This window comes from Fusarium musae, chromosome 7 (assembly GCF_019915245.1).
Source record: "Fusarium musae strain F31 chromosome 7, whole genome shotgun sequence".
Lineage (NCBI taxonomy): Eukaryota > Fungi > Ascomycota > Sordariomycetes > Hypocreales > Nectriaceae > Fusarium > Fusarium musae.
Window position 1 is genome coordinate 2412638 of NC_058393.1, and position 218239 is coordinate 2630876.

The following is a 218239-nucleotide window of genomic DNA, read 5'->3' on the forward strand; positions in this document are numbered from 1 at the left end:
CTCAACCCAATTTTCATCATGTCTGGCGTCGAGAAAACCACCCCCATGACCGAGGATGCTGCGGCCCGTATCCAGGTCAACGAAGTAAGTCTTCTTCCCTATGCCCAGCATACAAGTCAGTCCCCCCAGAACATAGAGCGGAATGCTAACACTCCTTGAAAAGGCAAAGAGTGACAAGGACACCGGCTTTGACGCGCGAGCTCAGGCTGCAGCTGACAAGAACGCTAATGAAGCGGCTAAGCGGGGCGAGGGACAGGGAGAACAGAAGAAGTGAGAAGTTGGAAGTGAATGGTTTTCGGAGGTATCAATGGCCATATGATTCGGTTGTGAAGAAAGGAAAGGGGATGGTTCTTGTCAACCTTTAGAAAGTGACCTATAGAGGTTACTTTATCGCTCAATGACAATAATTTGATGAACCAGATTCAGTAAACTCGTCTCCTCTCATAACTTGCTCTTTTCTCATGACAATTCTGTGAAGTACCGAGGTGCCCATTCTTGTTCCAAGCCAAGTCCATACAGATTTTAGGGTACGAGGCTTTCATATGTGCTCTATATAAGTCCCATAGTGTCTGGTCAGCAAGCTGAATGTCAGAGGCTCAGCAGAACGTGGCAGTATAATATAAAATGAGTAAATTTCTTATTCATGAGGACAACCAATTTGGTGTTCCCGTTAATATCTTCTGTCCCTTTCAGACTCCAGTCTCCTATTTCAAGGTATTCATGTCGCCACTCACCCCTAAACAACTGACTACCCAGATGTGATACGGGAGATAAATCACTAATTCCCAATAACGCCCATTCGTAATGCATACATGATTCTGCATTTGGTTCCTGGTTACCAACCATCCAAAATTGTCAGATACCTTTCCCAATAATCACTTGACCACCTGATATTCCTGCTTATTTCACCAACACGCACTTGGGCAGATTCTGTCAAGTTAATTCTCATCGTCCATTTGATGAATGTGCTTCTTGACAAACTCAAATGAAGAGAAAAATATGGCGTTCACAACGCATGACCGGCTCATAGAAACTCCTAGGCCACGGTACATGTGACGCCTGAAGAATTCGATCTTTGGCGCTGGTTCGACCTTTTCCCCCTTGGAATAGAGTAATGAGTTTCTCTGGTAAATGCTCTTGGCCGAATCGATCGGGTCTGCCAATTGTCAGTAAAAGGAATTCACAGCGAGGTGCAGCTCAACTTACAGATCATTGCCCACGATACTAAACCACACATGCCACCAGCGGCAACAACAGCCACTTTGTTACTGTTGGGATGATCGCCAGCCAATGTGTTTCCAATTTGTTTCCCGCTTTCATACACCATAAAATAGATAGCAGTGCCTAATGTGTCACGAACTACAAATTGTTAGCTAGTGCAAAAACCACATCCTTCAAATGGCCACTCACGGAGATGAAGCTTCAGGCCAGTATACAGACCAAAAACACCTCGGTGTCTTATGATATTCGCCATTGTCCGCAAGGTGCCCTTATTTTGGTAGCTAGCTGCCACAGCGTGACTACCTTTATTGGTCGAGCCGCGTTCAGCGAGCAGTACAGAGACCTGCGCACTGAGCTTGGTGAGCTCGAAAGGACAGGCGAGAAAGGTTATACAAGAGCCAGCGGTCGCACCGGCAGCGCCAAAGCATGCAACCGAGTAGAGATTCGGATAGGTGCCAGGGCGATTAACATGGCCAATGATATCAAAGCCGAAGTTCCGCTTGACCCAAGCTGAATAAGAGTATTTGGCACGTTGGTAGATCGAAAAGGAGACGGTGCGGACAAGCGTTATACTTGCCATCGGTGCTGTGACGCCTGGAATGTCGGGTTAGTCAATTGCGACCGACAACACCCTGTCAATTGGCTACAAACATACCTCGAAAGAAGCCGCCAAGCTTCTCAGCATGATATGTTTTGCGAACACAGTCGAGGAATCCATTGTAGTGGTAGGTCTGCATGCGCGTCTTGACGCTGTCGAGTGGGAAAGCGGCGAGGGTAGAGAATGCGCTGGAAGAGCTGGCTGCGATTTCGGTTCGGTAACGTTTAACAAAACGGTTGGAAGGGCTATTTTTGGGTACTGCAGAGACGGCCGCACCCGTTGCAGTCAAAGCCGTGGTCTCGCCATCGCGTCGCCCTCCAGCGCCGAGAGGCATGCTGATGGCAGAAGTTGTTGCTGGAGATGGTGACGACAATTGCGAGTGATGGCCTGTGACATCTTGGTGGGCCAACTTAGCTCCAGTGGTCATTGCTTCCTCCCGTTCTCCGGGATAGAGAGCGATTGGACCTCAAACCGGAGCACCGACGAGAGGACACGGGCGTGCGCAGCCCAAGAGGTAGAGTATAGATATAGTCGAGATATAGCTTTAATTGGAGGCGCGGTCGAAACACGGCCTATCGAGAGCAGCCGTAGGGTCCATTCAGACGTGAGGCACCGGAGAGTCGAGTACAGGTATAGAGACGTTTGGATGGAAAAAGATGATCGGGTGGATTTAGAGGACCCAGATCGGAGGTCGGGGGCGGAGCGGCGTCGGGATATCGGTGGTGGGCAGCTCTTGACTTATGTCTCTGCACGGGCTCGGGCGTCCGGGTGCCCTCGGCAGAGGACGGCGACGACAACGGAAGCGACGATGCTGATGATTTCAGTACCTTTACACAGAAGATCAATTAAATGGGAAAAGATAAGAAGAGGAGAGTTGGAGGATTAAGGTCTGAGGCCAAAGGTGGAGATTGATCTAGCAAGTATGTGCAGTAGGAACTGACCTTACCTTATGGTGCGAGTTAATTGGTAGGAAAGGCAAGGTAGATCTTGACGGGAAGGAAGTGGTAATGGAGGACGGCAGGCGTAGGGGGGAGGCAACGGGTCATGCCTGCCTCCCGGACTTGCTACTTTTCTTCGGTGTCAAACTTCCAAACCAAACCAAACAGCCCCTCGGACGGGAAGGAACAGCCCACCCAAGTTTCAAGGTCGCGGGGTTTGACCGAGCAAACGCCAAAGACACAATCCAACCTCTTTCTTGGTTCCTGGCTCCCCCTCGATGACACCTCTTCGCGACGATGGTTTAGAGCTTCCGTGCCCTGTAATTGACCCCTCCAATTCCCTGCGAGCTGTTGTATCTCAGTGGGTGGGTGCAACATCTGCCGGCCGGGGGCGTTCATCACATGTTTTTGGGGAAGTACTCGAAATGACTTTACTTATACTACCTGCGACAACGACGTTCTTTCATCAAGGCTTCAATTTGAATCCTTGTCGATATTAGAGCTTGAATAGTCTCACTATTGACTCCCCAGCCGAGATAACGTCCGCCGGCCCATTTCCGCGGATGCAATAACACAGCACAAGTCTCAACGTCCTAATTATGACCCGGTATCCCATGTCATCAAGCGGACTTCAATGTCCGGGTAAGGTAGCTCGTTAGCTACCTAACCTTACTTAGCGTTCGCCCAATAGCGACCACTGTAAATCCTCACCCCGCAATCATAGGTTGCATCATTTGGGGTTGGACAACCGCGTTGACCTCAGCACGAAAGGACCTCTCTTTGGCTGCTCTATTGTTGTGCTTCACAAACGATCACCACCACCAGGACCTCAAAACTCCCAAGATCGACGCCTCTCGATGCATTCAGCCGTTGAGACTTTTGGCCATCATGCATCATGCCTTAAAGAGTAGTTGACTCGGCAGGATAAACCCAACCATTACAACTACAATGATAGCGAGTAAACCATGTATGGTAATGCACACATCTAACACATGGAGCAAGCGATTTCTTGCGCGAATGCAGTTGTGGCTTATAGTTTATACAAGTGTTGGTTGTCATTTTGACAGCTCGCACGCTGGTATGCTGGTACTGTAATTTATTCTACTCGGAGGACAGACGTCATCCTTCCTCTCATGAGGTTCAGCAAGATGACGAGGTCGCCATGGTAGACCTGCACACGTCTCTCACTCGTGGAATCACTGATGTGAGGTCTGCAGCAGGGCTCGGCTTGCCTCTGGATGGTCTGTTCCCCGGCGAGCTCCAACTAGGAGAGCTTGACGAATCCCAGATCCAAGGTCTTCTAGACTACATATGCCACACGCCTGTGTCTCTGGTGACTCAAGATCCGGTTGCTGTCTCAGCTGGAGTATCCTCTGCTGGGGTTGCCTGGCCCGTGGTGCCATTATTAGGAGTATCATAGCTTGCCAGCAGACGCTCCTCTTCCTTCTTCGAACGGACAGCCTCTGTCTCTTCACGAAGCTTCTGCAGATTCCAGACATCGTCATCGTCACCATCATCGTCGGAGTCCTCCTCATCTCTCCACTTGCCACTCTCGAACAGAGCACGACCAGTGTTCTCCTTGGCCTTGCGGGCTTGCTCCTCGGCTGCCTTCTTGTCGAGGCGATCCTTCTTCCACTTCGCGAATGTCTCGGGAGTGACTGGCGTGAGAGTACCGGTGAGTTTGTGTCGCTCAGACTCCAAGAAGTCCTCGAGGGTGAGAGTCTTGAGTGGTGATTTGTCCATAAGCGCCTTTTCTGCTGCTCTTTGCTCCTTGGTCTTCAGAACGAATCTAAGTTGACGTTAGTGTGATTGCCAAGATATTTTGATGAAAGAAGCCATACCCAGGTGGCAGCGCATGTTTATACTTGCACTTATCTCCGCCGTTAGGGCAAATCCAGAACCAACCGTACTTGCCATCCTCAATGGCTTCGATAAAGTATTTGCACACTTTGTCGGTCGTGGTTTGCTGGTTGCCCTTCTTGGACAAAACAACACTTCGCAATTTGTCTTCGTCCCAGTCTGCTGAAGTTTCGGCCTTCTTGTTCTCATCCTCCTCTCCTCTTGAATCGTTGTACAGGTTCTTCTTTTCTGTCTTACGCTCAACGGCAAGGTCGTGTGAAAACTTGCACTTCTTGCCCTTCTCACAGTTGCCTTTCTTGTAAAAGATACACACAACTGTCTTGGGATCAACACCAAAGGGCACCTTCTGGACTTGCGCTGGTTTGTTCATCATAGCCTCCAGATCTCTCTTGGCTTGTTCAGCCGCCTTCTTCTCACGCTCACGAGCCTCCCTCTCGGCCTGTTTTTTCTTCTCCTCGGCTGAGCCACTGTTCTTGAGGTTCGCCTGCATACGCGAAATTTCCCTCTGAGCAGCACCTCCCTTCTTATTTTTCATACCAAAAGTTCGGTCCTCGACCGTCTTTGGGGCCTTCTTGGCCGCGGGCTCCTTACCCTTCTTGGGAGGCATGATGGGCAGTTGATGGCGGGGTAATCGTAGGTATCAAAAAGATATTCGATGGGATTCGGACGATCGTGAGGTCCGTTGAGGGTTTCTATCGTGGTATACGCCCACGATTTCGTGTTGGGAATGGCGAGAGGCTAAGCCACCAAATCTAGGTTGAAAAAAAGACGAATGTCGAAGATTGCTGATAGTTGGTGGGCTGGGCTGGCTTGGTGTGGAGGATGAAGTCACAGCTAGTCACGTGGCTGCCGAGACTTTTCTTCAAGGGCAATTGGCTGTACAAGTGCTTGTCTGTATGTCTGTTGCCAGGCAAAGTATTATGAGTTACATTATTCAAAATAAATTCAGTAGTTTAGTTTCTCTTCATATCTATTGCTATAGAAGCTAGGTAATTCTTGTCCGGAATGCAAAAAAGAACTGCGTACATATTGAAAGAAAAAAGTTATTCTCACCTGGAAACCTCACTCGGTCGCTCACAGTGGGGATAGCGAGTCGGGAAATCTTTCAACTGCGGGCCGCGCTAAGAACCCCAGCAAGAATACGTACCTGTCTCTGCAACGCGGACACTTTAGAGCTCCATCTGGCCAGTTGAAGCTCCATATCCAACATCTAGAGATACAGCTTCCGTCGCGTCCATCCCACTGCATTGTCACAGGTCACTACGAACATTGACTCATTTCTGTTTTCTACCCAAACGACTCCATTCTAGAATCAATAACCGGTTCGTCCTATCAACGCTGGAACGCTTGCGCGCAGGCCAAAGTACTGATCGAGAATCATCTAGCTCCCCAAGGGCTACGCAGCTTCCCGTTCATCACCTCCATCGCCGCAAATATGATCTCAGACAACGATCTCTACAGACTCGCCATTTTCTTCGGCACTACAGCAATGATTCTCATTGTTCTCTACCATTTCCTCGAAGTCAACGCTGCGAAAGATCCGATTGAAGCCGGCAAGGAGGGAGCGTCAAAATCACTGTAACTGCACAGTATCACGATTACTGCGCATTGTAATTTTTTACGAGAAGGGAATATCCAGTTTGCAGCAAAGACTGCTCGGCGTTACGGAGAACTCTTTGGACGAACGATTCCGCCTATTCGGAAAGCAGAGCGTGGGTTCGATACAACTAGACTAGGGGGATTATATGGATCTTATGCTGAGAGGTTTTCAGCTATCTGCAATGCTATACGGGGAATCTCTTCCAAGAAATTGTCTCAGTCGACTTGAAGTGAAGGCAACTGGGATAGGGGATTTGATGGTACACGCCAACGCCAGCCTATCACAGATCATATTTGCCTAGCATGAGCTATGCACGCTTCCTTAGGCAGATTTCTGCTAAGCAAAGAACAAACAACACATCTTTGTTGGTCGTTTGCTTCCCTCCTTGGAATTGCGCTCGTTTGTATATGTGATGAAACTCTGTCTTGTCGTGCAAACTGTCCCTTTTGATACATGTCCCTATTCGCATTGTAATTGGTGCCAGATGTTTACAGTGTGGCGGTGCGAGGCTTTTGACACTAAAGGAGACTAGCTTTGGTATAGCGCCACATCTAGACCCGCGCGCATTGAGCTGATTAGGCAGTAGAGGGCAACAGAAGGAGCAGGAAGCAGCGCCCACCCCGTGTTTTTCTGTGCCTTTGTCTCCCTCCTTCCCTTAACTCCCTCTTCCTTTCAACCTTCACCCAACTTCACTCAACTGCCAACTTCAGCCGATACACGCCCACTTCTCAACCCAGCCCAAACAAACTCTTCTTACTCGGCCGCCTTAATACCTCTCGCGCGCCTTTTATTTCTTCTCAAGCCTTACCAACTTCTCTTCAAATCCCATTCCACATTCGCGACGTGCGCCGTCATCGCGCTCTAGTCTTTACCATACTTAATCGCGTCTTTGACACCAAATCGCACGTGTCATTCGATATCTTCTGCTGATCTGACCAACTGCATCAGCTTGAACAGCACATACAGCTTTTTCCTCGCGGGCCTGTCCTTCTCAGCCCGTCTTTGACCTACTCTTACCCACTTCACACACACATCATCATCATCATCATCATCATGTCTGGCAAGCTCGATCAAGCTCTCGATGATATCACCCAGGCCCAGCGCCGTAGCGCTCGCCGCCGACCCAACCAGCGTCGTGGTGCCGGACGCCCTGCTGCGGCTGCACCCGTTGGTGGTATCCAGAAGAGCACCAAACCCGCACGCGGTGCCGGCGCAAAGCCTGCTCCAGCCAAGGCCACTCCTACCAACAGTGATAGCAAGATCATTGTGAGCAATCTGGTGAGTCGCAAACACGGACTTCCCATTGTTCATATACTAATATTTTAATAGCCTAAGGACGTCTCGGAGCAGCAGATTAAGGTATGTTTCCGTTGCGGCCCTTGAAGCCCTCGGACTTTGTTCGACCTTTTCTCCTTCGCCGCTCTCATTTTTTGCCTTCGACGTCGCGTCTGTCCGACCAGTTTGTCGACTTAGCCTGGGCCTGGAGCTATCGGACGCCCATTCTCCTTCTTTGACTCCGTAAAACCTGGAATATGGTACTATGTCAGAAGTCGAGATCACCCCTGTCGCGCAATGATACTATAGGAGTCGCCTGGTCAGCGTTCCTCACCTAGGTAGCGCCGACTTTCCAGGGTAGAGGCTTGTCATGACGATATGCGTATTTTACCAGCCAATGGCCAGCGAATTCCTCCGGATGAAACCTTTTGGAATACCGCAACTACTTTGGCGAGCAAGCAGTGAGCACATACAGCAGCTATCCCTCGCAGATCTTGAGATAAAGTTGTGTCGGCTTGAACGAATTCTCTTTGGGGAAAACAGCGGGTTGCTTGTCTATTTTTGAGCATATTCTCGAATACTACACTTGTAGTATACTTGGGCTGGGTCCAAGTTGTGGGTTACTATACGAATGAGAGCCATGTGGGTGTGGCCTAGTGCACTTAAACTGATCTCGAACCCTTGCTGGGCTGAATGAGGGCTCTGTCTTTGTCTCACTGCTCTGCTTGCTAGCTGTCAACCAACATGATTTCCAAATCCTGGCGACGTAATACTCTCTCGGAAATGGAACGACCGAGGCTCGATGACGGAATGACGATTTTTGTTCAACTACACTTCGGAAGACTAACGCTATTTTCCCCCGATAGGAGTACTTCATCCAATCCGTTGGTCCCATCAAGCGAGTCGAGCTCTCCTACGGCCCTAACTCTCAAAGCCGCGGTATCGCAAACGTGACCTTCCATAAGTCCGATGGCGCTAGCAAGGCCTTCCAGAAATTGAACGGTCTTCTTGTCGACAACCGACCTATCAAGGTGAGCTATATTGGCACCTTGACTCGCATCAGTAACTAATTTGAACAGATCGAGATCGTTGTCGGCGCAGCCCAGGCTGATAAGGTCATTCCTACTGTCAAGACGCTTGCTGAGCGCACCACGTACGTGAATCATGCTCCCCCATTCTGGACAGCCACTGACCAGTGACATAGCCAACCTAAGGCCCAACCCAAGTCCGCTGCGGCTGACAAACACAACGCCGGTGCCGCCAAGGGAGCCGCTGCCAAGGGAGCTGCTGGCAAGAAGCGCCGTGGTCGCAACAGCCGTCCCGCGAAGAAGACCCAGGAGGAACTCGACTCGGAGATGGCTGACTACTTTGACGCCTCGGCCGCCCCTGAGGCCAGTAACACTGCTGCTGCGCCTGCGCCCGCACCAGCTGCTACTGGTGATGCTGACATGGATGAGATCGCTGTATGTAATGTTGTTCTTGATCTACACAGTTGATGCTAACTTGATGCTAGTAAATTCGTCAAACGCGCCATAACAATGGCATGAGACAATGATAAACTACAGAATAAGGGACCTGGTATTTTATGGACATTTTGCGGATGGATACGGTAGTTACTCGGTTTAGTGCTGCAGCAGATTGATCCGAAATGAAAGAGGAAGAAAGGCCCTCGGGGTCGAACAGCGGAGCAGCCGGTTTTGCATTTGTTACTGTTTGGTCTCAGTTCTCTCACCCTTGACGCATCGAACTTATCAGTTCGGTAGCCATGTCTCAACGTTGCTTAACAGCAACCGAGGGACCTGGAAACTAAAGTGTATTGTACAACAGATGGAATAAGAAGCGCTTCATACACGAATCTCTGTTCAGATATGATGACATGCATCCTATGATAAAGTATACGGAGGATTCGACATATCTTCTCCAGAATTATGCTTCGTTGTTGAGGCATCCCAGTCTCTGAACCGAGACTGATTAACTTGTTCGTGTCTGAGTGGTCAATCACCATTTCTAATTCTAACGCGACGCCCATGCCAAGCAAGTCATGAAGGGGTCCAAACGTAGACCTGCCTCAAGCACGAGCCTTGAAATCACCAGGCTAACATTTTGACGATCACATTGACCAGATTTTCAACACAATAGTGAACACCGTGCGTGGGCTTAACAGTTTTTCCATTTTTTTCTTCCATATCGTAACAGGCAATGTAGTCTTGACTACATATCCGAAAAATACGCCTGCCTTGGTACGGCACAACGCCAAAGTTACACAGCCTCATCCTGTACTGTAGTTCAGAAATGCTCCTCTTTGGCAACGTCAAACATTCATGATTGAGATATTTAGTCCTTCTTCTCGGTGGCAGCAGGGGCAGCGGCGGGTGCGGCCTCCTTCTTATCGTCGCCCTCGAGGGCAGGCATGTCGTCGTCGTCGTCATCCTCCTCGTCGAGCTCATCACCAGCGCCCTCGGCACCAGGGAAGCCAGCACCGCCACCTCCCAACTTGGAGAAGTCGATACCGCCAAAGTCACCACCCATGTCTCCCATACCAGGCATGCCGCCTATTGAAATTTGTTAGTCACAGGGTTCCGCGAGGCGCAATCAATTGGGATTTGTTATAGACTTACCCATGCCACCGAACTGAGAGAAGTCGTCCTCAGGGGCTTCGTTCTGCTCATCCTCATCAACCCACTTGTCGAAGTCGGTCTTGAGGAAGTGGACGCGCTTGGAGTCCTTGAGCAATCTAGGCCAGTACTCTTCCTTGAGCTCCTTCTTTTGCAGCTTTATCTCAACATTCTTGGCAGTGTGGTTGATCTTGCTCTCAGCGGGGTCGATCTCGCCCCAGAATTCGAGCTCGACATGGTACTTCTTCTTGAGAGTGGATGAGGTGCCGGTGAATGTGAGCTTGGTGGGCTGAAGGTCGAGAGTGAGGCTGTCCTTGGGCACATCAGGGACAGAGATGGTAAGGTAGATGAAGTTCTTGGAGGCGTCGGCGACGGAAGATCGCTGGGCCCAGAGGACTGCGGATGGTCAGTGGTTGAACTACAAGTGATACTGGGTGTATGCGCAGAATACGATCAAGATGGCAGCCGAGGAAAAGATTAACGGTAGGTTGCATCTTGAAGGCAGCATCGAGAAAGGGAGGGGGGATACGAGCACAAGACTGGGGCTAGGCAGGGACGAGCAATGACATACCTTCGGGGTAAACAGTGTCAGACATTGTGAAGGTTGAAGTAAAAGGGTATCTTATCGTATCGCGAAGTTACGTGGAGGAGGGAAAACCAGGCGGAGAAGAGAGAGGGAGGAAGAGATAAGGAGAAGAAGGCGAAAAGATGTTGCAGATGCAGATGTAGCAGATGCAGCAGAGAAAGAGAAATGGAGACGGAATGGATGAGTTTTTGGTGGGCGGAGGAGGTGCAGCTTTAGCTTCTGTACCTAGACTACCTTAAGGTAGCAGCGTACGCAGTGGGCAGTACAGTTTAGTACCTAAAGTGAATCAATCCGCCTTGAGGCTTCGCACGTTTGTCTGGTCACAGGCGGGATGGTAGAATGTCTAAGAAGGGGAGAGAATAGAGGGGCAATTGATCAGCAGATACCTCAGCTGCCACTCAAGTTATAGCGTTAGTCAAGGTACTCCCTTACCACAACTTTTGAGTGCCCGCTCTGACGTTTGCCCGCCCCCTTGAAAGTGGCCAGCTTTTCTCCACTATTACTGGGCTGTAGCTCCTAGAAGGTGCTGGAGCTTTGTCACCTCAGTTGGAGGTTTGCTGCGTACAAGCAGCTACGAGACGTATCCATATGTAAATCTGGTGCGATTTTGGCTCAATTCTTAGGCTCCTTGCATGAGACTCGATAACAATCCCCTTTAAACAATCAAAGGCCATTGATTGAAGTGGCTCTTTATCTCTGGATTAGCAATGGCAGCCTAGTCCTACCTACACGCGGCCGGCATTCGACCCATGGCGGGGTAAGCACCTCACGCTGGAACCGGAGGCGAGCCAGTGCTGATCTTAGCGCCAGGTTCCAGGGAAGCTTTCAGCAGACCTCTCACTAAAACCCCTCCGGTCCCTGTATTTGCTCGTGAACCAATTAAACCTCGGCCTGCCTATCACCTCAGCCTTGAGGCTAGTATCGGGCGAGCCTCACCACCATGACCCAACATCATCAACGACTGGCTGCGGCTGATTCGACGACATCAAGACGCTTCGAAGTCTGGTAGTTCTACGGACGGCTTAACGGATTTATCAGCTCCCACATATAGATCACTGTACTGTACCGTACTTGCACCTCCACACGGGTTCTACTCCGCCATTTGGCCATCTTTACAGCTGCGTCATTGGCGCGGGCATTTCCTACTCCCTTGTCCATCCAACCGCCAACATGGAAACATTCAAATCTCTTTTCGCGAAGCCTGATCCCCAGGCACAGGTATATACACCGGTCTATACCAGATTCCACATCACGTTCTAATATGTCTGGCTGTAGATACGCAAATGCAATGCGTTGATGAGGCAAAACATTCGCAAGATCGATCGAGACATCCAGACTGTGAAACAAGTCGAATACAAGACCAAGAACCTTATCCTCCAAGCCGATAAGCGAGCCCAGCGCGATCCATCACGCGCCAAGCAAGCCCAACAAGAAGTTCGCGACTTTGCTCGGGAGCTCGTTCGCGCCCGAAAGACCTCAGCACGCCTCATCACATCCAAGGCACAGCTCAACTCAGTGCAGATGCAGGTACAGGAGGCCTTTGCTGTACGAAAGATTGAGGGATCCATTCGAGCGAGTGTCGGTATCATGAAGGATGTCAACTCGCTTATCCGTCTACCGGAACTGGCTGGTACCATGCAAGAACTAAGTGTGGAGTTGATGAAGGCCGGCATCATCGAGGAGATGGTCGAGGACTCGCTTCCTGCTGACGGCGATATGCTCATGGAGGACGAGGAGGCCGACGGAGAGGTTGACAAAGTCTTGGGAGAGATCCTCAAGGACCGCAAGCAGCCCACTCTCCCTGTGGCGCCTGTACCGGAGCCACAGAAACCCCAGGAGGAAGAGGAGGAGGAGGAAGATCCAGAAGCTATGATGGACCAGATGCGCAACCGGTTAGAGGCGCTTCGAAGTTAGTGTGGGTTTGGTGATGATACTTGCTTGGTTAGTTGTTGCTCAAAGATGCCAGTTGTTCTTAATCATGGGAAGAGTTGGGGGAGTTTGGCGTATCTACAGTTTTGGCTACACTCGATCCTACAAAGACTTGTTGAGGGCTATAGGGTTGGTTGGCATCGCATTGCCCGTAGTTTTCACTACGATGAGATATAAAACCATGTTTCAAATGCTACTTCAACCTATTTGCTGTGGCCACTGTGTGAGGTCTTGTTCCGGCTTCGATCAACTGGGCACTTGATGAGCGTGAATAACATGTCTCCTTTACATATCGTGCTTGTGATGTTAGCATGTTCTGGATTTTCCAACTGGCCGTGCTTCGAGAGTCAGTATTGTAGCGTATTGCAGTCTTTGGAAGAGCAACATGAACTTACGGTTTGGTCTTGAAGAGTCACTGAGCACCAGGTCCAAAGCTCATTATGCGACAACTTCACAAACAGTGAGAGCATTACAAAAAGTTCACCAATTTCATGCTTTCATATGTTCTAATATCAAGTTGAGCTCATTACAAATGCATCGGGCCTCCTTGGGAGATGTACCAACACTCCAGTTCTGCTATAAACGTGTCACTGAATACTGAGACTTGACGTTCTGATGATAAGTGCATAGATGTAGGAACTGCGGAACCCAACTAGAACCAGATATCAAGAATACTCTGTCCTGCCCAACTTCTTTGTGAAGGATACTGCAGTGTTTACTGTGTGCTTACCTGCCGTTGAGTTACTCAACGAGCAAGTCCACGAACTCAATAGTTAACATATAGGTCGATGGTCAGCATGTAATGTGCTGACTTATCATCTCATGTAGTGATTAATCTACTTATACTTAATCTCGTCGTATTCTCCCTTCTACTTATAGAATATTGTATCCCCAGGGATATTGACCACTATGTCTATCTATACACAAGTTCAGCTAAAGTGAATGATCCAGTTAAGGCCTTGACTAGAACTCAACCTCAACATACCAGGTTCCAGAATAACATATGCTCTAGTTTTAAGTATGATCCAGCTCTTCGTCTTGTCTAGAAGCCGTCGATGCGGATAACTGTGCGTCTTTTGTTCATTGAGTGTGTGAATAGGTAGCTACCGGCGAAAAGGACAGTCTAACTTGATGCTTCTTTTCATAATACTGTGGTACAGATGTTACGTGGAGATGGTATTGTAATCAATTTACGAGCTGCAGATTTGTTTGTTTGCTTGGGCATTTGCCATCGATACGATATCTGAAAGCAAGTTTCTTCTTACTAACTCCTTTATCTCGTCGCATCAACAGATATATCTTCACGTCAGATACCATCAAATAATCAATCGGATAATACTATGTCGGGCCCGACTCAGAGTTCATCAAGGATACCGACGATTGCGCCTCCAGACCTACTACTATCATCCGCAATGTGTTCAACACATCATGTCAATATAGCGGCCTACCCTGAAGCACATATTGCCTCATGGTGAGCGATGCCCAACGACCAATACTTCAGAAGCAGTGTGACACGGGGCAACAACTCTAGTCTCGGCCGAAAGTCGAGTTACCCGATGTCATCGCGGTGAAGAAGGGGAAACAAGCAGGTTTGGCCGATGTGTTGTTGTTCACACCGGATAGTCACATCCGTAGATGGCCTCACTTCACCGCAACCAAGCCGCTGCCGTAATCACAGCCATAACCACAACCACAACCACAGCAACCCAATTTGAAAAAAATATCCATCGCCTAAGCTGTGACACCCTACAGTCACATCACGTCACAGAATTCAATTTAAAAATTTTCATTTGTGACTCATTTCCCAAGGACAGCTGCAAGGGACCAGACCAGATATAGCAGCTGCTGTCGTGTAAGTCAGACCCGCCAGCTCAACACTTTGACGATGGAGAAATGCGCGCCAACTGCAAGCCAGCGCATATAAGCAGGTCCGTCCGTCTGTCTATCTGTCTGTATAACCTGAATATTGGGAAAGTGCATGCATGAGGGTTATTAGTGTCGTTGCTGTGAGTAAGAATGTCTGCATGGCTGGTTTCAAAAGGCGGTATGCTGGCCGGCTAAAGGGCCTGTATGGCTACAGCTACAGCCATGGCTAGCTGAGTCCGATGCGGTGAAGCTTGAGTGCAGCAGAATCTTGAAACACATTCATCGGTGTAGGATAAAAGAGTCAAGTCGAGCCAACGACTCGAGATGCATATGCAGCAGGGCAAGGCTGCATGAGAGAACGCACACGCATTGCAGTGCAGTCGAGGGCGTGTTGTTATCTCTTTTACCCGGCCCTATCTATCTATCTATCTATTCACTGACTCTGATACTGACACTCAGCATCCATAACTGACCGCTTCTCGAAGCACGATTCAACAAGGTGACAGCTCACAAAACAATATTAATACGAGAGGATTCAGGAAAAGAAAAAAGTATACACTAATGTATCAGTAGATTAATCAGGAGAATCGTAGGGTCAAAGCATAACAAAGACTAATTGTTTCCTCCCCCTTACTCAAAACATCAAGCAAGGGCAAGAAAAGTAAAGTGCCGTCTCGTCTCATTGTTCGTGTTCTCATATTCATGTTCATAGCGGGAACTAAGAGGATCTTCCCTCGTGGATCGATCCCTTGGCTGACAATCACCCACCAAACCCTGGGCAGGGAGGATTTGCTTCTGCGTGGGGGAGAAGAGGAGACTTTGGTGGGATGTGATAACAAGGAACGAGGCTAAGTGTGATGTGAGCTAAAGCAGCGGATGCGAGATCATCGGGACGGTACGGCAAGCACCTGATCCGAGCCTAACGCTGTTGCCGCGTGAGACATGCTCTAATTATACAGGGGCAAACAATTTACAGTACAGTACAGTGCAGGTCCAAAGTGCAAGGAGTTTGGTTTGTTGATTATGGCTTTGCTAGGCGTTGTATCGGCAGTTTGTTTGTTGTATTGGACAGCGGCATGGCGCTGTCACAACATAGCCCATCCAATCAGACTCCTCCAAAACTTGAGGAAACAAAAGAGACAACTATCCCCTCAAGCCCTGCAACCCCCGATACCCATGGCTTGCGAGGCGTGAGGCTACAGCGAGTGATTGTTCTAGCTGCTTCGTGCCTGAGAAGAAGGCGAGATTAGAGCTCTCACTGCAGTTGATGTTGGCTTGATGTGCTGTGCTTTGCTGTAAAGCGGTCAACCCCACGAGACCGCCTATACACCCCCACCCGATATCACTTCAGCAGGTGGCGTGCCTCACATGGAGTGATAGATTGGGTGCCCTCCGCCAACACCAACACGGACACCAACAGGGCTGTACTGTATCAGGAGACGGCCAGCTCAAAACATCCAGGCCGACTTCGGATGAGAATACAACCCAAATTCGATATCACACCTCGGGCTCGTAGACAACCCGGCGGGGGCGTGTACTAGAGTATCGAATTTGTTTCAATGACGGCATCATAAGGGGGAAATGAGAAGTTCCTGCCATGGAAAACTCATCACACAGTTGGGAATCATGATTCCTCGATAAGAGATTATCATAACGTCTTCCGCTCAGTGACATGTCTATCATGACGATTAATACATACTGTTGTTGAAGAACTCACCTCCCCTCTAAACCGGAGCAACACAAGCGAACTGTAGTAGATGCAACGATGAAATAATCGACTGAATTACCTACCCTTGAGCATAAGTCAATTGTAATTGATGGTTTATGCGTTTTTACAACTGCCTACCCCGGATTCTCAGGTGATCGATCCCCCAGATGACGAGGCGTTGCTGGCTGGCTTACACCCAATTTACATGCTACATGGTAATCGTCATCGCCAGCCTCAGCCTTGGCCTCAGCAACTCAGCCCCAAATAGATACATACGAACTGAGAATACCTGTAATAATCATGCAGTACCTAGATGTAGGGGACCTCACAAGGAATCACCACGTAGCAAGCAGGCAGCAACGAAACATTGGATTGTTACAGTTCGGGGGCCAAGCCAAGCATCACGGGACCAAGATACGACGATACTGATAGCGTAATCAATCAATCAATCAATCAATCAATCAATCAATCAATCAATCAGACTGCGGAACACCGGGACGATGAACCTTTTTCAACTGCAGGTGAATTCGGGGGCGAGAGATCCGAGCCAATCTCTGGTCAAAGCATGGGGGAATGCGAAAAGTATTAGGGGAGCACAACGAGTATGTAGACATTGTAAGCAGCCGCGGCGTCCGTGTCGCGAATGCAACCTGGTGTGATGCTATTCCTAGCAGACGTAACAGTAACAGTGAAGGAGTGAGTGAGTAAGTACATAATTCGGAGACCGTATTATCTCAGCCTCGGCGTATTACAGAGTGAGCATTGCATACGACACGGCATCATATCATACCCCCGACCTCAGCAACAAAAAGCCACAGTTCGGCTTCGCATACCATTTCTGCTATTTACGCCGGATATCTCGAGATGAGTGAGATTAGCAGCGACATATCATATTCCGACGTACGTCATATTGATCTCTTTTCTGGACATTTCCCACGACGCGGGTTTGGAATCGCGATCCTGTGGTAAATCAGAAGGGATCTGTCCAGGCTTTGGACGAAAGAGGTACTGTAACCAGTTGCGCTGTTGGAGTCGTGGCGTAGGCGGCGCTCCCACGTTGTGGCGTACGTATACTTCACTTCATACCTCGGTGACATGCTTCGTCTCGCAGGTTCCTTGGCAGTGAAATGACTGAAATGACTGAAATGACTCTGTTGTTCGATAATTGCTTTCTTCGAGGTTGCATCAAAATTCAGGAATCTCAAATCAGCTGCGTCAGGACCATTGTTGCTGTGGCCGGAAACAAACAATGGATGTCTCAACGTATGCAGCGAGAGAGTCAGAGACAATAACACGTACATACGTCAGTCAAAACCTGTTATCATCTGCGACAAGTCTCAGCCAGAACCAGAAATCGTAGACATGTTTGATTGATTTCGTTAATCAATTACGATTCAGTTCTTTTGAGACTATTGAAACTATTGAATGTCGAGGAACTCACTGATCAACAGTGCATACATACTCACTCCCCCTGACGGCCATTCCGTGAATGATGCATTATCGCGATGAATGAAACGTCAAAGCTGTCAATCGCGTGGCAGACTTGACTCTCAGACTCTGGAAATGGAAGTCCTACACGAGTCGCTCACCCACGTTGCTTTGATAGTGACAGCGTCGGTGTCGGTGCCAGTGCCAGTCTCGGTGACCTTCCCAGGCTTCCCTTCTTCCTTAGGAATTTCCGACATCACACGCCCCCTCCTCCCATTCGCCCGTTATTGTACCTACCTAGACTCTACTCTACCTAAAAGGGGGAATTTCCGGGACCATTATCGCTTCTTCCCCAGCTTCGGGCAACTCTACTCGTTTTCCCGCAAGCCACATTCTGCTTTTGCTTGTGCTTGTGCTTGTGCTCGATAGACCTCGGGCCAATTCCGGCAAAGGTCCACGGTTAGAATCCGATCTCTTTTTTAAGAGAGATTGCTCACTCAACTGCTCGCTACAGTACCGTCGGTACTCTCCCCGCGGTACCGCAATCGCAACCGCAACCGCAAACACGTGGAAATTGCGGAAGCCAACTAACTCTTCAGTATCGCCAAGAACAGAATTAAAATCCGGGAGGCGTTCCCCCCAGACCCGAGGTAGCAGGGAACACAGTCCGAGGTTGGAAATATTTTTTGAGTTTAGACGTTTTGAATGATTCAGGAGCTGCGCTGCACCCTGAAGGATGCATACTCTGTACATAGAAATTTCTTCATATGACAGATACTCACTGACACTGACGCTTGCAATGATTTCATGACACATGCAACATTGTGGCTGTCGTTCTACGGCCCTTCTACCGATCCTTCTAGTGTCCACAACTGCATCTTCACCACCACAACTCTATGCTCCAGGCCAAAAGGAGAAGGTGGACAGCATTTCAGGGTGGCTTCCAAGAAAGAAAAGGAAGCTCTAATGGAAGAATTGATAGAAGCCCCTCCGATAAGGATCCATCTCTGTCCCATTTCCCTCTCGGCTCTACTTACTCCGGCGCATCACTGACTAACAAGCCCCCATATTAAAGGGGGTTCTTTACGTTATGAGCGACTCATGAATGAGGTCAATGCAATGCCTGTCGGGAGCAACTCATACATGGCAAGCCTTGGCTTGAGAGAACCGCCGGTTCGGGTCGGGGGACCAGGGCTTCTCACAAGCGGTAGACTTCAAGGGGTTATGCCGTTATGGACGCCTCAATCCTATGTATCGCGGCAACGGTAAAGGAAGAAAAGGCTGGTCAAGCCGCCAGGCCAGGGCAGGCCAGGGGCTTAATTCTATTTTACAGGCCCCTCGGAAGGTGGGAATAGTATTCCGTGCCATGCCGTCCATTCGCCTGGAGCGAGCTAGGAATGGCAGTCCGCCGTCCGGAGCTGGGGTTTTGATTAGGGATGAATCGTCAAAGCAACGCCAGACAGGGCAAGGCAAGGCGAGACGAAGCAGAAGCAAAGCAATTAACAAAGCAAACAACAAAGTTTCAAATGCAGCAGGAGGCCGTGTCCGTGGTGTCGGATACTTGCTTTTGGGCATGGGTTCTGAGTCGGTTATGTCGCAAGGAATTGTGATATAATACAGGAGAATGTTACAGTACTCCGTGCGCCGGATAGAGTCGCAAGCGAAACCGTGTAAACGGTCGAAACACTGACTGACTCTTGAGAGACCAAACAATTCTTCAAAGGGGCTTGCAGTCGGTACGAGAAGGGCTAGTCTTTCGTTAGTCAAGCATGCGAGACCAGTAGAGCATATCGCCATGCAGACTCGGAAACCGATACAGTGTTAGCTATGTAGAGTGCCTGAGTGCCTGAGTGCCTGATCCAGCCTTCGATAAGCTTTCCCTTAGCCTTGGCACTGTAACTTGCTGATTCAGTATCTTGTCTCTTCCCACGGGATTCGATAACAAACAGGTAATACGACAAATGAAGGGATTGATGACGTTTGCTTCCTTGGCTTGTTCTTGAGACTCTTATTGCAAGCATTGTCGCATTAATCATCGTTATCAAACTCAAAATTCCCCAGACACCAGAACCCAACAGCGACACGGGTCACCCCCCAGCCAGCGGGATATCCAGAGCTGGTAGACCTGGCCGGGCCTGGCGGCTGCTGCAATGTTAATGACCGATCTCTGACCGTAGCATTGGGAATTTGGGATTGGAAACTTGGAACTTGTCAATCCCGGGACAGCACCCGGCCGCGCGGACCGCTGTAAGGATCTCATAGCTGTAACCACTAACAAAGAACCAAGGTCCAAGGTCCAAGGGCCAGGCTCAAAAGGTCCACCTCAGCGAGATTGCTCGGGATGAAGAATTTCAGGTGTCAATTATTTGAATTGCAGTGGAAATTCCTTCCTTGTGCCGAGGTGGAGTTATCTTAGGTAACATGAGAACAATTCTTCCATGGAATCTTCCCTGTCAAAATGGAAGGCCAATCTTGTCGGCGAGTAATGTAGAGTTGGTGTTTCCCCAGACCCGGCATTACATAGTAAAAGAATGGACCTTGGGAGTGGCTTGAGTGAAGGAGAAAATAAGTGGCGGTAGAGGAGGAAACACAGAGATAAGGTAAAGAAAATTGGAGGTTTGCCATGACGAAGGTATCGCCAACGGCGCAAAAGGCGCGGAGAAAAAGACCCTGATACCCCATATCTGACTCATATCACGAGTTATTCCCGCCGTAGCTGTAGTCCTTCGGTTGATCACCGAACAAACTTGACCGCCGGAGCCTTTCTCCTCCTCGGCGAGCATGAATTGCGTGCTGTGTTGTGCTGCCTCGCGGATAAAGGTGGAGTGAGGCGGGAATACGCAGGGTCTTTTCGGCATTGCCTTCGCACTGTCGTTGGTGCAATTGAGGACCAGAGCCACTGGAACCACTTGTATCTCCAGCGATCAACAGGCTAGAAAGCTGCTGTGAATCCAGACGGCCAAATAAATCCATTATCTACAGGGTTCACTACGGGCCAGACCGTTAATCATGAATATCACTGATCAGCAGCAGCTCCTCTGTCTGATAAGCAGATCTATCAACGTTCTGGGCTGCTCGGCTGGGAGCAAAAGCCCCTATGTGCAGCCCCTGCGACTGCAACTGCGACAGCTCCAGACTCTCACAGCTGTGTTTGGTTCGGAGGGGGAGGGAGGGTGAGGTGAGGGCTTGAACTGCAGATCATTTCTTAGCCAGAGTGCGGAGAAGCTCTTGAAGCTGTCTCACTCATCCTCAGGCGAGCACATCCGACAGCTCAAGCTCACCAATCTGATGTCTTCCGACTCACAAGCGACAGCGCTAGATCCGGAACACAGCTCTGAATGCACACTCGCATATATGTGTTGTTACTATCTAAGTTCTCCTGTTTCCGACATGTCGAAAACGTTCCTCCCTTCGACTCGACCGGGGCGAGACAAGCGCCGAGGGAGAGTCAGTAGTTCAGCCGAGCGCCAAGGCCATTCGGCGAGGGGTAAAGGCTTTTCACAGTCTAGACAGTCAAGGAATTAAAAAAGCTGAATCCAAATTGATGCTGTACATACTAGAGAAAGGCCGAAAGGATTACGGAAGGGAGACCGCCACAAGGTGGAGAAGAAGCCGCAAAAACCGCAAAAGCGGCTCCGACTGTGGGTGCGGGTCTCCGAAGAATACGCCGGCGTATCGTATGTGGAGAGTGAGAGAAATATCACAGTCTTCACCAGGTTTAAATCGTTGCCAAACGTAAGCGAAACCATATTGCTTTGTGTAAATGGGGAACAATTGAGAAAACTCTTCACTTTTTTCGCTTCTATCCAAGATTCTTGATTCTTCCACCGGATTTTGAAATTGAATATTGTGCCCAATGGCTAGGTTGGTTAGGATCAAACCCTGCAGCTGTACCACCGAGATTCCTACCGACCAAGACATCGCGGAGAAGAAATACAGTGCCGTGATTGGCTACCGATATCGATATCCATGCCAGCTAGCGGTGAGAGGGATGAGCTGCGATTCGTGCGCTCAAGCAGCCTGGACAAAAGGGGAAACTTGCTGGCCCCGGGGGAGCTGTCCAAGGTTTGCAGGCTAAACCGGCATGCAGGGTAAAAGAATGCTCGGTCCGGGATTGATTTCTATGTATGTACAGTGCACTTTAAACTATAACCCTAGTGGGAAGTTGGGAAGACGAAGAACCTTTGAACTTTTTTTACTAGGCACCCCCTGTGCCCTGGGGGATATTGGGGGTTGATGTTTCTGGTATCCTGGAGTTTGGGTTGACAGCTTCTAGATTGGGAGAGGAAAACGGAATAGGTTGCGATAAGACGCAATATTAGGTAGTCTAGGTAGGCAGGCTTCGGCGGGAAAAAGACCGAAAGGTCGGAGGAGAGAGTTTCAAGATGTGTAGCCGTGGTTGTGTGCCTGTCTGTCTACCGAGGATGCATACATATGTACATACTGTACTGTATTGGATGCATATGATATGATTTGTTGTTTACTACTGAATGGCTGCTATTGTTTATGCCGTTGACCGGCGGTGAAATTGAACTATCCTCGGCTTCCGCAACTTTAGTGGTTGATGGCGCAGCTGGATCGGACAGTCGCTGCAAGATGGTACCCCAACCGATTGATAGATGACTCTTCGGATGGTCGCTGATTGACTGTGAGTGGTAAAACAATTAACCAACTACAGACGAATATTCGCTGGCATTGCAACACCACGAAGCACGTATGTACGTATCCAGCAAATAGAAACGAGTGCCCTCTGCATCAAGGGAGCGGTCAGCGATTGATTGATCGCGAAATGCAAGCTGTGCCCTACCTCTACCTGCATTGGATCGCGCATCTTGTCTTGGCCCTTGCTTGGAGACAAGACCAATCCAGCAATCCCTCAATCCTGCGAATGCCCTCCATCCCCCTCTTCCCAAGTAGGAAAAAAGAACAGCCAGAGTTGGAGTGAGTTGAGTGTCAGCCAGCCCTGTGGGATGCATATGGTGTGGTGTGCGACTATCAAAACCTACTCTTGCCCGACGCGACGGGAAGGTTTGGGCGCTGAGCTATCTCAGGACAACGTATGCCAGGGCAGCAGCCCAGAGGCAGAGGCACAAGCAACCCGAGGATCGACCACGGGCCAGGGACCGATTCTGGGTGTGTTGGGCGCTGGAAGAATGGGAAGACGGGCCTGGAAAGGGAGGGAGGGCGTGCGTGGGGGAGAGAAAAGACGGAACGGAAGAGGAGAGAGGAAACTTGAGAGACATGGAAAAAGCAAACCAGAGACAAACGCATCAATCTCAGTCAATCAATTCGATAAAGTACTAGACAAGACAAGAGATGAGACAGCAAACTCCGAATGAATTCATCATCAATCATTCTCCGAATCGTAAACGGATGGCTTTTGATCCGAATCGAATAGACAGAGAAAAAGGAATGAATCATCTGCGATCATCCTAGGAGCGAAAGCGACGGAACTCCCACTCGCTCGCTCGCTACTACAGGCTACAACAGCACCAATGAAGCATCGATACCTCGGGCTGATGAGTGATGAATACGTTGATTCGTGTCGCAAAAAAGTATCACATCACATCGTATCCAATTCGCAACCGATTGCTGCGCTGCGCTGACTCTGCCGCAATCATCCATCACCTCCATACGATTACATTATACGGTGGGTGAGTAATCCAGTTGGTCAGCCTGGGCGGTAAAAATGATAGAGAGTCGCTTTCCATTATAGCTTGTGACTCTATTGATGACTGTGACTTGTGTCCCATCACCGCCCGCGCAGCCCGTGATTTGGTAACTTGACCCGCGGGAGGGAGGCTGTGATGTAGGCGACGGCAGCGAATCGCACACGGTGTAATTGATATTGTGGTTGCGATTCGCAGCTTTTCGGCTTTCGGCTTTTGGCTTTTGGCTTTTGGCTTATGGCTTATGACATTCTTTACCTTGGGCTTTGGGGGAATCTGGAGGAGGCGTTTTTTCAACCCCGGATTACGAGAAAAGCCACAGGGCAGATGAGACCTACTTGGTAAGCCATCTTGCTTGGGGTTAAGCAAATCAGACAAACAAGTTTGATGTGTCTTGGATGAGAGCGGATTGTCTTGGACGATGACGGGATTCATCCAATACGGATCCTGAGTCTTGTCTTGTGTTATTGTTGATCTGGACGTATCGGTAAATGAGATGCAATGCTGTGATCCGTATGAAAATACCTTGCTTATCTCACCGTCTGTTGGGGGGATTTACTTTGGTCTACACAGGTTTTATTTTTACAAAGCAAGTTACTCTCAAAAGACGGCACAGCTCTCAGCTCGTCCATCCCGTCACCGCAACACGAGTGTGCATACAGGAGTCAGTCAATGCTGGTAACCATCCATTACGAGGCTTATCAATTTATGCTTTGCTGTTGTTCCTATCAATAGCAAACAACAACACAACGCGGTGAACAACGGTGAACAACAAACTTGATTTCTGGAAGACTTCGGCTTCGTCTTCGTCCTTACGGCGCGATCTCGGCACAATCAGCGATTTGACCCGAGCGCGATAAGCCATTCTCTAGAGACTGTACTGACTCTATTCAAAGAGTCTTGGCGAATTTTTTGATTGATTGATAGAGAATAATAATTAGATCTGGATACCGAGTTGGCTACCTACCCGCTCGGCCACACGCCCCCCATATCTCTCGACTCAACCGCCATAACCAGAGCCTTCAGAAGTTCAGAGGCCTTGAGAGTCTCTGACTCTTCCTTTTCTCCCCACGGATCCGCTTCGGCCACCCATCCACCCCCAAGAATTACCAGTGACAGGCGTTGTATCCGCTCCGCCCGTCCACTTAGCCGCCTCTGTATCGTCCTGATTTTCCCCTTCCAGGTCTCTCTGACTCGAATTTCCCACCGCTCTTTTCCTCTCGCCACGCCCCCCCTCCCCCCTTCGTCCACTCTCGTCTCCTCTTTTTCTCCCGTCACCTCGCTCCGACACCCCCTACACCTCGGTCGGGAGCAGTCTGCAGGCTGAATTTCAGCAGCAGGAAGCCTAAACGACAGCCCAGGGCAGTTGGCAGCGGTATCTGGTTCTCTTCCCGGCGACCGAACTTGGGGACCCTTGACCCGCACTCGCACCCGTTCTCGGCTGCACCCCCAGGCTCAGTCAGAGTCAGGCTCAGACTCAGACTCAGGTCCTCTGTCACCTTGCACACTCCCCACGCCCCTATTGCAAATCATCCATTCCATTCCACACCCTCTCCCAACCTGAGCCCGATCTTTCTTCTCATCTCACACGCCCCTGGCCTCCCTTAGCCGGCTGCCTGCCCGTTCTGCTTCATTCATTTATATCTACCCGCATCCCCAGGTTTTCATCCTAAGGATCCATTTATCTACCGTCCACAAAACAACATCATTAAGCCAAGTGATCACCACTTACGCTTGCTACTTAGCAACAGCTACAGCTCTTTGAGCTTCACTCACGACCATCACCTCGCCTGTCACCAATTTCACAACCGCAACAATGTTCGGCTCATACAGTTCCATCAGCTCCATGTGCGCGTCTTCAGCGCCCATGGATATCGCGTCTCGCAACATCTACCGATCTCAGGATTCCGCCTGCGCTTTTCCGTCATGGCCCCGACGTGACTCTCTCTCCGAGTCTGATCGAGAGGAGCGACCCACCTCTTATCTATCCGACGACGATCTGTTCCTCTCCGATCCCTTCGACGATGACGCCCAGAGCGTCTCCAGCGCCGGCAGCTCTTCTCCCGGTGCCATGGCCTCTCCTCCCAACGTCATCACCGACTTCGAGCTCATCCAGGCCGAGCGCGAACGCCAGGCCGCTTTGCAACGCGAGTGCCTTCGCGTTGTCGCCCTTGAGAAGGAGCGTCGACGTGCCGCCGCACGAAAGCAGCGCCGTAGCAGTTCTCACAAGAAGAGTCCCAAGACCAAGCTCACCTCCATCAACGAGGAGGCTGTTGAGTAAACAAGCTCTGGAACTTCTTAATGACTGTTACGATTTACGATAGCGTATGTTCACATGTTACCCAAAGACAGCAACAGTCACTAACTATTTTTCAGGCTGCTTTTTGCATTTACATACATGGCATATGATACCCCACACAACAGAATACAACTACAGACAGCATCGCATGTGCGCAAGAATAGCTGCACATGCCAGATTCATCTACACCACTATTCCATCATATGAGATGGGAAATCTCCTCACACAACCACAACAACCATAACAAGCTGTCACTCGCTATAATACTTGGCAACCTTATTCAGCTGTCGGATCGACTTGTAGCCGCCGGCTTGATTTTCAGAGACCACCACTATCTTGGTCGATGACGCCATGGTTAGACCGCCTCAGACCCCAGCAAATCAGAGGTGTGGGTGGGGGTTCACCCAACCAAGCAAGAATGAGTCAGATGGATGAGCCAAGCTTTAGAAATGGATGACAACAACAACAATCAACAATCAAGTCAAGCACCATCATTCTTCCATCAATTCCTCATGTTTTCCGATGGCGGCCGAAGTTGACACTGCCGGGCGGGTGGAAGCTCCCCCATCTAGACAACTCTTCTAGATGATGTGGATGTTTCTTCTCCGGACCGTCGGCGACCTCGGCCATCTGCCGCTCACTTTCTCTTGTCTTCCCCCGCATGGCGGTCCGACAAACGGATTCGTCTTCGGTTGATTACTATCCGCTTACTATTTCTCGCTCTCTCTCTCTTACCGTTGAGGCTTTTAATCGAGCCCGACATTTTATCTTTTCCGTCCCGGTTCACCGGGCTAATTATTGAGTTTGTTTAATCGTTTTTGTTTTCGCACACCCTCTTAATGGAAGGCATTCATGTATTGGAGTTCTTACGTATTGCATCGTCTTCTGGCTTGCATCATCATAGGGCATGGGACATTTGGATACAGGTTATGCTTCAGCCTCCCACCACTGGGATGAATCAGCTGGCACACACTTGGCATATGGAATGGGAAACAGTGGCATGGCATGGCATGGAACTGCATAGCATTGGATATGCACACTGCATGGTTTACACGGCGATTTGGGCCTTTAGATACCTTAGGATAGTTTGGCGGCCTCGAGCCTGCCCTGATTTCAAGATACCCCCTTTAGTTAGCATCAACAATCATATCTGGCATACACATCTACTCTACCTAGCTCTTGTCTCTGATTCATGTGATGTGCAGCTTCTGCTTGTGACATTTGCTCTGGTCTCCCTCCAGGCGCTTAGCTCTCAGTATTATCACCAACTTTGGCGCACACACTCAAGTTTGGCAACAATAAAGGGCCACAAGCCAATCTCATAAAAGCGTGTGCCACAACAAAACCCTATCATCCAATAGCCATCAACCATTACCGAAGCACACTTTTCGAGTACCGGCGACAATAGGGACCTATCTATTTTCTAGCCTGGCCCGTGGTAACGTCCCGTGCCGGGGACTTCGAGGTCAAGCTGCTCTGTCACATGGGGGCATAACGCCTTATTAACCGCGGGGTTGGTTGGTGGAGAGGGCGGTGAGTGGGAGATCGGCGATAAGAGACAATGGAAATTCACGTGGTGAGCTTGTGATTGAGAATAGGAGCTTATGATATATATATTTTTTATTGTGGTTGGGTGTTTGGATAGGAAAGATGATTGTGATTGTGAAAGGATACTGATAGTTGGTGATGGATGTGAGCGAGTGAGTGAGTGTCAAAGAATCGTGCACGGTTGGGGATGTCAGCTTAGATCGCGGGGAAGACGGCATTTGCTTTGTTTGCTGTGATTTTAAGTTGGCTTGTCCCGTTTGTCCCGTGTGGCTTGATAGGTTAAATGTATCTTGTATAGATGTTTGTACTGATATAAGCTGTTGTATTGTTAGAGTGTTGTCGTTGGCTGTTTGTATACTACCAAGCCTAACTCAGGAACAACAAACAAACACAAAGAGACTACAGGCTTTCAACGGGCGCTTGTTCCACCTAGAATACATGCAGACCATGTCTCAAACGACTTAGATGCCGTTGAGTCTTTGTTTGATATGTGGTGTATATCGCGCTGGTGATGCCGAAGGAGCGAGGAGTGAGGAAGTGAAACTTGCACCAAAAGAAGCCAAGAACAGAACCACAACGAGACGTCAAACGGTTTGAACGGGAGTGTCAGAGGTGGCATAGGCTATCTGGCTTAGAGTAGCCGAGATAGGACAGACTCGTGCTTTGAGTTACCTTTGTTTCAGTGACCATCTCGATGTCCAGCTCTCTTGTTGGCATTTTGAGGGTTTACACAACCGCAGATATCCGGGTATAAGCCTCTTGGGACCTGGAATTGAGACCTTCTAGAGGTCTGCGTTTGTTCTTATATTGCTTGTGTGACAATCGAGAAGTCGCAGAGAAGGTCTTTGATGATCTGGAGCATGGTGCTCGTGGATGACAGGACTGCCTCGATCGAGATCAACAGATTCATTGTTTCACATCAAAGACTCTTCCAATAGTTATGGTAACACATTGAAGGATCTTGGATACCATTTTATTAATCATGCAAGAAGTCTCTTTCCTTTCTAGAGATGCTCGATTGTAAGTCAGATTGAGTATTCAAGACCGATATCAAGGAGCAAGCACAACCGGACCACAAACTAGATGAGACGCATTGAGGCATTTCTGATGTATTCGACAACAATTCGGCAAGTAAAACTCTCGAAAATTTGTCATTTAGACAGCAAAGGCCAGGTCAGTTGAGGAACCGGCCTGGAAGAACCACATAACATGGAGTTGTAGCAGGGAAGAAGGGAAAGCAGCATACTGTGAGTTCTTCATCAAGGCCTGTAGAATAGCCCCTTAAGGACAGAACTTTTCTTATAGAAGTCTATGCCGGGGTTCGTTTACCCATCATGTAGTTCTATGGCTTTGATGGTGGCGATGTCCAACATCATCACTTCTTCAGAACCCCCAGTTAAGCACCCCAGCAATGTGACTAGGCAGAGGCTGGTTCTGAAACAAGGTGATCTTAGTGAAGTTCTAGCTTGGCATTATATTCACAAATATCAAGACTCGATCCCGTGGCTCATACTCATTCATGATATAGTCCAACGATGACTTGATCCAGCCAGCTTCTTTCATCTAGCACAGGAAGAACATGAGGAGCAATTAGCTTCATTTCCGTATGCCTAAGCAATATAAGTCTATAGAATTGATAATTCATGATATTTGCGTGGTGCTGTACCGTCATGAGGTAATTTTGATTAGAAACCTCATTGCAATCAACATCTGCCCCGCATCATGGATTTGTCAAGCCTCACTCCCTCAACCTCACGACTCACAAGTCAACTCACCACTAGCACCTATAAAAGAAAAGGTATGGGAGGCTTTGAACTTGATCTTATAGTTCATCCAAGGAATTGACATTTAATCGATACAGGCACCGCAAAAATGATCAGCGACCAAGATCTGGAGCATCTCCGTCTGGCAGTCTCACTCGCCCACGAAGCCCTCGAAGCAGGAGACGCCCCTTTCGGTTCAGTCCTCGTCTCATCAGAAAACAAAGTCCTCCAAACCGACAGAAACCGCACCGTCACAGGCTCTAACGGTGATGGTCGTGCTGATTCGACGCTTCATCCAGAGTTCACTCTCGCACGCTGGGCACAGCTCAACCTAAGTGATGAAGAGCGCGCCAAATCCACTGTATACACAAGCGGCGAGCACTGCGCTATGTGTTCTTCTGCCCATGCGTGGTGTGGACTTGGAAGGATTGTATATGCTTCTTCGACGGAGCAGCTGGAGGCTTGGAAGGCCGAGTTTGGTGTTAAAGCACCGGTTGCGCCGCTGAGTATCAACCAGGTTGCTCCGGGGCTTACCGTCGAAGGACCTGTTGAAGAACTGGCTAAACAGGTTTATCAGTTCCAAGTTGAGAGTTGGACGGCCAAGGGCTTCAAGCCCAAGTCCAAGTCCAAGGCTTGAGGGAGAGTCTGTCGATGTTTGCTGTAGCATGGCGTATGTGGATGGAGATGCATAAATTTGAGAACTATTTGATAGCAGAAGCTTGAGATGTTTGGCTGTAAAATATGCCTTTCACGATTGCTTGTTGTAACATTTGTCTGTGAGCTCGCGATGTGAGGCCCGATGGGTGTGTCTTGGATTGACTTTTATGCTTGTTCCGCCAACTCCAGCAAGCAAGAACCGAGCCATGGATATCGAGAGATCAAACGAAAGACACGCCTCAGATCTCTTATTTGATATGGATGAACCTGAAGTCGACGAGATTGTAAATTATCGATTTCGACCAAATGATAGAAATATGTTCCCGTCTTCCGAGCTGTCCACCATCCAATCAGCTTATCCCCTGTGGCTTAGTTGGCTAAAGCGTCCGACTGTTATTCATAGACAATCGGGAGATCGGAAGTTCGAGCCTTCCCGGGGGAGACAGATTCTCTCAGAGTATCTCTTTTTGAGTCTTCTATCTTTTATTCACTTAGTGTCACACCTTGATACGTATAATCGTTTTGTTTTGTTGCTGCCGTGTACACTTTGTCCAAAGATCTCAACTTGAGACTCCACAACCACCGGATGAGTGATGTCTCTTTGCGTTCTTTAAAGGATACGTATAGTAAACTAAATACTGACAATCTCAACCTGGTCATTCTCCAGGGGTCAATCAGCTTGAGTAGAACTCTTGTCTCTCGATGTAGTGTAAGTGAAGCAGACTTCTTAATGCTGTAGCCCTATACTCCATTCAACATGCGGTTTATCTTGGTATTCTTCTCTTAGCATAGAAGCCAATCACAGAGAAAAGATCTCATCACCAGGTGCAGTGAGACGGTTCATACGAGCACAGGCTGAGTTCAAACCACACTATCGAGAGAATGTCGGTCAATGATCAATTATAGCTCGGAATTATGTCGTGAGTTTGAAAGGTCCCCGGAATTCCACCCTCCTCCCTTGCGCAATCCCATGTTTTCTTCGAGTCTCGCGAAGGCATCAATTCAACTATGCAGTATAGACACGCATTGCACGTAACACGGATAGGAAACTTTTTACATAACTTCAGTTGAAGTACAAAAGGAAGTCAGATATAGTCTTGGACCACAGATCGAGATGAAAACGTGAGTCAAGCATGCAAGGCCATCGCTATGCTGGGCACGATGGGCAAGCCATGTCGACGGCATTTTAGCTACGTTACCTGGGCTAACCTAGATAGTCCCGTCTTACCCACTGATATCTCAAAGATGGAACCAGCACTTACATCACTACCTAGTAGTTATTCCCATGATAATAGCGCCACTTGCCTGCCATGGCTTGTCTTCTCAGCGTCCCCATGGACATCGGCACCTATTACACAACCCAATACTTGATAGAGCACCTCTTGAAGCCATTCAAGCTAACCACATATAATTCAGTAGCTTAGTGGCCTGGTTGAGAGCCTATAGGGAGATGGTAATCAGCCATAAGGCCCATCCCAGAGACTGAGCCTGGTCAACAAGGCGTTTCTCTTCAGTGTGCAACACCAAAGAAAACCATGTTATACTGTCATGGAGGTGAGCAACTAAAGCAGGATGGTAGCGTCTACGAAAAAGATAAAGACTGTCTTATGTCTAGGCCTGGAAGTGGCTGAATGGCATCTATCTTTACCCACGAAACTCTCCTTTACTCAAGGCATGAACAAGTAACTACGCAGTATTTCTGGGTACAATAGACCAAGATAACTACGATCACGTCTGCTATATAGATTTGGGTCCGATACTCCAAGAAACGTTCTCGGAGAAGTTGGAAGGGGGACACTTTTGAACCCTCTCGAGTACCTGGGTCTCAACTCTAGGCGGACTATCTATTACGATAGGAGCACCAGAGAGCATGCATCATATGAATGTACTGACCAATTGCGACTGAAGGCTGAAGAGAATGTCGGTATCCGGAGTTCTGCAGACCACAAATCAGTGACCATAGTCGACAGGCCGTTCTGGGTGAGACCTCAACAGTACATTAACATCAATATTTGTCAAAACTGCTATATGACCAACACGATAAGAACAATTAAATGCATCCGTAATTGGAATTCGATGGTCAGCCACTTGGGGCGCATCACAAAAGCTTTGAACATGATCTGACCTTGCCCAATTGCTCTTGGACCGTCAACCAACAAATTCGACCGTCCGGGTAAAAGGACCATGATGCACGAGTCTAATTGAGCTCAATCTATATACTCAATCAAGAGTTGACAACTATACTGCAGATGCATAAATACCCAAAGAGCCTGGGAGTATGATCCGACATCAAGCCTCAGACTCGGGTGTCTTTTGATCCTATACTTCTCGAGGATCAAGCCCACTTCCACGATTTGCGAGATGATTTGTCTCCAAATCGAGACGAGCAGATCTGAGACAACGGGCCAATAATGCCCGATGTCGAACGCCCGCTATCGTGAGCTCGGTCTCGTATCGATTCATTGCATATTCACATTTCTCAGCCTCTGATGGGCTCAGATCGAGGCTGGAATCGTCTCGGTACCCGCATTCCTTTCATGCACAATGTCGAATATCGAATCCCCCGCGGAGCCGGCTCCATTCCAATTGGACCATGATCGAGAAAAAGGTGAGATCTAAATATTGGCCTCTTTCAGCGCCTTGTAGTTCTTTAGTGGATGATTTTATGCATTGTCAGAACACCCCGTAATTTAGAAGGGCCGCTCGCAACCGTTGGCCTACAGTTGGATCCCATCTAATGCTTGGAAATGGGCCAATTGAGTCTGATTGCGGGGAAGCCTGAAGCCACGCGAGTTGATGGTTGGCGATGCAAGGGATTTCAATCACCTAATGTTCAACGTTACTATGCTCGGTGTGCCAGCCTTACGTTACAGTTATGGAAAGTGATTGAACTTGGCTGAAATGTGACGAGAGCCATGACAATTAGAAGAAAGCAGTGAGACACAAGAACGTGGCCAAGCCTTTTGGGCAAACCCAAGGATTTGGTAGACCTAGACCCTGCCATGCGTGGGCATTGATCCCCAACTTATCACATCTGCAAGTCAGCTGAAAGTGATCAGCAGTAATGAGAGAGCAGCGCTGACTTGTTAACCCCTCAAAGAAACTCGTAGGAAGATGGTGTAAACTCCTTTGTAGAAAGGTAAGCTGTTTTGGCATGAAGACACTAGATAGGACCTCCGGGGCTTCGTCCTATTTTGAGTTTGTCATTATAACATTTCAGTACCAGGGTTAGTTTGCCCAACTCGCGCGATTCCTGAGCTACCAATTTGGTCAAGCTCGAGTCATTATGCGCCGGGCTGAATCTCACTCGAATAAGCGTATTCCAATGGGCCGAAACTACTCGGACAGTTGAAATGTCCAGATTCATATCTGGGCAAACGAGTGTGCAGAGGGTTTGATCCCATAGCGGGGCCATGTTACCAATCACGTATATGGTCAGATATATAAAACTTACATGCTGGCTTCGTCCCTGGGTCGATCTGATGAAGAAAGGCGGCCGACACTGCGACCGCGAGAAGACCGTTGGACTCGAAGTCTTTTATCAAGTGGCGTTATCAAGATGTGATAGTCACCATCCATCAGCTTGGCCGCGGTTTGGGCCGCAGGTTATAGCATGGAATTGCATGCTCATACCCAAGTCGCCATATTGCATGTGTGAAAGCAGCGACCGGAAGCCCCACGGCCGAGAAGAATGTCCTCACCAGGACCAGCATGTTACAGTCAACAGGGGAAATGAAATGTGACGGGGAAATCACAGCCCAGTGCCCAGGCCTGAGATTTTCTGAGCAATTGAGTTGTGGGAAACTGAGAAAAGTTGTAGCTTTGATTTGTGTAGGACTGCTTGATACGAGCTGCATGCGTGAGGTGAACCAGCAGCAGAAGAAGCAAAGAAAAGGCAAGGGAGCTTTAATGTCTCTCAGATCAAGTGCCTGCAGCAATCCGTGCCCAGAGGTTGCACAAAGACGCAGCTTGTGTGAGGCTGCAGCAGAGCCTGAGGAGACTGGAGACGACCGTGGGGTAACTTGGATTATAAGTTCTGAGGCCAGACAAGCCAAGCGAAGTCCCGGGATAACGAAAATGCGTAGGTTCTCTACCGGCAAAAGTTCTTGCCCTCGATCAGTGGCGTTGAGGCCCGGTTGTGTCTGAATATTAAGTGTGTGCAGCAGAATAGTATGTATTTGCGGAGCTGTCCACTTGCATCGCAACTATCTGCACATCAACAAGATAGGATCTTGGGCAGTAAAACCCCAAGCTGTAATCCAACAACTAATAAATACGTGGTCGATGTCTAAATGCATTTGACAATGATTCGACGTTCATGGCCCTCCGCATGCACGTCTCTGAGGTCAAAATCAGTTATCAATTTACTGGTCATGCTGTGCTTGGCCTGCAGGAAACAAAAGAAGTGAGAACCTGTACGGCGGGAGCGAGTAAAAGCAAGGCGAACCGACTCAACAAGAAGGGCACCGTGACAGTGGACAGCATCTACTGCAAACGCCTGCCCTTAGCCGAGCGGTTGATAAGCAAGGTTTCGATAGGTGGAGGCGCTTGTTGGACTCGAGACGCCGTGGCCACAGAGGAACTAGAAATGCCAAGGTTGTGACAGGGACGCTGCCTGCCGGTCAGCGATGCAAAGTCTGGATAAGCAATCCAACTTGGGTCTCAGCCACATGTTTCTGAGACAAACATCGGAAGAAAGGCTTTACACCGGCTTGAAATAAACGGAGACGTTTTCCGTCTTTTGCCAGCCAGAATTGAACCAGTTGTGGAGGCTGGCGTGTAAGCCATGTTGATGTACAGGTCTCAGACACAGCCTAGGGACAATGACTGTATCACTGCCTGTATCTGTATTCGCAGCTTGAGGGCTGTTGATATCCATGTTCTCAGGTAAATTCTTAGCGCAGTTTCTTTCCTGGCCCCAGATCGACTGAGTCAATCTGAAAGACAAGTGAGGGAACCAATTCAACGGTCAAGACCCTGTTCATTTGACCGATGCGTTGGTACTGTACCCATCTTGAGTCACGATCCCCAATTGCCAACTAAGGAGCAGGGTGACGTGTATGAAACGCAGATATCTGCGTTGTCAGAGGCTCGACAAAAGATATACGAAGTTTGGAGTTTGGAGTTTGAATAATAGAACATCGCTATTCTCAAGCATCATCTACCAAGCCACCCACGGTAGGTAGAGAATAAGGTGTGGGTGTGGGTATGGTAGCACTGGAACGGGATGGACCAGGGGCACGGGAAAAAGCAAAGAAAGAATCGTGTATGCGGGAGCAGAGGAAAGAGAGATCCACAACCTACCTAGCAAACGGAACAAGGAGACTTTACGAATGGCAAGACCAAATTAGATACCAGCAATGCTACTAAGGCAAGCCCAAATGGTTAGCAAGGAAGGTATCTAAGAGGCGTGAAAATGTTCACATCGAGACTTGCTCCTTCCGAAATATCGCATGAGGTCAAAAGTGGAGAAGCAGCATGTGAGTTACTGTCCGGTTGGATACCTTATCAGTCGATAGGCGATGTTTCTATCTGAAATGATATCAGTGGCTAAGCTGCCTATACAACATCTCGGATATCAGACGCGCGATCTTTATATCAGACACATTATTGTCAAAATTTCCCTCATCATCTGATTTTCACGCCAAGCAACGTGCTTCCTAGTATCAGAACGTCGACAGGCTGATAGAATGACATTGTTCATCAAAGCCCATGCGGAGAGAGCTCCTTGCTCTTTCCGGTAGAAAAATGTGGGTACGGACCCTCTTCGCTAGCGGGACGGGAAGGAGAGGGCGATTAACTCCCTGCAATAGAGGTGATCGGCCGGCTTATTGGCCCGTGCCGTTAAGCTAACATGGCCAATAAGCGCCGAGAAACAGCTGTAGCACAATTTTGGCAAGCGGGGTTCATAGCTGTAGCCAATCAATGTTAGTCTACAAGCGCTTGCTCAAGCCCCATGTTTCGTTTCCCCAACCACATGCTTTTCTATCTTGTTCATCTCAACGTCGAAATGTCTCCGACAGAGGCCATAGAGCACTGTAATCGACCGTGCTATATGCCCTATCGACCACTGCAGCTGTAGAGGACACTCACTGTAGGATATGCTGCATCATTCAGCCTAGAGAAGCATCTGTGACGCTTCCATCAGAGATGGATGGATGGATGTTGTGTTGATGCACCCACAGACCTCAATGTAAGGTACCGACCAGTCTTTGGTCTCGAAGGATACACAGAACAACTGGATCGAGAATATCATGTCGTGGTGCCTATTTTCCACTGCACCAGCGTTACAGCAACTGCACTGCGTGGGAGGACGCCGTGCTACCCCTACAGTACGCTGCTGCACTATGCTCTGTTGCGTTGTCCTGCAATGCTTGAGAAGCCACCACTTGTCGTCGTACCAGACGCCACTTGCATACCTCTGATCATTTCACCAAAAGAGGGGCAGCAGGGACACTGATTTCTGTGCTCTACATGATTGATGCATTCCTATCAATGCAAATTCAGGATGAAATTTGGATGAGACGACGGCGGAGATCGTGACGACCAAGGACGTGCTTCCATGATAAAGGGTTATATTTCAAATGGTGAAACTGGAGCCATTCATGCGCTTGCAAGCGAACAATGGAATGCAATTCATTGATTGATAGGCCGAGTCCCTCGAGTCTCAAGCCGGAATGGATCTGGAGATTTACAAGGGTCCTGGTCTAGTGAACCACACAATTTGATGCGCTATCCAACGACTTTTCTGAGAGACTTGAATTTAACGGCACGCGGCCAGCCCACGAGGCTAAATTGGCAGGGGGGCATTGCTCGCTAGACAATTGACTTGCTACGACTCGTTGCTTGTCATTTCGCCTCGTCTTTTAATTCAAGATCCACAGTCGACAATTTACGATGCGATGGCAATCCCACGTTGGACTTTGTTCGTCATTGCAAGGCCGCAGCCGCCGGCCACGATCCTTTCACGTCAAAATGACCGCCTCCGCCTCAACTGGCGTCTTTTAGATCGATGTCTGATGCTATACCATACCCAAACCCCCTGTCAACGATACAAGAAGGGATCCCAGTCGTCTGCGGCTTTTCTACCCCACTAGCCCACTCAACTTGTTAGCTCGAGTCTGAACAGCAGAAAGGTGCTCATGTTAACCCAAGCTCCCAATCCCCAACCGCCGTCGACCATCCTCCAAAACCACCCCTGGGTGCCATGTTGCCCATGAGCCGGTCCGTCTCCGCTGATCCATTCAACCCAACACTCTCAGGGCTCTATTTTAATATCGTCTCTTTTCTGAATCGTCCACTGACAGGCCAGTACGCCACTCTCTAGGCGCCATCTCTTACTCTGGACCCCGACCTTGATCCATGATTGATGGCCCATCACACATAGCACACGCAGTAAAGGCACCCACACTGGTACGAACCCTGTGCCTGGGTCTTTCTCAAAATCATCCCAACCTGCACTTTTTCTGCTCTGGATTTCCTTCTTGGGCCTCCTTCTTCTTAGTCTTCTCTTTCCGCCTTTGCATTGTGTATTGTGTCTCCCCTGTCCGTTGGTGTCGCCTCATCACACTGTCACATCTTCAGCTCCAGCAGTTACCTTGAACCTTGATATCACAACTCCACCAACGACCGTTTACACCAGCCCCCAAAGAGACTGATCAACTTTTTTTCTTCAGGAGAAAAAGAATCAAGGTAGGAATTTTTAATTCATTTCTTTTCGGAATTGTCCATATTATCTGCTTCCTCGTGCCCCTAATTGTCCATTGTACGTCTCCTGCATCTGACCCTGGACCTCTCACCCCTCGTCATATCTCCCGTCTAAGTCGCATGTTGTCGCTCAACATACATGCACACACATACACACACCTACCTAGTCTACCTACACAAGGACGTGTTTGATGGACCCTAGAATCATCTTCAAGGGATTTCAAGCTACGTCTGCAAGTCAAGCGCCGGGTCACACCCCTTTCACATCCCCCATCCCTATCCACATCCACTACCAAGCTCTTCCTGGTAGCTACACTTTGACCTCGACCACTTTGCGCGCACATCTCTATTTGGCGTCGTCCGACCCCAGGCAATCACATCGAATCTGAGCAGGGTTGGCGGCTGTATTCTCACTGTTGCCGAGTTGAGCCTGTAGCGTCGTCTTTTCCACCGTTGCCCTGGTTGATGTTGCTCTCGACAAGCAAAACCATTGCTCTGCCCATCTCCACACACATCGAATCTTTCTCTACGCCTTCTTGCGTGTTTTGACTTTCTCAACCTTTTCACACTCACACTAATTCGCATTCCGAAGACTTCTCTCTCGCCTCACCGCATCTGCCTCTTCCTATACACCGTTGCGACCGAGACATACAGCCCCAAGAGCTCCGTTCGTTGTCCAACTTCACTTGCCCGTCGCTACCCGCGTGCCCGTATCGCATCGTATCGCATCGTATCGCGCAGTGACGAAACAAAATTCAGTATAACACGATCCGAGACTTTGGCTTAACGACACACCAAGAAACCGTCATTGTCCGGGTGCGGACAGCAGAGGATTCCGAGGCATGTTCGACAGCCCCAAAGTGTAGCTTTCCGACTGTTCCTGCGACCCCGAGAGCAACAAAAGTGTAGACCCCGCTATCGGGGGTCGTTCGTCGTCGACATCGATTCATCAGAACAGTACGTGCAGCGTCGCACAAGGCGGGCATCCTTGCAGAGCAGCCATAGCCCTCTGTGGTCATCCGACTGGCTAACCCGGGCTCCGTTAACGCAGGTCAAGATTCAAGAAAGAATATTAGGCCCATCATGTCCGTCCCCGTGGCCGGTTCGTCACGGAATCGCACCGTATCGTTAAGTTCCGGTGGAAGGTCTGCAACAAGGAGTAAGACGTCGCAGGTCCCAGACAGCACCACGATGCCTCATGTTACTGATTTAAAGTACTTTGACCCCTGCGCCGCCACTGCGTCCATGTTTTTGTACGCCCAGGGCTCATCGGTTGTTTGCTGTCACCATGATACTCTTACCATTGAACGAAGGTTTTCTCGACACGCTGATGAGGTTCAATTGTTAGCAGTCGATAATCAGAGTGAGGCTGGTGGTGGCCGCTTCGTTGTCAGTTACGATGCTGGCCAAACAGCAATTGTGTGGGATCTAATGACAGGCGATGAGATCTCTCGATTTGCATGTTATGACCACCTAACTGTCGCAGCGTGGATGAAAAATGGCAATGTGGCTTTCGGTCAGTTATTGGAATGAGTTTCACACGATCATGACTAACGATTTGAAGGCAACACAAAGGGAAGCATTATCATGTTTGAGCCATCAACATCTGAGCATGTTTCTTCAAGGACTATTGACCAGATTGCTGTAACTGCTTTGGCACCATCAGCTGATTGTCGAACATTTGCCATCGGGTGAGTTCTTGTCCTCCTCTTACTCAAACCTCACTAACACAATCTCAGCTACCAGAACGGCTCTCTATTTGTTGCAACCTTGCAACCACGCTTCACTATTTTACACAATCTTACCACTTCCAGAGGACCGTCACCTATCGTGAATCTCGCGTGGCATGCTTCCTCTTCCCGGCAAAAATCAGACATGCTTGCTGTCCAGATGCGTGACGGTGACTTGCGAGTCTGGAGCGTGGCAAAGAAATATAGCGCCGATGACCCTGCAAAGGTGGTTCGAAACCTCAAGAAGGCTGAGATCTCCATGGATGGACCCAACTGGATGGGATGGTCCAAGAACGGCCGCATAATCCAGTACTCCGACTCGTAAGTTTGCAACTTGCCACCACCATATAACCCCCTAGGCTACGCGCGCGCTTAGCTGCATGGCCCCTATCATCAACTAACACCTGCACAGGCAAACACAGTCATGGGATGTTAGGACAAAGCACGTCACTCATGATCCCATCCCGACTCTCGATCTTGTTCGCGGCCTTGCCGTCTATGGCCCGGGTGCCACGTTGTTCACCCTTGGCCCCAATAACACGGTGCAGCAATTCGACCTGAACTCACCGGCCATCATGGTCGCCAATGTCCAACACCCAGCAAACCTATTGCCACCCTCACCTCCAGTCTCAGAAGAAACTGGTGATCGATCAGCGACCTCGGCTACTACTATCGCCTCCGAGTCTGAGACGAGCTCTATTCCCCTGGACATGAATATTTCCGAGAGTGACGAGGATCACCTATCACCATTCGCTCGCCTAACTCGACGCCAACCCTACGACTCTGGCAATGGGCCTTACGAATCAGCCAGCCCTGTCTCAAGTCGAAGTGGGCTCTCCTCCTTATCTAAGTCTTCAGCTGGGTCGTCCCAAACCCCTGGTCGTTACCCCGGATCCATGAGGTCAAGAGGACTGTCAGAAAACACCTATATCTCGGCTGGAACCTCGATCAGGTCATCAACTATTGGCAACAGTGCTCACGGTAACACAAGAGATTTGGACACTTATTCCATGGGATACTCTCTTGGCACTACAAGTGTTCCTTCCATGGCCTCAAGCCGATCACGAAGAAGACCTTCTCGCCTGCGCAATGAAGTTCCCCGCAGCCCTGACGACAACAAGGTGCACGACCTATTCAAGTTTACTCGGGCACGTCTAAGCGATATTCCTTACAAGCATGCTATGGGCGCCAACAGTGCTCGTCTCACCAATGATGATCTGCGTCGTCAAATGCTCAACACCATCTTCGGATGGAACAAAGAGGTTGAAGACCTGATTAGGGACGAGATGAGTAGGCATCCCCAAGGATCTCCTAGCCGCATTCTCTTGGCCAAATGGCTTGGTGATATCGATCCCAACATCATGAACGCAAACTTTGAGAACATGACTTCCTCTGACTGGATGTTGTTGGCTCTGAGTGGCATTGGCGGCCATACCTCACAACAGAAGCTTGGCCATACATACGTCCAGCGTCTACTTGAGGCTGGTGACGTGCACGCAGCAGTTACCATTATGCTTGGTATGGGCGATCACAACGACGCCATCGAGGTTTATATCTCTCACAAGCGCTACATGGAGGCGCTGATCCTCACATGCCTCTCAGCCCCTAGTGTTTGGGAACGACAAGCTGCCATTATCAGGAAATGGGGTGAGTGGGCAGTTCAACATGGCCAACAGCAGCTAGCAATCCGATGCTTTGCTTGCACCGACCAGGAGTCTACTGAGCCTTGGACTTCTCCGTCCGCCGCACAGCTGAACTTCCAGACTATGACTCCCAGTATTCCCGAGATTCTAAGTCCGCCTCTCTCACCTCCTGGTGTTCAGCGTGGACCCCAACGCAGCATCGCAAAGACCTCTGCTCTCAAGCTCATCACCTCATTTGGTGATCAAACGCAAAAGTCAAAGTTCTTTGCTGGTGACGGCGGTCAAACCCCGATTGCCGCGGGTGTTACCCCTATCGCTGACTCTGCCGGTTCTCCTGCTTTTTCTCATGCCTCGAACAATGAAGCTACGACTGCCTTCCTTCGCCCTTCAAACAATAGCAGGTTCAATACCCCAGTCTCTGCCCGAGGACGTGGACGTTTGCCGTCTATTGGTGAGATCCCCTCAGACCTCAACCGGGAGGCACTTCGATCTGCTGAGCTGTCTGCTGTGCCATATGACTACGAGCCTCGATCTGGTCATGCTCGAACGCCATCTGGCAATGAAAACATGATGATGGGTACCGCATTACAGCGCGCTGCTACTGCGAGCCCAATGATGATGCGAGAGCACGCTCAACGCGTTGTTCAACCAAGTGAGGGTGATTTTCCACCACCGCCCGACCAGGCCACTATGTTGAAGATGCAACAAGCATCACGCAATCATCGCAATGGCTCTCGTGACCGCATTCCTGTGGGCGTGAATTTACAGCTGCATCCTGGACCGGCTCACGACGACATTACATCTCCAGAGCAGTCGGTTACTTCTTCTACTCGCTACCACTGGCCAACTCGCCGCAGAGGTCCTGCTTCCGTGACAAGTTCTGTCACTTCTGCATCAAGCGCTGGAAGAAGTCTCCGCCACCAAGCTGTGCGAAACCGAGAAGACTACATCCACAGCTTGGATGCTGCCAATCACTACTCCAAGAGACAGCGCAGTCGCCAGCGTAGTCATTCAAGAACTCGGGATACTTCACGCAGTCGTCCTGGAAGCCGAGAGCGAACTGCACGCTCCCGAGAACCTTCTGAGGAACGTGGACGTGTCAGTGCTCGCAATTGGCCCAAGGCGAAACGATCGCCTACTTCCCCTATCCCCATGTCTCCAGAGGACTTGCTGAACCTGAGCACTCCACGACATGGTCAGGTCGCTGAGCCAAACACGGTACGCAAGGTTAGCGGGTCAACTGTCAAGCCAAAGAGCCGTAATTCAAGCCGTGGAAGCCGCCGTAGGAGCCCAGAAGGCCGCTCTCGCCCACCAGCTCTTACGCTCCGTGGCCGAAGTCAAGGCCGGGAGAGTTCTGCACAACGCTCTCCTTCTTCACCCTTGCCTCTGAGTGCTGCCATTCACCATTATCAAGGCTCTGAGGATGAAGAGGACTACAGAGCAGCCATGGCTGCCCAAGAGGAATTCAGGAACAAGCACAGCCGCAGTGGCAGCCGAGGTCTTGGCTCACCAGCCTTGAGTAAGCAAGATGCTTCGGAACATCGACGCAGGGCCAACTCCGAGGTAGCCAACTTCGATGGTTCTATCTCTATCCATGGCAGAGCTGCCTCAACTGAGCATGCTGGTGATCTCAAGCAAATGAAGGACGAGCGCCAGCGAAAGAAGGAGCAGGCTGCACGGGAACTTGAGGAGCGCCGCAAGTCTCTGGCCAAGCGTGCCCAAACACCATCAATCCCTCACCCTAACGAGTTCTCTCCTGCTCTTGCGATTACGGTTGAGACTGCTGAACCAAAGCCGCTGCCTGACGATATCCCACCTCGCAGTGCCACTGAACCACCACAAAGGAGCATGTACGCCCGTAACGGACCTGTTATCGGGCTTCCAGCGACCCCAAAAGCCATGCGACTTATCATCGAGGGCAACCATGATCAATCCGGAAGCACGCCGAGGCCCGACGTGCCTAGTATTCCAGCTGGCTTTACTCAACGATACTCTCCAGAAACCTCACCTCAACAGTCTCCTGAGAGAGAACAGCCAGTTGCCGAGCCCAGTCTCACTCTGCTGCCATCCACTGTCTATCAGCCACCGGCGCGACCTCCTATTCCTCGTAGTATGTCAGCCCCCATTCCCGATGAGCCTGGCCAGCGTCCTGCTCGCTTTGCACGCAAGAACAGTGTTGGACGCATTGAAGAAGTTGTCCCTGGTGAGCGACGACGTTCTCATGAAGACCCTATGCCACCACCACCTCCTCCTCCAGCACCCCCAGTTCTTAAGGAACTCAGGCATTTGGCTTCCCCCCCTCCACCGCCTCCTGCCCCTCTGCAACACGCCCAGCGACATCAGCAGGCTGGCGCTGTTGCATCAGGCATGATTGAGATTGTCATGGACGACGATTTGTCATCTGGCAATGACCAAGCTTCGGAGGCCAGCCCTCCAGCCCCAGCTTCTCACAGGAGTCACAACCGAGGCAGAAGCATTGGAGATAGCAGCAGCATCTCAGGCCGCATTCACAAGGCCACGGAGCGACTCCGTTCTGCCAGCCGCAGTCGAAAGGAGTATGTCCGGTCTCCTCCTTTTGAGGCTCCCTACGAGAGCATTCCCATGCCTCGACAGATGAAATCTCCCCCACCGGTGTCATTCAACCCCGATGTTTTGCGTTCGCCTATTGATTCTCGAAACAAGCACCTGTCGACTGGCTTGAACCGAAACGAGATGATCTAGGAATTCACTCGCGATGGTGGCCAGCGCGCTGTGCAATATTTTGTTCCTTTCTACCACTCCCTATAAACTTTGTATTGTTCGATTCTGTGCATGGCGATCGGCGTTCTCTCTCATCCCGAGTCGATACCATAGTCCTTCGGGGCTCGCATTTTGGCATTAAACTTCCGTCCTTTTCTTCAAGGATCTAGCTGTATGACGACTGGAAACTACTGCATCTTGTTTCTCTCTTCGCTCTTGATATCACCTTCGGATTTTCAAGGCCCTTCTCGCATTATTGGCAAGGATGCCAATGAACGTATACGACTTTACATTTCTTTTTGGTCGGACCATGAAGGTTTCTGCAAATTACGACCACATTTACTTACAGACTATGTTTGAGGAGGATGGAGGCAGTACTCGCACTGCATCTTGTTATATTTGCCTGAAGGCGGAATGTTGGAGGTAGTAAATATTGGGTATCGGGTGGTTCCAGGCTGACGGAGGCTGATGGGTGAGAAAAATGGGTGAAGTGAGTGATAGGGAATTAACGTAGCGACTGCTTTATACAATGTTGCCTCGCGGCACTTGTTTGAGTTAGGGGATGTGGAAATGGAAATGGGTGAAAGATGGGTAGGAATGGATTGAAACGGGCTGGATTGGAAATGCATTTTGATTCCCCCGGAGGGTTTAGTATTTACGAATTGAATGAACAACTGCTTTGCATTATAGTTATACTTGATAACAATTGTCACTTGTGTGTATGTGTGTTGTGGGAGCAGATTTTCTAAAGCAAATGAGTGGTGATAGCTTCATGTCTGCCAGGTATAGGATGCACTTGAGGGTTCGAATTACCACAACCCGATGTCGCATGAGTACAAGAAGCTGACATATGATTAAATGACTATAGAAAAAACGATATCAATATTTTACAATGGTATTGTTCACAAATGTCAATTGTCAAAAAATACAAAAAAAAGACAGTTGGCTGCTCCATCTCATCCACTTGCCATCCCAAATCCCCCCGCACTAACGTGTTCCCACCCGCCACGCGACGGGGGAGAGATCTCTGCAGAGTGAAACCTCCCTCAAGGGTCATCTCCAGTGCTTAGGGCCGCAAAGTTCCAGCATCGTGAGTTACCTGCACGAGTGGGCGACCACCGCAGCGTTCGGGCGGGGCGCGGCGGAGGGCTGCGATACCGAAGTACTACAGTATTGGGATGGGCGGTTGAGCGGGTTTGAACGCCTTCACCGTTAGACCATTACAGTCGAGAATCATATCAGCATTGACAAGTTATATACCCTTTCCCTCAAAATGTGGCTGGTGAGACTGTGTTGGGGCGCTACAGTGGATGACACCTGTAGCTTCAGTGGATCGTCGGTGAACAGCTTCGATTTACCCTCCAACACCACTGCAGTCGCATTGCGATCACAATTACACAGCACAATCATGTTTCAATAACAACGAGCTCGTTCGACTTCACCAACGACTTTCTACCATCAATTCCTCCAAAACACTCCTTACGGCCATGGTTGACCATTGAACATACCTCAACCTGTCAAAATGCTCTCAACATCGCCCCGTCTTCTCATTCGACATCCCTCTCCAACAACCGCCGAATTTACTGTCACGACTCTCCGGCCGATACCTCCAGCTCTACATACACTACTCACCATCTCTCGAATCCTCCTCTCGATCTTCGCGCTTCTTCTACTCCACGCGCGCCTTACTCTACATCCGTTCCTCGCCTACGCCCCTCCCTCTCTTCTCAAGATCATACCAGCTTCATACCTCCGTGCACCAACCTCGACCGCCGCTCTTGCGCAAAACATACCTCTATCTGTCCTCGTTCCTGTGAGTATAGCTGTGCTATGGCTATCCAGTCGAAGAGGCTACGCCAGCGAGAGCATTCTCGTCATGAGAGGCTTGGGTGTGCAGACCAGCGAAAGTCCAGGGAGCTACCTTGCAGGTACAGCCACGAGGTTCATACCGACCGAGAAAATCCAAGACATTCTCGTCAATGAAGCGTTTCTTGGATTTGAGGTGAGATACTACCTCATTGTCATAGTCGAAGGTGAGGATGATGTGGTGGTTGTATTTCCAGGCTTGCTGCCACGACGAAAGATTGTGGAAGAAGTTTGGAGGGGCGTTCGGCGGTGTTTGTATGAGCAAAGAGGAGAGGATAAATCACTGGGCTGAAAGGCACTATATCCATAGAGGAACGTTTGCCACATGGATGGGCCCAGTATACGATGATATGATTTAATTCTTTATTTATTTATATCCCGAAACGCATCATGCGATGTCTACTCATCCATGGCCTCATCTGCCTTTCGCTTTCCAATGCCCTTCTGGTTTCGCATATCTTCTGAGCTAGTATACCCCTTTCTTATAGCATATCTCTCATTTTGCTCTTCAGGAGACTGCAGCTTAACCTTTTGCAGCAAGGGCACGTAGCGGCCACCCATACGGCCACCGTTACCACCCTCGTAGACAACTACACTGTTCGCCTGCTTGCCTGAGGGCTCAGGGCGAGTGACACGCCTCGAGGGATCTTTGCTGCGCTGTGTAGATACCATTTGCAATAATTGGTTCGAGAGCAACTCATCCAATTTGCGCTCCCGCCAATACGCCCACATACCATCCATGACACCAAAGGGGCCAGGCTTGCTGAGCGCAGGATCATCTGCAAGATACACCCAGTCAAGGCCATCGGTCTTCTTGGCCGCGGGATCGACCGGGGTAGAATCTGTACCAGGGAAGATGCAGTCCCAGAGCACTAGAGGCACTTCGTCTGCCATGACATAGTTAGGCTTGCAGGGGTTGGCTTTAACGTCGAGCAGAGTCGTCACAACGTCAGGCGCCTCCAACTTCTGACCTGCAAGGAAGAGTACAGCAACCATGTGACGAATCTGGTGCCACAAGAAAGCAGACCCTCGAACGTTGAACGAGTACACCTTGGGGTACACAGTACCGTCACTGGGCAAGCCTCCTGCAGGGACATACGTGGATCCAGAAACATATGGCAAAGCTGAGCTGACGTCCTTGACCTCTTCGATTTCAGCCTCGTAAATTGTGCGAACAAAGTTTGTGATCTGCTTTCCAGGGTCGATCTTGCAAAAGTTGCGGAAATCATGCTCTCCTTCGTATCGCTTAGCAGCCTCGCGCATCGCCTCGATGTCGAGCCAGCCGTTCCTTGCACCACGAGCACTGGGTTCAGGAGTGAAAGCAGGTTGTGTAAAGAAATATCGGTATTGACGCTCGCGGCATGAGAAACGAGCAGAGAAGTCTGGTGGCGGAGAGGGGCACCAGGCGAGGATGCGAATATCAGGGGGTAGAACACGGTTAAGTAGTCGAGGATATTGAAGCTCATCTTTGATATCATCGAAAGGTGGTGTGTCCTCTACAGGTTCCTCTTCTGCATTCTCTCCTAGCTTTTCGTCAACGACCATTGCCTCGCCTGCTTCACTTAGACGCCTTTGCTCTTTAGGCAAGGGTCTGTTACTTCGAACTCGAAGGCCGATGACTTGACCAAAGGCGCTGACTCCTTTATCTGTGCGACCACACTTTGAATATTCGCAGCAGTCAAAATCGACAATTCGTTCATCTTCAGGAAAGATGAGGCATGCTTTTGTGAGAGCATTCCAAAGTTCCTCCTCGATTGATGGAGCGTTGGCCATTGCTTGGAACTCAAAGCCACCGTAATTCTTGCCTAGATACGCAAGTTTCAAGGCGATAAATCGTGTAGAATATTTGCTGGGATCCATCTTTCTCTTTCCCTTTGGTTTCGTCTTGGCTTCATCTCCCTCTTCATTTTCAGGCTGGATCTCAGGTACAGGTTTTGGCTCTGGAGCAGGCCGATTTCTGAGTTCAGCCTCGAGTTCCTTGACTTTCTGAATGAGGCCGTTTTTGGTCCATGACTGATAATTCGACTCTGCAGACATGGCGAGGTGCTTGGTGCCTTGAGGCTGAACAGGAAGTTTTGGAGATTCACCACTTGATGATTTTTTCAATTGAGGTTTAGATTGCGAGACCTTTGGAGTTTTGGCTCGGCTGGCTATACCTTCGAGCGAAGTTTGACGCCCAAGACAACGGCTAAAGGGTCTCATGAAGTTGGTGGGTTCCAATTTTGGGCGATTATATGCAGACCCGTCAGAGTTAACAAGTGGAAAAGGGCTTTGCTGCAGTTCAAGATGTGGCTGGTCTGAGTAAGTGGCTGTGCTTGACTCGACGCCACAGTTGGGGGTCGTACTGATAAGTTACGTACAGCTCTCATCTCATCTCTTTCTCTGGCCTTCATTTAATAGACGCCATATCTGCTCTTGTCGAGCTGGTCCATTTTCCGTACATCAAACTTGAATATAAGCATATTAACGACTTTGGCACTCTCGCATGCAAAATGGACCCCGAGATGATCAAGATTCTCCTTGTAGGCGATGAAAAGTGCGGCAAGACGACCTTTCTCTCGTATGTAGTCTAAATTCCTCTATAGATTCCTCGACGAATCATACTAAATCCATATCCTTAGCCGACTCAGTGCAGGTGAAAAAGTCAACCCGATTCCCATGCTCCGTGATATGGATCAACCTTTTATCTTCGGTATTCAGACAGGAGGCAAAAAGGTTCAGTTCGAGTTCTTCGACACATCATGTCCTGACAACTGGAGAACCCTTGACCCTGATGCCATTGTCATTTGTTACGACATCAGCCAACGGTTGAGTCTGATCAATATGCAGAGATATGTAAGTGCGCTATAAACGGTACCGAGCATGCAACTCAGACTTGATAGTGGAAGGACGAAATCAAGAGATCGTTTCAACGCATCGATACCCTTCCCCTTATCATCCTCGGGCTGAAGCGTGACCTGAGATCGGAGCAAGATCCAAACGGAATTATATATCCGCAAGAAGGATACCAGGTTGCGCAGACTCTACGGGCCGATCGATATGTTGAGTGTTCGGCGGTGACGGGTGAATTGTTGAAGCTAGCGTTTGAAGATCTGTGCAAGACGGCCATGACTCCGACAACGGGCGCAAGCAGCCAGAGCGCAAGCACATGCGCAGTAATATGAGATTTGAGAGTCGCGGATACTGTGATAGAGTAGTGGGAACATGAGTTGATAATTAGTTATTATATTGGTGGGCTGGGAGCTCAGGCAGCGGCGTCGTTCATAGAAACATCAGCGCCCTCTTCCTCAGCACCCTCTTCCGCAGCCGGGAATTGGCCGAGGACTTCAGCGATGATGTTGACCATGGCTTCCTGCTGCTCCTCGCTAAATCGCTCAGACATCTCCTCTACAACAGTATTGAGAGCAGCGACTGAGGCGGGGCGCAGGTTGATGATCATAACTACTTCACCCTTGGCGAGGTTGTAAGGCCGTAAGCGTTCTAGAAGTCTGGAAATGCATCCCTCGGTATAGGGAAGTGGTTCTTGACTCAGAGGGCCAGGGTTTGTGCGAAGATACTGGAGGAGCTGTGAGGAGCGTCAATTGCGTTTCTGGGCATTAAATTTGATATGAGTGAAAGAAAAAAAAATCTTACCTCGCGAACGACCGTCTCGAGATTTGGGGGACCACGGCGCTTGGCATTTTTGTATCGTTCGCGCTGTTCTGATACGTGCTGATACACCTCGTAATTTGTGAGAACAGCCGATTGCGCCTCAAGGATCTTCATGGTGAGTGGTGAGTGAGCTCATGCAACGAGCTGTGAGATTGATATGAAGCATTGAATTGAATGAAGGTCTAGATCAAATAGTGGAGCCCAGTATCGCGAAAGAATGATCTGACGCTGACCAATCAGAGGATCAGAAGTTTCGACAGGTCTAATTCAGCGGAGGAGTTTCAACTGATGCAGGCCTGGAACGTGCTGTAATTCTTGTGCGACACTGGAGGCTTCCATTTTTTACACTGCAGCTTGTTCTTTCTCGATTTGGCTCCTGCTACCTTGTGTGAATTTGGGAGCGGGCTCTTATTGGGCAAAGCTAATACTTGAAGTTCAACGCAGTGTGCTTTTGCATATGAGTCTGGGCTGTCTGGCTAAAAGCTGGGGAAGAGTTTGGACACACACGTCAGAGTGCATCACTTTATGCTTTTCCTTTCTTTTCTTTTTTCCCGTCCAATGAATTCTTATTCTATCGAACCAATAAGAGGTTCTAATTATTGTGAGAGAAACCGAGAGATATCCGCTAAGGTAGCTAGGGGAAGAAAGAAAACTCAGGACCTTAACCCTAAGTGATAAAAATATTTAGTTAAATTTATCCTAAGCTTAGGAGACTCTTTATTAAGTTTATTTTGATACCTTATATCAAGGTTTAGTATTTTCTTGCCCCTGCAGGGTCAGGCAGGATCTTGAGCATGTACCGGTAGCGGTAGTAGGCATGTACAGGATCCAATAGGGAGTCATATGATGCCCAATGGCATCATCTAACGGGACAATATGTCGAATTAATTAAATTATCTGTCTTAGCTCTTTGTGTGTCACTATGTTCGAAGAAGGAGGTCGCGTGCATCTCCGCTGGAAGAGGCATGTCATGCATGCAAGCCACTGTTCCAGAACAAAGGGTGACCGATGACGGACATTTTAGAATAACAGAAAGCTAGAAGCCTCGACAGGTTCCCGGCTGAGACAATGGTCATGTTTGGTGGTACCTCGGCGTGAAATTTGTACATGGAAGGATATCTATCCATAGGTCCTTTAAGCCGTAGTAGTTTTTACTCAAAGAACAGAACTAAAGAGAATAGTTGCTGGGCTGTTCTTCTGAGATTTGGGATGGTACAGATCAAATGACTGACAACCCCTGCCAGGCTGAGCATCCAAATCCAAGCAAAAGAGTTCATTAGCACCTTATTATTCGCGGCGTAACGGAAAAGGTTGTCTTGCGGGAGGGCCGAGTGTTCCTCTGCCCATGGAATACACATACAAAACTTGATATCTAAACCAAGGGAACGGGATGTTCGGGTTACAGAATGGCGGTATGCAATAGCTATCCCTGTTTGGAGACACTTTTGTTTTTATCTCTCATACATATATCCATGTCCATGGGGGTTCTTAAGGTAGAACGGAAGAGTTCCAGATGCCGCCCTGACTCTGGAGTACCCCTGGACACATGAGAATTGGCGGGGGTGGGACCAGTTACCCCTGTATAGATACCTGTGGCTTTTCGAGTTGAAAGCCAATTATATCGAGAGATATTGGAAGAAATCTCATATACAACATGGCCAAGACAAGAACTTGATACAATTCACAGTACAAGAGAAGAGTGAGATATCCCAAAGTATCAGATATATCCAAATCGCAAAGTATCAAGACGTCAGTTGTGTCTAGGTTAGGTACTGATTCGCAAGTTTACCCTGTGGGAATGTCAATTTGGCGGGTGCCACCATGTCATCATATTTTTGGTCGCTCGAGGTTCCCCGATCACCTCATTACATCCAATACACAGTACATGCTCCAACGTTGATTCATCCATTTACAAGCCCAACTTTGACAATGAGCTCAACGGGCACTTTCTGATTTGGCCATAAACTCAACCTCTCCAACTTCACTCTCTCTCACAAAATATAACTGCTCACTGCCTACAAAAGCATTCAGCATCTCACACAATGGGTCTGTGATCTTCTTTCAATCTCCCCCATTATCTCCACTCCTCCACCCGGGGACTGCCCGCCGTCGTAACGACCATCGCGCGCCATCCTCGACTATTATTTCGTCGATTGCCGCTTGGCTTGGCTGTTGTTCTTCTCTTCTGGGAGTCTCCCCTCCGTCAAAAGCTTCCCCTTGGAGACAAATACCAGCTGGCTACAATTATTGTCGAGCGCCTGATAGTCAATACCATCTGCTCGAAAAATTACCTATCCAGCCTCCGACACCGGCAGACCGTCTGTTTACTTGGAGATCCCTGCCCTGTCATCTGGCTTCTGAGCACTTAGCACTGAGCCTGAGCCGCCTGCTTCAGCACAGCACAGCACAGCACAGTGACGTCGGTTTGGCCCTGTCCGACTCTCCTGTGCGTCAACTTCGGCCCTGGATCCCTGTTGGTCCGCCAAACCGTTTTATCTGGACACAGCCATCCAGATTCCCCAATTCCGTCAATACCAGGCATCGGTTACTGTACAGCGTTCACGGCTTCACATTGCATTACCGTGCCGTACCGGACACTGCTTGCTTGCTTGCCAGGCCAGGCCAGGCCAGGCCAGGCTAGCCAACTCTCGCCAGCACAGTTCGACACTTGAACGGCCTATTTCCAATCACACCTCCGCTAAATCCACAAGCTCTCCACTCCACACACTACACTGCCGTTGCTGCGCTCCCTAACTTAGAAGCCGGGGCTGCCATCGACAGAGGCCGAGTTTAAAAAAAAATTCACAATAGGACGTCAACACAGTTGAAGCTTGTAACCTTTCAATCCAGCCTCAGGTTCCATCTCGACTGGCTTCAGTCTCACTCTGACCTGTTTCGGATTGTCTCAGGTCTTCTCCATCTCGTCCTTGTCTCATCAACCGCAGTCGAGACTTCATTCCACCGCTTTAGAAGCTCTTGACTCGGTCTCGGTCTCGTTTCCCCCCTCAGAGGAAGAGAAAAAAAAAAAACTACGTACTCATCCCCCTCCGATTCGGGGCCCCTCCACATCCGTTTTCCGCTTCCGTCCTTCGCCGCATCAAAACTTTTTGCTCTTCTAGCCGACAACAACCTTCACCTCTACCACAAACCGACACATCCTCACCTTCACCATGGTGCGCAATATTGTTGTTCTGGGAGGTAACTCCCACCCGCAACTCACAGAAAATGTCTGCCAAATTCTGGGTGTTCCGGCGAGCAATCGCATTCTTGGAAAATTCTCTGGCGGAGAGAGTCGCTGCGAAATCAAGGACTCAGTCCGCGGCAAAGATGTCTACATCATACAATCTGGCTCCGGCAACGTGAACGACAACCTCATCGATCTCTGTATCATGATCTCAGCCTGCAAGACTGGCTCTGCGAAACGAGTCACCGCCGTAGTCCCACTCTTCCCTTACTCACGACAACCCGACTGGCCCTATAACAAAGCCGGCGCACCTTTGTCGCAGATCTCTGGCTCCTCCAAAGACTACACATTTGAGAGTGTCCCTCCCACACCTCGTCCAGGTGGCCCCAAGTCAGCTGGCCTGCCCAATGGTGTCAACAATTTGACCGAGAAGCTCTCGAAAACAGCTCTCGCAAACGAGGGCGCGACAAATGGTGCTAACGGCACTAATGGCATCTTCAGCACTCCTCGCCGCTCAGACACCATCTCGAGCAGCACCTCTGAAGCCCGTGGACACCACGCAGAGAACTCGACCTCTTCCCAGAGGAACGCCTACACCACCCACGACTATGAGAACCAGTCCAACATCTCAGCTTTCCAGCCTAAGCCTGGTTACAAGCAGTGGATTGCTCAGGCCGGTACTCTCGTTGCCGACTTGCTCACCTGCGCCGGTGCCGATCATATTATCACGATGGACTTGCACGATCCTCAGTACCAGGGCTTCTTCGACATTCCTGTCGATAACCTGTACGGCAAGGCGCTACTCCAGAACTACATCCAATCTCAAATCCCTAGTCACCACACCGCTGTCATTGTGTCCCCGGATGCTGGAGGTGCAAAGCGAGCTACTTTGATTGCGGACAGTCTCAAGACTGACTTTGCTCTGATTCACAAGGTAATACCACAGAACTCTGATTTTGCTGCTTTTGAAAACTCATGTCTTGCTACAAAGGAGCGACGGCCCATTCGATTTACCGAGCATCGCAACGCCAGTATGATGCTAGTTGGAGATGTGTCAAACCGCATCTGCATTCTAGTTGACGACATTGTCGATACTGGTAACACGATCACGCGTGCTGCGAAGCTCCTGAAGAAGGAGGGCGCTACTCAAGTCTATGCCCTCGTCACCCACGGTGTCTTCAGTGGCGACGCTATCGCTCGTATTAATGCTTCTGCCATTGACAAGATGCTCGTTACCAACTCTGTTCCTCAAAACGAGCATCGTCGTCTTTGCCCCAAGCTCGAGATACTCGATATCTCGGCCGTTTTTGCTGAGGCTATCCGTCGTGTTCATCACGGCGAGTCTATCAGCGTCCTTTTCCAGCACAACTAGAGTGCTGGGAGTGCACTTACGGTTTGTCAACAGAATTTCATCTACTCAAATCACCTAAGGGCTCGTTTCCTCATGAATAGCACCACGTCGAGATTACTGGGTACCCGTGTTTCCACGGGGCATTTTCCTCTGCTACGGATGTCGCAAGTTTTATCCCGAATTGCGGCGCGCTGATACGATCTGGGGTATTTTCGTTTGGAGTTTTCCGGGGAGCTTCTGCATCATACTGCATTCGCCGTCCGCCAGATTTGGTTTGCCGGCGTTCTTCTTTTTCTAAAAATTTCCCATTTACACTCATCGAACAACATCGATCAGGTACTTGGACCAGCACACGACAAGTGTGCGACGAAGATTATGGGAGGGTGGGATTTGGTTGAACGACTGCAGCGCGGGTTGGGGCACGGGTTAACTTGCTTTCTGCTATGCTGCACAATTTCACCTATTCCTTAGCCTGGACTATCGTGTTCTCCTTTTCCTGGGACCTAATTCTTCTCTTTGCTCTACACAATCTTTCCTAAACATCTGTCTTGGGGTAATACCTGTACTTCTTGACCTTTCGAGGTTGGAAAAAAAGAGTGGTATGTTTGGAGATATAAACCAAAGGACATTTCTCGGAGATTCGGTTCTCTCATCCCAGTCCTGCACTGCACTGCAAATGCATAGAAGTAAAATCAAAACGTAGACATTTGGATCAACCAAACAAAGTAGACAGGTGCTAGCCTAGTTGCTGTGCTGTAACGGGAGACTAGGTCGGCGGTTCAGTTAGCCTTGCAAATGGCGATGCTGTCAAAAAGTTCAAGAAATAAATATACAAAAAAAATGTTAAATATGTCACTTCATGCTGTTCCGGAATGTCGATCGTACGACGAAAACTACAGTAGATAGTTATATCACCAGTCAAATGAATAGTATATTTGTGAAGAGAATCATAGTAGAATTGGCTTTTATTGCTACCTGTAATCTACTAATTCGATGTCCTGAGTCTGGTTCTCAGCCAATTTCCCCGTTGGAAAAACAAGAGTACTCATAACTCGTAATTCGTGGCAAGGCGGGCACACAAAATCTATATCTATCAGAAAGGGGTCCCTAATTTGTTGATTCCACTAAGTCTCCGTAACGTTACTCATGGATTGCAACATCTGAAGATCGGAAGGGATCTGCCACCCATGGGCTGCAGCCGCTCGTCGGAACGCATCCACAGCCTCGAACATACTGTAGTCCATTGTCCCCAAACCTATATGACGGGAAATTTCGAGACGAGCTGGACGGTCCCTTTCGCAGAGATTCAATCTGACTTCAAGGAAAACCTTTTCCAATGAAAGAGCCGGGGACCAGCCTGAGTTTGTGAGCAGCTCTGAGCATATAGCGCCGCCAACGGTGACATGACCTCCACCTCCTTGAGCAAAAGGTAGAAAGCGAGGCCGTACCACTCGAACAAAAGGAGGCGATATCGGAAAAGAAGCACCAAATCGAAGCTCAAGCACGATGCTCGAGCATCCATGACTGGCCATGTCTTTGGCAAGTGGTAAGTCCCTGTCGAAACTGTGAAGCTCGACGAACCAATGAAAGAGATTATCCAGCTTGTCAAAGTCAATGTACCATCCCAGCGTGGCTAAGTTGGTCTTGGACTGGGTCTTTTGTAGGTCTTTGATCTGGCCGTTGAGTGCGCGTAGAGCAGCTGGTGACGATGATGCCCACGTAGGCTCAGCAAGCTTAGGAAGAGAATCAATGTCAAGCTGACCTGGTTGAAATGGTGTTACATCGTCAGGTCCCCGTTGCGCTTCACCCAGACCCGAGTCTGTAGACGTCCGCCGTCTTTTTCGTGTTCCCACCGACTGGAGAGCATCACCCTCATCATCCGAGGCTAGCAGAACATCGATATCATCACTTGTCTCCGGGCTTTCCAAAGAGTCTGAGCCGTTGAGATCAGGGCTTCCGTTTGAATCCGAATCATCGACCACGATAGGATGGCCTATGGATGAGCCCGGGCCATTCTGCTGGTCTTTTCCGAGTGCACGCCGGCGAGATTTTGGTATGGCTGATAGAGGGATATGAACTGGCTGCGTTCCATGAGTTAATTTATAAGCAGGGTCTTGTTCGATATAGTCCTCGCCCTGCACCCTCTCAGAAAACATTCTTTCACAGGATGGGGAAATCGAGGGTTCTGGTTGCCGTAGATGGGTTTGGACAAAGAGATAGCGGCACTGTATCCAATCGATCCTGTTGACGACGAAAAATGGATTCGTTGACACAAATTGAGATGGACTATTGACGATCTCACACATGCTGATAGCACTCGTGGCCTTCAATGCTGAGCTTGGCCACACTTTCGTATTTTCACGGTCGGAATATGCGAAACTAGTATCGAAATCTCTTGCCAAATAAACGCCGTCCCCATAGGCACGGCCATGAAGTGTGTTAGAAAAGTCAAGACCGGTTCGGATGATACTATGCCAGTTGGAAAGAGGGCTTCCATGCCATGCAAAGAGTGTTTGGTAGGTTTTGCCGGTTCGGAATCTCGGTATTTTCTGTAGCTCATCGAAGAAAATGTGTTCCTTTTCAGGAGAACCCTGGGCAAAGCGAAACTGCATCCACTGGTGGTCCGCGCTGCGGGAACGTCTGCTGCTGGCGCTGCTATTCTGTGTTTGTTCCTTTGCTGCAGATGCACCAGTAACTTGGTTGTCCAGTACAATATGTGACCTATTCGAGGCAACGATCCAATTCAGCAGACGGAGTGTTGACCCTTCGATTCCTCTCCAGGAGGATAGCTGGCGCCCGGGTACCTCTATGAGGTATTGTCTCATTGTTTGCACGGGTGGGATGCAACTTGCCATGAAGCGAAGTGCTTCATCACGATGCACAATTTCAAGTTCGTCGATGTCTTGACCATACTTGTGAATCAATACTCTTACACCACCCGGGGTAGGTTGAGTGACTTGATTCACAGAAATTTCTGGAGCTTCCTGTCCGATGGTTTCAAGACTCGTGAACGTATGCATGACCTTGAATGTAAAGTCGGTATCGATGCACGATTCGATATAACATAGATGTTTTTCGCGCTCTGAACACCTCATTAGTCTTCTTGTCCAAGCCGATACTTGAAATTATTTTGCAGGCTTTCGGTTTCACTTACGTCTTCTCATGACTGGTGCCTGCGAATCCAGCGTATTGGCTCCAGGGACGTAAAGCATCAGCCAATGGCCCGCTTTGATAGTTCTACAGGTATGAAGGTCTTTGGATTCAAACCTCAACAGGCCAGTTTTGAAGTAAGCATCTGCGCTGACCGGGGTAGAAGCACTCGGTGTGAAGGCTGACGAGGGACACTTGAGACCCAATCCTCTGGGGAACTCGCGGAGACGGGAGCGAATGACAGCAGCATAGAAGAAGCTCACAAGAAGGTCGACCACGTATGGGTTGTTGATAATCTCGTGTTCGATGCTCTGGCCGAAACCCAGGGACAAATACTGGTAGAGACAAAGCTCATTCTCGCAAACGAAAGGTTTTATGGCCTCAAACCCTCCTTTTGCTCTTCGATGGCAAACCAGACAGTACTTGGTGCATTTGATCAACCTCTGGAGGCCGAATTGCATCGCAACAAGAATAATGTTGAGCTCGTCTGCATTGCTTGACAGGTAATCATGCCGAAGGAACTCGAGCTCAAACGACTCATCAGATGACTCTCGGTCCTGACAGACAATTGTGTCTTGAGCGTGATCTAACATGTCTCTCGAATGGTGACCTAGGCTCAAGTTGTATTCCAGTTCTCGTGCTTCGTCCCACGATATTCCTTCTGATCTTCGCAGCCGTAGAAGAGCTGGGAAGAAACGGTTAAGGAGTGCGTCAAGAGACAATGACATAAAGAGCGGAATAAAGGATCCAGCGCTCTCTTCGTCCCCGTCTTTTAGCATTACTGGATCTTCCGCTCCTGTAAACATATGTCTCATGGATTTATAACTTGGCCGCGGACTGCTGCATTTACCAAGTTTGAAGCTCATCCGAGACTGGTCGGGAGAAAGACGTTGGAAATCTAATGCATGAGGATAAGTAGATGGCAGCTTGCAAAGCATGACGATGTTTTCTGTCGGCTCAATACCCCAAGCTTCCAGGGCATCTTCAGGGATTCCAAGTTTGCATACTTGAATAGAGAGCGAGAAGATACCGAAAGACGACTGGCGTATTTCTTCGGGGGAGATGGAGATGCAGAACCCCTCTCGTTTGGCTTCTCGCAAGTGACGCTTCAAACGTATCATTGATTCTGGATCATCGGCTTCAGCGGCGTGCTCCGCGGCAGATGTGCTAGGCAGTAATGGGTCGATATCTATCTCATCGAACTCGGCTTCATAGAAGGAGTCATCGTCATCGGAGAGTATATCATCATCATCTGATTCTTCGCCGTAATAGGGTGTCTGTGAAGTTGGGTCTTCGGAAGTGCTCAGCTTTTTAGCTAGCATCCCAGATATCAATGTGATGGCATCAGCGATAGTAATGCCATCGGTCAAGCTAGAGGTCTCTTCCAGCCACTTCTCTAAGTCTTTTGGTGTTTCTGAGGAAGTGAAGATCATGAAGCCCGGGTGTTTTGGGTACGAGTCTGCATCCTTTGATAGGGCTTGGATGTCGATGGAAGGTAGTTCGGCTCCATGTTCTGCTTCGGGCGTATAAGTGAAAGCCATCTCTCCCTCGGAATCGCCCTTGTGCAGATTTGATACATTAGGGAAGCTATCAAGAGCTTCTATCGCGGCCCTGAGGTCGAGATTGAATTGCTTGAGACCCATGGCCCCCCTCTCTCTGTTTATTGTTGTTGAAGGGGGGAAGGGAAGAAGGGAAGAAGGGAAGTTGGAGGGAGAGGATTCTGGAATTCTGGGGGAAAGGAAAGATGACCTTGTGCCGAAATCTGACAGGTTCTGCCAAAGTTTGTTTATTTAATGCTCCAGCCATAGTTGACTGTGGTTGAAAGCCTGTGTCACGAAAGAACCTACCTTAGTACCTGAGCTCGATGGAGAGGGAGCGTGAAAGAGACGGGACGTCCAATACTCGGGTGGTAACAGGGCTGTTGCTGCCTGCCACTGTCACTGCCACCTTAGTCATTCAGAGACTCTAAAGTGATAGGGCCAATGAGAGCAAGGCTATTCTGCTGCTCAAAGTATCGGCCACATCATCAGGCAGTGGTGATACGAAGAGCGTTTGATGGATAAACTCACTTGATTTTATTCCACGTCTTTAACTACACGAACGCTCACATCGTTTGACATTGTGGATGGTATCAATATCCGTTCATCAATTATATATGGACCTGGGTCTACTTAGCTTAGATACCTAGGCAGCTAAGAACCCCCCCTGCTCAGCCCTACCAATGACGTCTAGGGCAGTGGACATTTATGGCAATGGCTTTGAACTATGTTGGCAGATAAGATACGGGCTCTTGAGGACCCATACATAGCTTGAGGCCTGTGATATTGTCATACAGTCAGTGTGAATTTGTGTAAGTACGACGGATACACCTGCAATAATCCCCCTTTGATCATTTATTGATCTGTATACCTTGATGTTTGCCTTTCTGAGCCTTGGCTTATTGAAGATTCAGAGAGTGGAGAGCTAGAGTTTCGGTGGATCCAAGTAGAACCCACTCCAGCTTCAAGCTCTTTAGAACACAAACATCTCCTATAGGTTAGATAGCACTCTGTTGCTCAACCGAGTCCATGGTAGTCAAACAGCAGTAGCCTGGAGGATAATGGTATATTTTTGTGCTTGTTTGTGTTGCGAAGAAAGTTAATGGTCAGAATACTCAGAGTTCTATTCCGGCTGTTTTCTTTCACCAAAGACATGTCTGTATCCACTCAAGCTCCAGGTGACAACCCTGGTAGATGGCTTACATGAGTTTGGTGGCTCTATCTCCAAGTGAATGGCTGTATAATCTCAAACAGGTACACGAATCTATAAAATGCATTGATGTAGATCGATTGGCAATCAAATCTTGACACCTTCGCTAATCCATTGGCACTATTGACGAGACTTTGCCATGTCTTATTGCGTGACTCTCGCTCGTCTCACCCATGGACCCTTGCCCAACCCCTGCCACAATGGAAGGGATCACACCTCAGTACTACCCGGGATGGGCTGCTGCCTCTGTCAGCAATTCTCGTATTTGACTGCCCCTTCCCCTCCTTCATTTTGCGACAACAAATAACTCCTCTCCTCTACTTTACTCTACTTCATCCTCTACATAGTCGCATGTGCATGTTGTATCCTCTCGCTTCCTATAACATCATCGAAATGCTTCTTTGACCGTGAGAATTGGCGTGTCTCGACCAATCCAAGTCCGCTGCCCTTCGTTTCATCTTACATCAACAGCAAACGCATCCCACCAGCTTCATCCGTGATAACCGACTACCTCATTGACCAATTGGCCCAATGGCGATAAACATCTTTTACGGTAGACAACGCCGCTTCGTGTCTCGTCGCTTGACCTATCTCGTCCTCGTTCTCATTGTCTTCGCCTATTCAACCTTGACCCTGCTGTCTCCAAATGGCGCCCAAACCGATGCTGCCGAAGATGCCGCAAAAGCAGACGCTTCTGGCAAGATCAAGACGTCTGTCGATGGTATCCGTCACTCGCTCAAGAAAGGCGTGACGGAGCTGAACCCGTTTCGTGGTCCTGCCCATCCACCACCGACTCGAGCACAAGATTCATACCAAGGCACTTCTTGGTGGGCTGATTGGAAGTGGTTATCTGTGCCGTTCTCCAGCTCCCTTACCCTTGATGAGGATAGAGCACTGCTTCCCCCGCTCCAGGATCGCCCATTCATTTATTGCTACTACGATGCAACGGTTAAGAAATCGAGGGAAGAAAAAGATGCTGACAGCGATCTTCTTCTGACCTGGCGTCGCGCTTGGTGGGCTCAAGGTTTCCGACCAACCATTTTGGGTTCGTCTGAGGCCACTGGAAATCCGATGTATCAGGAACTTCAACGGCTTGAGGTTCAGCCCGAACTAAAAGCCGAACTTTTGAGATGGCTCGCTTGGCAATCTATGGGCACTGGCATGCTGGTGGATCATACACTGCTTCCAATTGCACACACTGAGGATCCTCTCTTGGTTTTCCTCCGAAGGGGAGAATATCCTGCCATGACCAGGTGGAAAGGCCTCGAAAGTGCGCTGTTTGTAGGTCCTAAGGAAGAAGTCACAAAGACTATCCGGATAGTGATGGACTCGCTTCCACTGAAAGCTGCTAAAGATGTTATTGATGCATCAACAAAGAGTCACTTCAAGGTTGACAAAGCACAAACTGCGCTGGTGCATTATAGCCCAGAGATCATCAAAAAGCAATACCCAAAGGTCCATGACAGTATCACTAATGGAAGGGCAAAAGGGTTAGGAGCTCTCAATCGGCTTATCAACGCCCATCTTCACGCTGCATGGCAGAGTAGCTTCCCCCAAGGCATTGAGATCCTCAAACCCTTTCCTGAGCACACCACCGAGATGGTCACACCGGCCTTGAAGCTTGCCGACTCCTTAGCCTTTTGCCCCGATAACCCCATCCCGTCATCATGTCCTCCTGGTATTTCAAGCTGCGCACACTGTGCCGCTGGCACCACATCTATGAAGGTCACTACCCCTGAGCAATATCAGAACACGAGTGGTGCATTTGCAATTGGAACAGTTCCTCATCCTTGGACACTTGCGACTTTGACAAGCTTCAAGGAGAGGGTGGACGTCAGTTGGATCCGTAAGGAGGCACCTCGAGACCCTTGGCTTGAGACTATCACAAAACTGCTTTTAGGCTCCAAGGTCTCCAGTAATTCGCGAATCATGCACTTCAAACAGGCTGTGGCCGGTGAACATGCCCCTACTCATGCACTGTGGCTGTCGGCTGAAACTGATATTCCCCCGGATCTGGAGTGGTACTTCGGATTTCGTATTCCCAAGGGTTTGGGAGAGACATATATGGCTATGAACGGCAAAATCGAGCAAGGACCCATGGCAGGAAAGGCCAAGGCTGATAAACCAGCAAAGGTCGAGCGTACCGCGAAGGCTGATGTCGACACAAGGCCTGAGAAGCCTCAGCCTCGACCAGAGGATACCCCAAAGGAGAAGGTACTCACACCGGAGGAAATGCAGGCCAAAGAAAAATATCTCCTGGAGTGTGCCAAGAAGATTGTTGCACTCAAGAAATCCACCGATAATACTCGACTACGAGCATCGCTCGAGGCTTGGAACTTGGCTGACACAGAAGCCTGGAAGTTCGCGCGTGCTTTCCTCGCCCGTCGCAGCATGGAACGGATTGAGTGGGAGAAGGAGGAATCCAAGTATAGCGGCGGTGCTGGCTCTGAGAAGGGACGTAATGCTTGGAGTCGTTGGAAGGATTATTCGAAAGAGCGAGAGTAAGGGTTTGGCCATCTTCGTGATTCGACACTACACAACCCCTCGACAACACATTTGGTTTGCGGCGAATGGACTCGGGCGTTAATGGGATTATAGTAATGGCAATTGAGCAGTGGTGTCTTTACGGGGTGCTGAGTAGGGGGCTTGTCATTTGACTGGAGTAGAGATGGCCGGGGACTTTGACCGATTAGGTGGTCACTCATGAATTCAAGAACGAAGCTTTCACCACCCGCCACGAAATGAGACTCAGCACGCCAATCATAAAACGAATGTGTCTGTGAACTAACTACCTACTTAACTGACACCAATGGGTTCCTCAACAGCAGCAACGTCTTCCAGTTGCCGCCATCGAAGTCCCTGGCCTCTAAACGCGGACAGTATCACCACCCATCTCACCGCTCAACTCACGAGAGGTCGGGCCGCGATGCTCCAGCGCAGCAGCCTTTCCAAGAGTTCCGTTGGCGTACTTGGAAGGATAAGTGCCATTTCCGTTCTGAGCGTGCGCGTTGCTCGTGTAAGAACGAAGAGCAAGACGAGCGGACTCAAGGACCTTCTCAGCGTGGACAACGGCGTCGCGGAGGGCGGTTGCAGTGGGATCCTCGGAGCGGGCGAGCTGCTCGGCACGGAGCTGGATGATGTGTCCGTTGAGCCAGATACCGTCGAGCTGGGCTTGGGTCATGTCGCGAGCACCAGAGATTCGGCCGCGGCAAGAGGGAGTGCCGCAGAGGCAGTCAAAGGGCTGGGCCATATGCCATTCGGTGGAGGGATAGAAGAACTAGACGACTTGTGAGCCATTGAACATGAGATTCGAGGGGGAAGAACAACGAACTGTGAGCTCATCGCCAACCTTGAGACCCTTGGGTCCCACGAGAATGTTCAAGTTTCCTACATCAAAGAGCTGTACCCTTGCGTTAATCACATCGACCCTTTCTGGAGGACGGGGGCGTTCAACATCTGGGGCTTCTCCTTCAAGTAGGTCAACTAACGAGAGTAGGTTCGCAAGAATGGTTAATGTACAGCAAGTCACTGTTCAGGTTGAGATGTGTGTCGCGGCCGGTCTGAACGGTAGCGTAGGTCGGTTCGCTGGCGGGCGTGCAGGGAGGGAAGTCGAACTTTGCGAAAACTGCAAAAGGGGGGAGAGAAATGCGCGAGATGCTCTTGGTGGTGAATTCCTCGGGGTTCACGATGACGACTTCTTGGATGTCGGGGTGAGAGGGCTGGTGCCAATGGGGAGTGAGAGGAGCCATTGTTGGTGGTTTGGTAGCGGGTGAGGCTTGAGTGAGTATGAGTTCAGTATCTGAATGTGTAAGTTGGAGTGAAACTTGAGGGATATTTTTGAGAGGACTTACAACAGAAGTTATATGCGTTGTTGTTGGAGGAGGATGTTTTGGAGACGCAGCGTTAGTGAGACCTCGGTCTAAGTGGAGCTAGGTATAGGTAGTAGGTAAGGTTGCTTCTGAAAGATGAACTTGGATCAATCAAATACAAAGGTGCAAACGAGAACGAGAGCACAAGGAAATACAAGGATTCTTATTTGGTTTCTCAATAACCTGCTCACAGCTGATACGCCCGCATACGTACAGTAGCTTGTGCTGGGCGAATTCTTTAGCTTAGAGCCTCCGCAGCGCCCAAGTATGCCTAGCCCCCTGTTCGACCCGCCCCGCAAAGACATGGATACTAGCTAGGTACACCTACGTCAAGTCGGTTGTTCTCTGGATATTCTACGCTTGTCCCTTGGTAGTGGCGGGGTAAAGTGATGGGGCCGAGGAGGACCAAGATCCGGAGTACCGGCAGTGTCTTGCTTCATTCTTTTGTCTACCTACAGAGCTGTAGCTGTAACTGAGATGTAATGCGGCAAAGTTATTACCCGCAGGTACTGTCAAGATGGCATGAGATAGTCTGTATCATGAGACCTTGACCAGGGGTGACCTATCAGCATTGAATGTGTCACAGAATGCAGTGACGTGACACGGAGAGGAATGAGTCCAGACCCAGTGGATTGGCTGTTCCTGGACCGTGGGGTTGAAGCTACTTTGCGACGGTTGGATATTGGTGTGGAGGGGTACATTGGCTGACAATCACAAGATGGAGGGGTAACACAGCAGCTCATGATAGCTAATAGGATATAATATGCTTATCATGAGGGATGTGCAGTAGGTAATTGAGCCTATATCGATAGGTGTCGATAGTCCCGAACACCCTATTTCGAGACAAAGCAATATTTCCCGTGGACTGTCTCTCTATAGCTCGGCATGACAGCTGACATCCATTGCATGGGGCTCTCATGAGCCGTGGTCGTGGCTAAGGCGGGCCGAAGTGGTGGGCCGGCATCTCCATCCCTTAAGCCGAGGTACCAGTGCGCCTCATCTTCTCACGAGGTGTGAACGACAGTCATACAGCTTTTCTATTATGGAGGTATGTAAGCAATAAAACCGCAAACGTTAGTGGTCAATGCTTCAAATCCTCTCTTGAAGTGCTGTGTCGGTCGAATCTCCTGTTGAAGGGACAAAGGCAAACACCAAGGTCATGGCATCAACGGTTTAACAAATAAGGTAGATACCTAGGCAGAACAACATTCAAGAAATGGTGGAGTTGGGTCATTACTGGTCTAGTGAATGCGTGCTTGCAATTGCCTACCTAGCATTGAACGTCCAGGGACCAAGTGACGTAGTCCCCACGCCAGCCCCAATAAGGCTTCAGGTCAGGGGACAAGAATAATTGTATTCTCACGGCTCAGGTCATTCTCAGTGCATAAAATTGTATGATAAAACACTATATCAACAGGTTGAATATCGTGTGTTCTCTATTTTCGCCTCGCTGTTTCTATTGTGTCTTCAAATGACATTATTGCGACAAACGCTTCCAAGCTACCCCTCACTCCAACACACACTCATCTCCTCCTTTCAAAATATCACATAGTGCCACTTCAAGACGAATATATTACACTCGGGTCGAGTAAAGCTGAAGTCTGGACGGAAATTGTTGGGTGTCTTTCCACCAACTCTTCAGGGGGGTTCTCTCTTTGGTGCGTCAACTCTTCTGCAACTGCCCGACAACTTACACTACCCACCACCTCTGGTTCCATATGAGATATGATGCAGGACAGCGACACCGATATTCCATCATTATGTCGAAATGGTTCGAAGAAGTCTCTCATGAAATAAGTTCTTCGCGATGATTGAAAAGTGCACATCCTTTTACACTACTTTCGTTTCAATTTTATTCGTCAGGATGGGTGAGAGGCACTCCCCGATAACCACAAGATTTCCGCAGGACGATGCCATTCACAACGTTCAGGAAACGCATGATTGGACTATTGTGAGTCTAAACCGTTATGATCTTGGTTGCGGGAGCCCATCGTCCAGACAGTAGTCTCCACTTTGCACTACGCCTGAGTCCAGACGTATCACAGGGCATGCACTACTAGCCAAGTTTCAATAGATATGCCTGGATCATGACTTCCATCTCTTGTCCATACCACTGGTTCACAATTAGAATAATAGTATGTCTTCACACGCGGAGATCACTTCAGTCTTTGCAGGCTAGGGAGCGGGTGAAGGACTTGTGGTGCAAACCCTAGTGCCCCCTGACTTATGCCTGCATTGCATTGTATCGAGAGGAACATGTAGCTACAATTAAAGCAACCAGTCCTGTATCCATCGCCGCAACTAGCTAAGCGTGACATCGAGTCCCTGAATGCAGTATCTGTAGTGTGTGGATGCCCCCCCGGCAGTCTCTCCTGTGATCACCTCGAGTTCTTCACAGTATGCCCTATTTCTTCCCCAGGGATATCATCTCCTGGCACTAAGCAAGGCATTCTCGGAGACCATCAAAGAGGTTTTAATTTTATGCTGTGTGTTGCAATTCACTAAGTCTCTTCTCATCTCCACCTCTGCCCGTGGCCATTTCCTTCCTCTCCACTCTCCCTTCCATCTCTCAGCACATCTCATCTTCAACAACATCATCACCACCCTCGATGTGAGTATTCCCTTGGTGCATTTCCTTTTCCGAATAGCTTCATTCCCTTTATCTCTTCCTTCTCTTCCATATCCCCACTCTCTATCATCCTCATTCGAGCTTAAAGTCGCTACCACGTTCCTGCCTTCGCATTCACTCGAACGTCAGGCGTGCCCGTGGCTCCTTTCCTTCCTCTCCTCTTCTCTCTGCACCCTTCTTTCCTGTGCATACTCTAACATTTCATCGAGAATAGATACCGCCTACCGATATCAACGCCGAAAGTCACTCGATCGCAACTTCTTCCCTGTAACACTTCGCTGTCAGGGCGCTCTCCTCGGAGAGTGGAAGGAGCACCTTCCTTCGGACAGCGACATCACTCGCACCTTCTAACCTCGACCTTAGGTACCGTTAGACTTGAAACCTTTGATCTTTGTCTTTGAGCCCACACGATCAACCCTTTCTCTCCATCATCCTCTCGTTCACCGAGTACCCCCTTGTTCTCGCTCACGACCACACGCTGTTGCACTCATTGTCAGTCTTTGTCAGAAAACGTTCACTACCTGGCATTCACATCAAGACATTTCATTCAAGTTGGACGCCTAGTAACAAAGGGCACTGTTCTGTTTGTATCATCTACTGTTTGCTTTTTAGCTGTCAGTACATATCAAGTAAGTTAGAGCTTCCTCCTTTTTCTTCCCCTATGCAACAGACCTTTTCGCTACCGATCCCGTTGCACTGACGGGAGAGCATTGCTTCGTGGGCTGCTTCAGTATCCAGCACACTGGAAAGTCTCCCAGCTACTACTGCACTTGGTGGATCGCCCCCGGCTTCTCATCTTCATCGGTTCAGCCTTTTCATCTGACGGCGGCAATGCCGTGGCTTGCTTGTTCCTTATTCTCGTAAAAGATGCTCTCCATTTTGATGCAGAAAGGAGTTGGCATTGGCTTCCCACAGGTGTACATGGAATTTTGCTAACTGGACTCTTCCATCGCAGCTGGTTGCTGTCTTTTTACTTGGATCCTTCCAAGATGAGACACATTGCCTATACTGCTCGCGAATTGTTGCGTCTACGCCACAAGCCTCCCCAAAAAGATATCTCCGACAAACTCGTCTCCAAGGTCTTAGAAGACAGGGACTTGGGTAAGTTTACACTCTCCTTTTACACCCACAGCATGAACTTCAAATCTAACATTAAGCAGAAGACATCATCCGCACCCCTTATGTGAACAGCCCATCACTGTCCCTTATTATCGAAGAGGGTAATTCCAGCGACGCTGACGAGATGCATCGACGTCCTGTACAGCAGCTTGACGGCACCGATTCGGATCGCAAGTACCGAGGCCGAAGTGATTCTGAGCTTGATCGGGCACCGACCGTTGCTCCAGCAGATCTTGCAACCCAGAAATCCGAAGGCTTTCAAAAGTTTTACAACTCTGTTGTTTCCCCTACACATGTTCGAGTCACTGCTGGTGGCCGAATCGTGCCTAACACTCGAGGGCCACACTCTCCGACATCCAAATGGAGCCGCGAGCGAAGCTCGATCGATGGGCAGAGCCAGGCTCGTAACTTGAATGGTAGTCAGCCTGAGGGCGTCGCCTATCCTGTTCTACCTCCTAGCTGGGGCCACTTTGCTCCTATGGTTCCTCCACATGCTCCAGGAACTTTGCCAGGAATGGCACTTCGACCAGAAGGAGTCCCTTTCATTCCTCCTCCTATGGGTTATAACTTGGCTCCCATCTCATACAATCAGTTTCCTGCCCCTGGCCTCCCAATGCAGCTCCCGAGTCAAGCTGGTCCTTATGGCAAGCTTCCGGAAGCGGGTATGGAACAGGCACGCGATGTTCACCTCTCTCATGCCGATCAGTTCGATAACTCCCGCCCATTTCTCTACAACGGGCAGTGGTGGATCGCAAATGGAGGCGTTCTATACCCCATCAGCATGCCGCCTCAGATGAGCTTTGCACCCCCTGCTGTCCCCAATCCTGCGGCTCCTCGCTCCAGCGGTGATTTCAACGCAGCTCCTGCCAGATATGGACGCCCATCGTCACGACAGCCTGACCCATTGCCTCTTCGTTTGCAGAATGAGCCTTCGCGTTCCGCCAGTCCTCCCGTGTCGTCAATTCGTCCAAGCTCGATTACCCAGAAGCAGCTTGAGGTTCTTCGCAGTCAAAAACGCTACCACCAAGACCAACTTCGGTATAACAAGCACCAGATCGATGCTCGAGACATGGAAGAGCAGCTTGAGAACATTTGCCGAGAGATTGAGCATTTTGAGCGCATGCTGGCGACTCAGCTCGAGTTCGAGTCCAGGAAGTATCCACCAGAGGGGTTTCCTGACGGACCCCTTTCCAACTCGTCCAATGACTATGGCAATAGCAACAGTGAACCCGACGGCATAAACGCTACCAATGCAGTGCATCCCTCGGGCTTCGGGAATCAATTGACGGTCGGCAAGACTGGCGGCATCTTTCCACAACTTGCGAGCGTTCAAACCCGGCCGCAAATCACGGCACCCACTGCGGCCAAGAACTTCACCAATACGTCGAAGAATGATGATGTTCAACAGCGTAAGCCATCCAGCCTTCCGATCCATGCTGCTTTGGCACCTGTGTTCCAGCCGCGCTCAGATCTATCGACATCCGCTGTCGCACCCAATGAGGTGGAAGAAGTCGACGAGGGGGTGCAGATGCGGCAATATGAACGCATGTACAAGAACGCTGAGGGCTGGCGAACGTTCTTCAGGAACAAGCTCCATGCTGACAAGAGCATGGGCCCTCCCTATCTCATCGGAAAACTCAAGCCAGGAGTTCGGCCAGAAAACGCCAGAGACACTGATTATGTGTACGATCGCGAGTTGACAGCAGAGGAGGAGCGCGCTCGCTTCACGTATTGGGGACGAGCACCTTTTATCTTCGAGAATGGACTCCCTCTATATGACGGCAAGAATTTCTATCCACCTTGCGTTATCAAGGAGGAACCTGTTGTCGCCAATGAGTCTGTTCCTCAAAACGCCTCTGTGCCAAATGAGTCAAAGACGCCGCCTATGAAACCCGTTGAGGTTGATCCCTTCCATGCTATCTCCGAAGCTACCATATCTTCAGCCCGTTACGCCTTTGATGACGCTACTCGCTCCGAGTCTTTACACCGTACCGATGACTCTCTCCACGCAAGCTCAACCTCTGAGGTGCCTCGATCTGAATCCCACGCTGCTCATTCTGGAGGTCGTTACCTGGAATTCCGCCGTGCTATCAATGAGCGTCCACGAATCCCGAGCGAGAAGTTACGTGCTAGAGTTTCAGACGACTCGGGTGACGAAGAGGGCAATCTTCTCTTCAAAGGGCGCCGAGTTGATCGCGATGCGAAGTAAGTGAATACCATATTACTCAGTGTGGCCAATACTAACTTCGTTGCAGCAAGTATCCGAAAGACATCTGGTCCACGATGCGCAAGAATGGGAAAACGAGCGCGAACGTAGTTGCAGGACAAGTCTCTCCAATGACTGCCCAAGGTGTGCTGCCTCATTACGCTGGGCATGCCACTGCATCCTTGACTCCTGCAGTTACGACCAACTCTCGTGGTAATAGTGCCAAGCTGGGAGACATGAACGCTTCCCCAACAGCAAACATCACTGTCGGAAAACGTGAAGAGAACAGACCGCCCCTTGAACTTCTCGATCAACAACTGCGCGGCGCCAGCCTTCAGGACAAGAGCCACCAGGGGTTCTCTACTCGCTGAACAACCTATTTCTCGCATTCTTCCTTGACAACTTTTCCAATTTCTTGGACGCGGGACTATCGATGATGCCGCATCTTCCTTGCTTTCTATAAGCATCAGCCATTGCTCTTATGATTACAATCTGTATCACTTACTACACAGTTTCGTTCGCATGCTACTTATGGTTAAAGTGTGGTCTCACAGTCCGCCACGGCCGCCGGTGGCCTTTGCATTTGGTTGAATCGGTCAACGCTTGATCAGATAAAGCGCCTATCACACAGACGCGCAGGCAACATCAATGTTAGAATCATGTTAGGATTTCGAGGGTCATGGACAGGCGTCAAAAAGTTTGCCTTGATGTGCAGAATAACTGCTAGATGAATCATTCTCATCGGGGGCATGGATTATGTTCATAGGACTCTTATGTTAGATACGTTTGCTCACAAATATTTGCTTGCTATTAGACTCCTCCTGCACTGGTTCAGTGAAAGAAACCCCTCAGAGGAGATATACAGCCTTGACCGGTTTGACTTACACCAAAATTCGCTGACGATCCACCAATTTCATGGTCGTTTCTTATTCCCCAACCTCCCCGCTAGAACACCTCCCAGTAAGCTCGACAACTGCGCTTCGGATCGGGAAAATAATCAGGAATTCTTGTGTGTGCTCACCACCAAAAAGCGTCCCGTTTATTCCCCAAACACTTAGGACTGGTGGCCAAGTACGACCCGCCGGGACAACTGAATGACAAAGATATATGTGAATGAGAAGAGAATCATGTTTGATTGCATAATACTAGGAAAACTACCTTTAGGCTGAAAGAATGTACCTCACCTTCAAATTTCCAGCCTCATTGGCAACTCGGTGAAAATCTTCTAGGGAGAACAGGACCCCATGATAGTAGTTGGGTCCTGTCGGGTTTACTCTTCGCTAGACGTATACCTCGAAAACCATGGATCTAAGTGGTTGACGCGGAGATATCCTAGCGGTGGACAAAGTGAAGTCTACGACTTACCGTGCAGAGGCGCACCCGAGTGCGACTAAAGTCTACGGCAGACAGACATTGAATTGAATGCGTCTGATGATATTTGTGTTAGCATCCTACGAGAGGACAGATGGGTCAGCCACCTGTCCGACATAACATCACGAGGGTACTCGCGAATGTGCATGTGGGGAGAGCAGGTCAAGACTTCGGGATAAACCTCCCATGGAGCATTTCACCAGTTGAGTGAAATGGCCATTGAGAACCCTAAAAATTCTCAATTCATCTACCCTGCTGTAGACCAGGTACCGTGCGGTCAGAAGGAAAAGCACGTAGGTATCGTTAGAACGCCGGAGTAAAATGCCCATTTCCTCATCAACTTTTGCCCTTTGAGTTGCTCACATTCATGTCGTGATTCTGTGAGTGGTGAAAAAAGGAAAAAAAGATTCGTCCTCGCCAGGGAGGAGAGGTTTGATCATGTCGTCTTGAAAGTTTTGGTGGTTTGGTTTTTGTTATTGCTCGACAAAGTTCATCGCTTAAGCGGTGACCTTGTTGTTGGCAGCGAGCTCACGGCCAACCTTGGAGCGGGCCAGGATGTCCTCACGGTCCTTGTCAAGCTTGAGCTTGGTGATGACAACGTTGGAGGGGTGGATGCCCAGAGGAACGGACTGGCCGTTGGCCTTGTCGCGGGTGATACGCTCGATGTGGACAACGTACTTGAGACGGTACACGGAGGTGATCTTGCCCTCACGGCCCTTGTTGGAGCCACGGACAATGGTGACCTCGTCGTCCTTTCGGATGGGGATAGAGCGGACCTGGGTAATGTTAGAGGCGTGAAGTTTTTGAATTAACTGCCATTGAGACTCACGTTGTACTTCTCACGGAGCTCCTTGGAGAGGGGAGCGCTCATGATGACACGGCGCTGGTCAGAGGGAGCCTTGAAGTGAGCGGCACGGCTCTTGCGTCGAGAAGACGAAACGTCTAATTGAGGTCAGAATAATGAACACGGAATGCTACATCTGCATAGAGATAAACTCACTGGTGCTGACTTTGACCATTTTGTCGGTGGTTGGCGAGGACGACGCTGGTGAGTTAGTTGAGCGTTGGGCGATGAAGAACGGATTGACAAAACGAAAAAAAATTCTGAAAATGTGCGGATTTTAGTGGACTTTGTGCGGGCACGTGATCGAATTAACGAGACAGGTGCTCCATTCCCAAGCTTGAAAGTGGAGGACAAAAATTGGCTGAGTCATCGGTTGCGGGCCGCATTTACTGCATTGGGGCATTGGAACACCATTTTCTTTGCAGATATCGGCATCAAATTAATGAGATGAGAAGAATTTGCATGATGTCGGATGTTAATGGTACATGCGGAGGAATTCGAAGTTTTATAGAAGGAGTTTTGACTGAAAAAAAGTGTTGATCCATTGACTTGAATCCGTGTGATACAAAGTCATAGTCTTCAATGTCACAGACATGGATGTCTAATCCGAAATAGCTGTGTGGTATGCATATATTTTACAACGTATTGTACATAATCCAACATATTCATCTATGCAGACATAGGTCTCTGGAATCGGCCATTGTTATCGTATCTTGCTTCTAAAGTGGCTGTTAGCGTTTCTGACTACTATGCGACCTGAATAACTTACTGAAGAAGGTGTAACTCAATGTCACCGTCTCTACGCCCCTCATATTCATATCATTGAGCAGATCGGGATCCAAGTAGAAGAATACGGGCATGTCCACAGTCTCGCCCGCATTGAGGCGCTGCTCCTCGAAGCAGAAACACTGGATCTTGCTGAAGTAAGGCGCACACTGGCCAGGTGTCACACTGTAGGTAGCAACTCCGATGATGTCCTGGTCACTATTGTTGGTGGCCTTGTAGAAAGCCAGTGCGGTCTCACCAGGGAGAACTCGCACTTCTCGCTGCTGAGGGACGAACTTCCAGGGCAGGACATCGGACACAGAGGCACTGAATGTGACTTTGATTCGCTTTGCGTCTTTGACGGGCACGAGTCGACTTGCGAGATCGCCGTCATCACCTGATCCTGGACCGCCGTGGGCACGTACAGGTTGACCGCCCCAGCCGGTAGTCTGGCAGATCTTGGAGGGCGTTAGAAGGGCATCGTGATGTTGAGAAGGGAGGGCCTCACCATCTTGTACAAGGGCACAGAGCCATAAGTGAGGGTTACAAATCCGAGGATTGTACTCAAGACATAGTACCTGATAATCGTAAGCAACGCCCTCTCGAGTCCCATATTCAATCGTACGCTACGGTTCTGTTCTTCTTGCTATAATGCGCACGAATCTCGTCCATCGTCGGTGTATAAGGCTGTCCCGCGCGGGCGTTATTCGATGCATTGCGGGCAAAGTTGAAGGCATTCCGCTGGAGCTTCGGGCGGGCATTCTGGCAGAAGAAACATAACCATTGTGAAGAAGCCGCGCGGGCTGAGCTTCGCGCGAGTCGAGGCGCTACGTTCATGGTCAATTGAGGGGTCAATTGGTGATTTTGTTGGTGGTGAGGTGTAGATATTAAGTCGGCTGATGTTTGGGGGTTATTCTTGCTGACGTCGGGGATCGGGATGTGCAATGCCGATGGTGGGGAGTGAGCTACCCTATGGGAAACCGCCGATTTGATCATGAAGTTTTGGCATGTTTGGTCATTGGTTAATTTCGTACGGAGTATATCGCATAATATTTACTACGGTATTTCTATTGAATTGTCACTCGTTTATGTTTGTTGGTCTCAGTAAACAACTTGTTTCAGAACACAGATGAATAATTCGTCAACTTTTGGAAGAGAGATCTTCATTTGAGAGACGTTGTGTAGAGCTGTTTTCGAATCTCAGTGGAGAAGATATGTTTTGTCATCTTGTACTATTGTTCCTCGACTACTACGTACTTTTCCTCTGATAACAGTCTCCTTTAATAGAACCTCAAGTCTCGAATGTGTCAATTATGCCGTGTAGCCGTTAACAACCGCTACAACACAAATGCCGCGGGAGTTTGAGTTCAGCTTACTTCATTGAATGGTTAAATACCTACCATAAAAAGACAATTCATCCGCCTGCGGTCCCTGAAACTATTGTATACATGTCACTCCGAAGCACGTGCAATTTAGGTAACTAGCTGAGATCTTCCATGATCATCTTTTAGCAGGAAGTTCGGCCGGCAGTGTCTGTGGACCATGCATGCATGCAATGAGCCCCTGTTTCAGTGGCTACCATCATTAGCTCGTTCGTATTTGAGGTTCTAGACACCAGCATCGTCTAGCCCTGTCGGCACCACCGAACTTACTTATTTACAGTATGTCCAATGCTGCAGCAGCCAATAAGTAAGTTAGCTACAGTAGCAGGAGGCCTCGATTATGCTTCAGCAGTTGGAAAGCTTCTTTTTTTGGATACAACAGCCGATGGTATCACCTCTTAGCCATCTTTTGTGGCTTTGACAGTTTAAAGGGACCAAGGTACGCATTGAGTGGTTCTATTGGCTGCACTTGCGCGCGAGGTGGCTCATCACATCATCCATTACTGTACCACTTACACATTAAACGGATGGATCTTGGACTGGCTGGCCTACCAAATGAATTGAACCGATGGATCGATCTTACTAACAAAAGCTTAGCATTGACCAAGATCCACGGCAGACTCGACGGAAAGGTTCGGTAGGTTAGGTAGGTACTTTAGTAGCTGCTTGTTTCAACTTGGCTCCTATTGGAATGGAATCTTACATGGACCACGGATTGATTGCATTGGCCTTGGACCCGCCGCCACGAAAAGCTGTAGGCAAGGAAAGATGCGAACAAAAAGCTTAAATAAAAGCCAAGCCCAAAGCATGCAACACCAAAAAGAGACGAATTCGATCTCAATGTTTGTCGCCATTGACTACCTCTATCCTATCCTCTCGGGTGATTGACCATGGAGCCAACAGCAGAGGATAGACACAACAATCCACACTCGGCTCACGAGCTCGAGAGGTTTCACACGCCAAAAGAAGAGTTCCAGACTCGACCACATCATGACTACCAACGAGATGAATCGAACCCCCTCTGCAGGTCAAACTCATCGCCAACGCCAGGCTCACCACAACAATCCGACAAGGCATTACACCATCGACGACCAAGCAGGGCAGTTGCACTAGAGAAGCTTCGAAATCGCCCGAAAAAGCTACGCAAGGCTCTGATTGCAAACATCTTGAGATGGTTTGCTTCAGTGCTGTTTGTCGTTGCCATTTACGTGATATTATGGTACTGCTCAAAGCTAGATATCATGTCAACAACGACAAAACGAGAATTCAATGCTCTCATTATCGGACTCTCCCTCGGCCTTGGAATGAGCATAACGATATCTCTCGAGGCAATGGCTGTGGAGATTAGATATTGGATCATCAGTCTTCGAGATTGGCCAGATCGAGAGGTAGGTCAAGCTAGCAACGTCAATTGTGAATGGCTACTAATACCTGGTAGACCGAGTTGATACTAAAAGCAAAAGACTTGACCAAGATCATCCAACTGACTTGGGTATCCAAATCACGTTCACTGCGGTCATACGCTGTGGCTTTCATAATACTCAACATAATATCACAGATTGCTCTAGCTATGCTCGGTCTCGTCTACTCTACAAACACAGCTGACTCGGCTGCAATTCTACACCCTGGCAATGTCACAGTACCAGACATGTCCAACATCGTCACGAACAGAGTCCTCGCAAACAAGTCGCAAAACAACTCACAAGCGCTCGGTGCCTTACGATACACTGCAAACAGGTACACCAAGGCCACCCAGATTGTCCTTGAATCAACACTGACAAGATCTCTAGTTATGGCACTATCGCCCTTGGAGCCAACTGGGGAGGCATGGACGATATCCCTAAACCTGGAACACTCTGGGACAACAACGATCCTTTGGCATACTGCGGCGGAAATTCTTGCACATACGTCTTCCAGGAATCCACGTCACGACCCAAGAACTACGATCTCGTGGTGAGCACCAACCGAAGCGTTGAAGCCACGGGGAATTGCCGCAGCTGGAAAGTCGCAAAGGGAGGTGACGGAAACGAAATCACCATCACAATCGACGACGGCAAGAAAACACAAGTCAACATAACAGCCATAAACGGCGCCAACCAAACAACATTCATGTTCAACGCCGCGGCACCCCAAGGCCAAACATGGAGCGAAGTCGCAGCCTTTGAAGCCTCAAGCTCCCAAGCATGGTTCTACCGCTGCAACGTCAGTATCGGACCTGTCGCCAACGCCATGCGCAAGGAGCACTACATCGGAACCAACATCACATCTCTCGCCACTTCAGCTATAGCGCTCCAAGGATACGGAGCTTCTTCGCTGGGTCCCACGGATAGCGATCGACAGTTCCAGAGCTATCCTGCCGAGTCGTCGTATGGGCAGCCCATGAATGGGAGCACAGAAGACATGGGACAGGTGATGTCGACTTTTGCGATCGGTGTAATAGCTGTTACGGCCCAGTCTGCTGCTGGCATAATAGTCCCGGGGATGCAGCCTCAGAATGGTGTTGTGTTGCAGATTACAAAGTGGATGTATGTCCATCTCATCTTAGGCTTGAGTTTGGGTGTGCAGTTGTTATTGGGCGTTGGTATTGCGATACTGTCCAACTTACCTTCGAGGTAGTGGTTACAACATTTAAAAGTGTAATTATGTTTGCTTTAGATTCTGGGTATATAGGCAAGCGAATAATGATGATATTTGGTCTAATCTTTAAATTCCATGGGCCATGTTCTCCACGTATATCTGAGTACCGCATCTCGCAACTCTCTAATGGCCCATCTGCGTTGAGGAGATATCTGATTGTCACGACACGTCACCTCCATGCAACATAAACGGTCTATGATAAGGCTGATCGCGGCACGAGTCACCACGTAGTCATATTGAGGGGAAGACATGTGAATGCCATGGCCTGAAGGCCTCACCTTTGATGCCTGAAGTGGAGCGTAAACGGTTTCGCTTTGCAACCAACATCATCTTACTCTAACTTGTGAGTATAATATCCCATGATGTTTTCCAGATCAAGAGTCTGAAAGAAGAAATGATATGGAATTCAATAATTGTGCGGTGTAAAACCTGCTTATGCAACCTCATCGCTGTATGCTATATAACTTAACTTCAAGTGCACGCCTGCAAACTAGAAAACTACCAATCTTAAAGAACTCCTACCAAATAGACGCACAATTTCACTTTTAACGATGCTTTCCGTTTGCAAATCTCACCCTGTTACCATTCACAAGCCGTTGACGTGGAGAAGGACTGCCCCCGACCAGTCGCTCAAGGATCTGAATCACAAAGACCTGAATCACCAAGATGATCAAGCGTAGCAGATGATCAATGAGGCTTGGACTTGGTACCTTGCCTCGGCTGTATGTTGAATCGGTAAACTCGAATGGGAGCTTCGCGCCCAAGTGTTCTTGGGCCACCTCAAGCCCGCTGCTGAAACCATCCTCGTGGAGGCCGTACTTGGTCCACGCGCCAGCATAACTAATGCCGCGAGTGTTTTGGATATGTTTTAGAAGCTTCTGTGCTCTGACAGCGGATGAGGTGTATATAGGTTGCGAGTAGTAATAACGTCCCTGCGTTTGCGCAGGCTTTGGCCTTTGAAGCGGGTTCAAAGTAACGAAGACGTCGCCGAATGTGTTTCGAGGAATGTGCTGAAGGATATTCATGTTGTAAGTGAGTGAAACCTGGTTGATGTTTCCCTTTCGCGAAGATGGTGATGACACTGCAAGATAATTCCAGCTGGCCCAGGCCTTCTTACGGCGAGGCATCATATCGAGATCGGAGTGGAGAACGACTTCATTCTGCGAAGTCTTGAAGCTGGACATGATGGAGCGCTCTTGCTCACTGGCGGATGACTTGATAATATCGTATGCCTCATCACCATGTGTGGCGAGAATGACGTGGTCGTACAGAGCTGATGAGCCATTTTCCAGGTGCAGCCTAACTTGGCCGTTGCTCTCAGTCGTAACATGCCTGACTGGTGTCTTGAGAAAAAGATGATTGGGAGGGAACCCCTTCATGACGGCATCAACATATGATTTAGAGCCACCCTCTATTGTCAACCATTGAGGCCGAGCTCTTATTGTGTTTAGCAAATGATGATTCCAACTGAGACAAGATTAGTATGAGTTTGTCAGTCTGTACAGTGCCACTAGAAATCTGAACTCACAGGAAGCGCACGAATGTCGCTGCGGGGAACTCAAGTGAGCATCTGTCAGGACTTGTACTCCATATTGATGCCGCCAAAGGAAGCAGATAATCATCTCTAAAGGCATTTGAGTAACCTTCAAGCTCCAGGTATTGCCCAATTGTGATGTCTGTGCAGGTGCAGTTTGTCGCTTTATTCAAAACTTCAATGCTCGCTATATCGTCATCGTCATCGCTCAAGATATCCAATGCGAATTGGTTGAAACGGAAGATGTCGAAAAGCATTCGCCACATTCGCGGTGAGAGTAAATTTCTTCGTTGACAAAACAATGAGAACGGACTGGAACCTGACCATTCGAAAGCGCCGCGATCTCGTGATAGACTGAATGTTAGGTCTGTAGGTGTTGTCTTGACGTTGATCTTTTCCAAGAACTTGGTAAAGTTGGCTGAGAGAGACAGAAGCTTCGGTGAGCTTCAAGCATAACTAACCGTTGAGAGGGGACAAAGACTCACGGTAGGTGGTGGCGTTTAAAACATGGAAACCTGTGTCGACTTTTGTCGAAAACTTTCCCTTTTTGAAATCGACAGTGTTTGTATGACCGCCAAACCTGTCGGAGGCTTCGTAGACGTAGACATCATGATACGTCTTGTTCAAGGCCCACAGAGCACCTATTCCAGCAGAGCCGCTGCCGACGATGGCGACCCTTTTCCTGCGGAAGCGATCAGTCGAGGAGCTCATTGTATCTATCGACTGTCGGTGTAGGCAGGCAGGAAATAGAGAAAGGAAAGGGTTGGTCTGTTCAAGAGGGTGTACAAGACATATCTATCTTGAATAGAGAGCAGAAACAGTAGTAAAGAGACAGCAGAAACAGTAAAAAAGAAAAGCATGTGACAGAGCCAAGCCCAATACTCCAGTTCAGGCAATGATCAATTCATGATTGGATAAATAGCGGTATCGGTATTGGTAGGTATTGGTCTCGCAGCCACAGACGGACACAGACGGTGTGAGTTGTCGAAGCTGATTTGATGACGAGGCAATGGAATAGATTTTGGGGGGGTTGGACAACGGAAGCAAGCAATGCAATAGTGGAGGTCAGTCACCATGACGAGACAAGGACTTACATGTGCTGTGGCTCCAACATGCTTTAGCGAGCAGCGGGATACAGTATCCGAGATGTACTAATAGATAAGGAGAGACAGACAGACAGATTAGTGTCAGTTCGGAGTAGCAGTGCCTTGCTTCTGCTTTCAAAGAGAGACAGTGGCTTTTGGGGATCTACAATATGAGAGTTTGGTTTGCGGACAGAGGGTGGGAGTCAGCGGGAGATGAATGGTCGAGCTTCTATTTTTGCTGGGGGTTCCGAGAAATGACATCGATGATTATCCCGTCCCAACATTGAGCTCATGACCCACTAACTTGACATGGACGGAGCTCGAAACCGAAGTCGACTCGACTTCGGTACAGACCTTGCAAGCTTGGCTGCTGAACTGTCAGCTGGAGCTAGGACAGCTGGCAATGGATCCTTCAATGGCATTATCCGATAGCTCAGGTGGGTGGTTCATGCTATGTATGCTCCTGTGGCTGCACTGTAACCTCGCGGGATATGCAGCCTGCCACATCCTGATCAATATCCTGGATGTGGCTTGGCTGAAATGCCGTTTCGGGGTTTTTTTTGTTCCTCCGTGAGCAGCCTCAACATCTGGAAATCTCAATGCAGAAGAAAACTCCACACCACGCCGAGTCTGGCAGGATGATAGCTGATCTGGAACATCATCTTCACATGCAACACATTCAAGATCGCTGTTTCACTATGCCATCTTTCATAAAGGACCTCAAAGTATCGTGGTATGTCGAACACTCAACGGGACTGGTAAACGGTAATTCGAGTCACCAATTCTTAAAAGCGCCGTGCAGGGTAAACCCGCCTTCGTCTGCCCAGTTTGTTTCAACCCGACGCCATTGACCGAGGTCGTGGCGCTGAGCCGCTTTTTCTTCGCAATCCGGGGTATTCAACTTTCTATGAAGAGAAAAAGAAGAAAAAGTCCAAATTTTCATCGGCAACTCTCAATGATATATTGCCCCGGATTTAATCGTGCACAGACCACCATATCACGTGTACCATGGCGTGCTGCGTTCATTGGTCACTTGGCCTCTCATACGCAAACGACCAGGCACTCAGCACTCGGCCTGCCGAACCTGGAACGCTGACGAGAACGTCAAACCATCTACCACTCACATCCAACATCACTCGAATATTGCGCGTTCGACACGAATTCAACTACACCCCCCAGCAAATACTATAATTCGGCGTCCGACTCCCATCACGATCGAAATTAGTCGCACTTGCAATCCCTTCCCCTCAATCTCCTGTCGTTCTCCAGCCTCCTTTCACGATGTCGAACCCTCTCGATACCGATGCTGGCTCTGAGCTCTTCACCTCATACGAGGCTGAATTCAAGCTCATCCAAGCAGACCTGAACCAAAAGCTGGACCAGATCCCTGAATTAGCCGGTGAGCCTCGAAAGGCCGCTATCAGCCAAGCCGAGCGGGCGCTGGAGGAACTTGATGAGCAGGTAGGTCTATCTGGTGTTCGATATCGCCACCAGTACTCAGGCTCATGCTAACTCTTTCGCCGTTAAGCTCAGCGCAATGCGCCTTGGAAAGCAAAACATTCCCACCAGCTCTCGCACCAAGGTCAATCAGCGCTTCCGAAACTACGAATCAGACACAGATGCCGCTCGTCGCAAGTTGACCACTCTCTCCTCCGACCGCTCAGCACTCTTCGGATCGCGATACACAGATGACCCCGCTGGCTCATCAGACATCCACATGGAGCAGCGACAGCAGCTACTCTCAGGGACCGACCGTCTTGATCGAAGCACACAGCGATTGAAAGCCAGCCAGGCCCTCGCCAACGAGACCGAAGCCATCGGCGCAGGCACCCTAGCAGACCTCAACAGGCAGCGAGAAACCATCGAGCATACTCGCGGTATAATGCTCGAGAGTGAGGGCTACGTGGACAGGAGCGTCAAGACACTCAGGGGCATGGCGCGTAGGTAAAGTGGCCCACACAGACGTCATGGCAAATTACGGAAGAGCTGACATTTTATGAAACTGCAGGATGGCTACGAATCGGATAATCACCATCTCTATCATCACTGTTTTGGTAATTCTTATTATTGCGGTCATCTTCAGCAAGTTCCGATGAGGAATGGGCTTTTGGTTATCGGAGTTTAGGCAGTCGTTTTCTTGACCCGGCTTACAATGGATGCGCTATGCTGTTATTAATGATGGGCCTTACGCGTACTTTCATTTGATGAAGGAGTTTTTAGCATGCTTAGTGATTTGTAGATGTAGACCGTCTTGTCTTACTATAACTATTTTTTTTGGAATCACAATGATTAGAGTGTAATTTGGAAATATCAAGTCCTCAAAATACAAGGTCTCTGTATCCACTCTCATGATGAGTGTCACTTGTCATTTTTTGGTAAAATTCTACTGATTCCCCGTGCGATTGTAGAACACCATGATTCATCATCAAAGGTAGCTTAATCACTCATTTTGTATATGCTGCTGCATCAGTGAGCACCCACAGCTTTGACTATATATAACTTCTTGTTTGAGGTGTTTGAGCTTGAGCCTCGAGCTGCGTACCCAAACAATCGCCGAGAAGCAGCCGAGGTTAATCCGGACCTTACTATTAGCAGGGCTTTGCTCTCCAGCCTCTTTTCATTCCTCATCTCTCACAAAACTCTACTACCTCCACACAACCAACCTCCCCCTCCCTCCTTCATTATCACGCCTCTCTTTCTCTCTCTCTCCCCTCGCTCACGACCAAACAATCTCTTTCTCTCTCCCACCCACCGACTCGTGCATCTTCTTGCTACTGTATTTGTATTTCGAGCGTTTTTCTCTCCCCCACAAAGCTCACCACGTGCTGAACGTGGCTTTTCACATCGGCGATGTCTGAATTTCTCGGGTATGCTGGACGTGGTCATTGAAGCCTGCCTACGCCCGCTTACGCAGCCATAGGTCTCGCATTTCCCTCATCTCCAAAAGCGATATTCGGTATGTGACTTGCTCAATCACCTCAATTGATTGACGTCGCTGACTTTGCGACAGCTATGTTGGCACTCTACATGAAATCAACTCGGACGAGTCGACAGTATCACTTGAAAATGTGAGGTCATTCGGTACCGAAGGTCGCAAAGGCCGACCTGAAGAAGAGATTGCCCCCTCCGACCAAGTCTACGAGTACATTGTATTCCGAGGCAGCGACGTGAAGGATCTACGAATTGAGGACCATCCCAACATCAAGGAGAACAAGCCTCCAGCTGTGCCCGATGATCCAGCCATCGTTGGCGTAAGTTTATTTTCTTTCCCTCTGAAACCCCCTTCTCCTGCTCCCATATGATGAAATATTTCGGATGTAAAACATTGTCATTGTCGGAAAGCGCAAAAAATAATGTCGAGATTTCCGTTGCCTTCCTTCTGATTGGGATTTCACACCCTGTTGTCATTTTTGCTACTGTGGTTCAAGACACATAAGCTAACAAGCTGCAAGACTCGAGCTCGCCCTGGAGCCCAAGGGCCTAACCAAAATGCTCCACCAGGAGGACCGGCTGCTTTCGGCCCAGGCCAAGGACCCTACCCACCCAACAACTTCTACGGAGGCCCACCACCAGGAAATTGGGGTCGTGGTGCTCCAGGACCTGGCCCAGGCCCTAACTTTGGGAACATGCCGTATCCTCCTCCTCCTGGCTGGTTCCCTCCTGGTCAGGGATTTCCGGGCGGCCCAGGTGGACCCAACGGCCCCGGAGGTCCTGGAGGTCCCGCACCTTGGCAGAATGAGTATCATGTTCCATTCGCTGGTCCTGGTGCTCCTGGACCTAACGCACCCGTTGAAGTTGCCGCGAACCAACGAGCCACGTCAGGCTCTGGTCCCTCACAAGATGCGAAGCCAGCTCCTATTGGACCTGGCGCCGATCGAGCCAAGCAAGCCACTCCCAGCGGACAGGCAGCACCTCCTACGGAACCCAAATCGCTGGCTCAAGGCGTGCGACAACCCTCTCATGCCCCTACACCACCTGTCGAGTCGAAACCCTCGGTTGAGGAAGTCAAGCAGACTGCTGCGAGTCTAGCAGCCAACGGCCAAGCAAGACCTGAGGACATCAGCAAGGCTACTCCTACTGGACCAAGGAATCACCGGGTCAACCCTGTTATTCCTTTGACAGGTTCTGCTGCCAAGCCCTTCTCTCTACCGGGCGCAGGAGGTGATGCTGCCAGCAAGGCTCCAGCAGCCACTGCACCACCTAATGTTCAGGATGCCACCAACGCTGCTAGGGCTGCGGTCGCTGTTGCTATGGCCCAACTGGGCAACAACAGTGGCAACGCGATGGACAACTTGACGAACAAAGTCAACGAGATGAGGGTCAGCGCTGTCCGAGGGGGGGCAGCCAACAGAGGACGAGGCCGTGGTGGACGTCCTGCTGCCGCCAAGGTCGCGGTTCCCGACTCGGACTTCGACTTTGCCCAGTCTAATGCCAAATTCAACAAGCAAGATGTTGTTAAGGAGGCTGTTGCCGGATCTCCTCTGGAGACACCCGAAAACCCTGCTGTCACCGAGCAGCCCGAGATCTCAACTACGACTGACGATGCTGCTGTTGCCTACAACAAGTCGAGATCGTTCTTTGACAACATCTCCAGCGAATCCAGAGAGCGAACCGAAAACGGAGGCCAGAAGCCCGGTGGTCGCGAATGGAGGGGCGAGGAGCAGCGCAAGAACATGGAGACCTTTGGTCAGGGCAGCGTTGATGGTGCTTATCGCAACTACCGTGGCCGAGGCCGTGGTCGTGGTCGGGGCGGTCGTGGCTATGGCCGCGGTGGACGAGGTGGAAACCGTCCTCAGTATCAAAACACGCCTGCTCAGCAATAATCGGTCGCGACGTCACCGGCCAGTATAATACGAATTGAGCTATGTCAGCCATGTCGAACGGCACTACGAGGCTCGGCGGTGCGCCACTACGTCGAATATGACTACGAGCCGATACAGGTTTCATAATTGCTCGTAACATGTATCACAAATTTCCTACTTTTGGGACGATTGCATTTCTGCTGTTTTACACAAGCGAAACACGGTTCCCTACCGTTCTTGGGGTTTGAACGGGTTTAGGGCATGGAGGGTTGGCTCTCTATAAGAACGAGGCCTGGAGTTAGGATTGAATTGGAAGCGGGCGGAATTGGAGGCCCTTTCGCATAGCAGGCTACAAAAGGAACTTGTTTTGCCCTTTTTGAATTGCAGACTTAAAAAACACAAAGGACGGCCTGGCACGGCCTGGCGCTGGTGGCTATGAAGACGGAAGCCTAGTTAATGAGGCGACGAAAGCTCATGATGATGCAAATAAAACTAGGAAATGGAGCTTGATACACATCAGAAGTACACACAACTCAGAGAGGAATGAGGCACCTGACATGAATACAACCAATGATTCAAGCTCAAACAAAGTTGACGCACTTCTCTTGTGATGAATGCCGTGGCTACTTGCTCAAACTTTTCCATGAGCATGATACTATTTCGTGAATGTATTGAGAGTTAAAAGCGGTATTTGCTCCTAACTCGACAACGTCGAATAATTACTTTGGACTCTCCTTGACTTCATTGACCAAGTACGTTGTTTGGTTGGTAGCAGCGATATTATGCGTGAACTGTAAGAGCTTAAATTTTTTGCCCATAGCCCCGCACACGTCATAATGCTCTCGTGTCTCTTCGGCCTGACTGATTGAAAGTCTATCAACGCTCAAGTTCTGAGGCGTGACATCTCCTGACAAAACTAAACCTAACCAACAGCTGTACAAATATCGCCTCTGACCCCTGTTCAATCCTCTTCATTCTTTCTTCTTCAAATATCTCAATCGTCACTGTCACGGCTCACATTCATTCGCTCACCCTACACCAGACTCAAAAAAACACTCGTGACACCAACATCTTCACTCACAATGTCGACTCGACAACTTCGCAAGCTGCAGAAGCAGCGAGAGCTAGAGGAAATTCAAATCCTGACAGAAAAGAGCTCAGGTGAGAGCGATAAAGAGAACGAGCCTGTCGCACCAAGGCCTCGCGTGAGCCTCTTCGCAGCTTTGGGTGGTGACGATGACGACGAACCACAAGATGAGGATGAGGATGAGCAGCAACAACCTGAGGAGGATGTGACCGAAATTCGGCAACCATCAACTACAGGGAAGAGTAAGAAAAAGAAGAATAAAAAGAAGAAGTCCAAGGCCAAAGCTGCAGCTCCCGAGGAGGATGAGGATGAGATCGACAAGGCCATGAGAGAACTCAACATCAAGGCATCAACTCCTGCAAACACATCTACCTCAGACAACACAGCAGCTCAGACCCGTCGAATCAACAAGCTTCTCTCTATCAACCCATATCACCTCAAGGCCAACAATGAAATGCGCAGCCTCTTTGGCCGAGACGTCATCGAGTCCGCTGCAGCAGAGGAAGCACAAGAACGCAATAGTCGCCCCAGGCAGCGAGAAATCGACCTCGAAACATACCTGCGAGGGCCTCCTGGAGCCCCGAAGCTTCCAGAGGTTTCTCTGCGTCGAAATGTGTTCATCCAAGGACGCGAGCACTGGCCAAAACAAAGTGCTGGTGGCTTGACCATGAAGGAGGTGGCAAAAGCTGAAGATGAGTCATTCACGGAGTATGCTTACGCGCACTCTCAAAGTTACGACGCTCTGCAAGCTTTCTTCTTCACATGCGTGGAGATCGGAGACCCTCAGCGAATGATCATTCTCCTCAAGGAAGCCCCCTATCATGTCTCGACACTCCTACAGGTCAGCTCTATTGCTAAGCAAGACCAGAACCAGGCTCTCGCAGCTGAACTCTGTGAACGGGCTCTCTTCACTTTTGGTCGTGTGACCACAAACGCCTTCCGTCAGAACATTGAGCAAGGCAAAGCACGTCTTGACTTCCGTCGTCCAGAAAACAGGCAGTTCTGGTTGGCTGGATATCACTACCTCAAAAGTCTCGTGCGAAAGGGCACCAATCGCACTGCCTTGGAGTGGGCTAAGCTCATGCACTCTTTGGATCCAAGTGGCGATCCTTATGCCATGAGACACTTCATTCATTGGCTGGCTATTCGTGCCCATGAGCCCCAGTGGTTGATCGATTTTATAGAAGAGTTGGAGAAGACGACAGATAACCGAGACTCGGTCTACCTTCGACAGACATTGGTATTGGCTCACTTGCAACTGGGCAATACTGCTCGTGCAACTGAAGAGCTCGAGAAGGGCATGCGACGTGTCCCCTGGCTGTACTGTGGATTGTTCCAGGAGTTGAACCTTGACACACCTCCATCTATCTGGGGCATAAACGCCGATTCAAACTCGCGTTCGTTCTGGGTCAAGCTCTACATCCACCAAGCCAAGGATATCTGGAACAACGCACAAGCTATCCCTCTCCTTGAAAAGACAGCCAAGAGTCTCGAAAAGGTTGATACAAGTGTGCTTCCCAGCACTGACTCACCTCCTGATCAAGGCGTCACAAGGCTTGTATGTCTTGAGGGCCAGACATCACTTATGGGTCTGGCGCCACGAGAGTACTTAGAAATTCAACCGAACTACGAATTCGACCCTCTACCACCCCCTGAGGAGGAAAATATCTTCTCAAGCGAAGGCACAAGGATGCCTTTTGCTGACCGACAACGAGATCAGCGAAGTGCAGTCGAAACACGCTTGAACAACATGTTTGAGCGCCTTGCGGCAAACGGCCAGGGTGGTGCACCTGGCGGTGATGAAGATGATGAAGAGGACGCTCACCTTGCGGCCGTGCAGGCACTAGACGATGAAGAACTGATGAGGGATCTTGAAGAGCACGAACGTGGAGCAGATGCTCAAGGATTTGTCCAACGAATGATGCACGTCCTTGGCATAATAGCCGGGCCGAATGCTGGTGGCCACGATATGCCAGATGAGGCTGATGAGGCTGATGACGATCAGGAGCATGAGCACGAGCCTGATCAGGATGAGGATCAGGATCAGGAGAGAGGACCCAACAGTGGTCTTCCAGGGGCTTGGCCCGGGAGTCAGTGAGGCTGACTATTCGCTGGATAATCATGGAACATGGGGTTCATGACGATGATGCAGAAGTAGAGGACCCATCAAAAGTTGCTAGACGCTCTTGGCTGAGCAATCTCTTATTCCCGTGGAAGAAAGAACACAAACCAGTTTTGTTTATTGGGCTTAAGGAGTGTTCAATAGTCTCTGACTAAGTTGTACCATTATGCATTAGACAAATTGCAAATTGCATTAAACTGTTTCGTTATATCAATTGAGCAAATTTCAGCGCCATCCAACTTGCTAGAGCGGTACCGGAGATGAAGTCTTCTAGAAAGGGCGGCAGAAGTTAATGAACCCTGACAAGCTGTAGCCAATTAAAAAGTAGAAACGTGGTATAATAAACATGCACTTTAACAAGGGTTGGTGTAAAATTTCAAGTGATTGTTTGGACTTTGAAAGGCATATCAAGACTTATGCTGTGTTGGCGATTTGTATAAGCTTTCACTAATCTGCCAGCTTCCTATCTCACTCATAAGAAAAGTCGGTATTGATTCCAAGGTCGTGCAAGGATTCCGGAGTGTCTGTCTCTTTCGGCCGTAGCGTGCCTTTTCAGCCCTGTCTAGTGCATGGCAGTCATGCTGGACTACTCCGTAATAAAGACAGCAGTTCGCAGAGGCGGCTAGGGACTTGTTGAGCGAGCACTCCATTCCAGCTATGCTGCATTGAGAGATTGCAGTTATGACAATAAATCGTGGCATTTTGGTCCACGAGAGACCTGGATGCGAATCGACATTGATTGGCGTTGCTGACTCAAAGTGCCAACATGGATCAACCAGGAGTGCGCAGCTGATGGACAATGAACAAATAATAGCAATAGAAGGTGCCCATGTCCTGGCCTGGGCCGTATTAGCGTTTGTCGAGAACGATCCAAGTAACGAATAATGACAATGGGAATTTCCCTCGGAGCCGAGAAACCCGACACCTAAATCAGAAGCACGGAGCACACCGTCGGCCGACTGGAGTTAATTGTCGTAGCAGTTCAGGCGCATGCGGCGCATGTAAAATTCATGGCTGATGATTCGGAGCACATGATACACCAGGCATGGTCCAAGTCAGACTGCGGTTCGCGACTCGACTCGGTCTGGGACTTTGGACTCCAGACTCTGGGGACGTCAACCAGGGTGGAACGTGGTGGAGAATGGCTCTAGCCTCAAGGAGCCAATTGGGCCATTTTGCCCGAGCTTGTTAATGCCAATGAGAAGCCAAAGACAACTATGGTAGCTGGCAGAGAGCAAGCAGATGGGCTGTTGTTCCATGCAGGCGCTTGTTTCTAGTCAACCAGCTCGATTCAGACTTTTTTGAGAGGGAAAGGCCGAGCATAATTTATCGCAAACCAAATCCTTGCCATTGCGTTCTTTTTCTGTCATTTGAGACTCGCAATAATTGAGGGTTAGATAATGACGCTTGTGCTAAACATATCTCACGACCCCACAATAAAGGTAAAAGTGAGACTGAGATGAGATGTCTTTGTGTAAGTCGATGGCCCGGGGATTGAATGGAAATGCTTGCGAAAAGCACGGGTTTGCGTGTGCGGAGGAGACTGGGGATTCGATGGAGCACATGAGTCGGCCGAAAGGATTATTTTTGAATCCGTGGTGAACCCGCTAATGGGCGATGGGCCAAGCAAAACCGCGCTGTGCCTGTGCTGTAAGTCAAGTGTCACGATCGGCACAGTTACATATGCAGATCTCCATTCAAGACCCTCCGCTGGAATCGTCGAATTCCCCTTCTTTGTGCGTTTTCTCGGCTTTCGTCGGATTGGTAATCTCTTGATAATCTTTGATGGATGTTCCTGGTTTGGCACGAGCCATGTGGCCAAGCATTTTCTATGTTGAGGACTCCAGGCGGTGACATTTGATAGTGGCCCCGAAAAGGGACGGACAGCGAAACGACCGGTCGAGGCTGTCGATCACAGCAGAAGGAGGTGTTGATGATGCTTACATTTGAATAAGGATTCGTATTATTGATAGCGAATATGGAATTCTGGATCAATTTCAAGGTATCACGTGCGATTCATGTATCCTCTTGGGGAGCACAGCAGCGATCGAGACCACCTGCTTTCAAGGTCTAATGGTCTAGGCCCAGAGATCGGCTCCGAGATGAAAGAGGAGGACACCACTACAGCTGCTGGTGCCTTCCCCAACAACCATCCAATCTTAATGCTGGGCGCTCGGAAGGCAATTGCGGCCTTTTCGTACCTGCCTTCTGTGGCAGAGTCCGTCTAATATCAGAATCCAGTCTGATAAAAGAGAAGGAGCCTTTTCTCCACTGTCACGACCTACCTAGGGAGTGGATACTGCACACGAAGAACGCTTATTTCATCATCTATCATAAACAAACTCGAGTGATCGTTTGAGAATAACCGCCTCATCAAATTTCTGTTATTTCTGGGGTCCAATCGTGTTATTGACCATACAATGCATTCCTATCTTGCTCAACTTGACACACGATAGTCAATTCTCTCGCCAAGAGACCACAGGCGATCTACAATACCGAGAACCGGACCCGTTCTGACGTTCTAGCCAGGTTCTGGTCTCTATAACTTAACGCCTATCGAAGACAAGGTACTCCGTACTCCGTACGGTGTCTTGGGTCCGTTGTGTCTCCATCGGCCGATCAAACCGGCCCCCCGCCAAGTTAAAATATTCCAGCTCCAGACGGCAACTCCAGCGCCTCCGGGCATTTAAGCAGTCCCGGAACGAACGACTCAGTTATTGACTAAAGTCAGCATTAAGGAGTTTGGCGATCACTGTGCCATGTGCCAGATCCCACCATCAAGCAGTCAACAATCAAACATCCTTGTACCTTGCACAATGCGCTTCCAGACCAATCACATCCCAGGGCCATCACGTATCTAACAAAACGAAAATATCCCTCCAGTACGACTCTACGGAGGTCCAGCCCAACGCAACGGGTTCACTGCCCTAGCTCTCATCTGCAGCCAGGTAGCCAGGCCCGCAGGTGCGCTGCTGGATCGCCCGACTCGCGCGTGCGCGTGTCTGGGGTGGCTGAATCAGACGGAACAGCCAGAAAAAAAAAAGAGAGGCAACGGACTGGACCACTGCCACTGAGCTCTAGGCTAGCTCCGCGGCGTCAACTGCGTCCCGTTCGAACAAGGTAAAGCTCAACGACCCCGGCCTGGCAAGTTCAAACCGCCCCGTCCCATCCCATCTGCATCCAAAAGTCTACACTACCACCAACCTTACGTCTACCGGTGTGGTCCTGGCTGTCCCCCGTGCCCTGTGCCTTGTGCCCCGTTTCCTATCCGAAGCTGCGTGCCTGGTGGTGCCTCTAGGCTCTAACTTGCCTATCCGTCTCGGCTTCGCCTTAGACAACTCTGCTCTTGGCTTTACTTCCTCCATAAGTCTGCTCGAGTTCCTTCTATTTCGTTATCCGCCATGTCAGTTGCGAGCCCAGTGCGCCAGCGACCTACCATTGTCTACCTTTCCCAGCCGAGGCTGTCATCGGCATCGTGAATACCACCGCATCCCACTTATTGCTCAGTCTCGAGATTGGTCCACGCACTTTCACAGGACCCTCGCTCGTTGACCGTTTGTTCGACCTCGCGTACTTGCGCCTCTCTGATTCGCATACGGCTTCCACCGACCACTTTTCCACCATATCGCTCGTTCCCTTGTAGCTTCGGGCTTTATCCTTATCGTATAGTCCTCCGGCAGTCAGTCGCATGGCCGCAGGCATGCCCGAGATGACCACAGCGCACTCAACTACCCACGATGGTGGCAGCGCCCCGGCTGCAGCTTCGCAGCCTATTCTAAGCTCAACAGCTTACGATGCACCGCTGTCGCAGCAACAAACGCCACCACACCATCTACACCAGCAAACGCCATCGCAAGGTCTGGCGCTCACTCAGCAACAGCAACAGCAACAACGAAGTGTCAAGAGACCCAGGCCAGTCAAGTCATGCACCGAATGTCGGAAGCGCAAACTACGATGCGACCGGCTTTGTCCCTGTTCTCAATGCCAGAAATCGAACCGAACCTGCAAATATGCTATGGATCATGACTCCGCAAACCTCTCTGAAGGCTCAGATACCGAAATGCCAGAACCAGCTCGACCAGCGAAGCGCAATTGCAACCCCAGCATATTCAACTCAGGCACTCCTCTTCCTAGCAACGATTCAACATACGGACCTATCCGCAACGGGGATAACGGGGCTGCGCTTTCACTCGAAGAGTTGTCAATGCGCATGGAAAGGCTCGAAAGACAACTCATGGCCAGAAGTCCCGTTGTTTCGGAAGGCAGTGGCGGCAGGCTAATTGCTGCGTCTTCTGAGACCATCCGAGGATTGACAGTCAAGCAAGGAGCGTTGCGAACAAGATATCACGGTCAAAATAGTCCCCGTGTCTTGCTTAACTTGGTAATTGTCCTGATATCACCTTGAAGAAGTACATATTTGCTAAACTTGATAGTTTGACGAAGCCAAGGAGTTCATGGCCAACAATTCGAATAACAATGGCGTCCGAGATGTTCTGCTAAACTTCAAGCGATTTCACAAAGCGCTCATTGACGAGTACCGGAAATCTTTATCTCCGATCACTGTCTTTGTGGACTCGATGATGCCCGTTCAGAAGCGGATGACTGATATTCTACCTAAAAAGGCAGTATGTGACAGGCTTGTCGCCTCATATGTCGACACATCGGAGACCATCTATCGTATCGTCCATTTACCCATGTTCATGGAGCAGTACAATCTTTTCTGGGAAGGGAAAATACAGTCCGAGTATTTCTTGCCACAGCTACTTTCACTTTGCTCCCTCGCATCCCGATTCGAAACCAAATCAAAAGGGCTTGGTAACGAGCGATCTGACGGCGTTCATATCCCAACAGCATGCGCTCTTGTGCGAACATGGCTGGATAGTCTGAGAGGGAAACAGCTGGTTGAGTTCGAGGTACTTCAAGTCGAGGTCTTGCTCTTACATGCACAACGAATGATCACCCCGCGGATACAGGACTCTTGGACATCTCTGGGCTCAATCGTACGCATGGCCATGACAATGGGTCTTCACCGCGATCCCTCCGAATTTGAACCTCGAATCCCCATATACTTTGGCGAAATGCGGCGGCGATTATGGTTTACGATTCTCGATATGGACCTCCATATCTCACTCGCAAGTAATCTTCCTTGTTTGGTACGGGAAGGAGACTTTACTTGTCGGCCGCCCCGCAACCTGGATGACGTCGAGCTTTTCCCAGATATGAAAGAGCTCCCGCAGTCGAAACCCATAGACGTGGTTACCGACAACCAGATGCAAGTTTATGCAGCCATGACTCTGGGTGTGCGGATGAAAGTAGCACACATGTTGAATCGCATCGATACAATTAGAGACTATCAAGAGATCCTGGAGGTGGGAGCTAAGCTGGAGCGATTCCTTGATGATATCAACTACATTTTCCCTAGGCAGGGCATTCTAAGTGATGCACAGAAGAGCAAGCAATGGAGGTCGAGGGTCATCCTGGATATGCATGTGCGACGGCCATTACTTGCACTTTATCGACCTTTTGCTATAGGAGCATCTGACGCGCCAGGTCAAATATCTCGAGCATATCTGAGATCCTCGATGGTGATCATGAAATACCTAGACGAGCTAGACCCTATGCTAGCGCACTTCCAAGATATTGCCGAGATGTATCACCAGGTATTGAAGAAGGATATTATCCAGGCGGCTTTGAGTGTGTGCTTCTACATACGTTCTGCAGTTCGGCCAGCTTCTGACAGCACCGGACTAGGCTCACAAGCTCTGCGCATGTCTCCTGACTCGTCAGACGACTTCCCGACCTACAACCCAGAGAACCTTGTGCTCTGGTCGCCATCGCGACTGATCAACACTGTGGAGAAGACGTTGGACCTTTTGGTTCGCAACATCAGTGGTCGGGACACCAAGGACGTGGTCTGTCTTGCTGTTGTTCTGGAATGCGTGTCCAGACCGGAAGTTAAGACAGACGAGATTACACAAAACCTCCGCATTGTATTGGAACGTTGCCTAAGGGCAACCAACATGAACCTCGATGGTGTTCCCATGGGCTCAACTGGAGTTCCTGTCGATGGCTTCCAAGGGGATGCATACAGGCATCATGTACCATTCATGTATCAACGAAATTCTATTGGAGTCCCGGCAGCTCTGAACGACTTTGACAACTGGATGCTATGGGAAGGGTGGGAATAATCGGATCAAGAGCATATATGCGTATATGAGTTTGAAGAAAGATTTGAGTCTCGAGTTCTCTGTTCTTACTACTCCCTTTTACCTTTTACTTGAGTTTTCTTTTGTCTTGAGCGGCTGGAAGGTATTGATTTGAGTGTTTGTGTGGATATGTGAGTTGCAGAGATGATGGCAAACTGGACTTGAAAAGAACAATATACAGGGTCTGGGAAGTTCAGCGGGCGTTGGTAAGGATTCCCCTACGGGGACGATTGTATTAAGATGCGTTTATACTGTTGGCCATACGTGGCCCTGCGAGGCGCATTAGGCATAGATGGTTGAAGCGTGAGCTTTCGCATGCTTTGCGCCTGTACAGACCAAAGGAAAGGAAGAGGTATGTTTGGGACATAACAGAGGCCTGATGAGTCAATTAATTGTCAAGTTATTGATAGAATGGATTTTGGACAATATATCACATGGAATCGATGAACATGGGAGCGGATTGAGCTGCTGATGAGGATCAATACCAAAACTATCCCGGCAAGCGACTCGATCGCCAAATACATCTTCGAATCATTGCGATTTCTGTCATGTCAACTTAACATCACCTACTCCAGGTTGTTCTCTTCCATGGTCTTCCATTGGACTTGTTCTCCATGCTTTATCTTGCGGGAAATGGGCCATCCTCGCTTTCTTTTTCTTGACAGTAGCCTACCAAGCAGCCACACGACCTTGTCCAGGCGAGGTCCGGATGGTGGCAGGGAGTTGACCAGCTAGACGAGGACACTGGGCGAGATCAAAAGGCAAGCCGCTTTCTCGCACTATTCTGTCGACCCTCTTGTAACCGTCTGCCTCCAGCTGCATGGCGTTACTTTGGATGAACACAAGACGAAGAGGCATTGCTACAGTTTCCTTTTCTTCGTTTGCTTTAGCAGTCTGTATGGCTTTTAGGGCCCTGACCAGATTGTGAGTGACTGCTTCGAGAACATGGGTGTTGTAGAAAGCGAGTATGACTGCTTCAGGGGGCTTTGGTGTCTGTAAAGCCATTTCGAGGTCGTGTTGGGAAGCGGGTAGGCCATTGACCAGAGTGACGCTTGCATGATGGGGAACCTGTGAAGTCTGGGGAGTAAGGAAAGAGATGGTAAAGTTTCGAGATAGAGCAGATTGGATAATGCGAGCGCTGTTGTGGTTTGAAGAGCTTAGGAGTAGGATATGCATCGTGAGTTTGGTGTAAGTGAGTGAGGTGAGGGGAGGCTTCGGAGGATGTCCAAGAATGACAAGACAGACGGAAGACAAGCCTCAAAGCAACAACAAATCAAGATCTAGAATATGAATTGAATGCCTAGAATGACTTGCTTTTATAGTTCGTCATCTCGATCGTGAGTTGGTCTGTTGCTGAGTCTACTCGGCCGATTGAACACGGCGCCGACTTGCTCGGCCGGGAGCGGACCCCGACCTTGAATAAGTGTCCCGACTCCTGACAGTAACTGTAAGTAACTTGGTCTCGCATACCAAACCCATTCCAATTGAATTGAATAAGCAGTCGTAGTCAGTGAATTCGTTGCCGACCCAAAGAGGAAATGTTGAAGCAGCAAACGAGCCTCGGCATCTCGGTTGGTTTTTAGGCGCCCCCGCACTCGCTGATGATTCAACTTTTAGAGGCTAGAGACAGTGAATGTAACGAGAGCATCGATTCTATTTGATGCGAGTTTGGGCTTGGACCGAGTTGTTTACCGAATTGGGATCAAAGCCGGGGTAGATTCCGTCGATCCTGGGGCTGTTGACTGACTACCTTAACTAATGGGCAGTGATATCATGTTTTATACATAAACCAACACTAACACTCCCTTTTGTCTGACATCTAAACTCATCTTTCTCGGTTTTTATTCATAGCAAGCAATACTCTACCTTATTTAAACACAATACAGCCAGCCACAATGCCTGACAAGAAAAAGTCACCCGCCTACGTCCTCGGCGTGGGCATGACCAAGTTCATCAAACCCCGTGGCAAAGTCGACTACACCGAGCTCGGTTTCGAAGCCGGTATCAAAGCTCTTCTTGATGCCCAGATCAACTACGATGATGTTGACCAAGGCGTTGCATGCTACTGCTACGGCGACAGCACATGCGGCCAGCGCGTCTTCTACCAGTTCGGCATGACCCAAATTCCTGTCTACAACGTCAACAACAACTGCTCAACAGGCAGCACTGGCCTCAACATGGCCAGAACCCTTGTTCAGCACGGTGCTGCTGACTGTGTCATGGTCGTGGGCTTCGAGAAGATGGCCGCGGGCAGTCTGCAGAGCAACTTTAAGGATAGAGAGAACCCTACTGGGACGACGATCAAGATGATGGCTGAGACTAGGGGCGTCACTAATGCTCCTGGGGCTGCTCAGATGTTTGGTAATGCTGGAAGAGAGTACATGGAGAAGTGAGTACCTCTTATATATAGCACAAGTAGGATGTCCTTGTACTAACTTAACTGATCTAGATACGGAGCAACGGCTGAGGACTTTGCAGAGATTGCACGCATCAACCATGCCCACTCCCCCAAGAACCCCTACTCTCAGTTCCAACAAGTCTACACCAAGGAACAAGTCCTCCAATCTCCCATGATTCACGAACCCCTCACCAAACTCCAATGCTGCCCAACTTCAGACGGCGGCGCAGCAGCCATCATTGTATCTGAAGCCTTCCTCAACGCTCGTCCTCACCTGCGAGAACAGGCTGTCGAGATCGCAGGCCAGCATCTCGCAACTGATGCACCAAGTCTCTTCTCCCAAAGCTCCATTGACCTGATGGGCTATGAGATGTCTCAGCGTGCTATGAAGGAGGCTACTCAACAAGCTGGTATTTCACCTCGTGATTGTCAGGTCGTTGAGTTGCATGATTGTTTCAGTGCAAACGAGATGATCACCATTGACGCTCTTGGTCTCTGTGACAAGGGTAAAGCACACGAGCTCGTTCGCTCAGGAGATATCACCTACGGAGGAAAATACGTCATCAACCCTTCGGGCGGTCTAATCTCCAAGGGTCATCCCCTCGGCGCAACAGGCATTGCGCAATGCGCTGAGTTGGTCTGGCATCTTCGAGGCTGGGCCAACAACCGTGCTGTGCCCAACACACGGTACTGTCTTCAGCACAATCTCGGTCTTGGAGGCGCAGCAGTGGTTACTGTTTACAAGAGAGCAGACGGGGGGGTTGCTCAGGCTGTGAACTCAACCATGGTTGGTAACAGGAACAAGTTGGGATATAACCCTGCTGTTGAGGCCAAGGGGTTCACCCAGGAGCAGGTTGATTTGGTGAGGAGCAAGAAGAACAGGAGTGAGTGGGCGTTGCAGGATGTTGAGAAGAAGGTTGAGGCGAGGTTTTAAGAAGAGTATGTGACGTTCTTGGATGGATTGGCCAAGCAGTTAATGTGGTCGAATACATACATGCCATGAATATCTTTACTGCTGTGTCACACATTCATTCACTTGAGCAGCAGACATAGCACGAAAACTACATACACCTTTTATCTATTGTAACAAGTTCTTGTTGATTGCAAATCGGACTGTCCAATCAAGAGATTCCATTTTGTTTAGATATTGCATATTTTGAATGTTGCATCCATGTTTACTCAAAACCGCCACTTTACATATGAGTAAACAATTGACAGTCAATTTCTGGGCCAAACGCCGTTGTCATCAAATGTTCGTATACCACTGGACAAGTTATCCACGCTATTGTATTGAAGCCCAACAAAATCATCACCAACATCAGCATTTCTAATCTTCTCAGACGTGGCCTGTAACGAAATTACATTTAAGCTGGTCCTTGTAAGGGGCATGTCGCGTTGATCACGGCACTAACTAACTGGCGTATCAAACTGGAATAAAGAAAAGCCCTAACCCCCTATTTGACGGATATAAAAACCTCAGTCAGAGACGCGCTTCAGCGCGTCTCTGACCTTGATTCGTTCACATCACTTACACCACAACCTCATTTTCTACTGTCAAACACTCTGAATTCGCTGACTCTTTTGAACTCAACATGGATCAATCGTTCCCTCAATTTGCCAAGCTTCCAATAGAAGTGCGTGCCACTATTTGGGAGCACACACTCCCTGAGGGAGATGGTGGTGCCGCCTTATACATGTACAACATGGACTGGTGGGCACAGTATTCTCCCCCTGGCGTTGCATTTCACGACATGACTACGCAAGGCATTAAACAACTAAGTCGGTCTCCTCGTGTTCAAGTGCCTATTCCCACCTGTGCTGCTGTGTGCAAAGAGGGTCGACGAGTGGTCGAGCAGTGGAGGAAGAAGAATAACTTGGAGTGGTATTTTCGCGAAGAGACCAAAGGCGACATCCTCGTTCGTCGCTTTGATTCTGAGCGAGATATACTCTACGTTTCTCGACATAAATGGGAGTCCTTCCAGCTTCTGGCCGTGGACTGGGAGAATGATGATGAACACGCTGCCGTCATTCGTATAATGGAGAGCGTCAAATATCTTTCACTCCCAGCATTCACAGCTTACTACAGCATCGGCAACATCGCAGGTCTCCTGCCATGGATGAAAAACATCAAGGCTATCTACGTCGTGTGGAACGAACTCCCCAAAGCCTATATGATCAAGAGACAATTGCCTGATGTAGCGCACATAGCAGAAGTCAAGATACCACTGGACGCACCGGTGCAGCCACGGTGGGAGCTTGATAGGTTCCTACAACGTGAAGATGAGGTTGAATTCCATTACACTGATGAAGAAACGGGTCGCGAGTATGTTGAAGAGGGCGAGCTTTCGGAGTGGCTTGAGGATATTGATGACTTGTGGAGCACTACTGAGGTTGATCCCGAGATTTGGGATGAGGATGAGGAGAAGTTGAAGACACCGCAGATTCATGTAACTGTGAAGGAATTGCCTACTTGGCTCTGAGCTAGTGATGTTGGATTTGTTTGTATCGTTCGACTTACTGTATTCAAGAGCCTTGTAGTATATATCAATGAGCGTGGAAACAACAGGTTACATCTTGTACAAGATCAGACAACGAGTTGAGAAGACTGTGACAATACTATAAATGCCGAGGTTTACAGGAACTCTTCAACTCATACTGTTTGAAAAAGATACAATATTACAGTCCTCAAGCTCATCCATAATAGAGAGGAGTCCATCGAAGAAACACGTGCTTCGATACCAGGACCGGATAGCTCAATACCAGAGCCAACCATATGCAAATCACAATATCTGGATCTACACCACCATGGAAAACACAACAACCCCATCTACGAACCAAAATGACACATCACACGTCCATCTACCCATCATAGTCCAGACCATCACCAAGACCCCTACTAATATCCTCCCGGCTAAACCGAAGTCCACTCACCGCAAGATAAGCCCAACACCACATCAGATCATCAATATCAAGAACCCTCCCAGCCCATACGTAAGAAGCCACGAACTCATTAACTTCTCTGATGTGCATCTTACATGACATACCCTGCAAGATGACCAAACTCCCGTCATACCACCGTGGGGGTTCAAATCAAGGACAGTACAGTCTAACTATATCATGACTTCAACGGAAGGCCAAGTCCACATATCGAGATCTAGCGAGGCACAGCCTCTTTACACCGAGAAAACAGCCGCGATCGAAGCCCACGACCCTTGCTATCGTCAGATCAGATCATGGATGCTCGGCCAGATACCCGGGGGGATATGGGCGTATATCGTACACACCCCTGTGGCTTTGTTTCTAGAATAACGCCAACGCAGAGCCTCATCTTGAAAACTTATCAGAGTCTCATCTGCCTGTCCCTGTATCTCGGCTCTGAATGGTTCTTGGGTCATGGGTAAGGTATAGATAGGGCCGAGCCGCTGCGGAAGAGCCTCATGGGGCTCTTTTTTCTGTTTTTCGGCGCTATAAACGGAACACTTTGGTTATCAGGTGATCTGATTTCGCTGCAGTCCGATGGACTATTTTTCTAGTCAGGAGAACGAATGGTGGTTGATCCATGCATCTGCAGGGACTCTGGTTAATGTTCCTAGAAGGCAACTGTTTCGTTGCATTCTTTGGATAAACGGCTGAAGACAAGGTAGTAAGAGTCTCGTTACTTTAACGGCGTCTCTCCGCCGAGACTAAGGTACCTTAGACTGCCGTTGACCTGGTTCGGTGTGGCCGGTAGCAGGCAGCTCACATCATGTCACAAAAGGTGGGACTTGAGAAAATCAGAATCAGCCCATTTTTTCGTATCGTGTCTTGTTTGTCTTGTCTGTGCTTCTTTGGTTCGCGATGAGTCAGTAGCGAATTCTCGACTCCATAGACTAACGACTGGAATGACGAATCATATGTGCATCTCTTGTACAGTGAAAGATTGATTGATAAGATGAACAAAGATTGATGCTGGCTCAAGACTTGACATGACACGAGGTTGTGCTCTATTGACTGTAAGCGTTGCGCAAATGGAGATTATCCGCAGGGCACTGATGATAAAATATGTGAGCAATTCATGGAAGGTTTCAATAAATCTTTAGAGAATAGGCAGTGAAAGGAGAAGCAGAATCCAGGATCTCGCATGTGGTATAGGGTAGCATTTTTGTAGATGTGAACCTTGATCCTGCAAGTTGACAAATTAAATCACCATAGTCTGATTGACAGAGTCTGTTATTCAGGTCCTGCTACTTCTATCAATCTATAATTGCTCTACGGCTTATGCTACCACAGCCCAAGATGACGAGAGACGATCCTTGACTGTAAATGACCAACACCTAATTTTGGACTCTCCCGTCACTTACACGGACCCCTCGGCCACTGAGCAAGTTACTCATCAAGTAACAGCTGAAGCAACAGCGAGATAAAAGGCATAAACTGCGACATAGGAAAACAGAAGCGAAACAGTGATTGAGAAGCAGAAAAGGCCAAGATTCGGAGTAATTACCCGTCAGAAGCGTTTCAGAAAAGTTTCCCCGTTGTATTGAGCACGTTTCATCTGGACCTGAGGCGTAACTTAGTTAGGCCGCCTCCCTCTAACGAATTGCGCAATTATCGCGGCGTCCAAGCACAGAGAACAAGTGTTGTCACTTGGTTATTAATAATTCACTTCCGCCGTCACAAACTGACTGCAACTCAAGCAAGATACCCCTTTGAAACGACTATAAATTATTTGCAATTCCCTTCAGACTCTTCCTTCTCCAACTTCCATTCCTATTATTCAATTTCCACTTTTAGCACGGACCTGTAATTCCGACAGCTCTCCATTCGCGACTCCATTTGATAGATACATATCAAAATACCCCGCCACTTTCTTCAACCTCACAATTACAAATCAACAACACATTCACAATGGCCGACACTCACACTTACGAGTTCAATATCACCATGAGCTGCGGCGGCTGCTCCGGTGCCATCGATAGAGTCCTCAAGAAGCTCGACGGTATGTATACTCCCCGAACGACCGCTGGCCGCTGCTAACAACATCCCTTTGCAGGTGTCGAGAGCTACGATGTGTCCCTTGAGAACCAGACCGCCAAGGTCGTCACCGCCCTCCCCTACGATACCGTCCTCCAGAAGATCGCAAAGACTGGCAAGAAGGTCAACTCTGGCAAGGCGGATGGTGTTGAGCAGTCCGTCGAGGTCGCCGCCTAAGCGCTGCACCAAGATAGGAGGCGAGTCGAGGACGTAACGAGCGATCGATCCATCTGAATATGTGTTAGCTTTGCAAGCGCTTGGGAGACATTCGGTGTTTATGGTCTCGGGTAACGAGAAAAGGAGGATCATCTGTTTTCATAAATAAGCCTCTTAACCAATCTAGACCTTTGATTGAATTCAGCTTTGACTTTAATCGTCTGGAACTTTTGCCACCGTCCCACCATTGTGCGTTAACTTGGATCGACGTGCAGCACGCGTTGTCCATAATGTGAATTCCGAATGTCGGATCAGAAGTGTCGTTTTCAGCAATCTTGAAGCTCGTTTCTTGCCTGTTGCCAGCTGGACAGCAAACAACGGCTCCATCAAACTCTTTGTCCCTGGTTTATCCAACCGTTGAACAGCCTAAAGTTTAAACTTGCGGCTGGCGAGTACTTCCATAGCTGGTTAACCTGAAAGGAACGAGGGCAACTTGCGAAAAAACGAGAGAGCACCGCCATCCGCAAGCCCCTGCGGGACAATTCAACTGCAACTGACTTGCTCTTGAATCTTGTGAAGTCGATCCGCTCGTCGAAGTGCTGCGCGGGAGGCACTCAACACAACAGTAAGTGTGGGAGAGAGCATTAAATGCAAACTAACCAGCGTTTGCACGGATAAGAGAGGTTTGAGGCAGATGTGCACATGGAGGCTTCATGGAATCCGACATGTACGCTGGCTATTCATGACATCGAATGGGTATTGTGCTATGATGGTCAAGAATGGGGCGAGAAACCATCAGGACCAGCCGTTTGAGAGAACTCCAAAGAGCTGCAAAACCACAGAAACAATGAAAGACGCAGAAAAAGCAACAAGCAATCATGCAAGAAATCAGCTCTCAGGTGAGCAGCTTCCTGGTGGATGGAACACAGCCCCTCCCTCGGACAAACGCTTCAAGTTGACAATGATGGCTCGTCGCAGAGAACGCCATCGCAGGCACATTGACCAATCAAAGGGTACGTACAACCCCAAGAATACCTACATGGTAAAGCCAGTGGTAGAATATTGACCATGATTACCCCAGATCTGTGTATCATGACTCCAGATTATGTTCATGAGAGGGTAAAGCCACGCACTTTGGCGCCAGCTCACCGCAGCGTCATGGGATCAGGTATAGTGTGAAGCTGAGATCCAACATGACCCCGTGAAATGTTTCCGTTTCTCCAGGTCCGAGAAGTCTCATGAGGCCAACAACTTTTCAAGTCTGGGGCCCCGTATCACAGGCAGCGCCAGGACGAAGAGATGCAGTTACACGCATGGCTGGGCTCGATGGGGCTCAGCCGTTCTCAGGGCGTCTCCAAGGTCCGGGGGGTGCCGCAACGTCGATGCGGGGAAAACAACTGCGGCTCATGCAAGTTAAAACTGCGGAGCCGCAGTGGATGCCGTTTTAGCATTGCACGGGCCTGATGACGGGGCCTAGAGGGATAAGCGCGGCTTGAAAACGCGGAGGACCCAGGAACCCACGGACCCTGCCCCAGATATGATGATCTAGGTAACATGGGGTTCAACTTTCAAGATGTGACGACCTGGTCAAGCTAGATCCGGCTCCCCTTACTCTAGGCAGTATCCAAGGTAAAGAACTTTGAATGACTTCTTCGTGCTTGATTATAGATCGCAGACTAGCATCAGCTTGGCCTTCGAGCTTGTATACATCATCCATAGTGTTGGCTGGATAAGCTGTGAGGGGAAACGACAAGCACCTTCACTTACACAGATGATGCACTCCTAGTTGCTCTTTCAAGGGCCAAAAACCTCGCAAGCCAATCTCCCTCTGGACCGACACGCGGGGAGGAAAACCGACATGGGGCTAAGCACATCTTGACAATCCCTGCGAAGGTATCGTGGAAGGTGGATCTTCACCAGTTGAAGGTAGATGAGGTGTTGCCACAGGACAAAGTCTGCATCCAATCAATCCCCTACCAGTTGCGTGTTCGAGAAGCAAATGGCACTTGGCGAGGGAACTTGAGGCGGGCAAGGATGTGAGAGTAGCCAGGGATTTTGATCGTTAAGCTCCAGATGCCCCAAGCTCATTGCTCTTAAGTCAATGTAGCGTTGATGGACAAGGTACATCTATCCGCAATCGTGACCGAGACTTGTATCAGGGTGGGTTGCGATGGTAGTTTCTGAAGCCTGTTCTAGCAAACTGCCAATTGCCATAAACAACAACGCCCGGCCACCCGGAGCATGGACGAGAAGCGTTGGCATAGGTTGGGGTAAAATCTGACCAATAGCGTCTTTGATATGCTCGTGAAATGTTGCACCAAATTCATAAGTCGCTTAGACAATACTGAATTCAGGTGACTATGTAGACAGTTGAAGCAGAGGAAACTGACTTGCCGAAAAATTAGTTGTGCATACATAACATGCGCATGTGGTTCTGCCAGTCCTTGCTCGTGCCATGTGTGATGGGCTTACAGTATACTGATATAAACGAGGTACGGCCTAGACACTGTTATACTGTTGTACCAAATCGTTTTCATGAAGCCTTAGACATGATCATCTCGAGGTCTGCTCAACTGTTGGAAATTGTACCAGAAATCCTGAACTGGTCTGTGATTGAGTGAACTGCTCAATCTCGCAGGAGACATGTGTTGCGGCCACCAATCCGCATGAGTCCGCAGCACAGTCCAGCGTTGGTACAGCAGCAATAATACAGGGGTTTCGAGTCAAGGTATCTTCAGTGCGTAACGGACTGAGCTAGAGCTTCCCCGCAGTTCCCAAAAGACCTCCATCCATCCGGCTGGGATGAACCTTGGACCCGAAGACGGTCCCTTCGCATACCAGTCAAGATAGACTCAAGTGCTGGGCGTTGCGTGTATACCCAAGATCTGTCTGGGGAAGATCCTCATTTGGAGCTTCATGTGAGTTCACGGATCCGAAGTTGCTTCCCAATAGCGCGTTGCTAGATGATCTGGGGGACCTGCGCCATGTCTGATGAGAGTGCGGGGAAGAGTGAGGATGCCTTCAGAAGTACACGCCATAATTGTACAAGTATAGGTATTGATTGACGTGGTTCTCCACTGTTGTATAACAGTTTAGCACAGTTTCCTCCTATTCCGTGCCTTGATGCACCAGCCGCAATACGGGCCACGATGGCATTGGCGGTTTATACCGTATTTTGGGGTAATCGCCGTGGCTTTTTTGGTTGAATGACTGCATGACCTCCACGAGATCCTTTCGAGCGGTTTCTAGCGCCGTTGGCTCGTTACCGGTAAAAGGGAGGTCGCAGATGAATCAGCCAGGGAGCATGATTGGTACCTTATCCATGACAAGAGATTCTTGATTTTGGTTGTTGGCAGAGGAAATCCCTTCCTTCCTCATGTCAAGTTAAGTTGCTTTGCTGATGTCACGGAAGAAAGCTTTGACGATCTGTTGCCCCTCCATGCCAACGGATCCAATAACGCCGACACTCGGCGATGGATAACGCGAATGGCGAGATTAGACGATACGATTAAGATCAAAGTAATCATGATATCAAATTGAAAGCATCTGAGGCATTAATCCACAGGAATCACAATTGAAACCTCCTTGGATCCGCAAATATGGAAATTTGAATGCCTAACGGCAGTTGACTGACGCCGAGAAAAGGCAGATGAACATAATTGAGCGTTTCATGCAAGATGCACCCATCCCTACCAGAGGTTACTGTAGTAGCTTAGGGGCGTTTAGACAAGTGATGCCACACCTACAACTCCGTGCTAAGGTACGGAGCCGCTGCCAAACACCACCCCAGTAATCCACCAACCTATGAGATGTAACAGGCAGTGCAGCTCCCACATGGCTCAACGGATGCGCTTGGTGATGAGAAGCTATTCTAGCTCGAGGAGGCTGGCAGTAGGAAACGCATGGGATGGATGAAGCATCTCCTAGAATAGTTGTCAGATAGGTGTCAAGCGCCCTTTCTGGGACAGGACCCTGCTAATCCACAATTCACATGCCCTGCAAGGTTAGGACAAATTAGGGGCTCTCATGAGGCTTTTCATCAATGTCATGTCATGTTATGTTGAGACAGACAGGGCAGGGCAGGGCAGGATCTGACAATGAATGGAAGCAACCGAATTAGGACCGGATATGCAATCGAAAGATCCGAATTTACCGCAGTTTCCTCTTTGCTATCTATCTTTGGGCATCGGGCGTTTTAAAAATGGGTTTCTATGGCCTGTTACAGCTTGAATGGCAAAAACCCGGTGTGATGGGAAAAGGGCCGCAAAAAGCATCTGACTTTTGGTGAGACCGAATTTTTTTGATGGATGCTCGCCAGAATATCACCACCTCCCGCTGTAACAACTTTTTTTTTTTTTACTACAGTACCTACAGTACCTTGGGCTAGAGCATCATGACTAGGTACGGATAATTGTTTTCCTACTGCACACCCCATTGAGTCCCAGATCTGCTCCTAGCTCTGTAGCTGCGGATGGAAGTACCTTTTCCCCCAGAGGTACAAGCAAGACTGTTTGAGGTTGGCGCTATTCCGTACTGTCATCGATTCTCACTAGAGCTGGCCGCTGTGAGGAGATCAGACAGACCTACGGTAAGGCGCGGCAGGTACCGTAGCAATACGTACAGAAGCTACCTACAGGGAAGATGGAGAGATGGACGGGACCTGCCCTGGGCCTAAGCTCCCTAATCCCTAACTCGTCCAGTCCACGGGCTATCCACTGATGACGCCACTACAAACAACCCGAGCTAAGCTAACCTCACCTCACACTCCGTTTCCCTCACACACACACACACACACACACACACACACACTAACTAAGACTATTCCTCCCACGCACACACGCACGCACGCAACCCATGCAACAAACGCATAGGACGATACTGCCACTCAATCGCACTCACCGTTCGCCGCATCCCGAAAACCATAGTCCAACGAGCATGTTCCAAAATGCGGATCCCCGTGCAGCCGAAGTGGCCTCTCCCTTTGGCCCTTGTTCGTTGATTCACCTGGTCCCCTAGGCTTAAGCTTGGCCAGGATCTAGTCGAGTCCAGAATAGAGACTCTCTTGTCTTGTCTGATCTGTTCTGATCTCGCTCGTCTCTGATCCCACACCCTTCAACATCATGAATCTCACCCCCTCTCCCCCGCGACCGCCAAGATGAGGCTTGAGTTTCTACACCCAGACGCCTATCCTTGCCCCGTTGGCCCATCATACCATTGTACGCTTTAGGCCCGAGTACTATCCATACGTACCATACCAGAGCAGAGCAGAGCAGAGCAGAGCAGACCATACCACATAGATCAGTCCCTTCACTCTGGATCGCCCATCCAACATCTATATAAACTCTGCTCCCGTCGGTCTCAAGTCGTTTCTTCTTCTCCATCCTCATCCAGATCATCAATCAACTCTTCAACTCTCTCAACAACTCTTCAGTCTTCACGACAACCTTTCGATACCCTTCCAACCAAACAATCAACCACTCCAACAATCAAAATGGCCGCTCCCCAGATTCCCGAGAAGCAGTGGGCTCAAGTTTTCGAGAAGACCGCCGGTCGTATGTTACCCTATCTCCTACAATCTACAACCCCAATTGCCTCTTCTGCCTCTTGATATCTTTGATATCGTATACAACCACAGGTTCTCTACCGAGTTCCACCTATCCACAGCTCCCCCACCATGCATCCGCCTAACAGTTCGATCATTGTCGAGTCTTGTATACTAACTCACTTTCTCAGCCATTGAGTACAAGCAGATTCCCGTCCAGAAGCCCGGCCCCGATGAGGTCCTCGTCAACGTCAAGTTCTCTGGTGTCTGCCACACTGATCTCCACGCCTGGCAGGGTGACTGGCCCCTCGACACCAAGCTGCCTCTTGTCGGTGGCCACGAGGGTGCCGGTGTTGTCGTTGCCCGCGGCGAGCTTGTCAAGGATGTCAAGATTGGCGAGAAGGTCGGTATCAAGTGGCTCAACGGCTCTTGCCTGAGCTGCTCTTACTGCCAGAACGCCGACGAGTCTCTCTGCGCTGAGGCTCTCCTCTCTGGTTACACCGTCGACGGATCTTTCCAGCAGTACGCCATTGCTAAGGCTATCCACGTTGCTCGCATTCCTGAGGAGTGTGACCTCGAGTCCATCTCCCCCATTCTCTGCGCCGGTATCACCGTCTACAAGGGTCTCAAGGAGTCTGGTGTCAAGGCCGGTCAATCCATTGCCATCGTCGGTGCTGGTGGTGGTCTCGGTTCCATCGCTGTCCAGTACTGCAAGGCCATGGGTATCCACGCCATTGCCATCGATGGTGGTGAGGAGAAGGGAAAGCTCACCAAGGAGCTCGGAGCTACTGCCTACGTCGACTTCACCACAACCAAGAACCTTATCGCCGATGTCAAGGCTACCACCTCCGATGGTCTCGGACCTCACGCTGCTCTCCTCGTCGCTACCAACGAGAAGCCCTTCCAACAGGCTACCCAGTACATCCGCTCTCGCGGCACTGTCGTCTGCATTGGTCTCCCCGCCAATGCTCAGTTCTCTGCTCCCGTCTTCGACACAGTTGTTCGCATGATCTCCATCAAGGGATCTTACGTCGGCAACCGTGCTGATACCGCTGAGGCCATTGACTTCTTCCGCCGCGGTCTCATCAAGGTCCCCTTCAAGACTGTCGGTCTCTCTGAGCTCAACGAGGTCTACAAGCTCATGAAGGCTGGACAAATTGTCGGTCGCTACGTCGTCGACACCAGCCGATAAGCGCGCGGCTGTCGCTTGGGCAGTGCGCCAAAAAGCAAAAGCACGCCCCCAAAAAGATAAACAGGGCTACCCATCGCGCAAAGGGGTTTACCCTCTAAAGAGGAGTTCAGGCGGGAGTTGATTTGGGTTTTCAGGCGGGTGTTGTCGAAGTAGCTAGATGGATGATCTTGGTTACACTTTGTGTATAGCCCTAGTTTATGAGTTTTATGATTTCCCTTAGCATCAAATAACAGAACGAACGTTTCGATCAACCATGGTTTCGGTTTCCGAGTGACACCTCCTACTCTGCACATTAATATGAATAATACAACACTTTTCGGTAAACTCTTCGAAAGACGAGGAGCAGCCATTTTCTCCGTGCTACCTTGCATCGCTATCTGTTTGCTATTTGAGTTCGACTTAAGCCCCATTGTACAGTCTATAAGGGGATGAATGTTCCTCGATATAATAAAATCCTCCATTTTCTACCATGATCCTCTAATTCAGAAGACAAATTTTAGTAAGTCCCTTCGAAAAGCATGCTTGATAATCCTGTAAAGTTCTCATGACCGAATCTCACTCGGTCTCCTTGTATCACAACAGATGGACTTACATGGACAGCTGATTTCGCACATGCTAGACCACCTTGCAGATTAACTACCATATTGATAATAACACACAATTTTACGGAGTTATTCCCACAGAGTTAATTCATACGCCCAAATCAAGTTGTCTTATTGTGACTAACACCGTATCTTCTACCAGGAGACGGGATAATATCATTCATGTATGACGGGGGTTGATTTACCCCTCCATCCACTACGAATCCGATGCAACACTCACTGCAAGAACCCCTGCCAGCCACCAAGCCACTTCTAGAACATCATCAACCGTCCAGAAACAAAAAAAATCAGGCCACTGCTGATGAAGTGCATCCAGAGCGTCTAAGCGTATCTTTTACGAACCTCTCGTTTTCTGGGCTGCAGAGGTTCTCTTCTTGTCTGGAACGTCAATGACAGGGGATAATTGAATTTGTGATATATGATATGAGAGACTGGTAACGGAGAACGCCTATATTTGACTTCCCGACGTGCCGAAGTTCAACGCATCATGCATTCATCGATTACCTAGGTAGACTCCAACGTTGCTACGTAGTAGAGCGGGGAAACAAGACATCTTTTTAGAATATGAATTTTAAAAACGACTAATGTAACTCTTCAACACGTGCTACCGTCTCGTCTCGTCTCTTCTCTTCTCGTCTTGCCATATCTTGTCTCCCACTTGTAGTTGCATCGCTTTAGGCATAATTGTCAATTGAGATTTTTGCGCCGTGAGCGCCTCTTCATTGCACTCTACAGTAGACGCCCACTATTCTCTTCTGCGTACTCCAAGAATATCTCTTTCTAGGAAGCTTGCTGCTGATCTGGGAGTCAATTGAAAAGTGATTCTTGATCGTCTATATCGTAAATCAAGAGCCACCAGGTCCACCAAGCAGAGCGAATCTTCGCACAATGCTAGGTCCATATTCTTGGTACTGTGATGTTGTTAGTCATGGTCATTATGCAGTATACAGCTTGTCTTACCTCGGCCTTGGTATGGCAGTATGATCGGAACTCCGGGGTTTGACCAAGGAGACTGCCTCCAAACCAAGGACCGTGTCGCTGTCGCTTATGAGTGATAACGGACACGTCCAGACCACCGCTACGAGCACCACCGCTGCGGACCTCGCTGGCTCGAATTCTGGCATCTACCAGCTGCTTGATGTCTCGCTGTAATCGGCGGCCGAAATCCTTGTACAATGTGCTTCCACCAGAAAGAACAATGTTCTTGTAAAGACCTCGTCGGACGTCGATAGGCGATTGCTGAATGACACCGTCGACAACCACGGGCAGAGGAGTCAAGAAGTCGGAGCTGTAAATCTCGGGGTTGAAGAAGATCTCGGGGGCGAGGAAGCGCTCGTAACCGACATCGACGGAAACCTGTCGGCCATTGGGGTGTGACACGACATGCTGAGCGAATCGAGTGCGATCCCTGTCGTACTTGCTGAATTCCTTGACGATATCGGGACACACGTAGCAATACTCCTCCTTAATTTCCTGAGCAGTCTTGAGCGAAGAATCGGGCTCGCCTCGGTCTCGCAGAAGGGACTGAACGAAGTAGGTAATATCTCGACCGGCAATGGGAATAGACTTGATAGAAGATCCAATGACATAACCCTCAGCAACGGGGATGACGTGGGTGACACCATCACCAGAATCAATGACCGTGCCAGTCAACGAACGATCCTGGACCTTTGAAGACGTCCAAGAAGCAGCCAGAGCAAGAACGGCTTGGACGGCAATGTACATTCCAGCGCAGTTGAAGGACTCGAAGAAGATCTCGGCGGTATTCTCACGGTTCTCGGGCGGGTTCAGGGGCTATGTGTATTAGTTTGATGTTTGACGTCGTATAGGGCGCAATATGCTCACGGGCTCGGTAAGGAGGAAGTAATGGTCTTCAGGCTCGACTCGCAGATACTTGAAGATGGAGTTGGACCAGAATCGTTCCATGTGGTCCTAAAGGCGGTCAATTCTAGGTCATGTCGGATTCGTCGGCAAGCATACCCAATTCTCTATTTGGCCGTGTCGGATCGGATAATGAAGACCATATCCTAGGCTTGTCAGCTGAATTCAATGAATTGGAGCTCATATGGCTGCCTACCGGGACCGCCAGAAGCTGCTATCGCCTCATCGCCAATAAAGAAGTCGAGATCCTCGGTACCTCGCTTTCCGCTCAGATGGCCTCCAGCTCCAGCACCTCCCGTAAGAAAAGACGGCTTGTTCGCAACAGCCGGTCGTCCAGAACCAGAGCCACCAGCTCCGCCAGTTGGCCCCTTCGTCGCAATCGCGGTCGGGAAGACGAATGAGGGAGAATCGTTACCGGCGAAACCTAGATTGGAGCATCAGCATGAAGCTCAGGAGTACATAATAGCCTCATGAGCGTATTTCGTCGTTACAGACCTAGCTTGGAGAAACCCGTGCCGCTGTGAGCTGAGGTTAGCTGTCGTCGCCAGTGCGGGGGCTAGGATAAGTGAGACGTACTTGTCCATGACAACGGCGGGAGTTTGGTTAGCCATGATGGGCGAGAGTGCGTGGTGAAGCGCACAGCTGCAAGAGAGAAGATGGACAGGAGGTGGACGCAAATGCCGCGTGTGAGGAAATGCAATGTGCGGCGATGATGGTCGTTGGGCGAGGATTACGTTACGTGCCTTGTAAAGCTCCCAGCTCGGATGGAGGTGAGGCTTGAACTGCGGCTGTGCTGTGCCCCGCCGTTGAGTGGGACGTGATACTGAATGGCTGGAGATGTGGGCCTGGCTGCGATAACCGGGGTGAAGGTCTGAGTGACAAAATTATAGACACAATTGGCAAACTTAACAAAAAGGTTTATATGCTGGAAGTTTGGCAAACCACTTGTATTTAGTATCTAACAATGCAATGTCTGGCTGCCGGTTTCCAAAAGCAACTTGGAATTTGGTTATCTTCCAGAGTGCTTAATTTGTCTTGCTCTCTGTCTCAACTTGAGGATCCGATGTCTCAAGTCAGTTGTAATTATAGCTCATGTGCGGCGTCGTTTCTAGGCCCTCTTTAACGCACGAGAGGCAACAGGCAACTAACTGTATTTCTTCAATGTTTCTACCTTATCGAACGCTCGTCTTGATGCTTGTGACGTTTGTTGAATGTAAGGCTTTTTCATAGATCTCAAGATCATATATGTCTCTAAACGCTCAAACTCGTAAGAATTATATGTGTCCAATACTGGAGTGTTGATTGGAGATTGGAGATTTTACGAGGCAATTTTGTTGTCCACCTGGCGATTGCTGCTTCTTGTCTAACACGACGAGTCCATCGAGCAAGAAGTGACTGATCAAAGCCCAATCCAACAGCTCCTCTAGCACTTTCCTTGTCTGTAGAGTCCTTTGCCTTTCCTTCAAAGCTGGGGTCTGCCCCAAACGACATCATTGTTCAATCTTCAACCCTTTTTCCTATAGCATTGAATTTCATCAACATCACTTCCCGGGTTCTCCACGCCCGCTTTTCCTTTCGTTCATTTCTCTTCTTCCCTCACATCCATCAACATCATCTCGACAATCTCGTAACACTAGACCCTCGCCAGCTCATGACTTCTCTCGAGGATGTCAGACAGTCTCGATGATGATACCCTCTTTAGCTCACGATCCACCTCCCACGGAACTGATGGCGCTTTCGATCGGGTAATGAAAGTGGCACACAGAACCAAAACAGTGCCTGCTATCTTTGTTCACGCCGGGGCTGGGTTTCACAGTCATCAAAATGAGCACATACATCTTCAGGCCTGCGTTGCGTGAGATATTCCCCAGTGGCCCCTGGCCCCCTGGATTTGGCTAACATCAATAAGTGCGGTTGAGATGGGCATGAGATTCCTCAGAGCCGGTGCCAGCGCAACCGAGGCCGTCGAAGCAGCTCTCCGGATTCTCGAGGATAAAGAAATCACCAACGCTGGATACGGCTCCAATCTTTCCATCGATGGTGTTGTAGAATGCGATGCCACTGTAGTGGACCATCTTGGCCGCAGCGGCGCCTGTGGTGCTGTCCCTAGTATGTTTCCACTGCCCAAGGCAAGTTCACCTGCTGACATTATCACAGATATTCGAAATCCTATATCCCTGGCCAAACTCGTTCTAGATATGAGCAATAAACCGTTGAGCCTGAAACGAGTTGCCCCAAACGCTCTTGTCGGAGAGGGCGCCAGGGCTTTCGCAGAGGAGCATGGCCTCATGATATACCCCAATGAGTATATGGTTTCGAAGAATGCCAGAGATCGTTTTCTGAGGTGGCAGGAAGACTTGAAGCGAGCCGAGTCCAAGGGTCAAGAGCCCAAAGCTTTGCCCGAAATTGTTGATACGACCGCAACATGTCCCCCATGCCAGTACGATACAGCATCGCCGATAAAGTCCAATCCATCCCTTCCGCGGGATCAAAGGCCTGCTGTTCTTGTCGGCACTTGGAACGAGGGACAGCCTGACTCTCCTTTCATTGGTACACCGATCCAAGATGCGCCATCGCCAGAACAATCAACACCCACAAGCTACTTCAGAGCCACAAGCACCTCTCCCGCAGCAGTCAGCCGTTCTTCAATCACCCGAAGTCCTCAGGAGGGAGCGGCACAGACGTATGCTGGTGTTGTGAGTGGTGCCCAGGGTGTATTGTCCTCCCCATTTCGACCGAGTCTATCTCGAAAGTCCAATTCTTTAGCTGAGGATTTTAAACCCGTCTTGCCAGAGAATACATCAATCCGCCATAAACACCATTCACATGCCTCAAATAAGGCCGATAATACATCACCGCGAACTCCTACTGCGAATAGGGGCAACAGCCCTGATCGCCAAAGCTCCTCAGGTCCTCGTGGGGCTAAGCGACCTCTCAGTCCTGATGAAAAGTCGCAGCCTCATTCAAGAGAAGTACACGACCGCCTTCATTACGGGTCTGTTAGCGAGGACGTTATTACAGACACTATTGGTGCCATTGCGATCGATGATCGAGGCCAAATTGCTGCTGGCTCATCTTCAGGTGGTATCGGAATGAAGCATCGAGGCCGTCTGGGACCAGCTGCTCTTGTGGGAGTTGGCACGGCCGTTGTGCCCTGTGACGATGAGGATGACGACCAGGTTGCTGTCGCTGCAGTCACAAGCGGTACAGGAGAGCATATGGCTACTACCATGGCCTCCCAGCGATGTGCGGAAAGGATTTACCATGGCACAAGACGTGGAAAAGGAGGCGTCAACATTCAGGACGACGATGAAGATGCCATCATGGAATCTTTCATTGCTGAGGACTTCATGAAGCATCCCGGTGTCAGGAATTGTCATTCAGCAGGTGCCATTGGGGTCATGGTGGTCAAGAAAACGCCGTCAGGCTACTATTTCTACTTTGCTCACAACACAGATTCCTTCGCCCTCGCTTCGATGGGAGGTTCGGAAAGACAGCCCGTCTGTACGATGTCTAGACTTTCTCATGGCGCCAAGATCGCCAAGGGTGGACGTAAGGTCAGGTTTAAGTAAGGTGCTCCATTGTACAAAAATAGCATAGGGTTGGCGATGTTGATGTGAATTGAGCTTCTGCCCAGGCTGTTGAGTGGTTGGGCTATCCGCACCTAGAAGTGCAGTGGCCGATTAGAATATTATTATGCATTAGACTCAAGTGATAGCTTTTGGAGCATAGCCCTACGCCCGCTGTTTAGTCTGATCACTTCAATATTGATATCTACAGACTTGAGACTCCAGAGAAGTATGCATTGACTGTAGCACCATCTGTAATAAGTGCCATATCTGGCTAATTTCCTTAACGCCGCGAGACTATATGTACATTGGTCATCAAGGGTATATCCCGTTCTTCGCCCCCGTTCTTCAAGCAATTTACTGGCTCTTTCATGGACGGGGTGTCCCTGTCGCACTGCCTGTCTCTTCCCGTGATCCGCCTCCATTAACGATCTTGCGCTTCTTTTTCTTCTTTCTTGGTACAACGGCGGGTTTCGCGCCATAGTTACCCAGAGATAGTTTGGTGCCACACGTGAAACATTCCGAGTTCTCTGGCGTCTCACAGAAGATGCTCAGACAGATAGAGCAGACGAAGCCTGTGTCCACAACTCGGCCGTGACAAAAACAGGCGGCGCGGAAGTCGACGGTGTCGTGTGTTGGGGCGATTAGAGCTTCACGAGCTTCTGTGTCTGCGATGAGGCCGAACATGAGGTAGTTCAGTAGTCCTTGGGGATGTGTAGCAGCGAGGTATGTGCCACCGGTGTTATAGCAAGCCTGTTGTAGGAAAGTTGGCTCTCCAGTAAGAGAGAGAGTATCGATAGCAACTTGGTTGTGGCCAGCGGCGAAGACAGCGTTCATGGTGGGAATGTATTGCGAGGGTTCTGAATCGGAGACAGAAATGACCAGGATTCGGCCGCGAACGGTTGGGGGAGCAGTATTCGACGAGCCTTTATGGCTGTCCTCGAGATTAGCCGTAGGCGCACAGAGAGCCTGCGCAGCTTTGTTGATATGACATAGCGCCAGCGTCAAGGCTCCGGAGACTTGTGTCGTAGCAGAGAGATCCTCCTCCTTTGTCTGATCCAGGAGTTTTCGAATCGCAGCCAAAACGGCAGCTTCAATTTGCGCAAACTGCGGGAACTTGTTCGCTGAGGTTTGCGTTTGCGCAACAGCATCGTTCATGGCAACATCGCCAGAGGCGTCGCGCGAGGGTGTGGGAGGCGTTGGGTAAAGCCATTCTGCGCGATCAACGTGCGCGGCGATAAGAGCGACCTGGTTTGCGTTGCTGAAGGCGAGATGGGCGTTAACGAAGACGAGGATGTTCGCTATAGCACGCGAAAGGGGAAGGACGTTGTTGAGCGACGCCCAGGCTCGGGGGTTCGTATCGAGGACGATGGTGAGGAGCGAGGGAGTCTCCTCACGGGTGCCGACCTCGTAGTGCTCTGAAACATCCACGGCATCCATTTTGAGGATGTTGACGCTGCGAAGATGTTGGTTGGGAGGCGGCTACGAGGCCTTAGGAGTGGTTGAGCTGCCTTGGTGGCCTTACTTGAGGACTGAGGCTGCGATATCTGAGGCTGTCCTGGGCTGTCGCAAAATTGTTGGATTCAAGACAAACCTAAGTACAAAGTTAAGAGGGCGGACGGGTACGAGCGTTGCATTTATCGCATGATCAGTTGATAACCAAAAAAGCCAAAATGATAATTAACGCCAAACCCAATTGCAGCAATGGTTGGAAGAGCTTTATTCCTTCTTCTTTTCTTTCAAATACCTTATTCTTGGACGCGGCTATCATAGTCTAGATGGGAGAGAAAATATGATCCAATTGTTGATTAGACGTCATCTACAGGCATAGTCCAATGGAGTATGAGCGCGGCTGCTGGCACCAATAGGCCCCTACAGCAAACCCCCCTAGCTCAGCTCTCCAAACGCCTGGCCACGTGATGATCAACTAAAACGCTTCAAGCGTCAGTGATCTCTGATCTAACGTTAGTGGCTCAAGCCCAAGCCCAGTCTCACGAGCTCTCTTGTGGTAGGTTGAGGTTGTGGTGGAGGCCGTGACGGGTCTTCTTGCCTCGTGCGCTGCGCTTTACGATTTACATCACAAGTTCCAGTTTCGGTCTCTTCCACTTTCACTTTTGTTTCCTCAGCATCTTAAAAAACAAAACAAGAACTGGCTTCTCCCCTACTTTCTCTCTCATCTATCTACCTACACATTCAATCAATAAATATTCCATGGCAGAACCTACAGAAGCTGCTTCTCAGGTGCCTCCAGCCCAGTCGCTGGAGGACCAGACCCTTATCGTCTTTGCGCGCCTCATGGAGGGCGGACAGGAAGACAACGAGACATGCCGCGACCTCGATGAACTAACTAAGCTGCTCAACGATGACTATGAAGCCCGTCAGAAGGACAAGTCTCGTGAGACTATTTGCAAGGTTATCGATGGCGACTGTGTCGACACCGTTTTGTGCTATCTTGATATGAGACAGCCTGAGATAGTGCGTGGCCACGCCACTCTCTCAACATCCGCATATCTCAAAGCCGCTGGCGATGACGGCTCAAAGAAGCTCTCGACTTTCTTCTTTGACCGTGTGCGAAGGGGAACTTATGATGATTACATTGTTGCCTTTTGTGTCGCCGCTGCGACGTTTCCCATTGTCCCCGATCTCACTGCCCAGCTGTTTCTTAACGAAGATTTCCTACCCAGCCTCGGCACACTTATGCGACGAAAATGGAAGAGCCGCAAGGTCGAGACGGCCTGTTTGGAGATGCTCAACGCTGCTTGCATGAACTCACTTTGCCGTGAGGCTATCAACAAGTACTGTATTGAGTGGCTTGAGGAAATCGTCGACCAAGACCTTAGTGAGGCTGTTCGTAGCATGAACGCAGACCCAAACCTTCAGAGCGATGGAGGTTCCATTTCAATGAGGCGGCACTCTGAACAGGTTCAGTATCTTGCTGCAGTCATCTTGGCCAAGCTGAGGGTGAGATAAGATGCCTATGAGCTCTGTATTATCACTGACTGACCCAGCTTTCAAGGCAGTTCCCGCTAAACCAGCACCCGGTGAAAACAAGTCTCGAATCGAGCCTGCAGTCACTAGTATCGAAGATCTCTCTGGAATGTTCACTAAGATGATACTGAGAGATGAAGATCACGGACGAAAGCACTCTATCGAAGGTCTCGCATACGCCTCCCTTCAACCTAAAGTCAAGGAGTCTATCGTGAGCAACCCCGAGTTGCTCAAAAAGTTGGTCAAGACTCTTAGCGAAGCCCAGCCAAGATCACCAACTACTTATGGAGCCTTAAGCATTTTTGTCAATCTGACGAAATACTTGCCTACCCTGACTGAGGAAGAAAAGAAGATGAACCAGCTCAAGGCATATGCCAATGCCGCCGGGAAGCTTGGCGGACCCGACCCCCTGAATGACGACGAGCATGTCGCAAAAAGATGCAAGCTGGTGTTTGATGCAGGTATTACGCCGGTCCTCGTCACCCACAGTAAGAATGGCTCGCCCGCTTCTCTGGGACTTGTTATCTCCATTATTTTCTCCCTTTCAGTCGACAGGACTCTCCGCGGCCAGCTTGCTCAGCAAGGAGCGGTCAAGCTTCTCCTGGTATCATGGATGTCCCTGCCTCAAACCGAAGCTGCTTCACGTCGTCTTGCAGCACAAGCCCTGGCCCGCATCTTGATCAGCACAAACCCTGCACTAGTCTTTGGTGGCAACCGTGACACCCCCATCATTGCTGCTGTCAGACCGCTTGTCTCTATCATCCCACCCGACCCTGCTGCTCAGACACGGGACCTGCTTCCTTCCTTCGAGGCCCTCATGGCCTTGACTAATCTCGCGTCGATGGATGACGATGCGACCAGACGCAGTATTATCAATACAGCATGGAACCAGATTGAGGAACAGATGCTGGCTTCTAACACTCTTGTCTCCAAGGCTGCTGTCGAGCTTGTTTGCAACCTGGTACAGCAACCAGAGGCTATCGCACTCTATGCTGAAGAGACTGCTAAGGCCCGTAATCGCCTTAATGTCCTCCTCGCCCTTGCTGATGCCCCTGATGCCGGAACTCGAAGTGCAGCTGGCGGTGCTTTAGCTTCACTCACCAACTTTGAGGGTGTCATCCGGGGCATTATTAACCGAGACCGCGGTGTGAAAGTTATCCTTGGGATGTGTGTCGATGACAGCGAGGATATCCGTCATCGTGGAGTGTTTGTGGTAAACAACTTGGTCACTGCAGAGGGTGAGGTCGGTGAGGTCGCACGAGGGAAGGTCAAAAGCGAGGGCGGAGTTGAAACTCTTACAGAATGTGCTAAGAAGAGTCGAAGCAATGATGTTGTCGAGCTGACAGTTCAGGCTTTAAAGGCTCTGTTAGGAGACCAATCAAATGAAGAATGACGAAGAACATATACATTTGTTGTAAAGGCGGCGCAGATCAGCATTTTTTAGTTTGCGAAACGAGGCAGCGGGTTTTCAAGTTTCACAACGATTATGACTATGGCAATGGCAGTGGCAATGAGATCTATCATGTTTCCTTTGACCCAACCCAAACAAACGCCGTGTACTTTTATTTTATACCGTGGTATCGACCCTGTTGAGAATAGCAACGCCCTCTACATGACCTGTCTGAGGAAAGAAATCAAATCCTCGAAGGCTCTCAATCTCGTATCTCTCGCCCTCTCCCTCGCCGCGCACAAGCACACCGACATCTCTGGCCTGTGTATGCACGTTACAGCTGACATACAGAACTCGTCGAGGTCCGAATTTCCGTAGCTGGTTTAAGAAGTCTGCATCGCAGCCCTTACGGGGAGGATCAAGAACTACAACGGTCTCGTCACGGTTGTAGGTAACGCTCTTGAAAAGTTCACCAGCATCAGCGGCGATGAACTTGCAGCGATCCTCTCCCATACCGTTGAGAGCTGCGTTGCGACTTGCGTAGGCGATGGAGTCAGCTGCAATGTCGATACCGATAGAGTGCTGGAAGAGCGAAGCCAGAGTAACGGTGAAGAGGCCAGAGCCCGAGTAGGCGTCGATCAGGTATTTGATGCCCATGCCCGTGCCGGCGGGAGGGAGAATGTTGTCTCGTACGAAGCCGGTAAAGGAGGGAAGAATGGAGTTGTTGTTCTGGAAGAAAGAGCCAGCTGGGTTGGTGAAGGTGTAAGGGCCGATGTATTCTGTTGTGGTGGCCTTGGAATCAGTGATGCAGGACTTGACGTCGACGGTATCCTCATTCTCAACACGGACTGTGTAGGGTTCTGTTTCACCCTTGGCCTCCTCGCTGTCCTTGGGGACTCGCTTCGTGTTCTCTCGGAGAAGAACCGTAGCACCGCGCTGATAGTTGGCAAACTCTTTCTGCATGCGCTCACGCTCTCGTGCCATACCCAGACGCACAGCATTGGTACCAATAGGGCAATCCTCAATATCCAAAACCTTCCGACGACCTTTTTGCATGAATCCAATATCAGGGCACTTCTCAAATGGGATTCTGGGGTTCTTTCCTCTCTTGCTGGGTCGGAATCCAGGGGGTCCGTCAAAGTGAGGTGTAAGCTTGGTACGGTAGTTGTACTGCAGAGGACTGCCCATCGTATCCTGTACAGCGGGGACTATGTTGGGATCTAGGTTTGAGAAGTTCTTGAAGGCCTTCTCGACAATGCGCTTCTTGAGTTTGAGTTGCTCGGGGTATTCGAGCATCTGGAATTGGCAGCCGCCGCAGGAGGCGAAGTATTTGCAGCTGATACGGGCATCGTCGCGGAGAGGAGAGGGTTTTGTAATGGAGATGAAGTCGGCGAGGGTTTGGGTTTCGCGACGAAGATGACGGAAGACTTTGACCTTTGCGGTGTCGCCAGGGACTGTGAAAGAGACAACATAGACCTGGTTTGAACCAGGCTTCATACCAAGACCATCACCTGTCGACGACAGCTCCAGAATCTCAACCTCTGTCTCAGTGCCTTCCTCTGGGAGAACTTCTGGGCCGTGCTCTGTTCCCTCGCCATACTCAACAGCTAGCTCTTTGAGAAGGGCCTGAATATCGTACTTGAGGACTTCCTCAGATGAGCCTTCGGTGATATTCTTTTCCCTCTTTGTCTTCTTCTGCTTCCATTGGCGATTGTTCTGCTGGTTTGGCCTCTTGTTAACTTGCTGAGCGTTGCCGTTTAGTTGGGAATTGCCGTTTGGCACAGCTTCTGCTTGTGCGCTCGCCATGACTGTGAAGGGACGGGAATTGTACAGGCGAGGTTTGATGAATGTGGTCAGAGGTGGGAGTCTCAGACGCCTCATGAACGAGCAATTGGATCAATCTGAGTATTCTGTGAGAAGAGTGAGATTTTGGGAAGAGAATGTGAATGTTTTGAGATGTTGATATTGACAAAGATTTGTTAAAGATGAGAATGAGACGAAGAAATGTTTCTTGCAGAGGCCCCACTTGGAATTCGGGGACGGTGGGCCGTAGATGTCTGCTTTTTTAAGCAGCATCTGATTGGCTGATCATCTCGTCGCTTTTCCATCATGAGTGCTCTTGTGTACATTGTTCCTATGATGGACAGTTGGAATGAGATGAGAATAAACAGTATGAATGAAATATTGGTAGATAATCAGTACAGTGCAAAGACATGTCGAACGCCAATGGCCTTTTATGCTCTCAAATAAGACATAGGATTTGACCTCCATTGGCTCTCCTAAATGTAGATGAAAGCAAAGCAAGACGTCTATAACATCCAAGTTTCTTATCCAATCTCCTAATAAGTTTCTATTTAGAACATTCCCTTATTTGAATAAATTATACTTATAAACGCCCGAGTCAAACTCAGGGAGCACTTCCTCCTGACTATGGCCTATCATGATAGCGATTGGTTACCCTGTTTCCTAGACTGGCAGGTGATCGCCTCACGAGCCTGGGGCCATGCATCTACCGGGGTGTTCCGACAATCGGCCTTGGATTCCTTATCACGTCAACAGCGACTTCTATTATCTGCTTTAGAAATCCAACTAACAACATCCATTCAACTTTGGAGGCGGTCGCTTCGTCTCTCCCTTTATCGCTCACTTTTTCGTATTAGTGTTTATTATTCTTTTGCCCTCACGTGGAGCTTGCACACTCTGATCGAATTAGTACCATTTCTTAGTAACGACTTACAGTGACAAAGTTGTTGAGACGACTAGTCATGAAGGGCGCGAGCTGATTTCTAATACCAAGGAACACATCTCATCTCTACCACCAAGATGAAACTCCCATTACTGTTACTGGCCTCCAGTATCCATTATGTCTCTTTATCAGCAAGCCCCATATTCGAAGAGTTCTTTTCTCCAGGTGTTGGTACAAGAGGAGCCGTTGCTTCAGAGGCTCAAGAATGTAGCTACATCGGGAGAGACTTGTTAGCACGAGGTGTAAGACTTCTGATTTCTTCTCCATATAAACGCACCGACTAACTAACTATCCAGGGAAATGCCGTCGATGCCATGATTGGAACGACATTCTGCGTCGGTGTTATTGGCATGTACCACTCCGGTATTGGAGGCGGTGGTTTCATGATTGTGCGTGACAAGAAGGGTAACTACGAAGCAATCGACTTCAGAGAATCAGCCCCTACAGCAGCATTCGAGGGCATGTACCAAGGGAATGTGAACGGTAGCATCTACGGAGGCCTTTCTGTTGGTGTGCCAGGCGAAGTCCGTGGGTTTGAGTATGTACACAAGAAATACGGCGTATGAACCACCACAAGCACACTGAGAGTTGCCACATGCTGACATCTTAAACAGAGTCTTCCATGGAAAACAGTCTTACAAGGAGCTATTAAGGTGGCTCAGGATGGATTCATAGGCAAGCCCAAGGAAAGTAGAGAGACAAAGAATTACAAGCTGACAAATGTCAGTCAATGCCGACATGGCAAGGTTTATCGAAAAGACCATTAAAGACCATCATAACTTCTTTGTCGAGGATCCCTCATGGGCACAAGATTTCACTCGAAATGGTATGCTTTTTGACACCCAATGCTGGGACCCAGGCTCACATGTGGCAGGACAGCTTATCCCCGAAGGAGAAACGATGTCAAGGCGGCGATACGCCCGGTAGGTCAAAATTCGATTTCAGACTTCAGTATAGCTAACCAACTCAGTACACTTCAAGCTATCGCAGAGCATGGCGCTGATGCCTTCTATACAGGTGCTTTCGGTAAGTCAACACTACATCTGAGAATTGAGTAGATAATAACATGGCACAGCTGAGAGCATGGTCAAGACCATCCAAGAAACAAATGGTACCATCACACTAGATGACTACAAGAACTACCATGTAATCTCTCGAGAGGTTCTTCACACTGAGTACAAGGGTTACGATGTCTACGGCATCAGCTCTCCAGCCGGTGGCGCCGTATCACTCAGTATCCTGAACACCATGAACGGCTACTCACACCAAGACGAGGATCGAAACACTACACTACACATCTACATCGAAGCCATGAAGTTCGCATACGGAGCTCGTCTGCGTCTTGGCGACCCTGACTTTGTAGATGGCGTTCCGGAGCTCGAGCACGAAATGCTCAATGCCACAACGGCAGAAAGGATCAGGAGTAAGATCGATCCTCGAAAAACCCAGAAGAATGAAAAGTATAACCCTGATGGAATCTACTCATCTGATGGGCACGGAACTTCCCATGTCGTCACTGCAGATGGCGATGGTATGGCTGTGTCGCTGACAACCACGGTCAACCTCATCTTCGGATCTTTCCTCATGGATCCTCTCACTGGTGTGATCCTGTGAGTGTTATCAACCTCTTTCTATTCTGTATTCATGGACTGATCATTACAGAAACAACGAAATGAATGACTTCTCTATTCCGGGAGTTCCTAACGAGTTTGGTTTCGCACCAGCAGAAGCAAACTTCATTCGTCCAAACAAGCGCCCCCTTTCCTCATGCACACCTCTCATCGTATCCAACAAAGACGGATCTCTCTTCGCCGTCATCGGAGCTGCAGGGGGCTCACGTATTATCTCCGCTACGACTCAAGTTGCGTGGCGTGTATTGACTTCTCCACCATGGTCTATCAAGGACGCTGTTCGTGAGCCCCGTGTTCACAACCAGCTCATCCCGAATACGCTACTCGTGGAGAAGAAGTTCAGTTCATACGATGTTCCATCGCTGGTGGAGCGAGGCCATAATATCACTTGGGTCGATGAGGGACTGAGTACTGTTCAAGCGTTAACGAGGGACCCAGCTGGCGTTTTTGAGGTTGCGCCTGAACCTAGGCAGAAGAACAGTGGCGGTGTGACATTGTAGACAGCACAGGAAGAGATGGAAGCATGCATGGTTATATTCCTGATTGAGCAATCAACACTTCTAGAAGGACACAGCATACAATATAGAACATTGACTACATTATTCCCAAGCTTAGTGCTTGCTGTATCAATTGCTCTAAGCTGTCTCTTTTCTCGCTGAATCTTCGAAAAAGGGTATCCTTTAGTCTATCTCCAAAAAGCCTACGCTCTTTGTTTCGCAAGTGACACCAAACGTGCCAACTGAACCGTCCACTTCTTTGCAAACTCCTCCTCGGTGAATCTCTTTGCCGACTCTCGTGCACGCAGGCGAACTGCCAGAGGATCTGGCAGTGACAAAGCCTTCTCATAGCCCTCTGCGAATTCTTCTTCTGTCGTTGCATGAAATCCTTTTCCATGGGTCAGCAAGATCTCAAAATGGTATTTTCAGTCAGCTTACCAGTTGGCTGGCCATCGATTGGCACGACTATGTCGAATTTGGGCCCAGCACTGTCATGAACCACGGAAATGAGTCCAGCAGCTTGGTATTCGACAACGCCAATCCCGAAGTGCTCATTCCACATGCCATTGACACCCACAGATGCTCTTCTTAACCAGTCTAGAACATCTGACCATGGGGCATCGAGGTGGAACTTGACACTGTCCTTGATGCCAAGCTCATTGGCAAGAAGTCGCAGCTCGTACACACGCTTTGAGTCTGAGTCATCTCGCACGCTTCCGATGAGAACCAGCCGTGCTCCCTTGGATGCCTCGCTCTTGGTCTTGAGGAAGGTAGCGAATGACCGCATGATGAGCTGGTGGTTCTTTTCTGGTCGGAACTGGGCGAGGTAGACAATGGCCTTCTCTCGTCGCTTCTCACTTTCTTCGGAAACTTCGACTTCGCGCTCCATTTCTCGGACAGCGGTGGGAGGGTAGACAACTGCGATCGGATCTGTCTTGCTCTTCTGTTTGCGATAGGGGCCCCATAGGCTCTTGATATGGCCTTGAGTCCAGGTCGAGTTCGTCATGACAATATCAACCGTCGAGCCGACCCAGGAGTAAAGAATGGCGAAAAGTTTCCAGTAATTCTTCTTGGCGAAACCCTGGGCTCCAGCACCCTTACCAGCATGCGCGCCTTGAGCTCCCGAGGTAGTCGTTGAATCGAGCGAGTCAAGCATGTCGGTGGAAATCGTAGGATAGTGCACATATGCCCCTGTAGGAACCTTGGGGAAGAGAAACTTGCATAGACCGAGAGCAAAGGCGTAGCCCATGGTGTCGACAAATATGTCCGGAACCAGTAGTGAGAAAGCGTCCCAAGCCAAAACGACGGAGCCGATTGATTGGCCGAGCAGCGTGAAATGAGGCCATGTTGAGGGGAGTACCCAGTCTCGCTTGGAGAGGTAGAGGAACGTTATCGTGGGAGCATGGAGCTCAATGTTGAATCTTGTCTAACACGGTGTGAGCATTTCGTGGCCCCCATGGTCAATTCAATTTTCCAGGCCATATACCTTGACTCGATTCAAGATTGCGTCTTTTGTCACATTGTGATCGCCTGTGTATACCACACATTTGGCCTTCGGCCAACGATCTTGTGTGGCACGAATCGCGGCCCAGAGCACTCGCTCTCCGCCACCTCCAGCATTGCTCCGTCATATTAGCTAGGTCCCATGGTAGCTTGCATAACAACATACCAGAACGGATGGAAGAAACCAACGATTCCAGACCAATCCCTCTGCGAGCTCAGAGTGCTTTGAAGATTATCATCGACGTCGAATACGAGTTTCGTCGCTGCGGTGCCTTGAGGGTCCTTGACGCGGGCATCTTTATCCTCCTGTGTCATGAGGGCCAGAAGATGTGCGCGACGACCTTCTGTTCGTTTTCGAAGTGACCATCCTAGGAACCGCCGTAGAAGCCCGCCTATTAGAGGTAGAGCTATCAGAATGGCCAGAGGCACAAGCGTCGCAAGGGACGCCATCGTCATGGTCGTCTTTCGCGGTGAGAAGACGGTAGTGCCGGGAAGGCTACTCGGGGGGATCGCAGGGGAATCGAGAGGCTATGAAAGACACGTAAAGAAAATGCTTCGACCAGCGATATTTATATGGCCTCGGGGGCGTGAGGCTGTCAGCTTTTGGTAGCAAAAGGCTACCATGAATGAGAGTGTGTGGGATGATAGTGTGACGTCTCCAGCTGGCCAGAATAGACCAGACCAGGTCTCAAAAAGTTCATCCACTTGGTCTTGGTCTTGGTGGGGGATAGGCACCGACACCGCTAGATGAACCCGAAGCTAAGCTTTTGGATGCTGCTGCAAGCTCCAAAGCTCAGTAGCTGACCCACCGTAGCTGCGCAAGCTACAGGGGGGCACAGAGGCTCCTGACCCTTGTCACTGGACCCTTTCTTTAGGTTCGGTAGCCCGCGGAGAGAACTTACAATGATAGCTCTGTTGCCCAGAAAGTCAGAAAGTAAATCATTCTTAAGAATACGAGATCAAGGTTTGAACGGACCAACCAGGGCTCACTGAGGCCTGCGTTCAACGGAATAATTATGGCCAAGGGACCCTCAGGAGCAAGAAAACATCAGACCTTGACATAAGGTGTCAAAATAAACTGAGCGAAAGGTATACAAATCTACAAGTACTTGTATGTATTGTCATTACGGTAGTAATAACTTTGGCTATTATACTGGTTCTCTTGCTAACTTGTAACGATATTTGCCATGCCTGTCTAAGATGAGTAAGAGTGTGTTGTATAAGTGAATAAGCAAAGTTCATCCTCAAGACTTTCAAGACGTTTTGAATCATGCTACACAAACGGTTTGTGTAGGTTAAAACTTGCTTTGATAACAGTTAGAGACATAGAGTACTAGTTAATATACTGAATCTTACTATTGCCTCGTACCGTGGTTCTGCATTGACAATCGAGAGATGTAAGGTATTCAACGATAAACCGTTAGCGCTGATTGGCTGTGAATCCAGAAAAATAGCCCCAGTTCGACTTCATCTCATTGACTTCAAGACTCACTCACACCAGCACCAAATTCTCAATTGCACCCGCAACCACGGTGCTATGGGTCAAAATGTCACTCCTTAGACGAACCGCTCATTCCATATCGCCTCACACTAGGCCATCACTCTCAGCCATCAACACAACACGCCGCATCTCACATCCAGCCATTCTCAGCTCATCAGCTTTATCGCCATGCGCCAACCGCAGGAACTTCTCCGTCGCTTCTGCGCTCGGTGAGACAGTCACCGCGACTGCCGATGCCCTCAGTTGGGCTCATAGCGTTGGGCTGCCGTGGTATGTGGCCATACCACTACTTGCCGTAGGCGTCAACGCAACCATCCGATTCCCTCTTCAACTATACAGCGCCCGTTTGCGGGAGGCCAGAAAACCATTGGATCCCCTTATCACAGCCTGGGCTCGTCGGCATATGATGGATAGGAGCTTAAACAACCCTGAACTTCCCGATCATGTGAGATCGCTTCGCATTGCAGGTGCAGTTGAAAAGTCAAGACGGAGAATATTAAAAACATGGGGTCTCCAGCGCTGGAAAGGCATGGCACCTTTACTCGGAATGGTTCCCTTTGTCACCATATCCGAGGCTCTACGAAGGAAATGCGGTGCACCCCTTGGGTGGATCAGTCACAAGATTGGCCTGGGCAATACTGGTCTCGGACCCTCGAGCAGCATGTTTGACCAGTCCTTGGTGGACGGAGGCTTATTCTGGTTCACCGATCTAGCATCTGCGGATCCTTATTACGGACTTCCTATCATCTGTTCGGGTATTCTGGTCTGGAGTATATGGGCGAGGATGCCCAAGGAACAAATCCAGGCACTATTGCGAATCCAGCCCTCAGACTCAAAGATGATGGTCACCTCTAGGCTACAACAACTTCTGGGCCGTGTCATGCTTATGATGCCTCTGCTGCCACTCCTTTTTGCCGATTTACCAAGCGCTATCTTCCTTTACTGGGGTACATCATTTGCGCTTACCCGCCTCAACGACTTCTTTATTCAACGCCTTGTTCCACCAAAGACGCCGGATTTGAGGGCACCTCAACCGTCGAAAGAATTCCCTTTCGTGCTCAAAGACCAATCACGGATTGCAAAGACATCTGACAAAAAGAACAATTGATTAAGCGTTCATATGTAACTATCAATGTAGACTCGTGGGGAAAATTTGATGTATAGGCACCTAGAAAACTCCGATAGACGCCTCAAGAACAAGAATAGGCCACCCGTAGTCGTCAAACGCTGCGCTCTAAGAATCTAGTCAAGGACAATAGCCAGAATAACAATGGTCAAAATAACGGCTAGGATCAGCAACAGGCAGCAGCTCTTGTTACGGGCTGCCTTCTGATACCGCGCGGCCTGTCGGTTCTCAACATCAGCTTGCCGCGTGTCGTCCCGGACGTTCTCAACATTGTCTGCGATCGTCCCAAGCTGCTCTCCCTGCTCGTTGACGATTTGCGCCACCTGTCGGAAGAGAACGTTCAAATCGCCTACACCCTGCTCAATGTTGCGGATCTCCTCCTCGCGCTCGATAATGAGAGCTTCCTGGAAGTCGACTTCGTCTTGAGGCGCAAGCTGCGAGACTTGTTCTTGTTGCTGTAGCTGCTCAAGCTGGTTGCCGGACTGGGGACCTTCGGCGGATTCACCCTCCTGGGCGGCACGGGCGGCGGTAACGGATGCGCGCTCCTTCTCGAGGGCTTTTCGCTGGAGGCTTTGGAATTCTTGGAGAGCTGCTTGGAAATCGCTCGAGACCTTTGTTTGCTCGTACTTTTGTTGTTTCTAGGCATATAATTAGTATGCGACAAATCGAATTCGAGGCGTGTTTCATACCGTCAATTCTTCCCAAGTTTGAAGGCGCTTAACGCCCTCACCAATCTCTCTGCACATATCCCTCGTCTTATCCATGCTATTGTGCACTCGCTCCCGCAGGCGCGGGGTATCCTTACGTGTGCCGAGCACATTAACATCGTTGGCGAGTTTTCGATTGCTGCTGAGGAGGTTTTGAAGCTTGCTCTTGAGGTCGTATTGGAGTTCCTGGAAAGCAGGGTCATCGCTATAGCCGGCGCCGCCACGCCCGGATTCTAGATCGTACGACATGATTGTTGTGATGGTGTAAGGTCGAAATGAAGAGTTGCGTGAATGGAGGCCGGGCCTTGACTATGGATTTCAGCCGGAAAGGTGGGCCCTGTTCTAGCTAGACTGAGACGCATGTCCAATTACGTATGTTTGCATGGCGCTGTAACTGCTAATGAAACCTCAGCCACCTTCTGACTTTCTACAATAGGGCAGCAGAACAAAAAAGCTTTAGAAGAAGTTATCAAAGTGAAGTCACTAGAAAATCCCCTAGGACTAGACTGAACTACCTAAGGTACCTAAATATTTTTATCTTTCAGGGTCAAAATCCTAATATCTTTTCTTTTATCCTCTGGATGTACCTGTATTTAGCAGCTTCAAGGTTGTCCAGGCGGCCCTGATGCTATCAGCACGTGACTGATAATGACGGAGCTTGGACCTTAGCGTTTCTGCGAGCGACTCGTTGCTGCTTGGAGATTTTTATTATTTACTTGGGGCTTGAGCCTAGGTAGAGCTTCCATTGTTACCTTAGTCTCTCTTTGAATCAACCCACTACATCATCTCCCAACAACGCCTCGAGCTCTTCTTTATCCCTGGGATGCGCTGTCAAGATGGCGCCTACCACGGTTAGAAAAGCACCCTACAAGGACTTCCTGCAGCCTGCTCTTCACAGACGATTCACTTCTACGGCGACTGTTTTGCTGCTTGTGTCCTACTTGCTGGCGGTCGTCCTTGACGGTTGGAAATCTTGTGAGTCAAATTCATCTGGCTTTCCATTGGCGCCGACACTAAATCTTATCTTTTAGACTTTTGGTCTTGGTTTCCAATTGGCCCTGTTGGCATACGAACAGCCTTCATCTTCACATGTGGCCTCGCGATCGTCGTTCTCCGAATAGCAAACTACCACGTTGGCCTGCGAACCACTGGCCCCGGCTTCCAGACCCTTCGCAACACCATCACTCAGCTTCAAACATACGAGACTTTGTTTTGGTATGGCTTCTCCAGCCTGTTGTTTAGCCATGTGTTCCTTTGGGCAATTCCCAAGGCGGCAAACCTCTCTTGGATCACGTACTTCAGCGGTGACCGTGCGAGACTGAACGAGAGGCCGCTCTTCTTGCTTGCGTACATGGTCTCATGTGCCATCACGCAAACCTTGAACCATTACCGAAAGGACACCGATCGTCTGGTCCTCGCATCCTCAAAGGGCAAGAACGAGAAGCAGCCTGACGCGTTGAAGCTGCTGATTACTGCAGTCCCAGCAACATTTGGCGCTTCTCTTTCCGGCGCCGCAAGTGCGCTACCTGTCGCCTTGATTCTATACTACGCTATACTACGATCTTTCATCTGGGGATGGGCGCTTATGTTCTTGCGCATCTTCTATAACCTGCCAAAGACCAACATGCTCCCGCCTAGTTGGCCGAGTGATCTTTGGCTTCTTTTCCGATGCATAGAGGCTGGAACTTTCGTGCATTTGATATGGAATATTGGTAACTTTGCTTTCTCGAAATTCATGGTCAAGGAGCCCCTGAAGAACGGCAAGCCTCTTACCTCTGAGTCCAAGGACCCCAACGGCAGTCTTTTGAACGGTCTTAAGAGCAAGAAACTTTCTATCAAGGTAAGATTTGTCACACGCGCGTGTTTGACGGTCATTCCTAATCGTATCTAGGCATTCGCGATGTGGGAGCTTGCTATCATTGCGCAAGGCTTTGAGACCCGTCGACAGGCTATCTACGAAGACATCGATCGCAAGGATGGACCTATGTGGTCCCAGGTTTATGCCATCTGTATGGAAGTGGTCAAATCCATCGAGACGCGAATTGATACCTACGGCAAGGCTCCTGATGCACCACCCGCTGCGCCGGCCCCGGAACCCAAGCAGCGAGTGTCTGCCCCTCTTCGCGATGACCCCATCTTTAACAGTCGAAGGGCTTCCAAGACGATGCTAAATGAGGTTGAGAAGCGATTGGGACAGGTCGCACGATCCCCTGGCGAGTCTCCTGTGTCCAAGTTGAGCCCTATCGCGAAGAAGACGTGGAAAGAGGCCAAGGACCGGGTCTTGACGAAGGAGCAGCAGGAACTTGTTGCCCCCGATCACATAAAGAGCCAGTTTGAACACTGGGCCCTCCAAATGATGGAGATGGACACTGTGGCTTCCCTGTTCCAGCAAGATTTCCGCACCCAATTTGCTGCTGCGGTGCTGGGTACCCCATACGCTGAGCCTACGCTTTGCATCAATGCGATAAGCGTGCTTCACCACCTCTCAGTGCACAGCTTGGCAGAGGATCAGTTTGGTAACGTGCACAGAGATGTGCCAAGCATCATCCGAACCTTCACATCAGTGATTAAGAAACTGGAGGCCTTCCGCTTGCAATTCCCATTGCACTGGACTGATGTGTCAGGCAAGAGGATCAGCCCTGAGGTGGAAGAAGTTGTGGACGCTCTGAAGTCTGCTCTGCAACAAGTGCTGGCCAAATTCGAGCCTTATAGCAGCGACCTTAGACTGACATTGACTGATATTCGCTTGGCCAAGGAGGCTTCTGCGACTGCAAAGAAGCCTGAGATGGCAGAGGTGGCGCGATAGGTTAAAGGATGTAAAACACAGGCATATCGGATAGGATCTTAATGTATTATGATACCATTGTAACAATTTGGAACACGAGAAAAGCAATTGAGCAATTATTATATCCATGGATCTCTCAATAATAGTATCCGTACGTAGGTAGTATTTTTTGCAGGAGCTTCACATGTTGAAGCTAATGCAGTGCAATTAAAGATGGTGGGGCCGCAGTTGTACCGTATCAAAGCACAGTACCCGTGCTCAAAACGTACTGTAGCACTAAGGGTCCTCGCCAACTGCCAACCTCTTTCTGTCTAACTCTGGTTACATCAATCGCATCATCACCAAAGAGGTCCGCCTTTTGGACATGCAATTCTCAACCCAACCCCCTCAACAACTACAGTGACGCCACTTACTCACTGTAGTATCTTCATTCACTCGTTCAGCTTCTTCTTTAACCTAGTCATGTCCCACTCTTCATCCCTTTTCTTACTATACTCACGTTCCCGGTCATAGCGGCCTTTGGTAGTATCGCAGCGCAGCGCATTCGCAACTGCGGCTTTCTTGTGCCCATGGACTAGGAATATGGCGTCTCCCGTTTCTCATCGACGGCTTGTCGCCCACATCGTCTATCGAACTCTCTACCTTCTTCTCTATGTCTGTCTTCTAGGACTGCTGATATCTACCCCTGCCGACGCCATTCATCGCTCGTTCCAAAATCGACAGCTCTACAACATCTGGATCGTGGCTGCCGCCTACGTCCTCGCCATTGTCATCATTTCCTTCGTTTTTATCACCCGTCTATATATCAACAAGACCGATCTTGGGTCGATACCGAAAGGATGGGTACCAATCGAGAAGGGGGATCTTCGCTCGGCTGTCTATAAAGTAATTGCGCTGGGTCTTGGGCGAAGTGCATCGATCGCATACGAATCGCGCCCCAGGCTTCAAACAGACAACACGGCACCGGATGACGAAACTGTCGAAACCAGGGTTAAGCTAGGTTTTGATGGTCCCAGTGGCCCAGCAGAGGAACTGGTGGTGGTGATACCTCGTAAAAAGCCTGTTTGGGGAGATATCGAACATTATGGATGGTCCTCACCCAACGCTCCGGACTTACCAAACCTCGAATACAACGCTGTCTTTTCAGAGCTGCCTAATTTGATCGAGGGCAAGGCTTTGACTCTTGCACCTCCTGATCCAACCTCCGATACGAACCCGCCTTTGCTGGACCCAGACGCTGTAGCTCTTTTGCAGCGAACCGCCAATATGAGCCTTCGCGATTACGTAGTTCATCTGGCTGAGTTGGGGGTCATCGAGATGGATTCAACCACTATCGAATTTCTTTCACACTACGAATACGCACGCTTCTCGAATCGACCAATTTCCAATGCTCAGTTTAAGGAGCTTATGCATCTTTTTGCCGAGATTCTTCGCGCCATGGAACCCCTGGATCCAGATATTCTGGACGAACAAGACGATACATCTTCACCCTCTACCGATGGCGATGGCGATGGCGATGGCGATGACGATGACGATGACGATGCTAGATCAAGGCTAGGCACGTCTCGCAGTAATTTGGCTCCCTCAGACGCCAGCATCAGCAGCTCTGCTCGGATACGGCGCCAACTATCCACGAATACCTGGAACGTTTATGAGACTGCTCCTAATAGCGTGAGGAGCGGATTTACAGGGCCAGGGTCTATATCACGAAGACTTAGCAATAATAGTCTTGCTCGAAGTCGGCCTCATTACCCCATGAGCCAACCATCAACCTCCAGCCTTCGATCCAAGTCATCAGCTAGCTCAGGGTCTGTTATTCGACTTGCGACACGGCACGACTCAACAGACCTACCTTACGTTCTCAGCTTGAGAGATACGACGGCTAGCTACTAATGAATTGTTTTGGGGGCGCGGCGATTGTTATGATGGCTCTTTATGTTTACGAATTTATGACCAAAAGTATTATCACAGTTACAGGATAGAGAATGTGTAATTTCCTAATCTTAGTTAATTCTAGTATATATCTTCTAAACTTGTTATGTAAGACAGCAAAATATTCAAGCGCATTTTCTCTTTGATCGTTGTATGTTGTGTGAATGAGCTCTCATGCCACTCACTGTTAGAGTCATGTCATCGTTGCAGAAGTCGGAAGTTCTCATCAGGGACACCGGTACCAGAACCTGGGAGCGATGCAGTGGGTAGAAAAAAAGTTACGACACATCTTATAAGAAACGCCCATACAAGATGTATTGACTTTCGCGCCCCACTGTAAGACAAGCACCCGCATTTTTTGTCGCATGTGAAATTATTCTGCCAGAAACTCTCCATCAACCCCAATCATCACCAATCTTGCTCACCTAAAGCAATGATAAGTTGGCTCTCGCGACTTTCCTAATTACTTCAAGGGACCTACGCGGTCTCCTTCGGATTGCGCACACTAGCATTACTACAACTGATCGCGACAAAAAGCACAATGGCACCTGAACCCCCTCAACCTTTCCCAGTCGCAAAAAACCGCGATGCGATCGCAAACACACTCTCACTCCTCCTCGCCTCCAGGACATCCATAGGAAAATCTATGCCCCTTACTCGAGATCTACCGCGCAAGCAACGCACTGTACCACTCGACAACGATGATGATCTTACCCGTGGCGCACGGCCAAACGAAGGATTAGGCTATGTTCCTGAGAAAAAAGACGTTCAAAAGTTTGCAAATTCAAAAGAGGAGAGAATGCTAAGGGGCAGGTTGAACAGAGATGCCAAGGGCAATCTCAAGAAAAAGGCTGAAGAGAGCGAGAGTGAGGATGAAGCTGGACGAAGTGCGCTGGGCAAAAGAAAGAGGCCTCGGAAGGAGAAGGAGGTTGAACCGGAGCCAGAGTCTGAGAATCCGACTGCTCCTGTTACAATTGGGGATAAGGAGAAGAACGAAAACGGAGGAGAGCCTGAGGTGGATGTGGATATGAAGGACACTGCAACACATGATGATCCTAGTTTGGGCGATGGGCAGACAGAAAAGAAGCGGAAGAAGAGCAAGAAGAAGAAGAAGCAAAAGACAGCACCGGCGGTGGCAGAGTAGAGGCATAAGAACGTTCACATTAGTTTCATATCAAGATACCCATCTAATACAGGCATAAAGACTTGACAACATCATTTCTCAAAAAAGGGAGACATCAAGACCACATTTAACTTGCTTAGAATAGTATTGTCTTCTGATGGTATATACATGCACCAACCATGCAACTCCTCCCAAGATACAACTTCCATCTCTTAGGTGTGCCGAAATCTGTCCCCCTTCCTTTCGATGAGGACGAATGATTTCCATGGGATTAAACAAAATGCCCGCCATGGTATCCTGCTATGCTTTGCGCTCGTAATGAAGAAAGCCTCCGTGACCGTGTTCTAGCCAGCTATCCGATGTCCTCCTATACTCCAAGTAGGCGGTCTCTTCGCCATCAAAATCCAAGTATGTTTATGGCCTAATGTAATGCCGATGAAGGGAAAGTAAGTATCCATGTACAGAGCCCGTGTATGTGTATGTACGTATATGATGTATTGAAGTTGGTTGTCCAAAGTTTGGGTTTCAAGGTCCCACAGTAAAATCAGGGTTAAATGTGTGATTTACTGCATTCGCTTTCGCTTCCTGTCGTCGTCGCCTCGGGGGTCCTCATCCTCATCTGATCGCTCGGCAGTATCACTGGGATTGAGGATATGAGCCATGCTCCCCCTTCGAGTAGGGGGGGCTGAATGATCTTTCACGGCAAGGTTTTTGTTCTCACGGCCAGCAGATCCCCATGACCAGCCACCAAACGTGTCAGAGCCACCGCCGGCGCCATTCGCAAATGGAGGTGGGGGCGTTGTTGGGCGTGAGTGAGGGTGTGTTTGGGACGCAGCTTGCAACGAGTATGTTGAAAATGAGTCTCTGATCCGTTGGTCTTCTGGGGCTACACGGCTAGGCGAAAGGGGCCATGCTCCAGAGGGTGCGCCAGTGCTGAAGGGAGAGGGTGCTGGTTGCCAGCCATGGGCTCGAATATCGGCTGCAGTGTGACGACGGGCCAGACTGCCGGGGCCGGGAACAGTCTCAACATTGGATAGAGGATGAGGAGCAGGAGGCGGTGGAGGCGGTCCTGTGCGCAATGGGGACGACTGCGTAGTACTGCTTCCGCTGATGGAGCCATATGGCCTGCGAGTGCTGCTAGATAGGTTGGAAGGAACTGGTGGCTTATAAAAGTTCTGACCGCGTGCGGGAGGGACGCCTAAAGCAGGGCCTCGTCTCTGGTCGTCCTGGGCAAGCTGTCTGGGTGATACTGGGGCGTTCTCGACGTTCGCAAAATACTGTTGCCGGCCGGTATATGGTGCCTCCTGGGGTGGCTCGTCGAGTGTCCGAAGTACTTCAGCCTGCCTTTGCATCTCGCCTTGTAAAATAATGACTAATGTCAACGTTAGCTATCGTCCGCGTTTTCACATAGGAATACACACCTTCACGAGAGAGGGGACTCTCGGCTGGAACAAGAGACAGCATATGTCTTGAAAGCTCCTGATTGAAGTGAAGAAGTCGATTCACCGTGTCCATCGCGGCTTGGCTCTTGACATGCATATAATGAGCTGCCTCTTCGCTCCGCTGCAGGCGATTACTCAAGTCGAAGAGCGTATGCTCAATATTGAGCATTCGAGCATCGGCGCTGTCTGGTGGGATAGGCACAGGCTCGGCTGGAGTGCCTGGCTGGGATGCTGCAGGTTTGGAATAGTTGCTCTCGCGGTGCACCAAAGCATGTCGGCTGGCTCGGCGCTTAATCTCACGTAGACCTACTAGGTCACCACGCTTGAAGTTCCCGTTGCCATGCTTGAATTCCCAGAGCGTTGTATCAGGATTTCCAGTGTGAAAAACATCGCGTTCTTTGTGCAAGTTAGCCAATGCGCTTACTCGCAACTCGTGTATGCTCTATTGCTCACCCTTATGAAAACCGTACATGTTGAGCTGTCTCACGAATGATGAGATGTTGGTATGTTTAAAATATTGACTAGGAGGCATTAGTCGAGTGTAAAGAAACCAGCTGATGAATGTGTTGTACGCACGAGAGAACTTTTGAAAAGTCGGCCGAGGGCGACATGACGAAGCTTTCAGCGCTCGCGGACCATGAAATCAAGTGTTGGATATTGGGATCTTCCAGCATGCTGTCACTACGTTAGCAAGCTATCGTGAAAAGCTTGGCGGCGCGGTCTCACTTGTACAGCTTGTGGATGAAGGCTGTCTGTACGATTTTGGGCTGGTGTACAGCAGCAGCAGCCGGCGGGGGCGCAGGCATGCTATTGGCATTATTGTTTACGACATTATTGGAATCGGGACCGGGAGAGTTCTTGGGTCGATCGTTGGATTTGCCGTTGGCATCGGAATCGGAGTTGTTGTTGCCAGTAGAGGATGGCGCAGGTGATGTGATCTCCATGGGATCGCCGTTGCTTGGAGGAGACATCTTGATCGTGGGAGTTGGTATAGGAATAATGCGAGCACCCATTGACTCGCTATGGGGAATTGGATTCGAATGTGGGAAGGTCTCAGTCCTGACGGCCATGTGCGCTGTAGCCATGATGATTAGTCGACAAGAAAGGTCATGTATGTACAGACGAGCCGGGATCAGGGTCGACAGTGCTTGCTATCTCTTGAAGAAACGAAAGATGCAAGGAGAAGCGAGCAAGCGAGGACGGAAGGAAACGGGGTGGTTAAAAGATGGAGTACATAAGTTAGATGTAGGCAAGGAAGGTAAAGTAGGTAGGAGGGTGAGCACAAGGCCGACGGATGGGGGTGTGAAGGAATGAGGGTGTGTAGCGGCTAAACTTTGAGACGACAACGAAGGAAAGGAAAAGAGTAAGGTGAGGTGAGGTAAGGTAAGGTAAAGCTTTGTAAAGGGAAGAGAACCCGGAGACAGAGACGGTATCGCGGATTTGAGACTGTGGATCACAAGCCGAGAGACAACGGGGGAGGAAGCGATGGAGAGTGGTAGCGGAGTCGAGATCGGAGCCGGTCTTGAAAGAGAGATGTATGTACCATACTGTGCATGAGATAGGCAACTTGCGACGTGATGCGATACAATGCGATCAATGGGCGCGGAATGGACTGTGCAGACACAACAGAGTGAAGTCTTTAAAGGCTTACCTCATTCTCAGGGCGCAAAAACGAGTCAGTGGTTGATGTCGCGCAGCGCAGCTCAACTCAGCCCAAGTACTCTGTATGTTCAAGCGCTTCCCGGCGTTGGTAGGCGAAATGCGCAGCGCCTGGGCTTGGAAAAGAGAAAGGTGACAGGAGAACGAACGACAGAATGGGATGTGGTAATAGCCCAGACAAGAACGGCGATTTGCAGCTGGGCCCGCCAGGTTCTTCTTGGCCGTTGGTCGAATTAGTTAGACTGGCCAAGACCAAAGACTCTCAAACCCCAAGCCAAGTGCTTTAGGGAGGTCGGTCACTAGGGTTAGTGTTGGTTTTAGGTGACACCCTGGTTAGGATAGTTGCTGCTGATCAGCCTCGCATAGGGGCCTTTTCAGGGCTCTCGTCCACCTTCTAGAAGGCGGGGGGAGGGAAGGCGAGATTTGTCGCAGAGTCTATCTTAGCACCTCTGCCAGATGATAGGTTGCTCGGACAAAGGGCAAAACCACCGCAGGGACGTCAAGATAGACGAAACACTGGACAGACCCTTGATAGCGTTCAATACAGCTCGGCGATGCCGCGATGATCAAACGTTTTGGCTGCCTTGATGAAGAAGTCTTAGTTAGGTTTGGTTCAACCCTGGAGTCGAAGCTGTCCCGTCCAGTAATGCACAACTGACGAATCGTCAGGGCTGCTGCTAGCGATGACACCTGCGTGGGAACAAGCGGGGAGAGCTCTCAGTTCAGGACAGGGCCGGGAAAAAAAGATTGGCGAGTGGCGGTCGGAGTAGGTAAAAGGGTGAGCGCCAGAAAACAGCTTCTGTGCACTGTGAGGAACAGACGGGACTGTACCTGCTGGTGGGTAGTGAAAGTGGTTGCACGGAAGTTAAGGCAGGGAGCAAAGAAGCTCTAGCTAAACCCGAGTCAATGGTTATGTGTAAGGATAGCGGATAGGTAGAAGTTGCAAGGTACTGTTGTTAGAAGGTCTCGAAAAAGACAGACAGAAAGTAAGACAGGAGGAGGAGAGGAGAGAAAGAAGCCCGGCAAGCTGCTGGCAGGACTGATTTCTTTTTCTGGAACTGCAAGGAATCCGATGCGATCAATATCAACTGGCTCCATGCGCCGGGGTTGGAAATTTGGGGGCATGGCTAGCAAGGAGTCCATGGAGATAGAATGGGGATGGGGATGACACTCATGGCTAGCTACGGAGGAGAGTATGTAGGTTAGCCCAGCTGAGGTCCAATCGAAAGCAATGAGTTGAGTCTCCAAGAGAAGCCCACCCACACCAACTCCAGCCTCTGGCCTTCTGGGCACCCCCTCACCCGCATGAGCGTGCATCGATTGTTGCACCCTTTCCTTCAAACCCTTACCTTATACTCACTCCATGTGTCCCACGCCCAGGAACGGACTTTACAAAGTACGGCAGCTTGGTTTCTAATGCTATCACCGTTTCGAACACATTTCAACTGCAGTGACAAGCTGAAAGACAGACGTCTCACTTCTGGCCAAATGCAGCCATCCGTGGTTCTGGATCACTGCCACAAGTAATGGCATAATCCATCATGGCCCCATCATTGGAATGAAGCTCCAGCGCCCAGGCCGAAGGAACTCATCAATCGTCTCAGTGCGACAACCAAGACTTTGACATGTCTAGTAAATGGAATAATGGTAGAAGCCGGTATAGCGCCAAGATCAACACCTGCTTGCACAGTCCCCGAAATCTAGTGGCGGCTTCGGCGACAGATCTGGGATAAAGAACCCGTCAGAGAGAGTTGCTCCAAACGGTACCGGAGATGGCAAGATAAAGCTTACCTGGAAAATGGCCCGGAACATTCAACATCCTTTCTACGACGCCATGCCGCTTCTCTCATACATGGTGTGGCAGCCTGGCGTCTGGAAACGCCGGGAGGCAAAGTGCGATGTGTGGCGCCCAGCCTCGATGACCCGAAGAGGGTGTCTCAAGGGGCATCGAAAATACCAGAAAAGAAAGAAGGACGGAATTCAGGTATGTTGCAGCGGTCAATAATGGCCTAGACCATTTTTTCTGTATCGGTAGATGCACGATGCACCAGTGGATGCAGCGAGTGTGCGTGTGGAAGTGTTTGAAGAAGATTATAAGGTGTGGCTCGTGACTGGGTACTATATTGATCGTCCCTATCAGAAGCTCAAAAGGTTTCCCTTTCTCCGTGCCTGAATCCGAGAGCCTCGTGGTCAAATACCATGGAAAAAGCCTCAACGTTGCTGCATATGAGGGTCGATCATTAAGTCGGAAGCAAAGCCGCGTTGCGAAATCGGAAAGTTGGTGCATGGTCGCTGTCCATGCCAGAAGCAGCAATAGTTCTATGGTTTGTGATAATGAACCAATACCAACATGCGGAAGGCATCAATCGTCATTAGGCATACAGAATGCTCTTCTCTGGACTCTGTAATAAACCGCTAGTCCTCATCAAAATCCGTAATTACGGGATACAAGAAGCAATAATCCGTACTCTGTAAGGAGTATCACCATCTCAGGACAATCTTTGCTCGGACCCTCTGCTAGTTCTTAAGCATGGCAGGGCTCCTCATGTGGTACCACGGTGAGGGTGACGTTGCAGCACTTGATAGAAGTCCTCTCCAGGATCGCGAGATAGTGCATCGAAGAGACGAGATGGCGGGCGGGTTCTAGCAGTGAACCGGTTGGATAAATGGGGAATGGATCTGAATCAACATGGACGGCCCGGATGACCCTGGTAGCCTGGCTCAACAGGTCTCCCTGTTGGTCGACCCTTGTCCAGCTGGGTACAGTTTCCGCAAATGGTAACCGAAGAGTTTGTGTTGGTGGTTGAACGAATGAAAGGGGTTCCGATAATTGTGCATGTTGTATTAGAGCCTCTTCGTCTCTGATGAATGGCCTCTGTGTGCTTTGCTTTGCTTCGCTTCGACTTTGACTTTGAACTTAACTAATGCAGGCACAGACAGACGGGATGTTAGAAGTGGTCACATGATTCTCGTCTCTTATTCGAGATTAACATTATGCTCCTTCCCTTTCGTCGGGCTACGTGAGGTTCTTTTGTTCCTCTTGGCTTTGTCATTGGAAGGTGCTAAACACTGGCTTTATTGAAAGTCCTTAAAAGCAGTCTCTGATTTCCTAGCTGGGCAGGAGACAGTGGAGGTGCACTTTCTCTCCCAAAGTTCTCCAACCTATCAGATGCAAGACCTCTGTGTGCTCCGTGCTTTCCTGCCGTGGTCCGGCTTCTACTCCGTGGCCCGTCGCCCGTGCGGCCGTGCCCCGTGCTTCCTTCCCGTTGTAAGGTACACCTTGGCTTGGTTGCTTCTCAAGGCTAATATCAAACTCAGCCATCACGTCCATTCAAAGACGGGAGCACGAGCTTACTCCTCCACTTCCACTCCTCATCCGCAATGAAACATGCAAAGTTTACGAAGATACAGATAACGCTTCAGCATCCAATCTCCTGTGTTAGACCGGACTCTTTAAGGCGAGGCTTTCAGGACTGATTCAAGCCCACAGAGTCAGAAATTATGTATCCCTGTAGACAGCTTGTCGAAGTTATGACGATCCGCGAGCCACTTCAACTGTGATCAAGGGCCTTAGCTCTCTCCGCTAGTCGAACCTTGGCGATGGCGTCTGTTGGCCTCAACAACCAAATCTATGGCTGCATCTCGGATAACTTCCCCTAGCTAGTATTCAGGCCAGGACCAGACGAAAAAGACCACAAACACAAGCCAGGGGATCAAAGCGGGATCCAAAAGGCAAACTTCCACGTTCTCTGTCAACGGCCGACAGAGACCGAGCGTTGCCCACAGCGTCCGGAACCTGGAACCTTGTCGTTTGACGGGTTCTAAGCTTGATTCTAAAATGGGCAATCAAAATTTCTTCGCGTATTCTCTTGAGGTTCCTTGAGTAACTATTCTCAGAACGACGCCTGATAAGTGGATTTTAATCCTACCTTCTTGGATTAGGCTCTCCAACGCTCCACAACTTGCTAAGCATGGGCAAACACCAGCAATACTCTAAGCACATCGCAATTGTTCAATACTGTGTTCTAGATCATCCCGATCAACCAGTTTCTCGTGTAACAGCTCCACAGATCCAACAGGTTGACATTTTAAGTTTGTTGTCAAATGGGGCACATGGGTCTTTGAGAATATCATCGACCGGCTTTTGAACAAATGCCGTCAATGCATCAGCTTTCCCCGCAACAGGTATGTAGCATCATCAACGGTTGAACATAACCGAGCTGGTGAATTGCGAGAAGATGATGACTCGTTCTCATTCAATTTCAAGGCGTCCTACTCCGTATGCTACACTATGCTGTCCAGTCCCGAAAACATTCCCGCCCGCCGGCTCAGGCCCATGATCTCTAGCTTCGGTCATAGCGAAAGCCAGTGACAACCACGGAATGAAGAATTTTCAGCTTCAAAGGGAAACCGAACTTGTGAACTCCAACTCCGGCTGATACCTCAAACATAGGGGACTAATAAACGTGTTGGCCAGTATAGATCCAGCTTTGATAGGCTGTTTATCCCCGTTTCGCCTACCAAGGTCATTTGTCTCTGACCAAATTGAATTTGATGGACAGCAATTTGACCTTATTTCCAAAGGTTAACAATCTACAGGGCTCACTGCAGGCAGCTATTGAGTTAAAAGTCGCAGGCTCTTGACTCATGTAAACTGTACACGCCCCCGACTTTACAATATGTTCTGATATCGGCAACCAATCAATGCCAGTACAGCTCTCAACCTCGTGCATCTGCTTCAATGTTGAGCTTCACGACATTAGCAATTTTGAAGAGCCAACAACTCAACAACGTCACCCTGTCTATTTTCAAATTTTCAATAATACAGATTTTGGATAATCGTGGAAGCGTTCCACAACAGGCCCGTAAATTAGGTAAAGTGTACCAAATGGCAACACCACTGCATTCAAGGCCTCCATCTCCGAGCCACAAGCCCCCACGGTGAGCAAACCACAGCTCGAACCTGACTTCAGACAATTTAAGATTTGACGCCGGTTTGCCACCAGCTTCAGCCAGTGAACCCAAAAACTCATCACAGACCACCATCCCGAAAAGAGTGGGATGCCAAGCCTCGGACCGATGAATTGGTCTTTTTAACAGCATTTTTAGAATGCAAGTCCCCTGTGCCTGAGGAGGAGCTCATAAGGCTTCTACTGCAGGGAGTTGTCGTAGGGCCGACTTCAACGGCAGCCCGATAATGTTCGGTCTCTCATGATCTGTGCGGGCAGAACTCGGAACCAACAGACTACCTATACGTACCACCCAGTTGGAGGCTTGAATTGCAGTTCTGGGATTTTGCCTCGATAGATATTAGGGCACAGGAACTACGCAGAAACGTGCACTGAATCTTCTATCAGTTACTCTCACGATATGATGTATTGTTATTTGACGAGACATTAGACTAATGAGAATGCAGGATCTAACATAACCTTACATACATCCATACTAGTGGTTCTCATCCGTAGAACAGTTTGTCCTTTTCTTGGACTGCGCTCATCAACTCTGTGATACCTGATGCGTCTCAGGCCCAGTACAAAAAGCAAAACGTCTATCACTTCCCCAGTTTGCACGACCAGATCGTCCCGTCCCCTGATGCAAGATCCCAGCATATCGAGCTACAATCTATGATGACTGACTAGTGGCATCTAGCAAAGCATTCGCGATTCAGGACACGGTTAACGTTTTCCCAGATTACGCATGAAATCATGACTGCTTATCTTGTAATATACTTATTCAACTCTTCTCATCGGGCGTCAAGCATGGCCATGGCGCTCTGTCCGAAACGGGATGATAATAAAAGGGGAACGGGCTGAAACAGGGATGCATTTCGGCTCATGTTCAAAACCCGAGGACATGGATGACAGGGCAGCGCACGTCACTCCTTAGTGTTGGAAATGCTGTAGTACCAACCACCAACTTGAAGTTGGCCGTGTTATGCACGACAGAAACTGCATGAGCGCTAACAGGTTCTGTGGTTATCGAAGTGTTCGAGAACGCTCCAAGGGACATCATCGGTTCTTCCGATGGCAGGTTTTATGGCACTTGAATATCCGCCGCGTAAACGCCTCGTACCTGAGCCACTCCGCTTTCACTTCAAACTTATGCTGATAGGGGCCGTATTCCGAAATCTGACCCTGTCCGTCGGTATTAGCTCGACCTTTTTAGATGGGCGCCTCCGGCCGAAATGCCTTTTACGCTCGATATATCCGACCTTTGAGCCGTTTCCTCAGAATTTGTACAGGGAATGAACATGTTTGCGACTCACATGCTAGTAAAAGGCTAGCTTTGCTGGGTCTTCGGCAGTTGATTTCGCTGCAATACCTGGCTCACCAAAGACCAAGACACTATTGTTTGACACTGAACCCGTGCACACCAACGATGTTACTCTATCCATGGCGCCTTCCATGTCAACAGAAAAATCTCTGTTCACGATTTATTCCTTCTTTTGGAATTCCTTCTCTTTCGGCCGGACCGGGTGCGAAGCCACGCCTAGCAAACGTTGCGTGTACTGTATCTCCGACAGTTCAACGTTGCTTGCTGACGGGAGAAAAAAAAAATAGTCAAAACTTTCAGGGTGTCATGATCGACATCGACTCCCGCGGGTACAACATCCGTCGCATTTCCACAAGGGGAGAGCAAAATTTTGATATGATTAGAAATTCTCGACATGGTACATCCATGTATTGACAACAACTATCAACCCCTGAATGTTAACTCCGTTTGGGCACAGAATCAGTTGACTATATCGTGAGTGTTTTGATATACTGGCCTAATGTGAATACAAGTTATAGATATATATAGCTAGTGGAGGAAGCTCGGTCAGTGGCAATTCCGAAGCACTTACTCTGTAACAGTTCTAGTTTCCATATACATCCGAAGCTATCATGACTCGTCGTAGTTCCAATGGGTGTGAGAAATATGTTGCCCCGGGGAGGTAAGAGAACCTCTGACGTTAAGCTCGCTGGTCTAAATGTCCATCGAGATATACTAAACTTGCCTAAGTCTTCTCGTTACTTAGGAAGTTAGGGTATATGGCCCAAGTTTTCTTACCTCCCCTATGTTAAGTAGGCATATCAGCTGTGTCCGGAATATAAGTCGGCAACGATCTTTATTAGCAGTGCAGTGTCTTTTTGAGACATCGAATTACATGATGGGTCTGCTTCCTACCAGTTGTAATGGAAGGGACAAGAGACCATCACTCACTTCATATCAAAGCCGTGATTCCGTAGTGATAGCAGCAACAGAGGCTGAAATGCAGAGACAATTAGTTGGTCTTCCTTGATATATGATAGTCATTATCTGTCATGTTCGAACCCGAATGCAAGATCCTAGGTTGCTCCAATGCTACGCATGATCCAAATCCACATTACGACCTCATCCAGAGTCACATATGGCATCATGGAAAGTCATCATCTTCCAGTCCTCCAACCCGTTTCTCACCGACCTCGCGAATCTTTTCTCCCAATATCGTCCTTCCATATCTCTCTGCCACTCTACCAGCAGCCTCCATCATGCGGCCTGTACGATCCCGCATGAGCTGTACCATCTCCAGCGCCCGCATGCCTCGCTCTTCACCTTCACGACACTCAACCGCCAGGAGTTGCAGAAGAGTCTTGTCGATATCGAGTTCAAGACGTGAGAGCTGCGAGCGTAGTGTGTGGCTGCCTGATGTAGCCTCCATGAGATCTCGGAGCTGAGCTGCCTTCACATTATGAAGCATGAACTGCTGCTCGAGCTTGCGAGTTTCTGAAGAACCATCATCTTCATCGTCCTTATCTTCATCGCCATCGGCCATTTCAAGATCCTCAGATCCTTCCCGAGCTTTACGCTTTGAGGTTTTAGGTGCCGATGCTATAGGGATGGAGAAATCGAACTCAGACAGAAGTGGACGAGGGAAATAGGGGTACTGATCACCACCCTTGAGAATGATGCAGTGGAACTTGTTATCGGCCACTGCAATTGGGAAGTAGGACTCGTTCTTGCGACCAGATGCTAGACGTTCCATCAATTTTGTGTCCAAAAGGGGCACCCATGATGCTCTTGAAGGCTGTCGCCAGTGAAGAAGTGTAAGCAGAGTGCCTGTTGAGTCGTAGATACAGGGGTCCTAGATCATGGTCAGTCTGGTACCTTCTAATCAGTCCTATCTATAGAGAAAACTTACACCATTGTCCGAGAAGAAGACGCTCTTCAGTGTAGCGCCCTCGGGTAGTGCTACTGTATCCTCATTCTGGCAAATCTCGTCTCTCTTGACATTCTCAATGGTGTACAGAAGGCGAGTGTTACCATCCGCGCCCATGGGTCCATTGCCCATAGTCAATACGTAATCCCTCCAGCTTGCACATGTCACTATTGGTGTGCTCTTGGGTCGATATACGCGATATGGCATGCCGAATAGGGTGTATACTCGGACGTAGTTGGCGCTAGTTGTGACTGTAATAAAAGACTCACTCAAGGACATGGCCGTCACAGCTTCGTCCTTGGGTAATTCGATGCGCCAGTCATGTCGTTGCGTCCATGTCTCGTGTGGTCGATAGAATATGACTGCAGGGGCATCATCCTTAGGTGGACATGAGAAGAGTGTGCCATGCTCGGCCAAGCAGGCCTTATCGTAGAGGAAGGTATCGCTAAAGTGAAAGTCTCGATGGAGTTCGTGATCGTAAAACTCAACTGTGACAGTGTGATGTGAGTCCTGATCGACTGTCCAGACGAAACCAATCAGGTTCAGACAAAGGTATTTGCGGTTCCCTCGCCAGGGAGTCGCTCCTGGCTGAAATGTTTCATGGTATTGCGGCTCAAGCATATGGCGACGCTTATTTGAGGTACCATAGACATCATCACCGTCCCGAGCTCGTTTCTGGCCTTGCCCAACAGTGTACCCGGCACCGTCATCGTCCTCCACGAAATCATCATCACCATATCCATCTCCGCCTTCGAGAAATGAGTCGAGACTTCCAAGTGACTCCCTTCGGGGTCTCGTTGGCAGACCTTGTTGCTTCTGACCGTTGACTGGAGGCGGTCTTCGGTTCGCAGATAACTCGGCAAGGGGGTCGTGGATGAAGGGGGCAGGTTGTGTGGCCAGTTTCAACAGGGGCGAGAACTGGTCTGTCAGGAAGTCTGGGTAGATGTAGACTTCACCATCGGTAGTTGTGAAGGACGCAATGTTCTTGGTAGGGTGCCACGCAATGTCAATGACATTAGAGTAGTCGTATCTTGCAATGACAGACTGTGTCTTGGTTTCCCAGACGATCACCTTTCCGTCTTTGCTCGCTGACGCCAATAAGGCACCATTGGGCGACCAGGCTATGGCAGTAATATCAGCCAAATGTCCATTGGCGAAAGTTCTTTGCTTCTCCCAATCATTCTTAGAGATGATCTGGATGTCTTTAACGGGTGTCGGTACGGCAAATGCTCTCCCATCTGGATGCCATGCAACACGTGTTGACGTCTCGCTATCTCCGTCGATAGCACCAATGATACCATCCACCTTTCGAATCAGCTCTGGCTCTTCAGCTGTAAGAGAATATACGTAAACGATTCCATCGGTTCCAGAAAGCGCAACCAATCGCCCTTGAGGATCGAAGCTAACATTTCGTACAGCGCGGGCATGCTCTCGAAGGTGCTTGACCTGTGTGATGTCCATTGTGTTTACAATCTTGACACTCAACTCATCACTTGCCACAGCGCACCATTGACGATCACTAGACAATGCAACATCGCGAATTGGCAGGACAGTTCGAGTAAGGAAGCGCTCAAAGGTATGTGTCTCGAGGGAGTATAAACTGACGGTGCCGTCCTCGGATCCAACGACAAAGAACTCATCACCAGCGGCAACAGCCATGTTCTGTTCTTGACAGTCGTCGATATTGATCGGTTCTCCATCAGATCCTGTTTTGTAGAGACGAATCGTGTTGTTGGAGCCGACTGTGACGAGACGAGTTCCATCGGGAGTGTAGGCGCACCGGGTAGTTCCTTGTGTATGGGCGGGCCGAGGCCGTGGTTTTGGGGCAATTGTCGATTCCATGATCGTCGATGTGATGTTTTTCTAGTTGGTCAAATCAACGAGCAATGGAATAATTGCTATGATAGAAAAAGGGCGATCGATGATGGGTGATGGATGGTTGGTGTAGAAGTGGGACAGGCGTTTCTCGGGAGACGCGTCTGAGCGCGTCGCAATTAAAGTCGCGGAAAGACCCCGCGCCGTTACAGGGGATAGCTCCACTAAAATTCAACTCCCACCTAAATCTAAGATCTCCAACTCTTTTGTGGTTGCCTACTAACCTAACCTAGATCAAGAGATAATATCACAAGTTATAGACGACAAGCTCAACATCTAGCACGGGGACTCATATTGTGTCTCAACACCAGAACCTGCTGCTATAACACGTATTTATCCTGGTCATCGAAATGCAGTCTGCAGACCGTGATCACTTCTTCGAGACAGAGTATGTACAACTGCATCTCCTATTACAAAGCTATAACCAACCAAACCTACAGTGCTGTTCAAGCCTCGCGGCAACGCAAGGCTGCCAAGGCAAGCAACAAGAATGGCGACCCCGTAATTATGAAGTCCAAGATTCTTGCAGCCGTCCCAGACCCTGCTGCACCTCTCACTTCCGTGTTCATTGCTGAGTCTGCTGGAGCGGTTCGCCGAATCAACCTCGAGGTATGTCTGGATACTCTCAAGAAACTACATCTACTAACCACTTATAGACCTCGGAGACAAAAACGACTTACCGTGGGCCAAAAGCCCCTGTAACTTGTCTCGCGACAGGAGGTCAAGAAAACAAGACGGTCTTTGCAGGTTCGTGGGACAAGGATATCTGGTCATGGGACATTGAGACCGCCAAACCTGGCCGCAAGTTCAGCGGCCATACCGACTTTGTAAAGACCATTGTCTGTGCTACCGTCTCAGGCAAGCACATTCTCATCAGTGGAGGTGCCGACAAGAAGATTTTCGTCTGGGACGTAGAGTCAGGCAAACGACTGCATACCCTGCAAGATCCCACGACGACAATGCTTGCCGTCCAGCACCTCGCCATCGATCCTGTACTCAGCGATACTACCGCTGTCGTATTTGCCAGCGCAGGCAGCGACCCGCACATCCGACGGTGGAAGGTCACACTGGACAGTTACGAGCAGCTGCCCGAATCTTTCTCCGACCGCCCCGATGCTGAGCGACTTACCATCCAGGAACACGAGACCAGCATTTACCGACTTGTCTTTGACCAAATGAGTGAGGATGCAGATCTCTGGACTGCCAGTGCTGACGGAACTGCAAAATGCTTGGCGCGTTCAAGGAACTTTGTCGGTGATGACACGCTCACACACGGGGACTATGTACGAGGTGTTCTCGTAACAGACCAATGGGTCATCACGGCAGGCCGCGATGAGAATGTCAAGGTCTGGGATCGCTCATCTGGTAAACTGTACTGTACATTGGTTGGCCACTACGAAGAAGTCACCGACCTCGTTCTGCTCCAGGACATAGACGGTACCCCTCGCAAGGTTTGCAGTGTTAGTATCGACGGTACTGTCCGCACATGGCCGCTCGGAAAGTCCGAGCTCGACGAGGTCGTTGTCAAAATCCAGAAGGCTGCAGAACCCAAAAAGGAAGAAGAGGAGAAGGGTGGCAATGTGATGACGGCCGAGGAAGAAGCTGAGCTCGCAGAACTCATGGACGACTAGACCACCTCAGCAAAATAGCAACACTGACATGACTTTCCCCCCTTTGAAAATGGTTGGGCTCTGACCGTCTTTCTCACGGTCTTTCTGGTGTTTCTCGAGCCCCTGAAACACTTGCCATGAGTTGCGTACCGTGTCACAAAATTTCAGCTCGACTTTGTCTGCGGAACATACGACGGAAAGCCGCATCCAAGCCGTGTAACTGTAGGTCTCAACTCGCCGTTCCGAGCCACGACAGCCTGGATCGTGTCTAAGACGCTGTGTGCAAGTGCCCTCAGACAGTGGCCTGTATTGGCGGCACCTCTCCTTTTCCGTGTGCAGGAACAAACACAAAAAAGTAACCCTGTATGTCGCCTTGTTTTCATTTATGAGGCGTAATGCCCATGGCCAACCAGAAACACCATGGCTACACCAAAGAGGAATATGTCTCATGGCTCTGACGTGTTGGATACTAATTCCTTGAACTGGGATATAACAATCTGTCAAGAAAAAGGAATTATTCCCAAGTAACAGGGACACGGCAAGTGATAGATTTCATTATCACAAATGACAGGATCTGATCCCAGGCGCATCACAGGCTCGTCACGTTTTAATTATCCGTGGTACTTGCTTTTGATCCAGCCGCAAAGCGCTGGCCATAACAAACAGCACCGATAGTTTCTTTTCTAGCAATTGTCTGCCGGCGTTGCAGGGTCCATCCTGCAGGAGAGATGCAAATATAGCTTTGTCTAAACCCATCAAGCGCTGGTAATGCTGAAAACGGCCGAAAACATAGAACACCTGCTTTACGCACTGATGTTGTTTTGTTCAAACGCAACACAGAGGAAAGACGGGTGTATCAGGCACTTACTGATGCGATCAGCTAAGCTGGTGTTAGGGATTGTTGCCGGACTTGAACTCAAAATTTCGTCCTGTGAAACCGTCAAGTTGCACAACTCATCAAACGAACCTGATTCCCGTTTTGAGCTTCGAAGTTCTCGTGGCTTACACGAGCAACTTTAACTTGAAAGTTTACCACAAGCCACAAGCCTGAGGTTTGTCAACAATAATGGCTCCCAGCTGGTCAATGGAGATCTTTTCCAGATCTTCAATGTCACCGTACCATTCATTCTAGCTGATCGACTCAGCTTTCTTCATGCACTGTAAATCCAACGCCCGATCTCTACCATCCAAGACTGGCTGGCACCCTTGCCCACGAGCGTGCCATTCAAACATCCTGGCCATTCCCCAAGATTGCAAATTTGTCAAGCTTGCGTATGGAGTACCCTGTCCATTCTTCGCCTCGTAAGCATCCTGGACCCTGTTCAGTGACAATTGTGTTCCTAAAGTGGATCTGAGTATTCATGTTAGTTCATAGAATTCATAAAAACATAATCGATATGTGCTGTGCTATATTTCTCGGGGAAAGGGAAAGACGCCGTCTTTTTACCTGCATCGGCGTCATCTTTGAGTGATCATTGTCAAAACGAGTATAACCCATGTATAGGCAGATTTGCCGTAGATGAGAAAAGTTAGTATGCTGAATTGAAACAACAGCTACCAGCAACAGGCACCGAACGCGTTATGACGATGTCTGCCAAACTTCGATCTGGTCAGACATGCAGGCCCCTAGTCCAAACAGTCGGAACCAATTGCTCTCTACCAGCGCGTACTGCATGAGCAGCACCAGTTCGCAGTATGCTTGGTGTTTGCAGGATCGTAAGGTGCTGCTGCAAGGCGGGCTCATACTCCCAATCGTCCCTCTGACAGTCACGAAACGATCGTTGTTCGATCCGTTCGAAAATGGTCCAAGGAGGATCGATAACTAGTATTGCTCTTTCCATAGCTATCATCAAGTGCTTCCGAAGTCGTTTCCTTTGTCTTCCTGGGACTTGGCAAGCCACACTAGCAAGCAAACAACGGGAGGTGGGGGGTCAAATAGCCGCGCGGTGCGAAGCGTCTCGAGGTTGATGTCAATGCTACCCTTGTCGAAAGGATCTAGTGAGATCGTGAGACATATGAGTGATTCAGACATCAGCACGACGCTAAAAGTCTGTTCGATAGTCGCGGTCACCTACTGCGTCTCGTATCGACTATCACGGATGGCGCTGAGCAACACCTATATACGGTAAATGAGGTAATTACCAAGACCCTAGATTCAAAGCTCAACCGCCCCGTTTTGCATGCTGATCTGCATTGTGAATTTGGGCCAACGATCGCCATTTGAAAATTTCCTATTTTCGGAAGATGATGGCCAAAATAGAATTTGAAACCCGTTAATTGACGTGGGGGGATCGACGGTGTGGTGAAGAGCCCACATTGCCAGAAGCTATCCACAAGGCTTGAGCATAGGTACTGCTATGTTTGCATTTCCTTACCTTGCATTCCCTTATCCATTGATTAGTTCAAGATTGAGTCGAAGCCCTTGTGGTAATTGAAATACTAATAAACACTGCAATGATCCCCCTTACCGTGCAACGCTTGACAAATAGGATTCGAGCCGGCAGCTTCCTCGCCCTGTATCGTGTATAGTCGTAGTCAAAGGCCAGTTTAAGCCGACTGGCTTGGGAGTTTTGCGTGGAAGCCGAAAATGAGCTGGCTGGTATGACATGAGAGGCTGCAGTTCGCTCAGTGTCCAATGCCAACTACATAGAACGTGCGACAGCTATTTCCGGTTTCTGTGTTTCATGTTTTAGCTCAGTGTTTCTTTTTGGGGCTTGAATCTTAAGAGGAATCGGGTAATAACAACCGAATATCTTAGATGATAATGGCTGTCGGCGATATGATATGTTATAGAAGGGTCAGTTCTATTGTGCATGACCGAATCGCGACCGAAATCCATACTTGAGTTGAAGACATCATAAAGGGATAATGCGTCTCAGCTGAGCCTAGACCAGATCCTGGATCATGGAATATCCTTGACGGGAGCCCTTGCATTGTGGGACTGGGCCGTGAGCTGCAACATGGAACATGGGACATGGGTGCTGTCAATCCCTGCAATTTGAGCAAACAGTTTCTCTGCCCCAGACGCACGACACGCAAGGACCTCGCTACATTGTGTATTGCAATTGGTGTTTGTGTTTGTGCTACGTATGCTGAGTGGCCTCACTGCATACTAGGCAAATGCGTTGGAGGTAAGGAAGAATTACTGTACTGCAGGTGCCCGATAGCTTGGTTCCAAGTTGCGAGCAGGCCAGTCCCGTCCCAGTCAGCCTGATAACCCAGCCGGTTGGGATAGGATAGGCACTCCAACAGCACGGAAATCGATATTGATATCGACCTCGAAGCTTGGACCTCCCATCCATTTCATGTCGGCATTGTTCTGTTTGGCTCCAGCTCAGGAGGCTAAACAAGCCCAAAAGCAACCCTGCAACCCTGCAGTGACGAGTGATTAACTGGCGGGATGGATCTCGGTATCTCTATGCTGTTCGTTCGTCGGGGCTCCCTCGTGGATGTATGGAGACCCAACAGATTCTCAGTAAATCGCTAGAGTGGCTTGCTTTTTTGCTGCGGTAGCCCGATTCTTGCAGGGTTCAACAACAACCTGAAATCCTGGGCCTAGTATGGAGACTGATGAACGAGTTGAAGTGGAATTAGAGGAGTCGGCATCCGTTGGCAGTGGAGAAGAACGGGCGACCTGACCTGCAGCTTCTATAGAGCATGCACCACTTGCACCAACTGCACTTACCTTGAATTAGATATTAGTCGTAGTTGCCCCCCGACTCTCAGGTCGTTCTTTCCAGTTAACATCTCGATGGCACTTGCCTCAAAGTCCCAACTCCTCCTCTTCCATCTTTTGCCTTTTGTGAACGAGCATTCTTTTCTTCACCCTCTCTCCTCCCCAGGCCGGGGTCTTTAATTACATTCATCACGTCTCATATCTGAGCCCATTTTATCATTCAACTTGAGAAATACCCTTGTAAGATCATTTCTTTATCCGTTTCGATGCCGACCTCACTAATCGTCGGATAGAGTTTCTTATGTGTAATTGGGCGTGTTTCATACCAAAAGTTTCTCGGCTGCTCCCTTTCACACCCTCGAACGGACCAAGCATTCCATCAGCACAATCCCTTACTTTATTTCGACTTCTCCCGTTTACTATTCCTTTTTTCTACTGAGAGATCGTCCGAATCAGTGGCGCCTCGGGAATTCATTATGTCTACCGATAAGAAACTCCTCGGGAGCGTCGTTGCCTTTGAAGGCCATGTAGACACGATATCAACACAACTACGACTGCTTCCAACTTCACCACATATTCTGATACTTCCCAGCATTCAAAATTATATCTCCAATAGGGACTTGGAAAACCGCTCAGACATTCGAGTTTATGTCAAGAAAATACACGAGGCCACAGTAGCTCGTTACGAGGCTGCTCAAGCTTTCCTTCATGGTTCAACAGCAAGTGGAAGGCGACTCGTGTTTATGAACGGCGGGACCCCAAGTGCCCGAACACTTTGTATCAGAGCAATCATGGACTACGAAACAAATGGGGACTACTACCGTGCCGAGTCGCTATTCAACCAGCTAGTTAAGGATGGAGTGGTGGGCCTGGACAATCCAGTTAGAGACTGGAGAAAGCAGGACATGTATCAACCGAAGGATCAAGGGGACCAAGAACAGGAGTTCGAAGATCCCATTACACGAGCTATGCGAGCTGCCGACGCCTTGGACCGACAAACAGCATCACTTCAACCCTCCAATGAACTAGATTTGACCCTCACGCCGCGTCCGCGAAGTAACAGCTTGCCGCTCTACGGCTATGAGGACAACTTCGGAGATGATGCCCCATTCTTTGTTTTTGGTGCCGCGAATAAAGATGAAGGTGGGAGTACAGCTGATGATCCTCCGGGCTGTTCTTACTCACCCCAAGCTTGCAGGTTTTCTGCGAGGCATTATGACCGGTCTGCAGGTCGCATTTATCATGATATTTCCCATCTACAGTCTCCTTCACCTAGGACTTCTTTCCTTACATCTCCCAGTTGCATTGGCGAAGCCTACGGCTTGATGGCTGCCCCTGTATCCCCTGCCCTCGAAGGCTTGAGCCCAAGATCCGACGTTTTGAGCATCCCGTCCACAGATAATGTCGTGTACGGGGAAGCTTCATTAGTGGACATGAGGTCTCCAGGCCGCAGCCCAACTCTGCCTCGAGTCAAGTCTCTGGACAGAATCTACCCGGCCAGTCCCAGGTATCGGGATCTCTGTCTTTCTGCAGCCACTTCAGGACTTGCACGGCAACTAGAGAGTGATCCGGAGCCAGAATTGTGGAAAGCCCATCGACATTCACAATCGATAATCACAAGCCCCAAGGAGCTCGTTTCCAAAAGACGCAGCTACACAGAGGGACCCCGAACTGTTATTGTGAGAACCAATCTCCCGATCATCAAAGTGGCCCCGGTTCCCTTGGAGAAGAAGCGAAAGCCTGCACGGGCATCGTACGTGGATAGAGGCACTGATGCCGAGCACATTTCTGGACCAAAGGAGACATTCCAACCTGTACTGCCCTTCATGGAAGACCTGGTGGTGCACCTGAGGGAGGATGTCCCCGAACCTTTGCTCAATTCTGTCACCCATGGGCTTAGAATGGGCCAATTTCCCGTGGCTATTTATTCACCTACTTCCGAAACAGACGAGGGCAATGCTCTGGTTCCAGGAACACCTGAGTCCAACACTATCACAGACGTAAGCTGCGCAGAAAGCCAATACGAGGAGTTAGCTGTCACCGACCAATCTATCTTTTCGGACGAATACGATCCGTTCGCATATAATCAGTCCGTCTGGCCCAACAAGAAGCCTGCCCCAAGTGTGCCCAAGCTCAAGGTTGCACGACCTCCGACACCAGTTCGGACTCCTCCACCCCTGGTTTCGGATGTCGACAGCAAGTTTCACGACCTTCGAATTAATAGCCAAGAAACAGCCATTACTGTACAGAACTCAGTGCGTTCTGTCCTCCAGGAGCACTTCCCCCCAGAAACTCAAGGCTACCGGCAATTCCAGTTTTCCCTTTTGCCAGAACTTGAAGGATTATGGAACCCAGTCTTTTGGGAGACTGGAAGTAACAATAGTTATGAACCATGCCATAGAATCGACCAGATCCTAGCTATTGGAGCCCAGAGAGGTGTGAAGAGGTACTACACTTGCGCCATCACAGGACAGCTTGAGAAGCTAGGAACAAAATGCAACGGCATGAGTCGAAGTGGCCGGCTGGACTTCAGGTATGTACTAGACTCTGCTCCATTTTGTACTGCTCAAAACTCACACTAGACAGGTACCTTCTTGCCAATGCCATGCAAGCGTATACGGCCCAGCCTTTAGCCAGCCAGGCCAAAGACAACCCTTTTGCGAATTCGTTCCTACTCGCGACTCTCATAATTCCACACCTCGAAACGTATCTCGCCCTTCACACACAGGTGAGGTATCTCCTCCTTGAATACCCGCCTGAGCATCTTGCGACGATGCTGGCTCTTCAAAAGCTTGTTGGAGTAGAGTTGATGAAGGTGGCTCAGATTGTTGATGCTGGCAGCAAGAGCATTCCCTTCACTCATCTACGTGGTAACTCCATCACCAGCCCAGAACAAGGACCTGTTGGGCGCTTCGGGAAGACTTTCCCACAAAACTCGGGCTCTGGCTATGACGTTACGGTTTCTGAGGCCAACTTCCTCATCACATCAACTGCAACTGATGCAGAAATCGCAACTTTTATTGCGACCATCTCCAGGATTCTGTCCAAGACTTCTGATTTCTATGTCCCTCAAGAGCCCTCAAAGAAGCCGTCCCCAAAGAAGTCCAAGCCGCCATGTATCACAGGAACATTCTCCGCTTTCCCACGTGTGCCATCGGCGACTCATAGCCCGCCCATGTCCCCGGCACTTGGGGCGTCTTTGGGAGCGGCACTATCAGGGTCATCTGCGGTTCCGAGTCGAGCCCCTTCCATCGCTGAAACCGTCAAGACAGCAAAGTCTTCCAGAAGCAAGCCAAGCCGATCATATTCAAAGCGAAACCCTTCCGCGATTGATGCTCGATCGATCTTAACTATGTATGTTGATGACAGCGACTGGGATCAAGAAGATCGACGGATTATGCCGCTCCTCGAGGATAAGGCCGAGAGGCGAAAAGGGAATTCTCATAAGGCTCTGAAGTTTCTCGGCCTGTCATGATTTCAGAAAGAACGAATACCAATCGCCATGTGAAAAATATGGCCATAACGATGTTATGATTTCGCCCAACGTGGCATTTTTCTTTTGTTGTTATTTTGGGGCGAGGATTTACAATGATGGCTAGGGAGACCGGGAAAGGATAAAAGTCATGATGCTGTTAATAGAGTAATGTTTGACAACCTTTTATTCCATTTACGGTCTGGGGATGGGACTTAAGAAGTTATGGGATGTAATAGTAATTGTAGATTATCTTTAGGTAAAGTCTTCGGATTTGTACTTAGACATTGCCGTTGTCCTCATTGCTCAGTCTGCCCTGTCCAAGGCTACCATCAACATCTACACCTGCTTTTCTCTGTGTTTTGATCTCTTCTCTGGCCTCGGCCTGCTCAGCCTTTTTTCTAGCATGGCGTTAGCTTCCGTGTACTGAACAAGCTATATATCGAGACGAACCTTTCAATATCAGAGGCATAGTCCTCGATCTTGATATCATCCTTGCGTGGCTTATCCCTGGTACTCGTTCCCTTTACTGCATCGGCGACTTTGCCTTCTGCGAGAGTAGCTAGTTGCTCTGCGTTCTCGTTGTCGTTTTGACGGGGAGCTTCGGACTGCTTTGACACTTGACTTTCGACGCTGGCCATTTTAAAGGATTGTGAAAGACTGAGATGAGTATTGGGTATGATGACTTTACTTTGTGTAGATGTATTGGTGAGAAAGAGTTACTGTGCATGAAATTGTTATGTTGAAAGAGTGCCTTGAGAATGACATCAGGCTGAGAGTGGTTGATCTATGACGTATATCAACTTGGTTATCATCGATGAGGAAGATCTTCGTGCATGAAGCGTGTGTAGCGTAGATTAAGAATCTGAACTTTATCTTTCTGTCTTACATGAAGTGTTTACACAATGTCTTGAACGTTTTGCTTAAGTTGTATAATGGTTAAAGTTGGTGTGAAAGAGCTGTGCTTGGGTTGTCTAATGCGTGAGCTGTGTTGTAACCAGTTGAGTGCGACCAGGGCTTTAGATGGACATTTCAGAACATCCTGGCGATATCTACGAGATGCACCACAGAGCCTTGGCTATTAGCTCGTTCCATGTCATGAGTTCACTTTGGGAGACGAAATCTCTCTTCATCAAGGAAACATTTTACGGGGTCAACATCATGACTTGGGATATGAAGCCATATGAGTAAGGAACTCCAACCATATTCATCATAGATCAAGGTTTGAAAAAAGGAATATTCCACCTTTATTAAGAATAACCCTTTCTCGCATACTGAAATCGATCTCAAGTACCAAACAACGAAAAAACCATAGGCGAACCAGGATGGTAAGATAGAAGAAACAACATAACAACTGATATCAGAACCCAAGCAAGATATTGACGATTAGCGCAACTATTCTCCACAGCTATCAAGGAGTCAAGATGTTGCGGAGAACAGAGCGCCAGGATCGCGAATTGGCAGAGGAAAACGGGGTGCGCAGATAATGTGATTCCCAGCGAATGGCTGGTTGGCGGGTTGAAAAGAACAAGAATCGACGAATGCCTCCCAGTACTTGGATTTCGCAAAAGTGCAAAGACACAGCATGGGGGGAATAAGAAAATACAGCCTACGCACGCGCAAAACCCTTCCAAAGCCATCCGCAACCAGAAACACAAAATCTGCCTTCGTGTCTGTCGCCTCCCCTTGTGCTCCCTCCCCAGAACCAATCGATTCCCCGCCCAGACCATTCCTACCGTCGACATAGCAAAGGCATAGCCCGCGAATGGCGTTAAGACGAATGGAAAGAGCCGTGATTCCAGATGCCAAGGCGGTAAAAGGATCAAGTGGTGACTTGAGGAAAAGAAAGGCAATCCAAGTGGTCATAATCTGGTCTATGCGCAGAAACGGAGTGAGTGAAAGAAAAAAGCAAATATCGTGAGTGAACTCGTCCGATCGTGACCCTGGCATGTTGTTCATTGTCCCGGCCGTACTCCATCATCCTGCTTCGCCGAGAGAAAGGAGAGCGTTAAAGCATTTAGCAGCAGCTGTTGTTGGAGGACGATCCAACGCCCTGGCCTTGGCCGACTTGCACGCTGGGCTTGGTGTTGTTAGCTGTTGTGGTGCCCATGCGCTCCTTGATCTGGCGGGCCATGGTCAGGAAAGCCTGCTCGACGTTGCTGGCGTTCTTGGCGGAAGTCTCAAGGAAAGGAATTCCCAGACTGTCGGCGAATTCCTACAAGTTTATGTCAGTCATCGCGTTGCTGTGGATGGTTGTTGCAGCCGAGGGTGAAGTTTTGGTGACAGGGGCATTTGAGCGTTCAGGCGCTTAGATGCATGTGATGGGCGACCCGCTAGGCTGCGACATTCAGAGTACCAGAATAAGAAAAAAAACTTACCTTGGCTACGCTGTACTCAACGACCTTCTTGTCTGACATATCGCTCTTGTTACCGACCAGCAGCTTGTTGACACCCTCGGTGGCATATCGGTCAATCTCCTGGAGCCATTGCTTGACGTTGTTGAACGAGTCCATGTCGGTAACATCGTAGACGACGCAGATGCCGTGGGCACCACGGTAGTAGGAAGAGGTGATGGTACGGAAACGCTCTTGACCGGCGGTATCCCACTTGAGGACAGGTTAGCATTTGGTTAGGTGGCCGGAGCCTGCGCCAAGGGTGCCACATACGATCTGAAGCTTGACGGTCTTGCCATCGAGCTCTATTGTTCGGATTTTCTGAGTAGGTGTTAGACGATAGGCTAGGTAACCGGAAATGCTGGCTGGGAACGACGCACGAAATCGACACCGATGGTAGAGATGTAGGACTCGGTGTAGGTGTCATCGGCGAATCGCAGGAGAAGACAAGACTTTCCAACACCGGAGTCTCCGATGAGGAGGAGCTTGAAGAGGTAGTCGTATCTAGTTGGTGTCAGATCCAAAAATTATCAAGGAGTCGCATCTCGACAGCGGCAGCAAAAGGAAATCGCATGAGGTTTAGTCGAGGATGGCAGGGTGCAACTCTGAAGCAATAGTCAGCATGGGGCATGGTTCCATCAGGAGGTTATCGCAAAGGAGGCGGAGAGTGGCGTACTACTCAGGGTTCATGTTGGCGGCTGTTCCTTGGTTCACAGTGAGACAAGAGTCCGATACGAAAAGTGAAGGGTGAGGCTGGAAAGACGGACTTGTCGAGGCGATGGAATGAGGAGTTGGAGATGAGTTGATGGGAGAGAAAGATTAAGTTGAGAATGGGTGCAGAGGCTCAAGTAAGGTACGTCAGGGAAGAAACGTAACGCCAGGCAACGCCAGCACCGCCTAGGAGAGGGAGGGAATGATGGGGCAGCTGACAGGCGTGGATCACGTGATGCCGTCAAAGAGAAACAAAGAGTTACAATGAAAGTCAGTCAATGTGATACTGAGTTAACGGGTACAGTAAAGGCAGAGCGTGTGCAGCAAATAAGAAACGGATGAGACGAGAGGGTACGTCACAAACGAGGTTTATTCGTTGACTTAATTTTCCTTGCAAGGGTAATCTACTGGATATTGCTTGTTCTCATGCAATATACTTTCGAGATATCACAGGGCGGTTTACCGATATACCACTATCGCTTGCGATAGCACCCAACCAAGTTGACGTAGACTTTCCCAAAACGGATCATCTTCCAATAACAAAAGAAGAGCAAGCATCGTGCGTGCATATTCACTACAAACAACGTCGGAATGAGAAATGCATCATTACCTTGAGGGTCTGCCTGCTTTGCTCCGTCGTCGGGCATGCACTGTAGGTGTCCGCTCATCCATTAACATCTCATGATGAGGCTGCCTGTGAACCAAACTTGGAGCCTGTGCCGTCATTCACACGATTCAAGTGACTTGGCATGTCACAAGTTGATATACTAGATCAACTTCACCGCCTTCTGCTTTAAGAGTGAGAAAGACGGCATCTATTCACGATTGCAAACAGATGATCTCCAAGAAATGCCAGATAACGTCTTATCAGTGGATCCTGCTTCATTCAAGCCTCAATTCTCCCATTTTCTCCAGATTCCCAACCTGTTTGTTCTCTCCCACTTAAAGGATCCCATCACAGTGGAAAAGACCCGCCCCGCCACATCCCGCTCCGCTGTCTATTTGTGGCTGTGGAGTATCCATCATCAACCAATCAAGTCTACCATTTCACAATCATGTCACTTCCCTTACACTTGACTGCTGCTAGATACTTCCGAGTCTACCCATTAAGCCATCGCAGAAAAAGTCCAAAAGTGGATATACCTTGCTTGAGGTTCCCTACCATCCAAGCTACTACGGATAGAGGTATCGGCAACACCTCATTATTACCAACTCACCTTGGTTCTGTAATATTCTAGACCCTCTTTAACAAAGTCACCTTTGGCTTCTTCCATCAAATTTCACTCTTGATCCATGAATCTCTCCATTCTGTTGCGGTGACCTCCCAATGGCCGCGTCCATCCGATCCAGTCTAAGCCGTTCCGGCCGGACCTCTGTTGCCTCTATTCGCAGTCTCTCCAATGCTCGCCCGGCAAAGGCACAGGTTCAGCCCGTCACTGTTAGAGAACCTAAACCTTCCCTGCAGCCTACCGATGCCACTCTTCTCGAGGACTACTTAAGGCGAGGCGCACTGTCAAGAACATATTTCGATGCGACAGGCGTGCGATGGGTCGGATCTGGCGATGACGGACCAAAGGACCCCAATAAGGCAAAGCTAGGAAAAAGTACGTCACTGAGGATATTCCAATGTTTGTATCACAATGCTAACTTTCTATAGCTCTACGAGTTTTACAAGAACGATTACCAACGCTTTTACTACATCCTCTTCCTCACGACATTCTTGCGCCAAACATCGCCCTTCATCTTTTCCCTTCGACGCACCCTCACCTACCAACCGTCTCCGGCCGTGTCGCCTATAACGCCGCCCTCTGGACCTCCCCAATAGCATGGAACCGCGTCCCCATTCTCGGGAATGTCTGCATCGAGGTTCTCGCGGAGCGCATGACAACGGAGCCCCTCACATTCTTACCCCGCCGTGCTGGGGCGATACCTGAGCAGCTCGTGGTCCGCTGGTGCGAGAAGCGAAAGGGTTCAGATACTTCTTCTGACAAAGGAGTGATTGCCCGGTCTCTGCCATTTGGCCGGGGAGTCGACCCAGACAAGGCATTCACGGGACTGTTTGTCTTCGACTTCGATGCCGAGGGTCGGATTCTAAGCCATACCATTGAGCAGGCACAAGCTGGTGGCGATTGGGAAGCTGGAGTCGGTGCAAAGGTTGTTGGTCTGACTGACTGGCTTCTCGGAGGTTGCAAGAACCCCGGCACTCCTATACCAATGTTCGAGCGAGTGCGAAGACGACGATCCATCTAAAGACTCACAGTTGGGATGGACAGTGATGATATGACCCCAAGGGGCGTGTTCGCTTAGAAAACGAGAGCGGTTTACGGAAGGATATGGCATCATGAGAGGCGTTTCTGGTTGCATCTTTCATCGCCAGCGACTTCATGCTGGTTCGGGTCCCGGGGTCTTTGTGTATAAGACAGTGTACAACAATGAGCCATGAGACTCCACACACATTCAAACTTTGTATAGCTTTGTAAATTAGCAACTAAAACTCATTTTTAGACGGTACTATGCCTCCAAACAATTCTTGTCACAGTCGTCTCTTGTTCATAGTTAGGACTTTAAATTCGAACAGAATGTCAGTTATGCAATTGATGCAAAACTACGAATTCAACTGACCTATTTATGATATGTGTGAGTGTTACGAGTACGGTAAAGAGAGTAAATACAATTTCGTGCGGTACGAAACTCTTAGGGAAACCTAGAAACCTATTCATGAAGCTTCACACGAGTTCATATCTAGACAGAGCCTCTTAGGGTGCTACCTAAGGCTTGCTAACCAGGAAGTAACAGTTATGATAGTAGGCCATCAAGTGCCTAGTGGTGGAAACATTGGGTGTAGCGTCGCGAAGCTCATGTATTCATACACGCTATCAGCCTCTAACCTACTGTGTCGAGGCTTTTTCATTCCTGAAGAGCCAGCCCATTTTCGAGCCGTCTTCTCCTTGATGGCATATGGGCATTTCACAATATTCTGCCCAAATGACCGTCAGCCAGAGCACTTTAGAGCGTCCGGCAACCTAAGCCTACTTCCAGGCCTTGTAATTTGAGATAAGTACCAATATCCAAACGTACTCTAAAGCACAATCTCGCCAATGTTCTCCCCCTCAAAGCCCTGCTTCGCAAGCTTCTTGACTCGCGCCTTCTCCCTTGCTTTGTCGACGGCTTTCTTCTCCTCTGCGAGCTTCTTGACAACGTCTAGGTCTCCGGGCTCAAAGCCAGGAGGCGGATCGTCGTCCCTGTCGAGATCGATTTCACCAAGGAGGAGCACGTTTTCACCTCGGACGAGGAATATGCCGTGATTTATATCGGCGTACAGACCCGTTGGTCGATCGCTACCTGCTGACTCGGGGGAGGGCGCGAAGATACGTTCGACGGTAGATTGGAGGACGAGATTGGCTGGTTGAAGTCAGAAAAGGGAATTGCTCTCCCTGCAGTGATTCGTTTTGCCCAAAACCCACCGAATTGATCCCAGCTTCTTAGTACGCCGATGAGTTTTCTCCCATCGCGCAAAGCGACCATGAGCTTCTCTGCAATTATACAGTCGTCAGCACACGATCCTTCCCTTTCTCCCTGCTTTTTATCGAGTCCAACCCTTCTCTCATGAACCGGAAACAGGAATAAACTGGTACCATGGCGGAGTCGTACTGTCTGTGAGATCCAGGAGCTGCGCTGCAGTGGTGAACATCTGAGGCGGCAGCTGTGGGAGCGGTTGCGGCGCACCGCGGCCCTGTGGAGAGGCATCGGCGATGGATAGGTTCTCCATGATGTCGTGATGGATGAGGTTGGTAGTGTTTTTTTATCTTCTTTTGTGATTGCGAAATTCTATTGATCCATGGAGAGTTCTTTTATAGGCTCATGACATGGACATTGCGAGGAGATGGTTTGGAGCGGTCGAATAAAGGGAAGATGCTCTAGGTCGTTGATGCTTTCACGTTGATCTAAGGTGTTGCGGATCCTATTGCGGCAAAACAGCGCTATAACGATAGGGGCCATTTAGCTGCATATCGCTATAAAACGCCGAATTCAACAAAACATGCCATCAAATTTCTGACTTTCAATGCGGGGCATTTTAGTTCTAGAGAGCAGATGGAGGGGCATTCTCATCCATCTTGGCGGGGCAGAAAGTCAAAAGGTTCAGGGAACGGAACAAGCAAGAAATAAGCATCCATGACAAGGTCTTGGCCGCAGTCTCTTAGTGGTCGAGAGCTGCAGCAGTGACTTGCTTGTGCGTCATTATATGCCATTCGGCAAAGGGTTCTTCTCTTTTTCCATGTCTCATTATTTTGGTCATCTTTTTGGTCACTCACTCTCACTCTCACTCTCACCCAGCTTCAACTTGTTTAGATGCGCTCAAGTGAGGGGAATCGCCAAGTCTATTCAACTCCACCATGACCAGGCGAGTTACTGAGATTTCATCCCTCTCTAGTGGGGTGGACTTATGCGCATATTTGCCTCCCCGTCCCGTCGGTCTTCGGGCTAGTACCCGATGAAAAAAGCAAGAATCTGAGGGCAGCCAACCTTTTGTGATGCTTTTCCGGTCCTATCCATGAATTGCAATAAGATAAACCCTCTGATCTCGATGCTTGCACCTTTATATGCCGCTCAAGTAACCCGCCCCGTCCGAATTCTTAGATGTGTAAAAAAAAAAAAAAACAAGTGATACTCTATCATGTTCCAGCCTAAACGCCTTGGGATGGATGCACATTGTAGTCTCTATATAGAGAACTGAAAAATAGGAGGTAAAGAAGAGGTGCTTCGTAACTCAACCCAGATTGAGTTTCTTAGACGAGCACGTGTCATTCCTCTCATGACAAGGAAATGGAAAGAACTCTGTGGAAGTGACGGTGTATCACAATCCACTCAACAGCCAGGAGATGAAGCCATGTCGTCGCGACTGAATGGGGGGCCGTTCAAGGATAGAGATTGGTCACTTCCAAAGCCATGATTACGCATGAGAGGGCGCCGTGAGGCTATTGACGATTTACAGTAGACCGTTGCAAGGCCTCCTGTAGCTCCGGTCGTGTTGACAATGCCTCCCACGCCTGGGCAAATGTAAACCACTGGCGTTCTCGCTTGTGGGATTCGGGCCAATCGTCGTACTCGCTGGTTACTGTGCCCTCAAAGAAGTGGTATCTTGACCGATCTTTTGACGATTTGGGCGCACGCTTCTCATCAATGTCACCAAGATCATAGGTGATCTGAACAGTGATGCCAGCTTCTTCCCAGGCCTCTCGCTCAGCGGCTTCCTGGCAAGTCTCGTCAGACTCCCAGCCGCCCTTGGGCAGCACCCAGCCTTTGCGCCGGGTAGACTGAATCAATAGGACAAACTTTTGATCGGGAGTGAGAGGCACGATGCCAGCGACGAGACGTTCGCCCTTAGTGTTGTAACCTATAAAAGGAAAATATCAGTGGTGAGATCTTGAGATTATCGATTGAGAATGCGAATTGTCGGGAGTTGTCGAATTGTGCCTGGGCGAACGTAGAAAATTATGGTTGGATTCAAACCCATCACACCACAAAAATGGACAACAAGGATGGTGTAGAAGGCACCAAGACAAATGCTTCATAAAAAGCCAAGGGGGTCAAACGTGCCGAGAAGGATACTTTCTAATAAAAAATATTGTATTGCGCATCAGGTAAAAACTCACGTTGCTTGGTTCTACCCACTCGTGACTCCATGGAACGGCCACCGCCCGAGTCGCCGGAGGCAGAACTCGACATCTTCTTAGTGGGAAGTTGGGGCGGAGAGTGACGGGAATTGGGAGGAATGTCGGGGAATTTGGTCGAGCGAGAACAAAAAACAAAGATGTTCGTGGATCTCGAAAGGCGATGATGCGGGCAAGAAAGCCTCAAAGGTCCTCGGAGGTAGCGGAGGAGAACGGATGTTCACCCCTGGGTCGAGAAAGACAGAGAGAGAGAGACGGGAACCTGCGATGGAGCGGGTGGTTGGCTTTCAAAGAGCCTTGAGAGGCATCATTGTCGAACAGTGAATGGTTGGTAAAAGTCTTGTGATCAAGTGAGGTGAGGATGAAGAACAGAAGTGGCCGTGGCCTGCGCCAGAAGGTGCTGGTGCTTGGTTCTTGGTCGGGGAGAGCCCAGACGCTCCAAAGAGCTGGGCTGGCGATGTGATATAAACTGCGAGATGATGGAGGTGTGGGCGCGCACGCGCAAAACGTCCCAAGTTTAGCTCCAAGGGGGCAGCGGGCGACTCGGCGGATCTCTCTCTGCCTCTTTCTGTCTGGCGGAACCCGCAGAGGAGTACGTACTGGCTGTAGCACTGTACGTAGGTACCTACTATACCTACCTACAGAACAGAATAGACCCGACTGCAGCAAAGAGGGTTTGGTTTGGTTTGGTCTGGTCTGGCTTAGGTTGGTTGGGGGGCGTGTAGGTACGGGGGAGCACTGGGCGCTCGGTGGACAAGCCTTCTTCAAGGAGGCTAGTGAACAGCAGACAGGGACTGGACACGGAGGGGAAAAGCTGGATCCTCGCCAGGGCTGCCTAGGGATGGAGTAGGCGTAGCGTGTCAGGTCAGAGGTACCTACTGTACAATATGTACTGTGATGTAGTGCTTGCAGTGGGCTTTAGGCCTAGACTTGCCCGGCCAAACGGTACCTGGGTGAATGGATGGATGGTGGCCTGGCGGTGGCACCCTGTAACAGTGAGTCGCTGAAGCGTGGAGTGTGGAACTGAGTGAGGGCTTTCGCTGGGTCAACCGATGCGAGGCAAACTTTGATTAGAAATGGGGGATAATTAATGGAAGTCATCAACGTGAGAGGCTCCCCTGTTTGAGTTGCCGTGGCGTTTATCACTTGTGTTGTGTTGTGTTGTGTTGTGTTGGCTGACTGACTGATACAGATGTGATAGTTGGCCGTGACGTTGATGGCCAGAAGCGAAGAGGCTTGGTTCGATTTGAGGAGTTCCACGCCAACGCCTTTGTAGCAAAGGCTGAGAACCAAAAGCTTACGAGCCGGGGAGTTGGGATCGATTGGTGACAGAGGTGTCGTTAGGGGCGTCGAACTGTCAACTTAATGGTGAGAAAATGTGTTTCTAAGCCATCTCTTGGATTTAGATACCTGGATAAAAATTGCGAAGGCTGAAATGAACTGTGCAGGGTAGACACTTTATGTGGTGGTTTGAGTATAGCCGCAGACAGGCAGACAGAATATCAAGCAATTTTCGAAAGTCTCCAGGTTATCAAGAAGTGACTGTATCTTGGATATAGTCCTGAATTTAAGAAGCTGTAGGCTGAGAGTAACTCTTCAATTGCCTGGCCCAAGAAAGGGAGGTATGGACTTGTCAACAGGTAGGCAATGCAATGGAAGAAACAAAGGTGAGATGAGTCGCCGTGCAGGCAATCTTAAAACCACCTCATGTCTTGCGCCATCCAAGTAACAAAGGGTCCCGAACTCTGACAACGACAGGGTCTGTTGCTTTTATATTCGAGCACATCTCGATAGGCTGACGGTGCATGGATGCCCAGATTGTACCAGCACGAGGCCAGAAAGCTTCTTCTGAGCTGAGAACTTGGATTGTAATAATAATACAGGGTTGACCGATCTTACGGTTCTTAGAGAGGTAATGGGTGTGGGAGGTTGCTATGTATACGTGACGAAATGGGAAATATATCGTGGGGAGATGTTTGTCTTCTTTACTCCTATAATTCAAACATTGTGGTAATGCCACGCCCCAATCTGCTTCTGCTGGAAAGTTTGAAACATGAGAGTACAAGAGAACCGAGATGCACATTAATTGAATCTGGCAGTTACTTGGGAAGATCTCGACCCTCATACCGGTAAGAGATTACAAACCCAGCAGCAGATACTTTCTATATTAGATCCGGTGAGGCCAAAAAATACACAGGCTAATAACCAGTGCCCCATCTTGTCCCGCAAATACAAGTCCAGGGCATGAGATGGGGAAATACTTGTATTGTTATACAGTACAACACAGATGCACTTCTTATTAATCATGGCCATGACAGAACGTGTGCTTTGTGGTGCCACTAGTTTATCAAAAAGTTCTTTACAGCATCCCTGAATGGCATCTGCAGCAACAGTATTTGACAAATCTTGGAAGTTAATAAAAGTTCAAAGCTTAGACCAGTGAGATGCAGGGTGTTTTATTTATTGTGAAGGGAAACGAGGGCGATTAGTTCCAACGTCCAGTAGATGACAACCAATGGAGGGTCATCACAACTCCTTAATGTAACAACCAACACTTGTGGTACAGGAACGAGCCTCACAAATGAGACACTGCCTGACCACACACCCACCGGTTTCGTAGCTGCTAGGTTGCTATTGAAAGCGGTCTCGAGTGGGCATATCAGCACGCGGACGCAGGTCTTCTTTCGCTGCGTGGGGTCATCCATGCCATTGGCAACGATGGAGGGACGGGGCTGCAGCTTCAGGGTCGCAAAGACTTGAACTTTGACCTCTTCTCAATTCACATGTTAACAATGATAGGTTCATCGTCGTCCACGGGCAGCTCCTACACTGTACCACATTAACCCTGACGTACGATGCATGAAGAAGAAGCACCAGCACCAGCAGCAGTAGTAGCACGAGAGGGGATGTGAGGGGGAGGGGTAGAATGCGCTTGTACAAGCAGAGCAGCAAGCATTGGGTCCATCCCATGGAATGGAGCACATAGTATAGGTATCGTGAAAGCGAGGCGAGAGCCCTTGATCTTCACTGTTGGAGTCCTAGTGGCCGAAGTGCGCATAATAAGCACCCTTGACAATGACGATCATTGGAAGAGAGAATCTGATATTCTTCAACATCAGTTCAATCACACAACTCAAGCTGCAGCTCGAGATATAAACAGACGTCATGTCGGTCGGTTAAGCCTCTGCCAACTTGAATGTTACAATGCATGTCTAGCTCGTCTATTTTAACGCCGGACTCCGTTCCCTCTCAACAATACCTACGCCTACCTTGCCTACTCAACATGCAGGCAAGCTTTTGCTTCTCGATGCCGGGACTGGCAAAAAAAAGAGCTCGTAGCGTCTCTAGCTCGGCAAGCCTTCTTTGACATGGAGTCTTCCACAACTGGTTCCCGGAGACGAGGCCGAGAAAAGGCCCGCAAGTCGGGTGATAAACAACATTGTCTCGAGGCGAGTCCAAAAACTGCCAAAAAAATCTGCAGAGCAATGGAGCAAACACAGCAACAAGAAGCAACACACACTAATGCCGTATCGTTGCTCGATTCGCCCGGGACCGTCAGTTTTGAGGCTAGTAAGACCTGTAGGTTTCTTTCCTTTCGTTTCACCTCATTCGTCGCACAGCGACTTTTTTTTTTTTTTTTTTTTTTGGCTGCAGCATGCAAGGAATAATAGAATGCTGTACCTGTAGAGAGGCTAGTCATCAACGTTGAGGGATTGGCCACCAAAAGCCAGGGCAATCGATTCCTCCAATCCCATCTCGTTGTTTATGCTCTGAAGAGACAGGTACTTTTTCATTTATTAATCAGGATGAGATGAAATGAGATGACAGACATGTGAGAAGGTGGGTGACACAGACTCAGCCTTGTATCGAATCTGGTTCTGTAGAAGTCGAGGAAATGCTGGAGAGGTCGGAAATCTTCCTACTGGATACGAGACGGGCCTGGGATATCTTGCGTGTTGTAGACTAATCTGTGTAACTTTTGAGAGCAAACTTGAATATTTGCAGTCGGATTTAGCAATGAAATTGGCTTTAAGCATAGTGTACATACATATCCTGCAACAGAACACCGCAACCTTGGATCTCTGATTGCATATGATGATTGCATGTGAATTTCGATATTGCTAGCAACGCTGCAGCTAATAAATGCTCCTTTCATGAATTATAAAAGGTATCGGCAGAGATTTGGATGCCTAGAGAATTGTAGCCCTAGGTCTCTATTTTGGGTGGCCAGAATACCTAGCACCCCGCCATTGCAATTGAAGATGCAGCTTCCAGTGGTTGTTGCCTTGCTTGGAGCTTGACTAGCGGAGCTGAGCAATGGTTGATCTCATCCATCATCCATCTTCAACCTTTTGCTATCTTTCCCATCTTAGCATAGAACCCAACACCCCACACGTACTATCTTTTATTTTACTCCCTTGACATTCTCTCGGTCAAACCTACATAGGGCACCATACCAACCCAGAGGATCCGTAGCTTCTAAAGGATATCGGAACTTTGCCGTGGAGCCTACCTACATTCTACCGGCTGCCGCTTTCGAAACCGTTGCACAACTACAGCTATAGCCGCCTACAGCACGGTCAGGTCTGGTCTACTACTCTAGGTGTTACACACCCGTCAGTCCAGTTTCTGTGTCTTTGAACCCCTGTTCGACTACACTAGCTTGGTCGCCTAAAGTTAGATCGAAACAGCTCGATTTTGGTCAACTCTGTTGCACATGCGCGCACACGATCACATCCCTCACTCTCAGCGCCAATCCCTGGATATCATCCGCAGCCAGCGTCTCGTCATCATCGTTCGTGTGCACCCCAAATAGTCAACCAACTGGGTTAATCGACTACCTGTTCACCAACCGCAGACACAACATCCCACGCTCTCGCATTGAGAGGGGGAATCAGCAGGCACGCGATCGCAGCTTTCGTCACTTGTTGAACCTCCCTCAACAAACTCACACGCCCCCTCCATTCTCCGTTCTCCATCTCCAAGGCTCGGGAGTCTGCCCCTCTCTCCGTCTTCCTCCCGCTCGAGGGACCTACCACGTACGGTACCTACGTGTGGTAATTTATCAGTACCTACCGTACCTCACGCAGCGACTTGCCCATCTCGGATAGCACTACTCGCACCTCGTGGGTGATTTAAACTCCTCGTTGTGGCCCGTGAGAAAGGTTCGGTGCCCCTCATCCGCCGTACACCACCATCGTCCTTCCGTCTCCGGCAAGACATCATCAGAGCATTCATCTCACCTATTACCAACAGCTCTTTGAGGAAACACGACTCCAGTCGTGCAGTGCAGGTTCAAGGTTCACAATGGAACCAAGCGGCATGCACATCCCTGAAGATGCGTTGTTGCAGTACGAATATATGACCCCAATTGGTGAGTGCTTATTCCCACGTTCTTCTCCAACCGATCAGCCCCGTGGTCTAATGCCGGCCTGTCGTTGGTTGCCGGCGCCTGCGCTTAAGCTCCGTCGCGGCCGGTCCCCGTGGCGCCCCCGTTTTCCCCGTCCGGGACAAGTTCGTTCCATATTTCACTTGACCCTTCTTTCACAATTGCATGGAGCCCGAGGGCATCCACATCCACGTCAATATCAGTCCCAATTTAGCCTACAGACGGCTTCCACTTTGGTCAATGACAGACAGTTGATCATAGTCTCATGTTCAACGGTTCCGCAATCTTGGTGCTTGTGCGTCAAGGATCAATGCCACTATCAATTCATTAGCACTCCTAGCTCGCTTACGTCTGCTCACAAGTGTGGGTATGTATCTCGACTTCAACAAACCTATGTCTGCCTCTTGAAGCATGCCAATTGGCTTATTCCTTTGCTGTATTCACCAGTTTTATGTCTAAGGACCATTCATTCCCTTGGATTCATGATTGGCAAGGCCACTCCTGGCCTCAATGTTTCCTAGCTCAGTGTTGTCGTTGGTCTTTATGTAAAGCACCGATAAAGGTCCCAATCACAAACGATGACATTTTATTGTCATATGATAAGGCATAGCAGGGCAGCTTCAGGGTTCATGATGCTATATCAGACGTCAAGTATCATTTTGGTCATTTTCCTCTTCTGCTTTACATGACTTCGCTTTCTACTCCCCCACGCATAATCTCCATTCGTTGACATCTCAGAAAACACTACCCCCACACAATTGTCGTTTGTGCCTTTCTCTTCACCGAATGCTGACTGATGCCTAGGATACTTCAAATCATCAAGATGCGGTTACTGTGGGAAACGTGACAAGAGTCAGTCAAAACGTGAATTGAGCCCCTGCACCTCCAGTACCTTTTGGCCACCCCAAGACTCGCATACACCTGCGTCACGAGACACCCGTGATTCCACAGCCGTGTCATCGACGGTTGTTCTGAAGTTCAGATTGACCACTTCGTATAAGCACTTGAGTCACACGGTCTCTTGAACATAAGGCTAACTAGTACGTGGGGTTATAGGCTACGCTTACCACGCAGTGGCAAATTCTTTGAGTCCTGCGTTCTATCAAACTCTCCTTGATAGATATTGGAGACGTTCAGGCACTCTCATGTACCGACCCGATCAACGTCGGTCATGTTGCCCACACTATACTATTCGTCTTGATTCTAGCCTGTTCAAGCCATCCAGAGATCAACGGCAGACCGTCAATCGTTTCAACAAGTATATCATGGGAGAGACTTACATGAAAGAAGCGGCTCGCCTGTATCCCAAGTCGCGTGATGAGGCCAAGAAACGGGATAACCATTTTGATCTCGTCGAACGGGTTCACGAGGCTGAAGAGGCTAACCTGAAGAATCCCGCTGAGGCTGCCCATAAACTCGTCGTGACTCTAGAGCATGATGATTGTACGGATGAGAAGTTTGCTGTTTACCAGAACTACCAGGCGGTAGTTCACAAGGAGTCTCCGGATGAAATTACCAAGACCGGATTCAGACGCTTCCTTTGTGACTCGCCTTTGAGGAGAGAAACAATGGTGACACCCGATGGGCGTAAACGTCGCCTGGGTTCGTATCACCAATGTTACAGACTGGATGGCAAGCTAGTTGCCATTGGAGTGCTTGACCTCTTGCCCGAGTGTGTAAGCTCAGTATACTTTCTTTACCATGAAAGCATTCACCAGCATTCGCCAGGGAAGCTTGGTGCACTGTATGAGATTGCTCTATCCATCGAGGAGGGCTATGGCTGGTGGTACCCAGGCTATTATATACACAACTGCCCCAAGATGTGGTACAAGATTGATTACTCACCTCAGTATGTTCTTGACCCTGTGTCTTTGACATGGGACCCGCTGGATCGAACTGTGTTGGACCTCCTCGACAAAAAGCCGTACGTGAGCCTTTCGCTTGAAAAGGAGCAGGCCTCTCGCGAGATCGAACAAGGTTTTGCGTCGCCTACCGAGGATCCAAACCAGAGTGACAAAGGGGGGGACAAAGGTTCCGACTCTGCAGCATCCGATGAAGATGACAGCAACTGGTTGTTTGCAACCGGGATGCCGGGTATACCTCCGATATCTACGGTCGCTGAGTGGGATATGGATCATATCGCTTTGAAGATATCCCCGAAAGCCCCATTATACGAAACCTCTGATCTCGTCAGCTGGGAGGAAAAGGGGGTCGAGGAATATCCAGGAATGAGAGCTGGTGTTGCTGAGCTCATCGCGGCAATTGGCCCTGACTTGATGGACCGGATTTGCCTGGACTTTTCCCGGAGACCCTAAACGGATATATCAGGACTGGGATGGTAATAAGTATCAAGAGATGATTTCTGCTCCATCTTGTTGGCGAAATCTTAAGGATCGGTTCAAAGTCGACACATTTCACTGCTCAACATATTTATCATGTCTAATGAAAGAATGTCCAATGTAGAGGTATGTTATTTAAAGTCTGAAGAATGAATACATGTCTCGATGTTTTAATAAATACTCCGTATTGGAGCTATACGATGTAGTTGGACTGTGACGCTTGATTGGTGGTGGAGCTATGCTTCCCAAGCTTGCCCGCACCCCGCCAGCCCACAACACTTTTTGTTGCCTTATCTTATCACTCACCTCGGTGAAGGGCCAACCTTTTCTTTCAACACCAAAACTCAGCGTCATTACTGTTTCGCGTCGCATCTTCCTTTCAGGCGGCCAAGCGCGCTGACATTGATACGTATCTCAGCGCTTTGTGCGACAGTTTGCGAACGGGGAACTTGCCTGTACCATAATCATCATGGCGTCCCAGATAAATCTCTTCTCGCCAGCCGAACTTGCGTATCTTCACCAGTCACTCTCGTTACATCCTCCAATCCGACCCGATGGACGCATACCGACACAATTCCGTCCCTTGACAGCAGAGACGGGTGTTCTGCCGGGTACCAATGGCAGCGCGCGCGTACATTTCGCTGATGGCACCGAGGCCATTGTAGGAGTCAAGGCTGAGATTGAGAAGACTGGAGGAAGCGAAGAGCAGCAGCAAGACGAAGAAGATCGAACAAGGGGTGACTGGCTCGAATTGGCAGTTGAGATCCCAGGACAGAGAGATGATGAAGCCTCGACAATATTCCTGGCAGAAATGTTGAGAGAGGCGCTATTGGCAGATAATGAGTTTGCCAAGAAATTGAGAATCAACAGACGGTTTCACTGGCGACTATATCTCGACGTATGTGGTCATTATACAAAGAAACAAACGCAATGCTAAAATGGTACAGGTTCTACTAATATCTCCTCCGCTATCATACCCTCTCCCACTACTATCACTCACAACACATCTCGCTCTTCTGGCCACCCGTTTGCCCCGCCTCAAGTCTGAAGGCGACGAGGACCCTATGTTCAACGACGATTGGGAGGCCTCGACATTCTTGTACCCTCGCGATGGTGCTGATGCGGCAGGCTCACGACCATCTATCACACTTCTCGTGGTTGCGATTGGCGACAACATCATCTTCGACCCTGCAAAGGAGGAATTGGCTGTCGCGGAGACAGCGCTGGCCGTATCTGTGGCGGAGGTCCGTCGAGTCGCAGCTGAGGGCGACATGGAGCTGGACAAGAAGAGCCGCGAGCTCAAGTTGCTGTCTATTCGAACCATTGACCCGCCATCAAGGCTCACACCGCCCGGAGTGCCGCACACGACGAATGGAACTGCACAAAAGGGAGAGCCCCAAACAACTCAGGGCGTGTGGAAGGCACCATTGGGTGGAACCAAGTTTGGAGTAATGGACAGTATAATACAGGCTGTACTGGAGAAGGGTGGAGTTGCGGATGAGGTTTTGGAGGGCCTGGAGGGTGTCGAGCTCACATGAGACAAATATGGGGTGTGATAGAAAAGTACAAAGCCTCATGAGGCTGGATTTCATGTAATCGTACAACGTATGATCCCTGGGCATGGAGATCGTTATGCTACAGCTATATCATACATGCAGATTCTTGCATCTTTGTTTTTACATAGGCATCTTAGAAGACACCAAACCACTTCTTCTTGGGCTCTTCAACCTTCTCTTGCACCTCGACCTTTTGCACTAGCTCGTCCTCCACAGCAGCTTGCTCAGGCTTGGGATCCTCCTCACCCTTGCCAAACACAACAGTCACAGGGTCCTTGGCCTCGATTCCGTGCATCTTCATGAAAAGTCGGCGCTTAGCTACATCGTCGAGATGGTCCGTTCGGTGGTCCCTAGCTTTCTCGGCCTTGTCCTTCTCGTGCAGGACAATAACATTCTTCCAGGCGACGAAGAAGTGAAGAGGGTGCGTCCAGAGGTCTGAAATGGGAGGGACGAGCTCCTTGTATGGCGAGTTGTAGGCGTAGTTCATGAAAAAGGTGAAAACACCAAGGGCGAAAAGAGTTCCCTGGCGGGGGTCAGTATACTGCGGGCAGTTGAACAGGTGAAGCTGTATAGTAAACATACCATGGTGATAAAAGTATGCAAAAGCCTACTGTGCCAGAAAAAGTGCTCCCATGTCCCCTCGGGAGCCATCATACCGGGATAGTGCTTCTTGTTCTGAGCAGCGACCTCGGAAGCGGTGAGCTCAGGGCCGTAATGTTTAGGCACATGGTTCTTCTTGAGGCGGGAGCCATGAGAAGGAGGGTTGAAACGAGCGGGCTTCTCGAGAACAATAGGCTTTCCCTTTGAGGATGAAGAGGCGAAGCGAATTCGGATGCTGTTCTGTGAGAGCGGGATGCTGATACCACGCCACAGAGGACCCTGAAGAGGGAGGAGAAAGCGGGGGATGATGGCGCGAGATGCCATTGTTGGGATGTGTGACGAACTATAACAATATGTGCGTTTGTTGTTCCACCTCTTGGCCTTGGAGCTTTGTTTGTTGTGGTGGTTTCGTGATGCCCTCACGTCTGCCCAAACAAGAAGAATCTTTTTTCCGGAGCCGTTGAGAAACAAACGAGGTCCCGGGACGGAGGTCCCACTCCTTGAGCCGGTCGACCCTAGACTGTTACGGGGTTAGTGGGCCTAAGGTCTTTTTCGACAAGGTCACAAGATTCCATGGATGGAATGACTGAGGAATTGAATTTGAGATTTTTTCATGATGAAAGAGCCTGAGGATGACATGACTAGCCCGACCCTGGGAAAAAAGCAATCGCCGATGGAAGACCCGCTTTGGGGTGCTATGTCCCGACTTTACCCGGAGCCACATTCAGAGTCGACAGGGGGAAGAATGTCGGCTTACTTACTCTTGCACTGTGATTGGCTGGAAAATCATCAGCCACCTGTGGCGCTCTGAGAGAATTGAGCGATCCGGCGTGGTCCTAGGCCAGTCGTGTCATGCTGTCATAAAGTTTTATTTTCTTGCTTCGGATCTTTTTCTTCCTCTCTCTCTCCCTCCCTCTCTTCTTTCTTCCCACATCCACACTCTCAACACTCAATTTATCCTTTGCTCTCGTCTTTGGCTAACGCCTGTCGTTGAATTTACTACCACCTTTTAACTCCTTAATCAAAAACCACATTCACAATGGCTGGCGGTAAGTCTATTCTCACAGCTTGCTTTGGTTTGCGCCGGTTGTAGCGCAAGGTTTCGAGAGATGCAATTGAGGACAACGAAAGGGGAGACGCTTTTCGCAGAGGATATCACGACTTTCAATTCGAGTCTCGAGGGAATCAGGATCTTTTTGCACAATGGCAGAGAGTCATACTCTGGTCACCTAGCTGAGGTTGGCCTGCTGACCCTGTTGCCTGCGTCATTTACCCAGAACTGGTTTTCCCATGACCACGAAGTGTTCACCAAGACTCAACAACAATTCGTGCCACGCCTCTGAAACACCAAGGCGACTCTTCTTTCGTCCTCTCACCAGACTCACGAACCTCGTCTACACAGCCTCACCAGAGCCAAAACTCACTCAGCCGAGAACTCATTTACTAACTCACCATGTGCAGGCGATATCAAGAAGGGTGCCAACCTCTTCAAGACCCGATGTGCTCAGTGCCACACCGTTGAGAAGGACGGCGGCAACAAGATCGGCCCTGCCCTGCACGGCCTCTGGGGCCGCAAGACTGGTTCCGTCGAGGGCTACGCCTACACCGATGCCAACAAGCAGAAGGGCATTGAGTGGAACGACGACACTCTCTTCGAGTACCTCGAGAACCCCAAGAAGTACATCCCCGGTACCAAGATGGCCTTCGGTGGCTTGAAGAAGGCCAAGGACCGCAACGACCTTATTGCGTAAGTTTTTTACTCTGTTGAGTTGCAGTCAGCTCTGGACATTGGCTCGCCGTTTCTCTCGAGGGGTTACTGTGATACTATATGATTCCAAACTGCCATGCTCTCATTCCCCCACTGCATCACAACAGCTACTAACATGTCTCACAGCTACCTCAAGGACTCTACCAAATAAGCGACTATGGATCGCGTGTAATGTTACGACTTTCGATAGATGGGGACCGCCAAGGGGCGTTTGTACTATAGACTCTACACAGCACTTGTTAAGACATGCCACGTGCTTCGTATCCTATTCCCATCTCTCCTCTTTATGCGACTTCCGTTCCATACAACACAACCGTCTTTTTCACCCACGAAGAAAAGCCTGGCGTTGGTTTGAGGCGGAAAAACAGGAATGACATGAGACCAAAATTAAACGTGTCCGCATCATAGCCCGATTTTTGTTACGATAGAGATGTTAAAACTATTCTTTTTCTACCCTCATTCACTTCGTGTTTACTTCATCCGTGTCTCATAATTATGCATTTGGAATCACCTGTGAACGTCATTTTTACCATGATACGATGCCACGAGCCAATCTCAATGCCGTCAAAACCGATTACATGTCCAGTCTCCTTGATACCCGAGCGCCCCGTACAGAGAGGGTCATCCGCGCAAACCGGTTCTTTTTCATGAGCATGTTTCTATTATTTTTCCATCCCACTTCGAGTTTTTTCCCTCATCATGACTTTGGGATTGCCGAGCTATTTCCGTGCGCCTCCATTGCTCCGGCGGCGTATGCGGGACCTGCGGCGATCGGCGGGCGGTGTGCTTGTCTTGTCTCTCGTTTTTTGGAGATTTTGCTTTTTTTTTTTTTTACCCCTGGCATGAAAATGAGGTTTCATTGACAGGTGTTGGGGAAATTTTGAGCCACCGTGGCTGGCATCGGTTGGGGTTCAGTGTGACGTGATGAGACATGAAGGTGAGAGAAAACATATTCACGATGCGAGTTTCTTCAGCTGGCTTTAGTATTTCTTCAGACTACATTCATAACTTTGGGAACGAAGTCATAAGATTAGAGCATACTATCTAGATCTAAAGAATATACTCTCTAACTTTAGTATTTCTTTAGACTATATTTAGGACTCTAGGGCTAAAGCAAGTCATATCTTTGATGATATTTTATTCAATTAAGGAATATACTCTTGTGTCATCATGAAAATCATCTAGGATTTCCCCAACTTCACCTCAAGTTTTCGATAAGTCTCAGGATTCTGCACACTTCTATAGGTGGTGGAGAGGGCATGCTCCCAATCCACCCCGTCAATCTCAGCCTCTGGCTTAACCCCCTGAAGGCATCGTCGAAGGGCACTTTCGGCAGCCTTCACATGGAGTCCGCCTAGATCAGCACCGCTAAAGTCGGTGCAGCGGGTATCTCGAGCAATGGGCTCGAGGCGGTCGAATTCCTCGGCTGTTGCGTCGGGGTGATTTGTGCGATAGATGGCTCGGAGGATATCGACCCTCTCGTCAGGGGTAGGTAGGTCGATGAAAAGACGGACATTGAGACGGCCGGGTCGAAGCATGGCCGGGTCGATCATATCTGGTCTGTTGGTTGTGCCGATAACATATACGCCTGTGCGATCTTGAACACCATCGAGCTCCGTGAGCAGTGCGTTGACAACACGGGTGCCTGCCTCTGTTGATGCATTGTCTCGCTTTGGAACGAGGGAATCCATTTCATCGAAGAAGAGGATGCAGGGTGTTGATGAGCGCGCCCGGTTGAATAGCTCACGCACTGCGCGCTCTGATTCACCGACGTACTTATTAAGTAATTCCGGCCCGTTGATAAGGATGAAGCTTGCCTGTGCTTCGTTGGCGACAGCTTGAGCGACGAGGGTTTTACCGCAGCCAGGGGGGCCCCAGAGAAGGCAACCTGCTGGACGGCTAAGGCCAGCACGACGGTAGAGCTCGGGGGTTTTGATGGGTCCAATGATTGACATGTTGAGCTGATCGCGGGCAGCCTTGAGAGCACCGACCTGCTCCCAGGAGACGTTGGGAATGACGGTGAAGCCCTCTTTTCGTAGGGAGGGGGTATAGTCTTTGATAGCCTTTTTGAAATCCTCTTGGAACATAGGTAAACTAGGGTATTCAGTAATAGGGCTAGGCGATTGTTGGTCGGCAAGTTCCATGAGATCTAGATCTGGTTGTGACTGGGCTGATGTGTCGATGAAGTAGTGACGATATTGATCCATGTGCATCATGCGTTTCTGCGGGTACAACTGAGCGCGTCTGGCGACGTTGATAATGTCAGCGCCGAGGAAACCATGAGTAATCTTGGCAAGCTCTGCAAAGTCGACATCTTCTGCTAGATTTATCTTTCCGGCAATGACACTCCAGATATCTCGTCGAGCCTCAAGATCTGGTATCCTCATCTGGATGGTCTCCTCAAACAATCCAGTCGTGATAATAGTAGGGTCGATATCTGTAATTCGGGATGTTGTAGCCATTGCTAAAATGCGTCTGTCTTTGTCTTGCTCAGCTGCGATACGCCGCATCTGTCGGATGAACTGTAAAACGTTGCGACGATGGCTTTCGCTATGACCAATAGCTCCAGGTCTAGACATAAACCAGTCAAGCTTTTCGATAAACATGATACACGGAGCGACTCGCATGGCTTCCTCAACCGCCTCGTTAAGGCTTTTTTCCATGCGCTCCGGGTCCTCAAAGCATCCCATAAGATGCACAATCGGCAAGTCGAGCTTCGCAGCTGTTGATCTGATCAACGTCGTCTTGCCAATGCCAGTCGGGCCTGAGAGAAGAAGACCAGGGAGCCCTCGCCAGCCGTTGGTAGAGTATGTTCCTGGCCATTTGAAAAGACATTTTATATGTTCGATAATACCTTGTTGCATTTCTTTCACACCTCCAAGCTCAACCAGGCCGGAAGGAAGCTCGAGCTTGTAGCGGCTCGTCTTTTGTGTTTTCTTCAGAGGTGCTTTGTCTTGCTTTTCTGTAGGTGCAGCATCTGTATCCGTCAAAGCACCCTTGGTCGTGATGCCACCATCCTTTGCTCGCTCTTCTCCATCTTCCTGCAAGCGACGCTTCTTGTTCGCGCGGGGTCTTTCGTTCGTAGACTGAGGCATGTTATCGGGAGTTGTAGATGTTGTCGTGTTCCAGTGCTTCGTCATTTGTCTGTTGAGAAGGAAACGGTCGTCGTCGGGCTTGGGTGGTTCTTCGAGTTCGGCTTCAGAGTCGCTTGAATCGCCGAGCTCTTCTTTGCGGAATTGAAGTACGCGGTCGATCGAGTCTTCCAAAGGGCGCTTCTTTTGTCGGCTAAGGCTAGAATTTGATTTCTTGATAGCGTCGTAAACAGATGATGATGTTTTGAAAGGCTTGCCGTCGTTTGCATCCTCAAGCTTCTTCATGACCATGTACACATCGCGATCGAGCCCCTGCCTTAGACTGAGGCGCGGCTTCCTGTCTCCTAGAGTCATTACCGCTCAGGACTTGTCGCGTCAACGACGACGGCTTTGATGTTAATGGAAGGTGCAAGATCTCCGAAGGTTGGACGGGGAAAAAAAACTTAAGAGGCGGAAGGAGGTGACAAAAAAAGGTACCCCACAGTGATTCACTGACGAAGGTATAAGGTAGTGGTTTGATAATGAAATTCAAAGCGACTCCCCGGGTTTTATAGCTCTTCAGCTGGTCAGGCGACGTGTTCATCCTGATTAGAGTTGCTTGAGATGCTGCAGCCCAAAGGCAACCTTGTTGATTAAGTTCATTGAGACTTCAGTGTGGCTAGAGACAAGTACGTACGGTTGTTTGGAATTGAGATAGATCGAAATTGACTTGCCCATCACGTAGTTCAATTCTTATATTGTGATGCCACTCGTGTAACAATATCATGTCTCATGTCTCTCTTCCTCGGTATTGTTCTTTATCTATGCTTCATATGGAGTTATGTCTAAGCTACTCACTCGATATGCCTTTGGCCTCGCAAAGTGTGAACACTCCGGATATCTAGCAATGAGGTATTGTACAATTGAAGTGGTCCTACTATTTGATTTGCAGATACGGTTCATTGTTTAGGCTTAAAATTAGGGAAATTTTATAAATACCTTATGTTTTACTCAAGGCTTTACTAAAGAAAGTTTCATAATCTTTACTTGAAAATCTGCTCAAGGAATTATGTCAACTTAGAGGGGTCTTGCTTATCGATAAGACCCTGGACCCCAGTATCGGCGCCGATGACGATGGTCTCCCTCGTGACAATCGTTCGCTATCATTGAACGGAAACCAGAAACCGCAAACTCCCAGCCTCGACTTGAACAGCCACACAATTTCTCTTGACAATCTCCCGATAAGGCCACCCACCACCAAACCTATCCTCACGATCCTCATCATGGGCGGAAACGCAAGTAAAGTCACAGCCCAGGACAAGTCCGTCCCTCCCACCCCCCGCGATTGCGCTCGTGACCGCCTTCAATACTAACAATCCTCAGGGCCATCCTGGACATGAAGAACCAGCGCGATAGGCTTCACCAATACCAACGGCGCATAACAGTCCTCACGGATAAAGAGACCGATATCGCAAAGCAGATGCTGGCCAAAGGCGACAAGAAGCGCGCTCTATTAGCCCTACGGCGCAAGAAGTATCAAGAGTCGCTATTAGCTAAGACAGATGCGCAATTAGCTCAGCTGGAGAAATTGACGAACGATGTCGAGTTTGCGCTTATACAGAAAGATGTGGTGTTTGGACTGCAGCAGGGTACAAAGGTGCTTAAGGAGATCCATGCCGAGATGGGTGGGATTGAGAATGTGGAGAAATTGATGGGCGAGACGGCGGAGGCTATTGCATATCAACAAGTACGTTACTATGATACTGTTATCTCACTGGTCGAAATATACTTACATACTTCTAGGAAGTCAGCGATATGCTTGGAGGTCGTATTTCCAACCAGGACGAGCAAGAGGTGGAAGACGAACTGGAAGCTCTCGAAGCCGAACTCACAGGTCCAGCCAAGCTACCCTCCGTCCCCGTGGCGAATCTACCAGAAGTACAGAAGAATCAAGAAGTCGAGGCACAAGCCGAGAGAGCGAAGCAACCAGCCATGCTAGCAGCATAGACGAGGAGCAAAGCGAGACATTTGGTTTCAAGGCATTTTGGGCAGAGCATTTTACATTTCGAGACGTACGTTCTACTATACTTAGACTTGGGTGTATACAGCGGGCAACACGAGGCGTTGAGGCATTTCTGCATTTGAATCATGAAATATAGTATCTTGGACTTCTATCTGCTATGCGTACTTGCTGATGAGTTTCCTCATGATGGACATGGCGCCTCCTCGGTAGCCACCACCAAACATGGCATAGTGGTTGAGATGATGGTATCTGAGACGATGCTAGTATCGTGGAGTTTGAGGGAAAGGGTGGTCTTACAGTTCGTATAGCTTCACTCTGTCTGGCCACTCAGCTACTGGCTCTGCCGTTGGCACCAGTTCATGGTACTCCTTCCAGAAGTGATTGGTGAAGCCACCAAACATGTTCATGATGCCGAGTTCAAACTCAGAGTGGCCATATACAGCTGAGGGATCGTAGACAACTTCTTCGCATCCACCTTGACCTGCGATCTGCCCCTTGGAATGATTTCCACTCCATAGATCGCCATGAATAACGACAGGTTTGATGTTCTTTACAACATCATCCCCAATCAGCCGTGGTACAACTTTGCTCGCAACTGTCTCAACAACTTCTTCAAGTTCTGGATCAGCACCGTTGTTGCAAACTGCCTGACGCGCGATATGTCTCAGACGGTTATTCGCGTAAAAGTCAGCCCACGACTCTCGCCATGAGTTATCCTGCTCTGTAGCACCGCAACATGTAGGGACTGGGAACCCAAACATTTGCTTGTCATAGCCTTCTGGGATGGGAGCTGGTGTTGTGTGTAGCTGCGCAACTTTTGAAGCTAGAGTCTTGCCTGAACCACCAGGTGCTGATGACCCCAGATCGAGAAAGTCAGTGGCGAGGAAGTGTTGCCCTGGACGGCCTGTGAGAGCTCCGTGGGCATGAGATCTGGGACAGAAGTTGGGAACTGAGTCTGCTATGGCGTTAAGGGAGGCGTGTTCACCTGTGCTCTGTTAGATCATGATATTAGTATGTGTATAAAACGCATACTTACCCGTAAACATAACCTCAGCTTCCTTCCCTGTACCAGTCTTGACAAAGTAATTCAAAGGCTTCCCGTCCTTCTCAGAGGTTATCTTGAACGTAGAAGCAAAGCCCGATCCACCATGAGAGTTGATAGCCGAGTTGGCGGGGTCCAGGCCCAGGGCCTCAACGATGGCGGGGTCGACTTTCGTATGCGGCATGATATCGAAGGTTTTTGGGGGTAAATTAATACAAGCGTGGCGATATTCAGGTACGCCAGTTGTTTGCGGTGTTTTCCAAACTCAAACTTGGCTGGTATGAAGATGGGAAGATTGGGTGGGATGATGAGGTGACGTCAAAGCTTTGGTGTTAGTAATGCGAAAATATGCACGGAAGCTTGGAGCATTGCAACGTAGTGACTTGTCCTGCTTATTTTTTTCTGGAATTAATTTGATGTAGAGGTAGAGATATGATGTTATCCTTTCATCATAGCAAAATGTGACTGTAGAAGCTGTTTAGTGAGTATCCAAGCCGTGTATCTCTGTAAATAGACTGTTCACCTATATTGAGGCGCCTACAGACTACGATGAGCCCGAGATTGTTTAGAGTGAACAAGTAACCTTCTTGTTCCCATGAGTGTAGCACTCAATCAAGTAGCATCGCTCTCATGGGCCACTGCTGTTAGAAGCTTAATCGGAGGTCCATGGCCTGATCTCCAAGTCCGGAGCTTTTTGACCCGGAGTGTGTGGGGCCGGCCGGGAGCTAACTGTAATTCACGGCGCCGGCCTTTTACATATCGGGTCGTCCTCCGGGGAGCCTCTGGAAGAAGAAATCAAATCCAAGTGTGGGTGGGTTATTGTCAAAGTGCGAAGCGAGCTTCTTCGACATGGTCATCAGATTAGTGAACAAGGTACAGTAGATGACAGTGACATTCTACATTGACAACAAAGGAGCTGCCCCTGATGAACCCATAAAAGTGATTGAAGGAGATAATCAAGTCAGAGACTATCGAACATCTCATGTTAAGCCAGAAATGTGCTAGGCCTGCCACGCTCTTTGTTGCATCATTGTCACGAGTGATTGGGTGAGAAACTCAAGTACTGTGATTTTGAAGCCCAATTCCATGCTCTTCTTTTGTGGGTGCCAGAAGACCCTAGATCTGGAGAGTACCTGCAGGATCTTCCAGATCACTCTACTCTTGGCCAACATCTTGAATGACAAGGTAGTTGCTGTGCGGCTCCCGGTCAAGCAGTTCCTAGCTGTTTCTACTCAAATCATACGGTCGCTTCATCAAGAGAACAGGGGATGGTCGGGTCCGACCCTGATGATACATTCACATTCCGATGATACAATAATGAAAGGCCATCTTCTGTACTCTATTCAGTAGTATCAAGTAGGTAGGTGCCTTATCTATAACATAATAATACGTAAACTCCGCCTCGGAGCCGATCCGAATCAGCACTCCACCTATGGATCGGATGAGCCCACATCGGCCCCGTCAAATCCCAAGCCCAATCAAATTCCCGTCATATTTCTGTTTCTGATGTGACAATGGCATCCCTTGTTTGTTTCCGAGCAAACGCCAATCGCAAGCAGGTAATGGTATAGATCAAGAACTCCATAAGATAAAACTCGCTATTCGTTCCGGTAGTAATTCGTCAGACCAGGGTGTGTGTGTGTGTGTGTGTGTGTGTGTGTGTGTGTGTGTGTGTGTGTGTGTGTATGTGTGTTCGGTCTTATTGTTTGGTGGGGGTCTCATTGCATGCGGAAGCAGCGTATGTTGTACCGCTGCTGAGTGATGCGTTGTCTGAGTCGACGGTTGGTGATTGTGATGATGAGGACATGGAGAATGATGCTGAGTTGTTGGAGTGTGAACCGCCGTTGAAGCAGGTTGTGCATGGGCATAGAGGGTTGTTTGTCATTGGCGGTGGAGGTGCGCAGTGACGAGCGAACCAACTCTTGACTGAAGAGGGCATCTTGAGTATGAGTGAGGTTGATATAGTTGTTGTGGTTGAAGTAATGTTGAGTAGCAAGAGTAGTCAGATAGGTAGGTGTAAGACTTGTTGAGACTGAAGATATCTCAAGTACAACGTCAAGTTGTGTGTAAGTCGCTTGCTAAGACCAAAGAAGATAAGAATAAACTACAGATCTACGAAAGAATGAAGAGGATGTCTTGGGTATTTATGTTTCTTCACTTCTGTAGCATGTGGGACCAACAAACCAACCCGAGCTTCTCCTTTGCAAAAGTATTCTTCTTGCGCATCAAAAACTCTCGAAGCCATCCAAGCAAGACCCAGGACTAGACCAAGGCCATCCCTGACCCATGCACGGCAACAAAATGGGGCAGCCTCCTCTTCTCAGCCGGATACCGAGAGACGTCCGGGAAAAGAGTGGGTTTGCAAATCTACATATCAAATCGCGATACCTTCACTTTTTACCACGTCTTCTTAGACGTTTTATATCTCCTCCTGTGAATCTCTCTCTTGACCGAGTTTCCCCAGAGCCAAGACCGCTTCTTACATGGGATGGATTATGGCGCGGTTTTTTGCTTCCCCTCACGACAAGTAAATCTCCATTTCCCCGCGTTTTCCCCCCAATCGTCGGCCTGGGGAATGGGGGACACGTGCTAGACGGGGGATAAGCGCGGCAACTGATTAAAGTTGTGGCCTTATTTCGACGTGCAGTTGCATTGAACTTGACGGGCTTGTGAAGCTGTGGTGTTGCGTGTTGCGTGTTGAGGAGGAAGTGGTTTGGGGGCGTTGGCACGTGAGGTTGACGGATGATTGAGTGAGCTCACTACGAGACAGGACTGCAAATGAATAGCATAGAGGTCATTGGGTGGAGAGTTTGTGTTACTGTTTGTTACAACTACTATAGTTTAATGGCAATGTTATGGGTATGTTGTTGTCTCAAGTTGGCAAGCTGTTAGATATACTAAACTGGCCTATACAACCAGTAACAGTTGACTTACACGCCTTTAACCTCACCAATGAAAACAACTCCAAGTACTCTGTAGATATAATTAATCACTCCCAAATCCCCTCTTTCTCCAAATCACCCTATATTCCATCATAGCTCACCATCAGCCTCATCTCTCACCATCATCTACAGATTCCATCTGAGATTCTCTTCCCGCGTCGGTCTTGGGTCGGCATTCGCAAATCCTACCTCACACCTCACCTCGCCTCTACCTATAAAAGTTGCTTGCATGCGGCTCTTCCGCAGTGGATCTGGAAATGAAACCGACGCAATTCCCGCTTCGAACCTCAACGGAACGAGAACCCATTGGTTAACGTGTGTGCCCCTTTGCGGCTCGATCCGATGTCTTATCTACGTCAGGAGATTTTCATCATTGAGACGTGGGTCGCTGGCAAGGGGAATAACCGAGGATAAGCTGGGAAAATCTTGTTCAGAGATTTCATTTGGTGAGTCATGAATATCTGTGCTCAAGGGGGTTTATATGATGTGATAAATGCTGTGGAGATGGAAGGTGAGAAAAGAGAAAAGTCACGATATTAGCAGGGAGTTGTGGGAAAGTTGAGGCTGACTTTAGGTTGTGATGGTGTGCGGCGAGACGAGAGATCGCCAAGCCTTGCCCATGATGGGTGGCTTTCATTTCAACTGCACGTTGATGATCTGAACCAAAGTTATTCCCGAAGAGCTTCCTCTTGTTTCTTCTTGTTCCTTTCACTTGAATAAGCGACCTCAATACTCGCCATACTATCTATCATCTAACCCTTTGATCCATTATTAATACATTTTGTCAACAAGTTGAAATCATCCCATTATGAGCTAAGAATGCGGCTCTGAGACGATGCATGAAATTGGGCCCTTACATCCGAGAGACTTATTAGCCGAGTCTGGACCGAAACATCGAATCGTCTTTTTATACATAATTAGTCCAACAGCCCATCTGTGACTTGTTCCACTGACTTTGTTGAGAATGACTCTTCTAACCTCTCAGCTGTTGTCATGATTCAAGAACCCATCACGATACCATGTGGACTCCAAGCAAGCCAAAGTTGGCTGCATGGCACAATCTTCTTCTATCGTGCCTGGGGGAAGGCAGTGCGATTTTGAGTCTTGAGAATCTCAGTGTCTACTCGTCATCTCACGAGACATGACGACTCGTCCGTCACCTTTAATCTCACACGCCACGCCATATCACAAATCACAGCAGCAGGAACACAACAGTTGCAGGGCGTGGATACGCGAAAAATCATCTTGTTGGAGACCATATCGCCCGTCCATCCTTTAATCATCCGTCCTTCTATCGAACCAATCGGACACATTCGAGAGCATCGAAACCATGTGTCTTTACGAGAGCAGCGAGCTCCAAAGACCGACCGATGCATGCTAAATTAAAAAAAAAAAACAGGAATTTCCACTCATGTCTCCCACTCTTTTTCATGAGTGTTTGTTTCATCTACTCTCGGTTTTGGTTGGAACCGCAGCCTCCTGGCGGTCAAGTCTCACATCTTGTTATTATATCATATCCATTCACCACTGCTCGTCTAACAGCATTTTCAAGTGGAGCTGTTTAGATTCCGAGGGTGAACTCGACACCGACATCGATGTCGCGGGCTATTCGAGTGTTAGCAATCAGAACAGGCGTTGTAGGGCCCAATGCAACTTACCCATCTTGACGACCTTGGACAGCTGGACAGCCTTCTCGGCGGCGGTTTGTAGGTCATCGATGGAGAAGATCTTAAGACCAGAGTCGTTGATGAGCTGGTGAGCCTGCTCAACGTTGGTACCCTGGAGACGGGCAATGATGGGGATTCGGAGGTTCATGCTCTCAACGGTCTTGATGAGACCAGTGGCGATAGCGTCACATCGGACGATACCACCGAAAATGTTGACAAAGATAGCGGTGACCTTAGCATCGCTGGTGATGAGCTCGAAAGCCTCTCGGATAGCAGCAGGAGTGGCACCGCCACCAACGTCGAGGAAGTTGGCGGGCTGACCTCCGTTCAGCTTGATGATATCCATGGTGGCCATGGCAAGACCGGCACCGTTGACAAGGCAGCCGATATCACCGTCAAGCTTGATGAAGTTGAGGTTGGACTCAGCAGCGCGGACCTCATCGGGGTCCTCCTGAGTGGTGTCGCGCCACTCAAAGACATCCTTCTGTCGGAACTCAGCGTTGTCGTCGAAACCGAACTTGGCGTCCATGCAGAGAACCTTGTGGTCGGAGGTCTCGGAGAGAGGGTTGATCTCAATCTGGGTAGAGTCCTTCTCGGTGAAGATCTTGTAGAGCTTCTGGATGGTGTCCTTGGCCTCCTCGATGCACTGCTCGCTGAAGCCAAGCTTAGTGGCAATGTCGCGGGCAACCTCGTCGGTGACACCAACGTTGATGTCGATGTAGTTGGTGTGGATGGCATCGGGGGTCTCCTTGGCGACGGTCTCAATGTCCATACCGCCCTGGGAAGAGGAGACAATGACGGGGCACTGGTTCTGACGGTCCATGAGGATGGCGAGGTAGAACTCACGACGAGCAAACTTGCGCTCGCAAATGTAGACGGCGTTGCAGAGACGGCCGCCAGCGCCCGTCTGCTTGGTGATGAGGTTGTGGCCGATCATCTGCTCGGCGAACATCTCGGCCTCGTGGGGAGAGTAGATGACACGGACACCACCCTTCAGGCCGTTGTCGAAGGTACCCTTTCCTCGGCCACCGGCAAGGACCTGGGCCTTGATAACCATATCATCGTTGCCAATCTTCTCAGCGATCTCCTTGGCCTCCTTGGCGGACTTTGCGACGGAACCCTTGGGGACACCAATGCCGTACTGTTGGGGGTTAGCAGCCGTGGTTTTTTCTAAGGTGAGTCCCGTAGTTTGTAGTATCGACGGTCGGCAAGGGGGGGACATTGAGTAGATAAAACCTTACCTGTCGGAGGAGGTCGGCAGAGAGGTACTCGTGAATGCTCAGAGCTCGTCGTTGTTGAACGCCGGGGAATCGAGCGGCAGGTGCAGCAAACTGGAGCTATTGACATTAGAATTAGTAACTGCTTGTATATATATTTATCAAGCGCATCACAAGCTTTTGTTTAGCGGGCGATAACAGAACAGGGACATACCTTTGAGGAGTTGAGGGCCGAAGCCACAGCACGACTACGGCCGAGCTTGAACATTGTGACGGGATAAAGAAAGAGGGGAGATTGGGGGGATATGATCGAGAAAGGGAGGGAGTTTGAGGGGGATAAAGAGAAGAAGGGGAGAGAGCGGTTTAGATCGTCACAAGGAGGTAACAGTAGAAAAAGAGGTTTTCGGATGACGAGGAAAACCAAATCCACGAAGCTACGGCGCTCAATCAATCAGGAGCCTCAGACAGACCACTAACCTAGGCTTGTGCTCTGTGGTTTGATCCACTATTTTGGGCACGGGATTTGTCGGGCTAACTTTGGAGGCAGAGCAGAAACGAGACAAGTATTAGGACGGAAAATGACATTCACCGATTTTGATTATGATATAATAATTGTTGTGTTGGTTGATTGTGGTGCATTTCGTGTTTGATGATAATGCCTTTGTTACCCGTTTCCTCTCTCTAAACCTGAATTAATCTATCTATATGGTTGACTTTGAGTCTGTATAGAGTTGACCTCAATGTCCTCGGCGATGCTACAGAATATATCGCTTCTCCGAGCAAATGACACGGCATGGCATGGCATGGCATGGCATGACATAACAACCACCATCTGTTCCCGCGGGCTCGTCACATTTGCATTGCATTGGATCTCGGTGACCAAGATCCATCATCTACCGTCTCAGGGCTCTGCCAGATCCACTCTTTTACGAACCGCCAAACCTGTTCCAGCGCGGCACAAGACTACCGAGCTGTGAAAACCGGTCATGCAAATCCGTCTCGGGTGAGTCCAAGGTGAAGCACGAATAAAAAACGTTGTCGTTGGATACCAAAACGTCTCCGGGTTTCGGCTACAATAGGCTTGTTGTTGACCGTATTTCCCCCACATGGACAAAGACGTCCAGTGATAGGGATAGGATACCAAGCCTCCAACTTCATGATGTTCATTATTATTGTATAACTTAGTACAAAATAGAGTTAATGTCTCATCAGAGGCCATTTCATGCGAATCCGCTGAACGGTGTCCCTATAACCTTCCCCTTATCATCCCATCTCACTCCTTCGCCTCTCAAAAGCTTCCTCTTCTCATCAAGAGTGATTCCCTCACCATCTTTAGGCCACTTCCCTTTGAACCCACCCAGCGCACCTCCAGTAGCCACAACGCGATGACATGGTACTTCTGGTGCGAATGGATTCCGTCGCAGCGCATTGCCTACAGCTCTTGGTGATGACTTTAAATGCGCGGCCATGATACCGTATGTTGAGAAGCTACCCCGTGGGATCTGGCAGAGAAGTGTCCATACACTCTTCTCGAATGGTGTGCGGCTGGATGCTTCGATGAGAGCTAGTTGAGAAGCCATGATTGTGGTGAAGTCAGCGGGTGAGGTTGGTGCAGCAGGTGATGATTGTTTCTTGGTCTTTGTAACTTTGACTTTGCGATCTTCTTGGGGCTCTTCAAGAGTTCGCTTGCTTTTGGTGAGGGCTGCCATAGCTTTGTCCAGCAGATGTGGTACAATAGTGAAGTGCGCTGAACTATATGTAAGGGGAATATCCAAGTTATGGGCACTGGCTATGTGATGGCTCGTAATGTTGATATGAATTCAAGGAGTAAACGGAAGAGTCACGTTTTAAATCACGGTCATTAAAGATGCGTCACATCAAAGGGCGTGATCGACGCCAACATCTAGAGCAACACATATCGCGAAGTCATGTGACTAACATCAACGAGCAGCCATACTGGTCAATGCTATACACATGACTGGCTTGCGTGCGTGTAACATGCAAGATAATATGGGATGGCGAGTACTTCTGGAAGGAAAGTATCCCTTCGTCAGTAGCCCGTATCGGCATAGACATAGTAACCTTCAAGATGTAGCTTAAAGTCAGTTTCTTGACTTACACAAGCTCCATACGCAGCTTACAGTAAAACGCAGTCATGGGATGCAAAACTAATAAATCACACGGCATCATCTATCCACATAAAATAGCTAAAAGAAATCATAATCACGAAAAGTCAAAAAGTAGATTGTCAAGATTGGGATTCGAACCCAAGAATCTTTCGATACTGCAAGAACCCAGTTAACCGGATAAGACAACGTCTTGAGTGCAGCGCCTTAGACCACTCGGCCATCTTGACGAATGTGATTGTTGTAAGCAAGCAAAACACATCGGCATATATACCAAATATCGTTGGCCAAAGCTCTTCTTCTAGCTTCTCCTCTTTATTCCAGTTGGATTTGAGCGTCATTCATTGAGAACAGCTGAATCTCTCCCAATTTATTTGACATTATGCCTAACCCTTCTGCTCCGTATCAGTGTACCAACCATTCGCGAGCTGCTTCCTCACGCATCGCAAGTCTTTGCTTACTGAATGACATTGCTCAAGAACATGGCACGATAACAGAGGGCAGAACAGGGGGCAAAGGACGGCGAGACAGCAGTTGTAACCTATGATACTATTTACACAAGTTCGCCATGTCGATCTACAAAAGATCCCTTTGGTTGTGACCATCTCATTATTCCATGTCTCCTCATTTCTGTACCAGAAAGCGGCACGCTGGTATATGTATGTATGAATGTATAATGTTTTTCTCAAACAGAGGGAGGTGATGTCTCCAATCTAACCCAACGCCAATGATTATGCCGATCCTAGTTACGGGTTTACCATGCCTGCCCCCGACAGTTCCTGTTTTTGGTTTTTTACAAGATGCGACTCGCAAATGCTTCTATGCATGCTGTTTCTCGCTGAACTTTGATCATTTTCGGACTCTCGTGTCTCATGTTGAGACGACGGGATGGGTTCTTAAAACATTCCTGTCGTTCAAGCATGAATGACGTCGTCTCGTGAGTGGTGTTCTGTTTTGTTTTCGTATGTACTGGTGCGATGGCCAGACGGTGGTTTTCATTCTAGACCATGAAGGACTCTCCGCAGCCACATTCCTCCTCTGAGATGTCTGTTAGTGTGATGACGATCTGTGATTGTTGTGGTAACTTACTGATGTTTGGGTTCTTAAAGACAAACCGCTGGTTAAGCTTGTCCTCAACATAATCCATCTCACTCCCAATGATACTAAACAGCGCCTTGCTGTCAATCAAGACCTTGACGCCATCCTGCTCAACAGTCTCGTCAAAAGCACCCGGCTTATCAACGTATTCAAGATGATAGGCCAAGCCACTGCATCCTCGGTTCCGTACTCCGACCTTGATGAGCTTCGGTTCCGGTTGGTCAAGCAATTCTCGTAATTGCTCCACCGCAGAGGGCGTCAAGTTCATAGCGGCCTTGCGCGGTCGTAGCTTGGGTCGTGGTCTAACTGCCTTTGGCTTCTGAGCTTCTGTTTCGCTGAGCTTCGGAGCTGATGCCGATGTGACGGGAGTAGCATTTTGTGTTGGCGCGGGTTCTTGTTGCTTAGGCGGTTGAGGATGCTGCGGTTGTTGAGGAGGAGGTCGTGTCTCGTGGACTTTGGGGAGAGGATCAGGTTGTGTTATTGAAGTTTCAGGAGTGTCGTCGTTTCTCGGAGGCGTCGAGGTATGTGTTGGGAGGGTGTATGAGTGGTAGGACACAGCGAGAGGTCTCGAGGTTGAGAATTGCCTCAGAGGGCATCCTCGTCGCAGGGCGATTCTCGTTATCGATCTCGAGGCAAACATTGTGGGCGCATGTGGTGGTGATGTTGAGGTTGAGGATTGGTATCGAGAGAGGCAAAGGTTTAGTGGATGGATAGTGGAGGCTTATGATTTCAAAGCCCGGCTCCTCGGTGCTAAAGCGTTCGTTGCCGGAAACCGCTTGTACGTCAGAATGGCTCCCCGATCTTGTCCGAGCGAATCAGAGTGTGAGAATTTGTCAGGCTCACGTGATGTTAATGGCCAGATTCAACAAAGGAGGATCATTGGAGTTGTGACAAATAATGGCATTGTAAAGATATCATAATGGTCTTTTTTAGTTTCAGCAATTTATTTGCATAATCTAAGTTTATTCTGTTTAGAAAGAGTTGTCCAGAGAGCACATATGTAGTATTACGTGAAGCTCCAATACCAGGGTTGTCATGTTGATCCTCGCGACAAAGAAAGGCCATCAAGGTTTGTAAGTCTGACAACCAGTCAGATAATTCAAACTAAATATCCTAGGACAGGTATGGAGTTCTCTGGTTAGGTTTACGGACAATGGGCATAAACTGTGGCTTGATTAATCGATTTTCTATTGGAGATTTTGCTTACACCGGATTCATAAGCTGGCATGGATGCCACCGAATGGTGCCAAGCACCGGCATTTGTTATAAATCATCATACACACTTTATTTAGCTGCCATCGTCAGAGCAGTACCTTGCATGTCAAAACAACCCTACCCAATAGCTCTCCTTCCATTCTACACAAGAACACAAAATGGGGGCGGGAACTTTTATACACAAACCCATGCAATAGAACTACACCAAAGTATCCGTGCCGTGGATACCATTTAATTGCAACAAGTCATGGTACCGAGGACACGGATCGTCAATCATGACCCATGCATCAGAAGCGATTGTTATATGCAGGCTCGCTAAACAGAGTTGCAACCAGATCAATGACAGTTGTTTATCTCAACAACGTAACATGCATATCAGTTACATACTATCGCTATCACGATGCAGTAAGGCCAAGACCAAGACTCCATTCCGATATCTCCAACCCCAACTCATTGTAACCAGGTAATCAATCAATCAGTGGATCGCTTTATCTCGGTTTACCTGCTCAGAATGAACACAGCAACCCCAACAAATGCGGCTGAAGTGAAACGTAGTTTAAATCTACGAGTGTCAAATCAGGCAGGCCGTGGAACATGAGATATCGTGGTATCCGCAGTCTGGGCGAAACGTTACATGCGGATATAAATTAATTGGACCTCTCTCACCTCATGGTCAGAGCTTGGGGGAGATAGCTACAGTAAGAAAGACTTGGGGTTATCGTGACGAGTGAGTTAATTATGGGATGTTACGAGAGGGACAAGGCATTGCCGGGGGCCAGTGACATATTTCTAAAAACAAGATGGCAAGATGACAATTTTCGTAATGAGACATGCATCTTCGTATTGGTATTTCTATGTATATCTTGGGTGTTGTGACTTGAAACGCTTGGTTATTGGTGAACCGTTCAACTGGTTACGGGCTGTGAAGTCTGGAGATTCGGTGTTGTGTAACCAATCACGGAGCTTGGCAGTCGGGCCTTTCCCCTAGAAGACCCTAAATTGATCTGGGGTTTGGTGGGAGACAACTAAATGCCCAACGGCTTCCATGTCTTGCAACGGCATCAGAAAAGCAACCATGGAATCTACAATGAAATGTAAATGTTACTATCGCCAAGAAAGATATCACCAAGTTCAACTTGCAGATTATGACCTCAGTAGCCCCAAATCAGCCAGTCTCATCTCAGCCTGGCAAATCGAATCCACAATTGTTTTCACGAAGCTAAAGTTTGGGTAGAACGTTACCAATGCGGGCATCTGTGACATCCACGAACGTTACCGTTAGGGTACGCCGCTCGAGCTTTGATAGCCTCTCATGTTTGAGAAAATGCTACCCCATGGAGACGATGGCTTTTGATCTTGTGAATCTGGGGAATACCGTGGACGTTTTGGGAGACATTTCTGAATCGAGTTTCTGTGGTGGTTGAGATGATACGAGTCTCCAGACTTGGCGGTTCAAAGCAGTTAACTAAGCCTCTGTCAAGGGTAACGGAATTGGCCTTTTTGCAGAGCCTCAACTCTTGATATCAATCTCTCAATTGTTTATTTAATATCTGACGATATCTTCATAAATCAATGTCTGTAATAAACTGTCATGGTCGGCCTAGACCGATACGTCGATAATAATGGAAAAATACGCCACCTCACCCACTGTAAGCGAATCAACACCCTCCATCCATTGTTGCATCTCCCCATTAACCCCCCCTGTAACTAACCCGCACCACCCTCACCATCCCCCATCTTCCATCCATCCAATCCATCAGCCATCCCATCCCATCTCATCCACTCTCACCACTCGACGAGACCCCTGACAATCCATTCTCCTTCTTTTCTCTCTCTTCGCCTTCTCGTGATACACACAGTTCCCCAATTGTAACTATCAAGGACGGGCAGGGGTCGGGTCTAGTTTATTTTTGGGGGCACCCTCCCCTCACGATAGAGTACGTCGCGTGCCTGGATCTCTCCATCTTTTTCTCGCGACTACTTTAATTCTGCTGCATCCGGGGTTTATCTGGGCTTCTTGGATCTCATTCATTCATCTTCTGGTCTTCAATTGTCTAGAGAAGCATATCAATTGTCTTGTACAGGGCATTGACCCTCATCACCAAACAACATGTCTACTCACGAAAAGGAAAACCCCATCGCCCAAGCGGCTTCAGAATCTGCAGACTCAGATACACCAGGCTTCCACCCCAAAGGATGGATGTACAAGACCGTTCGCATCGCTGGCGTTGACCTCTGGTACGCCTCGCCCAAGGTCCAACTCCTCATGGTCTCCATCGTCTGCTTCTTGTGTCCCGGCATGTTCAATGCCTTGACTGGCCTCGGAGGTGGCGGCCAAGTCTCCAATGAAGCCCAGGATCACGCCAATACGGCTCTCTACAGCACCTTTGCCGTCATTGGTTTCTTCGCTGGTACTTTCGCAAACAGACTTGGCCTTCGTCTGACTCTGTCCATCGGAGGTTTGGGATATTGTGTCTATGCTGCTTCGTTCTTGTGCTATTCGCATACTCAGAACATGCCCTTTGTCGTCTTTGCTGGTGCTCTCTTGGGTCTCTGCGCTGGACTCTTGTGGGCTGCTCAGGGATCTATCATGATGTCTTATCCTCCTGAGAAGAGCAAGGGACGATATATCTCTTGGTTCTGGGTCATTTTCAACATGGGTGCTGTCATCGGTTCTCTTGTGAGTACCTCTTGGACCCTAGCTTGAAGCTTTGTAGTCACTAACATATCTTAGATCCCCCTTGCTCAAAACATCAACAAGAAAGCTGGCCCCGTCTCCGATGGCACGTACGCCGCTTTCATCGCTCTCATGGCCATCGGCGCCATCCTCGCCCTCATGATCTGCGACGCCGACAAGATCGTTCGTGAGGACAACACCAAGGTCATCGTCATGAAGAACCCCTCATGGAGCACCGAAATCAAGGGTCTCTGGGAAACACTCTCCCACGCCCCCTGGGTCGTCCTCCTCTTCCCCATGTTCTTCTCCTCAAACATCTTCTACACTTACCAAAACGTCAACATGAACCTCGCTCAGTTCAACGTCCGCACTCGCGCTCTCAACAACTTGCTCTACTGGCTCGCTCAGATCTTTGGCGCCCTTATTGTTGGATACGCCCTTGACGCCTCTAGCGTCCGTCGCAGTGTCCGAGCAAAGATCTCTCTGGTTGTCCTCTTTGTTCTGACCTTTGCTATCTGGGGTGGTGGCTATGCCTGGCAGAAGGATCAGCGACCTCGCGAGATCGCCATGAACCCTGCCAACGAGGATGACAAGATTGACTGGGACGATGGTGCTCACAAGTTCCTTGCTCCCATGTTCCTCTACTTCTTCTACGGCTTCTTCGATGCTGCTTGGCAGACTTGCATCTACTGGTACATGGGTGCTCTCTCCAACTCTGGCCGCAAGACAGCAAACTTTGCTGGCAAGTCCTAATCATCCTTCTCATATGTGTCCATACCAGAGCACTAACTTTTCAAACCAGGTTTCTACAAGGGTATCCAATCCGCCGGTGCAGCCATCTTCTGGCGTCTCGACGGCCTCGGCAAGCCATTCGACACCATTTTCGCCGCTACATGGGCCTGCCTCGGTGCTTCGCTCGTCATCGCCGCCCCTGTCATCTTCATGAAGATCCAGGACTCCGTCTCAATCGAAGAGGATCTTAAGTTCAGCGACGAGAAGATCGAGGACGTCATTGTCGCACCTACAGATAAGAAGATTGCCCTCACAGAGGCGTAGGAAAGGGAGAGAGACGAATGGGCCTACTATTTATAAGAATACTTAATAATTTAATGATATATCGGCGTTCAGCATGTATATATATACATTGGGGAGCTGGATGGCTCATACTACCTATGGACTGGGTTATTGCTTGACGTATTACATTGCATGAAGCGGTTCAATGAAGATTTACGTTTACATCACATATGCCCTCGGGGGGGTTTTTTCTCTTCATTTCCGTTCTTACATATGATTATGGCTCTGCCATTATGCTGAAAGTCACGACCATGCAGTAGGCTTAGAGTCGTCACCTCAACTTGGTAGACACATCACATCGTAGTGGCAGAGGGAAACAGATTTCAAGGACGATAGATCCTAATTCTTCTTTTTGCTCTTCCTATTCTATTGCAGAATACATTCGTTTTGTCTTTCTTTTCCGTCACCTGTCCTGCCTGTCCAGTCCTTGATTCACCAGACTCCTTTCCCAGAAGTTCAATGATGAATAACAAACATGATACGACAGGCTTGCCGTCTCTTTTTCATACAGTAAGAATCAGATACGCTCGTTTTCGCGCCGGCAGCGTTTGAGAATACATTAAAAAGAAACCCAAGAACAGGAAAAAAATATAAACAACCCAGGCACCCATGAATCGTTTGCAAGCCGTTTTCGAATGCACCCGTGCCCAGAGGTTATTTTTCCTTTTTCCACCGCCCTGCCCCATCTTCGCCTGAAGAGATAATACAGGGATGCAAAAACCAGGAAGAGAATGAATGTGAGAAAGTAGAATGTAAAAATGCGGGATGAGCTGTACCCTGAAATTTGGAGGGAGGTCGACGATCTCTGATGTGAGTGTCGAACCTCAAAGGACCCAGCGCTCACGCTTCGTGATAAGATCCTTGAACAAGTTCCACCTATGGGAATCGAGTTGAAAACCGTAAAACATAAATTATCAGACCCAAATGTAAATAACGCCGTTGTGCTGATGGATATAGAGGTCATAAGGAACATGACGATGTTTCCCATCTGCTGAAAGAAGTTCAAACAAAAATGGGGGGTATCAAAGAGGAAGTAGTTACTGGTGTGAGGTAATATGTGCGTGTGATAATGGTGAAGGTAAATTGCTGTTCAGTCCGGTAGGGATCTGATGCGATGAGCAAAATCTTATATCTGGGTAGGAGTTGGTGTCGAGGTGCCCCGATCGCGGGAGATCCAGCTGAAGAGGTCAGGGCGGCCACCTCCAACGCCACCGATGGAGGCAGCGGAAGAGTCCACTGGAGGTCGGCTGGCAGTCTCACGAGGCTCAAGGAGGAGACTCTTGCGGTAGTATGTGACTTGGACATTGCCCTCCTCACTGCGGAGATGGCTGATCTGAGAGGACATCCAGTCCTGCAAATCAGGTACCTCGGTAAGTCTGTAGGGAATCTGGAACCGTTGGAGTTCTCCAATGATCTTGGCAGTGCGGGTGTGCTTGTCAAAGTTGACAACAGTGATGCCACCATTGCCATCCTCCTCAGACTCGGGACCCAGGCACATTTGCTTGGTGGCAGGGTTGCCAATGTCGACAAATGTCAAGTCGGTCAAGTACATGCCGAGGAATGGTAGGCAGGGAGGAACATGGTCGTGGAGTCTTGTTCGCAAGACCTTGTTGTTCTGAGAGGGCTCGACCAGATCCTGAAGGTTCTGGAGCATGTCCTTGCGCTTAGTGGAGATGGCATCCCAAGTCTTTCGAAGACGACTGATAGTGCTGCTGTTGAGACTGCAGATGATAGCCATAAGACCGTCATAATTGTGGAGCTCAAGGCACTGGTGAGCAATCTTGATCCATTGCTTGATGACCTGAGCACGCTTCTTGACCTCCTGCTGCTGGAGAATAGTCTCAGCGACGAGGTTGGAAAGATCAGTTGAGAGAGAGGACATGGCCTTGACATTAGGAGCGGCGACGCCACCATTCTTCATCCACTGAGAAGCAAGAAGCTCCTCGGGAAGGATAGAAGAGAAGATGTTCATTTGCTTGATGGTCAGTTGGCGAGCCAACTCGAGGGGGTCAAAGTCAAGAATGCTTGGCTGGGCGGCACCCATCTTGAAAGCAGAGAGAAGGTTGAGTTGGCCCTTGGTGATGGCAGGAATGGGCAAAGGAGTGTCAGCGGGCACGTATTGACCAATCGAGGTGTTGGTCTTGCCCATTGAGGAGACAAGTCGGGGCACCAGAGAACCCTCGCCAGAGACACGCTGAGCAAGCTCAAACAGACGTCGGCCAGCAGAAGGCAGAGAGGACGCCAGCTTGTGTTCAGCAAAGGGCATGATCAGGTCAAGAGCATCGCGATCGGTCTCGTCCCTCCAGTGGGACTCGAGCCAGCCCTTGAAAGCATTGTATACTCTCAAACGGACAGGTCCAGCCACATGGGGGGAGTCGTTAACGTAGTCATATCGCTCAATAAGCGCTTCAGCCAGTCGGACCGGCGTGCAGAAGAGGCGGAAGGTGAGGTAGAAGGTAGAGACAAACATGGCATCAGGAGTAGATTCGTGGGTTGTGAGACGCTCGACAAGAGCGGGGAGAGAGCCGCCAGTAACTTGGCCCTCCTTGTTGAACATGAGCTCGTGAGCAAAAGTCTTCTCCATAAGTCTTGACTCGACGTCGACGTCCTCCGAGCTTCCACCGTTACTCAAATTCGACAGCGAAGGCTGCTTCTGAGGGGCAAGGTTCTGCTCAGGAGTGGTAGCTCGAGTGGAAGACTGCGAAACCATGCTGACCTCGGAGTCACGGCTGAGGTATGTGGCACTGCTGCCAGCGCTTGAAGCAACCATACTGTCGAACCGAGAAGAGGAGTTGAAGTCGTTATCATTGTTATCAACAGGGCTGTATTCCTCGTTGGCAAGGTGAGTGGTAGAAAGCTTGGGAAGGGGAGGAAGAGAAGGTCGCAGGGAGGAAATGGAGGATGCAACGCTGGAGACGTTGTCATCAGCAACTGACGAGCGTCGTGAAGAGGTGGGTGAAGGGTGAGCGGTCTGTTCATCAGTAGGTGTGGTCACCTGGGGAACCTCGGGAAGAGGCTTGTCAATTGCGACAACAGTGAGGCGACGAGCATGTCCGTTAGATGAATTGGAGGTTCGGTTGGAGCCGGCAACGCTGACAGCGTCATTGTGCTCTGAAACAGATGGGGTCCTAGCTCGCTCCTCAGTATCGATATCGAGAATGCTGAGATCAATTCCGAGGCTGCTAGTCTCGAGCTCGAATTCAAAATCGCCAATGCGCTCGATAGCGGATTTTGCCTTGGCAACGCAATCTCCAGCGGCCCTAACGCAGCCCGTAGCGGATGCGAGGAGCATTGTGTTGTCATGGGGCATAATCAAATCGGCATCTTCAGAGGCAGCGCTGACAAGGGTATCGCGGGCAGAGAAGACTAGATCTTGGATTCGGGCGAACATGGTGGATCGAGCTCGGGCAAGAGCCTCAGAGCTGGAGTTGATGTGGTCATAGACGCCGTCAATTACTGCCAGCAATTCTCCACCTGAAAGCGCAGACTGCCGGATCGCTGATGCGAGCTCGGGGCGCGACTGTGATTGCAGATGCAGGCGGCCGATGAAGGAGCCCAGATGGGACAGGAACGTGTCGTGGCTGCGGTTCAGGCGCTCAGTAACCAGATGATGGGCTCTTGACACTGACGATGGGCCAGCAAGAGACACTCGGTGCGAAATAGTGGCCGACAAGCGGTGAGCTTGAGCTTGCGAAAGGCTTCCCTGGGACAACCTGTGAGAGCTCGGGCCAGTACGACCACTGAGTGACGATAATCGCTTGTTGAAGATGGATGTTGATGTTTGAGTAGTCTCGCTCGATTCAGAGGCAGCGATGCTGGCGGCAGCTTGGGAATCCGTGTCATTTATGTTTGTGCTGCGTTGGCTTTGTTCATCAAAGGAAGACTGATCAGCGGGTGGTGTTGGCGGCACGTATGATTCTTCGAGCACTGTATCCATAACAGTAACAGCTGAAGGCGCACGTGCCCTACGGTCATCCTCGAGCACATCCATAAACCGAACTCCCTTTGTTACAATTCTAAAGGCTTTGAGGATCATCTCATCGATGATATCATTCACATCTTCAACGGGAGCAATTTCGAGACGTTGTGTCTCTTGCAATCGCTTTGCTGTCTTGACTAAGGACGATAGTTCAGAGAGAAGAGACTTGCGGCACTTGCGCAGAGCATCGTTCCTTTGAATATGGGTAGACTCTCGGTTGAGACAGTTTGTTCGTTCCTTTGTACCGTTAGAAGTCAATTGTCAAAGTGAACCAAGGATAACTCACCAATAGGAATCGAACGCCAGCAATGATGCCCTTCATGAACTCCTGGTTGCCAAAGATCTCCTTATCATTGACTGATGTGCTTCGAAGCAGATCCCAAAAGTTCAAGAGGGCTTTTAGAAGGTTGCACATGTCATCAGGCTCGTAAGCCTCGCAATAGTTGGTCGGCAACCATCCTCGGGCGCCCGAGATAAGTAATGTGCCATCAGCCCATCCATTGGTGTGAATAGAGTGCACGAGAATCACATCACCCTCGTTCAGAGGTAATGTCACACTCGAATCGGACATAACATAACTGGGGTTGAAAGGATAGAAGGCTCGCAGGAAGTTGTGGAAGACTTGGGGAGGGATGTACTGGGGTGAAGGTGAGAGATCCTCCTGCGAGCCATTTGGTGTAGCGGGGGGTGTCATTTGTGATTGTGAGTAGAGAGTGTTGTCGTTATCTGAGGTCAATGAAGCATCTCCAGATGATTCAGTTCGTGATTTGGCAATGGCAAGGGGAGCCACCTGGAGACTGGCTCGCATAGGCTGGTCGCTAAACATTGCGTGCGATTGCCGTTGACAATCGATGTCGCCGTTTAGATCATCGGGGGACCAACGGTTCGGCCGGTGGGTTTATACAACCACTCGAACCAAGAAATGATCCGGCTCTTTCTGTTCAGTCCTCTTCTATCCCTTTCTCTCTTAACAAGCAGTCGTGTCTGAATATCCAAGAGAACAGTGCAGGCTGATGATGAAGCTGGAGTAACGAAAACTCGATATCGACGATGGTGTAAGTGGTGGTGGTGATGATGTTGGGATCAAACTCGATAGAACTGCACCACAGCCAGCAACAGGAAATGGAGGAAGGGGAACTCGGTTGGCTGGGAAAGAAGAGAAATGTTAGCAAGTCACCTGGGGACGAGAAGTCGCGAATTCAATTGATTGTTTGTGGGAAATGTGATGGAATGAAGGGAGACGATGTCAAGAGGGTTGGAGGGGGCCATGGAGGACTCGTCGAGGAATTGGAATGCTCAGGATCGCAGGGGGGGACCTTCTGCAAGGCGTAGCTGTAGCGGCCACGCCAGGTACCTGGCAAAAGACGTTTTAGAGGGGGCTTCAGGGCGTAAAAAAAAGACGTTGCTCCTCTGTGAACCCCCAGGCTCCAAAAAAGCAAGCACACCCGCCTCGTTCAACGTCCACCTTGAACAGTTTCTCGCGAGGTGCCCATATTTTCCGTAGCGTAGCTTTGCTTTGCTTTGATGCGCATTGCTTTGCCCATGCTCTTATCATCCCATGTCAAAGTCATTCAACAATCATCTCTTGGACCCAACACAACGCCTCGTGACTTGTCTCGCCTGAATAGTGCATTGCATGTACAGTATGGTCCAGTCCTGTCATGCCTGTCTGCGGCACGATCCGCCCATGTGCATAGCCTGTATGCCTCAAGCCCGTCTGTGCATTGCAGCCGACGTACAGTACCTGCGTGGTTGTGGGGAGAAATAAGACAATATGGAACGATGTTGGGTTGTGCTGCGCTGTGTTGAATAGAGTGTGTAGAACAATTGCAAACAAATCTGCCACTGACGCCTTCGACTCTCTTTTCTTGGCTCTTCCTCTTGCTTACCTTTGCTTGTCAACACAGAGTGATGAGGTCAATGTGATGACTCCAATCCAAATTGACCAATTGCAATTAATCGTTCTTAGTCGTCGGTATATCGTTGTCTGGTTGTGCTGACTGGATGTGAGTCAGGTCATTCGTCGAGTTCGCGTTGGATGGAATGCTGCGGATGAGATTGAGCGACAAGGGTGGAGAAGCAGCAACGTTCGAGAGCTCAACGGTCCAAGGAAGGTATCAGATTAGGTGATGACGAATTATTTTGGTTGTGGTAGAGTGCTGTTGTTGTTGTTGTTGTTGATGCTGCTGATGTTGGTGATCCAAGAGCAGTAGAAGCAAGTCGTAAAAGTAAAAATAGACCAGACCGTAAACCAAACCCACGCACACACTTAACGCAAAACAATGAATGAGATGGAGAGGATATTTGAGTAGGAGGAATAATGTAAATGATATAAAGTCGAGTAGAGTCGAGTCGAGGGGAAGAGATAGGAACAAGAACACCGTCTACGTCGGGGTCTGGGGAATGCCGTGGTATTATCACCTTAACTTGAGTTAGTCGACGACCCTGGTAGTAGTCGATTTTGACGGGTGGGAGTCTTGTTCTCTCTCTCTCTCTCTCTGTTGCTCTGTGCTCTACCTGGTGGCCACCACACACCCACGTCTTTCGTCAGTGAGGTGGAACCGTCTCTCTCTCCCAGTCCAGGGGGTCCTGGCCTGTCCCAAGTGGGAGTTCCAAGTTCCAGGGGGTAGAGGGCGGAGTGGACTCCCATCCATGGTCAACAGTTGAATTGAACTTGACTGTTGGATTGAGTGCGAGGGTGATTGACTAGGGCAAGGTACACGGGAAGATAACCCCACGCCCCCAAGTTCCTCTCTCTCTCTACAGTGAAACGACCAGGGGGTAACCAAAAGGTAGCAGGGAGGCTGGCTCTCAAGGTCAGAGAGAAGAAAAAAAAAGAGTGGCGCTCAGTGCAGTGTCCACGGGAGGGATTGTGCCCGGTCTCAGCGGGGCTCTCTCTCTATCTCTCTCTCTCTCTCTCTTCTTCTCTTCAACCTAACCTGACCTAACCAAAGGTGACCTAACCTCACCAAAACCCGACCTTAGCAGTTCAGTGGAGTCTTTCTGGTCCCAGGGGTCTGGGGCCTCCCGGCTGAAGAAGCTCTTATCCCCTGGCTGTTGTCTGGGTACAGTAAGGTAGTTAAGGCCCAGGTATCCGGCAGTACATACTTGGGTTGGGTGAAGCTCTCAAGGACAGACAGAAACACGGGACGTTGTGTGGGAGGATGCGACCCTTTGCCGCACTACGGAAACCATCAGAGTCATTATCGCCAAGCTTGGGGTTTCTGTCTTGAATCATCCCTCAGCAAAAAGGGAGACTCAATCACAAGAGCACTCTGGACTTTCAAAATGTGTGTGCCTACGTAAGTATATACTGGTAGGTGTCATATCATATGCACGACCCAAAAGGTACAAAAGCAGCTAGAAAACGCGGTTTCAAAAAACCACACGATAAAATTCCCTAGAGTAAAAATACGATAAACTCGTTACCAAACTCCCAGTAGACTTCAGAGATCAACGGTTTTCAGTCCCACTCACAACATCTCCTCTCGTCGCCTCTCCTCTTTCATGCATGTATGCACAGAACTTTAGGATACTCGTAAATGGATGGCCTCGCAGGAGAGGAGAAACAACGGAATGCCCACATCACGCCGCGGCCCTTTTTTGAGCGAGCATTTTTCGAGTCAGAAAATCGTGTCAGAAAAGATGAATGTATAATTTATGCGACTGAATCTGGCAGGCTGCTTGGTGGAAGTCTCATCACATGAACTATTTCTAGCTTCATCTTGCACTTTGCGCGACAAGTTATCGGATTGGTTGCCACATGCGATCTGTATTTTTAGCCATCACATATTCGTAGGTCAACCAAGATGCATTTTGTGCCTATTGAATGATGATCAATAACTCTTCCGCCACCACCCCGGACTTGATTAGGCCTATCAATTTTCCTAATCTGTACATAATTTAATATGTAGATACTGTCAGCTGTCATGAGATACAAAATGTGGTGTTGATGGTGGAAGTGCCGGGTAGCTGATAGCAAAAGCGGGCTTAGAAACCCTCTCAACAAGGGGTAATTCATGGCTGAGATGGTTGCGCAAAGGGCGCCGCAGTACAAAAAAATCAGCGAGACAGAGGAAGAGACTCGTCGGTGCCTCGTTTACTAGTCATGCCCTAGCTTCTTCGTTCCTGACCTTGGGCCTGCAGACGATATGCAAGATGGGCAAACCAATGCTTTCTCCTGCGTCTCGCTTCAGCACCACAACGGAGCCACGAATTGATCGATGCGATGCGGTCTGCCGTCCGGCCGCTCCATGACTATCCATGGCCTTGACCAAAGCCAAAGCCAAAGCCAAAGCCAAAGCCAAAGCCAAAGCCATCCATGACTGTCCATCATGAGTTCCCGCCTGACAGTCCAGGGCATGGTGTGAGTCAACCACCCGGGACGATGCCATTCCTTGAACATCATGGAGACTCGAGCAATTGCCGTGCGGGCTCGATCAAGATTTTGTGGAACCTGCTCATCAGTCCCCTTTTTTTCTTCATCCATGATATCGTCTCTCACCACGAGACCACTCAGCCGCAAGCTATTGCTGTCACCGACTCCCCGCCTCATGAACTTGCGCACAGCATGGACCAAGTCGATCAAACAAGCTGGGACCCTGCTTACCATCGATGACATGACCGAAACCGCACAATCCTTCCGTCTGACAGGATGCAGCCTCCGCAGGCTCTGACCAGTGTCCGATGTCGCCTCAATGCTAGACAATCAATAGATCGTAAAGACTGCCACAGGATCAGCAATATTGAATTTCTCACCGGCAAACAATGTGAAAACAAATGAAGCTTACCGTATTAACCTCGGTCACATCACCTCGGAATTCACAAGCAAACAAAACGGCCAGATAACGTTTCCCCTAAAAGACGAATTTCCCCATCTTGCTGGATCGTCATTTACACCCCGTGCCCGCGCTTCCACGCCATCGAGCGTCTAGATGCCACCAAGGCTGGCGCCAATTGCTTCATCTAAAGAGCCGGCTCCAAATTAGTCTGTCACTCGGCGCAAAAGTTAGGCATGACGGCGCTCTCGTGGTTGATCAATGGCGTAAACGCTGGGCGCTGAAAGACGTTGCGCCCCCTTTCCTTCTGTCCTTCTAGAGGCGGAAGTGTTTCCAGGAGTTCGGTGACGCTGGAGCTAAGCTTAGACGCCCTCTCTGCGTTCTTTCATCTCACGAAGCTGACCTCTCTCGAACGCGATCTGCCCCCAGCTCTTTAAATGAGGGTTTTCTTGTAATGCTTTCGTCATCCACTAGCTGCTGATCATCTTCTGGAAAGAAACAGGGTTCTCGCTTGGAATCAAGGAAATATGCAGAGCAGTTCCGAGAGTGGGTGGCATTGCTCATTTGAGTGAAGACCGGAAATTTCTATGGCTGTGCTCGATACTTAAGTTAAACTTCAATACTGCTTAGAGGCTCACGCGTATGGGCTCGACAATTGAATCGGTTTCGCTTGGGGCGGCGCCATTGAAGAATAATAACTCCGATCTGGCGTTTCGAACCATGGCTCTAGATGTCCTGGAAGGCTGGAACCCCGCGGACAACCGTTAAAACCACACGATGTGGCGTTTGACGTTTATGTTTTTACTGAATTGATGCCATCATCAACACTATTAGCGAGCGATAACTCTCTAAAGCTACAGTAGTCTTCATCGCCTAATGCAGGGTCCATGACGAGTGGATGGGAGACTCCAGATTGTGTGCCCAACTCCGGTGATTAGATATCGACAAATTGGGAATCATTTTGGGCCAGGACAAATGGGAGGAGCGCAATGACTACCAGTTGGCACCTTCTTTGGAGATGTCACCAAATCTACCAGTCATTTGAGTTAACGGAGTAGGAACCTCATGGAGGCGCTTGCACCGGACACTTGGCTCCTGACTATGCCTCACTTTATTATTGCGGTCGAGCTCGATAGAGCTTCAATTCTCGTAAATTGACTTGGCTCACCTAGGAAATTGTTACCTAGCGACAAGTCTCATCCATCATTGGAGGTGATGGCATCCGGCGATCTGTGCCTACTGGTTTATCTAATACTGCACAGCACAGAACCTCAAACTTTGTCTCTCGTGGCCAATAGCCCAGCACAGATCATCAATCGACCCTGATCCCCTAAGCCTCCATTGTTCGACGGGCCGAAGGAAGATCATTGGCATCACCTCCAAGGTCAAGGTCAAGGTCAAGGTCACCGCATGGTCTCAGTTCCCATTCATGGCTTTTTTGCCTCTGTTTCCTGCTCATTCTCTGCCGCTTCAGCTCCAAGCCCTTGGGCCCCTCAATCTTCACGCTAGATACAGCTACTAGTGACATCAAACCCCTTTCGAACATTCGGTCAGGGGACCACCTACCGCTAGCTGCCAGAACTGCCAGGCCAGGGGGAGGGTTCCTTGATCCCTGACACCTGGTACCCAACCCCTGCTTCCGCGAAGCCTCCCCGGTACCAACGACGGCTTTACCCCTGTTCATATCCGTCTTGTTGTACCGGCTGGGTTGCAGATTACAGCAACGACGCGATCAATTGCTAATTAATGGACGATTTACCACTGTCAATCGCGGCTTAGTATGAACGTTCGTGTTCCCACCAATACAATTTCACTCAGGTCTTTAATTTGCAGGCGTCATTGAACCCTATTGCTACTCTACTGCAAACAATCTAATGTCAGCCTTGCCTCTAGCCTCAGCCGCCCACGTTAATCAATCACTGACGTTCCCGACTGTAACCTTACCAATATGGTCTTGGTTTGCGAGCTACATTCTCTTCCTTCGTAAGTTCGCCCACAAGAAAGAATCTTACACATCGTGTTGGCCCCCAAAGGACACACGACACAATCAACACCCCTTCAATATAATGTACTTCTCACGGTACGGAGTATACAATCCGCCCTTACATAGGGATCAACCATCCTCCTTTCTTAGCAACACCCCGCAGTCACAGCCGTTATGACCTACCAGTATTGATACAAAGCAGTGGCACCCGTTTTAAAAGGTTACACTATGTGACTATTCAACTGTTGGCGACTTGGCACTTCGGCACAATGCCGAAACCATAGCAAACAGTTGTTCACATTTACCACGATGAATAAAACGATCTTCGTATGAGGCGCCCACATCGCATATCGAAACTTTATGAATTGTGCGCCACCAGTTGATAAGACGATCAACTGCTATGGTCGAATATCTGAAAATGCCCACGGCCTGTCGGGAACCTCGAAACCCCGCAACAACTTGCTTTGTCTATGGCTGGTCTCTAATCCATTAGCTCTTTAACATATACTGGTCACAAACTTCGATAGCTCGATCTATTGTACGAGCGTCGACTATTATCACAGTACCTTCACGCCTCTGCTCCTCCCGAACCCGAAGTGCATATTCTGGATTCAAAGCAGTTGGCCACGATATTAGAAATACAAAGTTAAACAGCCGGGGGCCGTGTCTCGCAACCTTGCACCTCAACGTCAGCATCTCCAGACTCCTTGCAGCAGGCCGAGATCACGTTATCACCATCAACTGCTTCCAGCCGAGGCAAACTTCATCCACATCACCAACTCGCTTATGTTTGCCCCGGGGTGCTTGTTGGCAGGTTGGTTGAACGTACTACGAAGGTTGTCAAGACAAGTTTGCTTCCCAAAGAAAGCCACACAGGATACAAGGATGCCCGTCTGGTCGACGTCGTCTCCACTTGACAATCATCACCTATGCCCGGTCAACAGCCTCCGCGCTGTTCCGTTGATGGAGCTCCTTTTGAGACATGAAATTGTAACGAACATTTTACTTCCGGTTTGGACGATCGTTTCTTCCAGACCCAGCATGGCCACCGTACAAATGACACAAGCTATGAACCTCTGCTACAAAGTTTGATCGAAAAAGTTCTTGCCTCTAACTTGCTGCACTTCTGCAAAAGGGTTCCACAGTGCTGCATCTTTATGCATATTCCGTGTCTCACTTTTGGAGTCGAATATGCAAGCTGCAAGTTGGGAGCTTTCTGGTACGGGAAAACTTTTCGACCGGTGCGATTTCCCCTCTGTCTGAATCCCACGGCTTCTTGAGTAACCGGACCGCCGGAACAGCAAAGATATGCCATTTGGAGTAAGAAGCACCCGCCTGGATGGAAATGCTGTATAATGGAGTAGATCGAGGACTTCTGGGTCCGAATGCAACGGTGAGAAACGCCCCTGTCTGCTACCAACGATCTAGGGTTGCTTGCGGGCCTGGCGGAACTGAGCAACACGAATTGTCTGATTACTCAGTAGACTTTTTATTTTCCCGCTACGAGATCCCGGCGTTGGCCAATGGACCACGCTCTCTCCGAAGTCCGAGGACCTCAATTGCTATACGGCTGCTGTAATCATGGTACGAAAAGGGCCGTGTGGTTAGTGGTTTGAATGTTTGCCTCCCGCATTTACTTTTGCTGGAAGGACGAAGGTTTGCTAATTGCGGTTCACCAATTGAGCTAGCTGCACAATCATCTCCCAACACAAGGAATATGTTTGGAACTTCGCGCTAATCATTCGTTTTCACACTGATCGACATATCAATCAAAACGTTGTCCTGTTTGTCAAGATAACTCAAAGACGGCAAACAGCTACGGGTTGTTTCATCCCGCCTCTCATTCATACGAAGAGATTAGACAGCTTTTGAAATGGTTCCCACAACCCTACACATGAGGATTAGCCTGAGAGGGGAAAAAAAAGTCATTCCGGTGAAGAGACAGCAAAAGCAATTGTACAAAACTACGGATACGTCATGCTGTTTAGTTTGTTTGACAAGCAGTAGTGTGTGCTCGCTTGTGGCATTGTCTGCTAATAAACGTACGTTAGTTCGGAAACGTTGAACCGCAACGGACAGAAGAGGTTTTGGAGGATCGAAGTCAACTGAATTTGAGAGGCTCAAGCTGAAAATCTAGACCCAACGCCATGCTACGATTTGTTATTCGGGAGGCTAAGACCCGGGGCGGCCGACACAGATCTAGTTGGCATCAAGATGAGAACAGATTGATGTCCCACCAACAGGCCCATCTTTGGTTTTGATCTTGGAAGGAATTGCAAAATTTGGGGGTGAACGGAAGCCACTGTGATTGAGGAAGAGCAACAGCATCTGTCGAGTTTGCTATTCTAACCACCTCGACGGCAACTTAGCTTATGCTGTAGCGCGCCACCAGGATGGAATTGTCAATCTAAAAGTCGGGAATCACTCCCATTGGATGCATCTGATGATGGTACCTGAAACTGGAGGCGCCGCCCGTGGCGCTTGATCGTCAATCCGATGTCCAGTTTTGCCCTTTTAGGGTCCTATCGTGATCGTCACCAAGATCGAACTGGGAAAATGCCACGCGAATAGGCTGCGATGTTGACCAAAATAGCTTTCGTCAGCTCGCTAGAGATGTAGCTTTTACGCTGCACCTATCTGATCGATACGAGGCGACACATGGAGATGGGAGCAACTTGGATTTAGAGTTGTGAAGCGAGCAAAGAAGAAGAGGGCCGTGCCAGTTGACAAAGGCTGCCTTCACTGACAAGACTCCCGCATTGGCAATGGAACTACCACGGCATTTTTCGGTTGTGATATTTTTATCACAATCTACTCACACCATCAGGAAGCAGGCATGAGCACTAATGCTGAATAGAGACCAGTAACCTGGTACAGTAGAGTCCTCTTGGCAGTTGTAAGACATTTTGGAATTACCGCGCCTGGTGCCATTTGAGTCCGAGACATGGACGGCCGGGGAGAAGTTCCTAGGGCCACTAAATGAGGTCTACCTCGCGGAAGATTTGAGGCTGATCAAACGGTTAACTACGCCTTGATGCTCTCTCTACAGCACCGGATTTCCATGGTCCGACCTGACGCTATCACCTCGTGGAGGATGGATCCACTTGCTGGGATAATATACGCTTATGAGAATCTCTATGTTCATAGCAAGAGTGTTGGATGTTGCTGGAAACCTTACGACGCACGGATATCAGTTTATACCCATGAAACCCCCAGCCGGCTCATTGTCCCGTGCGAGCTGCCTCAAAAGCACAAGCGTTTCTTTGACTTCTGTCTGTGATATCGCAAGATCAACCATTTTGCTTTTAACAGTACCATCTGCTGTCCGAGCACACAAGGATCTCTTCCGATGCAATCACAGAGATACCCACAACCCGAGCATGATACGCGGGACGAATACAGCAGAGGCTTGATTGGATCGGGTCTTGTACCCAGATCAAAGGCGATGAGAAAAGTGATGTCTGATCAACTGCCGATGTCGCCTACGGAGCTTGGCCGGCATATTGTTGTGGTCGACAGCTCGGATAGTTGACGCATTCGAGTTCCGGCAGTAGCGTGACTGATCGGAAAGACGCGAAAAGTCAGCCAGCGTTTGAGAGTCGACAACCACATTAACTACGAGTATCGTACGAAGAAAGCGGAATTCTTCCCGGCTCAACACACACCAGAATACTCTGTATGCAACGCATCGATCCTATCCAGACTGTTGGAGGTTGTTCGCTAAGGCTAATAAAGAGGCAACTCTGGTCCTGAAAGTTCCCTGCTAAAATTTCCGAAATGAGATGGGCTGTTCGGAAGCTACACTCAGAAAGCCAAACTCCTTCGAGTTTGGCTCGGGCACCTTAGGACTGGCATCAGTTCATAATGAGATAGTATTGTGAACTTAGTTGACCAGTCATGAAGGCTCACAAAACGTTTGAGGAACTTTCTGAGCAGACTATGAGGCTGCCTCTGCACACACCTGTAGTATAGCGGGCGGGCGGGCGTAGACGTTGCTACCCGAGCTACGTTCCGAGATTCTGCGACTCATGAAAGCTCAGCATGATCGACTCTCGTCGTGCTTAGCAATTGTCTTCAAAGCACTCCCCGCACAGCAACTTTGGGGCAAGATTGGCAATAGCATCGATTTTATGGTCGATGCTCATCGCCAAGTGGATCCAACCCCAGACGATGTCGCTCTATACAGCCTCTCATATGATATACCGTAACTTTCAGGTGAAAAAAAGTCCCGAGTTGGGCTTTTAGTCTAACCGCTCTACTGGGCCTCGTCCTCTCGGCAAGAGTCTTGGATCTGGGGCTGTCACGTTGACGATGATCATCACGATCAGTCCTGAATTTACAGCCTTAGAAGCTCTCCACCACATACTTGATCCTGTTCACACTTCACAGCGGAATCATTGCTATCGTGGACAAGTCTTCCGAGCTTCGGTCTTCGATATCGCAGTGATACTCGGAATTTGTTTTCCAATTGACAAATGAGAATGGCTGTCACTTCACTAACAACTACCCTGGAGCATTGGATACAACGTCCGAACTTTGTCGGTTTGGGGTGTTGCACTCAAAGAAGAACGGTCAAGGAACAGTTATATTGCACGACACAGCGTGTGATCGATGTAATTGGTGTCATACGATGTATGGAGTACTGCTGACTATTCTACGAGAAGTAGGGGCGTACCTTGGTTGCAATATTGCGATGACCGCGAATCCAAATGTTTATGGTCACAGGGCATACACAAAATAATGCTTTCGAGTCGGTCAATCCGACGATCGCAACTCCGATTACCATCAGGACCGATTGGCGATGACTCTATATTGATCTGCAGGTGTCAGTCATGATCATCCAATCCATTTACCTGTCACCGACTCCCTTACAATCACTGGACTGTTGAGCACCATTATCAACACCAGGATCAAGGTTCTACGGAGCAGCGCACCGGCCAGTGTAACTCTTCAATGCTACATCGCTACTGTACAAGTAAGAACGCCAGGGCCATGTGCAAAATGGCAAGCAAGGTGCAAGGATTCTGTGCTATACCATGCCCGTACGCATATTTATTCCCTTTTGCGACTGACCGTTGTGTCTCCACGTGGGGTATCTTTGCCAAACACGCAAGGAGACGCGCGGACCGTTCTACTGTCAAGACATCCAACGGTCTCGCAGCTGGACAATGCACGCTAAGTCTCGTCTTGATGCAGTTGCTGCCATGACATGACAGACTTTTGCGGTGTAGGAATCATGATCTCAAAGGAATCCCGCGCCTGTACGCGTCAAGCGCGGTTTTTTTCGGATAAGAGATGAGACATTGTTGGACTAACAGGCAAATATTGAGCTCATTGGTGCATGCCAGGTCGGGTTCCTGCATTGATGTGTGGATGCAGGGGAGGTGTCACTTTCTCAGTGCCACCCTGTGCATGTGAAGTCTGAACTGAGGGAATATGATATGATGTGACTCTGATGGTGGAGGAGAGGGATCGACAGAGAGGCCAGAGTCGAGCAGATCAAAGAGAAAATGAGGTGACATTTCCCCATGAGTTTGATAAACTGGGGAACATGGGAAAAGGTGGGAATGGCCTCAAGCAAGAGGATTTCCCTGCATCACATCCATGGCATTGCGTCGTATCGAATTCTTGGCAGTTGGAGACGGAGACGGAGGCAGAGAGAAGCTAGATACCCCAACTCGGATCTTTTCCTTTCTTGATGCTGAGAGTTCTCATGGGAATTCCAAGTCAGCTTGGGTACGGGTTCTTTCAATTAACAGCCAGGATATCCCAACTCTCGTTTGTTTCAGTAGTAGCATCACGTCATCTGACACATGGGGAAAGATATCGGCTGCCGTGCGATTCAAACACTGGAAGCATCATCCTTGAAGGCGAGTCAAACCAGTTCAGTTGAGTTGACTCTGGTCATGTCATGTCACAAGCATAATGCTCTAACGAGACATGTACATGTGCCTATCTACTCGATACGATGGATGCTCCGCCAGTTGCATTACGTGTGTGTGTGCTCTGTTGTGACTCGATTGCATACATACATACATACATACATACATACATACATACATACATACATACATACATACATACATACATACATACATACATACATACATACATACATACATACATACATACATACATACATACATACATACATACATACATACATACATACATACATACATACATACATACATACTGTACAGCAATTGCGCCTCTCCGGTGTGGAGATGAGGCATATGCATGACTGATGGAATATCATGTAAGCTGCAGCAATGGGAGGCAAAAAGTGATGAGGCCCTATAGGCTGTACGTCTATCACATCGCACTGCAGAGTATAGCACAGCGGTTTTTGATTAACCATATCATATCACACACGCACGCACGCACGCACGCACATACAGGTTGACTTGCATTCTGTACTAACTGCAGCCAGGTCTAGTCCGTCATTTCAGCTAAGCCATGAGATTGAGACAGTCTTTAGGCTACTGTATTGATCTCACATAACAACAACAACCAAAAGTGCAATCATTTGTTATCTGTCACAATCGCCTCGAGGCCCCGTTCCTTGGCTTCGTATGCTACTTTACAATGTATCGCTGGGTCAATCATCCCCTTGACTGATTGGTGCGACTCCGAAGTTCCAGCAGAAGAGAGAGACATGCCGGCGCTAGAAACGCCTCGTCCTGACCGTTGCAGCACCCCGGACGCAACACGGCCCTACTACTACTCTGCTCTACTTGGAGGTATCTAAATTGAGGCACCAAAAGTAAGGCGAGAGGGGAGACAAGATGGGTTGAGAGAACAATTCTATTGGCTCTTGAGAGCATGAATGCCTCGGCAGACGAGTGTAGGGGTCGATAACTGATTCGGTGAACCATAATAGCGTTCTAGCGTTGTAACAACAACGACACGTGCTTGACAATTGAGGATTTGAGGCATGTCAACTGTGAGTGAATGAGTGATCCTCTTCAACTCTAACAAACTTTTGGTTGACCGAATGTCAGTCAACTCAACAAGAGCTCTTTGGCGATCTGTGCCATCCCCGCCTTGGTTCTCGTTCAACTCAAAAAGCGCCGAGCGAGGCCAGCCTTGCCCCTGTCCTCGTCCTTGTCCCCAAATCCTACGGTAGCTTCACTCAAGTTGCTCTTTTGCCTTTACCTTTGCCTTTGCCTTTGTGGGCCTGTCAAAGTTGGCGGGAATCTAGCCGTTCAATCCGGACCAATTCCAGCCAGAAGCCGTACCATGTTGGGCATAGCTTCTTCGGCTCACCAACTACAACCGTCTCGACCGCTTCCCCATTCATTTATGCTACCTTGCCGTGACGAGGATTATATTATAACGGACAGGGTAGGGATACGATAAGTGTTGCATGTCCTGGTAAATTACATACACCCCGCCTGTTACATGATGATCGACTTGGTGAAGCTCTCGAATTGGGAACGCTGAGGTTACAGTGGGATAGATCGCTCAAATAGGGCCACTTAGTGCTATAACGCGGGACAGATTGGGTTCATTGGGCTCGAAAGAGGACCCTGAACATCAAAGACCTTTTGCTTTTTATCGGTAGCAATGGTAACGCAGCAGTGCTAACGGATAAGCCCTTTCTGCATTGGACGTGCATACGTAGACTAACTCAATAGAAACGGAATACCGCTTTGAGATGTGCCTGAGACATTGTTTGAATTGTTCAGACAACCAATTGGACCTGAACTTCGGCAAAGGATATGACCGAAGATTAACGAAAGAAAATGGTTTCAAATTCAGTCACGATGTTGACGATGACGATTCTAGCTTGACAAGAGCCGATCAACAGACGAGATGAGAGAGAGAGAGAGACTGAGAACCTTCATGGATCGGAGACCCAAGCTAGACTCACTCGAGATTCCCGGATAGTCAAGCCTGTGGCACCAAGCAACGAGCCAAGCATGGGAGCCTCGTCTCGTCACCGTGTTGTCGGAATCAACCAATTCACCAAGCGAAAGGAAGAGAGGGAGAAAAGATGAGATATCACATCGTACACACCCTCCCCTCCCCTCCCCTCCCCTCGGAACCGGATCCAAGAGTACCCAGGGATCAACGGCGTCCCCGTGATACCGATACCGCGAAACTGCCCATGTTGTCCCCTCTAACTATGTATGTAACTTAAAACATGGTTACATTGTTGGTGGTGCTATACAATTCTGATGAGCCTATCTCATCTTTTGGTGGAGGAATTGTATCTGTATCTGTATCAGACTCACCAATTTCTCCAGTTCACTGCATTGCCTTGCATTAGTGAGGCCTATCGGGAAGGGCCTTTTTTCTTCATCTGTCCCGTCCACGTGGTTACATAGGGACCCTTGTCTCCTGTCAAGAGGCTTAGTGCGACACTTTTCAACTCTCGCCTGCGGCGGGACGAGCGGACTCGATTATTTTGTGTTTTGTGGTTCGTGCTAACAATGGAATTAGTCTGGCTTTACGGTGACTCGACGTGTTTCAAGACACATGAGTTGACTGTTTGAGCAATTGAGAAGCCGGTTTGACAAGAGTCGCAGCTAAGAACTGACTAACTCCGTCTATCAGAAAACGTAATGATTCAATTCAGCTGCCGGAGAGACCAACGTGAGACTAGGCCTCGGCACATGATCACTCTGGCAATGCAAGATAATCTCGATTCCATTTACCAAGAGATTGGGTCGCGATGGACTCGAATGAACGAACTGCGATCTACTATCTTGAAATGGCTAGTGAGTGAGTTAGGTGGAGGCTCAGTAGATGGACAAAGCTCGAGACGAGATAGTAGACTACTACATATTAAGTGCTGCGACGCTGCGTGGAGACCAGCCGAACTAGCCGAGCTTCTGCCCAATGTCGTTTGAAGGATCAAGGTTCTATGAGATTGTGCGTTGCGTGTTCGTAATGGAGTGTTGATAGGAAGGGAAGATGCTTGGAGAGATGGGTCATGAGAGAGTGAGAGGTTGAGGCTATGAGGTTGGTGAAGAGTCATGAGAGTTGGCATGACTCGGTTGAGTGCTGAGACTTGAGTCGGAGTCAACAGTGAGCTTCAGACTCAGGATGGAGGCATGATTTGCCTGTCTCTGAGATGTTTTCTAGCAGAAAGTGTTCACCCAAGGACAATCGGAATAGGGTAATCGGACATATCACAACTTGTGAATGCAATTCGTATACTCCTCAGAGTTCAATCTGAACCGTCTCATAGTGACATGAGACTACCTAAGGTACACAATCTACCGCTCAACCATAACTCGCACATCACCAACCGCTGCTCTCGCCATCTTCTTGAGCAACGTCCTCTCATCCGCCTCCCGGTACCTCTCCCATGAATCCAGTCCCTCCTTCGCCTGAATACTCAACGTCTCATAACCCTGACGAATAACCTCCGTGACCTCCTGCGTCGTCAAAAGACTAGGCTTACGACGATTCGCGCCACCTTCTGAAAGCATCTGGTTGTAATGCGCACTAACGTTAATAAGCGTATCAATGGAGTTGCTGTTACGGTTACCAAGGCGGTAGTTCTCCTTGAACTTGGTGAGAACCTCACCGGACTCGACGACTTTGTAGAACAGATCGTCGTAGTCTGCTGGCGAGGGGAGGAAGGCTTCACCAGCGGAGAGGGATAGGGCGATGAGGTTAACAACGTGGTCGAGAAGAGTATCGATATGTGGTAGATCCTTCAGATCGGCTGTGTATGTAGCCAGGAAGCGAACGATGGACAGCAAAGACCGGAAGAACTCAGGCCAATGATACTCCAGCCGAGTGCGCGTACGAGAGAGATATGAGATAATACGAAGCATGATGCCAAAGCAGAGTGTGTAAAGACTGACATCGAGACGACGACGAAGATTATGATTCACACCGTCAATCATAGTGTCTAGAAGTGAAATGGCAAGGACTCGCTCGCCTTTGACGAGAGGGAGGTAAGGCTGTCGCTGTCGACACAGACGCACTGCGACGCGGGATTCATCGCTGCAGATACGCTTGCAGATTGTGGGATCTTCGATCAGGAGGCGGAAGACCATGAGGTTGAGATGGGCGTAGTATGTGGCGCGGGGTGAGAGGTAGGCGTGTTGGAGGAGATAGGAGGTGAGAGAGACATAGCTGGCGATGGGTTGCTCAGCGCCTGGTTCAGCTGCCTGTGTTACTAGGTTGAAGCAGAAGAGCTTATTGGCGTGGGTGAAGTCGTAAGTAGCTAGGAGAACAGCAGCTTCTTCCTCAGGTCTAACACAATGTCAGTTTATGTTGTCGTAGCACAAGGGGGATTGTTTGACTCACAGCTTGGTGAAGAGAGCTTTGGCAGTCTCAACATCATACACAGGCTTCTTCACAGGTTTTGGCCCGGGAGCGATCGCGCCGAGTCCGATCATGTTAAGAGTAGCGCTGAAGGTCCAGCCTTCAGGAAGATCGTCTTGGATCGTGATGTATCGAGACCGAACTATCTGACACGCTTGTCCTACTGCGCCCACGATCTTTTGAATCACGGCTTCGTTGACAAAGTCGTTTAATCTTTGCTGGTAGGGGTTCTGGAACTCGAATTTGTTGTAGTTTGCTAGGAGGCCTAGTAATGTGAAGGGTTGTAGGACTTGATCTGACGTTTCTGCGTCTTGGATGAACTGGCATTGTTAGCCTGGAACGCTTCGATTTGTACAGTATCGTGTACCTTCATGACTGCGGGAAAGAGATCTCTTTGGATCAAGTACGTCAACAGTGTTGTCTGGTACGCCCCAGCAGTTACCGCCAACAGCACTTCGACCGCCTTGTATCGAACTTCCACTGCTCCGAGTCAGTTGAGCCACCTCAGGATACATACTGAGCCTTACACTCTTTGCTATTCCTTATTATAGCCTCCACAGCGCTGACAAAGTCGGTGAACACGGCATCGATCTGATCGAGTCCTGCAAGAAGAACCATGATATCGGAGCTCGGATGCGGGTATCGTTTGGAGAGGAGGCATGATAGAAAGACACTGAGCGTCTATCGGTTGTTAGGACCAATTCGCGAACTGCATTGCGGTCGTATACGACTCACGTCCAGCGCGTGCAGCTGCGCAAGGCTATGCGAGCCCTTGAGCGCAGCTATACCCCTCGCAAAGAGCTCCTGCGTCCGCACATCGAGCGACAAGACATGGCTGGGGCTCAACTCGTTAAGGATACGTCTCAGGGCGGCGCGATCGGGTCTGAGGAGGAAAAACTCTGTCCAGAAGCCATCTGTCTTCTCTTCATCGTCGTAGTCATCCTAATTCGAGCAAAAGGGGCGATCAGTCGAGGCGGGCGCAAGGAGGTTTCGGCGGTTGCGGATATCTACCTAGCAGTTTGGTGTTTAGTTCATGATGGGGCAGTGACAGAGTCGAGTTATGGGGTTTACCTTGAAGAGAGAATCGTAGAGCTGGATGATCTTGGGGGTAAAGACCTCGGGCTGAGGCTGGCGAGTAAGAGGTGACGCTTCCATAGGAGGGGAGCTGAAGGGTGAGAGGTACGATAATGTTGAAGGAGGACGAGTTGCGATAGAGAAATGGGCCATGGCTGTTGTTATCACGTGCACCCCTGCTGTAGGTATTCTAACTGGTGTTTGTGTTTATTGACACCCGAAAATTGACGACAATAACTATTCAGCTCTTGAAATGGACTAGAGATAAAAAATTCTTTGTTTGAGTTGTATTGTATGGTAATTCTTTCGACGCCGTTGGCTTGGCCGTTGTGTGTGCCAACGAAGGTCTCAGATTCCCTAGGACAAGTGTTC

At 49.3% G+C, this 218239-nt stretch overlaps 66 protein-coding genes and 2 non-coding genes across 68 annotated transcripts; 35 read left to right on the forward strand and 33 right to left on the reverse strand.

The window, feature by feature from the left end:
* Positions 1–938: 938 nt before the first annotated feature.
* On the reverse strand, positions 939–2153 carry J7337_009900 (uncharacterized protein; the record flags this gene model as incomplete). Its single annotated transcript, XM_044827494.1, has 4 exons — positions 939–1156; positions 1207–1359; positions 1411–1815; positions 1877–2153. 4 exons carry the CDS (start codon positions 2151–2153, stop codon positions 939–941), a joined length of 1053 nt encoding a protein of 350 aa, XP_044678088.1.
* Positions 2154–4095: 1942 nt separating this feature from the next.
* Positions 4096–5224, reverse strand: J7337_009901 (uncharacterized protein; the record flags this gene model as incomplete). Its single annotated transcript, XM_044827495.1, has 2 exons — positions 4096–4546; positions 4599–5224. 2 exons carry the CDS (start codon positions 5222–5224, stop codon positions 4096–4098), a joined length of 1077 nt encoding a protein of 358 aa, XP_044678089.1.
* An 828-nt stretch (positions 5225–6052) lies between these two features.
* J7337_009902 (uncharacterized protein) lies at positions 6053–6353 on the forward strand (the record flags this gene model as incomplete). Its single annotated transcript, XM_044827496.1, has 2 exons — positions 6053–6183; positions 6257–6353. The coding sequence occupies 2 exons, from the start codon at positions 6053–6055 to the stop codon at positions 6351–6353; spliced, it is 228 nt and encodes a 75-aa protein (XP_044678090.1).
* Positions 6354–7270: 917 nt separating this feature from the next.
* On the forward strand, positions 7271–8988 carry J7337_009903 (uncharacterized protein; the record flags this gene model as incomplete). The annotated part of the gene is made up of 5 exons (XM_044827497.1): positions 7271–7495; positions 7547–7576; positions 8359–8523; positions 8572–8645; positions 8697–8988. 5 exons carry the CDS (start codon positions 7271–7273, stop codon positions 8986–8988), a joined length of 786 nt encoding a protein of 261 aa, XP_044678091.1.
* An 838-nt stretch (positions 8989–9826) lies between these two features.
* On the reverse strand, positions 9827–10703 carry J7337_009904 (uncharacterized protein; the record flags this gene model as incomplete). Its single annotated transcript, XM_044827498.1, has 3 exons — positions 9827–10044; positions 10111–10503; positions 10679–10703. The coding sequence occupies 3 exons, from the start codon at positions 10701–10703 to the stop codon at positions 9827–9829; spliced, it is 636 nt and encodes a 211-aa protein (XP_044678092.1).
* A 1160-nt stretch (positions 10704–11863) lies between these two features.
* J7337_009905 (uncharacterized protein) lies at positions 11864–12607 on the forward strand (the record flags this gene model as incomplete). Its single annotated transcript, XM_044827499.1, has 2 exons — positions 11864–11911; positions 11969–12607. 2 exons carry the CDS (start codon positions 11864–11866, stop codon positions 12605–12607), a joined length of 687 nt encoding a protein of 228 aa, XP_044678093.1.
* A 12502-nt stretch (positions 12608–25109) lies between these two features.
* On the forward strand, positions 25110–25574 carry J7337_009906 (uncharacterized protein; the record flags this gene model as incomplete). Its single annotated transcript, XM_044827500.1, has 1 exon — positions 25110–25574. One exon carries the CDS (start codon positions 25110–25112, stop codon positions 25572–25574), a length of 465 nt encoding a protein of 154 aa, XP_044678094.1.
* A 3438-nt stretch (positions 25575–29012) lies between these two features.
* Positions 29013–29540, forward strand: J7337_009907 (uncharacterized protein; the record flags this gene model as incomplete). Its single annotated transcript, XM_044827501.1, has 1 exon — positions 29013–29540. One exon carries the CDS (start codon positions 29013–29015, stop codon positions 29538–29540), a length of 528 nt encoding a protein of 175 aa, XP_044678095.1.
* A 378-nt stretch (positions 29541–29918) lies between these two features.
* On the forward strand, positions 29919–30002 carry J7337_009908. Its single transcript has one exon. It is a non-coding gene; the product is annotated as a tRNA-Asn (tRNA).
* An 8456-nt stretch (positions 30003–38458) lies between these two features.
* J7337_009909 (uncharacterized protein) lies at positions 38459–43361 on the forward strand (the record flags this gene model as incomplete). Its single annotated transcript, XM_044827502.1, has 4 exons — positions 38459–38783; positions 38832–38958; positions 39007–39318; positions 39410–43361. 4 exons carry the CDS (start codon positions 38459–38461, stop codon positions 43359–43361), a joined length of 4716 nt encoding a protein of 1571 aa, XP_044678096.1.
* Positions 43362–45644: 2283 nt separating this feature from the next.
* Positions 45645–47282, reverse strand: J7337_009910 (uncharacterized protein; the record flags this gene model as incomplete). The annotated part of the gene is made up of 1 exon (XM_044827503.1): positions 45645–47282. One exon carries the CDS (start codon positions 47280–47282, stop codon positions 45645–45647), a length of 1638 nt encoding a protein of 545 aa, XP_044678097.1.
* A 455-nt stretch (positions 47283–47737) lies between these two features.
* On the forward strand, positions 47738–48409 carry J7337_009911 (uncharacterized protein; the record flags this gene model as incomplete). Its single annotated transcript, XM_044827504.1, has 3 exons — positions 47738–47805; positions 47867–48080; positions 48128–48409. The coding sequence occupies 3 exons, from the start codon at positions 47738–47740 to the stop codon at positions 48407–48409; spliced, it is 564 nt and encodes a 187-aa protein (XP_044678098.1).
* An 80-nt stretch (positions 48410–48489) lies between these two features.
* Positions 48490–49010, reverse strand: J7337_009912 (uncharacterized protein; the record flags this gene model as incomplete). The annotated part of the gene is made up of 2 exons (XM_044827505.1): positions 48490–48810; positions 48879–49010. 2 exons carry the CDS (start codon positions 49008–49010, stop codon positions 48490–48492), a joined length of 453 nt encoding a protein of 150 aa, XP_044678099.1.
* Positions 49011–52066: 3056 nt separating this feature from the next.
* On the forward strand, positions 52067–53452 carry J7337_009913 (uncharacterized protein; the record flags this gene model as incomplete). Its single annotated transcript, XM_044827506.1, has 1 exon — positions 52067–53452. One exon carries the CDS (start codon positions 52067–52069, stop codon positions 53450–53452), a length of 1386 nt encoding a protein of 461 aa, XP_044678100.1.
* A 1103-nt stretch (positions 53453–54555) lies between these two features.
* On the reverse strand, positions 54556–58224 carry J7337_009914 (uncharacterized protein; the record flags this gene model as incomplete). Its single annotated transcript, XM_044827507.1, has 3 exons — positions 54556–56513; positions 56586–57377; positions 57432–58224. 3 exons carry the CDS (start codon positions 58222–58224, stop codon positions 54556–54558), a joined length of 3543 nt encoding a protein of 1180 aa, XP_044678101.1.
* A 1636-nt stretch (positions 58225–59860) lies between these two features.
* On the forward strand, positions 59861–61834 carry J7337_009915 (uncharacterized protein; the record flags this gene model as incomplete). The annotated part of the gene is made up of 1 exon (XM_044827508.1): positions 59861–61834. One exon carries the CDS (start codon positions 59861–59863, stop codon positions 61832–61834), a length of 1974 nt encoding a protein of 657 aa, XP_044678102.1.
* A 361-nt stretch (positions 61835–62195) lies between these two features.
* On the reverse strand, positions 62196–63078 carry J7337_009916 (uncharacterized protein; the record flags this gene model as incomplete). The annotated part of the gene is made up of 3 exons (XM_044827509.1): positions 62196–62606; positions 62661–62812; positions 62859–63078. 3 exons carry the CDS (start codon positions 63076–63078, stop codon positions 62196–62198), a joined length of 783 nt encoding a protein of 260 aa, XP_044678103.1.
* A 3738-nt stretch (positions 63079–66816) lies between these two features.
* J7337_009917 (uncharacterized protein) lies at positions 66817–69523 on the forward strand (the record flags this gene model as incomplete). Its single annotated transcript, XM_044827510.1, has 3 exons — positions 66817–66928; positions 66988–69151; positions 69202–69523. 3 exons carry the CDS (start codon positions 66817–66819, stop codon positions 69521–69523), a joined length of 2598 nt encoding a protein of 865 aa, XP_044678104.1.
* A 1497-nt stretch (positions 69524–71020) lies between these two features.
* RPL26 (60S ribosomal protein L26) lies at positions 71021–71542 on the reverse strand (the record flags this gene model as incomplete). The annotated part of the gene is made up of 3 exons (XM_044827511.1): positions 71021–71299; positions 71353–71465; positions 71524–71542. 3 exons carry the CDS (start codon positions 71540–71542, stop codon positions 71021–71023), a joined length of 411 nt encoding a protein of 136 aa, XP_044678105.1.
* A 494-nt stretch (positions 71543–72036) lies between these two features.
* On the reverse strand, positions 72037–72969 carry J7337_009919 (uncharacterized protein; the record flags this gene model as incomplete). Its single annotated transcript, XM_044827512.1, has 4 exons — positions 72037–72086; positions 72137–72590; positions 72641–72710; positions 72758–72969. The coding sequence occupies 4 exons, from the start codon at positions 72967–72969 to the stop codon at positions 72037–72039; spliced, it is 786 nt and encodes a 261-aa protein (XP_044678106.1).
* Positions 72970–74404: 1435 nt separating this feature from the next.
* J7337_009920 (uncharacterized protein) lies at positions 74405–76130 on the forward strand (the record flags this gene model as incomplete). The annotated part of the gene is made up of 3 exons (XM_044827513.1): positions 74405–74902; positions 75073–75251; positions 75305–76130. The coding sequence occupies 3 exons, from the start codon at positions 74405–74407 to the stop codon at positions 76128–76130; spliced, it is 1503 nt and encodes a 500-aa protein (XP_044678107.1).
* A 566-nt stretch (positions 76131–76696) lies between these two features.
* J7337_009921 (uncharacterized protein) lies at positions 76697–78396 on the reverse strand (the record flags this gene model as incomplete). The annotated part of the gene is made up of 3 exons (XM_044827514.1): positions 76697–77588; positions 77680–78103; positions 78171–78396. The coding sequence occupies 3 exons, from the start codon at positions 78394–78396 to the stop codon at positions 76697–76699; spliced, it is 1542 nt and encodes a 513-aa protein (XP_044678108.1).
* A 1655-nt stretch (positions 78397–80051) lies between these two features.
* Positions 80052–83593, forward strand: J7337_009922 (uncharacterized protein; the record flags this gene model as incomplete). The annotated part of the gene is made up of 4 exons (XM_044827515.1): positions 80052–80231; positions 80299–80714; positions 81781–82021; positions 82223–83593. The coding sequence occupies 4 exons, from the start codon at positions 80052–80054 to the stop codon at positions 83591–83593; spliced, it is 2208 nt and encodes a 735-aa protein (XP_044678109.1).
* Positions 83594–84654: 1061 nt separating this feature from the next.
* Positions 84655–86757, forward strand: J7337_009923 (uncharacterized protein; the record flags this gene model as incomplete). The annotated part of the gene is made up of 1 exon (XM_044827516.1): positions 84655–86757. One exon carries the CDS (start codon positions 84655–84657, stop codon positions 86755–86757), a length of 2103 nt encoding a protein of 700 aa, XP_044678110.1.
* A 3712-nt stretch (positions 86758–90469) lies between these two features.
* Positions 90470–92969, forward strand: J7337_009924 (uncharacterized protein; the record flags this gene model as incomplete). The annotated part of the gene is made up of 2 exons (XM_044827517.1): positions 90470–91162; positions 91215–92969. The coding sequence occupies 2 exons, from the start codon at positions 90470–90472 to the stop codon at positions 92967–92969; spliced, it is 2448 nt and encodes an 815-aa protein (XP_044678111.1).
* A 687-nt stretch (positions 92970–93656) lies between these two features.
* Positions 93657–94163, reverse strand: J7337_009925 (uncharacterized protein; the record flags this gene model as incomplete). The annotated part of the gene is made up of 1 exon (XM_044827518.1): positions 93657–94163. The coding sequence occupies one exon, from the start codon at positions 94161–94163 to the stop codon at positions 93657–93659; it is 507 nt and encodes a 168-aa protein (XP_044678112.1).
* A 719-nt stretch (positions 94164–94882) lies between these two features.
* J7337_009926 (uncharacterized protein) lies at positions 94883–96319 on the forward strand (the record flags this gene model as incomplete). The annotated part of the gene is made up of 2 exons (XM_044827519.1): positions 94883–95376; positions 95437–96319. The coding sequence occupies 2 exons, from the start codon at positions 94883–94885 to the stop codon at positions 96317–96319; spliced, it is 1377 nt and encodes a 458-aa protein (XP_044678113.1).
* Positions 96320–96977: 658 nt separating this feature from the next.
* J7337_009927 (uncharacterized protein) lies at positions 96978–97865 on the forward strand (the record flags this gene model as incomplete). The annotated part of the gene is made up of 1 exon (XM_044827520.1): positions 96978–97865. The coding sequence occupies one exon, from the start codon at positions 96978–96980 to the stop codon at positions 97863–97865; it is 888 nt and encodes a 295-aa protein (XP_044678114.1).
* A 2407-nt stretch (positions 97866–100272) lies between these two features.
* J7337_009928 (uncharacterized protein) lies at positions 100273–100575 on the forward strand (the record flags this gene model as incomplete). Its single annotated transcript, XM_044827521.1, has 2 exons — positions 100273–100363; positions 100418–100575. 2 exons carry the CDS (start codon positions 100273–100275, stop codon positions 100573–100575), a joined length of 249 nt encoding a protein of 82 aa, XP_044678115.1.
* Positions 100576–106045: 5470 nt separating this feature from the next.
* On the forward strand, positions 106046–107288 carry ADH1_1 (alcohol dehydrogenase; the record flags this gene model as incomplete). Its single annotated transcript, XM_044827522.1, has 2 exons — positions 106046–106106; positions 106288–107288. The coding sequence occupies 2 exons, from the start codon at positions 106046–106048 to the stop codon at positions 107286–107288; spliced, it is 1062 nt and encodes a 353-aa protein (XP_044678116.1).
* A 1447-nt stretch (positions 107289–108735) lies between these two features.
* On the reverse strand, positions 108736–110382 carry ARP3 (Arp2/3 complex subunit, actin nucleation center; the record flags this gene model as incomplete). Its single annotated transcript, XM_044827523.1, has 7 exons — positions 108736–108801; positions 108851–109684; positions 109736–109822; positions 109871–109917; positions 109968–110195; positions 110267–110289; positions 110348–110382. 7 exons carry the CDS (start codon positions 110380–110382, stop codon positions 108736–108738), a joined length of 1320 nt encoding a protein of 439 aa, XP_044678117.1.
* A 1308-nt stretch (positions 110383–111690) lies between these two features.
* On the forward strand, positions 111691–113343 carry J7337_009931 (uncharacterized protein; the record flags this gene model as incomplete). The annotated part of the gene is made up of 2 exons (XM_044827524.1): positions 111691–111880; positions 111929–113343. The coding sequence occupies 2 exons, from the start codon at positions 111691–111693 to the stop codon at positions 113341–113343; spliced, it is 1605 nt and encodes a 534-aa protein (XP_044678118.1).
* Positions 113344–113709: 366 nt separating this feature from the next.
* J7337_009932 (uncharacterized protein) lies at positions 113710–114780 on the reverse strand (the record flags this gene model as incomplete). Its single annotated transcript, XM_044827525.1, has 1 exon — positions 113710–114780. One exon carries the CDS (start codon positions 114778–114780, stop codon positions 113710–113712), a length of 1071 nt encoding a protein of 356 aa, XP_044678119.1.
* Positions 114781–115551: 771 nt separating this feature from the next.
* J7337_009933 (uncharacterized protein) lies at positions 115552–117721 on the forward strand (the record flags this gene model as incomplete). The annotated part of the gene is made up of 2 exons (XM_044827526.1): positions 115552–116301; positions 116357–117721. The coding sequence occupies 2 exons, from the start codon at positions 115552–115554 to the stop codon at positions 117719–117721; spliced, it is 2115 nt and encodes a 704-aa protein (XP_044678120.1).
* A 174-nt stretch (positions 117722–117895) lies between these two features.
* J7337_009934 (uncharacterized protein) lies at positions 117896–119524 on the reverse strand (the record flags this gene model as incomplete). Its single annotated transcript, XM_044827527.1, has 1 exon — positions 117896–119524. The coding sequence occupies one exon, from the start codon at positions 119522–119524 to the stop codon at positions 117896–117898; it is 1629 nt and encodes a 542-aa protein (XP_044678121.1).
* Positions 119525–120541: 1017 nt separating this feature from the next.
* On the forward strand, positions 120542–121030 carry J7337_009935 (uncharacterized protein; the record flags this gene model as incomplete). Its single annotated transcript, XM_044827528.1, has 2 exons — positions 120542–120706; positions 120761–121030. The coding sequence occupies 2 exons, from the start codon at positions 120542–120544 to the stop codon at positions 121028–121030; spliced, it is 435 nt and encodes a 144-aa protein (XP_044678122.1).
* Positions 121031–121202: 172 nt separating this feature from the next.
* On the forward strand, positions 121203–122595 carry J7337_009936 (uncharacterized protein; the record flags this gene model as incomplete). Its single annotated transcript, XM_044827529.1, has 4 exons — positions 121203–121387; positions 121435–121490; positions 121540–122074; positions 122127–122595. 4 exons carry the CDS (start codon positions 121203–121205, stop codon positions 122593–122595), a joined length of 1245 nt encoding a protein of 414 aa, XP_044678123.1.
* A 200-nt stretch (positions 122596–122795) lies between these two features.
* Positions 122796–124545, reverse strand: ALG11 (asparagine-linked glycosylation protein; the record flags this gene model as incomplete). Its single annotated transcript, XM_044827530.1, has 4 exons — positions 122796–122980; positions 123031–124018; positions 124079–124214; positions 124262–124545. The coding sequence occupies 4 exons, from the start codon at positions 124543–124545 to the stop codon at positions 122796–122798; spliced, it is 1593 nt and encodes a 530-aa protein (XP_044678124.1).
* A 1097-nt stretch (positions 124546–125642) lies between these two features.
* Positions 125643–126704, forward strand: J7337_009938 (uncharacterized protein; the record flags this gene model as incomplete). The annotated part of the gene is made up of 1 exon (XM_044827531.1): positions 125643–126704. The coding sequence occupies one exon, from the start codon at positions 125643–125645 to the stop codon at positions 126702–126704; it is 1062 nt and encodes a 353-aa protein (XP_044678125.1).
* A 134-nt stretch (positions 126705–126838) lies between these two features.
* On the reverse strand, positions 126839–127678 carry J7337_009939 (uncharacterized protein; the record flags this gene model as incomplete). Its single annotated transcript, XM_044827532.1, has 2 exons — positions 126839–127360; positions 127412–127678. The coding sequence occupies 2 exons, from the start codon at positions 127676–127678 to the stop codon at positions 126839–126841; spliced, it is 789 nt and encodes a 262-aa protein (XP_044678126.1).
* Positions 127679–128265: 587 nt separating this feature from the next.
* J7337_009940 (uncharacterized protein) lies at positions 128266–130235 on the forward strand (the record flags this gene model as incomplete). The annotated part of the gene is made up of 3 exons (XM_044827533.1): positions 128266–128404; positions 128461–129269; positions 129321–130235. 3 exons carry the CDS (start codon positions 128266–128268, stop codon positions 130233–130235), a joined length of 1863 nt encoding a protein of 620 aa, XP_044678127.1.
* A 561-nt stretch (positions 130236–130796) lies between these two features.
* On the forward strand, positions 130797–132107 carry J7337_009941 (uncharacterized protein; the record flags this gene model as incomplete). Its single annotated transcript, XM_044827534.1, has 1 exon — positions 130797–132107. One exon carries the CDS (start codon positions 130797–130799, stop codon positions 132105–132107), a length of 1311 nt encoding a protein of 436 aa, XP_044678128.1.
* A 580-nt stretch (positions 132108–132687) lies between these two features.
* On the forward strand, positions 132688–133290 carry J7337_009942 (uncharacterized protein; the record flags this gene model as incomplete). Its single annotated transcript, XM_044827535.1, has 1 exon — positions 132688–133290. One exon carries the CDS (start codon positions 132688–132690, stop codon positions 133288–133290), a length of 603 nt encoding a protein of 200 aa, XP_044678129.1.
* A 542-nt stretch (positions 133291–133832) lies between these two features.
* Positions 133833–135183, reverse strand: J7337_009943 (uncharacterized protein; the record flags this gene model as incomplete). The annotated part of the gene is made up of 3 exons (XM_044827536.1): positions 133833–134626; positions 134691–135107; positions 135165–135183. 3 exons carry the CDS (start codon positions 135181–135183, stop codon positions 133833–133835), a joined length of 1230 nt encoding a protein of 409 aa, XP_044678130.1.
* A 149-nt stretch (positions 135184–135332) lies between these two features.
* Positions 135333–135796, reverse strand: J7337_009944 (uncharacterized protein; the record flags this gene model as incomplete). The annotated part of the gene is made up of 2 exons (XM_044827537.1): positions 135333–135375; positions 135438–135796. 2 exons carry the CDS (start codon positions 135794–135796, stop codon positions 135333–135335), a joined length of 402 nt encoding a protein of 133 aa, XP_044678131.1.
* A 7970-nt stretch (positions 135797–143766) lies between these two features.
* Positions 143767–146391, reverse strand: J7337_009945 (uncharacterized protein; the record flags this gene model as incomplete). The annotated part of the gene is made up of 2 exons (XM_044827538.1): positions 143767–144474; positions 144532–146391. 2 exons carry the CDS (start codon positions 146389–146391, stop codon positions 143767–143769), a joined length of 2568 nt encoding a protein of 855 aa, XP_044678132.1.
* A 383-nt stretch (positions 146392–146774) lies between these two features.
* Positions 146775–148055, forward strand: J7337_009946 (uncharacterized protein; the record flags this gene model as incomplete). The annotated part of the gene is made up of 3 exons (XM_044827539.1): positions 146775–146812; positions 146865–147033; positions 147081–148055. 3 exons carry the CDS (start codon positions 146775–146777, stop codon positions 148053–148055), a joined length of 1182 nt encoding a protein of 393 aa, XP_044678133.1.
* Positions 148056–152501: 4446 nt separating this feature from the next.
* Positions 152502–155185, forward strand: J7337_009947 (uncharacterized protein; the record flags this gene model as incomplete). The annotated part of the gene is made up of 2 exons (XM_044827540.1): positions 152502–154243; positions 154297–155185. 2 exons carry the CDS (start codon positions 152502–152504, stop codon positions 155183–155185), a joined length of 2631 nt encoding a protein of 876 aa, XP_044678134.1.
* Positions 155186–155462: 277 nt separating this feature from the next.
* J7337_009948 (uncharacterized protein) lies at positions 155463–155823 on the reverse strand (the record flags this gene model as incomplete). The annotated part of the gene is made up of 2 exons (XM_044827541.1): positions 155463–155583; positions 155636–155823. 2 exons carry the CDS (start codon positions 155821–155823, stop codon positions 155463–155465), a joined length of 309 nt encoding a protein of 102 aa, XP_044678135.1.
* Positions 155824–157199: 1376 nt separating this feature from the next.
* YPT1 (GTP-binding protein of the rab) lies at positions 157200–158265 on the reverse strand (the record flags this gene model as incomplete). Its single annotated transcript, XM_044827542.1, has 5 exons — positions 157200–157397; positions 157561–157788; positions 157849–157896; positions 157956–158079; positions 158255–158265. The coding sequence occupies 5 exons, from the start codon at positions 158263–158265 to the stop codon at positions 157200–157202; spliced, it is 609 nt and encodes a 202-aa protein (XP_044678136.1).
* Positions 158266–159613: 1348 nt separating this feature from the next.
* On the forward strand, positions 159614–160536 carry J7337_009950 (uncharacterized protein; the record flags this gene model as incomplete). The annotated part of the gene is made up of 2 exons (XM_044827543.1): positions 159614–159890; positions 159944–160536. 2 exons carry the CDS (start codon positions 159614–159616, stop codon positions 160534–160536), a joined length of 870 nt encoding a protein of 289 aa, XP_044678137.1.
* Positions 160537–161365: 829 nt separating this feature from the next.
* On the reverse strand, positions 161366–162055 carry J7337_009951 (uncharacterized protein; the record flags this gene model as incomplete). The annotated part of the gene is made up of 2 exons (XM_044827544.1): positions 161366–161688; positions 161938–162055. 2 exons carry the CDS (start codon positions 162053–162055, stop codon positions 161366–161368), a joined length of 441 nt encoding a protein of 146 aa, XP_044678138.1.
* A 1207-nt stretch (positions 162056–163262) lies between these two features.
* Positions 163263–164013, reverse strand: J7337_009952 (uncharacterized protein; the record flags this gene model as incomplete). Its single annotated transcript, XM_044827545.1, has 2 exons — positions 163263–163681; positions 163941–164013. The coding sequence occupies 2 exons, from the start codon at positions 164011–164013 to the stop codon at positions 163263–163265; spliced, it is 492 nt and encodes a 163-aa protein (XP_044678139.1).
* A 6599-nt stretch (positions 164014–170612) lies between these two features.
* Positions 170613–171662, forward strand: J7337_009953 (uncharacterized protein; the record flags this gene model as incomplete). The annotated part of the gene is made up of 1 exon (XM_044827546.1): positions 170613–171662. One exon carries the CDS (start codon positions 170613–170615, stop codon positions 171660–171662), a length of 1050 nt encoding a protein of 349 aa, XP_044678140.1.
* Positions 171663–172155: 493 nt separating this feature from the next.
* Positions 172156–173224, forward strand: J7337_009954 (uncharacterized protein; the record flags this gene model as incomplete). The annotated part of the gene is made up of 2 exons (XM_044827547.1): positions 172156–172584; positions 172634–173224. The coding sequence occupies 2 exons, from the start codon at positions 172156–172158 to the stop codon at positions 173222–173224; spliced, it is 1020 nt and encodes a 339-aa protein (XP_044678141.1).
* A 151-nt stretch (positions 173225–173375) lies between these two features.
* J7337_009955 (uncharacterized protein) lies at positions 173376–174166 on the reverse strand (the record flags this gene model as incomplete). The annotated part of the gene is made up of 2 exons (XM_044827548.1): positions 173376–173765; positions 173825–174166. The coding sequence occupies 2 exons, from the start codon at positions 174164–174166 to the stop codon at positions 173376–173378; spliced, it is 732 nt and encodes a 243-aa protein (XP_044678142.1).
* A 715-nt stretch (positions 174167–174881) lies between these two features.
* CYC1 (iso-1-cytochrome c) lies at positions 174882–175761 on the forward strand (the record flags this gene model as incomplete). The annotated part of the gene is made up of 3 exons (XM_044827549.1): positions 174882–174891; positions 175304–175589; positions 175737–175761. 3 exons carry the CDS (start codon positions 174882–174884, stop codon positions 175759–175761), a joined length of 321 nt encoding a protein of 106 aa, XP_044678143.1.
* A 1030-nt stretch (positions 175762–176791) lies between these two features.
* J7337_009957 (uncharacterized protein) lies at positions 176792–179056 on the reverse strand (the record flags this gene model as incomplete). The annotated part of the gene is made up of 1 exon (XM_044827550.1): positions 176792–179056. One exon carries the CDS (start codon positions 179054–179056, stop codon positions 176792–176794), a length of 2265 nt encoding a protein of 754 aa, XP_044678144.1.
* Positions 179057–179964: 908 nt separating this feature from the next.
* Positions 179965–180688, forward strand: J7337_009958 (uncharacterized protein; the record flags this gene model as incomplete). Its single annotated transcript, XM_044827551.1, has 3 exons — positions 179965–180002; positions 180065–180428; positions 180485–180688. 3 exons carry the CDS (start codon positions 179965–179967, stop codon positions 180686–180688), a joined length of 606 nt encoding a protein of 201 aa, XP_044678145.1.
* Positions 180689–180859: 171 nt separating this feature from the next.
* On the reverse strand, positions 180860–181930 carry J7337_009959 (uncharacterized protein; the record flags this gene model as incomplete). Its single annotated transcript, XM_044827552.1, has 3 exons — positions 180860–180953; positions 181002–181689; positions 181741–181930. The coding sequence occupies 3 exons, from the start codon at positions 181928–181930 to the stop codon at positions 180860–180862; spliced, it is 972 nt and encodes a 323-aa protein (XP_044678146.1).
* Positions 181931–186249: 4319 nt separating this feature from the next.
* Positions 186250–187840, reverse strand: TCA9 (Succinate--CoA ligase [ADP-forming] subunit beta, mitochondrial; the record flags this gene model as incomplete). The annotated part of the gene is made up of 4 exons (XM_044827553.1): positions 186250–186293; positions 186347–187496; positions 187597–187692; positions 187787–187840. The coding sequence occupies 4 exons, from the start codon at positions 187838–187840 to the stop codon at positions 186250–186252; spliced, it is 1344 nt and encodes a 447-aa protein (XP_044678147.1).
* A 952-nt stretch (positions 187841–188792) lies between these two features.
* Positions 188793–189281, reverse strand: J7337_009961 (uncharacterized protein; the record flags this gene model as incomplete). The annotated part of the gene is made up of 1 exon (XM_044827554.1): positions 188793–189281. One exon carries the CDS (start codon positions 189279–189281, stop codon positions 188793–188795), a length of 489 nt encoding a protein of 162 aa, XP_044678148.1.
* A 537-nt stretch (positions 189282–189818) lies between these two features.
* J7337_009962 lies at positions 189819–189928 on the reverse strand. The gene has a single exon. It is a non-coding gene; the product is annotated as a tRNA-Leu (tRNA).
* A 770-nt stretch (positions 189929–190698) lies between these two features.
* Positions 190699–191436, reverse strand: J7337_009963 (uncharacterized protein; the record flags this gene model as incomplete). Its single annotated transcript, XM_044827555.1, has 1 exon — positions 190699–191436. One exon carries the CDS (start codon positions 191434–191436, stop codon positions 190699–190701), a length of 738 nt encoding a protein of 245 aa, XP_044678149.1.
* Positions 191437–194121: 2685 nt separating this feature from the next.
* J7337_009964 (uncharacterized protein) lies at positions 194122–195744 on the forward strand (the record flags this gene model as incomplete). Its single annotated transcript, XM_044827556.1, has 3 exons — positions 194122–194691; positions 194746–195388; positions 195491–195744. The coding sequence occupies 3 exons, from the start codon at positions 194122–194124 to the stop codon at positions 195742–195744; spliced, it is 1467 nt and encodes a 488-aa protein (XP_044678150.1).
* Positions 195745–196888: 1144 nt separating this feature from the next.
* On the reverse strand, positions 196889–200567 carry J7337_009965 (uncharacterized protein; the record flags this gene model as incomplete). Its single annotated transcript, XM_044827557.1, has 2 exons — positions 196889–199978; positions 200028–200567. The coding sequence occupies 2 exons, from the start codon at positions 200565–200567 to the stop codon at positions 196889–196891; spliced, it is 3630 nt and encodes a 1209-aa protein (XP_044678151.1).
* A 15163-nt stretch (positions 200568–215730) lies between these two features.
* On the reverse strand, positions 215731–217411 carry J7337_009966 (uncharacterized protein; the record flags this gene model as incomplete). The annotated part of the gene is made up of 4 exons (XM_044827558.1): positions 215731–216721; positions 216776–217058; positions 217161–217273; positions 217311–217411. 4 exons carry the CDS (start codon positions 217409–217411, stop codon positions 215731–215733), a joined length of 1488 nt encoding a protein of 495 aa, XP_044678152.1.
* A 63-nt stretch (positions 217412–217474) lies between these two features.
* Positions 217475–218020, reverse strand: J7337_009967 (uncharacterized protein; the record flags this gene model as incomplete). Its single annotated transcript, XM_044827559.1, has 2 exons — positions 217475–217735; positions 217865–218020. The coding sequence occupies 2 exons, from the start codon at positions 218018–218020 to the stop codon at positions 217475–217477; spliced, it is 417 nt and encodes a 138-aa protein (XP_044678153.1).
* Between the last annotated feature and the right edge of the window lie 219 nt (positions 218021–218239).